General features: G+C 32.9%; 5 protein-coding genes and 2 long non-coding RNA genes across 11 annotated transcripts in view; 4 read left to right on the forward strand and 3 right to left on the reverse strand.

The window, feature by feature from the left end:
* LOC143238048 (ganglioside GM2 activator-like) overlaps positions 1 to 8,370 on the forward strand; it is a 17,959-nt gene extending 9,589 nt beyond the window's left edge. The window contains exons 4-5 of the mRNA XM_076477950.1: positions 2,696 to 2,864; positions 8,115 to 8,370. Of these exons, the coding sequence (XP_076334065.1) occupies positions 2,696 to 2,864; positions 8,115 to 8,213 (268 nt within the window). The 3' untranslated portion in view covers positions 8,214 to 8,370. The remainder of the gene's footprint in view (positions 1 to 2,695; positions 2,865 to 8,114) is intronic.
* Positions 8,371 to 14,920: 6,550 nt separating this feature from the next.
* On the forward strand, positions 14,921 to 149,943 carry LOC143241046 (acetyl-CoA carboxylase-like). 2 transcript variants are annotated; one of them, XM_076484510.1, is made up of 50 exons: positions 14,921 to 15,316; positions 15,990 to 16,197; positions 20,467 to 20,595; positions 24,545 to 24,674; positions 36,216 to 36,354; positions 43,344 to 43,453; positions 43,654 to 43,735; positions 47,455 to 47,553; positions 53,311 to 53,420; positions 54,130 to 54,240; positions 55,246 to 55,455; positions 56,683 to 56,793; positions 57,136 to 57,195; positions 59,963 to 60,288; positions 62,954 to 63,104; positions 64,271 to 64,374; positions 70,263 to 70,344; positions 78,032 to 78,243; positions 79,346 to 79,474; positions 80,675 to 80,765; positions 82,477 to 82,692; positions 83,072 to 83,191; positions 87,457 to 87,646; positions 93,981 to 94,105; positions 96,868 to 96,981; positions 106,053 to 106,256; positions 107,491 to 107,609; positions 108,440 to 108,574; positions 109,708 to 109,927; positions 110,709 to 110,765; positions 111,252 to 111,293; positions 113,950 to 114,087; positions 114,637 to 114,714; positions 114,948 to 115,040; positions 116,068 to 116,136; positions 116,579 to 116,670; positions 117,987 to 118,254; positions 125,453 to 125,593; positions 129,377 to 129,508; positions 130,625 to 130,762; positions 131,200 to 131,320; positions 132,213 to 132,310; positions 137,382 to 137,492; positions 137,864 to 138,007; positions 139,548 to 139,668; positions 143,858 to 144,051; positions 145,048 to 145,183; positions 146,096 to 146,273; positions 147,527 to 147,794; positions 149,746 to 149,943. In XM_076484510.1, the coding sequence occupies exons 1-50, from the start codon at positions 15,280 to 15,282 to the stop codon at positions 149,923 to 149,925; spliced, it is 6,873 nt and encodes a 2,290-aa protein (XP_076340625.1). In that variant the 5' UTR covers positions 14,921 to 15,279; the 3' UTR covers positions 149,926 to 149,943. The 2 variants fall into 2 exon arrangements, with proteins under 2 accessions (XP_076340625.1, XP_076340626.1); XM_076484511.1 differs by lacking the exon at positions 20,467 to 20,595 and having other exon boundaries at positions 15,132 to 15,316.
* On the reverse strand, positions 107,479 to 125,861 carry LOC143241051 (uncharacterized). 2 transcript variants are annotated; one of them, XR_013022166.1, is made up of 3 exons: positions 125,794 to 125,861; positions 123,641 to 123,748; positions 107,479 to 107,612 (listed from the first exon to the last, which is right to left on the reverse strand). It is a non-coding gene; the product is annotated as an uncharacterized LOC143241051 (long non-coding RNA). The 2 variants fall into 2 exon arrangements; XR_013022165.1 differs by lacking the exon at positions 107,479 to 107,612 and adding an exon at positions 114,942 to 115,074.
* Positions 149,944 to 153,568: 3,625 nt separating the features above from the next.
* On the forward strand, positions 153,569 to 158,614 carry LOC143241048 (acetyl-CoA carboxylase-like). The gene is made up of 3 exons (XM_076484516.1): positions 153,569 to 153,688; positions 155,111 to 155,244; positions 158,010 to 158,614. Exons 1-3 carry the CDS (start codon positions 153,647 to 153,649, stop codon positions 158,326 to 158,328), a joined length of 495 nt encoding a protein of 164 aa, XP_076340631.1. The 5' UTR covers positions 153,569 to 153,646; the 3' UTR covers positions 158,329 to 158,614.
* On the reverse strand, positions 156,449 to 160,894 carry LOC143241050 (uncharacterized). The gene is made up of 2 exons (XR_013022164.1): positions 159,210 to 160,894; positions 156,449 to 158,311 (listed from the first exon to the last, which is right to left on the reverse strand). It is a non-coding gene; the product is annotated as an uncharacterized LOC143241050 (long non-coding RNA).
* Positions 160,895 to 166,545: 5,651 nt separating this feature from the next.
* LOC143236196 (uncharacterized) lies at positions 166,546 to 242,472 on the forward strand. Its single transcript, XM_076474488.1, has 21 exons — positions 166,546 to 166,815; positions 166,932 to 167,025; positions 174,078 to 174,175; positions 202,200 to 202,345; positions 205,514 to 205,729; positions 207,834 to 207,962; positions 208,494 to 208,582; positions 210,116 to 210,192; positions 211,314 to 211,395; positions 211,847 to 212,017; positions 214,043 to 214,178; positions 215,160 to 215,318; positions 222,267 to 222,348; positions 225,715 to 225,849; positions 226,624 to 226,760; positions 228,634 to 229,664; positions 231,036 to 232,585; positions 238,112 to 238,250; positions 239,105 to 239,290; positions 240,138 to 240,229; positions 240,835 to 242,472. The coding sequence occupies exons 1-21, from the start codon at positions 166,727 to 166,729 to the stop codon at positions 240,941 to 240,943; spliced, it is 4,947 nt and encodes a 1,648-aa protein (XP_076330603.1). The 5' UTR covers positions 166,546 to 166,726; the 3' UTR covers positions 240,944 to 242,472.
* A 10,230-nt stretch (positions 242,473 to 252,702) lies between these two features.
* LOC143241047 (uncharacterized) lies at positions 252,703 to 278,374 on the reverse strand. Of its 3 annotated transcripts, XM_076484513.1 has the most exons (6): positions 278,234 to 278,374; positions 273,770 to 273,835; positions 271,572 to 271,616; positions 270,198 to 270,393; positions 258,700 to 258,807; positions 252,703 to 253,294 (listed from the first exon to the last, which is right to left on the reverse strand). In XM_076484513.1, exons 4-6 carry the CDS (start codon positions 270,367 to 270,369, stop codon positions 252,852 to 252,854), a joined length of 723 nt encoding a protein of 240 aa, XP_076340628.1. In that variant the 5' UTR covers positions 270,370 to 270,393; positions 271,572 to 271,616; positions 273,770 to 273,835; positions 278,234 to 278,374; the 3' UTR covers positions 252,703 to 252,851. The 3 variants fall into 3 exon arrangements, with proteins under 3 accessions (XP_076340628.1, XP_076340629.1, XP_076340630.1); XM_076484514.1 differs by lacking the exon at positions 273,770 to 273,835 and having other exon boundaries at positions 278,234 to 278,372; XM_076484515.1 differs by lacking the exons at positions 271,572 to 271,616; positions 273,770 to 273,835 and having other exon boundaries at positions 278,234 to 278,355.
* Between the last annotated feature and the right edge of the window lie 9,984 nt (positions 278,375 to 288,358).

Consider the following 288,358-nt stretch of genomic DNA (forward strand, 5'->3'; position numbering starts at 1 on the left):
CTACAACGCAAATAAAGGTGCTGGACTGGCCTGGAAACTCTCCGGACTTAAATCCTATTGAAAATCTTTGAGCGATTTGTAAAAAAAGACTTCGAGGAAAAGACTATACTATGAAAGATAAGCTACTTGAGGCTATAATTGAGGTGTGGTTCCGCGATCCAAAAATTAGTAAAGATTGCAGTCAAGTCGTGGACTCGATGCCAAAGTGGATTAATGATCTTTTGAAAAGTAAAGGCGGTCACATCATGTATTAATTTTTGAGTAATTTTTAAATTCTCAGAAATAAAACGCAAAAAATTGAAAAAATCGTAATTTTCCGTCTTGTTTCAATTAACTTGCATGAAGGTGTACATCATCAGTAATGTTGAAGAGCCTCAATACGTTGACAGTTTTAATAACCCCGGCAGACGATAAGCCTAAAGCGAAAGTAACAAACTGGTAGCATTGCAAAGCGACCTAATAATGCAATAGGATCGATGAACTAAAATTAATCTTTCGTCCCTTAAAAAATAAAAAAACTGGTAGCGCACATCCGCACATGGTAATGATACACACAGAAAAATTCATTCCGTTAACTGATTGAAAAAATTAGAGTGAACGTTGTTGTGCACTGTACTTAAGTAGGAAATCGTTCAATATACTTCAACATAATTGTCTTACTGTCCGACCTATTTAGTATACATAAATTTAAAACTTAATTTCTTAAATTTAGAATTTATAAATGTATAATAAAATGGTTGCTAGTTCGTTACAAATCAGGTACTACACAATAAAGTTGTAAGTGCACCCTTTCCCTCATACTTGCAAATGTTTTCTTGAACTTTCCTTCTAAGAGCAAAAACGATAAATATCGATTATGTTAAGTTTGAGAATTTATGAAATTAAGTTACTTAATTTTAATTATTTTAATATTGACACCCGCTAGTACAGCGGTATGTCTCCGGATTTACAACGCTAAAATCAGGGGTTCGATTCTTCTCGGTGGGCTGAGCAGATAGCCCGATGTGGCTTTGCTATAAGAAAAACACACACACACACAAACACACATTTTAATATTTCATCAGTCATAAACCGTTTCTGTCCTTATTCCCCTCAAGATGGCTCACCGATAAATCTACAGGCTTAATGTTCTTAAATTGGATTTCTACAGAGGCTGTGAGCACAGCACAGATACCCCATTTTGTAGTTTCGTGCTTAATAAGAAATAAATATAATCACAGTCTTTGTTAGTTTGTGTAAACATCAACTATGGTTGCTACTATTTTTGTTAGGTGCATATCCTGAAGTTATTATTAAGACAGCGTTTTCAACTTTGTGTTAATTATTAGGAAAATATGTGGCTTTAGGCTTTTAAATTGTAAGCACTTTTTTGCAATATAGTAATTACTATATTCTGCTTTTCGTCTGTATTGTTGGCATTAGACTTAATCTATAGTTTTTCGTACTTTTAAGTACCTAAAATAGAAAAGCGTAAAATATATTTTCGCCTAATATATTTCATGAAGCATCACGTTAGACTGTAAACCTTTTTCTCACTGAGCTCGAGGTGTTTAAGAATATAATTTCAAGATGATCTTAACAGTCCAAAAGAAACACACTTTCTACTATTTTTAATTAGTGTACGCCTACAAAGATAAACGAGGTGTATTTTAAAACCTATTTTAGAATACTATTTCTTGGTATTAAAAGAGATAGAGTTTCTGAAGATAACCGTTCATTTTTGTGTATAATTTTACATATCGCTGACATGCAAAATGAGTATATGAGATCCGTTACTAGGTGGCTACCACTACAATGATTGAATTAGATGACAGCGAAATGATCTAATATCAATGTCATATTGATAATCTGTGAACAAAAATATGTCAAATGAGGCTAATATTGTAATATGTATTAAATAAGACTAAATACTTCGCAACAGAAGTTGTTACAAAAGAGATGACGTGTTACGTATCAAAATTCGATTAAACCAAAAATAGACTTAAGTTTAGTTAAAAACTTAAATCAAACTCATATTCATAATTTCGTACAAAAATTATGTGCTTTGAAGGAAAAGGAGGCAAACTCCGATTTTTTCATTTTTTGAACTTAGTGACTTTTACATGATATTTATTTTCTAACCTTTCGCACTTGCAGAGAAACTCTTTTGGGCAACAACTAACGTTACTTAACACGATGTGAAACGTCATATTTGTGTAGGCAAAAAGCCTAAACTAACCCGATCTTTATTACGTGTTGTTAATCAATTTAAACGTAAATAAGGCCGTATTCGAAAAGCTTTATTGGTTGTAACATTTCATTCTACCATTTCGTGCAATCTTATCGAATAAAGTTTTCTGTTCGAGTCTCCGTTTTGGCTTTAATGAGTATCACAAACACACATACTGTCTTGTTTGTTTTTTTATAGAAAGAGATAAATTAACATACTCAGTTATTACTATAAATCTTACGTAGAGATTCATGGAAAAGTATATCTAATGACGCCATAATCGAGACACGTAAGTTTGGTGAAGTATCGAAATCGAGGACAAGAAATGTTTGCTGGCACTTCGGTGGTACTCGATCCACATTCTTTTATTTTATAGTATTCTCCCTTTGGTTCATATTTATGTTTCCAAGTCCATTACATTAATTGTGAGTTTATACTTGACTAGAAATTTATTTATTTAAATACAAATTGTCCTTTTTATTTTAGTGAGTACGACGTTTGTGAAATGATTACTAATAACCAGGATATCTTCTGTCCACTTTTTCCACGCGGCCAACAGTGTGGATGTCCCATGCAGAAGGGGACTTATATTGGTCAGAATCTTCCTGTAACACTCCCTACACTGGGGGGCTCTGTAGTTGCAAAAATTATGGAGGTAAGTATGCCTCAAATATCAGAAGAGGAAGTACACGATGTATCATTAAAATGTTTTCTTAAATGTAAAAATCTACGTTTTATAAACAATGCTTTATTGTCCCATGAAAGTTTCTAGCTTCTTCTGTTTATTTGTTTTCCAAGTTATGTTCTTATTTTTTACAATGATGTATAAACACAATACTTTTGTATAAGACATGCCGTAACTCAACGTTTCACATTTTTCCAATATATTACAGTAAAAGTAACGTATTTGACTTTGAATTTATTATTTTTAAAGCTACAACTTCTGTTTTTGAGGATGAAAATAACAGGTCTTTTATGTGAAAAAGCATAATAATAATTTGTTGTTAAGCTTAAAGCTACGATGGGTTCAAAAACTCAGTTTTTAGTTATTAGCCAACAAACATAAAAATTACAATTGTAGTAAAATACACACTCGTCCAGCAAGTCTTTTTTTTTCTCAACTTATAAAATAACTCTAATTTCTTCAGAAGTTGCAAATTTTAAATATTTGTAACTCAGCTTCAAGTAGCTTAATGATAAGTCTGCGAATTTAAACTGCTAAAATCTGAGTTTCGATACTTGTGGTAGGTATAGCATAGATATTGTTGTTCTGTCCCCACCCTCTCACATCAAGTTCACAATATAAATGAAAGGGGTTATTTCTGTTTTATTATTTTAATATTAGGAACTCGACATTACAGCAACTGTGTACATAGTCATAACCTGATATGTGGAATCAGTGCACATAGTCATAACCTGATATGTGGAATCAGTGCACATAGTCATAACCTGATATGTAGAATCAGTGCACATAGTCATAACCTGATATGTGGAATCAGTGTATACAGTCATAACCTGATATGTGGAATGTTTAATGACGGAAAACGACTAGTATCTAGTGATAATTAATTATTTCCTTGACGTTTCACCCAGGTTTGCCAAAAGAGGGTGAAGAGGCAAAGGTACGGACGAATGAAACCTGATTATGTCTTGAAAAACATTTAAAAATTTGTAATTCATAATTTGACATCAACTAGAAGTGTTGTTGATAACTTAAAGCTGCCAACGTGTTTCTGAACAGTTTTAATTTTACCCCTAAAGGTTTGTTTGTTTTTTTTAATTTTATGCAAAGCTACACGAAGGCTATCAGCGCTAACCGTCCCTAATTTATGACGGATTTTATCTTGTATGACTAAGGGGAAAGCAGCTAGTCATCACCACCCACCACCAACTCTTGGTTTTTTTTTCTAACGAACAGTGGGATCGGCTGTCATATTATAACGCCCCCACGGGTGAAAGGGGGAGTATGTTGGGTGCGATGGGGATTCGAACCCGCAACCCTTAGATTACGAGTCGAACGCCTTGACCCACCTGGCCATGCCGGGCCATCTCTTAATGGTTGGTGACAGATTATGAATATTTATTTTTGTTGCATTCAGTAAATAAAAACAGTTTAGAAATCAGAAGCAGGTGCATTTTGGAAAAAGTTTTATTGTTACCTTCTGAAGCATAGCGACAACAGTAAAGTTGAGAAGACCTGTCAGTAAATTTAAGCGTCCCCTATGAGGCATTCCAGTAACTATGTCAAAAATTACACCTAAAAATGTTTACATCGTGAAATATGTTATGTTTAACCCTGTCCACTAAGAAACATTGCTGCTGTGATTTTGCTTTGTTTATGAAATCGTTGCGAATTTAGGATCTTTTTGTTAATACGATCTTTAAAATGTTAAAAAGAGAAAGAGAAAAGGGGCCCACTCCTGGTTTCAGCTGACGGCTTATGACAAAATATGATATTTTCTCTTGATACTGTCTGTTTCTCTTCATCGAATATTATTCAAGCTTCAATGTGACCTACGCTACTTGTTCCCAATCTATGATTGCACAAACTTAACTCTATTTTTGTTTCGTTAACTGGTTCCACATGAACTTTTTACTCTGTTGTTAAAATCATTAATGGCTAAAAATATAATAGATTAAGGAGCTCAGTTATTTCCATTTTACTTGGATCAAAAATCCAATGGGAAGGAGAAGTGGAATTATAAATGATGGAAAATTGGTGAAAATTTTGTTTTAGTTACTGTGAGCTTAAAAACCTTCATCAACATTACTATAGTGAAATAAATACATGTCAGTTGAAATGATTTTGTTGGTATCAGGAAAACATCTCTAGGAATATAATTCATACCAAATGAAAGCATTGTTTATACTGTACAAAAAAGATAGAACCATTCTTTTTCATAACTGCTTTGTTCATGTTAATTACGATAAACATGATTTTCCCAGACTTTTAATTTTCAAGAACAAATAAACAGCTTAAGGAAGTTCAAAAACAAATACTGGTACTTTTAAATATTCTGTAGCTGTACAGCTCCCAATGGATAATGGTAAATTAATGGATTTGCAATGCCAAAAAGTCTGTTGTTTAGCTTTGTGCTAAAACAACAATTATCCCTATATTCCAAAATACGATTCTAAGATCCCTTTCTATAAAAAACAAACTGCTGTTTCTTCCAGATGTTATTGTCTTAACAGTTAAGGAATAAGCTTACTAATTTATTACCTAACGTGCTTGGTATATATTACCTACCAAGTAATATACAGTTCTCGACACTATAGAAACACAGATAAAAAAAGTAAGCCTACTTTGTATAAACCTGCACAATCGAAGTTAGTTGACCAAGTCGACTGTTTATCTATCTATAAAATTTCTCTTTTTTAAAGTTTACATAGAATACACAGCAGTAAATTTTATATTTTAAGATAAAACTGAGTGAAATACATCATCAACTGCCTGTATTCAATTATTCTTTTAAACAATACTATACGTAATTAAATTTTCAGGGAAACAGGCTTTGTGAGGTAACTCTTGACGTAGCCCAGCATGACCGGGTGGTTAGGGCGTTCGACTCACAATCCGAGGGTCGCGAGTTCGAATCCCCATCACACCAAACATGCTCGCCCTTTCAGCCGTATGGGCGTTATAATGTGATGGTCAATCCCACTATTCGTTGGTAAAAGAGTTGGCGGTGGGTGGTGATGACTAGCTGTCTTTCCTCTAGTCTTACATTGCTAAATTAGTGACGGCTACTGCAGATAGCCCTCGTGTAGCTTTGCGCGAAATTCAAAACAAACCAAACTAAAATTCCCGTCACACTAAACATGCTCATTCTCCCGGTCGTGGGGGTGTTATAATGCTACAGTCAATCCCACTATACGTAGGTAAAAAGAGTAAAAACTGCACATTGCTTCACTGATTTCTGCTAGTTGATAACTTGTGCTTGTATCTAATATAACTATTTTGATCTTGGTAGAATTTGCTGTATCTTAAGTTCAAGCTTCTTCTAGTTAATATCTAAATTGAAACATTTAATACACAGCTTACAAAAGTATGTCACCACGAAAACTACGTCCAGAACAGTATTCTTATGATTTTAAGTAAATTCTATTTAAAAAGTTTGCAGATAATACCTTTGTATCATTCAAACACAAATGTTATGTTAGCAAGTTTTTGTTAGGTTCAGATTAGGGACATCTAATTATGAATGTTACAGCTGAAGAAAAATGACTCTGTTTTAGATGTTATTTTTTAAATAAAAGAAAATGCTATCGGTGAAGTATTATCACAAATCAATTTTTTTAGGTTTATATTTTAATGATAAAAGTTTCACACCTTCCGCTTTCAGAAGGATTTCATGTTTGTGTTAGGTCTAGAGCCTTTAATAGGTATAGAATTAGCGTTCAATCTAGTACCTCATAACATTAAGAATTATATCACGAAAAACTATATATATATTATAACCATACATTTTTAAGCCATAAACCCATAATACATACACACACATTAAACTGGCCTTAGATCTTTATGTTCTATCCTTAAGCGGGTACTTTTAAATAATTCGAAGTCCAATTAATTCCTCAAAATTTCGACAAGCTTGTTTTATGGTAAATTATAGGCTACGTTTACAAATGACGTTCAAACGGAAATACGTCACTAACAGTACTAGAACTAACGTGTAAATAAACTTGTACAATTTAACGGATAACCGATCGTATAACTGAATATATTCGATCATTACTACTTATCCAAATACTTCACTAAACACTGGCACTCTACCAACAGAAAACAAAATAAACTAATTCTCTGTTATCTGTACCAACTGAAAATAAAACGCTAACTCAATGCTTCACTGATTCTCTTATTTATAATATACTCTTATTCCTCAACACTACTCAAATTTACTAGATATTTTTGTGTAAAACATTCTGGGCTTAATACTCCAAACTTATTTGGTCTTAAAGTTACAACGGGATTAAAACATTGGAAATACAGCCCACAACAACATTATTAATAGGATGTTTTATCTCCTATTCACGTTTAAAACCTATATGTCCTTCTATATACAGATAACTATCGATAACATTTAATCAAACGTTTTGTAAAAGAGTAGGTTCTTCAGAATGTTTATCGTTCTTCTAACACTTTTACACTAATGTGCGTTAACTTTTAAGATATTGTCCAGCCATAGTAAATACATATTACTATTACAGTGTTTGTCACTGCTGGGTGACTTATTTATTTATATTTGTATATTTTTCACGCATAATTGTTTGTACTGACTAAGATAATGTTATATTATATTACTTATTTCTCGGATACAAGTTTACTTTAAAAGAACACCCAGTTTGCCCCTGAAAGAGAAAGGTCCACCTTTCGAAAGATCTCGTTTTATAGTGTTTTTATTTCATCTCTATCATTCTTGAACCAATGTGTTTTGTTGTTTTTTTGCATTAAAGTTTTACATTTTCTAGTAAGTTTCACAGATGTTCAGCAGTACGTTTAAAGTCTTATAACATTAAAAACCGGTTCCAATACCCGTGGGGGCACATCATACATAACCCATTGTATAGTTTTCTGCTTAACAACTAAACGAAAAAAAAATATTTATTTTTAAATTCATTAATTGTAGCATATCTTACCAAGATGCTTTTACAGAATATTCATACTAGATTTTTAAAAATTAATGTTTCTGATAAATTATTTAGTTTTCAGAGATGTTATGTATCTGTAGTATGCAATTTAATTGGCACTCTTTCCTTTAATCACAATTATACATGTGTAAAATGTCCTTTATTAAATAGACTCTTTCCATCGCGATTTCTCTTCACAAAAGAATGAATTGAGTATGAATATTTACGTTATGGTAAATATATTATCTCCTTTAATTTTATTTTTCAACCGTAGGGCAATTATAAAGGCAACATTACCTTTACTTCCAATCAACAACAACTGGGCTGTCTTGGAATGGAGTTTTCTATTAAAGCCAATGAGGAGAGTTCCTAAACTCTTACACAATTTGTCATTTTACTGAAACTGGTATTATTTTGTATTCGATTTGACTAACGCTTGTATTTTGTTTTCTGTTGATTGCATTGTAATTGTATCTTAAAAAACAAAATTGTAATTGAGTAAACCAATAAATCAAACTGTATCAATTGAAGTAGTTATTTTTATGTATACGAAAGTTCATATGATTGAAACCTCATAAATGGGAAAACTAAATGTGTATTTGAATATAGTGTTGTGGTACTCGAACACAACGTTTCTCCTATAATAACTTTTCATATTCATTTTTTTAAAGTTCTAATTCGAAACGTACTAATTCTGGTCGAGGTTATGTTCTAGTTCTGCCCAAGGCTTTTACGTTTTATAGCAGGTTTCAGTCAAAGAAGATATTTACTGTTTCATGGAATTGTTACCTTGTGTATACGAAACACCTATACATTTGTCACACGAAGTAGAGCTGACTTCGAAAACTTGTGATTCAGTTTAAAAATCGGTCAGCTACAGATAGAATGTGAGTCGTGAGAGAAGTTTGGATTTTTCCAACTAGATAATCATTTTATTTTTCAGCCTACTGATCTTGCGAATTGGTTTTTGGTTAATTATAATTAACCTTACAGTTTTCAGTTTATCTTCACGTGCACTTTATTCTAATATTATTTTATTAGCGGTTATTATTATTGAATTCTCACTTAAGTACAATTTATTCACTCAGTCTCTACCCATTGAAAAATCTATCGCTGTCTCGACCATCCTTCTGTTGTAAATAAAGTTTCTTTTTGTTTAATTTCAAACTGAGTATTTTTTGTTTCGTTTCACATGTAACAAGCCGCGTTACATCGAGACTAAAAATATCATAATGTCCATCACGATGTGTAAAGAGCTTTTTACAACAATTTTGAAATAATTGAGTCTGTGACTTTCAACAGTTGATTGTAAAAGAAAAGTTTATTTGCAAAACTACACCAAACTGCGTTATAAGTTAAGATCGTTTTGCTTATTATCGCTGAAGACGGTGCCCGGCAGGGTCACGTGAGTTAAGGAGTTCGACTCGTAAAAAACATGCTCGCCCTTTCAGTCGTGGGTCATTGTAATGTGACTGTCAGTCCCAAGAGTTTTACACAACTAAATTAGGGATGTCTAACGCAGATAGACAAAGACTAAAATCACTGGAGACCTCAACAATTTATTGAAATAGTAGGGTAGTATTGAAAATTCATTTCCTCAACAAGGTTTGGTTTGAATTTCGCGTAAAGCTACTTAACTCTTAGGCTACTCTTTTACTAGCGAATAGTGGGACTGACCGTTACACTATAACGCCCTCACAGCTGAAAGGGCTAGCATATTTGGTATGATGGAGATTCGAACCCACGAATTACGACACCAGTGCCTTAACCACCTGGCTATGCCGGGCCTCATCACCAATGAAAAAAACCGAAATGAAAGTGTTGTCATCTAATAGAACAATATATCATAACACGTTTTACAATTTTGAAACGTGTTACACTTGTTAGAAAGTAAAGTGTTGTAACCACTAACTTCTCAGCATATGCTTCAGACCCTAGCAAATTAAAAAAACGGATAACACATAATAAAAAAATAATGAAATTCAAATGAAACGTTGTAATTGAAAACTAAAAGAATAATTATAAAGTACTTACATGTTTACACGAGCTCTTTTCAAAAAAAAAGAAATAGTTTGAGAGATAAATTCTTATGCTTACAAAAAGTGTTAGTCCTTTCTCAAGACTGAAGTCGGGCAAGATATTTTAGCTAACTTTGATCTGTGGCAAGAAATATTAAAGCAAAACAATAAGTTACAATAATCAAAATTACACGTAAAAACAAACATGAACCGACAAAATAAATTAAATTCAGTTTGTGATAGTATCTAGTTTCGAACCTGTTGTTCAGGTTGACGACAACTTAGATTATTTTTGTTTTTCAACTGTAAACTTGATATTTTTTGTGTTTAAATAATCTTGTAATTTTTGATAAACCAACGTTTCCTGATTTATACTGTCATTTCATCTCCCTCATATCTTATTGTTACAATATTAATATAATAAGCATTCTAATTTATTGAAATATTCACGGTAGAGTAATCGATATAAACAAATACGTGTTTAAAAATGTCTTTCTTCTAGCATTCATCAATAAAAGTATTTTTAAATAAATTAGTAAAACTAACAACTTCAAACTTCTATATTTAAACATTCCTGAATGCCCTATCGCCTTGATATCACCCTTCGCTGGTTCTTTAGATAACGCCACAGATCAGTTAAGCTGTAGAATGCTGTATCTCTAGATAATGCCACAGACTAGTTAAGCTGTTAGTGATGCTGTCTGTAAACAATGGAACATACTGTAGCGGAATAGTTAAAGCGGAATTTTTTTTAAATAATTATCTCGTAACTATCAAGTTCTAATAAAGTAAAAGTCTCAAAGTTCAATATCTCTAAATACAACCTTAAACTAGACAACGGTCTATCGACATTGTACCTACTGCAAAGACTAAGTCTCAAGGTTTAACCTTATAAATACCCGGCATGGCCAGGTGGATTAAGGCGTTCGACTCGTAACCCGAGGGTCGCGGGTTCGGATCCCGGTCGCACCAAACATGCTCGCCCTTTCAGCCATGGGGGTGTTATAATGTGACGGTCAATCCCACTATTCGTTGGTAAAAGAGTAGCCCAAGAGTTGGCGGTGGGTGGTGATGACTAGCTGCCTTCCCTCTATTCTTACACTGCTAAATTAGAGTCGACTAGCGCAGATAGCTCTTGAGTAGCTTTGCGCGAAATTCAACAAACAAACAAACAAAAAATTAACCTTATAAGTCTTCAAGCTTACCACTGAACCATTAAGGGGCACCACAGTGAGGTAGAGCTAAAGTCTTATGTCAATAAATTTCTTGTAAAACTATCGTTGTAAGTAAAAGTTGTTTAAAACAATATCAGATCATTAATTTTACTTATTTTTTTACAGCAAACCTTTTGTATTTCGGGCATCGAACATGTTAACCCTTTTCAGTCAAGGGGAGGCATTATAATGTGATGGTCATTCTTACAATTCACTGGTATAGCATGCCTCAAGAATTCTCAGAAGATGGTGTTAATTAGCTGCCTCATCTCTACTTTATCACTGCAAAATTAGAGACTGCTAATGCAGAGTGCCATCGGGTAGTTTTGCATGAAATTTAACAGACAAATAATTCAAAAGATTTCACCAATATCGAATTACTTCTAAATAATAAATAAAGCCTATAATTTAACTTGAATCCTAGAGTTCGTTCTAGCTTATCACACTTTGGATATTTTGGAGTTGCTGACTAATTAAATTTTCTTTTTTATATTTCTCATTTATAATGTTAGTAGATAGATCAAATTTAAAGGATAAAAACAGGATATCTAAGTAAATGAGCTAGGAGTAGTTATTGAACCATAACTTTTAACGTTATAAACGCTCTGACTTACTCTTGAGCCACTGGGGAGCAAATACCGTAATGGCTTACAATATACATTGTAACAAAAGACACCCATTACCGTAATGGCTTACAATATGCATTGTAACAAAAGACACCCATTTATAATTATCGTTTTGTTCAATGTAAAACACAACTTATTTTCATTCAAACCTTCTGCAACGCTTAAATTAATTTTAAAGATTATTCTGAAGAAATGTGTAAAAACATGAAATGTAGTTAGAAAAAATGTCAGTATTAATATCTTTCACCATTTGTGATAATGGCTACTTGTGACAATCACACTTTTCTTAATTCAAAAGAAAATAAAAAACACTTCTTGGAAATTTCGTGATTAAACAAATAAACAGTCACCACCTTTAGAATTATATCAAACAGTTTTAACAATCAACAGACATAAAGAAAAAAAAGAGACCAGTAATACTGGCAATTGCAAGAGACATCAAAACAGAAAAATAGACCCGATTTTAAACTGGTTAGAATCAAAAAAATAATTTTTCAAAAAGTCAAGAAATAAAGGATGATAAATCAGCAAAACTTGAAAATAAACTCTCGTTGAAGCATAATTTCACAATCTGAAGCCATAACATGATTTGAAAGACTGTTCAGGTACAGGTTATTTTAACAGATGTAAAATGGGCTCTCTAACAAACAAAATTCACAAAATCTATTTATCCTGTCTTGGCAGTTTCGTGTTATAGAAAACTGACTGAACATTTTGGACTCAAAAAGTCCAAAATTTTTTAATTTCGCGCAAAGCTACACGAAAACTATCTGCGTTAGCCGTCTCTAATTTAGCAGTGTAAGGCTAGAGGGAAGGCAGCTAGTCATCACTACCCACCGCGAACTTTTGAGCTACTCTTTTACCAACGAATACTGCGATTGATCATCACATTATAACGCCCATCCGGCTGAAAGGGCGAGCATGTTTGGTGTGACAGGGATTCAAACTTGCGACCCTCGTATTGTGAGTCGATTGCCCTAATCACCTAGCCATGCCAGGCCGACAAAAAGGGGGATTCATCATCTCAACCAAAATGTTTTCTACGTTAAGAGTGTATCGATCTTGTTGGCAAATATCATAAGTTTGACACATATCGAAATTTAAATAACTGCTAAATTAAAATTAAAACTTCCGACTATTTGAAATCGTAATTCGTAACGTAAGTAATACAATAATTCAGAGACTCATTTGAGATAAATTATAATACGTAACACACTCTTGGAGAAAGCACTCTGAAAACATTGAAATATTCACAAAAATTTTATGGAATACAGGAGTTACACACTACAGAATGCAAATCAGTAGAATAAAAGTGAACTCTAACTATAATCAGGAAACTCAATAGTACAACTTATAAAAATTAAACTTCATTGTTTGGGAAGGGTGTCAAAAACATATGGTGCATCAGGATAAAGCATCAAACTACAAGTCTGGTCCTCGAGAATGAAAACTGCTGTTAATTTTATCACCTTCTCTGACATTTCTGTGAAATTATTTGACATATTTATTAAAATGTGTGGTGTAGTACAGGACGGTATTATCAACCTGGTACTCTTAAGATTTATATTTTTTAACTCTTGTGTTTTTCACTGTTTTCAATTTGGATGCAAAATTCGGCCAAGTAACACTTGGTGTTTAAGCAAAAAGCTAAACAATGGACTATCTGTGTTGTGCCCACCCCGTGTATTAACACCCGGTTTTTAGCATTATAATTCTAAAGACATACCACTGTGCCACTGGGGAGAAATATTTTTAACTTTCCTTGTTTTGAGAGCATACACTAATTGTCAATTAACCAATTATCTTGCAAAAAAGATAGTACTGAGGAACAAAAATAGAAAGCTGTCTTTCGTGTCAGTGAATCAGATAATATTCAGAAGCATTCATGTCCTAGGGTTCGACTCACAGTGAACACAGACCATGAGCGAGAGGTACATTTGATTTGCTTGTTTATAATTAAGTGCAAAGATACACAATGGGCTATCTGTGCTCTGCCCACAACGGGTATCAACACTCGATTTTCAGCTTTGTAAGTCCACATTTGGTGAGCAAGATTGATTTTGTTAATACTATTGCCTTTTATATAGGATCTGATTTGCCAATGAGAAAACAATGCTTTGTATTAATGTTTAAGTAACAATTGGCTTGGTAACAAGACCAAACTGACTGCTTTGTGGTAAAAATCGTTCCACAGGAAAAATTCCCAGTGATCTTATATTTCTTCGCTCTCTTTCACATAGCCCTGTTATAATGGTATTTGTACGTCGGGCAAGATGTACTAATGACAATCAAAACGAGGGTGATTGGTTGTATTAGGAATGTGATCTCAATTATAGGATGAGATATGGAATATGTTTGTTATAAAAAATAAATTAACCTTCCATAAAAATTATAATTATGATCTGGTTGATGTCAGAGTTAGCGAATTATTTAATTTTAAGACACTTTGTTTCGGTTGAGATATATATATTTCTACCATTTTGTAACGAAAATATGCTCGCTCGTGAGTCCACTGATAAATGGTAAACTGCTGGACTAATTGTCATCAAACTTTGTATATACCCTAAAGAAGTCTCAGAAAGTGATGCAGGAGAGTCTGCGTTGGGATGCAACCCTTCTGTGTCAGTCAGGGGGGAGCCTATACTGTTCTATTGAGCTCGACCAAACATGACATGCACTATTACTGTCCCTCGGAAATTAAATAGGGGGTCTTTGTTTGGATCTGACCTATACCATAACCCTCGAAACCACTGTGTCTTTTACTTACATTTAAATGGATACATCAGTTAACATATGTATGATTAAGGTTGAACTAATTAAATTCGATTTTGAGAATACACAGTAAGCGCAAATTCAGTGTTATAAACATATTTGTAAACATTAAAGTGTAGTAACATTTTACAGGCTGTGCAAGATGAAATCCAGCAATTTTTTTAGGTAAAGATAATTAACGTAGACACTTACATGCTACAGTGTATCACCTTCAGTAAACATTTAATGTCCTCAAATCCTACATATATTTAAACTGTAGTGTATTTTATGATGTTACAAGCTTATAGACACACTATACAGGTTTTGTTGGCCCTTTTCGAGTTCGACAGTTTTAGGTGAGATTTTCCTGCTTGGTTGGCCTTGAGTGATAGTTTTCTCAGCTCAGGGAACAAAAACAGCAAACGCGTGGTTGCATTTTAGTACGAGTGAGAGAGAAATTTTTCCGTGTTTGAGAGCACGATATAAGGTATCTACTCCACATCTCTAGTACACACTTTTGAAGTCAGTGAATATAATTAACTACTGAATGCGAATTTCTGCTGAATTACTGGTTACAAGTAGTTTAAAAAGAAGACCAGTGGATAGATCTAATAGCTGATTTGTCACTCCGTGTTTAACCTAAAGTACTTGTTTTCTACTAGCTTTATTGGTTTTGAAATAACTTAAATGTTCAGACTTTAAGATTTTCTGGGCTCTCGTATTCGAATAGTGTTTGATCTTCTCCGAACGTGATCCTGTGGTCGCCACGTTATTTGAGAAGAGCACTAAAGTGCTTGTATACCATTATACGTATTATCCTAATTGACTTAATGGGTCTTTTTAAAGGAGGTGGCGACACTCAACAAAGTAAGAATCCTTTCATTGTTTTCAGTAATATCTTAATAATTTCATTTAAGAAGTTTGAATACATTGTATTTGTCCATTATTCATTTTTTTTCTAAAAATTACCTTCCGTAAATATTTACATTAAAATAATTATTAGAATCTTAATATCTGCATAGTATTATGTTTTACAGATTCAAACATCTTTTGAACTTTTACAACGTGTTATTACAATCTTTCTTGAATTTAATTTTATACTTAGTTCAGTTTCAGACGCCAGTTTATATTTAAAGATTAACGATCGTAAGTTCTTAACCCTAATTTAACTTTACTTTTAAATGTTTGGCTTATCTCATGCCAAAACGATAGTTAACACCACATTGTGCTCAATACACCTTTACATTTAGTTATTTCTGTAATTGGGATGACGATATTAATTATAACTGTTTTCATATATTCATCCATTTTCTATTCACTTTGCTGGCCATTTAGTTGCTCTTTAATTAACAGAATTTTGTCCTTTTAACAAATACATATATATCTAAATATTTTATATAATTTCACTTTAAGTTATAGAAAATATATTATTTTCTGTTACGTTTAGAAGTTCAGAATATCTCTTTGTTTGTTTGTTTGTTTTACAATCACCACATGTTAAAACTAAGGTATTAAACATTCGAATTATTCTCTCGGTTAGTACCTGAACCACCAAACCCAGATTCTGAAGATTCCAATGGCAGCTTGAGTAACAATCCCAATACCAATTCGACTGGCGATACGGAACAAGACCAAAGTTCCTTTTCAATTTTAGGCAGCGAAACGGATAGCTGGGAAAGAAGCGACGACTTCGAGCATCTTAGAAAACCCACAGAAATTCCAGATTCTAGTTTTGATCGTGACGCTAGGTATAACTAAATTATCTATTTTTTTTCGTAACTATATAAAGGCTTTACTGGACTATTTTTACACTGGCGAAATAAAAGTGTTGTTCTTATTGTTTGGTGAAGCGCACCAGTAAATACTCAGGTCAACAACAAGCAGGTTATTGTTCAATGAATGACAACTTTTGGCGGTAATGGTTATGGTTTCTTTTCCAATACCCATTAGCGACGCATACTAAACTTTTACATTAAAATAATAATTTATTTTCATATGATTTGACGATATGATTTGTTTTCAAATAAAAACAAATAGAACTATATTTTAAACCGATTACTTCTAGTTCTTTCCAGTACTTATATTTAAACTAAAAAAAAAAAACCCTCTTAGGCCAAGTATGGCCTAATAATTAGTGTGCCATACTAATTAACGATTAGTAATTCTGGGCTCTCGTATTCGAATAGTGTTTGATCTTTAATTTTTAAATTAAAAGATTCATACTCTGTGAATGTTAATTTCTATATTTCTTTGCCGTGAGTTATAATAAACTCACTCTCCGCGCTTAATGGCCGTGAGTGTGTTATAAGAGTGACTGTTAAATCCCACTATTCGATTACGTTACCCAAAGAGTTGAAAGCTGGTGCTATTTACTAACTGCCATTCTCATTGTCTATCAATTCAAAATTAGATATGAGTTTGTATCTCCGTCGTTATCGAAGTCATAGACAATTTTTGGCAGATCAATGAGTAATAACATTCTACATATGTTCACCAAGTTTCATCAAATATTATCATTTTTGACTAAAATTTAGAGCAAAAAAGTATGAAAAATCGGTCCCCGTGTTAACAAATAGAGATTTTTAAAATTTTTCATAACGTTGTTGTAGCCTTGACCCTCCAAAAACTAATCATTTCTAAGTATATATGGTCATAGTCCAAGTATATTCATAGTCGAAGTATATTCCAACTTTTGTTAAAATCCTTTCTGCCATATCCGAGAAATCTTGTTGACAAACAAACACACACACAGAGAGGTCGACTTTCAATGGTGGAGGTAACAAACAGATAAGTTTAAAGAAACTCTTTAGCAAAAACAGCTATTCTACTTTTTCAAAAGCTAAGAGAAACTCCCCAACTGTATGTCTGCGGACTCATACTGATAAGAACCTGGTTTTGATACTCGTGGTGGGCAGAGCACAGATAGCCTATTTTGTAGCTTTGTGCTCAACTACAAATGATCAAACGAAAGCTAAGAGAAGTTATTTATTCTTTACTTCTTATTATCAGTTAACAAAACCTAAAGAAAATACTTCGGTGAGAAAATCTGGTTTGTCATAACTGGGGTTTACGAATGTAACGTGTAAATGGTATAATAAAAGTATTAAAAAAACGTTCTTATCCGAAGTAACATATGCAACGATTTTCCTCTTAGCTTAGCTGATGTTTCTGAAATGTCTTTTCACTAAGATCAGCGCATTTTACAGCAACTACGAATCTGCAAGTCCAGTGTTTGTAACCCCTACTTTTGGGTCTTTATTGAGTTATAAGGGTGACGATCAGCAAGAGAAGTCCATAAGTTAGTGGCGATAACTGGTCACTAGGTGGATTCCCTCTAACCTATTGCAGACGATCATAGCAGATAGAAAGTTAGCTTTCCGTGAATAGCCGAGAAAAAAAAAGTATTATTATTTTATCTCATAACCATTTGGTGCAATCTTATCATCTATCTCAGAACGACTGGTATGGGTATTGACACTCTTACTGATAAGGAAAGAACAACGTTTCGACCTTCCTAGGACATTTTTGGGTTTAAAACGTGGGTTTGTCGTCATTAAGAATCTAATCATCTCTTTTTATTAACACCCATGGATTATAGAACAACAATCAAAAAATCATTTTACTCAGTTTTCTTGGTCAGTCACTACTAAGTTATTTAGATGTGCTCATAACTTTTTAATGATTTTTTGTTGTTGTTGTTTTAATATTAGTAACGCTTATACTAATTTCTAACAACCTTAAAATTGTGTTTTAGCTTCATTGTAAGCCTATATAAATGTTTTTCAATCACTCTTAGCTCATAGCTCTATCTCTTGATTAATTTGAGATCTAACTACAGCCGTAACTATTGTGGATTCCTTATAGTTTTATTAATGAAGGTATTTCAAGCCTAACGCTACCAATGTGTAAACTTTACAATATTGTAAACTCCATAGCAAAATAATAAATCATTTCAAAAATATTTATATCTTAAAACTTCTCCCTTGCATGGCAGAATGAATGGTTTAGGGATGCATAAATTCGTTTAGTCAAGATTAACTAGATACGTTTAACATAACTATAGTATAAAACGAGTAGTCCAGATTAAGTAGATAAGTTTAATATAAAAAGAGTAGTCCAGATTAACTACATACGTTTAACATATCTGTAGTATAAAATGAGTAGTCCAGTTAATCTGAGACATTCAAATAAATTCGTTCATTTTTATTTACTTAGTATCTTACTTCAAATTGACTCATGTTACCTCAGATAACTAATATTTGACACCTTGTGAATTTTTCAGCTTACGCACAAAACATTAAATTATTAAAACGACGAATGACAACTTCTTGTAATGAAAATTATAACAAATAGACAAATTAAGAAAAGAGGTCTTGGCAAAACAGCTCTTCATTTTTTTAACTAAGAGAAGCTACATATTCTTTATTCCTTAATACTGATTAACTACAATTAAAGAAACCACTGTGGTGAGGAAATTTGGCATTTTATAAATGATGTTTACAAGCATAACGTGTAAACTGGATAAATAAAGGCCTAAAAAGTTCTTACAAAAGGTAACTAATAGGTATTTCTAGTTACTCCTCATTTCAGCGAAGTCGGCGCGTTGGTAGATTTTTTTTCCCCAACGACTTGTTCTTCCTGGATATTAATCTTTTAAAATATCGAGTAAATTATGTAAACATACTCGTCCGGTGGTTTATTTGGTTTTGATTCCTTCTTACGCCACCATATTTAACATATATATATATCATCATCAATTATTTATTTTCAAATGTAATTAGGCCCGGCATGCCCAGGTGATTAAGGTAATCTGAGTGTCGCGGGTTCGAATCCCCTTCATACCAAGCATGCTCATCCCTTTTAGCCATGGGAGCGTTATTATGTTACGGTCAATCCAACTATTCGTTGGTAAAAGAGGAGCCTACCGCCAACTCTAATTTAACAGTGTAAGAGTAGAGGGAAGGCAAGCGCAGATAGCCCTCATGTAGCTTTGCACGAAATTCTAAACAAATCAAATGTAATTGCTTTATAATTCGATAAGTATGCGATTACCCTGGGAAGGTTATATTTCCCCTGAATATTTTTGTTTTTTGAGAAAGCTAAACATTAGGCAAAAACGTCTATAAAAACCGCAAAACACAAAACGTAAAATAGAAAATTCGTGAATCTCTACACCAAATTTGGTGAAGATTCATCCTTAGGATGTGAGATAGTAGTAAAAAACGCAAAAAAGGCCATAAAAACCGCAAAACACAAAACGTAAAATAGAAAATTTGTATCGTCCCATCGACCAATGAATATCCATATCAAATAGGTTCCCCACTGGCACATCGGTACGTCTGCACGTTTACAACACTAGAAACAGGGTTTCGATACTTGTGATGGACAGAGAACACATAGCCCATTGTGTACCTTTGTACTTAACTACAAGTAATGTCCCCAGTGACTTAGCGGTATGTCTGCAGACTTACAACACTAAAAACCGGATTTCCGTTACCCGAAGTGGGCAGAGCACAGATAGTCCTTTGTGAAGCTTTGTGCTTAATTACAAACAACATCAACTGTAAATAAATAAAAAACCCGCTAGTACAGCGGTATGTCTCCGGATTTACAACGCTAAAATCAGGGGTTCGATTCCTCTCGGTGGGCTGAGCAGATAGCCCGATGTGGCTTTGCTATAAGAAAAACACAAACACATACTGTAAATAAATAAACAAAACATACCAAATTCAGTGAAGGTCCATTCACAGGGGTAGAGATAGTGGTAAAGAAAACCGCAAAATTCAAAATTTCTTCACATGAACTTAATGAGCCTCCATACCAGTTTTGGTCAAGACACATCAACACCCTGCGAAGCAGTTACATGGACATAGAACAGACGGTAATACTATATTTATATAACTTTTCTAATTTACTTGTCTACGCAATTTATTTATTATTATACGACAGTACTAATAATGTAATACACGCAATAATTCTGATATTTATTCAATATATTTACTTAATTGAATTCCTAGAGGAATACAACAAGTAAGGTTTCTACTGTCAGATGAAGAAGAAATTGAAACAAATAAGAAGAGAAATATTTCTCTTTCATCCGACTCCCATCAAGCCGCACACACCCAGAAACATAAAATGAAACTAAGGTGAGATTAACTAAAACGTTTATTTTCTAAGATTTGTAACCTACTTTTTAATTTTGAACAAAGGCTTAACATTGTAATTAAAATACTTTGTTTTTTATGTTTATTTTGATTAGTTCAGTGTAAAATTCCTTCGTCAGTATTTCATAGTTTAACTTCGAATTCACTTCTCATGATGATGTTAAACATGCTTTAATGACTAGTACTAACATTACTGCCTCCTGACCTATTTTTGCAACCCAGCATGACCAGCTGGTTAAGGCTCTCGACTCCCAATCCGAGGTTCGCGTGTTCGAATCCTCGTCACACCAAACATGCTCGCCCTTTCAGCCATGGGGGCGTTATAATGTGACGGTCAATCCCACTATTCGTTGATAAAAGAGTATCCCAAGAGTTAGCGGTGGGTGATGATGACTAGCTGCCTCCCCTCTATTCTTACACTGCTAAATTAGGGACGGCTAGCGCAGATAGCCCTTGAGTAGCTTTGCGCGAAGTTCAAAACAAAAAACCAAATTGATAAATTCGACTTCAAATGAATGATAACGAATTTTAAGTTTTAACTTTGTGATTTTTCTCCTTCCCATTCTTCTTCTTATTTACATGACTGAAATAACCATTTTTTATTAACATGTTAAAACAAGTGGGGTATTCAGTTTCTGTGTGGAAATCAGTTTCTTCTGAGCATTTGATTAATGTTCTTGACTTCTGCTCGAAAAATATTATGATTCCATGAGATCTTAAAGGATATGTAAATAAGGTTTTAACAGTATTTGTGTGAAAATTATCCGTCCCTCGCTGGTACAGCGGTATGTCTGTGAATTTGTAACGTTAAAATAAGGGATTCCATTCCCCCTCGGTACACAGTAGATAACCTCATGTGGCTGTATTAAAATAAACACACACCCACATGCATACTTCCAAATTAGCTGCCCAGTGGTATATTTACGGACTTACAAGGCTAGAAACCGGGTTTCGACACCCATGATGGGCAGAGCACAGATAGTCTTTTGTGTAGCTTTTTTTTAAAGCTACAAACAAACAAACTTTACAAGTTGAAAAACTGTAATTTTGAAAATTCGAATACTGTGCAATAAGAGTTGGTTTACGATACACTTTGGTGGTAAGTAGAGTCTGGTTATTTAAGACATAAACATCTAAAATCAAGTGTTTGTAATTCTGTTAATTTTTAACAGTAAAATCAATACTGAGTGACTTACCATTAAATACCGGATAAATTTGTTAACCGACTCAGTGTTGTTAAACATCACAACAAATGTCATATACATGTTATATGCAACATACAGGCTTAAATAGTTCAGACACAACTGTAACTAAACTTTTTCATGGAAGCACAGGAAAAAGCTATCAAGACCAGACAGAGCCCATCACGACTCTGTCATTCTGTTTGTATACATTACAGATAAACATGAAATTTGTTTCTTTGGTTGCAAAACATAAAAGTTTCTTTCTTAATCTTTTATCATATTATTTTCTTAATTTCGAAATAGTTATATGTCATGGTTGAATTTCCTTCTACTTTTACATTCATGCTATATATGACAAATTTCTATGGTTACAAGAAGCAAGAAATACTTTATTTTATAACATCACAGGTATTATTGCTTAAACTTGCACGTAACACTGTTGTTATAACGTAAGCACAACAACCATTCCGAGGTTAACCGGTTTATCTTTTCCTTGTTGTAACTGAGTTCTAACAAAATATGACAACAGTTTTCCTGTCTCTCAAGTACAAGACGTATGAAGGGTTTTTTATGTTGCTTTTCCTAGCTATTATAATTATATATTCCTGACTGTAGCCGGGTCACTTATGTCCACACAAAGAAAAGGAAATTGTTAACAAGTATAATATATTTATATTTCAGTTAACACACACACACACATTACATCTGTTTTTAAGAAGATTTTGAAAACTAAAACACTTGGAAATGACCCGATGTAAGCCTTTCTAAAACAAGTTTATGTCATAAATATGTCAATGATACAGGAGGCAAATTAAAATGAAAGACTTTAATGTTTATTTGATGGAGGAAAGCGATGGAATGTATGCTACATGTACATTCATTACGGCACAGATTCTACTGCTTTTCCTATGAGTAGTTTGCCTAATATTTTATGCATTTATACTAGAACATATTGAAAAGTGGGTTGTCGTCCCCACTTCTTGTGCCACTGTGTGTACAGGAAAAAGTGTGTATTAGCTCAGTCACAAAATCCTAATCTCAATACTCAAATGATGACTAAATGAAACCGAGTTCATTTGAAATTGAAGATTATTAATAACGTATTTTTGAGAAAGGTCTTGATGTTAAACTAGTTTTTTTAACGTTAGTTTTATCTTAAGACTTTGCATTTATAAACGTATATAAGCCAGTAAGGGCATTTTGGGAATAGGGAAAACATTGTGTTTCACTTCCGAAATCTCAGTATAATAAATATAATAATCTTCAAAATAATCACATCCTGGACTCTGTTACTAAAACTTGTTTACATCCGTTGGTGAGGCCCAGCATGTTCAGATGGATAGGGCGCTTGAATCGCAATCTGAGGGTGGCGATTTCGAATCCCCGTCCCACTAAACATGCTCGCACTTTCAGCTGTGGAGGCGTTATAACAATACGGTTAATCCCACTATTAGTTTGTAAAAGAGTAACCCAGAAGTTGAAGGTGAGTGGTGATGACTATTTCCTTCCATCTAGTCTTTCACTGTTAAATTCACTACTAAAGCCCTCATGTAGATTTGCGCGAAATTCAACAAACCAACCGTTGGTGTACATCTAATGAAACAAAACACCTATATTTTAAAATGCAAGTTTGGTACAAAGAGTTTTAGTAATAAGGAAAGCATCATCAGAAATGGTAGACCGATGTCAGCTTTAAGCCTAACTGGTTTGATTTGTTTTGAATTTCGCGCAAAGCTACACGAGGGTTATCTGCGCTAAGCGTCCTTAATTTTACAGTGTAAAACCAGAGGAAAGGCAGCTAGTCATCACCACCCACCGCCAACTCTTGGGCTACTCTTTTACCAACAAATAGTTGGATTGACTGTCACATTATAACGCCCTCACGGCTGAAAGGGCGAGCGCGTTTGGTATGACGGGGATTAGAACCAACGACCATCGGATTACAAGTGGAATGCCTTAACCATTTAGCCATGCTGGGTCAAGCCTGACTGGAAGAACAAAGCAGTGCGTCCGAAAATTCACTGTAAACCTATATGACAAGGCATCTTGTCCTAACTTGTAGAAATTTTCTCTGCTGGCCGTGTTTATTATTCAACAGTGAATTTGGGACAAGGAACTCAAACAGATTTGATTATTTAAATAATATGTACAAAGCAATTTAAAGATATGAAAATTCCTCCAGTCACATTCTATCAACTCTAGGCCTGGTTATATCTGGAAAATCACGGATTGAATTCCAACTGAATATCCAACATAAAATAAATATGCAAATGCACAAGGAAAACATTAATCGATGTCGTATGTTATTCGGGTGAACAACAATTATCATTTAGAGATCATGATGAATCACTGAGGTCTGTTAACCGAGACAATTATGTGGAATTGGGAAATTTGTGCAAGAAATATGATCCATTATTGAAATCCCATTTAAAGAAATCGAGTGTTTTTTCTAGCCTGTCAAATAGAATCCAGAATGACCTCATAAATTGTGTAATGGAAGTATCGTCGAATTAAAAGCTTTCTTTCTTAATAAGTATAACAGTTGTCTTACGTGAAAATGTCAAATATTTTGTCAGTACATTCACGAGGTTTACTTAGGTTTACAGAGTTCTGTGTTAACTCTCAGTCAAAGAGAACACAAGGGGTTAAGTAAACATAACTGAATTCTTTTATTATCCTGTTGATGAAAGTTGTCTTTTGATGAATTACCGAACAGCTATGTAAAATTATTTTCATTATTTTGACAGACAATCCATGTCTGGAATCCACCTATTTCAGAAGGAAAAAGACAACTTACGCCTAAACGGAAAGGACATCACGATTTCCACACCCGAAGAATTTGTTTTTAGCTTCGGGGGTAAAAATGTTATTAATAAGGTTCGTTCCACACAATGATTATTCATGGTCAGTGATTACATTTTTTTGTGTATTTTTATTATTTTTAAGGTTTATTTTCGTACTCAGAGGTATTTTTAACCCTCTGCTGTAGCTTCGTTCTATTTGTGTAAGAATATAAAAACACAGAACTGTTTTTGTTAAAGTTAAACTCTAATCCATTTCGTTTCTGCATTTATATTGGTTTTGTAATATTAATGATATTTACACAACTTTGTCCTCCTATGAATAACATTTTTAGGACATAGAAAGCTTATTCGTTCAAGTACTGTACAATCCGCAGTAATATCCTGCAATTGTTAAAAATAACACTGTAATGTTGCTGGAGTTATGAACTGTACGAATATTCGTCTACAAATAATTTTATTTGTCTATGTTTTTAGTTAACGCAAAGCAACTTAATGGACTATTTGCGATTTGTACACCATGGGAAATTGAATCCTAGATGTTAGCATTGTAAGTTCATAACTTTACCATTAACACACTGAAAAGACTCAGCTACACTTCTTATCCTTAACTATGACATTTTGATGCCCATATATTTATTAAACACGAATAGCAGTGTTTTGACTGTTGCTGAAAAAATGGTCGACAGCTGTGTGTGCTAAATTTTTGGCTTACCATTTACACTGAAGGGAACATAATACGTGCTATTTCCATAAAATTTAAAATCAATATATATTAATTTTTCCAGGGATTATAAAGTGACCGTCAATCCCACTATTCATTGATAAAGACCAGTTCAAGAGTTGGCGGTGGGTGGTGATGACTAGCTGCCTTCCCTCTAGTCTTACACTGCAAAATTAGGGATGCCTAGCGCAGATAGCTCCAGTGTTGCTTTGCATGGAATTCAAAAAACAAAAAAGCCAGCAAACATACTAACATCATATTAACTAAACTAAGGAACAAGTATTTGTTTATTCAAGAATTTATATCGTCTGTTATATAAAACAAAATGTGTGTTTGGGAAAAAAGTACATGGTCGTATGTATATCGTTTCATATCGAATAGATATGTTCCCCTCGGTGGGCTCAGCAGATAGCCCGATGCAACTTTGCTATAAGAAAACACACTCCTATAGATTTCCACATTTCTTGATCAATCAGCACCAAACTTGACATAGTAATACAGGATGACATTTAAAAAAGGTCATGAGGGGGGGTCATCTAATTTCATATTGACAGAAGTCTTGAGAAAAGTATGTTGAAATTCTCTCTTCCTTTTTCTTTTCACTATTGGTATCTTCATGTATTTTCATTACATCATTAATATTTATTATGTTTTATATAAAAAAAAAAGTAGAAGGAGAATTTCTTAGCTTTTGTTACAAACGTGTCTTTATTTCACCCGTCCAATGGACGGATACCCCACCTAATGGTTCGATATAAATAACACTATTTATCAATAAGAATATAAATTAACGTTAATATAACGAAAAAAAAAACAAATTAATTTAATTGTTGATCATTATCATTTTAATTGCTGTTTTAGATCGTTTTTGATATTTTTCCAAATAATTTGAATGCCTAAATTCACTTACTCAACAAGTTAATAAATATCCAGCTTTTATTCTTGTATCTAAAAATTATTTGAATTCACCGGTAGTACTTTGAGTATAATAAATTATTTTCATGTTCATGTTGAATGATTTAATAGTATTTCATCGAACTACAAACATTAAAATAAGTTTTCAACTTGAGATTAATAATGTTATCATAAATATAGAGACAGTGTTAGCAGGATAAAGTAACTCTTCCATGACTCTATATACAGGATCAAACATTTGGTCAAATCTGCGATATAGGCCACATCAAATCCAAATGCTGGAATGCTGCTATTAATGTACTTTTTAACAAATTTAAGCATCAAATTAGAAACAGCGCTTTTGTGTAATGTAAAGACACTTAATACATAGAGCAGAAGGAGCACGTGCCCCACATTTATTTCCAGTTATTATATTTACATTTGCTTCCTTCCATCACGCTTTCCGACAAAGTTAGGCAGCTATGTACTTCACATACATTTTGAAGGAAGCAAAATTTGCCGTAAAAATGGTAAATTAATGTTCTTTTTTCATTGTTGATGAGACCAAATACAAAACAATCACAAATAAAATTTCACTGGTATATATACCTGAAGGTGGTGGGGGGAGTATATTCACTGCTGGCCAAAATCTTAAGGCCAATGAACATAAAGCAAAATATGCAATTTGCGTTGTTAGACTCAACCACTTATTTGAGTAGAGCTTCAAAAGATGAAAATAAGAAAAGGGAAAATAAAAATAAAAACCTTTTAGCATTTAATAGGAAAAATGTGAACACTATGAAATTAGCCTAAATACCAGCTGGTCAAAAGTTTAAGACCATACTAAAACAAAGTGTTAATCGGTAAACACATAACGAAATTTAGTCATTTGTGTTCAAGAATTAGCGTTGTCAACATCTCCCACTGACATCTCCTGTATTACATTGGGTAAAACCATAACAAAGGCTAAAAAGTAGACAGAGTTTGAGAGTAAAAGAATTGTCGAGCTGCAAAACCAAGGTCTCTCTCAACGTGCCATCGCTGGTGAAATTGGGCGTAGTAAAGTTTCTTTTGCAAATTTCTTAAAAGACTCTGAGGGATACAGAACGAGAATTTAAAAAAAAAAATTCGCCGGCGTTGAGCAGGAAGATTCGACGGATTGTCCGGCAAGACACTAGCCGATCTTCGAACCAGATTAAGAGCCCTTACGGACGCAGAATGCAGCTCAAGAACAATAAGACGGCATCTACAAGAGAAAGGCTTTAAAAACCGTAAACATTTTCAAAGGCCACGACTCCTTTCACACCATAAAACAGCTCGGATAAACTTTGCTAAGAAGACCAAACATGGGATGTTGAAAAGTGGAAGAAGGTTTTGTTCTCTGATGAGAAAAAATTTAACCTGGATGGTCAGATGGCTTCCAACGTTACTGGCACGATAAGGATATCCCATCGGAAACACTGAATACGCGACAAAGTAGAGGAGGTTCCATCATGATCTACTGTGCTTTCTCCTTCCATGGAACAATGGAGCTTCAGGTTATACAGGGGCGTCAAACAGCAGCTGGCTACATTGACTGGAAAGAGCCTTTTTATTGACTGAAGGTCCTCACTTGTGTGAAAATGACTGGATCTTTCAGCGGGACAACGCTGCAATCCACAATACCCGCAGGACAAAGGATTTTTTTATGGCGAATAACGTGATTATTTTGGACCATCCAGCGTGTTCGCCCGAACTGAACCCCATTGAAAATGTTTTGCAAGGGAAGTCTATAGAAATGGACATCAATTCCAAACAGTGCATGATCTTCGTGAAGCCATCTTTACCACTTGGAATAACATTCCAGCCAACCTTCTGCAAACATTTATATCGGCCATGCCAAAGCAAATGTTTGCAGCTATTCGCAATGACGGCCGTGCAACTCACTACTGAGACCTCTTGTTGGGCATTTCCTACCCTGTTTAGGACTTATTTTTGGTATGATCGTAAACTTTTGACCAGCTAATTTCATAGTGTTAGCATTTTCCCTATTAAATGCTAAAAAGTTTTTTTTTTTATTTTCCCTTTTCTTATTTTCATCTTTCGAAACTCTACCCAAATAAGTGGTTGAGTCTAACATCGCAAATTGCATATTTTTCTTTATGTTCATTGGCCTTAAGATTTTGACCAGCAGTATATGTGTGTGTGTGAATCTTCACTAAGATTTGACAACTCTATCACATTTGTTAAATTTTTTTGTGAATAGTTCAATGATAATTTTCATGTAAATGGCTCTTCACATCCATTAGATTGAAACTAGTGAACTAAGAGCCTATGGCACGAGAAAATTGTGAAATGAGAAAATGGCGCAGAGTTTAAGATGTTAGATCTGTATTTTTATTTTCCTCTGAGAGAAGGTACTTTTAACTGGCTGGCTTCCCTCTAGTCCAGAAGTGGGCAACTCCATGGCCACTGATTACATGTGGCCAGTGGATAGCACAATTGTGGCCAGCTCGAGTTTAGGAATCAACTTTTTCCATCATTTATTTTTTATCGCAAATCTGGTAATCAGCAACTGCACTGCCTCATGCCATCGCTAATGTCGCGCGTTCCATGACTGACACAGACTCCGCCCATTTTGTAACGTTAGCCTGGTTAAGATGTTTGTTATCGAGTGTGCGTTGTTTTGTATACGCTTGCAAACATATCTTTATTGTGCAACTTTCAAGTGTTTAGATATATTTTGTTTTTAATCCCATAATATGGATATGTAGATGATTTGAAAACGAAAGAATCCAGATGATGGGAAGCACTTAAAAAATAGAAACGATATAACTGAATATGGCATTACTGTCGAAAAAAGAATGACGCGTGACTGGAAAAACGTGAAACAAGAATATAATGAAAGTTGGCAGTTGAAATTTACAGTGATTGAAGCAAATAATAAACCGGTGTGTCTTTTGTGTAACAAAGTTTTAGGAATAATAAAGTATACAACCTTAAGCAACACTTTAACAATTTTCACAACGAATCTGATGTAAAATTTCCAGTTGATAGCAAAAATCGTATGAATGAAATTAGCCGTCTGAAAGCACAACTTCATGAATAAAAGGGAGGCCTAAAAAGATTTTTATCATGGATAGAACTAATTACGTTAGCTAGCTATAAAATATCTTGGGTTATAGCTCAAAAAAGGAAATCATTTTCTGATGCTGAACTAGTAAAAGAAATATTGATTGTGGTCATTGAAACTCTGTTGGAGAATTATGATTCAAAGGTAAAAGAAATATTATTCAAAAGGAAAATAATTTGCAATTTAGTCGAAAAACAATTGTCCGCAGAATGTTAGAGTTAGCGAAAAACATAGAAAATCAGTTGCTTGAACAACTAAAAGACTGTATTTTTCTTTAGCACTAGATGAGTTAACAGATGTTAGTGACACTACACAGTTGATATTTTGGGTTCGATATGCAACTTCAGATCTTCAAGTGAGGGAAGAAATGCTTGGCCTTTGTGGATTACGAGATCGAACATGTGGGGGAAACATATTTAAAAAAATTCTTGAAATGTCAAAAAAATCTGGACTTCAAAAACTGTTTTATGTCACAACAGATGGTGCTCCCGCCAGGACTGGGGCGAAATTAGGATTTGTTTCTCTTTCGAAGCAGCATTTAATTGAAAATAATGTGAAGTCCACACTGCCATCTTTCCATTGCATTTTGCATCAGGAAAACTTAGATGTCTAAAACTGATGAATTGAAAAAAATTGATGGACATTGTTATAAAAATTGTAAATTATATTAGAAGTGGGAGCTTTCTCATCCATCGTCAGTTTGTTGAGTCTTTGAAGAAAAGCAATGACTTTTGATAATCTTATTGATTTTGCAAATGAAAGATGGTTAAGTAGAGGAAAAGTCTTAGAACGATTTACTTCCTTATTTTCTCAAATAAAAGAGCATCTTGCTGGAAAAGGTAAGATTGAAAATTTTCCTGAAATTGAAACTTTGTCATGGCAGTGTGATTTGCACTTTCTGTGCGACATGATGGCTCACTTGAATAACGAAATTTCAGAGAAGAGGTAAAATAATAAGCGAGCAATCACAGTCTATTCATGAATTTCAATTAAAGCTAAACTTCCTTGTGGAACAATTACAAAAGAATGATTTGACACATTTTGCAAAGTTAAATGGTTTACTAGAAAATAATAAGGACTATACTTTCTCTGATACTAAAGATGATCTCTATGTAAACTGGATCAAAAATCTATCTCAAAAATTTGAATCACGTTTCTCCGAGTTTAAAAATTTGAAATTGATATTTGAATTTTTGTTTGTTTGTTTTTTTGGAATTTCGCACAAAGCTACTCGAGGGCTATCTGTGCTCGCCGTCCCTAATTTAGCAGTGTAAGACTAGAGGGAAGACAGCTAGTCATCATCACCCACCTCTTGGACTACTCTTTTACCAACGAATAGTGGGATTGACTGTAACATTATAACGCCCCCACGGCTGGGAGGGCGAGCATGTTTGGCGCGACTCGGGCGTTAACCCGCGACCCTCAGATTATGAAGAGCACGCCTTAACGCGCTAGGCCATGCCAGGCCCAAAGTAAACGGTGCGACGGCCGGGAAATTGAATTTTTGCATGATCCATTTAAATTTGACTTGGGAAATTTCAGTAAGGAAATTATATCTTTTCTGTCTTTGGATAAGTGTGGATGTGAAGACGAGATGCTTACCCTGCAAAGTGTAGAACACCTAAAAGGTAAACAAAAATGTTCTGTCAGAAAGATGTAACTCATTATTCCGATAAATGAGAATCTTACAAATTTAAATAGCAATTTAAAATTTATTTTCCATGTTTGGATCCACGTTGGTGTGTAAGTCAAGATTTTCTACGCTAGATTTTCTCAAGTCTAGATACACATCTTGGCTTACTGACAGAAATTTAGAGGCAGAGCTAAGATGCTCATTAAGCATACATATTAAGCCAAATTTCACGAAACTTGTTAATGAAAATCCCCATCAATTTTCATATTCAAGGTTAGTTGAAATGCAATTATTTTGATTAAACTAACATCTTTCAATTTTTATTTTTGAATAGTGTGGCCAACGTTGTTTTCACTAGCCACAGTTGTGGCCACTATGAAAAATAAATTGGCCACCCCTGCTCTAGTCTATTAAAACAATATTAGGAAGGACCAGAACAAATAATATTCGCATAGGTTTGTGCGAATTCTACACGTTAGTAAACAGTTTTGTTTCCCAAAATTGCTTCTTTGTATATTTCTGGTAGTTCAAACATATGTTTAAGGATTATAAGAAATATTTAAAACGCGGTAATACGAAGAAACATCTTCAATATGAACGTTTCGAAATTTTCATTAATTCTATAATTAGTGTGTGTTTGTGTTTTTTTTTTCTTATACCAAAGCCACATCGGGCTATCTGCGCAGCCAACGAGGGGAATCGAACGCCTGAATTTAGCGTTGTAAATCCGGAGGCATACCGCTGTACTAGCAGGGGGATTCTATAATTCACCGAGATATCTTATAAAAGAAGTTAGTCCACAATATTCGTACTATAGAAAACAACATTAGCATTGAGCAAGTTTTCATATTCAATCAGAAGTTTAGAAAGAACAGATTTAAACCGTAAAATATAATGGAATGTACGACAAAACGTGCAGCATACACATCTAACCAATATAAAAACCGTGTGCATGTATATCATGACGGTTGGTGTGTGTATTAACACTTTTACTAATAAAGCAGAGAAGGCCAACACGTTGCGCTCTACTTTATTAGTAAAAAGTGTTAATACCTATACCAGCCATTTTGAGATACATTATTACTTCAAGTGGGTTTCTCGTCGTTACAAAAAGCCGTGTGCATTACATCACGTCATAATTGATTTCTCGAAATGGTAGGTTTATTTGTTTGTCTGTAATTAAGCAGAAAGCTACACAATGAGCTATCTGCCAATCACGATTTTAGTGATGGAGAAACAAGAGGCCATGAGGAGAGATTCCATGAAACCTTATAAATGTAGTGAGTACTGGTACAATAAACCTAAAGTAAAGACGTAATGTGGTATCCCATAACCTTGAGCCAAGTGCATAAAATTTATTATGAAGTTAAAAATATCGATTCACTTTTAAACTTTAATGTCCTCGTAGAAACACCAAGATCCAAAGTTAATTCATTGAAGTTTTTAGTGTTCGAAATCTATAAACATTCCTGGTCAAATATTTGTAGTTTTCCTATTAGTAAGCTTTTATCACAATCATAGCTTTCGAGGCTTATTGTATACTGATTGTAGCGACCAAAGAATATCCTATTCTATCTCTTGGCGCGTCGATATACTTTAAAGAGAGATTCTTGAATGTTTAACAATGTTCGAAAACACACAGGTGTTTTCAAAAACCATATATTGTTGATTCTTGCTATCGAGAATCTTCTATAAATTTAGAGAACAGGCATAACTTGGGTTTTGGTTTGTTTTGAATTTTGCTCAAAGCTGCACGAGAGCTGTCTGCGCTAGCCGTCCCTAATTTAGCAGTGTAAGACTAGAGGAAAGACAGCTAGTCATCACCATCCACCGCCAACTCTTGGGCTACTCTTTTACCAAAAAATAGTGGGATTCACTGTAACATTATAACGTCCCCACGGCTGAAAGGGCGAGCATATTTGGAGTTATGGGGATTCGAACTCGCTATCTCAGGTTACGAGTAGAGTGCCTTAACCATCTGGCCATGCCGGGCCCGGCAGGACTTGAGCAATGCACATTCAACAATATACGTCAATATTTCAAACTAAGACAGTTATAGATATTAAAATAAATGGCGGTGAATGGGTTTGTTTGTGTGTTTTTTAATTTTGCGCAAAGCTACGCAAGGGCTATCTGTGCCTTCCCTCTAGTTTTACAATGCTAAATTAGGGACGGGTAGTGCAGATAGCTCTTGTGTAGCTTTGCGCGAAATTCAAACCAAACCAAATCCACCTAATGAATCAGTTGTAAGCCTAAGAGTTTGTGATGGTAAAATGTTATGATTCGATACCCACGATAACCAGCTTTCTACGTAATAACAAACGAAAATCATTATCCATATAAATTTGCTATCATTGATATTATGTCTATCTTGCTTTATAAGTGTATGAAGCAAACTATTTTGTATCATTTATTACGCTCTTTATATAGGCGATAGTAATTGTAAATAAACGGGTGGAAATATTCGGTGAAAGTTTATTTGGGTTATTGGAGTGATGAAATGTTATTTTATTAAAACCAAAACAACGTGAGGTATATTAGTAGTTATTCAAAATTTACAAGATTTGTTGCGTTTTATAGTATAAATGAAAGTTGTCATAAAAGGTTTCACTTCATCGTTTTGGGTTGTTTAAATATTAACGACTTCCAAGTGATCACTGACTTCAATAATTCAAGTTAAATTGGAAAATCATAAACAACGCAGTCTAAGTAATATAGTTATACCTTAATTATTAGCTCTAGCAAAAAAATCGACTGCATTGCAACATTATATTCGGTTCGTTCAAAGCCATCGAGCTTTTAATTACCAATTTGTAATTTGTTAGTTTAATATATTCTAGTTTTATTAACTGTAATATCTATTAATATAGTTAATAAGAAAGTAATGACAAACATTCAACTTCATAGAAGTTTTTCTTTTAACGTTTTAATCATATAAAATTGTAAATTTAGCCTTTTAATTATTATACTAACTTTAAAGCGTAAAACGTCTTTCAAATGAATACAATGCGCTGACACTTAACAGTAAATATCAAATACTTGTATAAACTGGAATGTATATAAGCTTGTTTTTAAGTGTCTTGATTTAAATTATAACTTACAAGTTACAGAACAAGACAGTATATGATGCTAATAAATTAAAAAGAATCATGTTATTGCTCTACAAAGTTTTATGACTGAAATTTTAACTTGAGATTTTATTTAACTTCAATAAAATTTTGAAGGTAAATATTAACACAGTTTTGTTAAAAACACAATACAATTTAAGCACTGCTAGTACTATAAGTCATGAAAATTTCTCGTGCACGTATGGATATATTGAAAAATGAAATGATATTGAGCAAATTGTCATTATGAAAAAAAAAAGATGTGTCAGGATATATTTGATTGCAGCTGTTTTATCATGTCCTTCATGTTATACTTATAGGACTTGTGTTTGCAGTTTCAAGGTCAATATCATATCCTATGATGAATTTTTTTTTCACAAATAAAGTGGTCTGTGGACAAGCTCCCTAATTACAATTTTTTACTCAATGAAGCAAAATGGTTCATTACTTTTGTATTGTGATGCTGAACTCCATCCAGCCAGTCAAATAACCATGATATGATATAGAAAGCTGCTAATTTGACCAAAACAAGAATTTTTTAATACTAACACATAATCGTGATAATAGGCCTAGGTATGGGAGTCTCATGATTCATACATGATGAGTTCATAAAATTATCTTGTTGCTTTGATTATGTAGCTACATTTTTAGTGACCTATAAAGAATTAAAATATTACATCAGAAACCTAAATGCTCATAATAGCAAATATGCATTTAAAGTATAATTTCTATGGAGTACATTATTATAAAAATGTTACTTGTATTTGTTTTACTTTTCAGTTTAAAATGTTGAAAATTTATTTGAAAATGTTTAATACTGGAATATAGTGACAACAAAAAGTTGTATTTTAAACATTATTTCAGAATAGGATTACAGCTGTCTTACAAGATAAGAAATAACTTTTTAGGGCATCAGAACTAACAAATAATGTATATAAACTTATTTAGTTTTGTTAAATATGCTGTATTTATTTTAAAATATATCCTGATATACTGTTATAGATCTTACTACTACTTGTTAGTGCTAGTTAAGCATTATGAACACTGCAAATAATTAAAAGTAATGTCTAGTTTATTTGGTTTATTATTGAATATAAATTGAACTCTTAAGCTTAGTAGTCTTTCAAAAAATTGAAGTTTGTTTACTATCTGTGAAAATTACAATATATGTGAAAGTTCTGTAAATTTATGTAGAATTTTATTGATGTTTCTTTTGTTCCTAAAAACATTTTTTATTTGGAATTACAGCTAATTTTTTATTTTGGTGTCATTAAGTAGTGTCTATAGAATTTATACTAGTGTTTACTCTAGAGAGTTTTGCAGTATAAAACTATTGTCAAACATAACAGCTTCTTGCCTGTATCTCATAGAATTTAGAACATTGTAATACTTTAGCAAGCACCAACAAAAGTAAATGGTATACTATTAAAACAGAAGTCAGAGTTACAGAACAAGAAACTTTTAATAAAGTTGTTGGTTCATCCAAGCTCGATGCCTCTCGGGGTTGTTTTTTTATAATGAGATGTGTTTTTAATATATATCAGTAATGCAAGTAACCTTATACATAAATGTTGATTCAGTAGAGTACAATAAACATTTATATTATGATAGCCTGGAAGTTAATGTAAGTTTTGTGTAACTATTAAGATTTGTAGCTGTTAGAAAGCTGTTTATATTGTAAATTTTTCAGTTATCTATGTGTAGCTCTTTGTCACCATTTTATACTTTGAATTATTTTATTCAGCATATCTTTTTGAGTCAAAATGGGCTCTTCTTGTTACTCTATAAAATTATTTTACATTTTACCAAAATATATTTTATTTTAAGCATGTTTAAAACAGACCACTGCCTAAATTTACACAATATCTTGATCATATACACAAGAATACAGGAAGTCTAGTATTTTAGACATGGTTTGAAAGTCTGCTGATGTAACAGAAATTGTTTTTATGCCTAAACAATGAAATATACTGCTAATTCACCACAAGTACAATGCATTTTTTACCCATTTCATGTGAAAAACAGGTTTACCAATGTGTTTTTACTTTTTATGTAAGTTAGGTGTTACCTTGAGAGGTGAATAATTTGGACATTTTTGTTGATGGTGGATAGTTAAACCAAACTTTTCTTTTTTAACTTATTTTCAGGTTCTAATAGCCAATAATGGAATTGCAGCTGTCAAGTGCATGCGATCTATACGGCGTTGGGCATATGAAATGTTCAAAAATGAGCGTGCTATACGATTTGTTGCTATGGTCACTCCAGAAGATCTTAAGGCTAATGCTGGTAAGAAAAAGAATAAAATCAACAGATTGTAAACAGTGAAATGAAAAGCTTTTGATTAGGAGAGATTATGTTTTAAAATTGGTTATAGTACTATGTATTTTCATAATGAATTTCTTGGGAATAAAGCAACAGTACTGTTTTTATGACTAAGACAGTAGTCTTAATTAGCTTAAGTGATACCACTCATTTTGATCAGATGTTTATTCCACCTTATAGCAGCGATCAGGCCTGTAGATCTGTTATTTTATTGTGATCAAGTTACTGAAGAAAACTGTTATTGTTATGTTACTTGGTTCACTTAAGAAGTTTATGCAGTTTTTCTGATACCCTATCTCGTGTACGCTCACAAAATAGCTTTTCCCAACTTGTACTGCTCTCTGTGTGAGCAGATTGTTTGCTCAATACTAGCCTTGATACTTGATAGCTTTGAGGAGTGCAATGCAATTCCTAGCACAGCTATCTCTATGCAGCTTAGACAAATTTCACCTCTCAATTGTGGAGTTAGAACATTTTTTTCGTATTTTTTCCTTTATGGAATTTACAATCAGTTCGTTGTTGTAGTTATTGTCTCTGGGAACTTAGTTTTTCTTGAAGATTTCTGCCCTTGTTCTGAAACATTAGTTGTTACATGCTAGCATTATGTGTCCTTTCTTCAAATCAGTGATTATTTGGAGCTTCCTCCTTGGACTTTTCTACTTTCTCCATCTGTTACAATGAATTCTGAGCTTCACATTACATCTCCTGTCATTGTTTTTCCTACAACATTTAACTTTATTTGTACTGCAGTGGCTTTAGATCCACAGTTGTCTGTGAAAGATGTTATAGCCTAGGTTCTTGGGGAGGTGGCTACATTCATGTGGGTTTCTGATTCTCCTGAGAATCATCCTATCATGCCTTGTTCAGGAGTACCTGTTTCCTTCACCTTCATATGCCATACAGTCTTGTTTAGCTTTGTCATAAGTGCCAGGCCTCCTTTTTCTTTCCTAGAGCTAATAAACCAAGTATGTTACATTTTGGCTTTGTCCCCAGTTTTCTTTGATGCCTCCCTCTTCATTTTAAATGAGACACTTCCACCTATCTAGATCTCTGTCCCCTTTCTACAGAGTTCACAAGTTACTAATTTCTCAATTTGTGTTGTTTTTTTCACTGGGATTTTAGTTGTCCAACTTGTTTGTAATTGGATCATATCTGCTCTTTGCCTTAGTGGAAGAGTTCTGCCACTGTCAGCTTTTGTGGATGCACAAGGGTCAGGTGCTGCAGTTCTGGGTTTTTGCCCTTGAGCACACATAGACTTTGCATGGGTTATGCTTTATCCTACAAGTTGTTTTCTCATCCACTTGTTTCCTTTGCACTTTGCACATACCATTCCACAGATGACTGGTTACTGATGGCACCATTTTATGAATTTTTAGACCATCACATTCTGATTCCACTTTCAGATACAACTCTCAGGTGGGCTTATCTGTTTCCCATCCTGATCAACTCCATTTCTTGAAACTAGTCTTATCTTAGCACTTTCTAGTTTGCCATGTTCCATGAGTGTTGCCTGTGGCAGCATGTCAGTTATCTCAATCCAGACAACTTCTCCTGACAGAATACATGTTTTATCACAAAATTAAGTTGGATTACCTCTCATTTTGTGACTTTTAACTGGTGGGTTTGACCTCCCATTGGATCACCTAACAACTGGCAATTTGGTCTCCAGTACCTCATCTTTGGACTTTGGCAACAAGTGTTTTCCATCTGGATAATAGATATTAGCACATTTAACCTTTTTCTACTCCATATGTTAACCAGGATATTAAATATGATTTGTTCCAACCCTTTATAAGATCCTGTTGGTAACACCAGATTAGCTGCTACATCCAGGTTTCTGTGATTCCTTCCATCATTGTGTTCAACTCTTCCACTTCCTTTTAGCTTTTGCTGTGGAGGCAACCATGGTAACACCAGATTAGCTGCTACATCCAGGTTTTTGTGATTCCTTCCATTGTGTTCAACTCTTCCACTTCCTTTTAGCTCTTGCTGTGGAGGCAACCATGATCTGATATGGTGCACCTGGATGTTCAGAAACTCAAGCTCCTTGCAGAAAAAATATGCTGTCTTTCACACAGTATTAGGATTTAATTTTTGAGATTGACATGTATCTCTCAGTTTATGCTTAGTCCAAAATGCACTTTTATCAGCATCAATGACATGCGTCTTAGCAATGTGGTATGGAGAGGAAGTTAAACCCCTTTTCAGTCAGTGGTGTCAACCATAACTTATTTTTTGCAGAAGTTTTTTGCATCTCTACAATTGCCATTTTTTATGGTGGCCTCGTTGACTACTATTCAATTATTGTGACTACATAGTTTTGAGTACCCACTACTCTTCAGGTTTCTTGCATCGTTTTGGGTAATTGGTGTCAAATAACCATTCCAATTAGCTTTCAGCTTGACTGAGGTTGTGTGTTCTTTCTATACATGTGTTTGTGACCTGACTCTTATTTTCCATGTATTCCCTTTAACTGCAGGTTTGTTTTTTATGGCTGCTAATCTGTGGACATCATCATTTGGAATAATTTGCACTGTTTGTCCACAGGCCACTTCCTCATTTTCTCTACCAATTTTTCTTAAGCACTCTGTCAGACAGAAAAGGGATTCAGTCATTTCTCTGATTCATCTGCTCACTCCTCCTCTCTTTGTTCAATCAGGTTTTTTAGCTCAGTCATGTTCAGCGAGGGTTTTGAAGGTTTTTTAGAGATATTTGACAACACTTTTTATTCTGGGGTTCCTTTGAAGGTAAGATATCTTTTGTGAATCACGTGTAATTAGATATCTCTTTTTCTATGTCTTTAGCAGCTTGGTTGAATTGATTACTTGAAGTTCTTGTGCAGACTGGTAGATAGATCTACCCAAGTACCCTCATTTTACATTATTTGCTTGATCTGGCAGTCTGTACACTTGAAGGTTTTTGTCTACCATTATGGCTATCTTAATCATTTCTGCTAGATTATACAGAAGAGTGAGTGTTTTTTTATTTTTACCTTTTAGGCTTATTTTGTTTTCACAGAATCAAACTCTGTGATGAGTGTTGCTCAGACATGTGTGTTTTTATCAAACCAACTCTGCACTAGCAAACACTAATCCACTATAATTACTATTGACTGCACCAGGCTCAGTAGATGTGAGGTTTTCTTTAAGATCACCTGAGAGCTCACCAGGTGGTATTACGTTACTATGATGGACCACCACTTGTGGACTATCGCATGTAAGTCTGAATAGGATTTTGCCAGTCTTTATTGATCATTAGATTGAATGTCAGGGTTGATTTTGTTTTAAATATTTAGAAAATTTGGTTCACCTATTGCACTGTTTCTAGAGCACTATTCCTCATAGCTCCCCAACACACATTAACCCTCAGTTTCTACCAGTGGAGCTTGAGGAGTCCTTACCACACCTGGTTTCCAGCTACTGGGGTGGTAGACAGAGGCTTTTGCATCAAAGGTAAATATTTCTCCACTATTTAAAAGTGGCAAAGTTGGGGTCTTCCTACCTGGGTCCCTGGATGTAGGTAGGACCAGCACCAACCTACATGGAAGTCTATTCATAATATGATTTCAGATTTGATGCTCAGCTATCTGATTGAGGTGTGCAAGGCCCTTGTTTTTTTTTGTCTGTATTTGTTCAGCAAGTTATTCACATAAGAGGGTTGACTATCTCCTCATAATTCTGGGTCCTTGATTGAGCACAGTTGTTCCACATCCTCCCCATAACTTGGGAGCAAGTAGAATGTTCTTTGCCCACATGGTTAGGGAGTAAAGATAAATTTTCATAGTTCCAGACAAGATGAGTTCTGTTCTTTAGGTTGAGTATAGCACACACAATCTCTTCATTCCAAGCTTTGGGGGTTGCCTTTCTGGCTTCTCCACCCAATGAAACCAGAATGCATTGCTTTGTTGTTGCCTACTTTCTCGTCATGATTTTGGTGGTTCAGAATACATTGCTCTATGGCTACAGGTTGAGATTCAATCAATAGTATATATATATCTGTAATATTGCAGTCTAATTGCACCACCAATGTAAGATATAAGGACTAAGAGTCTTTAATTTTACCCTTGAGTTCTAGAACCGTGATTGGAGCTGGCCTATAATGATGATTACTCATCAGCAATTCCATTCTTGATACAGAAACTAAATTCAGGGTGAAGAGCATACCTGTTCTGGATCAAGTGCAGTTCCTATATACTGATACCACTCTCATGTTGGTACATCCATGATCTGTGCATAGGCTTTCTGTATGGATAATGCTCTCACCAGCCTCTCCACCCTCTCAGTGCAGGATTCTATCTGTAAGTGTTAGCAGAGGTATGTATGTTTTGGAAGTTAACATTTTTCTGAATTGAAAATGCATTTCCAATAATATTTATCGCTGCTGACACTCCTTCACTCTTCCTCCCCACAAAGATCTGCTGTCAGAGACTGGAATAGTGTCAGTCTCAAAAAAAAAAGTGATAAAATTATCTGAATGAGTTACTTGTATACAGTACCAGGATAAGGCACATTGACATTGGCCTGAAGCACCATGAGACAAATATTTCTGTGTTTGCAATTGAGTATGGTACGAAAGACTGGAGCAAGCAAAAATAAGTCAGACCATTAATTAGATGGGCAAAGATGAAATACAGGCAGTTGAATTATAGCAATAAGTGTTAGTAGAAGTAAGTATTTTTGTAAATACATTCTAAGTTTAGAAGAGTACTAAGTTCCAATGCCCTATGTCAGGATTAGGGGGAATTTTATCTCTCTGTATATTTCCCATCTATATTCTCCTTCATATCCTCTCCACCATACAAGCCACTTTTACAATGTGTCCTCGTGATGGCATTACTGTGACCAGTATGACTATGGTTTCCACATCTGTGCATTTCCTGATGACACCTCCTCTCACCCTCTCTCCTCAGATAACCTCAGTCACGTGCACTACATATGTCTGTTCCTGCACTGTCTTCATACATGGCTTTTAATCCAGATCTTATTGATGGCTGAACTTTCCTCGTGTTGATTCCCTGATTTTCCATTCAGTTTGGCCTTCCTCCATGTCATTCTACTGCCTTTGGTCTTGTCATTTTTTCCCATTCTGTCCTTCTCTCCTGCACCTCACTTTTGTACGTTGGTTCCCAGTGTGTACTGGTGTTGGTTGTGATAGATATGCACACATGATGATGCAGGTTTTTGGAACAGATTATCTTCTTCCTTTCCAGTTCCCAAGTCTGAGAAAAGCAGTAGAGGACCCTCTTCCAGTCATGGCTAGATATTCCTGTCATGGTTCTGTTGGTATTGGTTGAGGTTGAACTTCCCTTTACAGTCCACTACAAACTAGCCACTTTACACCTTGGGACCCTTCTTGGTTATGCTGTTATTACAACACATCATTTTCATAGGCAAAGAGTATGCCTGGCTCAGAAGTGGTGCAATCTCCCACAGATGTGTCTTACATACTCTTTATTCTCACAGTTCATGAGCTTTCCTTGGATTCTGTGTAAAGGAGGCTCATCTAAATACTATTAACCAGTCCCTCCACTGTATCAGTTTGAGATTTTAGGTGTTCTGTGAGAGGAGGTAAGAGATTGTATCTGAGATTAACACTTTTCCTACACTGAAAAGGTATTTCTGATTAGTTCTTACCTTCACTCTGACTTTCAACTTTTTCTTCCCACTTCCACTGTCTTTTCTTGTCAGTTGTTCAACCTAGAAGTGAAGTTGGACTAAGCTGCATAGAGGAAGGCAGATATGCTAGGAGTTAGATCATGCTAGTATTGGTGAAGAGTTGTCACATGATCATTTGCATGCTATTGTGCAGCTGCCTCACATGAAAACATAAGCGTATGTGGGGATGATATAATTTGTGATACTTAGGAGTGAAAATTTGTGCATATACAGGGCATTACAAGTCAGGAAAAGCTACTCTGTGAGAAGAGGTAAGAATCTATTAGAAATACATTTTCAGTGTAGGAAAATGCAAACTTAAATTGCATAATTGCTTTGTAGCATAATATCCAAAGAAAACATAGGGCCTGTTGGCCAATCTAAGTTATCCTATACACTAAAATAAAATATTAAGAAGCAAATGCAAAGCTAATCCTTATTCAAATATTTATCAACCCTTTCCTTTAACTCCCTTACATTTAATGCTTCCACCACATCTGAAGGAAACATTGTCAGTTCTGTTTACAATCCTAAATACATCATTCACATCCCTTCTAATTTTCCTTTTTTCTTTTATAGGAAAATAATTTCAGAGAGTGTAATCTGTCCTTATATGACAAGTTTTCTGCCCCAGCTAAAATCTTAGTAAGTTTCCTCTGAACCCTTTCCAACAATTTAATGTCCTTCTTAAGTTAGTAGCTGAAAACTAGCACAATACTTTAAATGTGGCTTAACAAGTGACCTATACAACGATATTATAAACTTTGAGACGTGTATTCAATAATTATATAGATATAATAATAAATGCTATTTGACCTACTACTATCAACAGAAACTGATTGACCACTCCACCAAGATCCTTTTTTTGCAGTAATATTGTTAATGTTATTCCCATCAAAATTATACTTGTAATTTAAATTATAATAGTCCACATGTATTACTTAACATTTGTTATAGTTAAAAGCCATATATCATTTACTTCCCCAACTTACCAACTGATCTAAATTATTTTGTGAAGTTACATTTTCTTATAAACTAGCAACATTAAAATGCTTATTATCATTAGCAAATGCATGTAAGTAATTTATTAACCATTTTTTCATCTATGTCATTGATGTGAATAATAAAAAAATTAATGTTATAATGCTAAGCCCTGTTGTACTCTACTGACATTTTTGTGTGCTACTTCAGTTTTAACTGCAGTTTTCTGTACAATACTTTATTGTTTCATATTTTTCTGTGAAAAAATAACTTTTTTTTCATAATTTTGGTTAAATGTGTGTTGTGTGTTTCCTACAGAATACATTAAGTTAGCTGATCACTATGTCCCAGTTCCAGGAGGAACAAACAACAATAATTATGCAAATGTGGAACTAATTCTTGACATAGCAAAGAGAACAAATGTCCAGGTAATATTTTTTTCATTCAACTACATTTATTAGTTTTATTCTAAAAGGTGAAAATGTATTCTTATTATTAGGAATTTTATAAAAGAAATATTTTTCGTTACATGTTTGTCAAAATTTTGTGCCTAATGTTTAACTAGAATAATGTTTTAAGGAGAGTGCTGTGACTGATGTTTTTATATGTGTTTTTATTCTCGTTTAAGGCTGTTTGGGCAGGATGGGGCCATGCATCAGAAAATTCTTTGTTACCAGAACTCTTAAGTCAGAATGGCATTGCTTTTATGGGTACGTTTATTCTTTACACATAAATTAGTTTAAAATAAACTCTGAGAAGTTTCAAATGCATTTTGTATACATTATTAATTGTTGTAATCTCTCACAAGTGTTAGAGTATTTTTCAGTTGCTACTCTTTTTTTTTATATATTTAAAATTTCATTTTTGTACTATTTTATGTAGACTGCTTAAACATCTTTGATCATACTGAGTAATTTCAGTTTTATGAAGATTATTTCTTGAATGATCAAATACAAGTTGTTACCCTGATTTATTTTTTGGTTTGAACTGCTTCAAACAAAATAAAACTTTAGCTTTATGTCATTTGTTAATATCATAAAAACTACCACATTGTGAAGTACAAGGTACATGATCTCTCATTTTTATTTATTTTCATTCTCTTTTGTAAATTTTTTTTTTTTCTGTAGGTTTAAGTTAATTGCTTGGGAGAACTAATATTAAAGAAGGAGGAACTGTTGGGAAAAATTCAGGATGCAAATCATAGATCATAACTGAATTCACAAAAGATATTAATAATCATAATGGGAATACCACTTTGCTAAATTAAAAAAATGTATTCTGCATGAAAATTTACTGGTGGAATTTTATTATCTGTAAGTCTCATTTAGCTGCTATATGTATCAAAAGTTGTGCACAAAATGTCAGATTTGTTGTTTTGTTTCTTTTCTGTTTTATACTGTAACAGTAACAAAGTTGATTGTAATTTATTGTAATGAAGTAATCTTACTAATGACCCAAAACTGAGTTGTCAAAAAGAATGAAAAGTCACAAACAAACTTTGAAAATAGATAATAGTTGATTTATTTATAGAGTTATGACTGGGCCGTCAATCATTTTTGTGCCAAACAGAGTTGAAAACTGTTGTTAGGTAATCTGAAAAATACATAGATTTTGTTGGTGTAAAGTGCATTCTCACATTTGATAGAGATATATGATAATATATAAATAGTTTTTCAAACTTTATTGTGACTACGTTTGACTTTTAATTATTGTTTGTGCAATGTTTACTGGATATTTGTAAATTGTAATAGAAATGAAATAGAAACCCTATAACCCGAGTGGTTTCGATAGGTGGACCTTTCTTCTTCAGGGGTGCTCGGATTATAGGGTTTCTGTTTCATTTCTATCAAGACTTCTTGAATATATATATTTTTCTGACATCATGAATGATATTCTTAGTAAGCAGATGAGAAATCTAAGGTTAATAATTTTGTCATAAATGTGCTTGGTACAAACTTTTAGAAAGATATTTTTGATTATTTAAGCCTTATAATTTATGTAGGCACTTTATTAAAGAAAATTTGTATCAAAACTGACACTTTCAAACCCAGATGAACACTCATAATCCAGTCATTTCTTATCTGAATCTGTTTTTTTAAGTTCAGGTCTTGAAGGTTCATAGCTATGAACAGTTAATTTCTGTAAAAGGTGAAATTTGTAAATAAAAAAAAAGGTTTTATTTTTTTAATTATCTGAATATTAGTGTCATGTAAACTCACTACTTTAACTGGAATATAATTTTTGCTTACTTTCCTTGTATGTTTGAGGTAAATGACCCAATCAAGGAAGCTTATGCTAAGGTGTCAAGGACATCAACTGTTTTTTTCACAATTGTTCTTGATGTAACAGCAGGAAAATTTCAAATTAAAGAAGTTAACATATATTCCCCCTCATCCTTCACTTTGCTGCTGTGTAAATTTAACTTTTTTGTTTTCTTTCATAAAAAAGCACCTTATTTTACTTGAAGTAAGCACCCTTAAGAGCACTTTAAAAGAATTAAAAAAACTTTCTATCCTGTATGAATAGGAAATAGGAAGAAGAGCCATTTTAGAATGTTTATATTAACGGCTATCAGACTGACAGCATGGATACTTTAGTTCTTTGGAGAAAAAAAGGAAGCTTTTACTTTAACAGCTTCTTTACATATGTATTGTATATTTTTGAACTTAATATAAGAAATAGCATGTACAATACAATATTTATCATATCTGTAAAAATTGTACTCTCTTATTCATTTCTTTTGTCATTAATTCATGTTTTTTCATACAATAGAGGTTATTTGTATTATACTTATTATATTATATAAAGGTTTAGTTTGTTATGTTGAAATGATTTTTGAAACTTTACCATGTCATTACAGTTCATGTTATCATGTCCATTCATGCATGGTCTTAACCCAAATAAATCTGTGATCAGAGTTTATGGATATTTTGGATTTTGAACATTCCATTCCACAGTGTTTTTATGTTTTGGCTGTGGTTGGTCACATGACTTGCTGTTATCAATAACAAAAATCATTTTAATATAGTACAATTTGGAATTTATAATATTGTTTTGTTTGTAGTTAAAGTATTCAAGTATCAAATATTATCAGTTACTGTGACAATGAGATGACTACATACTAAATATATGTACAGAGTATACTATATTAAAATGATTTTTGTTATTGATAACAGCAAGTCATATGACCAACCACAGCCAAAACATAAAAACACTGTGGAATGGAATGTTCAAAATCCAAAATATCCATAAACTCTGATCACAGATTTATTTGTGTTAAGACCATGTATATTAAGACTTATTAGTTGACAATGTTTTTATGTAACATTAATTCTGTGCAAGCATATGAATAGTATGTTATAGTAAATAAGGTGAGATTTGAAAAAAAAATTCTTGTATTAAGTATTTGTATTGTCTTACTTTCCAAAGCAGTTATAACTTGTTATTGTTAATTGTATTGTATATCTGTAATTGGCAGACTTTATTATGGTTGAATATATTAATTAACATTATGTATTTTTTGTGTCATAAATTTTCCTTGTGGTGTTTGTATACAATAAGGAAAGGTATAAAAATGTTTTCCAAACTAAAATATTGTATAGTTTGGAAGCCACATTCATGTCAAGTGAGATCTGAGGACCTAGTATATATGTTGCAGTAGTTTCAGTTTCTCTAGAATTTGGAGAATATGTATTGTGTAATAACATATCTTGAATATAATAGTAGATGTAATTTGTTCTGTATGGGTTTTTTAAAGTTTAAACTGTGTGGTTTGTTAGGTTTAGCAATACTATAACAATATTTAAACAACTTTGTTAACTTACTAACTTATGTATGACGATATCGAAGAGCATTGCTCATGTTTGGGTAGTGATCTATAGAGGCTAATCTGCTGGACATGGCCTAGCATGGTCAGGTGGTTAAGGCTTTCAACTTGCAAAGAACTTAAAAGTAAGAAATTAACCAAGGGTATTAAACTCTGTTCATCATATTGTAATTTGACTGATCAACTATATAGATGAGGAATGTCAAAAATATTCTCTGAGAGATTGTATTTGCAATTTAATAAGAGACAGGAGCATGCAATCTAAGTGCAAAGCAAAGTGGTATTTTATAAAACAGCATTTTATAGTTTCATAATATAGCTGCTTCTACTAGCTGGTCTTCTACAAAATAGTTGACTTGAGTGTAAATTCTGTCTGGGATACCACTTATTCATCAAAAATGGCTTATTTCTAGTATAATTTTTTTCTGTGTAAAGAATTATCCCATCTCTTTTTTGGGGTGCATGTACTTCTTGAAACATGTAAAAAACAAACCACAGATTAATTTTTAAGCTAGGAATTGAACAACTTCTTGAAACAAGGTATGATGAGAAAGCTATAATGAGAGATTAAAAAAATACAAACTTGTTATTTTGAAATTTTAGGACCACCATCCAAAGCTATGTGGTCCCTGGGTGATAAAATTGCTTCAACAATTGTTGCTCAAACGGCCAACATCCCCACTTTGCCCTGGAGTGGTTCAGGTAAATATTTTAGTCAATCCAGGTTCAATTAACTCTTAAATTGCAACTTCTTATTTAGGTGAGCAATGATAAATTATTTTCTATCCACTAGTTATATAGTATTAGTATATTCAAACTTCTGTTGATGGTGGTTGTAATAAAATATTAATTGGGGTGAGTCAAAAATAAGTTAATTGTTTCAACTTAGTCATTTCCAACCACTGTTTTTCTGAGGAAGAAAAACCATAAAGCAAAGATTTGTAGAATACGAAAATGTAAAATAAAAAGGAGTTATATTCCAAAGATCAAAACATTTTTGCATGCTTTTCAACCTTGTATTTTCCAAAAAAAAAAAAAAAAAGAAATATTTACATGAAATACTTTGAAATGTTATGAAGTTCTACCAGTTTTCCTTTTTTCTTCCATGGAATCTTGACATAATCATTGTAGTACTTCACATTACATATAACATTGTTTATGATACATAAATTTTTGTTAAAAGGGTTTAAATCATATAACATCCAATTAATAAATCCTAAATACACATTCTATTGTCGCTTGCTGAATTTTAAAAAAATTCAGATTCATGTATAAAATATAAACTTCTAGTACTGTGTTTAATGTGATTCAGAATATTAAATTCTGATTCCAATATAGTACATTAATCTTCCATTCATTTGAAATTGACTGATTCTAGTGTATCTTTGATGCAAATCATCATGCAACAATCCTCCTTCCACTGAACTATCACTTCATGCAACAATCCTCCTTCCACTGAACTATCACTTCATGCAACAATCCTCCTTCCACTGAACTATCACTTCATGCAACAATCCTCCTTCTACTGAACTATCACTTCATGCAACAATCCTCCTTCTACTGAACTATCACTTCATGCAACAATCCTCCTTCTACTGAACTATCACTTCATGCAACAATCCTCTTCTACTGAACTATCACTTTACTGAACTATGCAATCAATCCTCCTTCTACTGAACTATCACTTATGCAACAATCCTCCTTCTACTGAACTATCACTTCATGCAACAATCCTCCTTCTACTGAACTATCACTTCATGCAATAATCCTCCTTCCACTGAACTATCACTTCATGCAATAAAGAAATCACTTTATCCTTCCACTGAACTATCACTTCATGTAACAATCCTCCTTCACTGAACTATCACTTCATGCAACAATCCTCCTTCCACTGAACTATCACTTCATGCAACAATCCTCCTTCCACTGAACTATCACTTCATGCAACAATCCTCCTTCCACTGAACTATCACTTCATGCAACAATCCTCCTTCCACTGAACTATCACTTCATGCAACAATCCTCCTTCCACTGAACTATCACTTCTGAATGCAACAATCCTCCTTCCACTGAACTATCACTTCATGCAACAATCCTCCTTCCACTGAACTATCACTTCATGCAACAATCCTCCTTCCACTGAACTATCACTTCATGCAACAATCCTCCTTCCACTGAACTATCACTTCTCATTTGGCACTACTCATATTAAGGCTTTTTTTTCTTTTTTGGTGTCTTTGTGTCATTCAAATTCATGACTTGTAATACTTTGATTTCCAGAGTGGAATTTTTTCATTAATATTTGTTGTAATTGGAGTTGAGACAAGCTTCTATTTCTGTTTCCTGTCCTAGTCCTTCTCATCCTTTACTCTTCCTCCAACCAGGGGTTTCTCAGCTCCTTATTTTATTCAAAGCAGATGGGTATGTCAGCAACAATACCAGTTTCTACCTGTTGGATTCTGGTCCAATGGGAGCTCACTTGTATGGATTTGTTCTCCTTTGGTGATTTTTGCCATAGATCCATGGGTTGAGTTTTATCATAGGGAATTGTCCTACAACTTCTTTCTATCTTCCTTTGTCTCATTTTCCATTTCTTTTCCCATGCCTTTGGATCCTACTATCAGTAAGTGTCTGTCAGATGCAGTATCAGACCTTCTGTCTCAACAGATCATCAGAGAAACCCAGAGTGGCAGCTTGTAACATATTTGTTCTGCCTCAAGTCTTTTTTTTAATACTAACCTATTTTAGTATGGAGACATTCCTCACCTTTAGGTGGGAGTTTTTCTCCAGGCTGGTGGATGACCAAGCTGGATGTCCCAAATGCTTACTTACATATCCCAATATCTCAACAGTTGCGACCCTATTTGTGGCTTGTTCACAATAGGGTGGTTCATTAGTGTTGTGCACCACCCTTCAGGCTTGCTTTGGCCTCATGTCTTTTGTTGAAGTTTTTGCTCGTCAATTATGTGATCTTGGATTGTGCTTTCATCATTACCTGTATGACTGGCTACTGTTAGCTCATTCTGAACTGGAATGTGCATATCACACTCATTGGCTGCTCCTGGATTTGGCTCGGGTGGGCTGGTTAATCAAATTGGAGAAGACAGGACTTCAGCCTACCCAATATCTTGTCCAGTTGAGTGATTTTTTTTTTTTGCAGTACCCATCTCAGTAAAGCACAACCTTCTCTACACTCTTACTGCTTCCTCTATTACAGCTTGCAGTGTTCTGTTGCTTTTCAGAATGTGGTCCTTTATAGCAGCCCTTATTTTCTTATGTTGTACACATGTGTGAACTTTTCAGTGGGCTCTTCTTGACCAGTAGAATCTTGCACAGGGTCCTTTGACAGGTCTATTTTCCTTCAATTTCTTTTCCTCTTGCTTTGTCAGAAATCTGCATTGATGGTGAGACAAGATTCACACATTAGGAAGTGTCCCACTTCTTTCTCCTCATTCAGATTTACACATTTGCAAGGACATATCCCTTCAAGGCTGGAGATGTGTGAGTTAATTAACAGGTAGCTTTGAGACATTGGTCTATAACCAAGAGGTCTTCTCTTATCAACATCCTGTAGCTTGTTTCTGTACATCATGCTTTGATTCATTTTATCCATTTGACCAGAAATCATCTAGTAATGATCCATTATAACAGCTTTACAGTAATCACTTATCTCAGTAATTAGGGTGGCACCTATTCTTGATCCTTATATTTTCATACTTTAGATCTTTTTTTGAGCCTACATGCTAGTTATTCATATCATTGTGTATCATGTTACGGGAACTTTCACACTTGTTGAAAATCATCTTTTCCTTTCAGACAAACTACATTTGATGGCATGGTTTCTTGATTTTCTTGTTTTCCTTTGACTTTCACTTTAATGAGATACTGCTCACATTGATACATTTGCCATGTCCCTCAACAAGAAATTGTCTCTATTGGGATCTGTGGTCCCTCATCCTCTTTTTCAGGCTGTCATTGATTTCATTCAGGATTGGACCATCAAATACCTGTGTCTCTATCCTCTCATTCAACTACTTCACTGAGTGATCTCAATCATCTGTGACACTCATGTCAGTTCCTTCTGATTGCTTCCTTTCATGGTGCCCATGCCCACCACTATATTCCTTAGCAGACATCCTCTATTCATGATTATTCTCCTTCCATTCTTACCAACTGGGTTCAGCTTTTAATTCAGTTGGCTTATTTTTCTTTACTGTCTTCCTTCTGTACTTTATTCTGGATGTATTTTCATCAAATAGAACACCTTACTTTTTCATTGATATTTCATCTTCATTGTCCCTTGGAGGAAATTCTTCGAATAGGTATGTAGACTACCTCTCATTTACATAGGATCACATTATCTTCTTCTTCAGGTAATCATATTCCACCTGTAGTCACTCTTCATACTTCATTGAAACTTTGACTAGATAAATTATCTTTTGTTACTCTTTTCTTACTTTTCAGGGGCCTTGTTTATTTTCTGTTATAAATCTTTATCTGGACCCTGCTCTGTGACCAGTGGTACCTAATCAGATATTCTTTAACCATTTAAATCTGCACTGTAACACCATATCAACTTATTTATTGTAATTCTTTGGTCATACAACTTGGAAATGGGGTGTTCCACAAGACTTCTTATAGGTTTATTTTCATGATAGTTTTGATTTATAAATTTGCTCACCCTGAATTGTGCTCACCCATGGCTAAAGAAAAAGAAAATAGCTTCACATCCATGCTATGAATTGTATTGAATAAATTGGTATTATCTGCTTTTTAAAATAGGGTTTCTTGGTCACCCATTGTGCTGTCTCAGGTGTTGTCATCCCTCCAGACTCTCCATAGCACTTTCCCCCTCCCCTTCTTGTAGAGTTTGAAAGCCCTTACCACTTTCTAGTTTCAAGCTGCTGGGATGGTGGGCCATGGAGACATCCCCTGAATGTGTTTATGAAATGCAAACACTATACACAAATGATTATAAAACCATTCATTTGAGATTAGGATGGGTAGTTGTTCTGCTGGTGTAAATGACATGATATTCTTCACTATGTAAAATGGGAGTGAGATCTCAAAATTGCAATTCATCCCTTTGCTTTGGATCCCTCATCCTACCCTCACATAGATGTTGATTCCTAGTGGCTGGGTTTTAGATTTAGAACTGAGCCAATCAACATAAGGTCTCACACATGTATTACAAACCCAAATGACTTGGTTTTGGATTATAGTTGACTTACTGATGGCATGATCCACATCCTACCTTCATGTGGATTTTGGTTCCAAGCAGCATAGGTTTTGAATGTTGTTGACTCGCTATATAGAGTCCATCACACCCTATTCACTCTATGTCTAGGGACACATCCTTTTAATCTCACCCACTTTTATGTTTCTTGAATGGAGTTTCATAAATATTCTATGGTTTGGATCCACATCCTGCCATAGTTCTTTCCCATTTGGATGTGTTTCTCCATTTTTCTATCCATATTATGCAACATCTTTTCACGATAAACATAAAGTATACCTGATTCAAAAGTTGTGCAGTCTCCCACATCAGGTTCTTCGATTCTGAAGATCTCCTCTTGGGAAGTGTCCTACTTTTGAAGGGTGCTTTTTTCTCTCTTTCTCCTCTCATCAGTCCCTTCACCTATTCACTGTGGGATTCAAGCTATTTTTGTGAACAGTGGTAATGTACTGTATCAGAACTTATAATTTTTTTATACTGAAAATGTATTTCTAACAGGTACTTATCTCTGCTCATCCTTGATGACAAGAAACCCACTTGAAATAAAAATGTATCTTGGAACAGCTAGCATGGGTATTAGCACTTTTATTGATAAGCAGAGAACGTTTCAATCTTCCTATCAGAAATACGTTTTCAGTATGGGAAAATTATAACTTTGAGAACTTTAATGAGTTATATACTGAGGCCTTGATGACCTGATAAAGACCTCATTATAAAAGCTAAGATTTTCTTTTTCTTCTTTTTTCCCATCAGGCAATTGTAGTCTATTAAAGTCCTTCAAACCTACCATGCCTAAAGTTCTACAGAAAGAACAATGAGTTCTGATAGTTCTACAAAACAAACTAATTTCAAGGTATTACATGTGGATGTATAAACAAACACTAGAAATATAATTGTTTAGGTGTAAAATATTGTATACATAACTGTTGGAATCAGTTAGTCATGAAATATCAAACAAATTTGTTACAGGGTGTCTGAAAAGTCTGGAACCATATACGTTTCAACAAACTGAACAGAATGTATTCTACACACTGTCCTTGTAATTCAAAACAAGCTTGGATTAACAATAGGATTAACTCAATCTTCTTGTGTTTTGACAGCACCACAATCAGTCACATATTTGAAGTTAAAAAAGACTGCAAATAGCCCATGGTTCCAAACTTTACATACATCCTGCACATTTGCTACTGTAAGTATTGTATACGTTTTGGATCTTGTTATAGGAATAAAAGCTGACTGGAATGAATCACTAAGCAAGAAAAATAAAGTTATAAGCATCCGATCAGAGCTATACAAGAAAGGATGTGTGGAAGATGCTGAACAAGGATTAAAGGTTGGGCAAATATTAATCATAATTCTTAAGTTTCTGAAATATTTATGCAATTGCTGTATGTATATAATTTTTTAATAACAGTGAACTTTGTTTCCTAAATTCTGGGATTACTGTAATGGTTCATTATTTCTGGCCTGACTTGCAATTGAAACACTGGTGGTAATGTTTTATTTGGGAAATTTTCTTACTTTGTAATATTACAACTTTGCACTTCTGAATTTTCCTATCACTAGCAGTAGTTGTGCTTCACACATTATTGCTAGTTTATTATTAATGTGTTTGTCATGGGTTAATCAAAAACTATACTGTTTCTAGGTCAAAAATGATAGTAATAATAAATTATGCCTTATTTTACAGTAAATTTTGGTTCTTCTATACTTCAAAAATCCTTTTCCAAAAATCAGAATTCATCTTAAAGCGTATCTTTTGTGTACATATGTCTCTTTAAAGTTTATAGTTTCAAAAGATATTATGATTAATTTTTTTTTTACATTAATATAACTAGATATATTAGCATTTACATTCAGTTTTCACATCAAAATTAGGTTTGTACTGTAATAATCATTTCTTTTTCTCTCGTTATTGACATTGTTGGTATACTTATCCCTTATCAGTTTAATGTATTTATTTGCTTTCTTCTCATGTTGCTGTTTATAAGGTGATGCGTTAAAAATGAATTGTATTTTATATTTTACTTGTACTGATATAGGCAGCTGAGTCTATTGGGTTTCCAGTTATGATCAAAGCTTCAGAAGGTGGTGGTGGAAAAGGCATTCGTAAAGTTGATAATGCTGCTGAATTCCCAAACTTGTATCGACAGGTATTCTGTAGTCAGTGTTGTATATTGTTGTACTGTTATTGTTTTATTACATGGACATTTTTACCAACAATATAGAGAGGTAATTATGTTTTCAAACTGAGAGCCTGCACATAGATTTTCAAGTTACAGTTTCAATTTAGAAAAAAATAAATAAATTAATGCTTAAATAAAAAAAAAATTGTTTCAAGTTTTGAATTAACAACCACCTGATTGTTTGTGTATAAAGATACAGAAGAAGAGAATAAATAGCACATGCTATAAGTACCATAATCAAGGATAATTTTCCATCATTGTTTTTAAACTGTAGATTAAAGTTACTTATGGCTTTTCTCGTGTTTCCTGCTCTCCACCTTCACAGAAAGGATAACATATATTTATCTTATTGTAAGAAACGTTTTAAAGGCTCTCTGATTTATAGTTTCAAAATATAAGTCTGCAAGTATACTCTATCATTTTACTATCAGCTTTGCCTTCAATTTTATGGAAGTGTCCAAATGGTCCAAATTAAGGTCGTGACACTTTTCACAATCAGTCAGTCTCTCTCTACATCCTCTTCTGCTGTTGTTCAGACTGCTAACAGAGAGTATATTGTGTTGCTTTCTCTCTTTTATACAAATGAAATTTGCATTTTAAATTATGTGACCAGCCATCTGACACTTGTTTTCCATAAAAGTGACATAAAGAGATATTACCTGGTAATAGCATTTGTGCCTTATCATAACTAGAATATAGGAAGTACTTATTATTATCCTTTAAGCAATCTTATCACAGTTATTAATAAAATACCTTTTAAGTGTTGCTCATAATAGCCACACTAGGAACTATAGAAACAACAATTTGTAAATTGTGTAAACTGAAAATACAGGTGATTACACTGACTTTTTTTTTTGTTGATTTATTAAGGAAAGGAACTAGTATTTTGTGTTTATTACTAACATATTCAGTGAGCTAGTGTTGCTTCATACGTTGTGTTATAATAAGTAAAGTTGTTGTTTTTTTGGATAGGTTCAACTAGAAGTTCCAGGTTCTCCTATTTTTATCATGAAACTAGCAACTTGTTCTCGCCATTTGGAAGTCCAAGTTCTAGCTGATCAGTATGGAAATGCAATCTCTCTTTTTGGCCGAGACTGCTCCATCCAACGACGTCATCAGAAAATTATAGAAGAAGCTCCATGCGTGATAGCAAAGTTAGATGTTTTTGAAGAAATGGAAAAGGTACTTTAAACATAAACAGGAAACAAGATAACTAATCCCATTGTGGAAATTCTGAATTACAAAAATTTGGTTTAATACAGTGATTTAGGACTGACTTGAATGTCTTCAACAGTCACTCTAGATATTTTATGAATTGTGACAAAAACTTAAGTTAACTAAGAGGACATACAACTGATAATTCAGTACATTCTAATCATTATAGATTTTAGTTTTCAAGTGTGATTTATGACATTAATTATAATTCTGATCAGTCTGTTCTGTAGAGTTGCTTTCATTAATTTTGCAGGCCACTTTTTTCATCTTGGTTTAAGTACTTTACTCTGTATCAGAGGTTCTTATTAATGATCAAATATGTTAAATAAGAGTTTTGTATGTAATTACTGTTAAACCTAAACGTACCTACACTTCACGGTGCATACAACGTATCAAGTATGCTTTTATTTATTGTTAATCTATATATGTTTTCAGTCTTGTTACATACATGTTCATTCATATCACATTAGATCATATCTTAATATTTCACAAGTTTGCATTAACATTGTACCCTTATTGCAGAAGTTGCCATTTTTAGGTGAGAAAAATCAGTTGGTGATTTAAATAAATTGTTTATAGGAGATAGTCAATTAACAGAGGTTTAATATCAGTTTTTTTTAACGTATTTTAGACCCAGCATGGCCATATGGGTTAAGGCATTTGACTTTTAATCTGAGGGTCGTGGGTTTGAGTCCCCATCGCACCAAACATTCTTGCCCTTTCAGCTATGGGGGCGTTATATAGTAACAGTCAATCCCACTATTTGTTGGTAAAAGAGTAGCCTAAGAGTTGGCGGTGGGTGGTGATGACTAATTGCCTTCCCTCTAGTCTTACACTGGTAAATTAGGAATGGCTAGTGCAGATAGCCCTCGTGTAGCTTTGCACGAAATTCAAAAACAAAGAAACATGTTTTTCCATTAACTCATTCAAACTTTTTTTTGCATGTAAGATGCATGTTCTATTATGAATCTTACCAAATTAAGTGGTTAAAAAGTATTTTAAAATAACAAAGTTTTTAAATTTAAAAGTGAGTAAAATTCTTCTTTTCTATAAAACTTTCGTGAAATGAATGAATATTTTTATATTTATAAATCTTTTGTCTCTACTCTAAAAGAATTACAGTATACAAGACACAGATGATTTCTTTTCAAAATTCAAGCTTTAACCTAAATATTTAGCTGTTGTTTGTTTTAGGCTGCTGTTCGACTGGCTAAAATGGTAGGATATGTAAGTGCTGGGACAGTAGAGTACTTGTATGACGAAAGTGGAAATTTTTTTTTTTTGGAACTCAATCCTCGCCTTCAGGTAAGTACTGGCAAATATTGTACTATTCATTTAGGATAGGTAATTTTTCAACAGGTGTTAAAATTATGGTTTTGGGCCTAAATGGGACAGTTGTTTTTATGAATACAATTATAATAGCTGTGGTAAAATAGTATGTAATTTTAAGAAATATGTCTAAAACACTGTTCAGTGAAGACTACAAGATCACCTCTTCATATGTTGTATGCATTTAAATATCCATGTTTTTTATCAAAAGTATAATTTTACTAGCTTCAAAATATTCTGTATTATGCTAAGTATAACACTTCATTTTAAAGCACAAGTAATATTTCAACTAAATGTATTTGTTTATTGTTTGATTAGGTTGAACATCCATGTACTGAAATGGTTGCCAATGTGAACCTTCCTGCTGCCCAGCTTCAGGTGAGGCTTTGAGTGTTTGCTACTATCATTTCCCCTGTAGTGTATATATAAATAGCATAGACATTGAGGGGGGTGAAAGTTTGATAAATCAAATCTTTTTTTTTTTCCTATTATCTATTTATGCTACAAATATAAGAAATGTTTCATATAACCTTGACCTGTTCTTTATTAGAATTAGAGTAGATAGAGTGTGAATCACTCTTTAGAAGAGTGAGATTTATATGCTGTTAATTAAATACAGTGATGTGGTGTTGAATGTGTGAGCTGAGATGATACAACCGACATCTGAATAATTGGCTCATCATGAATTAATTCTAAACCAGTTGCCAGTGTAAAACTGTGATGGCAGATTTATGGTTGGTTAACTTTATATCAAGATTATTCAATGATGTATAGTCAAAAAACAACATTTCAAAGAATGGGACCTTTGGTATTCAGTTGATGTTCATATATAGTGGGCCTGGCATCGCCTAGTGTTAAGGCACTGGACATGCAATTTGAGGGTTGCCAGTTTGAATCTCTCCACTGAACATGCTCTTCCTTTCATCTGTGGAGACATTGTAATGTGATGGTCAATCCCACTATTTTCATTGGTAAAAGATTAACCCAAAAGGTGATGGTGGGTGCTGCCTTCCCTCTACTCCATCACTGCTAAATTAGGGGTGGCTGTGGCAGATAACTCTTGTGTAACTGTGTGAGAAATTTAAAGCAAGCCATATACAATGGACATCACTGCACTCCACAAATGCTTCACAATAGACATTGTGTTCTAGGACAATATTGTGTAATCATAGTTATCAGATTTATAACAATCAACAATGGAGGAAGTAACTCTTAGGAAAGCACAATATCTGGTGCTTAATTTAAGTGTTATTAATTTCCCATAAATATTTCCTAATTCTAATATTTTTAAATTTGTTATAATGTTTTTTTAAATTCTCATAAGTATGCACCTCATGAATAGTCACATTGCTATATTCTGTTTTTTGTAAATGTTTATTTTAGAATTGATTTGTATGATGTACCATTGATGTTTTTTAAAGTTTTAAAAGTATCATGTATGTTTTCACAATTGTTTTTCCTTCTTTTTTTTATTTGTTTGGAATATACTGTTTTCATATGTAAAGGTACAAACCTTTTGTGTGATTAATTGCTTGTTTGTTGTTTCTTATTCAGTTTAGTCAGATATTTTGTTTGCCTTCTTCTGAGTTCAAATTTGTTGCAGTTCTAATAGATTTGACATTTAAAGTTTGTAGTAAATATACTGGTTAATGTTGTTAACACAGATTACACCATTAGATAAAAGTGGTATCACATCATCGTGTTACTATTTTTTTACAAAATATATTGATTTTTGTTTCAGTAAACATTAGAATCATGCTTTAGTTCAGTTTTCTGTATAATAATATTCAGTGTCTGTCACGTAACTCCACCTAAACCATTGGTCACACAAACTTTTAAATAGTACCAAATGAATCATCTCAGTCCCTAGACTAGCACAAAGATAAAAATTTTCATCAAACTTCCTAAGGAATCTCAGTATTTTACAAAAATAATTTAACAGGGTTTCCCTAAAAGCAGACCCAGAATTTGACATTGATTTACATTACAACACATACATAAGTAGGTCTACTAATCACCATCCTTAACTTGGTTAACTGGTTAAAGAAATTAAATTTTTATTATAGTGGCAATGACCATTAAACTGAAAAAGTGCAAAATAGTGGTTGAAGCATTAAATATGTTTGGTAGTAGCCCTGTGGCCCACAGGCTTGCTAGTTGTTATGAGATTTCTTTTTTGTTCAGTTGTATTTCTTGGAGCCTGTTGAATGACTTCCAGATGTAAATAACCCAGTAATATTTAACTGCTGAAATTGAACTAATAGAAAGCAATATTTTTCTTTTAGGTAAAGAACTTTAGAAAAGATCAGATAATTCTTCTAAAATTGCAGTTAACTGAGAAATCTGGTTTACAGCCTTTCTTAACATTATTTCTGTTACAGAAATTGAAGAAAAAAAAGAGATATTAAATAGCTTTATGTTATTCATAAGTTTCAGAATTTCTAGGATTTCAATTTAATTTTATGAAACTTGATCTATCTTTTAAGAAAAATGAAACCAAATATTTTCAGATAAGTTTTCAGGCATATAAACATGAGATATCATGAAAAGAAAGACTCTTATTGGATACTTTTTAAATAATTATTCATCAGTTTCTGTTAATGCAAACATATTCAGTTTGTGGTGAAGTTTTTCTTACTTCTCAAACATTTTAACTGAATATTTTCTATAGAAGAAACAATATATTTGAGTTAAATAATTTTTTTTAAATGCTCCTGAAAAATTGTTTTGGCTGATCTTAAGAAACATAAAAACACTTTAGAATTCTGCTTGTGAAATAATCTATACAATGGTTAGTATATTCTGTAATTAATATTTTATTTTATATTTGTAAGAAAAAATTGTAATAATCTTTTTGTGGAAAAGAATTATTTAATTAAATGCGATTTTAAAAAGAATCAGAATACAGAATTCATGTTTACGTGACATGACTTTGATTAAGGGTCTTCATTGATGTCATATGTTTTACATTGATTAGATGAAAATTTAGAAATAGTTTGATGTTTTTATCATGCAATGAATGGTAAATAAACTTTATCAAGCTATGTAATAGAATTTACTAGTGTATATATAAATATATTATGTCATCTAATATTAAAAGCAGTCTACTTTTTATACAATTTGTTTGTATTGTGCTTATAAACAGATAGCTATGGGCATCCCTCTCCACAGAATAAAGGATATTCGAATGCTGTATGGTGAATCATTATGGGATAATAGTGAGATAAATTTTGATCAACCTAACCATAAACCTTATCCATGGGGTCACGTCATAGCTACTCGAATCATCAGTGAAAACCCAGATGAAGGATTTAAGCCAAGTGCAGGAACAGTGCAGGAATTGAACTTCAGAAGTAACAGGAATGTATGGGGTTATTTCAGTGTGGGAGTTTCTGGGGGGCTTCATGAGTATGCAGACTCTCAGTTTGGTCACTGTTTCTCGTGGGGTGAAGATCGGGAGGAAGCTAGGGAGTAAGTAATGTATAATAATCCTGACAATAGATTCTACAAGAAATACATATTTTATAACGTATAGCATTATGTCTTTGTTTACTCTCCTTTTTGAAATGTTTTGGTCTTTTGCAAAGAAAAATATCTGACAAAGAAATTTTGTGCAGCCAGTCAGAATTTTAATGTTTCATTTGGCACAGATGTGATGTAAACATTGGCTTGTATTTTTGCTATATTTGAATATAAAACTAAGTTTAAGGCAATAGAGCATCTTTGATACTATGATTAAATGATTTATTAGTAGGTGTTTGAAGGCCTGGTGATTAGAACACTTGACTTGAGACTCATGGGTCATGAGCATGCACATTCTTTCAGGTGTGGCAGTGTTATAAGTGAAGATTTATCCCACTATTCATTGTAGCCAAAGAGTTGGCAGTGGGTGGTGTTAGCTAGCCTCTTTTCCTCTAGTCCATTACTGCTAAGTTAGGGATGATTAACACAGATAGACCCCAACTACCTTTGCTCAAAATTTAAAAATAAACAATAGATGCTTGTTACCCAGATTTTAATGCCTAAATTTATATTGCTGTTCAAATAAGTAAATAAAACTTTTTTCTTCACTTTAATTTTTTATTTTATCCAATGAACATTTATTTTGATTCTTTATATATGAATAATTTTTATGTATTAGTGTAATAAGAATTCCATTACACTATTCATAAAGTTGGATTATTTACCTCAAAGTTGTTGAATGCAACACTTTTTAAAGAGTTTGTGTTTTAAAATGGTCTCATGTATATTTGTTAGAATACTAAAACTGACATAAGTCTCATTTACATTATCTAGTCATTACCTTTGGATGATATATTTATTGCAAGGCAATAGTCATACATATCAAGCCACTGACTGGTACACTTATCAAAATATACATATTTTTTGATGTATATTTTATTATGCTATTATTATGTTACATGATTAAATTATTTGGTATGAGCTCGGTCAGTTTGACTGACCACATGACCTCTTTGTACTCATTTAAAGTCTTTATTGATTTGACACTTCGAACTTTCAGTGTAGTATGTATATCTTCACAAAGTTTGTCAGTCTTTCACATACAAAAAAAAAAAACAGAATTTGTCCATTAATATATTCAGTATTTATATAGAATAGTTAACATCCAAAATAATTTTCATGTTAAGATTAAAAATACTTTTTCTTATTTAAAAATTTCCTTTCTGTAACCACTAAAACCTCCTAAATACATTTCAAACATTTTGTTTTTTTTTAAGAAAAACTTTATATTTTACCAGTAATTTTTTCTACGCTAACTGACACAGGATTGGTCAATTTGTAATCCCAAAAACAAATTGGAATAAATCAAAATCACCCTTTTTTATTTGCAGAACAAATTCAAATTGTACCCTGAAACTAGATTAATTTGTCCTAAGTAGCTTTAATCTCGTAACAATATATATCTATATATAATTACATTTAATTGCTTTATTGTGATTTTGATTTCCCTTTGAACCATGACTAACTACTATCCACACCTTTATAAGTTGTAAATCACACGGGGCATATACAGCTTACATTACACTGTTGAAAAATACATTATCCTGCTTCTTGCATGCTTGCCTCGTGCCTCATGAAACATTTTTATTATATTAACCAAACAATATTGAAGGCTACCAAAATTATGGTTTATCTGAGCAATAACGATTCTATAGTGAGTATTTTATGTTTAGTTTTTTACTCTTTCGAGGGGTAGCATAAAAATAGAGAAGGCAAGATGCCTAGAGAAATGTAACATGTATCATACTAGGGGAAATTCAAGATTTTTAAAAATATTTCCTTGCAGAATTAGGAACTTGAAATTTCTATACTATTAAAATATGGATTATTAGCTAAGGTTTTATGCTATACTAATTGGTATAACATAAACAAAGCATAGTTTAATAAAATTTTGATTGTAAGACACTAAAACTTGTAGTAAAGAATACCAAGTTGTAAGTTGTACTTCATTATTTTACTCCTTTGATTGCCATACCATGTATTATCTTTTTAGTAAATAACCTTGAAACCTGTATTATAATTTAACGTGGTTGATTACATATACTTGAGTTCTAGTCATTGGATATGGTGAATAAAGTACAACTGGAAGAGATTCTACACACAGATACTGTGGCGTGCAAATCTATTATGTGGCTAAGGTTTCTGACCTATGTAATGTTTAGTCATTGAGTCATGCAATTTTCATTTGAGCCCTTATACTAACATTCAGTGAACATTGTGAAGTCTTCTGTAATATGATAATTGTGGATTAGGAATATGCTAGTTTTATGTCTATTCATGTCTTGGAGTGAGCTAATTGTGAATGATGTTGACAAGTATCTTGTGTAACAATACTTATTTGTCACAACCTGTGTATTTCTGACATTTTCATAGACTGAAATGTGCATGTTTGATTAACATGCTAATGTTTTAGCATTCTAATTGTTGACCACACTCCTTAATCATTTTGTTTTTAACCAGTGTAATTATTGTTTTTACTTTTGACCTAAATTATATGAAATATAAGTCATTTATTGTAATGTTGCCCCATCCTTGTTTTTTTTTTTTTTAAGAACTGCATAAGAGCTTTAATTCATGCAGGAATTTATGGTTGTTTGTTACTTTTTAAATCCAGAAACATGGTGTTGGCATTGAAAGAGTTGTCAATCAGAGGAGATTTTCGGACAACAGTAGAGTATTTGGTTACACTGTTAGAAACAGAAGACTACCAGATTAACAAATTTGACACTGGTTGGCTAGACAGGCTTATTGCTAAAAAAGTTCAGGTAAGAATATTTTTACAAATTTTGATAGTAAAGTGTATAAAGGTGATTCTAAGTGCATAATTATTCAAAGTTAATTAGAATATGATACACCTAACTTTTAATAATGTTATATTAAATTAGTACAATAATAATTATTATTATTATTTACTTGAACAACATGGCAAGTAAAAATGAATTAGGTACATAAAAAACAGTATAGTTCTTGTACAACATTATGGAAGTATGCCAAAACATTACTCTAAGATCATTTATTCCTTGCTTTGGTAAAAACAAAATCTATTATTACATCTTTATAATTTGTTAGCCTAAGCATTGTAAAATGCTTTTTTTAGGAATGTAAGGTTAAATTAGGTAATATACATAAATATAATGATTATAGTAATAAAATATACAAGGTACACTTGCTAGAACTAGCAACTGATGTATAGCATAAGAATTAAGTAATTTCCTTAGCATAACCTTTGCTTCATGTTACTGCATACTTTGACACTTCTTTTGGTGGGAATTTATAAAAAATATGGTCCTAAAGGCAGCAAAATAATAAAATTTATTGATAAACAGTTGTATAAGATTAATAAGTTTTGAACTATTTAGTCTAAGGAAATGTTCTTTCCTGCTTTAGTATGAAGTAAAGAAAAAAAAAAAATGGTAATTTTGATTTATTTTGTATTTTATTGCGGTGGTTACAAGGTCTGTCAAATTGATCTAGTATTTTTTTTAATATGAATAGAACAAATAACAGGTAAAATATGAAAATTTATCAAAAAGAGAAAGTTAAACGGATGATCCAGATCATCAGTAGGGGCTCCTTACTGCTTAGGGCCCTGGCATAACTATGCCACTGTGCCACAGTTAATACAGCCCTGAAAATTGTTTAGTTTGAGCATTAAGTTAACTTACTTGTAACTTAGTAATTGGTCCTAAATATATTTAGTCTTGTATTAGTGAAAACTTGGATTGCAAAGCAATGGTAAGGCCAGATTTACTTACAAAAAACACTGGATGCTTAAAAGAAATCCTGTTGTTTTTCTTCCTTTGTAAAAAATCTGTCAAAGAGATGTGCATACAAAATCTGTAACTAAGCTAAATCCTGTAACTGAGCAAGACATGTTGTTTTTTTTAAGAGAGTAAGTAATATATCTTAACTCCAAACTGTAATTTTTAAGGCTGAAAAACCAGACACAATATTGTCACTGATTTGTGGATCTGTTCATGTTGCTGACCAAATAATTACTAGGAGCTTCCAGAACTTCTACAGCTGTTTGGAGAAGTAAGACTTTTCTACCCAAATTTTTATCTTTTATTGCTGAATTTAAACATTCCATATTAAGTTGGCTATAGTTTATTTCTTTAGTGTTTTTACTTCAGATTATTATATAGATGCTTTGATCAACAGAACTTCTTAAATTTAATGCAATACATTTTCTCCAAACTAATTTATAAAAATAGACTGAAAGAAAGATACATACATAATTTTCCTACTGGATTTGAAAAGGCAAAATCTGAATTATTTCATTAGTTAATATTGGAGACAGTTTTCAAAATTGTATTAAATAAGTTTTTGCTAATAGCTTAGTGTGAGATTATTACTTAAAGATGTTGTGTCAACAACTATGTTTTTTCTAACTTCCAGTTCTCATGTTAAGTCACAGTTTTGAATCCTTTTCAGCCTTGAGGGTGTTATAATGTGATGGTTATTCCCACTCCTTGTCAGTAAAAGAGTAGTCCAAGAGTTTAAAGTGGGTAGTGCTGACTATCTGCCTCCCTTCTAGTCCATTACTGCTACATTAGGGATAGCTAATACAGATAGCTCCCATGTAGCTTTGTGGGAAATCTAAAAACAAACATTACACTTTACCAACACGTCTCGCTATTTTTATACAGTTGTGATGATATTGAATAAATTTTGGAGAAAAAACTGTGTTTAAAACTGGAAATATTTTATGTTTATTGGTGATATCAAGATGTTGAATAAAATGTGTTTTAATTGCTTAAACTCTTCATAGTACATCATATGAACATAGAATTTACACAGACTTGGTGGCTTATATTAATTGCAATTAACTGATCACAAATGTAACTTGACATCTAGCTTTAGACTTTTTTATAATTACAGCTATACCACATTATTTATAACATTAAGTCATTATTTTGTGGTCACTGTTTTAGAATATACAGATTTTATCATTTGATATTGATCAAAAAGCCTTTCGGGAAGTGGATAGTTCAGATATAGTGTGTTTGATACACTAGAACATGCTTTTCTTAACTTTCACTCATAAGTACAAAGAATGACATATATGTGAGTAAAATAGTTTCTCATTATATTTCAAAAAGATATTGTAGCATAACATGGGCATTTAAGAAGATTTACAGATTCTTTATGTATGTAACCTCTTACTATACCTCCTTAACAGAGCTTACAACATTTGCTCTAGCTATTTCTCCATCCACTGTTATGTATTTACAAAATAATTTTCAGAAATGAGGTTAACCATATTTTGTTCTTTCCCAGTAGGTTGTGATATAAAACTTCCTAACAGACAGCTGTACCTGCAAAGAAATCCTGCACTATTTTAAGGCTTCCATTAATTCTTGTCTTTCATTGTTGTTGTTGTTCCTAGACAAACAGAAATCTCTTCATAGTTAAAATCTGAAAAATTATGCATTCAGAAATTCTATCTGCTTGTAAAATATCAACAGTTTTCAGATCATTTGTGGCTATAAAACTCAAAATAAGGATTACATAACTCTACAACTCAAAGTATAGAACATGTCTAATTATGTAGCTATACATCTTAAAATATAGAACATAAGCAAAATTAGCCATAATGGGCTTAAAAAATATTAATAGTGTCACACCCTTGGTTTCACTCAGAGCCAAAGCTATTAGCTACTTATACTGCTCAATGCAAGAAATAATTGTTAAGCATTTCAATTATGCTAAGAGCTGCTTAACAATAATGGTAAATCTACATTTTTATTCAAGTTATATCATATTTTGAAGTAATGAATGATAGTGTGTTTAATACAAACAGTTTAGTGCAGAATACCCTGCTTGTGAAATAAAATTTGGTATCAACATTATTCATACCTATTCTCCTATCACTTCAAAAATGAATGTTGGGCTTTGTCTGTGCATACAGTTTTTCAAATGCAGGCTGCTGTAAACAGGAAAACACATGGACAGACACCATGGCTTTCAATATAAATAACATGTTTCATATTGTCAAAACTCTAAAATCAGTTAAAAATTTGTAGCTATGAGCATGTAGATGTCTCATGCAAAATTGTTCAGAAACTTTCTGCTATTCAATTCATATGCATATTTACAATAGTCTCCACTGTATTTCCATTGATAATTTCAAAATTCTAACCATAAAATACTCAAAAAAGAAAGTTTACAGATACTGAATAAACTTTGAGACTTGTGCATTAACTTTAGTTTTTTCAACTGTCTTTATTTCAAAGAAATTACTTTTTATAGACATGTAACTTCCGACTTCTGTTTTTTTTTCAGTAAATCATTTTAAATTAGTTAATTTATTTAATTTATATTTTATACAGATATTTGCCTTTGATTTCATCCTGAAACCTTTTACCTTCTGAGCAAATGCCTTGCAAACTGAACTAAATGTTTTACTCGCTAGAAATTCTAGTAAGGCATTTTTTAACAACCTAAGTTATAATATTTTTCTCCTACATTAAATAATACCTATCCTCAGGGTCATAGAATAAACACTAGTTGGGTTCCAGTTTATCTTGTAGTAATTTAATTTTTTATTTCTTTGGCTTTGATTTGAACTTGAGTCCTATTCCATGTCAGATAAATGCTTTTCAAACTAAGCTGAAGGGCTAACCCACTAGCAGTTGCTAGTTAAGTAATTTTAACACCTAATTCTTCAAACTACCACTTTTTTTTAGTATCACAAACAAGTCCTACATTGGGTGTAAATGTAATTATTTGTTTTTTTACAATATATATGTATGTATTTGCTTCAAAGTTGAATTCAAGTCCTGTCCCACATCAGCTCAATGCTGTACCAACTAAGCTAGAGGGTCGACCCATTATCAGTTGCTAGTAAAGCATTTTTCACAATCAACTACCATATTAACCCTTTGTGCACAGGTATGGACCAAATTGCACATGTAATGGCCTCTTAAAGAGTTGTATTCAAAATTTAAACTATATTATGAATATATCGGTAAACTTGGCATCACAATGTAGTTAATAAATCTAATTTTAATCACTTCATTTCAAAAGAAAATATATAAATTCTCATTTTTCAAAAAATATTGATAATTCTCTCTTTCATTTGCTTTTGGATTATTTATAACCAATAACAGTTTACTGAGTTCCATATAAGACTAGCTCATTTTCATAATAGGTTTTGAATTATTTAGCCTACAAATGCATTGCATTGTTGTTATTGCTATAGTAACTTCAACAAAGTAAGTGGATCATTTTAATTCAATTATAAAACTAGTTAAATTAGAGTAATATTAGATCATTTTATTTTTTGTATGTTAAGATTTTGTATTCTTAATTGAATATTTGAAATAAATATTAAGTACTACTATGATTATTAAAAAAAGTACAATTAAGTGATATTAAAGGCCAAGAACAAAAAAAGGCTAGATGTAATTACCAAGTTTCTTATTTTTTTTATGAAAGTAACCAAGATGTAAAAGTGAAAAAGCTTAGTGTTATATCAACAAAAACAAAAAAAATTAAATAGAAAAGTTCTCACTGAGGTAAGTACCTGAACTCCTTGTGCATGACCTTGTTTGCCATAAACATGAGAGGTTATTTCTAGATCAGTTAAGCAGGTTTAGTGGTTACAAATTGTTCAAAGCTTAGAAAAGTTTTGGTGAAAACATTTTTAGTGTTCATTCTGTAGGTTCTAAAGACAGTGCAAATGAGATTTCTAACCTATTAGATGAAAAAATATTTTAATTTTTAACATTAGAATTGCCTTATAATTCAGAAATAAAACTTTATTGTAAATACAGGGTGTCCCAAAAAATGTATACACACTTTGAATGATTATAAATTTAATGTTTATTAAGATCTATGTAGGTTTTATAATCCAAGTGTAAGAAGACAAGTGTAGAATCTTTTGAGTTATCACAGGTGTTTGAACTGATATCTGTTATGATCCAGGCACTGCTGATAACAAGGACAAATGGAATTGCAAACTTCATGAATCATTTCATTTGGTATTTGGGTACATTCTCTTTCGATTGCTGCTCTCAGCTCATTGATTGTTGCAGGTTTTGTGCTATAAACCTAGTCTTTGACGTATCCCCATAAAAGAAAAGTCCAGAGATGTGAGGTCTGGTGAACATGGGGGAAATTCAGTGCTACCTCTTTGTCCAGTCTATCTGTTTGGCAAATTTTCATCAAGATAGGCCTTCACATTATGATGATAATGGGGAGGTGCTCCATCTTGTTGGAAATAAAATTCCTCATCTCCAAATTGCTCTCGAATGCGTGACACGACAGAATCATGCAACAAGTTCAGATAAACAAGACCAGTGGCTGTGTTTTTAAAAAAGAATAGTCCAATTACACCCAACACTGATAATCCACACCACACTGTAATCCCTAGTAAGTTTACGTGGTGTTCAACCATAACATGCGGGTTCTGAGGTGCCCAGTAGGTGCAATTGTGGTAATTAACTGAGCTATTTAACTTAAATGTGGCCTCATTGCTCCAGACAATCTTGTTTGGAAACTGTGCATCCTCTCCAGAGTTTGCTGGGTACCACTAAAAAAATTCAGCTCTCCGGTCAGGATTATCTTCATTGAGGGCATGGACTAATACTGGAATAAAACTTTTCTAATGAATGCATTTCAACATGTGATGGACTCTCGATTTTGGGATTCCTGTCTCACAGGATGTTTGCTGACCAGACTTTCTTGGAGATCAGTGGAGATTTTCCAACAGCTCTGCTTCTTGTGTGGGAATGGTAGACGACCATGGTCTTCATGAATGCCCTTTATGGACATCTTGAATAGTTCCATTTGTTTCAAACTTACCCCTGATGTGAATAATGGTGAGCCACTTTGGTGGATCTGTTTGAAACTCCATCTTAAACCATCTTTGCACTTCAGCTACTTTCTCACACTTTCAGTAGCACTTTAAGATAAATCTTCTTTCCTCAAAGCTTGCTCTTGCTTCTGCCATTTCTTCAATTCAGTTGCACGTGTAAAAAAAGAAAGTTTGAGTCAGATATAATCATTCAAAGTATGTATACATTTTTTGGGGCACCCTGTACTTATTAAAAATTCTGAACCTGTAATGTTCATTTAAAGTGTATCAAACTTTTTGATGATACACTAAGTAAATTTTCAGTTATAATAAGCATTTATTTTCTCATATGGGCTTGGTCCAGTAGAATAACCCATGATAGGGTTAATGTTCCTTTTATATGACACCTACCATTCAGATTTCAAGTATTCTAAATATGTTGTCATGAATCATCTGTTACTAATAAGGATAAATATTTTAGATTTGAAAACTAATACAAAATGTGTTTACAGCTGTAGCTATTGTGCTTCTGTAGTAATTCTATTATAGTACTTCTTTGTAATACAGGTACATTAGATATTGTAAGAATGCTCACTTCACTGTAACAGATTAACAAGCTAGTAAATAGGACATCTGGCATTACCTATGTTTATATTTGAAATCAAGTATGAATAACAGTGGTGAACAAATAAATGTGTAGTGGATAATATGACCATCTAGCATGTAAGTTTCATGTCTAATTTTTAAGGGTGTTAAAGAGAAAATAAGCATATATTTTATAAACTGTTTCAGATGCACTCCTGCATTCATTATGATTATGCATCATGGTTAACAACATTATATGGGCTTGGAAGACTTGATACCTCTTGTAAGAGTTGGTCTGTTTACCTTGTTTTACACAACAGTGTAAATGGACCTTAAAATGTTATGCATTATGTTGGCATAGAAAGAATGTACACCTCCTATAAAAGTTGATCAACTTCCTATATTTTTGCATTATTTTACATGATTGTTTTCATTAAATGATAAATTACTTTTTCTAACCATTTTGGTCTGCCTTATTCTTCTTAGTTAGTTTACTTTTGTAATTTTACATACAAGTTTCTATTCTGAATAATTTCAGAGGTCAGATATTACCTGCTACAACTTTAACCAGTACAGTAGATGTGGAACTTATACATGATGGTTTAAAATATAAGGTTAAGGTAAGTAAGCATTTGGTTGTTACCAACTTGTAAAATGACATTATTAGCTAATGGTGCCTTGATTTAAAGCATAGATAATGATGTTTTACCAACATGTGATTATGTACTTGTATGCAGTTATTAAATATAAGTACATTCCAGCTTCTAAACCAAGTGGAACCAGCAACCCTACATCATATCCAGTTAAAAACAGCAGTAACATTGGAATTTGGCTGCCTAACCCTATAAAGCTTCATCTAAAACAAGCAAAATCATCACAGTTAAGTTTTGACAACAGTAAGACTAGGAGAGACCAACATAATAGCTAATTAGGTCTGTGCTAGGTTTTTCACTATGGAGAAAGAAAGCCCTGTACTTGTTAGACACATTCATCAAGTTTGTTGTTTAAAATTTATTCTTAATGTTTTTTTAGTTGTATCATAATGTAATGAGACATGTCAATATGTACTTACTAAAAACATAAAATATCCATCTGATTGGCTTGCTTCTAAATAGTATGACTAGGTGTAGCCCTACACTGATCTAACACATTTGCATTGCAAATGTACTAGGTATAAGTGAAGCCAGACCTAGATATGCTAATCAAAAGATAGGCCTTAGTCAATCAAAATCTCTTCACTCCAAATTGTCATGATATTGTCAGCTAGGCTCTTCCCTTATGGCCTGTGCCTGATGCACCAATTCTTATTGTATGATCAAACAGTTGGCCTAGAATTTGACTACATGTAAGTTGCTAGGTTAGATTGAAGATTATATTTTTCAATTTTTCATTTTCAAAGGCTGCACATTTTTTATTCAAAAAAATAGTTCAATCATCCCTAACAAGGTAAGTAACAGCATTTTAAGCTTTTAAGATATATTGTATCAATTGTTTGTGTTTCTTGAAAAGAATTTACAAATTGTAATCTCTGAAAAAAATTCATAATTACTTGTAAGCCTACACTGGTCCACTTATCAGCTGTAAATAATTTGTTAGCAATTTGATAAATTGGGAAGTATAGAATACAAATCATGCACATATAAAATTTGAAATATTTGAGTTAAGTAGAGAAAATAATATGCAATCATTTGTTATGAAACTATTAGGAAGCTCATTTTGACATATCTTTCTTTCATACAGAAGTTCTCAAATGCACACACACACAAGTACACTTATTTGTGTGCACACATTATTCATCAAGTGTTTGTTTTAACTGTTATACAAATATACAAATATGAGTGCAGATGGGAAAAGTTACAGTCAGAAAAAAAGATTAAAGAAAGGAGTAGCTAAAACTTGAAAGCTAACAAACTTTTGGGTTTTGTTCTTCAGTACTGAAACCCTTGTCAGTTAAGACAGTGGGAATAACAATGTAGACACTAAAGTTCCGATACAATACTTCTCTCCTGTCACAAGATTAGCTAATCCCATTTGGTACTGCCCTCTATATGCAAACTTTATATTACACATGCCACAAGCCTTCTGCACCCACCCTGTATTGAATTGAAGGTTCTATTGTGTGCCTCTTACAGGAAAATGATCATGCATCACTGCTTCATAAATATGAATATAGTGCAATCATGTGATACATGTGACTCCCTCTATGCATCTCTATGTAACTATCACTTCTTGTACTCAGATGTCTTATTTCATTTAGTGTTTGAAATTGTAAATTTCACAAAGTGAGTTACATTCATTTCACATACTTGTTTTTCTTGTTTGACATTATTTCAATTTACTGAACCTTATTCTGGTTGCATTTTTTATTTGACACAATTTGTCAACCAATTTAACATGAACTCTAAAATCATCATTTCAGGTGTGTCACACCATCAACAGATACAAACCTCAGGCTTCAGGTGCTGGGGACCCAATGTGAGATTTGTCAGTGTTTATTCCCTGAGAGATTGAACATTATATGAATCAATCTTTCTCTTCTTACATTGTCACTCTTCTTCCTGTACCTGCTCAGGTTAATAAGGTCTATCACTGCCTGTTTCCTCCTCCTGCTTTTGACATGCCATCCCATAACCTCCCTGAAGACTCTGTTCCAGACTTTATTCTCAGGTCTGTGATGTTTTATCCTTTACCTCTATATTTTGACCCTCATCCTTGCATATTGCATGAAAATACTTCCAACCCTATTTGGCATTTCACCTGCCCCGTGACATTCAAGTTTCTGCTGACCATTTTGCCTCTCAGTTGGGCAATATGCCTCTTTTTCCCACAGGCTCTGGATCAGGCAGCCCTTGCCTTTTATAGTACTTGCTGTCCATATCTTGACCAACACTTATGGGGTTGGGTTTTGTCAGTTTCAGGGTGGGCCCCAAGTCTCCTGTTAATCTCATCCGTGTCCATATTTCCTGCCTCTGTCTTATCTTCACAACCCTATTGTGGTACCTTTCCATGATCCATCTCGTGTCTGAGGCTCTTGAAAGAAATCCTGAGGGGTTTTATGGGAACATTCTCTTCCTCCTTTCCTCCATTTTGGCTCATTTATAATCTTTGACTCTGGCTTTACAAATGTGGTTTATTTGTTGTTGGGACCTTTTCAGTTATAATGTTGTTTAACTCAAACCCATTTGCCTGTTCCTTATTTCTAAGATTTATGTATGGCTCAGTTCTTAAAACATTTAAATTTTGAGACAGTCTCAGAATCGTTGTAGTCTTGGATGGCATCTGCCTAGCAATAATGTGGTTGCCTGTTTATCTCAGTTGGAACCACATGTGGTGCCAATTCTGGTTTTCCATTTGTTACTTCTCCATCTTTCCTCCAGTGCCATGGCCCGTTATTTTTGTCAAAAACGCTTGATATGCCACCAAGAGTTCCAGTGGATGTATCTCAGAATGGCTGGTATGGGTATTAACACTTGTATTGATAAGGAGAGAGCAACATTTTGACCTTCCTAGGTTATATTCAAGTTAAGAAAGAGAAAGTTTGAATGTGACCGTTGACAGGCACGTGTCTTAGGGACGAGAGTGTGAACAGGTACCAGATTATAGGGGGCGTTGCAGATGGATGTTAGGTTATTAATTAGTATAGGTATAAAGGTGTTCCTTTATATTGGTTTAATTTTGGTTTTAGTTGCTGTATAAGTAGGGAAACAAATATTAACAAATGCAAAATCAAAGAAGCCCTACTTATACAGCAACTAAAACCAAAATTAAACCAACATAAAGGAACACCTTTATACCTATACTAATTAATAACCTAATATTCACCTGCAATGCCCCTACAATCTGGTACCCGTTTATACTCTCGTCCCTAAGACATGTCCATCAACGGTGACATTCAAACTCTTTCTCAACCTGAAGATGACCTAAGAAGGTTGAAACATTGTTCTCTTCTTATCAATACAAGTGTTAATGCCAATACCAGCCATTCTGAGATACATTTTTATTTCAAGAGGGTTTCTTGTCATCAAGAATTCTAGTGACTACATTGTGGGTTCAGGCCCAGTAGGAGCTCACCCTATGGCCATTGTTTATTGATAGCACCCTTCATCTCAGATTGTTGACCTCATTGGAAATCTTGCTTTCTAGATTTGGTCATTAATATGTTCCTCCTTTCTCTTACTTTACATCTATTTCAGCCTATATTTCCATGTTCTTTGTTTCACTGCTTTATTAAAGTGTATTTCCTTCTCCTTCTGGTCTGTGGCCAATGACAATCTGACTTGTTTGCCTTGTCTTCAAAGTTACACACACAATTTACCTCCCTACCTATCTTTTACTTTATCCAGATTGTTCCTTCCTCCCCAAAACCTCTGTGGCTCTTAATGGTGACTCTTTCTTTTTAGCAGATTTTCCTATCCTCTGTTTCTTATCTCTGCTCTGTCCTGATCTGGATAGACTTCTATATCCTGTGCATCCCCTACACTCATATAATGCTTGTACAGCTTCCTCCCACAACTCCTGTTCCCATCTCTCTAGTCCTTGACAATGCTTTTCATTCAGAGATATCTCCCCTTCTACCGTCACCAGTTGGGTTCATCACTTGATCCACATGGCTTTTTCCTCCTTGTTCCCTTCCCAATGTACTTTGTACTGCATTACCTCTCATCATATGGGACACCTTGTCTTTTCTCTTGCTTCTTGTCTTCATGGACATATGGAGGAAATCCTGCAATCAAGCATGAGGACCAATCCTAAAATGTTCCTTTCCCATTATCTATATCATATCATGGTTTCAGCTTTCTCAGGTTCTTGCCTTCCACTTGTAGCTATACTACAATCTCTGGTGCAGCTTTGACACTAGGTAAGTCTTTATGTATTAATTTTCTTTCAAGGCCCCAGTCTTCATTCCCTTATTATTTGGATCCTGCTCTTGTGATGAGTAGTGCCTGACCAGATATTATTTAACTCTTCCATAACATGTTTCTTTTCCATAGCTCCATAAACTCACCATTGATATTGGGTTGTTTCACAAGATCACAGGTAGGTGAATAACTTCATAAATATGCCCATTCCAGACTGTACCACTCATGGGCTTCATGTGGGTAAAGCAGAAGGGGATAGCTGTCCATATCTCTCATGCCTTGGTTGAACAACTTTGTACGGTCTGCTTTTCAAAATAGAGGCTGGTGATCATCCGTTGCACTGTCTCAGGTGTCAGTGTTTTTCTGGACTCTAACTTAGAGTATTCTCAGCTCCCTGTACTCCACTGGGAGAGCAACCATGGAAGCATCCTGCTGAATAGGTTCCACGTAGGTAGCTATAACAATTCAATTCAGAGTTGGGCAGTGGTGTTCTGTTGGTGTAGATGACATAATATCCTCCAGTCTGCAATTAACTGTACAATAGTGTAAGACATCAAAATGCAGTTCACCTCTTCAGTTGGGAACCCTCACCTACATGTGGATGTTGGTTTGAGATGAAGATGGCTTGATCATCATCACACCCTCACACAGTTGTTGGTTCCTAGCAAGGAGGTTTTGTATGTAATTGCATTACCAAGTATGGTCTGCTGCTCTCAAGCCACTCTACACTACCAGACACATTCTCATTGACCCACTTTTCTTATTGTGGGATTGATTTGTTATTTTTCTCTAAGGTTTGGATCTCTTTCCTACCACACTCTCTCCCACGCAGGTGTGCTCCTCTCATTTTCTACTCTAATTTTTTCCTCATTCCATACATGGACAAAGGGTATATCTGGTTAAAAGTGGTGTGGTTCCCATCCTCATATCTTCTGATCTGATTCTCTTATAAATGGAGGTATCCTTCAAATGCTTTTGAGGGGTAGTGTCTATTCTTCCCTCACACTAGTTCCTCCTCCAAATCAATGTGAGATTCTAGTTAATCTTGTGAGTGAAAGGAAGTACAGTATCAGAAGTTATAAGTTTCTTGTACTGAAAATATATTTCCATTATGTACTTCCCTTCTTTCACCCTTCCCTCCCTTCTTCCCCAATCAGTACCAGTGCTTCCATCATCTGCCAAACTTCAAAGTGATGGTTCACTGGAGTCTTACAGAGGGACTTGCATGTGTCAGTTTATTGTACTGTACTCTTATTTTTGGAGAAGTAATGCATAATGATTTACATGAGAAACATGTTGGAGTCTCTTTATTCCAGTAGGGGGGTGCAGAATATTTGTAGCATACGTGATAAAAAAGTCAAAGTATAAATGGCAACATGAAGTACTAATAACTGATATTTTGGAAAGAGAGAAATACCTTTTGGAAATACATTTTTAGTATAGGAAAGTTATAACTTCTGGATGGTGATAACCTTCAACCTAATCATATCAAATCAATCCCTTGCTCTTAATCAGAAAGTGACAAGAGGTAACCACCAACCAAGACTGTGAAAACAATTGTTTTGAGACTACAACTCTCAGCACCAATGACTGTCAACCTTATCAAGCCTATACCAATGGGAATAAATCAGTTATTTTCAAAGATGGTAAAGATACTAACCCATCTTATGCATTTAACAGTGGGAAAAGGATACAAGTTTCTGATGAAATGAGAGATTCTGTTTGTGCATTGAAAACTACCTCTTGGCAGCACATGGGTGCAAACTTAACTGCATTTACAAAATTACTTCCAGTTGGCAAATATATATACTCAACTATTCTTTTCCTCTTATTTCAAGCAACCAAATGGATGAAACATTGACAAGACTTTAACAGAGCATATAGAGTCAGAGAAAAAAACTTTGACACCAAGTTATAGAGCACATTCTCTCATTCAGAAAGTTTCCATCATTTAGAGGACTAGCAATCAGAAGAAACAATAAAGTAGTTTATTCAGTGCATACTGACATTTACTTAGGAATACTGGATCTATTGTGTATATATGATATATTTTTGGTGAACATGTAAAAAATGTGGAAATTAAGGAAAAGGTCAAGTTTCAAATTTGGTCTCAACTGTTTATAATGAACTCATACAAAGCCTACATAAAGAAGTTCTCACTACCATTATCCAAGAAATCAAAACATTCAAGTTTTACTCAGTGTCTGTTGATTCTTCTATTCCAAACATATTCTACATGAATCAACAGACAATAATGCAGTGTAAGTACATGTGTGGTTTCTGTGCATGTTTGTGCATGAGTATATGAGTTGTTGAGTTTACATGTATGCAGTTTCTTTCTGTTTATATACTTTGTTGTCCAAAACAAATTTTGATTAGGAAACATCTGGTATTTTTCATCACTTTTTAGTTGAGTTTTGGAAATCTGTGGTTATTATTTTTCCATTGTTTCCAAAAGTAAAACATATCTTAAAGTTTAGTTTTTTGTGGTGTTTTTTCTTACCTCATTCTTTACTTGGGATCATAATTGGCCCAGTAGAAAGAGTTAGCTTCAGGCCCATTCAACCCTGGGGATAATAGCTGTGTAAACGTATTATATTCATATTTGACAGCATTTCACTGGAAAAGGCCTTCTTTGATTATCACCAAGTGATAATCACATTCACTGGTTGATTGTCATTTATTTTTATAATATCAGGATTTAAAATAGTGGCTCTATTAATGGTCTTGAATAATTCTGTAACAGCTATTTTAAAAAGTATGTACATTTAAAATAATATTTATTTAAAGTTGTCTCCTTTAAACATAAATATACATCAAAAGTTAACATATTTACTTATGTTATTTCACAAGTTATCTGAATAATTGTGTAAAACTTACATTTCACGTGTGAAATTTTTTTTTGAGTTTTGTAATATTATTTGTAGTTGCAATAGATATTGCTTTTTGTTTTACCAAAGAATACAAAAATTAGACATTAAGTGTATATAGCTTGTTTCACAGTACATTATTGATAAAATATCAATGTTAATGAATAAAGAAACACTGTCCAGTGGCCCAGCAGTAAGTCCCGAGACTTACAATGCCAAAAATCAAGTTTTGATAACTGTGGTGGGAAGAGCACAGATAACCCATCATGTGACTTTGTGCTAAACAACAACCAAAACCAAACCAGTAAAAACATTATGTATCATCCAAACTTGGTTACACACCTATTTGTTAATGGGTAGCATAACATACTGTGTTTTGACCAACTGGTAAATCTCAGTAAATTGTCTGAAACAACATCTTTGGTTCCAGTGTTAATTTGTTTATAACTGAATGTGAACCAGTTGATAATTAGTGTAGTTTGCTGCACGTATTAGCTTAACTGTAAGTTAGTTTCAATTTAAAATATCATTTTTTTCTAGTTTAAAATAAATACCATTTGCACCTTACTTTTTTCTAGGCCTCTAGATATGGTCCTACATCATATTTTTTGTGTATGAACAACTCTGTCAAGGAAGTAGAAGTTCACCGATTAAATGATGGAGGGTTGCTAGTTTCAGTAGATGGTACAAGCTATGCCACTTACATGAAAGATGAGGTTGATCGTTATCGTGTAGTCATAGGAAACCAGACCTGTGTGTTTGAAAAAGAGAATGACCCCACAGTGCTGAGGTAGCTTCAACCAAAAGTTTTAGAGATGCACTAATATAACAAAAAAAAATATTTATCCTTCTTCTAATATTTCACAAAATCTTTTTTGTATGTTTTGTCATTACCTGTAAGTGCTCCTTGATAGATTTGGACTTAGTATGCTTTGACGTTATCTTCAAATCTGTATTTGGATGAAGCTGTATAACTGTCAATATAAAAAAAAACTGGTTCTTCAAGAAATATTCCTACATAATTGTCAACTGTGTAGTCCTGAGATTAAATAATTATTAAATGGCAAAGACAAAGAATTGGAGGGTAAATTGTAAGTCTGTAAAGGTATAACATTTCATAAAAAATGCTTCAGTTATTTTTACTAAATATGAAAAGAACTTAGAGAAGGTCAAAAACATCAAGAAAATATTATTGTGCCATCTACTGCATTATACAAAACATACAATGGTGTTTATATATATATATAATCGTTATTTTAAGAAGTTGAATCTGTTGTTAAAATATTTTAGAAGGAGTTTCTTTATTTAGTTGTAGAGTACTTCGGTAGTACAAAGTGAAATATCCTATACAGCTCTCATTATCTCTTGGAAGTGAAATCTGGATGGTATTTTCATAATAAAACCATGAAAGAACATTGTTAATAAACAGTTTTCTTGAAAATATTACCTGAACAATAGCATGTCCTTTTCTAAACTTTATCTGCTTTATTGAAATGTTCGTGAAATTTAGATGTTAAAATGTGCTCATTACATTTAGATTCTCAATTGATGACAGTTATGTTATTATTAATTGTCTAGTTGTTCTAAACTAATAATACACACACTTTTGTTTCACCATAAAGCTATGTTTTTTGTTACTGTTAGAGCACCTTTTGTTCATATTTTCATTATTTACTACATTTAAAGTAATGTCAGTAGTTCAAGCCTTTATCTCAATTAATACTTAATCAGTTATTCCTTTAACACACTGATGACCTTCAGAATGTAGAATAAAATCTTTGAACAGATAGTTAAAAATGTTTATACTTTTATTATATTAAAATGTAAAATTTAAGAAAGGAATTTAAATTTATGATAAAAAATGTTATGTTCTTTTTTATTTATTTATTTAGGTCGCCTTCTACTGGGAAGCTTCTCCACTTTTTGGTTGAAGATGGGGCTCACCTACTTGCTGGACAACCTTATGCAGAAATTGAAGTGATGAAAATGTTAATGACACTAACTGTAAATGATGCAGGCTGGTAAGTTAAGGTTTGTTAGAGTTGCTTCTCTATAATAACTGTTTACATTTCAGTGCATAGGAAGCATAGCACTGTTTGAAAATGTAAGATTTGCTTTGTTGAGTCATGCTTTAGAAATATGTTAATTATTAATGCATTAGGTATATTGGTATATAAATTTTGATATGTTTTATAATGTTATTGTAAAATATCTTTAGTAAATATTAGTTTTTTATTGGGTTTTTCTTAAGATCTTCCTGTAATATCTTTTTTCTAGATGTTGAAGTAACGTGAAATGCTTTGAGTTAATAATAAATATGGTAATTTAAAACCTTAGAAAATATAATATTTAACCAATTAAAAATAGATATCACTAAGGCTTTTTCTAATTTAAGAATTTTAATGTGTAACCTAAGTTTTTGTTACACCATCAAGTAATATATTAATAAACCTTAGATATATGTTTTAATTTTTTTATGTTTTATGTTTCAAAAATATTTAAGCAGGACGTAAATTCAGATGAAGTCAAATCAGCCTAATTCTCCAGAATTTTTTTACAATACTTGAAAATTTCATTCAGATAGTTGAAAGCATGTTAAGAATGTAGAGTGATTACAGTTCTCTGTACAGAATTAATCTCTACAGAATTCCAATTCTGAAGTATGTTTGTTTGTTATATTTCTTTAACAGGATATATTTTTTAAAATGTGCAATTGTTTTTGATTTCTGTTTTTAATTATTTGGCATGTACTAGTTTATTTTCTTTGTAGGCATGACCTTAACTAGTATATACTGTAGTTTTTTGTATTAATTTCATGAAACATATAAAGTCTGTATTATGTTGTCTTTATTTGATTATTAATTTTCTCTCTCACAAGAGCCTAGCATGGCCTACTGGTAAGGTACTAAACTTGCAATCTATGGATAATTGGATTCAGCCCTGTCACCAAATATGCTTGCCTTTTTAATCATGAAGGTGTTAAAATGTGATGGTCAGTCCAACTTTGTGTTGGTAAAGAGTTGGCAGTGGGGTTAGTGTTAACTAACTGCATTCCCTCTAGTTTATTATTTCAAAATTAGGGATGCCAAGCACATACATGCAGATAGTTCTCAAGTAATTTTATGCAAAGTTCAACAAACAAATTCACTCAAATGTATGTTTGTTTTGCTGGTTTTTTTCTTTTGTAGATTTAGTTTTAAATATGACATTCTTTTTTACAGTATTCATTTTGTGAAACGTCCAGGGGCTGTCCTGGGTTCTGGAAGTGTATTGGCAAAACTAGAACTGGATGATTTGAGTAGAGTTGTTAGAGTATGTATCAACTGATGGACTATACCAAGAAGTATATCCTAAGTAACACCAGTAAATGTTTAAACGTAAACGTAGTAACTAATTTATTTTATTTTTCTGAAACACATGACAGTATAAGGAAAAAAAAATATTCCTATAAGAATAATGTTAACTGGTGCATAATAAGTTTTTAATATTTTATTATATGTATATCTGTATGTGTGTGTGTGTCCTAAAAATTTGTATAAAATTTAAAAAAATTTGTGACACTTTCTTGATGTGATTGATTTGCATATATTTGCAGTACAGTAATTTCTTTATAAAAATGTAAGTTCACTATTCTATGCTTCCAAGTGAAACAGCAATAAATTTGCAAATGTATTACCATAGAAACTAGATTTTGATACTCACAGTGAGCACAGCACAGATAGCTCACTGTGTAGTTTTGTGTTTAACTACAAACAAATATGGTTCTAAATTTTTAAAACCAGGTTCTTTAATGTCTACTGGACCAATACTGACAGAACGTTTTTGTTACATGTAGAAAAATAAAAATAAATTATTTCTTATGTTTGTTTAAGAAAAAAGACAATTCATAAACTGAAAGTGTACTAAACATTTAAAACTTCCTATTTTGGTTAGATTAAAGTATTATCCAAACCAAATATCATATGGATTTAACACTGTGTATTAGGTTAAGGTATTGACAAAAAATAATAACAAAGAAACAATATAAGAGAAAATATGATGTTCATAATTAAAATTGGCTTTTTGTCATAATTTTTCTAAACTCTTTAAAACTGTGTGTATGAGTTAGCCAGCATTCCTATTATTTCTTGTTAAAAACAAAGATGATTTCTATGCTTAAGTTTAATTTTTTGTTTTTCTATACAGAACTATTTTTTTTTGTGTATCTGTGTCAAATGAGCTCTTTTAATTAGGTAATTGGGGATTAATCACTATAGTGAACTTGTATTAGCTGTCATCACCTAATTTTTTCCACCAGCTTGAAGTTTAGATTAATGTTTACTCCAAGTTTTTCTGTTCCTTTTGTCTTGTTTGTAACAAGTTTCTCTATGGCTGTATGATTTGAAATCAACCTGCAAAGCTGACAAAACAGGTGTTGAATCAAAGTACAGACTATAACATTGCTAATGATTTAAACATATGTAGTTACAAACAGGTTTTAAATATAAAGGTAATAGCTTTAGGATTAAAATTATTATCTTCTGTCTATATCTGAGCACATTAATTTATTTTAAGATAGTGTAAAACTGAAATTATAACCATTTTGTTTATTTGTGTGTGTGTCTGTTTTTCCATTCATTTTTTTGAAGCACTCATTCTTAATTTCAGTAAACATTTATGGCCTCATCTGCCAAAATTGCTTCAAATAGTATACTTTTGTCCATATTGTGGTTAAACCTTATCTAGCTTTTGTCAATGTAAGATCTAAGAAGAAGATTCATTGTTTCAGGCTAAGTTTCTTCTGTATATATTAATGTTTGTTGTTAGTCTGTGATTCGTTTCACAACACTTCAATCTTAATGTGCTATATCAACAAATAATAAAGAATGGCCACTATTATCACAAAACCACCAAAAATCATTTATTCACACATGCAAGTGAAACTAAGTCATAAAAATTTGATCTAATAATAAATAACTATTTAAAACTCAATCTTTCATAATAGATGAACTTATTTGTACAACTTTTTATTTCCTAAAAACAGGCTCAACTTTTTGATGGAACCTTTTCACCTTCTGAAAAGAGTGAACTTGAAGAACACAAATTAAGTCATGTTTACCAAATTTCAAAGCAATGCTTGGAAAATATTCTTGGAGGTTATGTCATTCCTGAGCCATTTTTTGGACTGAAAATGTCAGAAACTGTAAACACCTTTATGAAAACACTACATGACCCTACATTACCTCTTCTAGAACTACAAGTGTGTAATCTTTCATGTATCTGTTTTTGTTGTGTGTTTTTTTCAAATTAAGATGTGTGTTCAATTTTGAGATGTTGTATATTTAATATTCACTTAAAATATTTATATAGTACAAATAATTTATTTTTATATCATCAGATATCTTAAAATATATGGTATGATTTCATTTTATGAAAATGGATGGCACTATTTGCAATCCAAACTTAAAAAAAATGATATTTAAGAGATAGCATTGCCAGTGTAAGTCATATTAACAAAGTACATTTTCTTTTATAAACCAAAACTTGTTTGGGATGCAGAAGATGGTGAAGTATATCTTAAATCAATTTTGTTTTTTTAAAGCTATTTATAAATAATTTTTCTCATGTTTTATGAACAGGAAATAATATCATCTATTTCGGGCAGAATTCCTACAGATGTAGAGAAAATGATAAAAAAGCTGATGGGTGAATACGCAAATAACATCACTTCAGTTTTAACACAGTTTCCTAGTCAGCAGGTAAATGAATATTAGCTCTTAATTAGATGTTACTTTAATTTACTGAAATCATTTAAGAGACTTATTCATTGATCTTTTAGGTATGCAGCAATCTTCTCATAATTCCCCTGACAGAGTTGTGTAGTTTTCTCATACTCAGAGTGCCTCAATGTCAACTCAAATATATTTTCTACCAGTACTAAAACAATGATATTGTTATATACATATATTTCTCAACATACGTATGTTTCTCTGACATAGCACGTACCTCCTTTCACAAGTTATTTTCATTGAATGTTTCCTCTTTATATGCACACTTTTTCCTTAATCATACCACAAGGCTTCTGCTCTCCCCTATCCCAAACATCTCTTATGTAAATCATCACACCTCACCTCTTAACCAGTATGACCATGATATAGTAATGTAATGTAGGTAGCTCCCTCTACAATTCACTACAAAACCTTCAATTCTTGTTTGGCAATGTCCGAGTTTAGACAGGCTCTTTTGTGGTTTTGTTACTGATGTTTATCTTTTGTTATTTTTCCAAAGCAGTTAAATTTCAACTTAATTTGTTGAAATTAATTATTATATTCATTTTTATTTGTTCATTCAAGTCTCTTTTTTTTTTTTGCACTCATGTTTGGTGTAAACTTTCTATGCTATGAATTCCAAAGTTCATGTTACTACTTTGGGGACTACCCAATGACAGGTTTATTTGCTTTATGCACTGGGAGATTAAACCTTATATGGTCCATCTTTATCCCCAGCTTTCTCTATAGCTCCTTCTAATACTTCTGAGCCTTTACTGGTTAATGAGGAATTTGTCTATTGTCTTCTGTCTCTAGGTATTACTGATCTTTACTGTTCCAATCTCATGACATCTCAGAGGCTTATTTCAGTCTTCACAAATTTGTGTCTCAGTTTTGAGATGTTTTCTGCATTTCTCTTCATTATTATTCACCTAATTCTTACTTGTTACTTTCAGTTTTCCTCCCTTTACTAATATTTGGGTTCTTGCTGGTCATTTAGCCTTGCTGTTACATGGAGGGATTAACATGTTGTATCTCCTGAGGATACCTTTCATCATTTCCTCCCATTGGAATGTCTATCAATTTTACATCAGTTGTTTTTAGATTTCTTCTTACCCATTTGGTGTATGACTCATGATTTTATGTGCCTCTCTTTGTTTTCCATGCATGGTTTCTTTGGTGATGGGACATTAGAGGTCATGACACTCTATTAGCTTGAATCCATTTGCTTTTGATTTATTTTAGAGTTTTCTTTTGGGCCCCCTTTTAGTGTCTTTGTCTTTGATACAGTCCTAGCATTTATCAGGTCTTGGGTGACATCAGCCCACTGACATTCCACCTTTACAAATACTGTAGCTGTTTATCTCTTTTTAGAGCCTCATTTGCCTCCTACTCATCCCAAAAAGTCACCATCTCTGGCATCTTGGGTTTAGTAATTGCTATAGTTAGTTAGTTATCACCATTAGATTCCATCAAGGAACATGGCCGCAATCACTTGTGGATTCTTCAACAAGTATTTAAGTGATTAGGTTGTTAGCCCACTGCACAATAATTGCTGTAGTATCAAACAATCAAACTTGTTCCCCATTCTTCCTGGGGTTTTTGTTCCCAACTTTACATTGTCCTTAAAACAACTTGAGATTGGCAGTTGGTAATCAGTTATTCTCAGTTTAAATTCTTCACATCAATATCCAAGTTTATCTTGGAGTTCTTCTATCCCTGAGATACATATTTTCTCCTGGGTTTGAATATCTCCTACACCTACCTTATATGACAGTATCACCTTTTTCTTGTCCTTCTCAAATTGGTTAATCAATTTGAGGTCTTCCTTTCAAATTTTCTTTGACACCTTATGTGTTCGATCAAATTGTCCAGGCTTTTGCATTACATCTTGATATTCAGGGACTTCATTTTCATTATTACATGGCTAGCTATGGCTTCTTTTGGTTCCTTCTGAACTAGAATTGACCACTGTTACTTGGCAGCTCATGTGGGCTGGTTGGTTAACTTAAGAAGTCCTTTCTGTGATCCACTCACTGTTTTGTCTAATTAAGAGTTCTTTTTTGACTAAAATATCTGTTGAGCTCTGCCTTCTCCTTTACAACTTAGTTTAATTTAATTGTAATTCACCATGCTCTCTTGACTCAGTCACTTAATGTTCCCAAGTTTCTATTGCTTTGAGGAATTTGGTTTTCCATGACATTTGTAGATTGCCCTATAAATGGATCATAAATGAGCTTGACCAAAGGGAACCAGAGATGTTGTGACTAACCTATACTTCCCATGTCTGAAGGGAATTGTTTGTGAAAAGATGTAGATCCAGATGTGGGGAAAGAACTGGCTTACCCACCAGTACAGATATTCTTGTAGAGAAGGAGGAAGGGAAATAGAGGATGGACAGTGCTCATGTGTTGGTGGGTGAGCCAGTTCTTTCCCCATATATGGATCTACATCTTTTCATGAACAATTCCCTTCAGGCATGAGGGGTATAGGTCAGTCACAACAATGCTGCAGGCCATCAGTCGACAGACTTCAGTACTTTTGCAAATAACTCTTCCTGAACTTCTGTTTATGTCAGACATTACTTTGTTTTTTTCTCCTTGCCCAACATTGTCTGGAAATCATTCCTTCAGTCAGTTCTACAGTGGTGACACCTATCAACCAGCATGATCCAATGATATATGATTTGATCATTGGATCTCTTCTGCTGAGCCCAAACACATCACATTTATTACATCTTGTGTAGGGTGCTTTTCATCAAGTTGTAGATCATCTTTCATCCCCCAATCATATATATCCCACTTCAAAGTTAAGATTTGGTTGAGGAATGTAGAGAGAGCCACATGCATGTCATGCTCCTGTTGGTTAAGAGATGATGCATGGTGATTTCCATGAAAGACATGTTGTAATCTTCTAAGCCCAGTAGGGGGGACAATAGGCTTGTAGGATGTGTAAAGAAAACGTTTGCATATAGAGGGCAGTACTGAACAAGTCTTAGCTAACCTTGCGAGAGAAAGTAAGTGCCTATTGGAAATACATTTCCAGTACAGGAATATTGTGACTTTGGAAAATACTCATACCATGTAAAGGTATGATTTGAAATATCACATATTAATACTTATATCTGTTCTTGGATCAGAATTTTTTTCTTGTACATATAAATATATTTGTTTGTGTTAATGTTAATCTGTTGCAGTTTTACTTGAACTTTTACAGAATAATTTTACAAATATCCACCAGCTTTAAGATTTTTATATACCAAAGTAGCATGTACTGTAAAACTTGACTTAGTGGAAGACACTTTATAACATGTTCACATACTGGTTGATGTCAGTTTTAAGTTATCTTTGTTATATGTGCTCACTCACTGTTATCTAATCAGTGTAATTAATATTGTAAAAGAAATTTCTAAAACAAAAATTGGTATACATTATGAAAAATTACATATGGTCACTGTACTATTTATATGTGTGTGGAATATTGAAGAAGGAAATTAATATTGAATTAATAATGTAGTTTTAAAAAACTGATTTTCAAAACCTGAAATTTGTATGTCAGATTCACTCTTCAGAGTGAATTTTCATATATCATGGAATTAATAAAATATTCATCTTTGTTGTTCTCGTTACCTAAATGAGATGTATATGTTTCACTCCTTATACTGTTCCTCAGTTCACATTGTAAAGTTTTATGTTAAAAGTATGTTTTCTGAGCTTTGTAGAAATTAATTTAAATAACTAATTTTAGATATTTTAGTTGTAGAAAAATATATTTAAATGCTAATTAAACATTGTGAAGAAGTTAAAATACCAAAACTATAAGAAATAAAGTAGAACAAACATTAGTACAATGGCCATACTTTCCTTTCTTTTTCTTATAGCAAAGTCTCAATGGGCTATCTTCTGACTCCATCAAGGGGAATTGAACCCCTGATTTTAGTGTTGTAAGCCCAAAGACTTACCACTGTACTGGCAGGGAATCCTTTGTTTGTTATTAGTTGTTGATGTTGCTTTTAGTTTTTTACTTTACTACTGGATAGTAAAAATGTATGATAATTAACTTTCTCATACTTATGAATTTCTACAATATGGGTAAAATACATATTTTATGTAATTTGGTTTTAATTTATTTTGTCACAACTGGTTGATATAATTTAATAATGAAAATTTGAGAATAATAGGGTTTGCTAAATATATCAATGTTACATGTTTTCATAATGTTTTGATTAATTGATTTCAAGCATTTTGGGGATGTAGATAGCTAGTGTCATTGATGGATATGCAGCAACTCTAGAAAAGAGGTCAGATCGCGATGCTTTCTTCTTGACTACTCAAGGTATAGTCCAGCTTGTTCAGAGATACAGAAATGGCATTCGGGGACGGATGAAAACTGCTGTGCAGGATTTATTTAGACGGTATCTTATTGTAGAATCAGAGTTTCAGTTGGGTGAGTTAATTATATACAGCATCAGAACTTAATAGTTCATAATAAATTAATCATTTTTCTTTCACTTGGTGTAAAAGGACAGAACCCTTTGATATTTTGTTCAACTGAAAGTTTTATTTATCTCAATAAGAATACAAATTACAAAGATAAATTTTGCAACTTTTTATCTATAGTAATTAAACCTCTTCTAGCAAATTGCAAAAATCACATCCATTATTTCTGGTTTGAATTTTAGCCAAATTATATTTAATAAAAATATTTTATGAGTTTTTAGGTCTCAGTTTGAATTAAAAGTGACAACATCTGTGGGTTACGTTTGTGTTTAGGTCATTTGTAGTGCCTGTTTTACACAAAAATTAAACAACACCAAGATCAATGAATGTTAAGATACAGAAACAATGTTTTATTAAAATATATATAACTCTTTTGTGTGTGAGTTTAAGATTCTTGATTTGCTTTCTGAAAATTAAATACTGAAGTTGTAAGTTGAAGGTGTAATATGTCCATTTGTTTTAGTTTTTAGCTGTATGTGCTTATAACTTGGTCTTTAAGAACATATATTTATTCTTATTCTATTTAGAATTTTGCTTTAGGATAATGAAACTAGTTTTAAGCATTAACCATTCTTAAAAATACCTGGTTTTCAATTACTTAAACCTTGTAAACAACATACAAGGAACAAATCATAACATCTTTATATCACAGTTTGTGATTAGTTTTAGTATTAACTGTGAATGCTGGGCAGCTTATTATACAATCAGACATCAAACAAGCTAGTTGGCAGTCCTAATGTATCAGTGAATAAAATTAATTGTTTTTATAAATTATTTCATTGTGAGACAGAAGTATGATGGACAGGTATTTGTTGAATAATGTTTTTTGTAAACTCTTCTCTTGTTGCTTAATGAAGTTGCAGAAATTATTTTGTTTGGTTAAGAAATATTATCTTATTTGTTTATTTTAATTATGTTATTATGTTTCTGTTTTAAACTCAAAAGTGTTTTGAATGTATTTCTTGAGGTGAAATATAGTAACTTTTAAATGTTTTAAAATAAATTTTGAAAGTGTGTATGCATCTACTGTCAGAGAATAAAATAAAAAAACAATAAGTTCTAGATTTTTTTATTTTTATGTCTCATTTATAGAAGCATCAAACCATCAAAGCTCTTTTTACTTTTTTTTATGCAACCTAATTGGTGTATTAGTTTAGTAGATTAAATAGATAATCTTTAGTAAACACATATACATGATCATTAATAAAACATGTATTTGTGTTTTTGGTATAAAATTTGTAATATGCCTTTTAATAATGAATTAGTATTTATTACTTTCCAGATATTGATATGTAAGATATCTTGTAAGTAAGTAAAATAAATAATGGAAAACCTTTTTGTTTCTTATGTTGATTTTATTTAGTTTTATGATGGTAGTCACAAAAATGTCTGTGATATTTAAATATATGATAGCAAATTACATTTGTAAGATTGTATGCAATTTTTTAGTAGAAACTTGGTTGACTTGTTCACTTGTGCATTAATGTTTCTAATTTTATGCATTTGCAGAGTCACTTGAAATACATATTATTTGATAACTATATCAGTGCAAATAATATATAGTAAAGAAAAATTAAACAAGTTTTTTATCTTTCTATTGAACTTTATAGAAGAAATGGTCAGTTTGTTAAAGTATGTAAAATGTTTAAAATTATTTAAATACTTTTTCCAAAATGGTCTTACTTCCTCTCACTCAAAACTATCTTGATCCTTGACTGCCCTCTAAATATTACTAAAATTTTTCACTAAAAGCACCAATCTTTTGTCAATTTCTCACCAGAACACATGTTAATCATGTTACTACCCTCCACCAACCATACTGCACCATCTTTTCAAATGCACCTATTTCCCTGTACTACTCTAGAATAATCCTCAGTTGGCCTTGTAATGTGTAGACATGCATTTTAACTTGTTCTCCATGTGACTACAAAATTTTTATTGTGTTTTATCACAAATTTATATCACTTTCAACTTCTAGTTTTGACTTCTTGTGTTTGATTTCCATTGTTCTTTCTTGTTTTAGAAACATTTCTGTTTTCCATATTCTAATTTGTTTATACAAGTTCAAGATTTAATATGCTAGATGAAGATCAACAATAGTCTTCATAAGTCTATAGATCTCAGGGTTTATGATGTTTACTGAGAAAGTACATGCCTTAGTTCATGTCTTAGATTTGGATGACAATTTTATGTGAGGAAGTGTATCATTGCTGAGTGAATGTTTCCTTCCACCTGTTACCATACCTCCATGTAATCTCCTTTGTTAGGTATTCTTCTTCCCAAGAGGTCTATAATAGGTTTTTCAGCATGTATTTCTCATTCCCTGTAGGTACATCCATGTGTAGATAATTTATGAAAGCTTGTGGGGTTAATTTAATTTCTTCATGTCATAATTTAGGTCTTTTGTGTCTTTTCTGCTCAATATTTGATAAGCTAAATTTTTATAGTTCTTTTAACATCTAAATTACTTTGGCTTAATTTTGCATTTAGAGTTCAATTATTACTTTGTTTTTGTTTAATTTTCAGTCTATGTACGCGTCGTGATTAAGTAATTCTAATGTCAGCAATTTTTGTGAGTTGATTCATTATTTGTACTTCCTTTTACTGTTTATGTTAGTTAGATTGTAAGTTCTTTTTTCTTACTACTAATTAAAGCTAACTGGGTGCCTTTTAATTCTCATGTTTTTTAGGGTATGATTTACTTTTGTGTCCTTCATCTTATTAGTTCTTTGAGTGGGTTTACAAGTTTGTTATTTTTCTTTTATCTTCTATGTTCCTGTAGTGATTTTCTACTTTTGGTGTTGCTTATTGTTTTATATTCTATGTCGAATTTCATAGTTTTGCAAATTTATTATTTTTATGTAATTTGTAGACTACTAATTTTTAACTAGGTTTTGCTCATTCATTAGTAATGAGTACTTTATCTATGTATGTTCAGTTTATTTGTTTTTTTTATTCTTTTCATGACAGTTCTTTTGGTTCTATAGCTTCTGTCTGAATATTTCTGTCTTCAGTTCCTCCTCCCACCTGCTTCCTAGATCTCCTTCTCAAGATCATTATGTATTCCAGTTTCTTGCTAAGTTCGTTTAAGATCTACTGGACAAATACGCTGTCAAATGGGTGACACCCATTCAACCATGGTTTAACTTCCATCTAATTGTTTTCCCCAAAACACTTGTCATAGACCTATTCAAGTTGAATTCATATGTGGAGCCATCTCACTTCTCTGCTGAATCCTTCTTTTCACCTGGTTGACTCATGGTGGATGCTTATTTTCATATCCCAACTGCAACAGTGTTACATTGTTTTCTTTGGTTTATCCACAAGGGTCATTTCTTCAGTTGGAGGCATAGTCGTTCATTCCTGTTTTGGCTCTGTGTGTTTTGTGAAGTAGTATGCTCCTTTTTTTCCCATCATTTTCCGTCATTGGGTCTTTGGACTCCTTTAATGGCCAATTGGCTGTTAATCACCTCTTCCTGTGTCCCTTTGATCAACCATGCCATCTTACTTATTTGGGAAGCTAATTGAGTTTTGGTAAGTGTGTTCTCAACTGAAACACAGCATATAAATATATTTGCCACATACTGGATTGCTAAACTTCTTCCTTTTGGTCTCCAGTTCCACACCCCTCAACTCTGGGCATGGATGCATTAAGTCAAGATTTGAGGGGGTCTTCATCATTTATGTGCCTATCTTCCAGTGAGACTCTTTCAAGAATCATCTCCCTTAAACATTCCACTCTTTGTTATGTTCTGCAAATTGTTCTGTATTGACCAAGGCAGATGTAGTTCACTCTGTTCTGGCCCTTACTGAAGCAACATCCCCTACCCTTACCTCTGTCCCAGTTACTCTTCCAACAAGCGTGATTGAATGTATTCATCCCAGCATCACCAAACTTCACTTTCAAACATGGCTTTTATCCTGTCCCTTGCTTCATTCTGCTCAGGGACTTGCTCCTCATGTAACATCTTTTTTTACCCATATCATTCAACCTTCCTCCTTGTATAGGTACCAGAGGCATTTTTCTTCCTTCAGACTTTGTTCCATTTACCATGGCTTTTATCCATCCCATTATTTTGTTCCACATTGTCAGACTTCTTTGTCTGTTGTTTTTTTTGTCAGGGTTTGTCTGTATAAGCTGTTGCTAGTTATAAGGCTTTCTCTGTCAAACACCTTTTCTTTTTCCCATTTCTGTATAACCATCTCTCCTATTATTTCTCTCATTTTCCATTCATTCACCTGGTCCATCCACCACATCCCTTTGTTCTGCTGGATTGGGATCTAAGTATAGTCCTTCATGCCCTGTCCAGTTCTACTTTTAAACCCATTGGAATTTGTTCCTTTTATCATCTTTCCTTTCAGACCTACTTCCCCTCCTTCTTTGTATGATGTTATCATTATTTCAGTATTTACACCATTAATGCTTCCCATATCCTTTACCATTTCTTGTATGTTATTCTCTATCCAGATTTGGCCTTCCTCCCCAAGACACTGGCTGTCCAGGAAGGTTGTTTAGCATTTCTCTAATTTCTTTACCTTCTATTTCTCAGTTTGTTCCTTTTGTTGTGACTTGTACTGCCTTCTTTCATGGTTCTCATTCCTGTCTATTTCTGCCATGGAATTTCTCTGTTTCCCATGACCTACTATCTGTTATGTTCACTGGTTGTGATTTTTAATTCGTTCTGACTTGTGTGTGGAAGGTTGTAGTCTATATAATATTTTTTCCCATCAAATTCATCATTTAACTACATCTTTCACTGCTTGAATCCACCATCCTTTGGAAGAGATCATTCAAACTTATATGTGGACAACTCCCAATACATTTGTAGCACATTATCTTCATGATGTAGCTGTGCCTTCCTTGGGTTGATAGCATCTTTCTCCTGTGATGATTCTACATATATCTTCATCTTTGACTGGGGTAAGTCAACTTTTGTTTTTGGTGCTTTATACTTGGATTGCACTTGGTGATTTCAGTATCTTATAAAAGGCATTTCCACTGGATGTTTTGCCTGGATGGACTACACATGCTATACTCTGATGTAGCCCAAGGCACTACTCTTGGCTTATGCTGATATGGGCTCATTGTTGCTTCCACACTAGTCTTTCTGTATTTGTCAATGAAATGAGTTGCTTTATGTCTCTCTTCTTTTTCTTTCTTTCTTTCTCTCTCTCTTTTTTTTTATGCACTAGTGCCTGCTGATTTAGCTCTGCTTTTTTGTTCCTGGGCAAAGAGAGTATGTATTCCTAAAACAGTGCTATACCCCACAGATGGGCTTTCTTTTGTATTCTTGCACACTTGTTCTTTCAGTGCAGTCACATTTCTCTTGAATAGATACTGATGCATTTTCACCAGCCCTCGCACCTTTGCAATTTGAGATTCTGGCTTTGGATGAGAAAGAAAAACAATTTTGGAAGTTAATGTTTTCTTACACAAAAAATTATTTTTCCAATAGGTACTTACCTCTCTCACCCACTTCTCCACTAACATGCTGGTTTATTCTGGTTTCTTAGGGTGAGAAAGAAAAACAATTTTGGAAGTTAATGTTTTCTTACACAAAAAATTATTTTTCCAATAGGTACTTACCTCTCTCACCCACTTCTCCACTAACATGCTGGTTTATTCTGGTTTCTGCCAATTCTCAAAAGTAGGATTATTCTATAATAGTTGAGGGAGCTAGTTGCACTAGTATAAATGACACAGTATGATTGGTGAAGAATAATCACATGATTAGAACGTTCTGATATTATGAAAAACTAATTGGGACAGCAAAATAATTTAGTCATGCTTACAGAGCAGTCCAGGATTGAGATGGTTTTGGGTAAGTGGAGGTAAGTATCTATCAGAAACACATTTTCAGTGAAAGGAAATGTTAACTTTTATCCCCTCACTGATTATTTTGAGGGGATGTGATGATAACATTTTTTATTTGTCTGTAAACATCAACATCTTGTAAAATAATGTAAAAGATCTAAATGTCAGATATTGTCTTATTTTACTGATTACTTGCTTTGAGGTTGGAGAAGATCACTATTAATTTTAAAGTTAAAGGTCAAAGGTCAAGATCAGCATTTCGAAAATTATTGAAATTTGGTTTATGTATAAAAGAAAACATAACCACAAAATACACAAACTCCATATAAAGTAACTCATCAAATCCAAAACAAACAAAAGGCTAACATTGAAGGTGGTCAGCATTTGTAATTATATCTGTTTTTAACTTTTGTCTTTAATAAAGTTGTAACTATAGCATTATTTTCTCAACTTTTGTTTTCATTAGGTCATTATGACAAGTGCGTGTCTGTATTACGAGACAAACACAAGGACAATATGGAAACTGCTGTTAATAAAATTTTCTCCCACTTACATGTTGATAAGAAAAATGCACTAATTATTAAGCTCATTGTAAGTTTCATCTTTACTTTTCTTAAATTTCAACTTCTGTAGTATATAGTAGTGATATATATAATACAACATTTTCATTACAAATGTACACAACAGCAAATACATGAGCAACCAACAAAATTGTAACAAACCAATGTAAAATTATACTATTTATACAGGAGTATGAACGGTATCATTTTAATAAAAATGTGTGCTATCATACCACTCCAAAGTATTAGAAAGATTCTATATATATATCATAAATAAACAAAACAAATTGCAAAACTACAAAACAAGCTACACATTTGATAATAAGTTAGGATCTGGGTGATAGAACCCACTTTGTGATAGCTACCCCAAAATAACTCTTTCTCCTTAAATAAACCTCTGGTGTAGATGAAGAGAGATCTCAATCCATGAACACTCTTGGGGAAAATCTTTACTCCAAAACAATTCCTGATCATGATATCATATCCACAAAGAGCTATAAACAATGAATGGCAGTGTAATCTGAGTTGTTGTGGGTTCTAGCACCCAGATCCTAACCCCTTATTGAATATGTAGCTTGCTTTCTAGCTTTTGCATCTATTGTTTTGACTGTGACTGTAAACATTATCACTTTAAAATGATTCCATTTATACAAAAGTTTGTTTTGTTACAGTTTTGCTGGCATGTTTATATATTTGTTAAAGCATATGGCTGTAATATAAATGTTGTAGTTTTTACATAATTATCCCATCCGAGCTATTCAGTGCTGATTAATCAGCATCTAACTGTAATATAAATGTTGTTGTTTTTATATAATTATCTCATCTGAACTATTCAGTGCTGATTAATCAGCAGGTAACTGTAATATAAATGTTGTTTTTATATAATTATCCCATCTGAGCTATTCAGTGCTGATTAATCAGCAGGTAACTGTAATATAAATGTTGTAGTTTTTACATAATTATCCCATCCAAGCTATTCAGTGCTGATTAATCAGCAAGTAACTGAAATATAAATGTTGTTGTTTTTATATAATTATCTCATCAGAGCTATTCAATGCTGATTAATCACCTGTATGCCTTTTATCTAATATAGATAACTGTGATATATAATTATATATATATATACCTTTTGTTTTTCTTTTGCAAATTGTTTTTCACTGTGTTGTGTCTTTGCTGGTGACACAGATATTTTTCCATTTAAATTTAGTTTTGCTTCTTATATTCATTCTTTATAGTTATATAGTGCTGAAATATTTGTCTATAGTCTTTTAATGGAGATATATAATAAACTTGTTACCTTTGTGTATGTATTTCTTTATCTATATATATATATACAAAATTGAGTACATTATGTTAAATTGAACTTGAATAAACAAATTAGCATGTTATGTGGAAAACTACAGTAAATGCAAAGTTTTGTTGAATATCAAGTATCAAAGTTTCATTTGACATTACTTGGCATTTTGTAGCCAGTGTGATAGAAAGGGTATGCAACAGCCCTTTCTGACACAAAGTATTAATAGATTCAGATCATAAGGATGTTTTCAGATCAGAAATTTAAAATTTCTAAGAATGAATATCTCTTGTACTTGAGTGCCATTGGAAAACAAAAAGTTACAAATTAACTTTGGGTACCAAGACCATCCATAAAGAGACCTGTAAAAAGCCATACCCCAGCCATAGTAAGCAAGCTGAGACATTTTGTAACAGGCAAGAATCATAAATGTAAAAGTCAGTGTCAAAAGCTCTCTATGTGACTTGGGCAATTACATGCAATATAGTAGAAAAGTAATGAGGAGTATTATTCTTTGGACATGAAACTGTACAACTGAGCCATTTGCAGTGAATACAACACTGTTGAGTTATTGTTAAGATGAACAGTCATATAATAGGGCTTATCCAAGTGAGTTGGACATGAAACTGTACAACTGAGCCATTTGCAGTGAATACAACACTGTTGAGTTATTGTTAGGATGAACAGTCATATAATAGGGCTTATCCAAGTGTGATGATGCTTCAAAATTGTTTTAATATAAGGTACTCAAGGTATTATATATTTTGTGTATATGATATATACATATATGCACACACTTAACATTATATTTTCTTCTTATATTGACATATTGTCTCTTATCATGCTTTTATTTTGGTTTTTAGGTTTCATACACTAATTTTTATAATTTTGTAATATACTCGCTATATGATTGCTTATTATACTTTATACTTACATGCCATGTAAAGTAAATGGATTATGAATTTTGTTTCAGAGAATATCATATTCTGTATACCATATAATTAACTGTTATATGTAACATGTCAAGTGAGTCTTGTCATCAGTGAATCATATGAATTTAAATTTGCATTTTATGTGATTGGATGTCATGCCTTACATGAATTGCACTTGAATATCATATTTTACAAGCTGTGTGGTTCAACTTCAATATCATGCTTTAAATGCCATGAAAGAATCTGTAATTATCTCACATATTTGATGAAAGCTAGTTTTGTTTGGTTTTTAATAAACATATTTAGAAAAGATCATTTAATTTTAAAGTTACATAATCATACTCTAATCATTATGAATAAAGTTTGTGCCACAAGTCATACCCAAACTCTATCATGACACAGGCATCACAGTTGAAGAATCTGAAACTAGGTTTTTTATACGATAGACTACCATATCTTGTTTGGTAATCAGAAATGCATTGTTCTCAAAATAAACTTAAAATCTAAGTAAGTATACATGTTGTATTAATATTTCCTGGGATAGTAATATTGTTTTTTCAACTACAGGATCACCTTTGTACTCATGAACCTGGTATAACAGATGAGCTGTCTCACATATTACAAGAACTCACTCACTTAAACAAGGATGAAAATGTTCGGGTTGCCTTGCGAGCCAGACAGGTAAAACAAACTGTTCTATTATGATACATCATAAGTAGATATTTAGTCCAAACATTTGCATTTATTATTACAAATATTTTAACACAGTCTTAAAAAATGTTTTTGATACAGTACTTGCCCTCTTTCACAGAATTAGCTATTCTTGTTTATTGCTACCCTCTAGATGCAAATGTTTTTATATGCATGTCACAAGCCTTCTGCTCCCCTTATTGGAATTGAAAGATATCAAGATGTCTCTCATGCATTACTTTTCCTGAATAGGAGCATGACATATGTGATGCATGTGATCCTCTCTATACTCCTCTACTGAACCATCATTTCTTGTTTGGCAGCTCTTATATACAAGCATGCTTGTTATTAGTTTAGCTTAAATTTCCTCATGAAGTGGCTTTCTGCATTTTATTTAGTTTTGATTTAGACAGTTTCTTCACTTTAATATTTTATCAGTTATTTCCAGATACATTATTATTTTATCCTGTTCAAATTTGATGGACTTTTATTCACTGTGAATTCTGAAGATCATGTTACTGTTTGGAGCTCATACCAGCAACTAATGTTCTTTTTCAGGCTTCAGGTGTGGATAACCCAACAGTGGATTTATCAGTTTATCTACCAGGAGATTGAATTTTACATGAACCAGTCTTTGTTCCTAGACCTTTCTAAGTTCCTCTCAAATAGGCAGAGCCTGTTGAGACTGATGACAACTTTGTCTATTTCATCCTCCTGATTTTGCTATCTTTTTCATCCCCCACCTGAGAAATCAGTTAGACCTAACGAAGTTGTATTTTATTTTATTTCTAATTATGGGCCCTTTTTCCCTTTCTCCAATTTCATATGAGCCAAGTCCCTTCTTAATCCATGATTAATTTTCTCATCCCCTTTATAGTTTTTCCTCCCACCCTGGTATTCGAACTCGTGCTGATCACTTTTCCTTATAATTAAGTGATAGGATTAGCATGCCTCCTCCCAGTAAACTTAAGGTCAGTTTGCACTATCATACCATTGTACTGACTGTATCTTTTCAGACCAACAGTTGTTAGGTTCTCTATTGCCTGTTTGGGGGAGAGTTCTCAAATCTCTTGTCAGTCTAACACATGACCAGTAATCTTGCCTGTATTTTACTCTTGTGACACTTAGAAGGTGCAGAGGCTCTCCTTTTCCTTAGCATTAGCTTGTTTTTTGTCATTAGCTCTGACTCTGTATATGTGGTTTTTCTGTTGTTGGGACCTTCTGGATCGTGATGTGATTTTGGCTGAAGCTGTTTTCTTATCAACTTGTCTTAAGGATTTGCCTATGACCCATTTCCACAACAGAATATTTCTGACACAATCCTGGAAATGCTAGAAACATGGGTGATGTTGGTCCAACAACAATCTACCCTTACCAATATTATTATATATAAGTCTCTGTCAGAGCCCCATATGACACCTGTTACCATTTCCTGTCCTTCTCCATCCCAACCATTACCTCTCCTTTTTTCACAGGATGCCTCTTCTCATCATTTTTTTTTCCAATGGCACTCCTCACCTTTCTAACAGTACTGGTGACTACCCAGTGGGTTCTGATCTGGTAGGAACTTGATTGACCAATTTTCTTCATTCCATCAGGGATCAATAGGCACTTCAGGCTTTATCAGAAGGATTTGTTATCCCCTTTCTTCATCTCCTTTCCCCATTTCCTTACTTTCTCCTCAGGATTACATGACCAGTCAGCATCTGTTCTCCATCCTTCAGTGGGTTTTATTCCCAACTTTTTATCATTCCCAAGAAAACCAAAAACTTGAAACCAATCATAGATTTGCCTTGCAATATCCATTTTAATCATCCATAAAACCTGGAGAAAAGACTCACCATAGGGTAGGAAAAGATTCCATAATAAATCAGAGCAGGTAAATGCCTCCATATACCTATATCAACTCGGTCTCATCCTTAGCAATGGTTTGTCCTTCTCAGGGTGATTTATCAATTTCAAGTCGTACCATTTGGGCTTGCTTCTGGTCTTTTTATGTTCTGTCACATAGTCCTGCTTGACATCTTCATGTTCTTGGATTGAGTTTTCACTATTACATGTACATCTGGTTTATTCTAACTCCTTCCAATTCAGAATTGGTTAACCATATTCAGCTGCTTTTTTCAGTGGTTGTTTGAGTAGGCTGGTTAATCAGGAATTCTTCCTCAGACCCACTCAATAGCTCATCCATTTGATGGTCCTTTTTGAAACTCGTATCTGTCAGCCCCAGCCTTCTCCTCTAAACTTCATTCTGTGGAATTGTTAGTTCAACACACCCTATCAGTTCCATCACTTACTGCTCATGAGGCTATATTGTTTTGGTAGATGTGGTCTTCAATGGCATCACTGATCCCCCCTCAGTCATACCTATATGAGATTTCTTTGGTGAGCTCTTCACAATCAGTGGAACCTAGCACAAGATCCTCCTTCTACACCTATTACTCTTCCTCTTACCCTGCAAGACAGTCTGCTTTGTCGGTTGAACAAGGCACAAAATCAGTAGTTTTGGCACTTCCTCCAGTGTCCAAATCTACATTTTTTTACATATGTGTCCCTGCAAAGCTGGAATGCATGGGTCAAATACTAGGAAGCATTGAGTCATTAGTCTGTGGATGAAAGCACTTTGCATATCAATGTTCTCAAACTTCTTTATATCTGTACATCTGGCATTGCATCACTTCATTCTTCTTGCCCAACATTATATGGTGATGGTTCATACCAATAATTCTACAGTAATGGCACATATCAATCCCAAAGAGGGCATCTCTTTGCACATCAAATGCCAGCTGCTTTCAGTCTTGTTCCAGATTGTCTTTCCTGCCCCAACCAGATATATCCAACAAAGTGGTTCTTAGACCCCTTTGCTTCACAGATATTTGCAGCTGTTAGGGTTCTCCCCATGTGGCTACATTTTCTACGACCTCAATGACAACTTACTTCTTTTTTGGTTGCTGTACCCTCATCCTCCAGCTCTGGCAGTCAATACCTTCAGCAGAAATTGCTCTCACAAATATCTTAATGTTTATTCTCCTGTCAAACTACTTCATTATATTATCTCTGTCATCCTTTTGATTGCTCCTTATTGGCCAGCTTAGCTGTGGTTTCTGTGGTTATAGCACGTGCTTATCTTTTCTCTCAATCACAGGTCATTGAGTGACTTTATTCTGTACCTTTTGTTTTTCCTGATACTGTAAAATTTGTATTTCACTTGTCCTTATCATGCTCACATGTTCTTTTCAGGTGTGTTGCCCTCCCAGGCAACCAAACCTTCCAGATTGGTATGTTATTGTGGTACTCCATTCCCTTACTTTACCTCCATTAGAACCAGTTTTTTGTGTTCCATGTTTCATATTTCTCTTAAATTTTATTTTCTTCTCTTTTTAGCCTATGGACATTGAAAGTCAAATGTTTTTGTTATTAACACTCACCCTAGCTACCTTTTCCTTTATCCATATCATTCCTTTCTCCCAAAAACCTTGGCAGCTTAGGAGAGTTGCTCCATCTTTTCACCTATTTCCCTTTCTCCCATTTCTCATCTTTACCCTTGATCAGATCTTGGTAGGCTTCTGTGTCCAGTCAAAGTTCTTTTTTACTATATTACCTGTACAGCTTTTTTTCCTAGTACTGGTTCTTGATTCTTTATCCACTGACAGTTTTCCTCACTTCATTATCTTTCATCTTCATCCATTAATAATTTCATCTGAGTTTGATCTTATTGACTTATTCTTATTTACCTTCTTCCTCCTAGAAATTGTTCCTGATGTCTTCTCATCAGATTAGATACTCCATATTTTCTGTTGCTTTTCATCTTCTTCATCTATTAGAAGAAATTCTATAATCAGCCATGTGAACCACACCCACTACCTTCATCTCCCATTATCTACATCATATCATGGTTTTTTCTTCATTGGGTTTTTATTTTTCACTTGTATCCATTCTTCAAACTTTGGTGTATCTCTGATTGGTAAATTTTAGTTCATTTAGTCCTTATCACTTTCCACTTCCAAGCTACTGAGATGGTCGACTATGGAGGCATCCTCCTAAATGATTTCTATGGAAAGATGTCTATGACCATTCATTGCAGAGTAAGACAGTGGTGTTCTGTGGGTGTAAATGATGGTATGTCCTTCTCTTTGTGATATACAGTTGCAAATGAGTAAAACTTCAAAAAGTACAGTTCACCCCTCTAAGTGGGATCCCTCATCCTACCCCTGCACAGATGTTGGTACCCAAATTACTAGGATGGTCAACCATAGAAGCACCCTCCTGAGTGAGTTCCACACCAAATGGCTATAACCAATCAGTGTAAAATAAGACAGTGGTGTTTCATGGGTGTGGACAACATTACATCTTCCTCTTTACAATATGCAATTACAAAGGAGTGATACATCAAAAAATGCAGTTTACCTCTTTGATTTGGATCCTTCATCCTACCCCTCTGCAGATGTTGGTACCCTTCAGCTGTGTTTTGGATTTGGAGTAAAACTAATCAACATGTGTCCTCACATGTGTTTCAAGCTGTCTGTCTTGCTCCTTCAATTTCCCTCATCTGTGTTGTGGGTCACAGAAGTTGTACATGGGATTGTTATGGTTTTATCTCCCTAGTTCTATTTTAATTCAGAGATGTTATTGCCTGTTGTATGGTTCTGTTCAGTTCCCACTTGAAAGGGAGTTGTTTGCATGTGGTAGACATTTTTTGGTACCAGATATCGGTTTACCGAATCGATAGCTCAGTGCTAATACTTGTGACATACCTGAGAGATGGAATTATTTTCAATGATCCCTCAGTCTCTTGGGTTTGAGGTGAAGATGGTATAAACCTCATTCTTACCTCACATGGATATGGGTTTCAAGCAAGCATGATTTGGGTGTAGTTGGCTTACCTGGTACGATCCACCATGCTCTAGCCACTTTACACCTGAAGGCATATCCAATGTTTTACCCACTTTTTTATTTGTGGGATTTATTTATATCATTCAGAACACAATTCATACATTGTTCTCTATAATTTAAATGTGCTCTTCTTCTTTACTGCCCTTTTTTCTTCACATTTTACAGTGGGGATAAAGAGTATACCTGTTTCTGAAGTGGTTCTCCTTATCTGATCTTCAGATCTGACTTTCTTATTCTTAGGGGTATCCTTCAGATGCTTTTGGGGTTTTTCTATCATTTTCTCACACCAGTCCCTCCTTCTGTTCAGTGTAGGATTGTAGATAACTTTCAAGTATAATGGTAGCATCTTTTTTCTTTCTAAAGAAACCTTTGTGCTGTTGAGTTGAGTGTTTATCTTGTTTAAATATTTTTAAGATCCAAATACAGCTTAGTTACTAAACTTGATAAATTATAATGGAATTCTATGGTATTTATACAGTAATTTATTAGTTTTTGTTATTCAAATACACATACAAAACCTTAAAAAATTGCTTAATATTTACCTTGTAACCAGAAGAGATAATTGTTTGATTTACTTCTTTATTTACTGTTCTACGTTTTAAGATGAATAAGTTTAAAAACTCATCTGTAAATAGCAATAATGTGTTACAAATGAAATATGACACTATTTTACAAAATACTAATCCTTTAAAACACAGCCAAAAAGATTACTTTGTATAGGTTAGTTTTATATTCTTGGATACAGTAATATGAGTGCACATGTGCCATATCATTGTAACTTCTGTGATGTTATCCATTAATGGTGCTGAAAGGTAAATATAATAAATTTATATAAATGTATATTGTTAATGTATTTAAGCTATTTAGACTAAATATTTGTGTTGTTGAGTTATAATTTGTAATCATTCTAAAACAGAAAAAAGCATAATTTATTTTTATTTCTTAATTTTAAAAGTGGTTGCAAGAGCAGTCAGATCTACCAAAGAAGTACAGAGATTCTGATTCAATAGTGAAAATAACAAATAAAATATAAAGTTTTTCTTAAAAATATTTGATAATTATCTGATATTATAAAGATTTCACATGTGAAATTTGAAATTTTTCTGATGTTTAAAAGTATCTTTAATCTTAAAATGAAAACTACTCTGCATATTGGACAGTCAACATTCTGAAAGAAAAAATTACAAGAAAATCTTTAATTAAAAATATCTTAATACTTAATTTAAAAACCTGTAAAATTATATAAACATGTGCTTATATTATTATCAAAATTCATAATATAATTATTTTCATGGATACATTCATGATTACGAGCTGGGTGGATTCCACCCAACCAATAAAGAAAGGGTTAAAGTAGGTAATCAGTAATAAGCTTGTATATTACACTGGATTCATTATAAACAATTCATACTGAGTTTGTTTATAGTGTATATTTTAAAGTGTGAGTTGTTGCAGTGCTATAAGTAAAATACTTGTAACATATACACTGCTGGCCAAACTCTTAAGGCCAATGAACATAAAGAAAAAATATGCATTTGCATTGTTAAACTCAACCACTTATTTGAGTAGAGCTTCAAAAGATGAAAATAGGGAAAGGGAAAATAAAAATAAACTTTTTTTAGCATTTAATAGGGAAACTGTGAATATTATGAAATTAGTCTAAATACTAGCTGGTCAAAAGTTTAAGATCATACCAAAAATAAGTCCTAAACAGGGTAGGAAATGCCCAACAAATGGTCTCAATAGTGAGTTGCACAGCTATTATTGTGAATAACTACAAACATTCGCTTTGGCGTGGTCGATATAAGCATTTGCAGGAGGCTGGCTGGAATGTTATTCCAAGTGGTTAAGATGGCTTCACAAAGATCGTGCACTGTTTGGAATTGACGTCCATTTCTATAGACCTTCCTTGCCATCCACCCCCAGATATTTCCAGTGGGGCTCAGTTCAGACAAACATGCTGAATGGTCCAAAAGAATCACGTTATTTGCCATCAAAAAGTCCTTTGTCCTGCAGGCATTGTGGATTGCAGCATTGTTCTGCTGAAAGATCCAGTCATTTCCACACAAGCAAGGGTCTTAAGTCAATAAGGATGCTCTCACCAACATGCCAATGTAGCCAGCTGCTGTTTGACACCCCTGTATAATCTGAAGCTCCATTGTTCCATGGAAGGAGAAAGCACCCCAGATCATGATGGAACCTCCTCCACTGTGTCGTGTAGTCAATGTCTCCAATGGGATATCCGTATCATGCCAGTAACATTGGAAGCCATCTGGACTATGCAGATTAAATTTTTTCTCACCAGAGAACAAAACCTTCATCTACTTTTCTACGTTCCATGTTTGGTTTGGTGCTTCTCAGCAAAGTTTAATGATCTGTGGTTCGTGGTGTGGAAGGAGGGGTGGCATTTGAAGATGTTTACAGTTTTTAAAGCCCTTCTCATAGATACTGTCTTATTGTTTTTGAGCTGCATTCTGTCTCCATAAAGATCTTAGTCTGGTTCAACGATCAGCTGATGTCTTTTTGCTGAACAAATCGAATTTTCTGCTCAACGCTGGCAACATTTTCTTGGGCTGACCACTTGAAATTCTCATTCTGTATCCCTCAGGGTTCTTTTAAAAATTTGCAACAGCAGTTTTACTACACCCAATCTCACCAGCGATAGCATGTTGAGAGAGTCCTTGCTTTTGCAGCTCGATAATTCTGCCACGTTCAAACTCTGTCCACTTTTCAGCCTTTGCCGTGTTTTTACCCAATGTAACACAGATGTCAGTGGGAGATGTTGACAATGCTAATTTTTGAACACAAATGATTAAATTTCATTACGTGTTTACCGATTAATGCTTCATTTCAGTATGGTCTTACACTTTTGACCAGCTAGTATTTCAGTTAATTTCATAGTGTTCACATTTTCCCTATTAAATGTTAAAAAGGTTTTTTATTTTTATTTTCCCTTTTGTTATTTTCATCTTTCGAAGCTCTACTCAAATAAGTGGTTGAGTCTAACAATGCAAATTGCATATTTTCTCTTTATGTTCATTGGCCTTAAGATTTTGGCCAGCAGTGTTTATATTACTTCTTTACATAACTAATTAATGTAAGTGTTATATAACAGGCTCCTTTTCATTTTGCAGATCATTTGTTTATTTCTATGAAACTAAAGATCCATATTTTCAACAAAGTTTCTTTTTATAATGAAGACTAAACACATGCTATGTAGTGGTTGGTGTTTTATTTAATTATTTTGTGTGTGTGTGTGTGCACATATAAACAGTCATATTAAAACTTGGTGGATTTATCTGAGTAGAAACATTAAGCTAAAGGTACTTATAACTTATTTTACAGTAGTCTGCTTTATTCTCCTTATTGGATAGTTTTATGTATTATGTGAATAACCAATTGAAAGCTCAGAATATTAATTTAATGTGGATTTTTATTTATTAGATTATATAGGATATATTTTGATAGTTACTTTATAATTCAACAACTGTTTAGCCAAAGGGTATTTAAAGTACCTGTATCATTTCCTAATTACAAAACAAGGAGAACACTTGTTTAAAGGAGCAAAACAGTTCATTCTGTAATGTGGATTTTTATTTATAAGATTGTGTAGGATATATTTTGACAATTACCTTTTTATGTAGATTTTAAGAAGTGTGTGTGTATATATATATATGTCATTAAAACAATTATTTTAAAATCATAAGCAGGTTTACAGATGAATTAATTCATTTGCTAAAGATTTAAATTAGAACTTGAGCCCTGTACATTATAATGCGTACATAATGTGCAGTTACACTTTTGAAAGAGATTAATGATAAATTGTAACCTCAGGTGTCACAGATATATTTCAACTTTATAGATGTGAGTTTGAAAAATTACTTCCTTAGTAGTAAAAATTATACAAACATTAGTAATATAAAGTCTTATCTGTATATTTTCTAATATCTCACTTAAGATGTACATTTATGAATTCTTCCGTGACATTCTCTACAAATATTTAGCATGCATTTATTTGAATAAAATGTACAGACTGAATTGTATTACTGTATGTATTTTTGATATCAACCTAGGTATTTCAGAAAGGATCATAGATCAATTAATTAAATATTATTTGATATTTGTACACATTTACACACACTCTTTAAGTGGTTCTACTTTTAAATCAGGTTCTTATAGCAGCTCATAATCCAGCTTACGAACTTCGTCATAACCAAATGGAATCAATTTTCCTTTCGGCAGTCAACACCTATGGTCATGATTCACATCCTGAAAACCTACAGAAGCTTATAATGTCAGAAACTTCAATTCTTGATGTTCTTCAAGACTTCTTCTTTCATAGCTATATTGTTGTTCGCAGAGCAGCTTTAGAGGTAGGCAGAATCTCTAAAGTCTAGATTAAACTCAGTATGATAGTTCATATAAAAAGTAAAATGAAAATACCCACATCGTTCAATCAGCCATCCAAATGTTATAACTTACTTCTAAGAACTTGTACAATGTAAGTGTCAGAAAACAATTACATAATCCACCTTACAAAAAGTTTTATTTTCTAAGGATAAATAGTTCCAGTGAACAGATTCATGTAAACCAGAAAAATGAATGTAAAATAAGAAGAGCTAATTGTTTAGTTTCATAAAGTTTGCAGTAGAAAAAGTAATTAAAATAAATATTGAATTACATTTGTAAATATGATATGATTATTGATAAATTGACAATCGCTAATCTCTGCAGTGTGATTCAGTTGAAGAATTTTTAAGTCAACTTTTTCAAGAGCAACCTCAAATTTGATTGATTAATTTGTGGCCAATAGTTATTTGATGAAATCAGTTATGCCCAAAATAGTTCATTCTATGCTTCAACAAATGAAAAATAGAAGTTATCTGAGTTTAAGAGAACTTTAATAGACTTTAAAATAATTATATTTGCAAAATAATTGGAGAAAATCTTTCTACCATAACAAGAAACAGAATAAAAAACAATTCTAAATTGAAATTTGAATTGTTAGATTTTGTCACTGGTTGTAAGAGAAGCATGGTATTTGTAAAGCTAAATTAGCTGTGAGTTTTTAAATTAGAATTGTATATAGAACATGAAATATTGATAATATTACAAAAGCTTTGTACTATTTAAGATTAGAAAGGCAACTGTGAATAAAATGCATACTTACCAACTTTATTGCAATAGTTGGTAAACTGCTGATTTTAAAACTGTCTTCTACCACATACCACTTTTTATCATTGAAAATGTTTAAATCTTACAAATAAGTTGAAGACTTTTTTAAACTCTTTCACAAATTATTTATTAGTGTTTCGGATGCTCCTTACATCACTGTATCATGCTTTGAAAGTGTCACCAGGTGTATATATTTGTCCCATATGTTTTTATTTAGATATTTTTCAAAAACAAGTGCATAACTTCCTCTTTTTTTTCAGTTTTAAATGTTGGCAAGTATGGATATGAACAGGTCAATAAAATGCTGTATGAGTATTTTGTTATTAGTTACATCTTGATATATATATATATATAGCTTTTAATTTGAGTGATATCCAAATGTTATCTGTCAAATGATATCAATCTCACGAGTAAGTTATGTGTTAATCTTAGGTCTATGTGAGGCGAAGTTATGCTGCTTATGAACTTTCATCCATCCAGCATCTTCAACTACCATCAGGACTTTGTGCAGCTCAATTCCAGTATCTTCTTCCTTCATCTCATCCAAACAGGTGCTGATAAAAATGAGTAGCAAACAACTACTATGGTTATGTTCTGGATTATAAGTATTGTTAGGGTTACTGTAACAATATTATTAGCATTCTTATGATCCCATGGTTACTATTTTTATTATTTTGGCTGTTAAGAACTAAACAATTGTTACTATGATAATTTTACCATGTGTTATTAATATCTTAAGAACTGTAGTATTAATATATTTTGACTACTGCAAGACAAATTTTCAACAATTTTCATTCAAAATTAAGAATGTTTTGAATTCAAATTAATTCAAAATACTTTAGATGTAAATAATTTTCCTAAATGTTTTAAATGGCCAGGAAAACAATCAAATATCTATGAAACCAAGAGCAGCCTTTGCCCAGTTGTAATATAAAACTAATAACCAAGAATAGTTTCTGCACAGTCCATTCATTGGTTCATGTTTCAAGGGTTTTGGTTTAGCTATGTCAAGTCTACACAAATAAGAATAAGTTGTTAAGTGGGCATAAAAAAAAAACTACTTAACTAGATGGAAATGAAAGGATAAAATATTTACTCTTTAATGTATGAAAAGGTATTGCAGAGGTAGTACAAATAGTATTTTGAAAAAATTGTATTTATGTGCAATTACTGAATAATATAATGTGCAATATAAGTTTATAATTTGTATATTTTATTTTGAATCCTAAATTATTAACAAATACTATGTGAAATAATTGAAAACTAGCTGTTGTTTTTTCAGTCTTATTGTACTGTAAGGCAGAAGATTTGACCAATGGATTAATAGTATTTATTATAATTAAACAAAATTACAGACATCAACTTTTGTTTGTTTTTTCAGAATGGCTCATTCTAAATCTTTGGTATCATGTCCAGATAGCGGTAGTGTAGTAGAAGTTGATTCATTCTTTGGGTTGGAAACATGTCAGAGAATGGGTGTTATCTCAGCCTTCACTTCATTTGAACATTTTACAAGGTGTGTATATCATATAATTAAAATCTTAAAGTTTTTATGTTGTTTGTAATTGAATATAATTTTTTCATTATTTTAGTTGTTGTTAAAATCACATTTATCATGAATAAAAGTTTCAGACTTTCTATTGATGAAACTTAATATTCCAGTGTAACTAATTTCCCCTCACAAAGAAGCTTTTCTCAGTTTGTGCTGTCCTGTATTTGCACAAGTTTCATTCACCACTAAACTTCATGTTCAAACCTACCCTCATGATTAATGTGGTATAATTGCACTGTAGCATGCAACAACCCTCACCAAATTGCATCTATAGAAATAACTGTTATTGTGAGAAAATGTCAAAGCCAATAAATAGCTAAAACATTAGTTCTAAATCAAATCATTGAAAATCTATTTACAATAGATATTTCCTCTGCTTCCACTACTTATCTATCCCACTTCTGTTGCATCTTTTGTGCCTAGTGTCAAACTGATGTTAGTGCTCTACAGTATATATGGAGTTAGCTACATTAGGATGGTGTGTTGCGCTTTTATTGGTGGAGGGTTGATGTTTGCTTATTTGCATACTACAGTACAACAATAGCATGGAAGATTATGTAAGGGTAGGTGGGAGCATCAAGGCTAGTGAAGAGTGAATATTGTACATATAGAGGGCAGCATAAATGAAGAAAAGCTGTTACGTTAGTAAAGTTAAGTATCTATTGGAACTGCATTTTTAGTGTAGGAAAACGTTAATTTTGAGATAATTATAGTTGCTATGTATCATTATTATTATTATTATGATTTAGTATATTTTAGGAGAGGTAATGATACAAGCTACATGAAAAGTAAAGGTCCTTAAGAACCTTGATTGACTGAAATAATTATATTAAAGCTGTTTTTATGAGAAAAATTATTCCTTATCTTGATAATTTTGAGCATCAAAAATAAAAAAATCTTTGGTAAAGAACATTTCTAAATATAGATTTATCACTAAAACATGGATTTTAAATTGTAAAAAGATATTAATCTCAATAAAGTAAGAAAACTTGAAACAACACTTATGTTCTTTTATTTACCAACCATATAAAAGAAACTTGTAGTTAGACTTTAGTATAACTGACTTGCGTTGATTTACTGTGTACATTACATTTTAGCAATTTTGAAGAGTTAATGGAGCTTTTCTATGAATCCCCACCACCAAGTCCAAATCTGTGGGAAGTTGATTATACCAGAAGACAATCCTCTACATCATTTTGTGACATTCAGCTTCCATTGGTTCAGCCTAAACATGTACTAACTATTGCTGTTAAAATGCCTCTTGAAGAGGATGATGAAGATCTTAGTGAGAGATTTCAGAACTTTTGTGGAGAAAAGGTAAATTTTAACATTAGCTTTACTTGCACAAAAATTTAATGCTAAACCAGCAAACAAAATTAATTTCTTTTTTAATCAAGAAACTTTTTTAACTTGCAATATCAATATAAAAAGACTTAATAATTTTTTAATGACTGCTTTGTATATTTTTTAAGAATTATCTCATTATACATACTTAGTTTTGTTTAATAAATTTAAAAGAACAGCATGATCAGTATATTACAAAAGAAATCAGACTTTTTAATACAATTTCTGCATTCTATTCCTATTTTTGAGAACTTACGTCACCATAACATGTTTTTCTTCTGCGTCAAATTTTTGTTTACTGTAAATTTCAACTAACCAAAATGAGCACATAAAATAATAATAACAACAGTGCTAGTACAGTTTTCCTGTGCTTACTGAATCATTATTATACACTTTTCTTGTATCTCTAGAAATAACTGATACTATGAGAAAACTGTCAAAATCAATTGAAGAAATCAGTAAAAAATGTATTTCCTTTTAATTTACTGCCAGAAACATCTATATATACAAACAGGATAAACTTGATATGGCTGAGTTTGTGTTTTACTTTAATAAAGTAAAGGAAAAAATGTTTTTTTTTCATATTTTGTATTTAATGTAATTTGGTAAATGCAATATTAAATATTATTTTACTACAAAAATAACTGGTACGTTTATAGGATATGTTGCAGTTTTTGATAGCACATTAAATTTTTTGTATTTTTTGCAAATGTTTTTGTAATATATACAACTTTTATTTACCTATTTTTGTAAGAGGGAGAATTTAAAGGAAAACTTCATACGCAGAGTGACTTTCATGGTTATTCAAAAGGTAATGAAATAGAAACCCCATTTATATCTTTATATTTTCTGTAATCAATTTATTTTTTGAGAATCATACATATTATATGACAATTCTAAAAACTTTCTTACAATTTGAAAGAAACGTGGAGAATGTTAAAATTGTATATTTTGAGTAAGACACCCTGCTTTAAATTATTTTAGAAAAATAATATAATTTTCCTGATTTTCATTTATCTTTAAATCTTGTTATATTTTCAGTTTTTTCAGAGAATACTTTGTTTTCACAAAAGCATACTTTACTTACAAGTTTATTTTTTAAATACCAAAGAGAAAATGAAATATTTTGAGTATATTTATAAAAAACTGATCAAAAAATATTATAGACAAATTTGTAAGTGAAACATAACAGCTAATTTGTTATTACTACTAATAAACTATTTGAAGATAAACTATACCTGTTTTTATTTGGTTTTCTTTTTCTTTAGTTTACATTTAATATTCATTTATTTTTCAGCACAACTTTCCTAAGTATTTTACTTATCGTGACAGGGATATGGTAAGAATTTTTTTATTCCTTTTTGTTTTAAAGGTTTTAAATAAATGTATTTTATTTTCTAAAATTTCTTGTCAGGAAACATTGTAACAACTTATACTTAAATTCAATCAATTTATATTTAAAAATCACTGAGCCTGAATATTTGAATTGTTTCTTTAGGCCTGCAGTACTTGCTTTCCTCTGAACATTTGTATCACATAGATAAAAATAAATTTGAAATAGTGTTTGAGTTTTTGGTTATTGGTTTACAATTAATTAATAGTGCTTAGTCAAAATTACTGTAATTTAAAGATATTAAATGTCTGATAAGAAGTCCAGGAATATAAACACATTTTTTAAAAGAACAATTAGAAAAGATCAAAACAAAATCATTTTTTTAAATATGTTAACTTAAAGATAAGAATCATGGAATTCTAAAATTATTTGGTCTTTAGAAGAATTACATTTTTCTTATTATTTTTTACATTTAGATATTTAACTAAGAATTAAAGCAGTTGAGCAACTTTGTACAAAGTTTAAATCTCTTTTGTTTGTTTTTTCACATTACATTAGGGTTTTTGTGCTCTTATATTTAATTACTTCTTCAACTTTCAGTTGGTTAAGACTGTATATTTAGATTTACTTTTATTATGTTTCTTCTGCATAAATATTTTAAAATAAATATGTTTTAGGACTACTCCTCAAATTATCTAAAACTCGTATATTTGAATTCCAGTTAGCTCTTTGTATAATATGAACTTGTGTTAATATTCTTTGGTAATATAACATAACATTTTGAAACAACATGGGACCTATTGGTCCATCATGGCTGTTTCATCCTCTAAACTAAGTTAAAATACTTTAAAATATTAATGCAAAGTTTTAAAACTAGCCCTTATTATTCATATACTTATCAAGTTTGTACTTTTCTAATTCACTTAAATTTACTGCCTCTACAACATCTGAAAACAAACCATACCAAAGGCTAACCATCCTGTCAGAAAAATGAAACTGAAGATGCCAAAATTTATATTTGTGTTCCCTAATCCTACTGGTCTCACTGTTAAATATGAAAAATGAAAATGCATCAACACTGTCAATTCCCTTTACAATCTTAAACACCTGAAACAGATCCTTTCTTACTTTTCTTTTTTGAAGAGAAAACAATTTGAGAGATTTCAACTTCGTAGTATGAAAACCCAGTCATTTCAGATACCATTCTAGTTGCTCTTCTCTGCACTATTACAACAATTCAGTGTCTTTCCTAAGGTAAAGAGCACAAGACTGAACACAATATTCCAAATATGGCTTAACCAGCGACCTGTACAATAAAATTATAACCTCTTTAGACCTGTATTCAATATTTCTGGAGATACAAACTAAAATCCTATCTGCCCTACCACAAGCAACAGCACACTGCTTGGATGGCTTTAGAGCCTGATCTACTATTATGCCAAGATCACTTTCCTTCATAACAATGCTAATTTTATTCCTTTCCAAATTATAATAACCCACATGCATTATCTTGTATTAATTATAATTAAAACTTATCTGTCGTTTATTTGCCCAACTCAATAAATGATCTAAATTCTTTTGTAAAGCAGTACCATTCTCTTCATAGCCAGCAATACTCAAGACCTTAATATCATCTGTAAATTTAAGTAATTTATTGACCATTTCTTCCTATATGTCATTAATGTAAATCAAAAAGAGAAAATATCCTGTCTGATCATTGAGAGGTGACAACTTGTGGCATCAATCTAGTTTGATTGAACTCCATTTGTAACAACTCTTTGCTTTCTTCCATCCAGCCACTCTTCTATCTAATTTGCAAACATATCCCTCACACCTATAGAGATACATTTTTTTACAAGCCTTTTATGTGGCACCTTGTCAAATGCTTTTTTTGAAAATCCATATACATATCAAATCTGCACCCTTACCCCTCATCTACATAAACAGTAACCCTTTCAAAGAAAGTCAAAAGATTTGTAAGACAAGATTTTATCTTGGTGAAACTATGTTAACTATCCAATAAATTCTAACCTTTGTTAAATGACTTTGCAGAGCACCTTTTAACAGACTTTCCAAAACATTTCCTACAATGGTCTTATAATTACTGGGACAATGTTTATCATCTCCTTTGAAAAGAGTTACATTAGCTAACTTCCAATCTTCTGACACCCACCCACTATTTAAGGACTGATAAAACATAGCAGAAAGTGACACACCTATCCAATCGTTAACCTCCTTCTAAACCCTTGGGGAAATACTCTTTAGCTCAGGAGACTTATCAATTTTTGAACTTCCCAATTTTTTCTTAACCATTTCAGAATTAATGGCATCATCTTGTTTGGTAACATTTCAGTTTATCAAACTGTTCAGCATGTGGAATATTGCTTAAATCTTCCTGGTTTAAAAACCAAAGAAAAATAAATAAAATTTTATAACCCAACCATCTCATAACCATCAGATACCAGCTTTCTTTTTATCGTTCCTTAAGGGTCCTACCCCCATTTTAACATTTTGTTTACCTCTAATTTATTTAAAGAAACCCTTATTGGCAATTTTTACATCTTCAGTCAATCATTTCTCGTATGTCTTTCTTGATGTTCTAATTTCCTGTTTCACCAACTTACCTGATCTTCTATGTTAATATACTTTTATTTTTTTTTAGTTTGGAGAAGATCAAATTTACAGGCATCTTGAGCCAGCTTTGGCTTTTCAGTTAGAAATCAATCGTCTTCGTAACTATGAACTTGAAGTTATCCCTACAACCAACCAAAAGATGCATTTATATCTTGGAAAAGCAAAGGTAGAGAGGCAATATCGCTAGATACTGGAACAGAAATTAACTGTATATTGTGTAAAATCTTGAAAAGGATAAAACATAACTTAAATACCCATGTTTTTGAAATTGGTATCTGTATTAAAGAACCACATTTCATTATCATTTAGTTTCATGAAGCTACATGTTTTAGTTTAAGAAAAATTTTGTGAAGTAATACACTTTTAATTTTAAAAAAGAGAAATTCACAATGCTATCATTTTAGCTGTAAAAGTATGGTAAAATGTTTGAATACTTCATTATGCTTATGTAGTATAAATTCTTTGTTAGTTATCAGTTATACTCTAAAACTTGATTCTACATGTTTTGGTAATTTGCTTTATAAATGTGTCAAATAACAGTACTCACATACACTTTGGGATATGGATTTATCCAAAATAGTTCTTATTAGTGCTACAAATTATTAAAGCATGTATGAAATTTTGAAATAAAAACTATAGGAACTAGATAATAACAATTTTATGTTTTTGTATAGTTTGCTGTGGTGCATCATTTTATATACTTATATATTTGTAGGTATTAAAAGAACATGAGGTAACTGACTACCGATTTTTTGTTCGCTCCATTATACGTCATTCAGATTTAGTTACAAAGGTAACTGTCTTTAACTTTTGCTAAACAATTCCTGTCTAAGTGACTTTGCAATATTATGGTTGAAGTTTAAATAAGTTGTATGAATTGTATGAACTTAATATAAAAGCTGTTTATACTTTACAATTTTTGTTCCAAATATGTGTTTGAATAACAAATGTATTTAAAAAATTTAAATTGTAAAACAATGAAAAAATGAGACACTACATGGAGTTTATGTATTTATTGGTATTTAGGAAGCATCATATGAGTACCTACGAAATGAAGGGGAAAGATTACTCCTGGAGGCGTTAGATCAGTTGGAAGTTGCTGTAATCAGCCATCCTTATGTAAGAATATGTTAAATAACAAAATCTGATGAATCTGTAAAAATATTGAAATTAATATACTGATTGTTCAAAATTAATTCAAGATGTTTGTGCATGTACTTTGAAATAAAAATAACTGATTTGTGAATAAAGCAGAACTCTTTAGTGATGTTCAAAATATATATCAAAGCCTATATTAGATCCATCTTAATTCAAGGTATGAATGATATACTTGGTGAACTAAATTCTGATTCAGTAAACTAAGTTATAACTGTTTGTTAGTTTAGTATGACTGAAATCTTATAGTTTTGAGCATTGTAATAATAATGAAAAAAATGATATGTTTTCATGTAATATTAACTTGAATGTAATGGTTATTAGTATTTATTTTTAGAACTATATTTCAAATCTGCCTGTTTCTACATCATTTGAATAAATTGAGAAGCAATCAGTTTCTAAGTTGTTATTAACAATACAGAATTTATAAGTTTAAATACTATTGGCTTTTGCAGTTAAATTGTTTTTATCTGTTTGAATGGTATTGGCTTCGCATTATTTCTTTATATTTCATTATTGTCTATTTTTAGATTATTTTTATCATTTTAAATGTCATGTATTATTTGTATCACCTTTCACAGTATTTTATTGTTTTAAGTAATATATCAGTATCTTTGTTATTTGTATCACTTTCTAAATTATTTCTATCATTTTACATGACATCAGTTTATGTATTATTTCTGTCATTTTACATGACATATCAGTTTCTGTATTATTTTTGTTGCTCTCTTCATTATTTTTATCATTTAAATAACATATCACTTTCTGTTTTATTTGTATCAGTTTAGAAAGCAGTTCAAGACCAATATCTCTTACTGTCAACACACACCTATTTACATTCAATACTGCTATAACATTGTTGTCAAGAATTATAAAAAGTATAACACATTTTCATTGCTAGAATTTACTTGCATTTAATTTGTACTTATTTTTAGTTTTAAACCAGTTATCCCTTCTACCAATAACTTTAAGATCTGTGTATGTTTTTCAGGCTAAAGCAACAGACTGTAACCACATTTTTCTCAATTTTATTCCAAAAGTCACAATGAATCCACTAAAAGTAAGTTCCTTTGTAAAGTCTAACAATTAGAATAATTTAAACTATGACAAATATCATATAGATCAATATCTCTTTAACATACAATAAGTTATAGAGTGATTAGTTAATGACTTTTAATTGTAATAATTCATAAAAATACAGAATTATTTGATAAGCCAAGTAACTTCAAATTTAGATTAAGCAACAACATAAGATATATTTTAAATTTGTATTTCAAGAGCACTCTGAATCTAATAACTTTGAAATACAATATATATTTATATCCATGAGATAATTGCTCTTACAAACACACATGTCTTAAAATGTTGTATACTTAAAGAATTGAATAATTTGCACAGATAGTAAGTTTCTAATGTGATTAAAAACTGAACATTTAAAATTAAAAATACATCTTGGTAAAATTACTCCTAAAGATGTGTAATAATAAATGATAAACTTACAGATTGTTGAAAATGTGACGGATATAGTGATGAGATATGGACCTAGATTATTGAAACTTCGGGTATTGCAAGCTGAACTGAAAATGACTATAAGGTAAGTCAGGTAGCTATCACTTTTTATCATGTTAATAACCTGTTCTGTCAGATGTTTTCTCAGAAGCACAACTTAAGATTCAGCAACCATTCATGTATAGTATAATTCTCCAAAAGTTTATAAAATGTACTTATTTTCTGAGATGATTTTTGTTAGTGTTTAGTTCAGAGTTATACTGTAGACTATCTGCACTCCATCCATCTTGGAGTATTGAACCCCATCTCAATATTTTAGTGTTGAAAATCTGTAAACTTACTTTCTACCCATGAAGGGTACCTTTGAGATGAACTTTTTCTACTTTTTATAAGAAAAAATAATCTATTTAATAATTTCTGTGTTATAAAGTGTCCATAACGTAAGTCACTTCTGTGAAGGTATTATATATTGGTGTTGTTTTATAGCCACTGGATATTATGTGGGGTGTAGATGCATGTCAATAGTAATCAAAATAGTTAAAATTTATGGGCCAATAAATGTTATTTATAACAAATAGTCTGAATTAATAACTGAGTAAGGAGCTTTTGTCAAAGAGATTATATCAATTTACTTTTAAAAACAATTTTAGTTTAAAAGTTAATTTTATTTATAAAGCTAAAACTAAGGTGGGCATGACTGACATTTTAAATGTGAACTATCATATATGATGGTTCTAGTATTAACTAAACAGCTTAAAAATTGCATGGATTTTTGTAAGGTAAATTATACATGCATATATAGAAAAGAATTAATTGTTGTACTGAAGAAATATACTTTCCATGGTTATATTTAAGTATGACTTTTATCATTTTCTTTTTATTCCTGTAATATATTGATGAAGTTAGAACATGATAAGTTTTTATGTTGATTTGGTACAATGTGAGTAATTGTAAGGGAAACTGATTAATTGTTTAAAAATATTCTGATTCCTGTATACAATTAAATGTAATAAATAATTTCTTGTATATAATTGAATAATAAGGCTGTGTCTCAGAAATGTAATATCAATTTATACCACCTTTATAAGCTTCCTTTAGACTTACAGTTGAAGATACAAATAATTTTGTTACACTGTTAAGAGTATTTGAGAAAAGCTAGAGAGAGAAAAAAGAATTATGCAAAAACGTTAGTATTTGTAATGAGAAAATAATCTTGGATATTTCCACTTTTCACAAATGTGCTGAATAGTATAGAAGTTGAAGTTTGTTTATTGGTGCATTAACCTAAGAAACTCATAATCTTCTTTATTACAAAAGTTTATTTCTGGAAGGTTAAAAGAAATTTTATTCAAATCTTGAAGTACTATTTCAATTTCCTGCTAGCCTTGTTTCTTTCTCTAGGGAATCTCACAATGAAAAGTGCATCCCAGTCCGTTTGTTTGTGGCCAATGAAAATGGCTATTATCTAGATATTAATTTGTATAAAGAAGTAACAGATGCTGAAACTGGCCAACTTAAGTTTGAGGCTTTGGGACCCAAACATGGTCGTCTGCATGACCAGCCCATTTCCACACCATATCTTACTAAAGATTACCTCCAACTGAAAAGATTTCAAGCACAGTCAAATGGAACAACATATGTTTATGATGTTCCTGACATGTTTAAACAAGTAAGCATAATTTAGAGTGAATATATATGAAGTATGTTTTACATACTTCACAGATATTATGTTGCTTCAGACATGTCTAAGCAAGTAAACATAATTTGAAGTTAATGTCTGTGTAGAACTTTATATATTTATGATGTTTCTGATATGGTTAAACAAGTCAGCATAATTTAGAGTTAATATTTATGAAGTATATAGAACAACATATGTTTATTATGTTCCTAATATACTTAAACAAGTAAGTATTATTTAAAGTTAATATCTATGAATTATGTGCAATAACATATGTTTATGATGTTCCTGATGTGTTTAAACAAGTAAGCATAATTTAGTGTTAATACTCACAAAACATGCTAGTATTTAGCTGAGTTATCTCGAGTATTTTTAATAAAAAAATATATTCAAGACCTTGAATTCCTGTTGACAGGGGGCCTTGAGGTGGACTCAGGGTCACTCAACTGAGTGCCACTGTTGGGAATTTGCAACAAGTGTTTTGGACATTGTGTCTAATGCTGGTATTTAGGTATAGTACTCACAAAACTCTGGCATTGCTGCAGTGTTCTTGTTTGGTATTGTAGTGTTTCCTCTAATAGAACTCCATTGTGGATGGGGTCAGTGGGCACTGAATCTCTCATTACATTATGGATTCACTAAATCCACATAAAAGTAAAATAATAAAAAAACAGCTTATAGTTGGACAACTTCACTTTGATTGCTGTTACACAGTCGCTACCATCATCAAATCCTGCACATGATTTTTAATCCTTTTATCTTTATCTGAGAAATCCTTAGGGTAAATGTCTCTATTTTTATTAAGAAGGGATTAGAGGGGCTTGCTGGCTCTCCCAAGTCAGTCAAGAAGCTATATTCTAGGGATATCTTGATGGAAACATCTACCTCAAAAAAAATCAAAAAACAGTGAACTCCTCTTGAATTCAAAGGCCATTGGGATGAACCCATTGAAGTTACTTCCAATGCTACTTTGAATTACTCATGGAGAGTTATTGTTGAAAGGAATTTGAAAAATACCTCAGAGTTGGAGATCCTTGCTGTTATTTTATTTTTTTAACCAAAGATTTTCTGCAATGAGACATATCTCCACTCATAAAGATGGAATTATACTGCTTTCTAGTGTTCTAATTTTGACATTTACATCACTACATCGACCCCAACTCTCAAGACAAATTATCTGAACTGTAAGGAATGAAATGGCCATATTTTCTCAGCTTTTTCAGATGTTTCCAATGTCAGTTGTTTGGTAACTCAAAGGCATCTTGTGGTTCTGTGATGTGTGCTCTTTGCAGTGGCAAAGACCATGATACCTATGAGTAGGAACTATACCCTTGTTGTTTCATTTGTAGTGGTTCACACCACTCTTACATGCTTGCCCTATGAGAGTGTAGTAGAAAGAAGTACAGCATTTGAAAATTGTTGACAATTTTTCTTACCCTTAGGCTTGGAAGTTATTGTTCCCAACTCCATCTTGGGCGTATGCTGCTACACTTCATTCCACTGGTACAGTGGGAGTGCAAACAGATCTTTTCATACTTCCAACAGAGTCACTCACAAACCATGTTAAGAGGCTTTTTCTCTCTTTGGATCAGAAAGTTGAAAAGTCATCATCTACTTCTATCTCTGTCCCCATCATTCCTTCCATTGACTGCCCACATCCACTTCCTTCAGCCCTAGCTTCTGGTGTCTGCTTAGGTCCATCTTCTTCAGACCCAAGATGGAGAACAATCATTCATTTACTCCTTTAGTGACTGGAATCTGCATCTACTGACAGAGACATGCCTACTGAACTTAGGACAGGTTCCATAGAAAGGTTGAAAGACTTCCTTTAATAAAGAATAACAGGGGTTGTAAAGAGGAGGGTTCTCTGCCCAGGTCTTCTCCACCTAAGTAAAAATGTACACTTTGATACAGTGGAAGGTTTCTATTTTAATCTGTATGGCATTAAGGCCTTGATTGATTCCTGTTATCCCATGTGTCTTTTTTTACAAGAAACATCCCTGAAGCCTACCAAGACAGTCACCTCTCAGCAGTTTTATAACACCAGAATGACAAGTTGTGTGATTAAACAAGTGCTTGGAGGGATGACACTGCTGGTCAACCACCACATGCTTACCCTGTCTTTGTAGCTCCATACACCCTTGGAGGCCATAGCTGCCCATGTTTCCTTCAGTCATACCATTACTGTTTGTTTTTTCTGCCATTCTCCTTGAGAGACTTATGATCACATCAATCAGACCTAGATGCTCTTGGTGAACAGTTGTCATCTCCCTTTTAAATCCTAAGGGACTCTAAAGAATACAATCTCTTCTGGGACAGTGCTGATATTGATGACAAGGATCTGTCCATTTTGCCTATGCTCTTGGATCACAAAGTTTATCTCTTTGGTACTGGATCTTATACTTATTTTTATGGTCCTGGTTAGTCTTTTATTGCTATTGATCTCTCTCTCTGCTCCCTTCACTTTTCTCTTACTTTTCTTGCAGGGTTTACAGTGACCCATAGGACAATGATCATTTTCCTATTGTTTTTTGGGAAATTGGCTGTGGTCAATACCAATCAAACCATGTGCCTTGGTGCAATTTGGACCAGGCCAACTGGCCTCATTTCTCCACCCTCTCAGAACTTGATCCTGCTTTTTTCAGCCTATCATCAATAGATGACTGAATGTATCATACAGGCAACTGCTCAAACAATTTCTAAGACCTCAACATGTTTTTCATGATATCCTTGTCTATGGTAGAGTCCTGCCTGCTATGAGGCATGGAAGACTTAGAAACAGGCCTTGGATGACTTTTGCAGGTATCCCAATCTTTCAAACTGCATTGTTTTCCAGTGAAACATCTTGTGTCCATATTATTTAACCTTCAGAAGGCTCACAGCACTACCTGGTGGTACGGAATTTTGCAGAACCTGCACTTGTATTGGTTTCATGACTATTTACTCATTTTTGTTTGGAACTTATTACTGAATAGGTGTTCCATGTTCATGTGAGCTCAACACTTTTCTGTTCTTTTCCACAGGAACTTGTGTTTTCTCAGGGCTATGTTTTGAGTATCACACTTTTTAGTGTCAAGATTAAAGCTGTAACTACACTGCTTCCTCCTGTTGCAAGTAGGCTCTGTGTCAACAACTCCCACTTCTTGTGTCAGTCATTGAGCTTCAGACTGCCTTTAGTTCCTTGTTGAAGTGAACCTCATCCAACAGTTTTACCATTTCTTTCTCCAAGACTATTTACACGCACTTTTGCTGCCAACGGAATATACACCCTGATCCCAAGTTCTATCTTGATGATGTTGTTCTTCATATGGTCTCTGAGGTAAAATTCTTGGGGTTTATCTTTGACTGTAAACTGAACTTTATCCCATACATCAAGCAGTTATTTGTCAAGTGTACTATGGCACTGAACTTCCTCTGTGTCCTTTCTTCCACCTGTTGGGGAGCAGATCAATAATTTGTACTCAAGATGTATTGTGCCCTCATTCAATCCAAACTGGACCACAAATCTCTTGTTTATGGTTCTGCTAGGACCTCAGCTTTGAAAAGATGCTGGATCCTATTCACCATCTGGGACTTCATTTCTACATGGGAGCTTTATGCACTTCTCCAGTACAGAGTTTGGACACTGAGTCCCACGAACCTCCTCTTAACCCTCATCTCGTGCAACTTTGCAGTATGCTTCTTAATTTCTGTGCTTTCCATAGCATCCCATCTGTGGTTGTATCTTCCTTTCTCAATGGGCCATACTCTTTCAGAATAGACAGTCTGCCATTCTTATTTGTGGCCTTCATATACAAGTGCAGCTGGCTGAATTGAGTCTCTCCTTGGATGACATTGCTGTTTCCACTCATTAATCTTTCCCACCATGGCTTATTACCATCCCCACCTGTGATCTTTCCTTGAGTCATCTGAAGAAGACAGATACTCCCATTTGCAAGTACCATTTTCTTCTCTTTGCTGAATATCTTATAAACCATTCTTCTATTCCTGTTTATATGGATGGTTTGAAATCAGGTGACTGTAGGCTATGCCATGGTTTGTTGTGGCTTAAATGGTTACTCACAGGATCTCATCTACAGTTTCTGTGTTCACTGCCAAGTTATATGCCATTTCTCATGCCCTGGATCATGTAGAAGCTGTGCAGTACACCAATTGCACTATTTACACTGACTCTCTTAGCTCTCTACTGGCCCTTGAATAGCTTCATGTTAGTTCTCACCCTGTTATTGTCAATATTCAACAATGGTTGGTCCATTATTCTCTATCTTTTATTTATATCCAGATAGCCTAGTAGCTTTATACCAATAAATGTCAAACACTCAACAGAAAACAGTATCATACAAAATGTGGTTCGACAGAACACATTAGTTCTAGTTTTAAATAACATTTTGATTAAAGCAAACATTTTATTAATTAAACTCTGACTTTGAACAACTTCTACTTGCATGTGAATTTGATATGATAATCCATTAAATGTATTTATAATTCGCATCTCAAATTCAGCAGGTTGAGGTGATTCTGTCATTAAATATTCTACCAATTTATTAGCAGTTTCACTTCTGTATAAAATCTTAATCTTTTACATTACTCACAGAAAGTTAATAAATTAAAGGAAAAAAAATTATTTTTTTGTTTGTTGTTTTTTTTATAAATGCAACATCTTTGTTGCTGTTTTACATGGTTTTTCAGGTGGTTTTGCCATATATTGTTGTTAATTTAAATTGCATTAATCTTTTAATGTTTATATTTGTTTGCATTAACTCATGATGTAACTGTGATAAAGGTAAAAACATAAAAAATACTCTCCCGTAGATCACTTAATCTCTGAACTGTCTAATTACTGCCAATTTCTTTTAAAAGCCAGTCTTTGTTTTAAAAATGTCATTTTTTAACAATTATATGTAACAATCCTCTCGTAGTTGGTAATGGAACACAATGAAACTTTCTATTAAACACTTTCAACAAAGAAGGTCAAATCTGGCATAGATGTATCAAAGATATTTTCTATATCAACCATACAATATATTTATTACCACTACACCCACCTGATGTTTAAAACCCCTTCTTTACATTTACCTCTGAACAAGAAAATAATGGCTCTTTGCTATTTTTAAACATCTTGATTACATATTATCAAAAACACTTACTTCAAGTGTTTACTGTATCCTACCCATACAGATAATCTTTGCTATTTTTAAACTTCTTCATTACATATTATCAAAAACACTTACTTCAAGTGTTTACTGTATCCTACCCATACAGATAAATATTTAAGCACAAGTTTACTGTTGCAAGTAAACAGGGCTAGTAATTGATGCATTGTCCCTGATAAAAATAAATAAATATTTAAATTAATGTTATACACATATAACCTTACCTTATATTTATGGAATTAGTAGTAGGAAACTGACTACAATTTGTAATTCAACTGTGATCCAAGTTGTTTGTAAACCTTGCTCTTCATTTGCAAACACTCTGTCTCATCCTAAAAACAGAAGGATACCTTTGGAAATATATGATATATACTGTGTTAATTGTAGCTTACCCTGCACCAAGAAATCATGCATTCATTAAAACTGCTTACTTTTTCTTCTAACAGCTTTTGTTCAATAATAACATATTAGATTCCACAATTTCCAACCATATCCCTTTGACTGATTCATAGCATTAATAGAAGCAAGATAAAACCTTATGATACCACTTTCAACTTTTCCATACAAGAATTTCTAAATGATTGGCATAGTGCTCAAAATAATTAAACATTTCATGAAATATGGTGCAGGCTGGTATCCTCTTCCACATACTTACAAGTGTTTATTTTATTACCTTCATAAAACATTTTCAGTGCAACACCTGTTAGCTCATTTTTCGTTATGTATATAATTATAATTTCCTGAATATCTTTTACATACCCTTGAAATAATGACTGGTGATCTTTCAAACATTGCTGAGTTGTGTAATTAACATTTAACATTCTTACTAAGCTTAAATGATTTAGCAAAATAGCAAGTAGATATAAGTAGTACTTTTTTAAAATTTCAAATTTAAAAATGTTTAAAAAACTGTTTTGTTATAAATATATGTTTTTAAAGTTATTTGTTGTGTAGCAGATTTAAATTGTAAAATATGTTGGTCTTTCTTCCTATTTTAATGCAACAAATTACAGTTTTAGTATGAAAAAAGTTTTATTATAAGAGAATGAATAATACAAGCTGTGAGAAATATTTGTTTTTATCTTCATTTTTACTTTAACAGATTTATGAACTGTAATAAATAATAAAGATGATTCTAATCAGAGTAAAAGTGCCTACTGGTTTTAAAATAAGAACAGTTGTATCTTTGTATTTGAATCAGTTTAAAATAACTTTTGTAAGTGGATCTGATTTAAATCTGAAAATCATTAGTGTGGATGAATCATACAAACACAAGTGTATATTGGTAATTATGAGTAGGTTTAAGCTTAGTCATTACTGTGCACTGATCAAAGACCCTTTAACTAAATGTTAGTAAGTGTTTCATTCTCTCTTTTTACTATGTATGTGATTTTGTTTAGACGCATGCACACAAAGACATCTTGTTTCTGTAGACATACAATAGTGTATGTTTTTTTTCAAAATCAGTATCCTATGATCCAAAGTTTGATAACCACATCTTACTGCTTCTTGATTTTTTACTCCAAAACTATTAATGCCTCTGCAGTTCAAAAAACAACAAATTGAAATATTAATAGTCTTTTAACCAGCAGTTCTGTTAGGAGTGTTTGTAGTGATTAGACCAAATGATTTGAGGAACTGGCATATAGAAAAAAAAACATTTTTCTACATTCAAGAATTTCTTATAACTTCTTTTTTTCATTTTGATGATTTTTAAATCCCTCACCTTAATACAGTTTAGCCCTTTGTGCTTTGTTAAAAGTAGCTTTAATTTTCTTCATCTTATTCATACAAATGTAATTGTTTCTTGTACTTTTCAAACTACCTGACATACATTCTCTAGAATAAATATTTTTTTGTGTTTTAAAACCATAGCCTAGATATGAATAAATTTTTGTTGAATTGGTCTGTTGATTTTTTTTCTGGAAACAGCTGTGTTTTTACAATACTTAACTACTTTTTATATTTTACTACATTGTAAGCAGTATTATTTAATCCCTTTTTTTAACCCAAATTAAGATTGTTATTGTTTTTAGGCCTTACTTCAACACTGGCAAGAGTTTGTAGAGAAGAGACCAGAGGTGGAAATACCCAGTCAACTTATCAGCTGTATGGAGTTGGTACTGAATGAAATGGGGCATCTGACTGAACAGAAGAGGATCCCTGGAGCAAATGATGTATAATGAAAACGTTTCTTTATTATTTGCTGGTTTAATTATCTATTAGTCAAAAGGATGCTGAGTTGTTTTATTCTTATTTGATTTTACTCTCTAAACATTTTCAGTGAATCTGGGTGTTTGTATCCAGTTGCCACAAAATTGCACTCCAAAACTTAAACAGCTGTAAAAATGTTATGAAAGTAATAACAAAATCCTACCGTTTTATTAGAGTAGGCCTAGAGTTGGCAGTGAGTGCTGTTGACCAGCTCCCTTCTTTCTTGTCTCTCAGTTCAAAATATGGACAATTACAGCAGTTAGCATTTGCATAGCTTTGCATGAACACCCAAAACAAGCAATATATTTTATTTTTATCTTTCATAGATCTGTTTAGGTTTTAGTTACTGTAAGTGAAATACTTAGGATTTTGTAATTGTATTTTTGACCTCTGAATGATTATCACTTTTTTACCAGAAAAATAAATAAAAAAGTTGTTTTGTTAGACTAAATGTCTGGGTTGTAGTTCTTAGTAGATAGAATTAGTTGCACAAATCATGACTAAGAATTCAATTTGTTAAAAGAAATATGCTTTTTACTTCCAAAGAAAGACCATACTTAATTCTCCATGATCAAAGAGTAAAATAGATGGTAGTTACACACACTGAAATCGAGACTAACAGTTTTAACTTTCTTCAATAAGTTTGCTTGTATGGACAGTAAAATTGTATCACAGTTTTAGTTTCTGAAAATAGCTATAACTAATATACGTTTGCTAACAATTTTTTTATGTAAATGACTGTAGTAAATGATAATCATGAGGACTTCAATTATTAATGCAAATTAATATATCAGTGAAGTTGTGCACCTCAGAAAAACTACAAATTCTACATGTGTTAATTCAGTCTTGTGATATCTGTAAAAGGTACATTGACTGCAGGAAGTGTTATGAAAATGACATGACTGTTGGGAAAACAGACTGAACTATTGATTTTTTTAAAGTACTGTAATAAGAATCAAATAAAATTTTGATATTCTAGTAGTAAAAAGTGACAAAAGTTAAACTGATACTCATTTAATAACAAAAGTAAAACAGTTTTGGAGACTTGCAAAGTTGTCGCATGTACAGTCATGCTCAAAATGATGTCTAGGTATCTTCACAATAGCCCTTTAATATAATTTCCATTACTAAACATTGTCATATCTTAAGCACACCACTGCACTTTGCATAATTTCTGTAATCCATCTAGTGCATGAAAATAAGTTTCCTGACATCTGATTCAACAGCCTGACCACACAGAAATCCATAGATCATACATCTAGTATTTGACTGATTTGGAATATCATGAATACCCATTTTATTCTCCAACTGTATGAGTCACACAATGATTGAATGGTTGATATGACTGAAACCCATTGCCTCATTTCTATACAAAATGGCATTTTTTGTTTGGCACAAAGGACACAGAACATTGGTCTGATGCTAAGTAGTCTACCTTGACTTTTTTGTATTCACTTTCATGAACCATAAATTGCCTCTGGCACAGTATTCAGCAGTGATAATAAATTCTTTTGAAAAAGTTTTATGACATCCATATACTATCCTTATAAATTTTTTCAATAATTATCCACTAGATAATGGCACAAGACTTGTTACAGTTATTAAAGGACACATAAGTTTTTTCCGGTTACACCATGTACTTCCATTTTTTATTTGTTAGAGACAGTTTTCTAGAGTTGGCTTCCCTCCTTTCAAATGGCTAGGTGGTTAAGGCGCTCGACTCGTAATCCGAGGGTCACGAGTTCGAATCCCTGTCACACCAAACATGCATATCTTTTCAGCTGTGGGGGCATTATAATGTGACAGTAAATCCCAATATTTATTGGTAAAAGAGTAGTCCAAGAGTTGGCAGTAGGTGGTGATGACTAGCTGCCTTCCCTCTAGTCTTACACTGCAAAATTAGAGACGGCTAGTGCAGATAACCCTCGTGTAGCTTTGCGCGAAATTCAAAGCCAAACCAATCTTATATCTATCTATATCTGTCCATCACATTATATACCTAAGGACATTTATGAAAATATTTGAAATGTTAGAGACGTCAATCTAATTTGTAGTATTCAAACTACATGAAAAATATAACGAAGTGAAACACTGATTTTTACTTTCCTTCAAGTTAAAGTGCTCTGTTCCCTCTTAGATTTTTTAGGGCACACTTTTATACTCTCAATAATAACTGTCAACACTGAACACTCTGTGTGTGTTATGTTATTTGGTTACCAGATTTGTTTCATGTACCCTATGCGGTTTTACACAACTGCAACATCAGATGGCGTATCTATGACCTGCTGACCCTCGCAAAGCCTTCATACTTTTATTCCTTTTGTTTGGTGATTCAACATGCCGTCTGGAGTTGTGCCACATGCATACACTAATCATACTATAAACAAGTCATTTCATGTCACTCAGACATATGTTTTTTTTGTTTTTTTTAATCACAAAATACGTGTTCAAACGTTATATCAATAAATTCAAGAATCAGTAAACGCCATACAGACAGACATCAGTTAAATTACAGGCATTAACGCTAAGCAGCATGTGTCCCTAACAGTCGTGTAGAAAAGGCTTCCAAGCATATATACGTATGCACATAATGTAACTTAACACGAACAATAACTGTAAGTGTTCCAAATAGGTTTGCTATATACTGGAGCAACATATCAGCTTTCTTATACATAAGTAGGAAAAAACCTATATGGAAAGACCAAAGTACATCATTACAACGGAAAAGAGCGCAGGTTGGACAGGAGGGGATTACATTGAAGAGACTTTGAATTTGTATACTGTTCTTTGGACTATCTAAAATATCTCAAACAAACACTTCCCTGAGAAACTGTACACAACACATTTCATGTTTACCAATCACAGATGTTATTCCCTCTATTCTTACACTGCTAAATTAGGGACGGCTAGTGCAGTTCACCCTCGTGTGGCTTTATGTGAAATTTAAAAGAACCCAAACCTTTCTTTCACAGATATCTTGTGAAAATAACGTGTGTGCATGAAATTCTTGTCACTTTTTCAAATGGATGTTTTTGTTATTTTCAATACTGTTGCCTGGGATGTATGAACTACTTTTGCTAATAGCCTTTATGTTCCTGGATTCTCATCTGTTACAATAACCCACACTGTGCTTACCATGTCTGAGGTATGATTTATTCCAGATCTTTTTCTAGATGGCTCAGATATCCCTAATTGACCCATATTCCTATCTTTTCCAGTGCCTTTTATGTACAAGAGATATCCCAGTCTTGTAAATTATAAATTCCCAATCTGAAAACACCTTTACGATCAAAGTGTACGAATATTTTTAATTAGAAAGTACTATTATGTATCCTTCCAAAAAAGTGATTTTTGCATTACCTACAAAGTGCCAAACAATGTCAAATATTGTTCTGATATATATTTCATTCCACTGTGACTACATCTGCTGTAGATGTCACACTACTTGTTGACTTAGATATTCAAAATAATTTTAACATAACTTACTTAATCCCTGTAATTTTATAATCATGAAAGAAGTAAACTGAAATGGTAAGCTGCAGTGAGAAAATATTTTCAGTTGTGATAGTTAAGTTCTTTTGTTTCAGTGAGAATGTGTAGAATTTAAGTTCTAAATATGTGTAGTAGAAGTTCAGTATTATATGCTTTTTGTGAAGTCTAAAAATATAAGCATGTAATGTTTCCTCAAGTATTGAATTTCATAACCATTTTTCTTCAATTCATGTAGAAAAGGTGTTTATTTTTAGATTGGAATGGTTGCATGGCACATGACTTTTTACACTCCTGAATATCGTACAGGTCGTCAAGTCATTTTGATCTGTAATGACATAACCCATGTTATTGGAAGCTTTGGGCCAAAAGAAGATGTTCTCTTTTTGGTATGCTCTTTATAATTATTCAATGCATAATTATTTGTTTTTTCTGACTATTTTATTGTACTTAATATTTTAAATTTTCTAAAAACTGGTTATTTCTTACTTATAAAACATTTTTTTTATTCTTTGATAGATTGTTTAGGCAGAGTATTCTTGATGAAACTTTGTAGAATGGATGGCAACTGCCTGTTGTGGGGACACAAGTGTAGAGGAAAACATTTTGAAAGTCTTCTGCCTTTCATCTTCTGGTCAATGTGTGTGTAGGTGTTGTCAGTCTTTCATAGTGTCCTGGTGGATTATGGAGAGCATGTTATGATTGGTTGGATTATCACTGTTTTTTATTGCAGGAGAGATTTCTTGTAGATTCATCCAAAATGGTAGCCACGGGCTACTCACTTCTAATCTGTTATCTCTGTTTAGGGAAGGTTTAATAGTGTTAATATAAAATTATTCTTTGATTTGTCCTGTTTTCCAGAATTTGTCTGTTTCGATGATTCTAGTTTTCTCCCAGTTTATTCTGTGTCCAGTTGATGTGGTGTGCTCTGCAATGGCAGAATAAACTGGGAGAAAACTAAAACAATTGACACAGGCAAATTCTAAAAGACTTTCAAAACACTGTCCTGTACACTTGTGTCTTCACGACAGACAGTTGTCGTTCATTCTACAAAGTTTCATAATTTTTTATTTGTGTAATTAAATGACTATAACATGTTTCAGTTGGTGATTTAATTATATAAAATAATTATAATTTCATACAGATGAAACACTGGGAGTACCAATATTATTTCATATCATGCTTTCTGAGTTTCATATTAATTTTGGAAAATGAATCTATATTTAACAAAACACAAATTATCAAAGTGTTGATGCATAACTCCTTTTTTACTTCCTGAAATTAGTTTGATATCTGTTTTTTTCCATTGTAAAAACAGTAGACTAAAATTGCAACTAATATAAAAAGTTAGTAAAATTATGCCAAATTAATATTTGTAATTTGTTCCAAAATTTGTTTGAATATTAGATAGTACACAGTTTAGTATTTTTTTCATCTTAATTGTATCACTAAGAGTTACTTAATAAGAAATACAAGTAACATACTGTTTTCACTATCATTCACAGAGAGCATCTGAAAAAGCACGAGCACTTGGAATTCCTCGTTTGTACATATCAGCCAATAGTGGTGCTCGTATTGGTTTGGCTGATGAGGTGAAACAACTTTTTCGTGTTGCATGGATAGATCCTTCAGTGCCGGATAAGGTATGTTTCTTTTAATCTTCAACTCTTTGGTGGGCAAAGGTTTACCATGCATGGGATTTATAGTTCTGATACAAGGATATACCTCAAAATTATACATATATTTAATTTTTAATTCATAATCATTATATATTTGACATTTAGTTTGACTTATTCAATTGCTTGTATATTTTTGATATTCCAAAATGTGGAATAATGTTTTCTTTGTGAATTTTACATCTCAAATTTCTTATTATTAAACAGTGATGGTTTTTTTCATGTGTATTCCAAGAATATTTTCTTTTTGGAAAAGAAAAGTTTTTAATGAGATTTTTAATTTATAACATTTAGTATTAGACACATTACAGCCATAAAAAACACTGTAAAAACTGATTTATTTCCTTTTAAATTTCCTTATTGGAAGACAAATCTCAACCCTTATTAACTTATTTTTGTCATAGGGTTTTAGATATATTTACCTCACCCCTGATGACTACAAGAAAGTTAGTTCTCAGAACTCTGTTGTTGCAGAGATGATCGAAGACGAAAATGAATCTCGTTACATGGTTACAGCTGTCATTGGTCAGTCTTTAATAATTTAATGGAAACTCAAAAGTCAAATGATATTTGCATTTAGAAGAAATTCTGTGTTTATACACATGTCTAATATTTGACTTGTGTAATATTTTTGAATATACTAAATTATTTTGAGTGTTTTTGTCTGATAATTGAATAAATATATATGAAAATAGGCATATATACAATTAAGTGTGGATGTGAAACATTTTTCCCACTTTCTGATATTTTACATCTTATAATGCTCTTCACTATTGTTATATTTATATTAACTGAATAGAATAATATTGGACCTGCTAAAATACACCACTAGAATATGTATGTGTCTTATTATTTCCCTCTTACATCAGTATTAAGAACCAAAATTATAGTATTTATGATTCAAAGTTCAGATTGGAAAATGTTCACGCTGATTAAACAAATAAGTACTTATAAGTTGACTTGTTGTCAGTTTAATATTGGTTACCATTACTTGAACACTCACTTGTATTGTTTGTTTTGTTTTTTTAATTTTGTGTGTCTCAAAGATGTAATTGTATGATAAAATTAATACAAATGTTTTTTTTATTATGAGCTAATTGTAATTATTCAGTTTGTGAGACATATTTAAAAAGCAGTCAATTATCCTTATGAATTTACATGTCTATGTAAATGGTCTATGGTCTATGGGTTTGAGGTTGGATGATATTTTGCTTTTGATAACTTCATTATCCTTTTGACTACTTGAAAGCTAATACATTTTAATGCTTCAGTTTAATTTTCATCAGGTGCATCTCTTCTTGAACATAAACTTGTAGTTTAAAATCGTTTAAAGTAGGCAATCTTTCTTTAAATGTATATGTTTTATATTGAATTAGTTTATATTGTTTAAAACTTGCATCTTTTCTCGACCATCAAGGTAAGGAAGATGGTCTGGGAGTAGAAAATCTCAAGTTTGCTGGTGCTATAGCTGGAGAGTCATCCCAAGCATACAACGAGATTGTTACTATAAGTATGGTAAGATTTTTTTTATTTGTTGTATGTTGAAACATATTTTAATCATTACTTCATATAAAATATTTGTTTATTTAATACACTTTTAGTCATCATGATAAGTTTGATTCCCTTGTCACTACTTCATTGAATTATTATCTGAGCTTGTAGAATAAGTTATGAGTTTTTTCCTAGAAAATATTTTAAAGTATATTTTGAGATATTACAAACACTAAACTTATCTTTTAACACATCCAAGTAGTTAGTTTTTTGCTATCAGTGTAATTACACAACTACAAACATGTTGATAAGTGTTTTAAATTTGTATGGCTAACTATAAATTGATCCTTTTTATAATTTTGTTCAGTTTACTGAAAGTTTCATTTGATTTGTATTTTGTATTAGAATTATTGAAATTCAAGTGTTATAATTTATTTTTGACTTGGTACTATTTTACTCTCCACCTAACCTCCACCAATCATATTGCGTCTTTTGTGCTAGTCCCTCTACCATTGTGGCACAGTCCTCTCTTTTTTTTTTTTAATTGGCACTACAGTATTTAGACACATGTTACTTTGTTCTACGTATGAAACCTATTCATTCATGTGTAAATCCTTGCCAATTTCAGCTTAAAGTTTTGAGTTAATATTTAATATCAAGGTTTTGTGTACATTTGTTTTCAATCATTTCTTACATTTTTTTTTATTGAAAGTCAAAGTTGATGCCAATGTGGACAATGGTAACGTCACTAGTTCACAACGAGGCAGATTGACATTGTTTGCTAAGGAGGTCCAAGCTTTAATCCTCAAAGAGTTGAACACTTTGACTTGTTCTGTGGTTTTTTTTCCCCCATTAACATACTTTTGAGGAATTTGTTCATCAGGTTGAGCACAGTTTAGACTGTTTTTTCAGCTGTTTACATAATTTTGACAGTCAATGGAGTTTATCAACCACATCTTTCCTGCAGTTTATTGTTTAGGTATGTCAAAATTTATGTTTTATCTTTAGACCTTGATCTCCTTTCTCTTCTTTGTTAAGTAACAGTCCTTGTCCTGATTGTTATTTTGTTCCTCCCTCACCCACCATTCTTATTCGTGGTCAACGTTTTGCTGATCAGTTGTCGTTAGGTGTGGGTATGCTCCGTCCTCCCTGGCTGTTGGATCAGTGTTCTTTTGCTTATCCACATGCCTCAAATCCCTTTTTGGATTCACAGTGTTTAAATTTTCTCCTTCCCTTGTAGGGTTAGAATCCTAGTGCTTTAATTCATTTTAATAGGATTTGCTTTACTTTGAACATCCTTTTACATGTTATTTCCTTTTCACATATTTTATCTTAAGTCTTCTCTCAGTCTACTGATCAATTCCATACAGAATTAAGTAGTTTCATTTAGTTTTGCATTAGCTTCCTCTGTGTTCTGTTGTGTTGGTCATTCTTTTGTATGTCATCTTCATGTGTTGGGTCTTCAGACTCATCATTACATGAAAGACTGACTACTGCTTGCCTCTTCCCAGGCCCAGTCTTTCATTCATGCCTGTTTCCATCTCTAAGAATCTGCTCAGATGATGTTTCTCATCAAGACAGAAAAGTATTTTCTAACCCTAACACAATACCTTATTCATTAGGGGTTCTCTTAAATTCCCATCTCAGTTTGGCCCAGCCTTCTTCACTTAGGCTCTGAGATATGGAGTGGACAATTGCTCAAGCACTGTATTCTCCTCCTCTTACTGTTCAAACAGCTCTGTCTCTTTTGGAAATGTGAGTCTCCCTGGAGGATCTCATTCCCTTCAGTTGAACATACATGAATTCCCTTCAATGGACACATTTCAACTAGGGAAACTTCTCCCACAATCCCATAAGCCATACTATTACCTTTCCTCCAGGAAACAGGACTTGCCTTGTTTAGTGGTTTGACAGGGCACTTGTCACAATGGGGATTCCACTTCCACCATCTCATCTGTTCACCAATGCTTCATTGATGGGTTGGTGGGAGCTTCTTTCAACTCTCAGGTGACTTTGGGTCTATGATTAATCAAATAAACTACTTTCCATATAAACATCCTGAAACATTTGGTGATTCAGTGGGATCTCAATCATTACCTCCCATTTTTGCTGGGACAAGTGGTTACAATTCATTTAAACAATTCCACTGTCATCAACTATATCACCAAACAAGGGGGAACCAAGACCAGGTCTCTGTATTCAAACATTCAACTTCCTGTACTGGGTCCACGACTATAACATAACAATCTTAATGTGTCAGGTTCCTGGGATTATGAATCTGGCTGCAGACTTCCTGTTCTGTCCCAACAAAGTCTTTTCTATGGAGGGGTCCCTTCATCTTCTGGTTTTTTAGTGGGTGTGTTCTCATCTAGGAACACTAAATGTAGATGCATTTGCCATTCCCTGGAATGCCAGACTTCCTTCTTTTTGGCCTCCTGTATCATACCCCTTAGCTTTTTGTGGTGGGTGCATTCAATCTGGATTAGGGAGCTCTTCATCTGTATGCTTGCCCTTCAGTAAGACTCATCTCCAGAGTGATTTCCCTCATTCAGACCACTCCTTGTTGTGTGTTGCTCGTTAGTCCACATTGGCCTGCTCAGTCACTGTTTCCTCTGCCCTGATCCTTACTGGAGTAACAACTTCTTGACCCTACCTCAGTTCAAGTCATTCATCCAACAATCAAGATCAGACATGTTTTATCCTGACATCATCAAAATTCATATTCACACATGGCTTTTGTCTGGCCCATAACCTCTATTGAGGGATTAATTCCTCTTGTAGTTTCTTTGCTTACACATACCATTCAATCTTCCTCTTTGCCTGTATATCAAAGACATTACTGAACCTTCAGACAGTGGTCCATTCTCTATGGCTTCTCTTCTTCAACTGTCCAAATTCTTCACCTGGTCATTTGATTAGGATTTGTCCGTGTCTACTGTTACCAGTTATTGGGCTACCTTGTCTAACTCCTTCCTTTTTCCTTTTTTGTAAATCCTTCTCCTCCACTATTATTTATTTTATTTTCCTTTCCTTTTGTATTGTCTGTCCACCCTGTTTCTTTGTGTTTCCAGGTTAGGAACTAGATATGGTTTTCTTTATCTCCTGGCTCATTCTCCATTTGAACCCATTGTTACATATTATTTATACCATCTTTCTCTTAAGACCTATTTCCTTCTCCTCCAAGCTTATGATCATTCTTGTTCTGATACTTATACTATTAATGCTTCCTGCACCTGCTACCACTCTTCTTATGTTCTCCTTTATTCTGATTGTTCCTTCCTAAAACATCCACTGCTCCTGCCAATTGCACACTCTCCATTGTGTTGTTTCTCCAAGCCCTCCAGCACGTATTTACCCCTCATTTCTTCTAGTGGACTTCTGGTTCCTAGTCGCGGGAATTATGGACCATGGAGGTTTCCTCAAGAGTGAAATTTGTATGGTAATTAAAATTTCCTAGTGTGTTGGTTAATTACTCCCATCCTATTGAGCCAGTCTCAAACAATCTTGACAAGTTGACACTTTAGACAGTATTGAATATTCTAGAGAGACTTGTATTGTTTTAATTAAGTTTAAACATTCCTGTCAGTTGACGTGTATTTGAGCTTGTCTAAAATAAAACACTTTTCTGGAATGATGGATAACTTTTGTCAGTTACTTTATTTGTTAACTATCTTACACCTTAATCAGTGTCTTTGATTTTAAATATTAATTATTATATGATAAAGTGTGAAACTATGTAGAAGACCAGTAACTGATTATGTAAAAAGATATTCAGAAACCTCATAAAGTGAACTAAAACTAATTTTCTGAATTATAGATACATTTCTCTTTTTATTCATTAATTGTAATTTATGAAAGATACATCTTTGTAATTAAAACTAATTTGATGCATAGTAGCTCATTTTCTTTTCGTTTGTGTGGATAGTGTAAATTATTTTTAAGTGTTGAAATTGGGATAACACAGTAAAAATATTTATAAATCTCATTTTAATTTCAAAAAATAAAACTTTCCTAGAACTGTTACCCAGTACTTGAGATTTTTTTTTTCTAAATAACTTGACAAATTTCTTTGAAGTGGGTTATTTATCAAGATCTTGTTAATTTATTTTGAGGTTATAATAATTTGTATTCATTGTCATCAGGCATTTTGTTATTGGAGTACAAGCATAGCCCAACAACTATTAAAAATTCAACACTTCTATATATATGTGATTTTATTTTCAAATTATTCAGCTACAGTTTTCTTTTTTCATGGTTTCTAGCAACCTTTCTTATGCATTTCTTCTGTTTATAACATCTCTTTGACTATTTTTTGGTTTCCTCTATCATCCTAAATGTTGATCCGTATAATATTGTGCAGTTTTTTATTGCCTACACTTACTTCATCTACATAAATCTATGAGTGTCCATAAGTTTTGACTGTGAATTTCTTCCTCTGATTTTTCTTTTCTTTATAATTCCTAATATCATTTTAAACAAGTTTGCCATTGGACCTGGTTTTCTTATAAGATTAATTTTTATTCAGTGCATATTCACTCTCATAAAAAAATATTGCACAACTTCAAAGAAAACAATGAACACATGAACTTATAACAAAAGATAAACAAGATTAGACAATTTTTATATGTAATTCAGGGTTGTCAATCTGTTATTAACAGTCATAACATTTCTTTTGATTCCTTTAAAATTGCATAACAATACAACACTGTTTTTCACACTGTGTTGTTTTAACATCAATAGAGATGCCGTAAAATAGGATTTTTTTTCAGGATAATATGTGAAATCATCTATTAAAACCACTTTAAAGTGATTATTATCATGAGAAGTTACCTATTAAATATTCTTTGCATTTGTATTGATTACACTGATTTCGTGGGTTAACGGTTTTTATATAGGTTACATATTGTATCTGGATTATCCTGACTTAATGGGTTAATGCTCTTTATATAAATTATATGTCATATATTAATTACCTTTATTTGATAGGTTAATGTTGTATATTGGTTACACTTATTTGATAGGTTAATGTTCTTTATATAAGTTATATGCAACATATTGATTACCCTGATTTGATGGGTTAATGTTCTCTATGTAGGTTACATGTCGAACTATTGGTATTGGGTCTTACTTGGTTCGACTTGGCAGCAGAGTGATTCAAGTTGAAAATTCCCACATAATTTTGACAGGAGCTGGAGCCCTTAACAAGGTATTCCTCCTCTATACAAATGTTCACTTACTTTTCAGATAAGGTAAATAGGAACCCAAAAGTAATGGTGCTGTTAAACCCATTTAAAATATTTTTGTCTGTATTTTAAACATATATTTTCAATAATATTTTAAAGAGTAGAAAACTCAGATTGGGATGTATTCAATGTTATTAATTTAATCAGAATTTTTTTTCACTCCTATATGTCATATATATTCTGTTTAAAGACAGGTTTTACATAAAAACTTCCTGGTTGCAAGAGTGGCTAACTTTCAGAAAGTAAATTTTGTATGTCTAGCTGTGTAGTGGAGTTAACGAAAATATAATGTATTAAGTAGTAATAAATTAATTTTGAATTAAATGTGATATAGCTACTGGGGAGGGAAGTATATTCATCCAATAACCAGCTAGGTGGCATCCAGATCATGCACAACAACGGAGTAGCACATACCACATCACCTGATGACATTCATGGTGTTTACATCATGCTGAAATGGCTTTCATACATTCCAAAGGTAAGAGATTTTTTAATTAAACTTGTAAAAAAGCATTATTAGGTGGTTGTTAAACAAATTGCTTATAAAATAAATTGTTTGAAATACTTACAATATATTCCTAACCTGGAATCATGTTTTCATGTTACGAACATAGTCTGTACTTCAAATGTAACGTGATATAAAGATTGTTATATAAAAGTAGTTTTTGTAAAAACATTTAAAATGTGATTCAGAATATAATTTAAACTTGTATAAATAAATCAGTATGTAGTGTAGAGTACAAAAAATACATGTTCCATAATGTCAGTTAAATGTGAACTATCATTTGTGAGGTCTTTTAGATAGATTTTGACATAAGATATTGAAATATATATGATTATAAAATTCTATGGAGAACTTATCTGCACAAATTGGATTGAAAGATTATTATAATAATGGAAAATAGGCTTCTTGAATAGGAATGTATTTAGGCTAGCAGTCAGTATAAGTGTAATGTTCCATGATAGCTTTATATTTAAATACATACATTATCAGTAAAATATCTGAAATTATGATTTTCTATAAGTTTAAATATTTTTTCATTATTAAATTTGAAATTTAGCAGAGAAATTTTCAAAGGTGTGAAAGTTGTTGAATTGTGTTATTGTATTGTATACAAACAAGACAAAATATTATTACATATATAAATGTAACTTTGGCAGGTTTTTTGCATTTTGAGAAGTTTCTTGAATGTTTAAAATAGTTTTCCCATTTTTGTCAAATTTTTTTTGTTAATTTTTCTTGCAAAAATTCCTGTTGACTTAAACTTTTACACTTAGTTTTATAAAACTGTGTAAAGTAATATTTAACAACTTTAGCTTTATATTTAAATGTTCACAGGGACCCATAAAGATATTTAAAATTATTCTTCCAAAACAATGGGCTATGTCTCTCTGTGTTTATTCTATGAACCTTCCAATTACAAGTAGCTCATACCTTTGTTAAAATGGTTTGTTTATGAAATTGAGTTTTATTAGATTTAGGCACGTTTATTGACCAGTAACATTTGTGTAGGAATTAATTTCTAAAATGTTCATGGTTCTTATAACAGATGTAAAAACTTAATTTTTCAGTTTGTTTATAACAAATGATTTACACTGAAACTGAAAGTTTAGTTTCTTAACATTTCAGTTTTTCTCTTTGCATAATATACTTAGCATTTTGTAATATTTCTTCTGATTTGAAAATTACTTTTCTGCTTGAAAATCAGTTAAGTCTTAACAGTATAATTATGTGTAAAAATAATTTTCAAATCATAAGGCATATTCATGAATGCTAAGTATGTTATGTGAAAACAAAACAGATATACTGAACGTATTTTTCAGGGTTTTAAGAAACTAAAACATCCAGTGTATACTTTGATTTACTATCATATTTTTATTATACTATTTATATAATTTCAATAAACCGTGAAATTAATTTAAACACATAGGTTGCAAAGGAAACATTGTGCCATAATTACCATATTTTACTTTTCTGAAACTTAGTTTAATATACATATATTATTTTTACCATTTAGTGTCATGGTGGAGAACTGCCTGAAATTGATCCTGTGGATCCAGTTGAAAGAGAAATTCCATACTACCCACCTAAAGTCTCTTATGACCCTCGCTATCTCCTTGCTGGCCGAGAAAGCTCTTGTATGTTTCAGCAGTCATTTAGTTTTAAGTTTTTACATCCTGTTAGTTTTATCACTTTGTAGTTGGTACTATAAGCTGTATAAAAGTTCCTTCTATAGAATAGCATTATGTCATTGGGTTAGTTTCTGTTAATTACTTTAATCATTGTGTCTACTATAGTCATTTCATTGTTTAAGTCTCACTATTCTTCTGATCTTGCTTTAACAGTATGTTTCACCTGGCTCCTAAGGTTTAACTTCATTTTTTTACTTCTGGCTTGCCATACGGTAAATTGAACTATGTGTATAAATGATAATTGTGGCTTTAAAATTGGATTAATTGTGTACATTCATACCTTTTTTAATATGTTTAGTAAATTTGTTTTGTTTCATTTGTCATGGTTAATTTAATTATAGTATTAATATTATTACAATTTTTGCTTTTATGTTTTTAATGTACACAAAGCTTAGATTTTTGCTGTACTATTCAGTTACTTGATTCTCATTGAACTGTAACATTTTATGACTGTCTTTTTTAGGTATGAAACTATTCTAAAATCATACTGTCAGAACCATTTAATAGTATTTTATTGGTTCGAGAGTATTGTGTAAAGTGTTTCATATGTTCATATCACTTTTTCAACAGATAAGAAATCAGTAACAATGCATGAAGCAACCTAGTTTTCATGTGTCTTGTAAATAAATTATTTTTTTTACTGGTAGTTTCATTAACAATACTTCCTAAAATGTTTAATATATATTGTTTTTTAGTTATTTACTGTTAATTGTTCTTACTGTGAGTATTGTTTTGTGTTGTTACCTTAGTATATGAACCCAAGTTTCCTAAGTTGACCAATCCTTGTGAGACGTTACTAATACTGTTGTCCAATATATCAGTAACAGTGAGGCCATTCATTTTAATCTTATATAACTTTTGGTTTTATGACACTGTATACACCTGGTTCTGATATATGCATGTAAGTTTTTTGTTAGAGCTTGTGTTATGTTCCACTTACATCTAACTATATTTAAAAGTTAAAATACTCCAAAATAAAATACTTTTATCCACAGAATATTGCAAACACTGATACAAATTTTGTTACATGTTGTAACAAATAGCCACTATTGCTTCTTAACTTACAAGTTGTTATTGAGTTAAGGGTGCTGTAGCATGTGTCAGTGATTGATTGCAGATCATGGTTGTTGTTTTCAATAATTTATATCCCTGCTGTTTTAATTATTATTTAGTTATATAATCTGGTGATATGTGTCATACTTTAGCTTAAAGAAAACAAATACGACAGTTACGGAAGAACTTATTCGGAGTTTAAACATCATATAACTTGTTTTGGTGTAAAGAAAAGTTTGGTAAAGATCTTGCTTTTGAAGTGTGATTTGATGCTAAAATAATCAAAATCCAAAAATTACAATTTCACTGTCAGGAGAAGCAAAACATTGTCAGTTAGTCTTTTAACTAATCAATACGAGGATGATGTTATTTTGAAATTGCACAGATAAGGAAGTAATCACTAGTTGGTATCATAGTGTTAGAGCATAATATTGCATTGATTGGAATACATTTTTTATATAAAAAAACAATGTCACATCAAATATGATGGCACGTTTAATTTTGTCAGAAAAAATAATTATATCAAGATAAGCTGGGTTGTTTATATAAAAGTTGTTTATATAAAAAAACAACGTCACATCAAATATGATGGCACGTTTAATTTTGTCAGAAAAAATAATTATATCAAGATAAGCTGGGTTTTTAATCTTTTAATTGGGTTATTTTGTTAGTCATAAATATCGATTTTTTTTACGTTTCTGAATATGTGTTGATTAATGTTTTAGTGGTGAAAGCAGTGTTATGTATTCTTTTACATTTTGTTTGACCGATCTGGGCATGGTCTGGTAGTAAAAACCTGCATGCCTGTACTGTAAATCAATGGGTTCATGGTTCAAGTCTTGTTACTGTTAAAGCATGCTCTGCATTTTGGGGCAGTGGGTGTGCCATAAGAGTAACAGTCAGATTGTACTATTCAGAAAAGTAGCTTACAAGCTGGTTATGGGTGCTGTTCACTTAGCTTTACTTTCCTTCTAGCATAGTGAATCTCAATAGTGTGTACATGATTTATCTGAATTTTCTTTTATTTCAACAGACTGTACAATGTGGTTGCTTTCTAAATTATTCAAATATTCCATGGATCACAGATTGGAAACCATTGATTTGTTTTATCTGTTCAAAATCGTGGATGAATTTAGACAGATAGCCATCACATAGCTCTATGTGTAGTCAGGAAACAAATAAAATCTGGCTTTATAATCCTATATGATTATAGACAGATAGCTCTTATGTAGCTTTACTTATAATTCTGAAATAAACAAAGAGGTTCTGATTTTATTTGATGTTTGAAAGTAAAGCAGTTAATACACAAGTAAACAATGGTGTGACAATTATTATGTGAAAAGTGCTTTTTATAAACATTAAATTTAATTTGGATAGCATTAGATTTCTAAGCAAGCACAAATTTTCTACCAGAAGATATTGATATATATGTTAAATTGATATTTATTAACAATAAAAATAAAATATAAAATCAAAAACAATTCTGCTTTATAACTATTGTTGAATAAGCTACATGTACTTAGAAAAGCAAATTTGGAAATTTTATGGTAATTTTAAATTTATTAAGTTGCAGTATATCTTATTCAAATTGAGGCTTTAGATTTCACACGAGTACTTAAAATCCCAGAAAGTCATAGAAAAATGCATCTAGGCCTAGACAATGTGTGACTTACATTCTTCAGTTTTGTAAAAGTCATGGAAAATAATTTTGAATACATTACTAATGAAATGCAACATAGTTGTGTTTTATTTTTTAGTGTATTTTTTCTTTATTTGCCTGTTTGAACTAGTTAACTGGTCAAAAATTGTTGATTGTTAAAATATTCACTGAAAGTATCATATTTAACTTGATGTTCCTGCAATTATAATTACATACAGGGTCACACTTGCAGATAAAATAAGGTACTAGGCAAGGCAGTTTAACATGACAAATGACGAAATTTGTATGAATACTATTTCTGAATATTTTTTATTCATTTAGATTTAACATAGCATGTTCTTTTCATTCCCTTTAGCATCATAAGTTTGTACTAATGGGCCTAAATATGTTACTTCACTAATGTTTTATTCTAAGTTAGTAATGTAAAAGCACACATTAGCCAAAACTTTCCTACATGAAACACAAAATTTATAAAAGAGGTGTAAACTAAGCGTTGCCATTACAAATATTCTGATTTTACCTTAAGTCAAACCAATCATAAAACTTAACATTTGAATAACTTGAAACTGAAGAAGTTGTGCCTTGATCAACACTAATGTGAATGTGTATCTAGATATTATTTTCACATGACACAGCACTCAAAAACATCATTCACGAGATACTTGTGGCAAGTAAAAACTAGGCTCAAGGATTTTTTTTATTCTTCTATTTACCTGACTTGACTTCTTTTTATGAATTTTACATTTTCATGTGTATAATAATAGTGAAAAGCTGAGCAGTCTTTGACTTAGCTGACTGTTTGACATAATTATAATTTTTGTAGTCACAAGTGATTGATTTAATGACCAATTTCCAAGTTTTTCAATGTATAAGATAATTGTTATGGAAAATACATTCTGAAATAGGTCACGTCTTAGTTGTTGCAAATGTATCCAGGTTGTGTGTTTTAGTTATTTATATTACTATACTCTTATTCTAATTTTAAACATATTCCAGGTAGGAGATAAAACTTGAGCTTCTGTGTTTATGCACAGTCTCTTGATTAATTATATTGTTGTTTTTTTTCTTTATTTGCCCTGTATCACCTCTGTAAATCCCAATTTTCTGGCTATAAACTTTTTTCAACCTCATGGAAAAGTTTTAGAAAATAATAATGTAATTAAGAGTTTACAAACCCCTATTTACTCTATTGTTTTTCACCTTATTATTAAAATGTAACTTTTAGAAATAAATTTTAATATTTGCAAATAACCAAAAGTAATGGATTATTTCTACTTTTAATTAGGGTTATAATGTTAAGAATTTTTAATAATAGTTGGTAAAAAACCTTTATTTACATAGGTTTATAACCAGCAGCTTGTCAAGATGTCAGTAGGATTTCCTGTTTTGTTTAGATTGTTTCTTACAATATTGTATTTACAGCTCTACCTGGAAGCTGGGAAGATGGATTTTTTGACCGAGATTCCTTTGATGAGATCATGCAACCATGGGCTCAGACCATTGTTTGTGGACGAGCAAGACTTGGTGGCATTCCCGTCAGTGTTATAGCTGTGGAAACTCGAACTGTAGACCTTGTCATTCCTGCTGATCCTGCCAATTTAGATTCTGAGACTAAGGTAGGTGCCACTTGATTTACATGTAATTCACAACTTAAATGATACAATTTTACCTGTGCAATAGTTCCAGTAAAACAATAGGCTGAAGTTATATTTCCTCCTGGGTACAAAGTACAGACATATTTTGCATAATAGTCATGATTGTAAACTATACTCATTTTAAGTATAGAGATGAACACATGCACACAAACAAAATTTATTGTATCTTGTCATGAAACTCTGGCTTCACTGATGAATTATATATTGATACTTTTTGCTATTAACTACATATTTGGGTTTAATACCTAATCAAAACAAAACATTTTACTCTCTAACACTTCAAAATTCACAGTAAAATAATTGAAAGATTATTAAAGAGATACTCATATAACCAAACATCTTATTATATTTGAACTTCTGTCCTTATCACAGAAATATATTTACACAATTTTATTTATATAATTCTACAACATAATAACATTTTTAAATCTTTATTTATGGCGTAAAATCATAAATAAATTTTATTACAAACCATTTTAAACATTTTCAGTATATTAATTAAAAACAACAACAGAAATCTAAATTCAGATGTTAAAATAGTGGTTACAAAAGAACTTTTGAAAATATCTTGTGCTTTAGCCTTTAACGTCATTTATAATTAATAATTTATCTATCGAACTGTAGTTACCTTTAGGATGTTTTTAGAGAAAAAACACAGAAATCTGAATTTAGATCTTTTTCAAAATATAAAATAAAAAACTACAAAGAATTTTACACAAGTAATGTAACTGTTTTTATTCTTAATCTCTCCTTGTGCTCCCTGTTCCTTCAAAAAAATAAGAGCAGGTTTCTTTTAATTTGTATTTGTTGTTCCTTTATTTTAATTTTTCTAAGTTTTTTTGTGATACATTGTGTGAATACTCCTTTTAATATCAGACCTTTACTTTTATCTTTTTTAATTTTCCAAAATAAACCATTATATCAGTGTTTATAAATCTTTCTGCCCCTATCTTGTAGTTGGTGTCTCAGGCAGGGCAGGTGTGGTTTCCAGACTCAGCCTACAAAACTGCTCAAGCAATTAAAGATTTCAATAGAGAAGAGCTACCTCTTTTTATTTTTGCCAACTGGCGAGGATTTTCTGGAGGGATGAAAGGTATATGTATTCATTAGATTGTATGATCTAAGTACTTTTATATGTAAATATTCCATTGCAAATAATTAAGTTAAAACCAAGGAAACTGTTTCTGTTAAAAAAGAAAGTGAGGTTTGGTTTTATGTTTATGAAGTGAAGTGACTGAAAATGGAAAACATCAGTAGTGACATTAATAGGTTTGTTTGTTTGTAAAATTCTATTTCAGAACTCAAACATCTTGAATAATTAGCTGTATCTTGACTATCGTATTTTTTTAGAATCCAAGATTTCTTTGAACTGTTAACTATAATGTATGGATGAGAAACTCTAAACTACATTGTTAGTAACAGTCAGGTCTTTCTATTTATATGTTTGTAACAAGGCATCTTACCATTACATGACAGATGCAAAACAGCTTTTCTTCTAAACTATTCATATTCACTTAACATTGTGTGTAATTACATTCAATTGTCTATTTTTAATATTTTTAACCAACCAAAACCTAACCTTTGAGGTAGGAATGATCCCAATTTGAAGAGATTTTAGTAAGAATTTTTAACAAGTATTTTCTTTTGTTTAGTTTTGATTATCACCAATAAACAAAAGTACTTAGTGTTTGGGCAACATGTGATATACCATCACAGATAATTTTCTGTTATTTCCATTTATCTGCCTTGAGCCATGAATTCAGTGAAACTGTCTTCTGATTCAGAAATAGTGAGTCAAAAAATAACTTGGTCTGTAAAGAATCTTTTTCTCCACTGAAATTTGCATTTTGGTGAGGAAAAGAAACATTAACTTGACTGTTTATTTTAAAATGTTTGTGGTGATAGTGAATTAGAAGAGGTTTTTGTTGTTACAGTTTGTGTGTATTTATTTTAAAGAATATTTTAGCTGTCTCATAAATAAATAAGTAATTTTTCTTATTTCTAGATATGTATGACCAGGTAGTGAAGTTTGGTGCATATATTGTGGATGCTTTGCGAGACTACAATCAGCCAATCTTTGTTTACCTCCCACCTCATGCAGAACTGCGAGGAGGTGCATGGGTGGTCTTGGATGCTATGATCAATGAAAAGCACATGGAGATGTTTGCTGACCCTGAGAGCAAGTAAGGTTTATTTTATTCTGTTAATGCTAAAAACTTGTGCTTCTAGTTTATGATTATGAAATATGAAACAGACATATTTAACCAAAAATATTTTATCTGAAAATTCAAATGGTATTTAAAATTTATATTTCCTAATTTTTTTTATATGATAGTTACGAGGTCAGTCAAATGGCAGACCTCACACAGTTAGGGTGTAGAAAATAACTAAACTGAAAACAAACATTTGAAATGTATTTAGGTTGGTTTTTTGAGATTATGAAAATAAAATCTGAGATTTGTGGGACGAAGAATAGTTTTTAATCATAACACAAAATTACTTTCCATTCAGACTAGTAATGAAATAGACTATTTTCACAAACAAATTTGTAGTGAAAATGGTTCGTTAAAAAATCTGTTTTTGTATACAAAATACTTGTAATCTTTACTTAAAGTTTACCAAATTATGGGAAGATACACATGCTGTATCAAAAGTTATAGTGCAAATACCTAACATGTGCAACTATGTACACAAACTTGTTTATATTATACTGAGCCCATTGTGAAAGAGTTAAATGAAAGTCATGAAATTCAAAGTTATCGCTGTTTTTTCTATCTTTCATAATTGTATAAATCAAGTGAATATTCTTATTGTGGTTGTTTAAGTTGGTAGATGTGCATTACTAGCAAGAACTAATGGTTAACGTTTGAGTTTGGCTGGTAGCTCTTTCACCTGGTATGAAAACGTTTATCAGTGGTAAACTTGTACTTTAAATATTTGCCCAGGTCAAAGTCAAACCCAGGTGAGTTCGTATTCAGCTGAGCAATAGGATTATCCTACTATTAAGGTACTTTTTAACAAATGAAACTACCATATTCTGTCTTTCTTATAAACAAATCTTGTTTTCATGCCTTATCTCAGTGTTTCGGGATGGCTATTAGTTGGGCACCAGTTTTTCTTGCAGTAATTGAACTTTTTTTTATTTGCATGGCTCACTTACAAATCTGAGACTTCTCACAACTCAAACCATCAAATTATTATAAATCTTAAAAGGTTGAATTTCTGTATTTTAAACTGTAGTTACAAATCAGGTTTGCAAAATACAAACTGATTATGTTTGTACAGTGTATAAAATATGTAAATTGTAAAATAAATTCACTTTATTTTAAACTTGAAAGCAATAGTATTGTTCGTACTTTCTCACAGGTCTAACTGATCTTGAGAACTGTGAACATACAAGTCTAAAGAAGTTTAAGTTTACATGGTACATTTTTAGAGGTGGTGTTTTAGAACCTGAAGGAACTGTAGAAATAAAGTACCGGAAGAAAGATTTACTGAAAACAATACATCGGATTGATGACGTCTCTAAAAACATAATAGCTTGCCTCACCTCACAAGAGTTTACAGAAGAAGAAAAGTCATCTTTAGAAAAACAGCTTCATCAAAGAGAACAACAGTTATTGCCAGTATACCACCAAGTAGCCCTGACATTTGCAGATCTGCATGACACTCCTGTACGAATGCGTGAAAAAGGGGTTATTAAGGTAAGTGTTTTGTTACTTTAGTTTACTAATCAACAGTTGTCATAATTAAGTATTGTTTTTAATCAGTATCCATCATGCACAAACCAATATAGTTAGGAGACTAAATGTTATCATGTTGTTTGTTAATATTTGTACACGAAAACTATACCATGAATAAAAATAGTTTCTAAATCAAATTACAGAACAATTATTGTGTAGTACATTTTGTCATATTCTGTCTGATGACCAGACATCTTGACAATAGCCCTACCATGTAGTATCAGTTTCAAAGTGCTCTAACATAATGTTGTCATGTCCAGATCACACTGCTCTCCCCTATATATTCTTTTCATAATCTGTCTGGTGTACATGGGTGACAGTTTTTCAGCATTCATTTCAATAATCTGATTGTACTGCATCCAGTTACTTTAATGGTATAATTTTGTATGAAATAGCATAGAAACCTGTTTTATTCTCCATCTGATTGAAGTATCCAGTGATTGAATGAATATGCCATAGATTTCTAGAATATGTCTTTCTTGTTTTCTCTGTAGATGGAGATACTTCTTGGTTGTTTTGTGTATACTTGCCTCTGGGATGTGAATGGCTTTTGCCACTGACTTGAGTGTTCTTGGATTCTCACCCATTACAATATGCCACAATATGCTTATCATAACTAGGGTAATTCTTGTTTCAGGTCTCTTCCTGTATAGCTCTGGCTCCACACTTAAATACATAATTATTTGTTTTACATTTTTGTTAAGCAGAGCAATATCCTTCTCATGGAAATTCTAAGCCCACAATCTGAATGCATCCTCCCTAAATACAGTCAGTTTTTAATGGCATCACACTACCTTCAAAATGCCAAATAATGTCAAAACATATTTCTGATACATACTACTTAACTTAGCTGTGCCTGGCAAGTGACTTGCTCATTTGTGTGTTCAAAATAATTTTAATATATATATATATATATATATATGCAGAATGGGAAAGATATTAATATACAGTTGATAGAATTGGTATTAAAGTGAATATTATGAGTACAGTATAAAAAAATTTAATTATTTTTTGTTTCACAGTAATAGTTATGAATTAAACTGTTATAAAGTAAACAATTCTGTAAGCACTTTTATGCCATGATGGCTTTGTATTAACAGATCGGTGTAAATGTAAATGTAAAAAAAAACTTTTATAGTACTGTTCTTATTGTACAGTATATCAATAATTAAACATTGTTTACTCCAATTTTTTGTGCTATATGTGTTACAACTTATGATTTGAAACAGCTGGAAGTTTGAATTTGAAGTTAGAAAGTTAATTAAGTATCAATATATATCAAATTTATGATATTTGCTAACAAAATTGATACATGCATTTTTCTTTCTTAACATAAATGTATTTTAATATAGAAACGTAATACAATTTACAATAATTGTTATTACAAATAATTATTTACATACAAAAATGGTACAAACTCACTAACTATACTCAATCTTCTATCTGGTCTGGAACTGAATATTTTGTCGACATCCAGGTCCTTAAGACGCAAAGTACTTTTATGTTGATACACTTCACTTGACAGGAATGCTAGCTAGCTCTGTTATTATCGTGTGAGTTTTTGCCACTGAAGTGATGTGATGGCTTCGTAGAAATACTAACGTTCAAAGTTAATTCATGAAAGTTGAGTGGTTTGTAATGTTTGAAATTTATAAACATTTCTGGTCAAATATCTACAGATTCCAGTTAATAAGCATTTGTCACAAATATAAGTAATTATATTCAGTTTAGTTATTTCCAGAATTTTCTTTAATTTTAATCACTTATCAAAGTTAATAGGAAACAGTGATGGTTTTAAACTTGTAATTGTATTTCTTGGATGTTTACTTCTATTAGACCATTAATTCCAAAAGTTAATATCATATTTTGTTGTTTGATTTAAGATAATCTGCAATGTTTTCATTTAATACAGGAAATTATTCCATGGGCTAAATCTCGCTCTTTCTTCTACTGGCGTCTCAGACGACTCCTGCTCCAAGATAAAATGAAGAATAAGCTTCTCGAAGTTAAACCTGATTTGTGTTCCAGAGAATTAGATTCCATGCTTAACAGATGGTTTATTGAAGACTCTGGTGTTGCTAGTGTAAGATGATGACTACTTTTTGTCCTTTCTAATTTATTTATTTCTGTGTTAACACTTTAAACTTAAGAATTGATTAGTTTATAAGCTTCTCGAAGTTAAACCTGATTTGTGTTCCAGAGAATTAGATTCCATGCTTAACAGATGGTTTATTGAAGACTCTGGTGTTGCTAGTGTAAGATGATGACTACTTTTTGTCCTTTCTAATTTATTTATTTCTGTGTTAGCACTTTAAACTTAAGAATTGATTAGTTTATAAGCTTCTCGAAGTTAAACCTGATTTGTGTTCCAGAGAATTAGATTCCATGCTTAACAGATGGTTTATTGAAGACTCTGGTGTTGCTAGTGTAAGATGATGACTACTTTTGTCCTTTCTAATTTATTTATTTCTGTGTTAGCACTTTAAACTTAAGAATTGATTAGTTTATAAGCTTCTCGAAGTTAAACCTGATTTGTGTTCCAGAGAATTAGATTCCATGCTTAACAGATGGTTTATTGAAGACTCTGGTGTTGCTAGTGTAAGATGATGACTACTTTTGTCCTTTCTAATTTATTTATTTCTGTGTTAACACTTTAAACTTAAGAATTGATTAGTTTATAAGCTTCTCGAAGTTAAACCTGATTTGTGTTCCAGAGAATTAGATTCCATGCTTAACAGATGGTTTATTGAAGACTCTGGTGTTGCTAGTGTAAGATGATGACTACTTTTTGTCCTTTCTAATTTATTTATTTCTGTGTTAACACTTTAAACTTAAGAATTGATTAGTTTATAAGCTTCTCGAAGTTAAACCTGATTTGTGTTCCAGAGAATTAGATTCCATGCTTAACAGATGGTTTATTGAAGACTCTGGTGTTGCTAGTGTAAGATGATGACTACTTTTTTGTCCTTTCTAATTTATTTATTTCTGTGTTAACACTTTAAACTTAAGAATTGATTAGTTTATAAGCTTCTCGAAGTTAAACCTGATTTGTGTTCCAGAGAATTAGATTCCATGCTTAACAGATGGTTTATTGAAGACTCTGGTGTTGCTAGTGTAAGATGATGACTACTTTTTGTCCTTTCTAATTTATTTATTTCTGTGTTAGCACTTTAAACTTAAGAATTGATTAGTTTATAAGCTTCTCGAAGTTAAACCTGATTTGTGTTCCAGAGAATTAGATTCCATGCTTAACAGATGGTTTATTGAAGACTCTGGTGTTGCTAGTGTAAGATGATGACTACTTTTGTCCTTTCTAATTTATTTATTTCTGTGTTAGCACTTTAAACTTAAGAATTGATTAGTTTATAAGCTTCTCGAAGTTAAACCTGATTTGTGTTCCAGAGAATTAGATTCCATGCTTAACAGATGGTTTATTGAAGACTCTGGTGTTGCTAGTGTAAGATGATGACTACTTTTGTCCTTTCTAATTTATTTATTTCTGTGTTAACACTTTAAACTTAAGAATTGATTAGTTTATAAGCTTCTCGAAGTTAAACCTGATTTGTGTTCCAGAGAATTAGATTCCATGCTTAACAGATGGTTTATTGAAGACTCTGGTGTTGCTAGTGTAAGATGATGACTACTTTTGTCCTTTCTAATTTATTTATTTCTGTGTTAACACTTTAAACTTAAGAATTGATTAGTTTATAAGCTTCTCGAAGTTAAACCTGATTTGTGTTCCAGAGAATTAGATTCCATGCTTAACAGATGGTTTATTGAAGACTCTGGTGTTGCTAGTGTAAGATGATGACTACTTTTTGTCCTTTCTAATTTATTTATTTCTGTGTTAACACTTTAAACTTAAGAATTGATTAGTTTATAAGCTTCTCGAAGTTAAACCTGATTTGTGTTCCAGAGAATTAGATTCCATGCTTAACAGATGGTTTATTGAAGACTCTGGTGTTGCTAGTGTAAGATGATGACTACTTTTGTCCTTTCTAATTTATTTATTTCTGTGTTAACACTTTAAACTTAAGAATTGATTAGTTTATAAGCTTCTCGAAGTTAAACCTGATTTGTGTTCCAGAGAATTAGATTCCATGCTTAACAGATGGTTTATTGAAGACTCTGGTGTTGCTAGTGTAAGATGATGACTACTTTTTGTCCTTTCTAATTTATTTATTTCTGTGTTAACACTTTAAACTTAAGAATTGATTAGTTTATAAGCTTCTCGAAGTTAAACCTGATTTGTGTTCCAGAGAATTAGATTCCATGCTTAACAGATGGTTTATTGAAGACTCTGGTGTTGCTAGTGTAAGATGATGACTACTTTTGTCCTTTCTAATTTATTTATTTCTGTGTTAACACTTTAAACTTAAGAATTGATTAGTTTATAAGCTTCTCGAAGTTAAACCTGATTTGTGTTCCAGAGAATTAGATTCCATGCTTAACAGATGGTTTATTGAAGACTCTGGTGTTGCTAGTGTAAGATGATGACTACTTTTGTCCTTTCTAATTTATTTATTTCTGTGTTAACACTTTAAACTTAAGAATTGATTAGTTTATAAGCTTCTCGAAGTTAAACCTGATTTGTGTTCCAGAGAATTAGATTCCATGCTTAACAGATGGTTTATTGAAGACTTTGGTGTTGCTAGTGTAAGATGATGACTACTTTTGTCCTTTCTAATTTATTTATTTCTGTGTTAACACTTTAAACTTAAGAATTGATTAGTTTATAAGCTTCTCGAAGTTAAACCTGATTTGTGTTCCAGAGAATTAGATTCCATGCTTAACAGATGGTTTATTGAAGACTCTGGTGTTGCTAGTGTAAGATGATGACTACTTTTGTCCTTTCTAATTTATTTATTTCTGTGTTAACACTTTAAACTTAAGAATTGATTAGTTTATAAGCTTCTCGAAGTTAAACCTGATTTGTGTTCCAGAGAATTAGATTCCATGCTTAACAGATGGTTTATTGAAGACTCTGGTGTTGCTAGTGTAAGATGATGACTACTTTTGTCCTTTCTAATTTATTTATTTCTGTGTTAACACTTTAAACTTAAGAATTGATTAGTTTATAAGCTTCTCGAAGTTAAACCTGATTTGTGTTCCAGAGAATTAGATTCCATGCTTAACAGATGGTTTATTGAAGACTCTGGTGTTGCTAGTGTAAGATGATGACTACTTTTTGTCCTTTCTAATTTATTTATTTCTGTGTTAGCACTTTAAACTTAAGAATTGATTAGTTTATAAGCTTCTCGAAGTTAAACCTGATTTGTGTTCCAGAGAATTAGATTCCATGCTTAACAGATGGTTTATTGAAGACTCTGGTGTTGCTAGTGTAAGATGATGACTACTTTTGTCCTTTCTAATTTATTTATTTCTGTGTTAACACTTTAAACTTAAGAATTGATTAGTTTATAAGCTTCTCGAAGTTAAACCTGATTTGTGTTCCAGAGAATTAGATTCCATGCTTAACAGATGGTTTATTGAAGACTCTGGTGTTGCTAGTGTAAGATGATGACTACTTTTGTCCTTTCTAATTTATTTATTTCTGTGTTAACACTTTAAACTTAAGAATTGATTAGTTTATAAGCTTCTCGAAGTTAAACCTGATTTGTGTTCCAGAGAATTAGATTCCATGCTTAACAGATGGTTTATTGAAGACTCTGGTGTTGCTAGTGTAAGATGATGACTACTTTTTGTCCTTTCTAATTTATTTATTTCTGTGTTAACACTTTAAACTTAAGAATTGATTAGTTTATAAGCTTCTCGAAGTTAAACCTGATTTGTGTTCCAGAGAATTAGATTCCATGCTTAACAGATGGTTTATTGAAGACTCTGGTGTTGCTAGTGTAAGATGATGACTACTTTTTGTCCTTTCTAATTTATTTATTTCTGTGTTAACACTTTAAACTTAAGAATTGATTAGTTTTAAAAGTACACTTTCTGGCAACCCTTGCACAGTCCCAACCTAATGTAAGATTGGACCACTTCTTCCCGAGATAATAGCCTTGATAAGGCATGACAGAGACTCCACAAGAGGTAGGTGTCATTCATGTTCATTTGCAAGTGTTCATTAAGATGTATAGTCTGCAGTTGATTTACATTTATCAACAGAGTATTATTTTAAGCAGTGTGTTGTTTCTGATTCTTAGACCTTTGACAGTCAGTATATGCACAATGGATTGCTACATTACTGTTTTGTAAAATTCCTTGTCCATAAAGTTGAAAATGTGTCATTGTGAGGTGAGCATATTGAACTGAAGTATTCAAGTATATTATAGTTATTCACACTTCTGAAAACCACAGAAACGTTTCCCTTATTATTATGTCTCCATCAACAGCTTACACTGTTTAAAACATGTAAGCAGGATGATGTGCTTCACCTGTTTTTGTTGTCATATTTTATTGTAATGTTGTTACAGAACAGTCTAGACAACAGTACCTCAGCTTCCAAACATTCATTGTCAATGGTTTTCACTGTAAAATACATTGAAGCTATACTCTCCTCTTTACATGTAAGATGTTCAGTTTTGGACCAGTTCTCTGTTGTTATTTGGCAGTCTTTATGATGCTCCTTCACAAGGCATAGTTAGAATTAAATAATTCCTTATCATTCTGAAAATCATCAGTGGAGACATAGTACAACATCTGGTACACTTTACAAATATACACAGTTGTATTTATCCCTTGATTGTGTTACTGTAGCAGCCACAGAACTATTGCTTACCCTCAAACGTCATATAGATACTTATTTTTACCCATTGTTTTATAGCTTAACTGTCTTATTACTAGAAGTATTTGTATGTGTGAGGTACAGTGATTTTAGTCACTGTACAAACTAACCTTTATATATATTTTTATCTTTTTGCATGAGTATTTAGCAGTTTAAAATAATTGTATGATGAATGGTTGATCTCTGAAAGAATTAGTCTCTTATTACTTATACACGTGAAAAATAGTGCTTAGTTTTCAGCAAATGTGCATAAAAAATAGGCCTGGAAGTTTTAACTTGTAACTGAGATAACTATACCAATTACAACTTTGTTTTGACATAAAAGAAAGCATTTAACCATGACTCTCAATGTATTGGTGTAATGTTTGCATTCTTGAACTATATTAAACCATTTATGTATAATAGAATGACTAAATGCTTTATGTTCATAAATGTCAGCTGCTGTGACAATTTTATATTTAGTGCAAGGAATATTTTATTATTTAAATTTGTAAGTATCAATGTTCTAAATTTGATATTTGTAATTTAACCAACATAGTCCAACCTGTGGGATGACAACCAAATTGTAATAAAGTGGCTCACCACTCAGCTGAAAGACTCAAATGATCAGACCCTCAAAACAAATAGCTTTTATTATTTGAAACAAGATCTGCTTGTATCTCAAATCAAGAGGTTAGTTTTGTTTCTTAACTAAAATATTTTTGACAGTGTAATTCTGTTTTATATCACTCAGTACATATGTTCAGCTGATTACCCTGAATGCATTTTTTAATTTGCTAACAAGAATTATTGAATAAGTTAACTTCTTGTATGAAGTGCGGTCTCTTTATGCAATTAAATGTGTTTGTAACAGCTACAATTGTTTTTTACTTGTTCAAATGAAAACTGCAAGCCTTATATGTTACATAAAATGGGTTTAAAGTTTGAATTTGTTGAGTGTTTTGTATAATATTTTAAATGTTTGGAAGTCAGTAATTAATAGCTAAAGTGATGGAACACGTTTGTCAAGTTTGTCATATTATATAAAAGTCTTAAATCTTGTAACTGAAACTTTTAGTGTAATTGTTTTGTTTTTCTCTTCTTCGTAAAACTGGTATCAAAACATTTACTAAATGTATTATCATCATTATCTGTGCTAACATTATATCCCATATATATAAGCTAAGAATAAAAGTAACCTTCCACCATGAAATGCACAAATATTTCTTGTATTACAACCTGTTAAGGTTATGTGTCAATCATCAACTGTATTTAGTTAGAGAATCATAGAGTCAATAGACTCTACACATAGGGACAACAGCCAAGGTTATGATAATAGGTATGATACAAATATGCACACTAAAAAAATTTAACACTGACAGAGAATTTTACTTTAAAAGATGATTGTCACTCAATTTCCTTTGTTCTCCTACTAACCAACAAACCCAAACACAAGGCCAAAAAACATCACTAAGATACCAAACCAGAAAGTGACCAACCCACCAAACTGTTCATCTGTTTTGTTGTTTTTATAGTTTTGTTTAAGATTACTACAAATAATTTATCACTAATGTAAGTTTAAACCCAAATCCAATCTATGTGTTCTTGGGCAGTGCATGATGTCATTTTTCAGTTTTAATAACTAGTAGTAATTCAAAAGAAAACTTTATTCTAGAATAGATGGTGCTACCTCATGAAGTTAGCTTTCCTAAAGAAATCTGGTATTCCTTTAAAAAGCTAAAGTATAGGATGAAACAGCCATTAGCAGCTAATAATAGATGGACAGTAGATGACAGCAACTTGAAGAATGCTTAATGCTTTGTACACTATACAATTGGTGGCTTTAAGGAGCCAACCCTGTATTATGTATGAAGTGAAAGAATGAAGAAATTCAATACACATAGTATTAAATTTTATTATACACATTCATACAATACACTAACTTTCAATCAGGGGAAACATTTTCACAAACCAAGTAATGAAAAACATTTTGTGAATTTAAAGTAATGTAGGGATGTCAGTGCAAAAATAATCCAAACAAGAATATAGAGATGACAAAGTTTTACATGGATCATCTTTACATGACTTTCATTATTAAAATTTAGTGTTACACTGGAAAATGTACAAGTATAAAATGGTTATGAGGCTAGTTCTATTGACCAACACTGTATTAAGAGTCTGTAATAAACTAAACATGTTTTGATTCAATTTGATATTCGTAATATGTAAGTGTTATTAGTATTGTGGATACACTACACTGATGTGATAAACAAACTGTATGCCAACAGATAAAAACACATAACTTCTAACTGTGGTAGTATTAAAGTAAAGTATATATTTCACAGTGTAACATTCAATTTTAATACTAAAATTCATGTAGGAATAATTTATTTATTACCCTATATTCTTGTTTCTATTGATTTTTGCTCTACCATCCATTTCATTTTACATTTATAAAGTGTTTTTTATTACTTGTTTAATTTATAAAATGTTTTTTATCACTCATTTGTTTTGATCAGATGTATTATACAATAATAATAATAATATATATTAAACTACTTCTGTGTTACGAAGGACCAGGCATTGTCTATTAGTCACTGTACTTAGACTATAAATCTTATAATTCAGCATTCATGTCTCATTGCCATGAAAAATGTGCTTCACACTGTAGGTTCATGGATGCGTTATAAGAGTGTTAGCCAAATTCCACTATTCAATCAGACAAAAGTAGCCCAGCAGTTGGTGGTGGGTGCTGCTCTCCCTTTATCATTTCTTAATTCAGAATGTCTAATATACATTTGCACAAAATTTCTAATAACAAAACTTGTTATAACTAAATATAAACATCACTTTTGGCTATTTCTACAGTATGTGTTGCTAATGGCTAAACAAAATCACAAAATGTGAAAGTTTTATGGCCAACTGTAAGTTTGAGGTTTCTGAGAAGAGCATTTCTGCAAAACTGAACTTCTACTGATACCCTCCCAAACTATTTTAAAATATTTTACTTTCATTTTAAATATCCAACTAGCTTTATAACTGTGAAAATACTATAAACATTAATTAATAAAAAATAATAATTTTGTTACTTTACATGTAATATTTGAGAACCATAAACATTTTGTTATATTTGTTTTTACACTTATACTAAATGTGAATAGATGGTTCCAAAGAAATTTCTTAGTCCTCTAAACGTTGTTGCTACAAGATTACGAGAGACTGGACATACAAGTTGACCATTTTAGTATTTGTTTCATATTTTTAAAAAATAATGTTATTTTTATGAGCATTTATAAAAGTTCAATAATGGTAAAATATCCTATTAAGATGAGAGTCTAAGGAACATTTTCAATCAGCATAAGATATTAAAACATTTGTTTTAGACTTAGTATCACTTTCTTTTCTAACTGTTATGATTAGGTTTCCTTTAACATTTTTGTTGATACTTTCACTTCCAGTGTTGTTCATGATCTGCCAGACATGGCTTCAGATCTTGCAAAAAGTCTTATCCATATGTTGAGCCCTCAGCAGCGAACAGAAATTCAGGAGATTATCAACTCCTTAGATTGTTCTGTCTCAGTTCCAAAATCAACCAAAAGGCTCTCAACTCGACGTAGCTCTATCCCTGTAGGGGTGCTGGAACTTCGAGAAACAGCACATGAGCAACATCACAATTCACACAGCAGATTGAATCAAAGACCCTCTGTTATAGAAGATTTAGAGTTTCAACCAAACATCAGTCGACGAGGGTCATGGATACCTGCTGACACATTTTAAATTGTTTGAATTAATCTGAATATTGTTTATTTTTCTTTCATACAAATGTAGAATAATTGAGTTTTTTTTAATTTAGTTTTTATTTTTGGGATATGGAGTTTTTGCTTTTTTCAGTTTTATTTTTACATACTTCTTGCTGTATACATTATTCACATGATTAATTAAAATTATTTTAAATTAAAATCAGTATTTAAATTAACATTTTGTTTAAAGTGAAGTCTCAAACAATTGCAAGAACATCTATCTTCTAATTCTTTTTTGCATTGAAAATAAAAGTATTTCAGAAGTCTTTTGTAAATATTGTCTTCACTCTATATTCTGACCTGCTCTAAAAGTGTGAAGGTATTTTCATGCACCTTGATCAAAAATAAACAAATATAAAGTGATAGAAAATGTTACTACAAAGTAACCATAGAGCTCTGCATGGACTGTGTTTTGATTTACTTAAATTAACTTTGACGTTTTAAATAATAAACTTGTAGTGTGACTATGACTAAAAAGTCAACTTGCTCTTGAATATCTCATGTAAGTGTCCAAAATGCATTGAAAGTGTTTTACACCAATCAAATTTTGAAGCATGATTTGGCACTTTTAAGTACCCAGTAGTAGGCCTAAGATAATTTACGTGTGGCAAGGTGTCAGTTTCATTTGATATTTTCTTTAAACTTGAAACCCTTTACAGGTTGAAGAGTTTGAGATAATCTGTCACTAGGAAAAACATGTTACTGAAAATAAAAATCCATGATAATCCTTCAACATGGTTATGTTATTACAAAAGAATGCTTAGGTTATATTGTTTGGCCATACATGACTTGGCAGTTAGTGCTTTGAACTACAGATTAAAAAGAATCAAATTCACACTTTAATGACACTGTACTTACACTTAAAACTGTAAGTGCATTTTAAGAATTCAAAGCTTATGGGGTTGTCAGTGTTGCTGGCTGGCTGCTTTCTCTCTCTGGTCAGTAGTTCAAGATTAGAAACAGGTATATGTGAACCATAGGGGTCTGATGCCTTGCCAGAAGTTTGGCTCAGGTTGTCCTGTTTGAAGATAACTATACCTACTATTGTTGTTATAAATCTTGCTGAAAGAAAGTATTCCTATGGCATTGTAAACCTTTCCTATAAAGTAGTATCATAAGTTTGTCTGATCTGTATACTTTTTTATTTACATTCCCAGTGACATGGCAGTATGTCTGTGAACTTGCAATGCATGATACCCATGATGGGCACAGCACAGATAGCCTATTGTGTAGATTTGTGGTTAACTATTAGACAGAAACTTAATGAATGGTTATTAAAAAATGTATGTATATATATTAACCTGACTTCATCACTGAATTAACAGAACTTTTTCAATACCTTGTCTTCACTAACCCATGAAACTTGTACCTATTTAATTGTTAGTAACCTCATAAACATGGAAAAAAACAAGGATTTTCTATTATATTAAATTGGACTGTTTATTCCAGTCCATCCCTTTATGATTTCTTATTTGAGGATTTCTATACACATTTTCAATATGAATATATTACTGTATTAGGTATGGCCTAATACACAGTGTGTTTGGGTGCAGATTACTAGATCTAAGGTTGGAGATACTATAGGCCACTGAACACACTCAGAACTTTCAGCAGAGAGGACGTAATAGTTGGAGCATTTTTGTTGTTGTTTGTAAAGCTCAAAGCCAAATAATGGGGCTACTTGTACTATGCTTGCCACAAGTATCGAAACCTAGTTTTAATGTTATAATTCATCGTACTTACTGCTGTGGTACGTGAAGATACAGAGCAGTTAATCTCACAAATTGATTAAGAATAACCCAAGCCTTATTATTAACATTTAAACAGACTGTGTTTATAGGAAAGTATTAATATTAATGTTGTAGTATACAAAGTCAAAATTTCCCTTTCTGTTGTTTCTGCCCCTCATAATCTTCGGACTCTTACACAGTTATCACAGTTAATGTATGAACTCCTAAACTTGCTACATCATCAACAGTTCACGTGTTTTGTAGAAATAAATATTCAACGTATTAGGGGTAATACGTACTAGGATTTCTAGTAGCCTGAAATTTAAATTTAAAAATCAATTGAATTTTGATATATATCAAATATATGATATTTGCCAACAAGATTGATACACATAATTTTCTTTCTTAACAGAAATTATTTTAACGGTTATTACAAAAATTGGTTTATGTACAAGAGTTTTACAAACTATATTGAGCTCTGGTCAAGAGCTGAATATTTTATCGACGGTCCAGGTCCACGCCGAGCAAATTAATTCTGAGTTACAACTTGCTTACACTTCTATTTAGCTATCTTTTCTTGGCTGGCCTCACACCGCTTACAAACAGACTTTTCTTCGATGAAGATATTTAATACCCTCGTAGAAATACTAAAGTCCGAAGTTAATTCACAGATGTTTGTAATGTTCGAAATCTATAAACGTTTCTGGTCAGATATCTATAGTTTTCCGATTAATAAGCGTTTATCACAATTATAACTTCTGAGGCTTATAGTTCACTGACTGTAGCAGGGAAGTCAGAGGCAGGTCGAACCCCGGGGACAGTTATGTCACCGGGTCCCATTTTGAAGTCTTCATAAATTCGTGGGCGTATGAAGAATTTTTCTGGTAGGCGGAAGCCAGATGTGTTGAGAATTTACATTTTTAGAGGCAAAGTGATTTCCCGCAGTGCTGCGATTTTTCTTTAAGTATATTATTAAAATGAGAATGCGTTATTCTTCATCCCATAATTTCCCGAAAGTGTAGCCTCCCTGACCCTCCCTCTCGTTAAGGCTGGACTGTAGCGACCAAAAAGTATTTGTTCTGTCTCTCTGCGCGTCGGTTTGTATACTTTAAGGCAAGATTCTCTAGTGTTCGAACCGAGAAGGTCGAAACGTTGTTCGCTGGTTTTTCGTAAGCTATACATTGACATCACTGAAGATTCTCTAGTGTTCGAAGATAAGCTCTCGAGAAAATCTACAAATTTAGATAACAGGTAGGACTTGCGCAATGCACATCCAACAATATTCGTCAAATGCATCAAACTAAAACAAACGTAGGTATTAAGTGAATGTATAAATATGTTACACCCACTCCAAGATTTTGCTGAAATAGTGACATTAAGTGTAAATTGAATTATTACAGTCTTTTTGAATTTGTTTCTAATTGTTTTCCCGCCAAAAAAAAATAGTTTTAAGTTTTGTGATTATTTTAGCAACCTAATATGTGCTATAAATACAGCTGTACTACTTTTTTGTGGTGTTTTATATCTAAGCCATCGGGAAAAAACGCTGATAAACGCACAGTTTTGGTTCGGTTGTTGCTCAGCACAAAACTACGTTATGGGTTATCTATTCTCTGCTAACCACGGGTATCAAAATCAGAAATTTAGGATCATAAGTCTGAAGGCTTACTGCTGAACTGCTAAGGGCGATGAAGACAAAAACGATTAATTCGTGAAGACGAGAAACACGCTTGAAGTAAAAATGTATTTCAAGACGGCTGGTATCGGTACTAAAGCTTTTATTAAAATAGAGAACAATGTTTCGACTTTCTTAGGTCATCTTCAGGCTAACGAAAGTTTTAATACCTATACCAGCCGTCTTGAGATTCATAAACGATTACTTTTTAAGAAAAGACGATAGAAGCCTTTTGCTGCGTATGTTCTAACACTGTTAAAGTTTATTGGCTGAACATTAATTGATTGCCGCTTCTGATAAAACTGATTTATACTTTTGTCTTTATGTTTCTGTCATGACATCTGAAACTGTAGTGTCTCATAATCTAACATGCATAAAGGTTGTAACAAAATTAACAAAAGAGCACCGCATGTAATCGCTATTGTTTCTAAACGTCTCGTACGAAGGTAGTCAGACATCGGTATATCTTTGTAGATAAAATGGGCTGTAATGCCTCGTCTCTTTACAACTTGATTCTGTTTGTTGCGTGTCTACTTCTGTTATTTAGGCCAGCTCGAAAGCAGCGCACCCTAAAATTAACAATAAATAAAACTTGTAGCAACAAGAAAACGTTTGAACTCGTGATGAATCACCCCATGTATTTGACTTTGGGGAGAAAAATTAAACATTTTCATATCCACATTACAGCTAATTCTGTTACCTGTGTTTTTTCCTTTGTGTCTTTTCACAGTGGGATATAAACAAAATCAAGTTAACATATTTGCTTTTGTTGTTGTTGTTGTTGTTACATGAGTAAATGAATAAATAGGCCAACGTTTGTTAAGCTGGCGCCCGCGAGTCGTGTTCGAAATAAAAACATTTTAAAAAAATTCCGTTTTACAGAATTATTTTTTTTATGAAACTAAGTTTATATGAATTAAGCTTTTAATTTCGGAATTAACATTGAAAAAAAGCTCGATAGATTTGGAGGTTCTAGGGTTATCAAAATTTGATAACCGTTGGCCCAGAAAACCTAAGTTATTGTTCTGACATGATGCCACTTACAATTTATTTATTGTTCAGCTAGAAGGCTTTTTGTATTTATTTACAAGCAAAGTTTTCAGAAATCTGCATGCTTTTTGCGTTTTTAATAATTCAACTAAAGGCAATATCAGAATGTTTGTGATAAGGCGGAGACTGTTGTTGTTAAGCTTATGTTTCTTGATTAAATAAATATATAAAAACTTAGCGTTTCCTTTCTTTTGATTCATGAAAACGTCAATTTAATTAAGATATAATATGAAACGAAACGAAAGTTGTAATATGTAAAACTCACTTCATATAACGTATAAGTCAATTTTAGGAATCGTCCCTGCCGACGAACTATATTGCGTAGGCACACATATACAGAGCGAAGTATTTACTATGACAGCAAACCATTAAATAAAATTCCCTATTATTGATGGATATGCAGATTATAATCATTACGGTTACAACGTTTCACTAGATAAACCTGTTTCGACCTTCTTAATTTTATTAAAAGTGTTAATACCCATACTAGCTGTCCTGAGATACATTTTTACTTCAAGCGGGTTTCTCGTCATCACGATTTTTTTGGTTACAATTATACTTGTCATAAAACATTAGATTGAGCCTAATGCATTTTGAAACCATACTTTTTTTTACCTAGTCCTTTAGGGAATTTAAATAATTAAAAAAGTGTTTATAATAATAGTATTCCAACCACATTATATTTGTCTTATCTGCTACCGACGACATGTTTCGATCACTCCAGAGCTGTTCCTGCCGGCTGAGGTGCAACAAACACAATAATGGTTGCAACAATAACATTCCTAGAAACTATTTGACACAACAACAGTTTTTAGTGAGTGTAAACCTTTTGAAAGTCGGCGAATTATGAATACAGTTATATTTATTTTGTTTGTTGTTAAGCGCAAAGTTACACGAAGGGTTATCTGTGGTATGCCCCCCCCCCATATAAGTCGAAATATATTTTTTTTATTAGTTTTTAGGTCTCGTTTTAACCTGGGAAGATCATGTTCCATTCTTTCTTACTTCTTCTACCTTTTATTACAAAGCTATATCTTATACACGTTCGGACCATTCGGGTAATCATGTTTATGGATAAATCCATGTATTTATACAATATTAATTTACTTAGTTTGGTTGTGCATAGAGTCCTACACTTATAAACAGTTAATTCACACGTCCACGTTGGTATATATGTTCTTCCAACAACGTATTTACACAAAAAATGTCCTTTTTCGAAATATAAAGTTAGGTGATGATCTATATATAAGTTGCCTATCACAGATTTAAAATATCTATACGTCTTATTGCTAAGTATTCTATCGCACATAATGTTAAATACGGAATGATGGCGGTGATGTGTTTCTTGAGTTTTTGAGAAATATAATAATGCAATCTTATTTTTAGCTAGGCTTAGAAAATTCGGTAACAAAAATTCATGATCCTATTCTTAATGTCTTGATTAGTGGATTTTGAGTGTTTACTTTGTCACTAGTTTTCTTCATGGTTATTAGTGTTATACTTTCTTGTGGTAGTGTAAAATTGATAACTGAAACATACCTTCTCGTAATCATTTTCTGGTGTTGGATTCTTTTTTTTAATCTGTAGAAATTAATTTTGTAGGTCCTGTATGTTTTTGTACAGAAAACTAGTTTCAGACCTGCCGCTGAGGACTGACTATATAAAACGAGATTTGAATAAAGATATATAGTGTTACATACTAGTAATAGATGACGCTAAAGTGTAACAGAAATAAACGAGATATAACGTAATTTTAAACACATCTATATAAATTATATGATGACGAATGGGACAACATGAATACCATTCTGCTAATATTTTTACGTCAAAAATGAAGAACTTACTATAACAATTGAAAAGTGCTCTAAATGAAATAGTTTTTCGCAACAAAATATTTCAATGATTTTAAATTATTAGTCTATATTAATGGAAATAGATCATCTCTTTCTTTTAAATAAACAATTTAATTACTTTAAAATGCTTCGTACTCTAAATAAAAACTACCATAAAAATCACGTATTTATTCACGATAATAAATGAAAACAATGTGCATGCAAAATGCGAATACACTATGTAAAAAATTTCTGAAATGGTTGGAATATCGTCACAATTTAAAATTAGTATTTGAACATATTGTGAAACAAAAATTCTAAATATTTTAAAATTATGTTGATTGTTATAATAACAACACTATCCAAATAATAAAAATAAAATAAATGTATCAATCTTCAATCATCTTTTAATAAGTTAAAATTGCTGAGTGGTTAAGGCATTTGACTCACAATCTGAGGAATGCGGTTTCGTATCCCCGTCGCACCAAACATGCTCGCCCTTTGAGCCATGGGTGCGTTATAATGTGACGGTCAATCCCACTATTCGTTGGTAATATCGTCACAATTTAAAATTAGTTGGTTAAAAAGAGTTGGCGGTGGGTAGTGATGACTAGCTGCCTTCCCTCTAGTCTTACACTGCTAAATTAGGGACAACTACTGCATATAGACCTCATGTAGCTTTGCGCGAAATTCAAAGCAAACAAATTAAAATTTTGACTCATCAAATTTTTTTAATTAACATTGTTGTTTGAGTTCTTCAGCCCATATTTACCATGTTAACTAAAATTTAAGAACCACTTAAAATATCGAAAATTCAAAAAGTATTCGATCTTTATTAATAATAATTTTATCATCATTTGTTTGCCTACGCAGTTTTTTATAAGGGTTTTAAAAGTATGATTCTTTCTACCACATATTTCGGTTACGTACAAAAACTACAAAATGTTACAACTACAAGAAACACAAATAAGTTGTTCCGTATAGAAAACATATTTTGGTGAGGTGCGCATGATCACACTAATTGAACAATACAGATAAAAAGGTCAACGAACTTTTGTTAATAAAAGAAATATAAATTAAATTGTGGGAAAATATATGTGAAAATCATAAAGCAATTAAAAAAAAGATGCAGGTATCAATTGCCAAAACTTGAATTAAGATTATTCGTATTAATTATTCTAAACTTCCAATTTCAAACATTATTTCATTTTAACTGAACCAGTTCTCGTTTATGATTGTCTTTACATTATATAATACAATGACGCGGAAGTCATCAGGCGGATAGCCTGTGTTTTCTTTGTCTTGCGTACTCCTACGTATTAATACACGCGTATTACTATACCTTGTTTGGCTGCTTTAGGTTGTGTTTTTAATCATCGCTCTGTGACGATTGTATTTCAGGGTCGAACTGGGATAAATAAAAAATAAATATCACAGTTTGTACGCTTCTGTGGTGTCATAAAAACCTTATTTTATTCAAACATAGGCGATGCGTTAGTACAATTGATTAACCAAACAAAATCTTATAGTAGGCTTATAAAAATTAATAATTATCTTTGCTATAATAAATAATAAACCCACAGCGCCACTTTCTACAAGTTATAATGCCGCCATCTTGAAATTCTATTGTTACAGAAAATCGATAAATGAAAAAGTAATACAACTTTCTTCCGTCGTAACCTATAGTTAGATTTCTCATATAAAATGATCATAGCGTTAAAAGAAGAGAGCTGATTGCATCTAAAGTATAAAGCACAAACCAAGGGAACGCGTCTAGTCAGCTTACGGTAAGCCTTACCACTGAAAGGCAAGATACTGCTAACATTCTCGTCGTTAGCCACCATTCTTGGCTTGTAACAACTACAAGCTACGCCGCAGCAACCTTCCTTGTAGTGGATGAATCGCGCGCCTGCGTGTATATGAGAGGTGTTGGTGTGGCACAGCGTCTGATATTCCCTCCGAATACTTTATTTTTGGTGCGCCGCGTACGGGACCCGATGACGGCGTGCACACCGATGGTTAGGTGAACTTAATCACGGAAAGTTTGAAATACTTACTAAGCTCCTCCACTTTTCAAATAGTTTGATTATGGAGAAGTTGCATAAACAACCAGATGCTTATACGAGGGATTACAATGCCTTCATGAACGAGCTCAGACAGTTCCATCAGAATCGAGGGTATGTTCATTATGTTCCAGTGTATCATTGTTTACTTCTAATTGTCGGTAATAGTTGTTGTACGATGTTTCATATATATATATTGGTGATTGATTAAACTCATTTTATTTGTTTAGGACCTATTTTCGTCATATGCCACGTATAAATGGAAAAGATGTGGATCTGTATTCACTATACAATCAAGTGACCGCCCTAGGCGGATGGGAAAAGGTTGGTTTATTTAAGTATTTATTTCGCCTATCATGTACTATTTATATTTAAATAGGTTGAATATTTATTGTCATGTGCCGTATATCAATAGCCAAAAAATATATTCAGACAATTATGAAATATAATTCAGTTTGTAACCTGATATTTAAGCCTAGAAGAGTCTTGTACTGTGTACGACCGTGTCGTTTCACTAGTCTCACTGAAATTGAAAAGAGTGAGTAAAGGTAATGACTTCTCGTGTTTGGTCCAGCGGATACATCCTCCGTTCACCTGTGTCACCCAGGTAACGGCAGGACGCTAAACTTTTCTTTGTCCTGCGTCGGTGCTGGAGTAATGATGGTTTTTATCAATTATTTGATTATATTTTACCGCCTGGTTACTTGACTTGTCTGTAGCCTGTTTGTGCTTTCTTTCGTGAACAAAGAAACACAGGCTACTAAGCCTAACATGGCTTTCCATAAAGGTTTTAAGCATAGCAACTTTTAATCATTATAAATAGCAGTTTAAAACCATTTAGGATTTTCTTTTCATACTTTCCAAACATAAAATAGTATTGTATATAAATTAGTAATCAACATACCATGATTTAACTTTAAAATTTTGTAAATAACAAAAATAATGTTATTGATACAGTGACATTAGATGTACCGGTGTTTCAATACACAAATAGTGCAGTGTCACGAACTTGTTTTTTTATATAGTCGTTATAAAACTTCGAAATAGTTGTAGGGTAATTTTTAAGCGTCAAACTGTATTTCATACAAACAAAATAAATAGAAATAGTTTTATTGTTAATGACTTTTATATGGTTATTGGTAAAGCAACTACATTTCTAGCAGCTATCTTACAAAGTTTCTTTGTTTAGTGTTTCACACATGTTGTTTACACCAAAAAAAATGTTTTTTTATATTTTTAGAAAAATTAAGCCAGATGTTTGTGAATCCAATCATTGCTACTTTTAATGTATTATATAGATAGGTTTATAATATTACTGTTCATGCTTTCTTTATAATCATAATTAAGTGAAAATATTGTTACATGAAAGTTATATGAATAAAATCAACAATATATTGTTTGAATGGTTGAAATGAACACTTTGAAAAGATAATGTTTTAAAAAAATGTTTCTAGTCAACCTTAATATTGTTAAAAGTACAAGTTTAGCTATAACATTAAACAAAATTATTTTTCATCTTTAAGTTCTCTAACACTCTGACTTAGCATTGAACAATGCAAACAATATATCCCTAGCAAACTTGTTATATATATATGCTCACAGTTGTAATCAGTGTAATAAAATCTTCAACAGTGCATACAATTCTATATGTATTCTATAGTTTTAGAAAGGTTTTAGGTATTTTTCTATAAGATGGTAGATGTTTGGTTTATTTTAAGAGTTTTATCTGGTGACATGGGAAGAATGTCATTTTATGGTTTGGAGTTGATTATCTTATTTTAAAGGTTCTGTACATTTGAAAAAAAATTAATATAATGCTGCATTGTTATGACTGTAGGAATTTATTAATTTAGGCCTTTTTATTTTGATGCAAGTAATTCTAGCTATAAGTATGAAAAGCTAAAAGTATGCATTTGCCCTTCTGTTATACCTAAATTGTTCATTATTGAAAGTTACACTTGAAGCCTTACATTATTTTTTGCTGTATTTTTAACTTACATGTGGAAATGACTAGATCATAATTCTTATAAAATTTAGTTTACTATACTCTCTTGAAAAATATTTGATGACTTAAAGTAGAGTTTAATATCTGGTACCAATGAAATGCAAATGTGCTTATACTAGTCCATTTAGCTTTAAAATCGTTTTGTATGACTTACGTGTAAGCCTTAATAGTTCTTACAACTAGATATCACAATTGTCTCCTTCTTTCAATTAAACTTTGTAGGAATAATTCTGTATGACACTTTGAATAGATTACCTGACTGGAATAGTTGGAAATTGACTAATTATTAGTATATTGTTAATACTTCCTGTTGTTTTTTTAAACTTTCAAAATAAACTTTGGTTTATTTTCCACAATGTTGAAAAAGGTAACAACATAACTTAAATATGGCAGTTTGTAGAAACACAATTTGGTAACTAGTTGTTAGGATATCTTGCTGTTGAGTTTAGAATTTATATAAGTGAATTTTTCTTTGTATTGTATAAAACTCATGCTAATTTCTATTTTGAGCTCTGTAATCAGTTTTGTTCTCTTGTAAGAGATGTTTACTTGCTGAAGAACGTAAGAGAGAGCTTGTTAAGTGATTGTTACTTCAAGTAATGCTTGAGTTTGAGCTGAATAAGAGTTGATCATAAAAACTTAAAAATTGTAATACGCTTTACGTACATTTTTGTTACATTGGTAAATTGGTTAATTAGTGAAAAAATATTAAATTATTATAGGAATATAATTGTCTAAAAACTCAAAGATTTGGGAAGCTCAACGTATGTAAATGGCATTTACAAACACTGTTTATGTGAAGACTTGAATCACAGTAACTGATATAGTCATATTACTATATTATCTTTTAATTTAGTATAGTGTAATAAATACAGCATAATTTTCTCTGCATTGTTAAGTGTACGTATATTATACTTACCACATTAAATATATCTATAATATTTTTGTTCAAGTCATTATTTGGAGGTGGATATTTTTACGATGAAAGAAGTTGATAATTAAAAGGTTTTTTATTGAAGCAGAATGTAGTGAATTGAAAATATCTATTTCTTTTCTTCAGCTCTTGTTTAATTTTGTTTTTACTGTAAAGGTGAACTAATTGAAATTTGTAGTGAAAACTTTGTTATCAAGGGGGATACTGTTACTGTTTCAAATTGGAATTTGAGGGAGATGTTGAGTTTTTTGTTTGTTGTATTAAGCTAACCGATTATCGTAACATTTTATATCCCATTATTTGTAAGAACATAGAAAAAAAAGTGATAGATGCCAATTTAATCCACTTAGGTCAATTTTTCACTCACACAAAAAAAAAGGCCTTGGCATGGCCAAGTGATTAAGGCACTCAATTCTTAATCTGAGAGTCGCAGGTTTGAATCTCTGTCGCACTAAACATGCTCGCCCTTTCAGCCGTGGGGGCATTATAATGTTACAGTCAATCTCACTATTCATTGGTAAAAAGAGTAGCCCAAGAGTTGGCAGTGGGTGGTGATGATGGCTGCCTTCCCTCTAGCCTTACACTGCTAAATTAGGGACAGCTAGTACATAAAGCCTTCATGTAGCTTTGTGCAAAATTCACAACAAACCAAACCACTGAAAAAAATTAAATGAAACCATAAAAAATGTAGCTTTTCATATCCATATAATTTCTTTTTCAAACAAATATATTCACTACATTACACATGAAACTAATTAGCAAGTTTGTAACTCCAACTGGATATTTATATTTTTAAGTCTACATTAAATATTGCCATGAATAATCAAGGTAATGTCTAATCTTCTGAATTTGCAACTTAAACAGAACAGTCATAGGTGGAATATCCAAATTTGTAACAGATGAAACTTCACCTAGTTCTTCTGTACTCTAGAAGAAACATTTTGATTCTGTAGCAGTAGTTCACATTTTACAAATATGTGTTCTGTATCTGCTCTTTTTCCAACAGATCGAAAACTGCTAGAAAGCCTTCAGAGGCCTTATTAGACACTTAAACAAAGTTACAATTACATTTTTACTTTTATTTAAAATTTAGATTAATTATGATCAAACATGATTTGTTCTTTTCACTGCAGTTAAACACTATATGGTGTTTTCTGTTATTTCAAATTTTTAAACCTTTTCATTATCTTGAAAAAAAGTATATTAAATCAGAGTGATATTGGTAGTTACTTAGTTTTTGAAGATTATAACAAATTCAGGTCTATTAGCATATTTTTTATGTATAAGAGAAGGTTTAAGTGGCTACCTAATACATGCATTAGGAGAATCAGTGATGAATATTATTCATTGGAACACATATTATAGTAATTATTTGATAATATGTTGAGTTTTAGTTATTTCAATACAAGTATATGATGTATTATTTTCTCTTCAAAGTTCCATACGTATTTGTTAAATGTAAGTGCATCTCATCACACTTGGTACATTGTAACCACTACAGGATTAAGACACTGAAATTCAGATAATTTTATCAGTTTGGTCATCATTTTTCTAAACCAACACAAAATGTACAATTAATGCAAAAAATTACTTTTGTACTTCATGAAATGTAATTTTAGTGTTAAATAAAGGTATATCTTGAAATTAACAATCATGTTTTTGTCACTATATATATATATATATATATTGGGTGCACTTTAAAATCTCACATTGTAGCTTATACCCTGGGATCTTTTTAGTTGATGCAGCATTTTTGGTTTATTTTGTTTTGGATTGTTTTTGAGTTAAAGTAACAGATTATATATATATATATTTAGGACTATGGCAACATGTTTATATTTTCAGATCTTTGAATCAGATTTTGATCGTAAGATTGTTGTACTTTCTTCGATTCACCTTTACTACTTGTGCCATCATACTCAAAATAACTAGTCGTGATTTAGACTTGTCAGATCTCGTAATGTGGATTGAATCTTTTGAGCTAGGTGGAGTTTTCAAACACAGAGTAGCTAGCAGTGTTCATGTTTACTGGAAGAAAATAAAAACATATTGGTTACTTTATGTATTATATTGCTGCACAAACAAGAGTTCTCAACTTGGTAGATGCCCATGCAGTGTTATGGAAATTTTTTTATAGCTAGAAGTGGCATATTTTATTATAAACTGGATAACTGTACTGATAAATAGAACTTGCGATCATTGCAGTATGTATTTTTAATCATTTATACAGACAGTCCGTATGTGTTCATAGTTCATGTATATGTACAATCAGTACATGTAATAATTTAATTTAATTAAATGAACTTGATTTCATTTATATGTACAATCAATGCATGTAATAATTTAATTGTACAGTAAATACGTTTTTCATTATTTTTCAATACAGTCAATAATTATTTGTAATTATTTATACATGTAGTTTATAGTATCTGCATGTATATTTAGATAATTCCATCTGATCACAGGTTTTGCTAAAATGTTATTTGTACCCAGAAAAACTAGGTTTCTTGCACCTTTATGCTATAAGAATATTTTGACTGGAAATTAGAAGTTCATTGTTTTTACATTAATGTTATGTAACCTTACACCTAAAGACATAGCTGTAGATATCTATATAAAAAATCTTTATTTACTTCAAGATTTTAAGTTTAAAATACAAGCTAGCTTCCAAAATTATGTAATAAAAATGGGTCGATTATGAACAAAATATACTACACCCAACTTCACTATTAATTTTGAATGCTCTATTGGTTGAGTTATCTCAGTGTTTTTGTGATGCTAACTTTAGTGTCCAATTTTTCAGTGAAGAAAAACATAACTTTTATAGATGAAACAGTTTGTTATTATATTATACCTGATGTCTATATAATAAGTTTATATGTTTACCTCATTTTCAAAACCTTTAGTGTCTTAAGAATATTTTCCATTCGTTACTGTTAAGTATGTGAGATGAGAGATACTCATTTTCTAAACTTTTATGGCTTTTTGAAGATATTGTGGTTGTCCATATATAGCCCATTGCTAGAGAAAAGAAAACTACAGGTGTTTCTTAATGTATGTCCATAATTACTCCTTGATAGGGTGATCAGGAACACACTAAATTAAACTTAATTACAGGACTTTGTAATGTCACCATGAGATCAAGTTGTGCCCACTAACCATCAGTTGTATTTGTCTTCAAGCCATACTTGAAAATTGAGAAGTGTGGATGTTCCACTACTAAAAAAAAAACTGTTCATGATCATTCCATCTCGTGATAGTTCTGTAGCTCAATTTTACAGTAGTTTTGTTGTAATGTATCTGTATTTTGGTTTGAGGGAAAAATTTGTGTTAATAAATATTTTTCCCACAAGCATATGCCACTGAATATTACAATACATACAAAATACTGTAAATACATTATTATATTTGAGATCATACCTACCCAAGTCTAATGTCTTACCCAAAGTCTACCTACCTAATGCCTTAGAAAGTTATGCTGTTTTTGATTGTGAATATCTGTATATCACATTTGAAACTAAAATTTTTGGTAAATTACCTTATTAACCTACATTCGTGTTAAATGTTCTAAAAGTTCAGAGATATGTACAGTAAGTAGCAAATGAGTATATACCATTAAAAAATAACTAAAATGTTGTTCATAATTTTCTCAGGTATACTAATTGTTTTAAAATGTGGTATTTATGTACCCTTAAAAACTCAACCACAAAGAGCATGTGTCTACAATAAACATCAAAAAATTTCATACACAGAATAACATTTGAGAATAATATAGGAATTTGAAAAACAGAAGCCCTAATTAACTGTACACGTGAGATGAAAAGTTACCCTAATTAACTGTACACGTGAGATGAAAAGTTACCCTAATTAACTGTACACGTGAGATGAAAAGTTACCCTAATTAACTGTACACGTGAGATGAAAAGTTACCCTAACTAACTGTACACGTGAGATGAAAAGTTACCCTAACTAACTGTACACGTGAGATGAAAAGTTACCCTAACTAACTGTACACGTGAGATGAAAAGTTACCCATATTTGACAAAGTTAAATTTAGTGTTTAACTTTTTAGAAATCTGACTATGAAAAACAGAAGCCCTAATTAACTGTACACGTGAGATGAAAAGTTACCCTAACTAACTGTACACGTGAGATGAAAAGTTACCCATATTTGACAAAGTTAAATTTAGTGTTTAACTCTTTAGAAATCTGACTATGTCACTGAGTTTAAGTTTTTTCTGAGACAAAGCTACAAGGTGAAGTAAAACCCACAAGTAATGCAATAAAGTATGTGACAGAAGTAGTACAGGACTGGTTTGTAAGTGAGTTATAATTTATATATATATATATATATTTAATGTTTGGATAAGAAATCATTATTTTGAAAATATGTTTATAATCTTACATGATTTACTTGTGATTTTGGTGTTTTTCCAGGTCAACGACAACCAAAAATGGGAAGCAATACTTGAGACACTTAATATCATTAAAGGATGTGTCAATGCTTCACTGGCTCTTCGCCAGATTTACATAAGGTGAGAAGGGGTTAGGAATATACAAATATTTCTCTTATTTGGTTGTGTATAAAGAATGATATATTTGCCATTGTGATTTACCTTTGTGTCTATATCAGGATGTTGAGAAATTGAATAATGTTTATCACTTTGCACATTTACTGCTAATTACTACTTGTAATGGCAGTTTGTACTAAAGCAGTACTGGGTATATTACTGTAATAAGAACTGGCTTTTGTATACATAAACAGTAGAGTAAAGAATGAAGTATATTATTTATATCATACTGTATAACTCTAAAAATAGTTAGAGAGGAACAGAAATGTAATAAATAAAAAAATACATTCTTACTTAGGTTTGATACTTTTATGCTAAAAATAACATCTGGTATGTATATCTTTTGCATATTTGTTACTAGAGATGACAGGCTTTCTTCACAAGTATTTTTACATATGTAATTGCTGAAATAAGGATGTTTTTATTTTTACTTTTTTATGAATCAAAGTTGAGTTTTAAATTAACTCTGGTTTAATTCTGCATCTGATTAGTAATTTCTAAAACTTGAGGTTGATAGTGTTATTTTTGCACGTTTAAATGGGTATGAATGATTTTTTGGTATGAAAATATTGAATGGGAAAATGACTTGTGAACAGATTCTCTCGACATGAAAGAATTATTGGTTCTGTGTATAGTTGAAGTTATACATGTTGCACCTTGACATAATAACCCTTGTAGTTCAGTTCATTTTGGTGTAAATTAACATTTAGTGGTCAAAACATGGTTAGTCTTTTGTTAATGAAAACGTCATAGGAGAAACTGTTTAGAGTCGATTAGAAAAAAAAAAATGACATTATTAATTATTCATTGACGGTGTTTGAGAGAGGAAGGACTTTAAAATAAAAGTTGGGAATACATTTTGTGTCTCCAAACTAACTGAAGTTTTCATCGGTATGCTTAAAGAATCCTCTGGCAACGTCGTGTTTACGTTTACGTCTAGTACACATGGAGATGAGCCGGTAACAGCGTGTGAGCTGTGTCATCATGTGGCTATTGAAATTGTTAGTTTCTAGACAGTCCACTAGGGCTAACCCATTTTTCCATAAAAGAACCTCACGATACGGACCGAGGTACACCGCGTGTAAGCGAATAGTGGCTGGGAAATATGGTGTTTGTCTGGTGTAAAAGCACAGTGAGTGTGGTTCCTGTGTTAAAAGCACAAACTAAGGCATTCCACGATCAATGTAAACACGTGTTTCGAAAATAAAAAATAAAAAGGTGGAGAAATCGTAGTTCCTTAACTATTTTTAAACAATTAACTTACATATAAATCACTATTGTTTATCATATGATATATGTTTATATATTTGGTTATGTCTCAAAAGGTGGAGAAATCGTAGTTCCTTAACTATTTTTAAACAATTAACTTACATATAAATCACTATTGTTTATCATATGATATATGTTTATTTATTTGGTTATGTCTCAACAATAGTAAAACTCTACCTTATTGCTAATTACATGTCATTGTGTCGGATGCGCATGTCTTAATACTTTTATAATTTGAATTTATTGGGCTTTAATTCTTTTTGTCAATGAAAGCCACCATTTTAAAGTTTGTTTTTTTCAGCTGTGTTTATAGAATTGTTCTCAAGTGTTTTTGAAGTACAGACACTTCTAGCTTGTAGCTTCATCATATCTTGACCGATTTGAGATATAACTAAAGTTTTGTACTCGGAAGGTCAAACCCTTTCGATTGATATATTTATCTACGTCCAAAACCTCATATATTAATTTACCCAAAAACAAAATATTTCAATTTGAGGGTAGGCTGGTAGAGCTCTTGATGAGTAATCAAATCATGTATACGCCCGCCCCACGCTGGGTGTTACTGTCACACAAAAATATAGCTAGTAAAAGGGAAAACAAAAGGTCTCGCAGATTAATTTACTCTAATCCTGCCTTAAATAATTTCATGTACCGTGGCGGTTATTGAGGATTCCCTCTTGTTTCTGTGTAGAATTGTTCACTTTGAGCCCGGATAAACTCGTGGTTGTGTTTTGTAAAATTCATACCTGCCTTATATTGTTGATTAAACCGTAAGTAACTTTTGATAAAGCGAAACATTCGTTGTGAGGGTTACTAACCTATATGATCACCCAAGTCTGCCAACTAATAAGTTAATAATTTAGTATTAATTATTAAATAGATTTTTATCATACGTTTCCGACAATAGTTTGTTGCTGTTTTCTGGAAAGTCCTGAGATGTGGTATTTCTGTTATGGTAGTAACCGCAATTTGAGTTGATCTCCACACAGAGGCTGGTGTACTATCCATTTGTCTGGGGTCTGTGACGATAAACTTCTCAGTTTCGATACCCACGGCGGGCAGGGCACAGATTTGTACTTACCTACCTACAAACAAACTGTCACGATGACCTAGGTTCGAATATTGACCACTAGTATTACTATAAAAACACACTGAAGGCTGCAGAAAATTAGCAACAGTAGCTTCAGATGAAAAAAGCCCCTGCATGGCGCTTGACTCGTAATCTGAGGGTCACGGGTTCGAATCCCCGTCACACCAAACGTGCTCGCCCTCTCAGCCGTGAGGGTGTTATAATGTTACGGTCAATCCCACTATTCGTTGATAAAAGAGTAGCCCAAGAATTGGCGATGGGTGGTGATGACTATTTGTCTTCCCTCTAGTCTTACACTGCTAAATTAGGGGCAGCTAGCGCAGATAGTCCTCGTGTAGTTTTGCACAAAATTAAAAAAACAAACAGATTTAAAGAAAAGTAGTTAGTAATTATTAATAGTAATAGTTATTGATAATTAAAATTAGTCAATCATATAAACTGTTGACTCTCACGATGGCTGATATTCGATCACCACAAATTTACCGTGTGTGCTTAACCTAGACGTTGTGTAAATAAAATTTTGCATAAGCTTACTTGTTAATTTTCTGTACAAAACCGTTAAACAAATAATGCAATATTTATCAATGGAGACTACATAATATCTTACTTTTCACAGTTCAGTAAGCTGAGAAACAGTTTGCAGTTTATCGATTTGTTTATTTTAAATGAAACTGGGAAAAAATGTCTGGATAACTACATTAAAAAACGTTAAAAAAAACAAGATACATTCTTGTTTACATTAGTTTTGAAGGATCAATGTTATCCATCCTTTTTTTGAAAAAAATATTTCTTTACTTGTTTCATAATGCAGACATAAGAAGGTTGTATTTACACCTACAATGAGGTTTCAACTGTAATATTTATTGTTTTTCTATTGTTGGCTGGTAATTCCTGTTCCACCCTGTAATTGAGCTTTTCAAAGGAACATCAAATTTCTGTGAGAAAGCTAACATTAAGGGGTATTGAGATTATAAAAGAAGCAACAGAAAGAAGAACAAGAAATGATATTGACAAACATTTACAATATATTGTTATAAGTGGAAACACTGTATAGTATTGTAAAGTTCTTATGACCTGTTGAGGAGGTGTTTAAAATACCATTTCGATTAACAATCTGAGCCATCCCTACATAGGCAGTGCTACCACCCGCCTGATAAGGCTGAGATTATATAGTTTAAGTCTCTTACACAATGATTACAGGGCACTCGGTAGTTTTATCTACTGCTAAAAAAGGTTCCCTGTAATAATACAGGATTTAATATTTTTATTGTAAATTAACCGGGTCAGACCACTTCTACTATTTTGAATCATACGAAAAAAAATGAAGATACTCGTGCTACGCGTGGCATTAAACGTCACTTTAGTCTGATGTCAGTTTCACGCATCTAGCTGTCAATCTCTTCGCTCAGTTTAGCACTTATCACACAGTGGCTCAGAGGTTTATCGTGGGGCTTATAACACTAAATATCGGGTTACGATACTTGTGGTAGGAACAGCACAAATAGCCCATTGTGTAGCTTTGTGTTTAACAACTGACTGTTTGGCTCTCATTTGCAAAAATAAGGCGGTAAAATTGAAATTGATGCCAAACTCAACCCGTTCATCCGAAGAGCAAATTATGCAAAAAGCCTATCGGGTAGAAATCAAGGCACTTCTCCTGATAACATAATACGAATCTACAAAACATACATTAGACCCATTATAGAATACGCTTGTCCAGCCTGGTTAAACATATCACAAAAACAACTACACAAACTGCAAAAAGTACAAAATTTAATCAACACCACAGCTTATAAAGTACCAACAGCACTTCAACAACATTCATACGCAAACTTAGAAACAGTATCCGATAGACTCTTGCATAATGCACTAAATTATTTTACTAAAACTTGGTGTAAAAATGATTTATTGTGTGACCTCGACAGATACGACGTACATGATGAACGGTAGTCCAAAGTACCTCTTTCCTATGAATATATATTAGCAGGCCACCAAACACTATACTTTTAGATAGTTTATAAATATTTTTTATAAATAGATAAAAAAGGATTGTAGACACTATATGGACATTGCCCTGAACTGGGCTGGAGTAAGCGTGGGTTACTCTAGCCTTCAAGCACTACAACTTCAACATAGTAGTAGCTGAGAATTAAAGTTAGAGATGGAAGAAGATGTCTTTTTGCACCTGACCCTCCTGGGTATAAAATTGTCAACACACTCAAATAGCCATGAAGAAGAAGCGAACCGTTCATCCGATTGCTTATCAATGAGTACTGTAGTAATTAACAGTAAGGATCGTGAAGAAACAAAATGGCGACAACAAAATCTCAGATTGGACCAGACAAACGTAATTACAGTGGTTGGTAAAATTGTGGGTAATTTTTTATGTTTTGAGTAACTCTGTAGTTTTGACACATTTTGTAGCATTAAAACTTTATACTATTATAGCTAGCTAGGTTATGCATCGGTTTCTACATGTTTTTGTAATATTTAAATCCTATTAATCATACTTGTTAATTTTCATTTGATCTTTGGAGCCCCTCTAATAAATTTCAAAATTAATTCAGACAGTTCTACACAACACTTTTTCACCAAACAGACAGATGAACAACTATATACTCCTCAGATAGGTATATGTGACTGGATACATGTAAAAACTTAAAGATACTAGAATCTGCGTTCATATCTGAAGCATTTAGCAAAATTCAAGGGTTGGGTGATCAAATTAAACAATATATAGAATAACGGAACACTTGAGGGTATAATCGAGTTAAGTGTTATAATTAATTTCCCTGAAAGGGGACCAAAGGTCACTTATTTTAACCATTCGCACTACCATACATTAGTGTGTTGTCTGTCAGCCAGTAAATACTAAAATGACGCCATATAAGTGATGCTTGTGAATCTTGCAATTTGTACTGTCGTGACATGGGTAAAGCATGCGCATGTTATGAATCGCAAGAAGAATTGTGTTCTCTGTTGGCTTCAATACGGTATCACATATGATCATCAATAGCAAGAAATAAAAATATTTGTTACTCTTTATTCATTTTTTTTATTTACTCTTGAAAGGAAACACTTTCAGGAACTCTGTGGAAATACATCTAGTTTATTAGTTTAACAAAGCAATATTTTATTCTCAGCTAACTTAGTGGTAAGTTTGGCTGCTTGCGATACTCAAATTCGAGGTTTGATCCTCACGACGGACACACCACAGCCAGTCTATTGTGTAGTTTTAGCTAAAAAGTTCTGTTATTTCTTCTTATGTGTAATAATTAATATTTTGTATATCTGAAACCTTTTGTTCTGTACTTTATTCAAAGAGCTCCAGAATACGAATGTATTTGTACTTCAATACACGCTAAGATAATGCCCTAACTAGGAATAACGTGCTGTCTTATTTTAGTGAGTTCTTACCCTGACTTAAACGTTGAAACTTAATTATCAATTTATAAAGTCTTGTGTTTGTGCTTTCATATTTTTAAAAAGATGTAAAAAAACTGTGCTATTCGAATTTTTGTTCGTTAAAGATAAGATATTGTGGGACTCTAGTGTAATAATATAAATAAAAATATGTCTCTTCGCCAAGTAATTTCTTGTCTGTGTAGCTGCAAAAATTACGCTGTGGAATTTAAAAATAGACCTATGTGTACGGTACTGTAAATGATATAAGTTACGGTTTTCTCCAAAGAGTGCGTTTTACTACAGTTCGATTAAAGCTGTTTTGTAAAATAACAGTCTGATTATTGAAACTTGGAAAGTTTACCAGATGAGCATCTAATGCGTCTAGCACAAAACAGTTAATACCATCAGAAACGATTGGATAATCTTCGCACGCTTTTGACCTGTCACGTGTTTACCTGAATTTCCGCACACGACAGCTTATTGTTGGAAATATTCTTCTTTATTCAAATTATTCCCTGATGGGACAGCGGTAAGTCTACGTACTTACAACGCTGAAATCAGGGATTCAATTCCTCTCGGTGGACACAGCAGATAGCCCGATGTGGCTTTGCTATAAGAAAAACATATTCTATTCAAAGCGACCCAGCATGGCCAGCTGGTTAGGGTACTCGATTCGCAATATGAGGGTCGCAAGTTAAAAACCACTCCCCACCAAACATGTTCGCCATTTCAGCCATGGGGGCGTTATAACGTTAAGGTCAATCTCACTATTCGTTGGTAAAAGAGTAGCCCTACAGTTGGCGATTGGTGGTGATGACTAACTGCCTTCCCTCTAGTCTTCCACTGCATAATTAGGGACGGCTAGTCTAGACAGATCTCATGTAGTTTTGCATAAAATTCAAACCAAACCAAACTTTTAACACTTTTAATGTATCGAAAAACACAAGGAGCTCAGTCAATATGGGTTATGAATTGAAATGGGTTCTCTTTACTTACAGGCATTTCTCAAGGGTGGCAGTAAGGGCGAGGCGCACTCTTAATTTTGGCCTATGATGCATGTTATGCTATTGCCAGCCCTATTTGCTTGTGAGGATAGTAATTCAGGACTGAACAACAGAATAATATATTCAATAATAATCCGCTTTACTTGATATTTACGTAAGTGTGTATACAGGGTGTTCGGAAAGTCACTGTGCAGTTTGTATCGAGATCGTCCGCGCATGCTGGATGACTTGAAAGCAGCGATAACAGCATTCATTCAGTCTATTTCAAGCTAGCAACTGATAGCGGTGTTTAGAAACAAAATAAGAAGGATCCAAGCCTGTATTGATGCCAGCAGGGGTCACTTTCAACATTGTTTATAATTATCATTCATATTTACCTCCTGTATTCTATATTGAAACGTGTCTGTTAATAAATATATAAGTGCACAGTGACTTTCCGAACACCCTGTATTATTGGAATATTCGATCCTTTGTATGCAGCTGTAATGTTGTTCTGTACGTTTCAAGTTGTTTTCATCGTATTGAAGGGAGGTGTCTTGTGGTATACAGTCCTTTTATGCAATTAATATATCTACGTCATTAAATATATACAGTTTTTAAAAAGTCACTGAACTTGTTTACGGTAATGGGTAGGGACTCGAGATGTGCAACAGAACTTTCGAGACCCAACTTACGAAATGCACGTTATATAAACACGTTTACCGCGTGCATGTTCTGCATTCTGTTGCAATAGTAGATTCTGATCGTGCATAGCATGGGAGCGTTATAACATTAAGAACAATCTCATTATTCGTTGTTAAAGAGTAGTTCTGGAGTTGGCGGTGTGTGGTGATGACTACCTGCCTTCCCTCTAGTCTTCCTATACAAAAGTAGAGACGACTAAACTGTTACGTCAGAAATTAATGTCTCAAATAACAATATTATATTCATTACCGAATTAATTTCAAAAGTTGTGATAATTAAAGTGTAGAAAACTTTAGTTAAACGAATCAAAATGTAACAAACTTTGGTTCAGACACTGTTTTTATTTATATTACATCGTGGGATGCGGGTGTAAATATTACAGTTAAGTGGTAATTTTGCTAAAAAGGTATCCAAGTATTTTGTTAAGTGTTCCGTATTAAAAAAACTGCTTCCCACAAATACAAGCGTGTATACACTCTTCAACACTTTCTCATCTTCAGAAGTACAGTTGAAAATAATGATATTCAAGTGTACGTACGGGCGAATTCGTTCAAGGACAACTCTGGCTGACCCTCCAGCTCAACGTGAGAAATGTCGAATGCTACTTGACTGTAGTTAGTAGCTCCTCTACCCGCCGTCGCTTGTTGTTGAATTGAATTAGATGCACATTTTTGTGCAGAAATCAATAATTCTCCGGACTTACACAGTATGGAACAAACTTCATATCAACTCACTAGTGGGTGGGTCTAGCTGTAATCTAGGGTTTTCGTATTTTTCAAACCCTGGAGTATCTACTTTGCTCTGCCTGCATATATTTAAAATAGATATGCAAAAAAAAAAAGAAATAGAAAGAAAAAACATCACATAGCGCTCAAACCAGTTTGAGGAATGCAGTGAAATCTGTATTAGATTTAGCCTTCAGCCTTAAAGCAGGTAGCCATTGACGTAATATATATAATAAATGTTACTTGATCCTTCATATACCATAGTGTGATGCGTATGGCTGTGTATTCTGTGCGAGATACAGAGGAATTTGTATTACTGGTGCTGCAAGTTTTTGTTGTTGTTGTTTTTTTTAGCGCGAAATCCAGTGATGGTATAAAGTGGTACCCGTGATTGTTACACACTTTGTATCACTTTTTTCTATCCTTGAAATATCAAATAAAACATATCCCTGTTTTTTGCAAAAAAAACAAAACAACTCAGGTTTTAATTCAGGAAAAACTACCCCTTTTTGAGTTAATTTCAACTATTTTATACATACATACATATATATATATACTGGTACGCTATTGATAAATTTCCAGTTTCACTAAGAAGAGGCCCAGCATGGCCGGGTGTTTAAAGCACTGGACTCGTAAGGGCTTCGGGTTCGAATCCCCGTCACACCAAACATGCTCGCCCTTTCAGCTGTGGGGGCATTATAATGTGACGGTCAATCTCACTATTCGTTGGTAAAAAAGTAGCCCAAGAGTCGGCGTTGGGTGGTGATGACTAGCTGCCTTTCCACTAGTCTTACACTGCTAAATTAGGGACGGCTAGCGCAGATAGCCTTCGTGTAGCTTTGCGCGAAATTCAAAACAAAGCAAACCACTAAGATGAAAAACAAAGGTCCACCTTTCAAAAGCGCTTTAGTTATAAGTTTTTTATCATTCTGTATCAAGACTTCTTGACCTACCTGTTTTTCTGGCATGATGAATTGACAGGTGTTTATGTTTCACTGAGATTATTTGTATGTGCTGTAGTTAATATAAATGTGAATGCATCGGGTTCGCGAATTCTAATGGAGAAACTCCCTTAAAATTAAAATTAAACTTTTCTTTAGTTTCCATAGTAATTTCGGGTGTAATTATTTACAGTTCATCAGTGCACCTTTTTATTTTGTGTTAATTTTGTACAGCGTACATCTTTTCTACCTTTCAGTGTATAAGACATTACGTTATAATTTGTCGTAGAATAAAAGAATAAACATGTTTTCTCCGTTGACTTAAGAATATGGTTTCTAACCAAATCTGAGTATAGTCAACCCGCAGTCCGCAATAGTGGGTTCGAATCCCCGTCCCACCAAACATGCTCGCTCTTTCAGCCGTGGGGGCTAATAATGTGATAGTCAATCCCATTATTCGTTGGCGGTGAATGATAATGACTAGCTATCTTCTCTCTTGTCTTTTACTGTATAATTAAGGACGGCTAGTGCAAATAGCACTCGTGTAGCTATGCGCGAAGTTCAAAACAAAATCATATTTTTCTCGAGTGACCTTGGTAAATAATCACCTAGCAACCTGGTTTGTACACACAAAAATAATAAAAGAAATTGTTTTGGAAAAATTTCTCCTTTACAGTTTTTAATACTTAGAAACTTTTACCTGTTTTCGTAACGAATCAGTAAGTGTGTGTTTGTGACGTTTATTGTCTAGGCTGTTGAGACAAAACTGTAGCTTGTATTCATCGCCTCTTATCGAATGTTACGTCAGCTAGTCTGTTCAATGAATCCCAGAATTGTGATAACCATAATGTTAAATGATCTGTAACACCGTTCGGAAAGGGGGTGTTAACTGGACTTTTCGTTGAGTTCAAAAACGTTTCACTACGTATTGTAACGATGAATTATAACTACGTAATTTTCTAAGGTGGCAAAGCACGCGTTAGTCATACCGCTGGAGACTGTGATAAAAGTTCGTTATTCACGTGCTCAACCCCTCTGTATGTTCGAGGTAATAAATGATTGAAACGTTAAGTCTTATTAACCAGATTAAAATTGTCACTGTTGCTGCACGCAGTACTGTCTCGTGAGGTTAGTGTTAACTGAAAGGTAGAAAACTGATGTTCACACCAGGAACATCATTTAGTTTCGTGTACTCTTTCAATCTCGAAGATTTGTCGAAATCACCAGAATTTTTTTGAAAATATCGTACATTTTATATTAAAATTATGTTGATGTTAAGGTAGCAAGTGAAAATGACTAACTAGTGCCGGTTCAACAATGGGGCATGTGCCTCTGGGGGGGGGTGTTAAACGTACCTCTCTTCATAGCATTAACACTGTCATACAAATTATTAAGTAGTAATACGTTGATCAGCCTTCATGATTCTATACAACTACAAAAACTAAGTGAATGGCCTTTGAAGTTTTAAAAGCTTTATGTACTAAATTACTGATCAAATTATCTTAGGATATCAGAGGGATAAAATTGTCAAAATCGACATATGTGAAACATATGCTGGTTTCTAATAGAAAATAAAGATGTGTCCGCGTTTTGTGCGTTTTTGTTGTTTGTTTTTTTAATTTCGGTATCATAAACTCAGATTGTACTCTGTTTTTGTACTCAATAGAAAAATATTTTATTCGGTGATATTTTTCATAGTGTATTGAGATGAAAATCGTTTATAATGGCTTAACAGATTTTGTTCTCACTTCACGAAAAGACCAAAATAGAATAATGAACTTACAAATTGGTAGTTGGTTATTAATTGTATTATGTCTGAAAAAAATGTTGTTAGTTGACTCATCGTTGAGTCTGAGAGCTCGTAGCGCTAAGAAAAAAATTCAGATTTCAATATCCGCCTTGCACAGAGTACAAAATAATCCATTCTATAGCTTTGTGTTTAACAACGAACAAATACGTTTGTATATAGGGACAGTAATCTTCTCTGATTTCTAAAATTTCGATCAGTTAACACACATGGACACTTTGTAACCTTTCAGTTGTTGTACCATTTCTTCTGGCCTGGAGAGCTCCAACACGAATTAAAAAAAAAAAATTCTCCCACAGGTTACTCATGATAGAAGAGTAACCATGTACCGTTGGGATACTTTTAACTCATACACCGAGTATTAGGTTTAACTCAGAAAAGTTTCCATCCCTTTTTAGCCAGTACCACTTTTGTCATTTCAGAAAAACATAATGTTTGCAGTGGTGAATAAAAATGTTAAACTCGTATATTTTATTATAAATATTTTCGTGGAAATTATCGTGAGTTTTTTCTTTGTTTCAAACCAGTGGAGTTCTAATAGCTTGTATAACTACCCTTTTTTTTTAACTACGGAATGAAACATTACCGCGTGTTTTGAAACTTTCGGTGTAAATCTTTTGATTTCTAAAGGTATTTCTGTTGTTAAACCTACATGGTCGCATATAAAGAATGTCTTCAGCGTAATCTTTCAGTATTAATTATGAGGAAAAGAACGGATAACGTCTGTAGTTGTAAGATTAATAGGAACTAATTTAAAATAACAATATAAAAGTATTAGTTTTAGATAAAAATTAATTGAACAATTAAGCTTTTCAAATTGTTATCCGTAGTAACATAAATATGCTAAATTTGAGGAAGTAAATACAAGTACGAAACGTTCCACGTTCACAATGTTTTCTTTATGAACTCATAACGTGTGGGGCCCAGCATGGTTAGGTGGTTAGGGCGCCTGATTGCCAATCTGAGGGTTTGAATCCCCATCCAATCCAAGATTCTCGCTCCTTCAACCATGGGGCCTCTAAATGTGACGGTTAGTCCCAAGAATAGACGCGATGGGTGATGACGACTAGTTGCTTTCGCTGTTAAATTAGGGAAGGCTAGCGGGTAACTTTGCGCTAAATTAAAAACAAACCGACTATAACATCTGTGATTGGTAAACATGAAATGTGTTGTGTACAGTTTCTCAGGGAAGTGTTTGTTTGAGATATTTTAGATAGTCCAAAGAACAGTATACAAATTCAAAGTCTCTTCAATGTAATCCCCTCCTGTCCAACCTGCGCTCTTTTCCGTTGTAATGATGTACTTTGGTCTTTCCATATAGGTTTTTTCCTACTTATGTATAAGAAAGCTGATATGTTGCTCCAGTATATAGCAAACCTATTTGGAACACTTACAGTTATTGTTCGTGTTAAGTTACATTATGTGCATACGTATATATGCTTGGAAGCCTTTTCTACACGACTTTTAGGGACACATGCTGCTTAGCGTTAATGCCTGTAATTTAACTGATGTCTGTCTGTATGGCGTTTACTGATTCTTGAATTTATTGATATAACGTTTGAACACGTATTTTGTGATTAAAAAAACAAAAAAAAACATATGTCTGAGTGACATGAAATGACTTGTTTATAGTATGATTAGTGTATGCATGTGGCACAACTCCAGACGGCATGTTGAATCACCAAACAAAAGGAATAAACGTATGAAGGCTTTGCGAGGGTCAGCAGGTCATAGATACGCCATCTGATGTTGCAGTTGTGTAAAACCGCATCGGGTACATGAAACAAATCTGGTAACCAAATAACATAACACACACAGAGTGTTCAGTGTTGACAGTTATTATTGAGAGTATAAAAGTGTGCCCTAAAAATCTAAGAGGGAACAGAGCACTTTAACTTGAAGGAAAGTAAAAATCAGTGTTTCACTTCGTTATATTTTTCATGTAGTTTGAATACTACAAATTAGATGGACGTCTCTAACATTTCAAATATTTTCATAAATGTCCTTAGGTATATGATGTGATGGACAGATATAGATAGATATAAGATTGGTTTGGCTTTGAATTTCGCGCAAAGCTACACGAGGGTTATCTGCACTAGCCGTCTCTAATTTTGCAGTGTAAGACTAGAGGGAAGGCAGCTAGTCATCACCACTCACCGCCAACTCTTGGGCTACTCTTTTACCAACGAATAGTGTGATTGACCGTTACATTATAATACTCCCACGGCTGAAAGGGCGATCATGTTTGTTGTGACAGGGATTCGAACCCGTGACTCTTGGATTACGAGTCGAGTGCCTTAACCACCTGGCGATGCTGGGCCGATATAAGAAGAGAAAAGCAAAGAATAATATATGTATATTATCGTTTTCATTGATAATATGAAATACTTTTCATTCTCATATGGACCTCGACGTTTTTTTAAATCTAAATAATTGTGTATTTACCTGCTAATTTATTACGACACACAAATATATAAAGTTCCCTTTAGTTGCATACACGAAATAAAATTATACGATTGTTTGAACCATATACATGTAACGGTACGATTATAGCGTTACTAATCTGCAAGGGATACTAAAAACAAGCTTCTGCCGGACTTTCAAAGGGGTATGATAAAAGTTAACCGTCTAGCATGAGCGTCGTTATTAAATGTGATTTATTAGCCTGTGTTCCAGTACTCTGTAGCTGGCAGGATCAGGTGGTTAGGGTGCTGACTCGCAATCTGCGATAGCGGGTTCAAATCCATATTCCACCAAACATATTCGACTTTTAAGCCGTGTGAATGTTATAATATCACGATCAAACCCACTGTTCGTTATTAAAAGAGCAGCCCAGGAGTTGGTAGTGATTGGTGATGGATAACTAGCTGCCTTCCCTTTAGTCTTTCAGCGCAGAACTAAGGACAGCTAACGCAGATACCCCTCGTGCAGCTTTGCGCAAATCTCATAACAAACCAATTTTTTTCACCTTTTACCAACGTCTATCAACAGCAATAACTGTGGCTGTTAACAGCTGTTTATAGGCTAAGAAAAAAGGTGATTAATTAGGCTTGTAAAATGTAAAATAAGTTAGGTTGTGTCAACTGACAGATTCCTTCAACTAAGATTTGATTATCTCCGCCCACAGTGATACAACAGTATGTCTGTTAACTTATACTATTAGGAATCGGGTTTCGATACCCATGGTGGGCAACGGACAGATAGCCCTTTGTGTAGCTTTGCGCTTAACAACAAACAACGACAACAAAGATTATCTCCAGTTGTACCATACAAAGGACCAAACCTTCATATGACAAATAATAACTGGTTCCAAAACCGTTTATCTCAACATAGCCAGATTACAGATTGGACCCAGGGGGAACATGTTCTAAGGGAACCCAGAAAAAATTGAATTCTGTTCTTTGTTCACATTCTTACACGAATTTCTTCAATTTACGCCTTTTTATGTTTTGACTGAGTTTGACAACAATGAATATGTAGACATTAAAAATATTTCATTTTTATGGTTTTACATGTTCATATCGTGGTTAACTTGCCTCATGTTGATTAAATTTATCTTTTTATATAAATTGTATATCCTGTTTTTTCGTAATTATTGTTATTTAAACTGTTCGAGAATACGAAGGTTCAGTGTAATGTGTTTTTAAGTTTTTCTTTTCACGCTGCTTAATAGTTATTTCACTGTTTTTAACACAGGTGAGTGTAGTTATGAATTTGATCTTTAATAAAACAGTAGTTTAAAGAGTAAATGATGAGGTTGGTATCTCCGAACTGTATATCAGCTGTGAACAGGAAAGCACATTCTCGGTGGTTCTCACAGCGCAAACTGTAGACAGTGAGTGGCGGGAAATGTTGATGTGGCTTGATGAGTCGCGTTTCACGTTGTTCGGTACTGACGTTGAAAGAGCAAATACGTGCAGAAAATCACACGAGGCATTTCACTCTTGTTCCGTCAGCGTGCGCTAATAGGTGCATTGCATTTGTACGAGGAACATGTGCGTACGTATATGTTTGTGGATTATTAGTTTATAAAGTGGATAAAATCCAGGATGTAATTGAACATTGTTGCCGTACATGCCCGCCTCATATACGAGGATTTTTCCAAGACTCTGTAGTGACAATCTTTCTTGCATATATTGCCCGTTGACGGTTCAAAGGCTATGTCAGCGACATCAAAATTTTCCTCCTCTGATATTACCATAGTATATCAGTATGATTAAAGATTTGGAGAATGTACTTGAAAACCGCATTCGCAACAATATTATGCACAGTTGTACCGTATATCGTTTTTAAAGTTCCATAACCCTAAACGTTTTAATGTCTCATACGTAAAAATTGCTGATGTAGAAAAATATTCGCCCCATGCCATTGGACTTTTTATTTGATCAATCTTGTTATATTGCACATAAAGTGAACCATTAATGAGGCGAAACGTACTCGTGACGACAACTTATAGTGTACCTCTGTACTTCAGATAAGCGACATACGTTTACACAAGACAAGTAAATATACCGCAGTATTTTTATCAAGCCATTTCTGTCTCATCATGATTTCACATCGACGCACGTATGCAGATAGCTTGCAGGTTCGTGCGTGTATTTACTTGCATATAATAACTAATAAGTGAAGGTTGCTGCTATGAAGTCGTTGCCATAGTAACGCAGAAATTACTGCACCAGTCAGCCCAGGATTGGGAAAGTTGATCGAATGATAATTTCTTTTAGTGTTTTATTTTTTTTTTATCCGGTGTTGTATCTCGGACTTATGAGTTGTATTTTAAACGACCATTTCACCACTTTTGGGTAATACCCGATATTCGTATGGAAAATGGTGCGTTTATAATATTATAATACGTATGTGTTTATGGCAGCAACTAAATAAGTAGAAATATTTAAACGTTTTTACTTAATAATCTGATGAACGAGATATTCAGGGCAAAAGTTAATTTTTTTTAATATTTCGATCATAGTTGGGGTTTGTAGGGGACAATTAGGAGCAGTTACTTCTCCACTTTGTTTTCTGTAGGATATAGCCCACACACAACATTCATAATAATTGTACCTTTTAACCTCCTCCCTCAATATTATAATCCCAAATCGCGCCCGTGATTTTGAGTGTAGGAGCCCAAAATTCATTTCATGAAATCGTTTTGTGGCCAAAATAAACCATTGGAAGGTAATAACATCATTGAGCATATAATGTAATTTTGTTCTCTTATGGAAATCTTAACCTAACTATACCAAGATGTTTTTAACTTGGAAAATGTACTGTTAACAGTATGAGGACCCATGCTGTATGATCCAAAACCAAACATACTCGCCATTTCAGCCGTGGGGGCGATATAATGTCACGGTCAATGCCACTATTCGCTGGTAAAAGAGTAACCCAAGAGTTGGCGGTTGGTGGTGGTGTCTAGTCGCCTTCCCGCTAGTCTTATACTGATAAATTAGGAACTGCTAGCTCAAATAGCCCTCGTGTAGCTTTGCGCGAAATTAAAAAAAAGCAAACCAGAATCAAATGGTGCTTACGTCAGCAGTGATTCATAGCTGTGGAACAACAGTAGTTTTTTTTCGCCGAGAAGAGTGTAAAAACTTATATTCATCTAAAAGGCAAGACGAAGTTCATGTGCAAATGTGGATAAACGTTATTTTATTAAAAAAACCTTTGAAGGTCATAATCATCGAGTAAAAACCAAGTGAATCTATAAAGTGTGTTTGGCGTCATATTGTTATGATGACGTATATGAGTGTGTGGGTCGCTTTATTAATTTCAACTTACAAAGCTGTTATTATTATTCTAGTTTGACGTGAGTTCTCGCATTTTTTGTCAGTTTTTTCCCCTAAATCTCCATGTTTAGACAACCTTTAAATATATGTATAGAGAGACATAATTTAATCTTTGTTATGACTTTCGCCCATTCAGGATCTTCTCAGTTTAACTTCTAAGACAAGCGTTTTTCAAACAGGAATGCTCAAGTCATTGTTCGAAGTTTCATAAAAATATTTAGAAAAATACGATTTATTGAATACAAAAAAATGTAAAATTAATTTTAAGATAATTTAAGCATTTAATTTTGAAATACAACTTTTCATATACACGGGATCTTTTGTTTTCTGTTTTTGTCAAAACGAAAAACATCGAGATATTTGAGGGTCCGTGGAAACAAAATAAAAAGAAAAGGGATCCTTGAATTAAAGTTTGAGAACCAGAGTAAACTAAACAGTGCTCATTTTTTATACCTTGGTCTGTAAAGCAGACCCCGGAGCTTAATAATATACAAGATGGCCCGTAAGTCCCTACCCATCCATATGTTATTATGTTATATTCAATTACGCATGTATTATAAATTTGTTTCTTTTTTTCTCAGATAAATATGGCCGATCTAAACCCATTTACACTTTAAGAGCACATTATGACAAGTACGTGGGTACATGAGCGCAAGAATACTGGTGACACCGCACAGATACACTGGATACATAAGATATATGTATGGGTAGGGACTTACGGGCTACCCTGTTTATTACGAATTTGTTTTCAAGCTTGTGCTAGCTTAAAAGTTCGATTTTCATGTTTGTCTTTCAGTTAAAGCAGATAATATATGACAAAGTACACGTATGAATATATTAGCACTGAAGTTTCTTTGCTGACAAACAGTAGGCAACAAGCAGCTTCTGGCCAACATGGGTAAACTGTTCATCTCTGATTCTAGAAATAATTTACAAGAAACTCAAAACTTTTGGCGTTAGCTGGGGATGTACCTTTTTTCTTCAGGGGTGTCTCAGGTTATCAAATTTCCTTTTACTGTGTTTATTAAGAACAGCTTACTTGTTAATGTGTATTGAAGTCATGCTTAAAACAGGTGAATTATTTATTAATCAATAAACGTGACGGACAGTTGTTTAGTAGGTGTGCCATTTTCCTGAACTTATAGCTGGTTGGTGTGTATGTGCTAACTCATTTTGGGGATGACATATTAAACGAAGACATTTTAATATAAAAGTCTGAATTAGAAACAAACTTCCATTTCTATTTGGGGGGGGGGGTAATGGTGTGTTTATTTTAAGTATGTAATTAAAATAGAAACTCACAATAAATGACTAGATTCTGTCACTGTTTGAAAATTTGAAACAGTTTTACCCCTAAAGTTTGTTGATTGTTGTGGAAACATAGCATTTGGTTGTAAAAGAACGTCGATCTACATTGTTGAAACGGGTAAATAAAGGCAACCTCCGTGAAAAGCAAGCGAAAATTTTGTACTAAAAAAGAACAAGTAGTTTCGTCCATAATTCACGAGTATAATACTTCGTTTTAACTAGTTTTTCATTTTGGATTATTATAAGATAACCTTCTTAAGCTTGGTTGAGCGTGGCTAAATAGTTATCGTGCCGCGTGATAGCTTCTGATGTCATCTGTTCTCGTCCAGTTACCGTATACACACACACACACAATTTTCTGCGACTGTGGGTGCGTTATAAGAGTAATAATAAATTCCTGCTATTCGATTAGAGTAGTGCAAGAATTGGCGGTGATTGTTGTTGACTCCTGCCTTGTCAATAGTCTATCAAAATTAGGGACGGCTGACACAGATAGCCTACGTGTAGCTTGCCGCGAATGTCTGTGACAAACAATCAGTCACGCCTATTTAAGCTAGTTTGTGTGTATGAAAAACAAGATAAGGCAGTTTTAGTGTAGTGATCGATCGATACAAACACTGACCTCTTCCGCAGTTTCTCTTATAGTCACTGTAAACCAAGCTGTTGGAACTGATAATATAAACTTTAAATATCGGCAAGTATATTGAACAATATATATATATATATATATATATATATATATAGCTACGAAAATGAAGCTGTTACTGGTAATTGATATTATGCTGATTAATAAAGAATCAGAACGGGGCCCTTTTGTATTCCAATTTTCGTTCAGAGATTTACCTTTCAAAGCGATAAGAATGGAATTGAGTGGTTCCGATTGAATCGTGTTATGTAGTAATATAATATAAACAAGTTTGTGTGGATTATGTGAGATGCTGTACAATCCTCCAATGTCGCCTCCAGGGTCGTTATGAGCCCCTGACCAATTTTATCATCTCCTTACCGGCATGTCATCAAATATGCCGTTCAGACTGTGGAAATATGAAGATAACCACAGCCTTCTGGTAATAGTTTGTCATTGATTCATCATCAAGTGAATGCTTTCCACTTTCAAATTGATGTCATGATAATAAAATAAAAAGTAGAAGTAGATAAATGAATAGGTCGATATATAAATGATCGTAAAATGTGTTATTAAACATACGCTCTAGTAAATAGTTCCACGGCATAGAAAGGAAAATTATTAGTAGAATAGCAGAAGTCCTGACAGAAAATTCACCGTAACAGAAAGAAGAAACACGTAAATAGAAATATGCGATGACAGATAGGTGGGAGGTTAGCTGATGGGCGGAAAAAAAAAGAGAACTCTGTAATGGGAACACTCTCACACACCCCCCAGCGGAGTAAAATGGATGAGCTCGTCATTGATCTTTATTTCACTAATGCCTGGTGAACCGTCGGTAAGAAGTAAAGCATTTAACAACTGAGGCAACTAGAAACAGTTATAAGTAATGCTTGTCTTTTATATATATATAACTGTGTGTGTGTGTGTGTATCACAACTTTCGCGATAGGGCATTATTCACATCAAATTTGATGTTATTTTCGAGCCTGAAAGGTGCGAAACTTACTGTTTGTTTTGTTTTACTTTTTTCTGTATGTACATGTAATACAGTATGATGGATATTTCGAAGAAATACTCAAAGAATGTGAATATACAGCGCATTTTTATAACCATTAATAAGATAATGCACATTTATTACTTTGTATTTTTTTGTCCTGTATTTATACTCGTCTATATGTTTGTTTGTTATAGAAAAAGCAAAGTTTAGTTTGTTCAGTCATTATTCTCTCAACATAATTGTTATCGACGGTGTGTTTAATATAGGAATCTGTGTTGCTATTTATTTATGTCTATCAAGTCTATATAATATGCCAAACGAAAGTAACGTCTTAACGTTTTAAATAATGTGTGTCTCTATATACATACAAGCGGAAGCTGGTGTTAGGTTGCTTGGTAACGTCGTCAGTGTATGTCTTGAGTTTGTAACGACTCGTAAATCAATCGTTTTCCGTTAATTTGTTTTAAGTGTCAGCAGTTTAATATTTGTTAATGGAGTGTGTGCTGTTTGGTCACTGATTTCCATTTGTTGAATGACACTAGAGAGTGTTGCTGTTTCAAACTAATATGGGGGGGGGAGTGATAATTAAAAAAATTATCTTTTAATTACTACTTAAAGGTTTGTGTCTGAACAACGTTCAGCTTTTCGATTGTAAGAACCAATGATTGAGAATTAGTTATAATATGTCAATAACTGCTCTTGTCATATCTTGTACCGACGAGGTCTTTTGCCTAATACTTAAACTCATCAGGCCGGGTGAGGTATACAGAGAGTAGTGGTTTGTGTGTGTATATATATATACCCCGAAGGTGTTCTGTTTTGAGAGTAACAAAATACTTTTATTTCGTAATTTTAAAGTTCATTTCATGCATAATTCCTCTCGTGATGCATGGGATATGCACGTGTTACTGACATCACGACATTACAAACTGCAACTTTAAGTGACCTTTATGTGATGTCATTTCAATGTTTATTGACTGACTGGTAGACAACATACTACTATATAATGATGTGATTAGTTAAAATAGGTGATCCTTCCAGACAACCTTCAGTCGCCTGTCGAGGAAATTAGATTAATGGGTGGCATTAAGTTGATGTTATCGACGTTTAAGGTGGCCAGACCCCTAGACCTGTTAACGCTGGCCCTGTCACAAATTTTACACTGTGTGGATATTAATTTGAAATAGACAAATATATGTGTATATTAATATAACTTTCTAGTGAAGTTGTGGCATGCCATCCAGTTTAACTTTCTCACGATTTTTTTTTTTATTGTTCATGAAAATTAATGATTTATATAGTATAGTGCCTGGACCAACCGGCCTGATAACCCTGTTACTTGACAAAAGACTACTTTGGGACTGGATACGACAGATGAATCATGTTTGACCTATTATAACATGATTTTCTCTACCTTCACTCGAGTTCGTGGAATTGCTGACGTAGTTTTCCTCCATTGTCCCTGTGATTGTTTACCCGACCCGTGAACCAGAAGATCGGTTTACTACAATAGCTCTTATGAAATAATGTAGCTCATTTAGATAAAATGATATAATAAAAGTAGTAAGTAATCAGTTTTAAAAATAAACTAATACGTTTGTGTTTTATAATTCTTACCCCACAAATCTAATTTGCAAATGACTTAAGTAATAATTACAATATACTTAATCTGGTTTACATTGTATTGTCCTTCGCTGGTAGAACGGTAATAAGTCTACGAATTCGAACCTGCGACCCTCAGATTACGAGTCGAACGCTTTAACCTACCTGGCCATGTCGGGCCGATTTGTATGTTTTTTAATCCAACGTGGGTAATTCACGTTGTTAGAAAAGTTTATAAATTGCACGAAAAACAAAAAAAAGGCCCATTTCTACACGGATTTGGCCTGGCATGGCCAGGTGGTTAAGGCACTCGACTCGTAATCCGAGGATCACGGGTTCGGATTCCCGTCACACCAAACATGCTCGCCCTTTCAGCCGTAGGGGCGTTATAATGTTACGATCAATCCCACTATTTTTTGGTAATAGAGTAACCCAAGAGTTGGCGGTTGGTGGTGGTGACTAGCTGCCTTCCCTCTTGTCTTACACTTCTAAATTATGGACGGCTAGTGCAGATAGCCCTCGTGTAGCTTTACGCGAAATTCAAAACAAACAAAACAATCTATATGGATTTAATACAACAGAGTTAGGATGGACGTCTCCAAGTAGTTAGCAAGCAAAACTATAAACGTATTGGACTAGACCATGGCTCACATGCAAACGATGCAAAAAAAGATACACTCAGAACATTGGGGCCGTACGTATGTTATAAGAGTGACAGTCACATTTCACTATTCGATTAGCGTAGCTCATGATTTGGTGATGAGTGCATAGTGTTGCATTCACTATTGCCTAACAGTAAAATAAGTAACAATTATGGATAGCTAACACAATCCTTGTATACTCTTCATGAATTTCTAATTTCACGTATTTTTAATACGTATGAGTATCAAAGTTCCCTGAAAATTTCCTTCACCTCTCTCCTTTTCTCCGTCAGTGTTCATGTTCCCCCCAACCCCATCTGTACCTATCTGGTTATAAAACACCAAGTATTAAAATGTAAATATATATGGAAAATGATTAGATGTTTACATCACCATGATTACTCTTGACACCCAACAGGACTCATAATTTGGAAAATGATAGTTCAGAGCCAATTTTTGAAGTGTACATTAATGTAAACCAGTGGTTCCCAACCAGAAGTGCGAGATAACATTTCAGTTGTTTTTGGTTGTTTTTTTTTGTTGTTGTTTATATTAAGGTTACTGCATTATATATATTTTCAAAAATTACGTTCGAATTTTATTTCTTATTTTTCTTGTTACAGATGTAGCTTTTTACCTTCTGACGATAAACTATCGTTTCTACCATCACCAGCGCAGACCGAAATCTTGTTTTGGCTATTTTCATCTTTATTCTTAAATAAATAATTACTGTGAGGGGTGCGAGAACATATTAAATTTTTTTAGGGGTGTGGGGTATAAAAAAGTTTGGGAACCACTGATTTAAACAGTATTATTGTGAGTAAATGCATTTATCAGTCTAAGCAATGCCCATTGAGGTATTAAAAACACGACGCAAGGAATATTGGGGAATCTTCTATTGTTACATAAGCAGTTTAAAAAAAGAAAACTTTTCCAAAGTCTCATAAACCATCTATTTAACACAGTTCTTCCGAATTTGTTGCTTATTATTTCCACCTAAATGGTGATGAAAACTATTTAAACTTGTGTCAAATGTTTCAAAGTCTACTCTTAATGCGTGCAGGAAAATTGACCACTGGCAGTTGTCGAAATTCAAAAATCTGAAAGCATTCTGGGTTGCCAGAATATATGGTTTCCATTTAAAACGGTTCTAAAATAAATTCGTGTTCCGTCTATTTAGAAATATAACACCTCCGACAGTCTTACTTACAATGAGGTTTGGTTTGGTTTTTCGCACAAAGCTACTCGAGGGCTATCTGTGCTAGCCGTCCCTAATTTTGCAGTGTAAGACTAGAGGGAAGGCAGCTAGTCATCACCACCCACCGCCAACTCTTGGGCTACTCTTTTACCAACGAATAGTGGGATTGACTGTCACATAATAACGCCCCCACGGCTGGGAGGGCGAGCATGTTTGGCGCGACGCGGGCGCGAACCCACGACCCTCGGATTACGAGTCGCACGCCTTACGCGCTTGGCCATGCCAGGCCTACTTGCAATAAGAAACTTCATTTAATAAATGAACATGAATAATATGTTGGCATGTCCACAACCCGCGAGACGCACTTGGAAGTGGGGAATAACTTTACTTCTCTAATCCAGCAAGAATGATGTGCTTTTTACAATAACAAGTATATTAGCTTGTCAATTTCACGTGCGGTTAGGTAAAGCTCTCGCGTAAGAGTACGGTTGCAGTTGCAGTTTTTCTCACTGGTATTATCCCCCATTAATGAGGGGTAAAAGAAAGTACGTAACTTTTGTGCACGTCTTTGTTGATTTTTTTTTTAATATTTTGCTTGTGCTTTGCAAATGATTAAAACTGGTAATCAATTTATTTTTATCTACAAACCAATAAAGTTATATAATGATAAATTAACAACCATTTCATGCCCTTCTTAGTGAGAAAAAAAATAGGGTTTATTTGAAATTATATTTATTTTCATATTTTACTTAAAGTAGAGGAAGTTATTATCTCCACTGAATTTATAAGGACTGCTGGACAGAAGGATTAAGTGAAGTACTTTAGAAAGTGTATTTAAGTTCGACGTTTAGGAAGTTATATTCTTTTCCAAAAATAAATAAGACATTTTTGTAAGTTCGTGTTTTGGGGTTGTATAGTTAACAGCTTTAATATTAAGTTTTCCAATGTCACGAATAATTTCTGAATTTTTAAACTTCGTAAAAATGCATGCGTTTTTTTTCTTAAATCACCAACTTACTTTTTTTTTTTTTTTTTTTTTGCTGACCCGATCAATCTGTGGTTATAAGGCTTCTACTTCACAGTTTATTTCAGGTCATCCCTTAAGTAATGTCCAAATTTAGGTTCAGAAAAAGAGAAAGGATTTCAAATGCTTTTAATGTTATTTAATTAATAATGTGTGTTTCATTATTATTAATTACTTCCTGCCAACGATTCACAAGCTTCCGAATGTTACTTCTATAAAATTCTTGGAGCTTGGAGGAAAAGAATGCAGAGAGGGTAGTTTTGGCATCTTCTTATGTTCCAAGCTCTTATCCATCAAGACAGTTCTGCAAAAGTAGGGATAGATATCAATCAGATGGGGCAAGGTCTGGAGAACAAGGAGGATGTGGAAGTTCTCCCAGTCTGTCTTTTCAATCTTTGCATATGTGATCCTTGCTGCATGGGGCAGTGTATTATTCAGGTATAACACAACACATTTACGATTGATCAAAGTAGGCCTCTTTTCTTTCAGTGCAATATTCGAGCGCTCTAACTGTTGACTGTAGAAGTTTGATGTAATCGTTACATTGAGTGACAGCAACTAAAAGTGAATCACACCAACAATATCCCACCAAACGCTTAACAAGACTTTCCTTGGGTGGAGGTCCATTTTGGGCTGTGCTTTAGCCAGTTCACCTGCACTGGGCCATTGTCTGCAGCGCTTAACATTTTTATAAAATATCCATTTTTCCTATCCAGTCATTAACCTGTCCAGAAAGGTGAGTTACGTTCACGAGAGTGCAGAGAAGTGCAAATGTCCACTCTTGCTCTAAGATTGGCTTCTGTCAGATCACGAGGGACCCATTTTCCAAGTTTTGACGCCTTTACAAGCTGTTGCAGATTACGGTGAACTGTTAAATGGGTTGAATTAAGCTTCTGTACTAATTCTTCAACTGTTACAGCACAATCTTCATCAAGTGCAGCCAGCACCAAGTCATCATTATATTTAACAGGACGACCTGAACATGATACATCACTTAAGCTGTAGTCACCTCATCTGAACTTCTGAAACCACCTTCAACATTTTCTTTCATTGAGAGACTCCACACCATAAACACCTTGAATGTTTCGTGTAGTTTCTACTGCACTATTACCTTTTTTAAATTCATAAAGCATTATATGCCTGATGTGCTTCTCAGACACATCCATCTACATAGGGGTTTATTTGATTAATGATCTGAAAAGTGGAGTTGATTTTCTTTTATTTTTCTAAACATTTTATTTTTGTACACGTCTTAATGATTTTAGTCATTAAAGCCTTCTACAAAGACAGAAATGGTGATGCACTCTTTGTATTAAATTTTCGAACATTACTTATGAGGTGACCTAATATTTTCAATTTTACCTTTAGTGAAAACGGAAATATGTAATACGTTCAGTTTAATTTACTTCGTGTGCATTTCATACAATAGTGTTAATAATATTACACAGCCAGACAACTCAGTGAGGTGATTAACTTCCATGTTTAATGTCAGATTTTCAGTGTGAAAGAAAATACCCCACGTTGCGGGTGAATTATTTGCACAGTGTACATCCTACACAAAGCCCATTCTCGTGCTGAGTCACGTGCGTGTAGTAGTTTTATCGTTTACATCTGCCAGGCGTGTATGGCTTTCTCTCCGCTTGTCGAGTGTTTGTTTCCGTATGGTATTTTCTGTATTTAAAAAATTAAAAAAAACTTGTGTCATGTTGTAAGGTAGAATTACTATTATGTCCAAATCGATGGCTGTTTAATACTTCCCTACCGTGTGTTAAATTGAAATGTTTTTAAAACAAATACAGTTGTAGCGTAAATGAAGTTAATAATATATATAAATAAAGTTATTGTATAAGAAATTAACAACAATAGTGGGCATGTGTGTATTTTAGTGAAATTAAATTAATTACATCCAAATGAAGCCAGATAAGTAAACACAAAATCATGTGGAAGGACTGCATTAAAAACACCAAACACCAACCTCTTATTAATTATAACCACAAATTTTAAGCCGTAAAAACACATTAAGATTAAACAAAATATGCTGCATATTTTAAAAAGGATACGAGGGTACAAGCTACAACGTGGATTATAAAATGTATCCTAAGTTTTGAAGGTGACTGCGGAAGTAGGACCCACAATGCGGTGGGGATACACCATCTATCAGTCTTAACCTCCAGTTTGCTAGTCTCAATAAGAAAATTAGAAATTAGGAGAGCGAGATGTTAGTTCTCAAGCTTACAACGTCCCACATTTATATCACCATTCACTGCCTGGAGACAGTTGTGGGAAGGTGACTGCTCTCCCAAGTTAAAATAAGAATAAGAAAAAGGTAAACATTAAAAAGATGAAAAATGAAAATAAAATTAAAATAGGGAACTACCATTTAGGGGTAAGTAAGATAAAATGTACCTCCTGAAGTTAGCATTCTTCTCCCAAATATGGTATAGGCATTAATTAACATGACATCAGTAAACTAACAGTGTAAATGGTTAAATCTGCATCACTGTCATAGGTCCATACAAGTACTTAAATTAAGGTTCTCATTAACTTGTTGCTGTTTTCTCATCATAAAAACTGGGCGTGTTCAAATAGTTAATGTGATTGAAACGTGAATCCGCGAATTCACTGTTCTAATGTCTTTGCCGCAAATAAGTTTTTCGCGCTTTGGAGCATTGAGTGCGCTGTAAAAGTGACAGTCTAATCTCACTAGTTGGTCAGATACGAGTAACCAAGTGCTGGACACAAATGTTTTCCCTGTAGTTTGTTGGCTTAAAATTAGGAAAGGCAATGCATGGATAGTCCTTTTTGTTGCTTTGCGTTTAGATGAATTCTAGAGTAAAACAACGCTTACCATTGCGGTGACAGAAGTTCGATTAACTTAATAAGTGAGTTATTGCACCTAATTGTTCGGTTTCTCCACTATCATTACTAATATTAAAAACCGTCATTTGATATAAAAAAATGCGTGTATGGGAGGTAGCTAAAGATTTACTGTCGCTATCCATCGGGGAACGGAAGTGGGTTACAACTGTTTGGTCCTGGTTCCTGGAATTAACCATTTTGCTATATTCTGAATAACTAAACGAAGAAATGTAACACATTCAATTGATAACAATACTGTTAGAGAGTGCACATGTGTAACTTTTGATTTAATTAAACTTATGGCTTTGTGTATCAAACATTTACCTTTAGGAGGAGGAAATGTTCTATGTAATAAATTAAGTAAAATGTTTTGACATCTCTGAAATCAAGTGTTGGTAAAGGTTATTTAAAAACAGTTACCTTCGAATCCCTCCCTCCATCCCTTCTAAATAGCACTATTGAAAAGGCTGATTTTATGTTTGAAATAAAGTAAATACAGAAATATTATCTGCTTTTTTAGAGAGAGCTAACAGTGATCGAAGTCAAACGTTATATGCAAAGTTCCTCTGTATGTTACAAAACAACCCACTTTAAATCCGTTATAACTATTGTGCTCTAGTTGTCATGAGATTTTGCCAGCAAGGCTAATGTCATTTGACGACACTTCGTAGACGTGTTAGCAAAGAGAGAACACAGAACTAACTAGCGACCGACGTTGGCGTTGTTTCTTGTGAATGAAACGACCGGAGTTTGTGCATGTGTACCGAATATAAGTCCACGTGCAGTCCAGATTTGGATGATTGCCAGGTCACTACAATATGACGTAATCGCGTCAGCTGATTTCGTACTGGGATCACCCCTCAGCCTATGACGGCACCGCCTTTACCTTTCTCGCGGTGTATTAAGAGACTGTGAAGATGACGTCTTTGTACCACAGCGACTGTGTAATGGCAATTGCTTCTCTAAATAATTGGGTTTAGGGGGAAAATAAATTGATACATTTAACTTTTTTTTTTAATAGATACCTAGGTGCGTATGAGAAGATTCATTTTCTTGGGGAAATACCAGACAATGTCCAATCCTCAGACAGTCGGGCTCGCAAGTCTTACACCTCTATGCTCCATCTTGTGCCCATGACTTATAATTATGCACAGCATGAAATCTCAGGTAGGTTTGTTTAGTACCCATTATTTAAAAGTCTCAGGATTTAAGTATCTTAACTCATGTGTAGATACATTGTTACAACATATACCCTTGAAGTCAGAATAATATCACTTGAGGAGTTTCAAACATGTAATACGTTACACAACAGTAAATAAATATCTACCACATAAGTGGCAGGTTTGCTTTATAGCGGTTCACCATAGCAGAATAATTTTGTTTTTAGAATAGAAACACAAAGTAGTTTGTTAATGTAGTTTTACAGTTGCAACCTATCTGTACTGTTTGATTTTTATTTTCTAGAATGCATTAAAAGTGTTAAGCAGTATTTAAACTACACAGCATTAATAAACATTTATCAAAATGTGGTTGCACTCAAAGAAATGTTTTTACTGTACAACAGATATAACTTACATTGCTAAGTCTTGTGAGTTTGTTTGGTAGGTTTTCTGAAAAGTGTAATGTATTAGGTCTCTTTAATAAAGACGTATAAAGATTATATAGAATATTTCAGGTTTTAATAGTGGTCTTTTTTTGTTATAAAGTTTAAAAAAGAAAAAACTTGAAAAACCTGTTGTAATAGACTAGTATCTGTTTTCATGGTAAGCACTAAGCAAAAGTGTTTGTTTTGTTTTTTTCATGAGCTTCAAAGTAAAATGTAACTACTAAATACTTGAAAGAAATACGTGGCCCAAGAGCTTCAATGAAATTGCATTTTGCCAATTATAATAAAATTGAAATAAAACTTTTTTTTCTATTCATCTGACAATATGATCTGTTCTTAAATTGTATTACAGAACTTATTTTGGTTTGCTCTTGAGATGTTTGTTTTTAGTCTTCAGTAAGTTATGGAGACAATACATCATTCACTCTATCCTTTCCAGGGTTATAAATATCTTTAGGTTAAAGACAACCTTCTGGACTTTTTTTTACTTAATGCTCGTTACTAGGGGTAGAAGGCATACACCCTACCTCAGATAACACAAACAAGCATTATTTCATATACTACACTTTCCACAGTACTGTGCAAAAGTGTTAGGACAAGTGTTATTTTGTCATTCTTTCCATTTTATGGGGCTGATTCTTCCATGGCATTACTGAATGTAAATTTCAACACTATGGTAATGCTTCACTGATTACTGATGACAGCTGAATGAGCCAGGGTGAAAATACATTCTTCAAAATTCCCACATATTTGTACCAATGGCATGTCATAAGGGTTTTGCTTGAATGAACATATTGATCAAATTTAGGATATGAAATCACTGTCATGGTACTGCATATAGTGTTTTAGCTGTATAGAAAGAAGCTAACAAGGAGCATCCATGATATTGATAGAAGAAATCAGTTTAATAGCAATCCACAAATAAAACTGATAAAAATTGTATTTGTCACTATATATTTAGTTTTACTGTCATGCCACAATCCAAAAATCATAGAGAATTGTCAGTACAGCAGAGATTTTTATAAAAGACCATAGATGACGATAGTTGGACTATCCAACAAATTGCTGCAGGTTTGAAATGCTCCCCAAACACATTTGGATACATCCTATATTATGAGATTGAGACAGGTAAATTTGAAAATTGTAGAAGGCAGAACACCTAAACTCAATGATACTGATGTTAAGTATCATTGTTTATGCAGCCTTTAGAACAAAGGGAAGACTGTCACTGATATCAAGCATGAGATAAACAACCATGTACCAAATAACAGAAAAATAATCAAGAAGACTCGATGAGAAATAAATATTTGTTCATTTAGTATTTTAAAAACATTTACTTTGATCTTTAAATATTGTTAAGAGACTGAAATTTGCTAAAATATATTAAAACTGGACTGTTGATGATCGGAAAAGGGTGTTATGGACAGATGAGTCCAAGTTTGAAATATTTTGTTCAAAGCATAGGTTGTATGACTGGTGGAAAAAAGGTGAAAGATATTTACCTCAATGCATAGCACCTACCATTAAGCAGGAGGGAGACAGTGTGATGGTTTGGTTGAGGGGGGTTGCTGAGGTGACAGAAGATAATTGCAAAATAGATGGAATAATAGATCAGCATATTATTGGTAAAGGATTCTACTACTACTAAAATAATGGCCCTAAACACTCATCCAACTTGTGCAGAAGTTATTTAGCTAAAAAAGAAGCTGCTAGAGTCATTCATATTATACAATGGACCCCACAGAGGCCTGATATCAACCCAGTTGAGTAGATCTGGGATTTGATAGATCAAAAATTTGACAAATCAAAGGTTACTTCCAAAGAAACTTTATGGAAGTGTACTTGAGACAACTGAAGTAGAATCCCAAAGGACACTTTGATTAAATATGTTTCAACAATGCCTGAAAGAGTGTCTGCAGTTATTAAATATTAATTGGTTACTGAACTCAAACACTTTCACTGAGTTCCTGTTGTATTAAATATGAATGCTAATATAGTTTTGATGTTTCACCTGTGATTTTTATTTCACTGTTCTTTGAAAGTAGCCTGAAATTAATATTTGACTTTGTCCTAATAGTTTTGCACAGTACTGTATATGTATACATATATGTATGTGTAAATGAAACTACTTTATAAAAATCTATGGTTTACTACACCTTGCAGGAGTTCTGAAAATTGTGCCCCTGGTGTTTAAAACTGTTATTTTTTTATAGAACAGTAAAAGTAACATCAAAGAAGATGTCACTATACAACAAAAATGTTTATGATTTTATGCTTTAGTCAATTTAATTTTTTTTATAGAAACTGATATAAAACAAACCTTCTCACTCGGTTTGTATGGATTATATAATAAGTTGTAAATGTTTTTCTTTTTCAGGTATTAAATAGTTATTTTTATTATATAAACTAAGCAATATTCATTTTAATTTTCATTAGATAATGTTACTTAACTTCACTTTGGAAGTTGTTTTCACAAACTTAACTCTTCATTTTGAGGAATATCTTTCTTTTGGGGAAAATCTTAGGTGCACATTGTACATGTGCATAAGTTTTAGCAACCTTGATCTACACCAGTTTAATTTTTTTAAGTTTATTATACATATTTTATGAGATCAAGATAAAGTTTGTGTGCCATAGGGTTGTAAATAATCTTTTGTGATTTCATGTTCATAAATTTTACCTGTAAACTCTTATCTCTTGATCTGTGTATTTCTTAACAAAATCACTAGAATCTCTTCGAAACTCTGCTGGTCTCTCTAAAGAACTACCCAAGAACGAGTACAAGAAGTTGTGTCTGAGTCTTCTCAGTGGCTTACCAAATGAAGAGGATTTTGCATTGAATGTTTGTAGTATTCTTGCAAATGAAGGACAACACATTCTCCATTTGGAGCAGACTCCACAATTACTGACATTATTACTGGCACAAGCAGGCATTTGGCCGACTGGTTGGTATCTTTCAAAAATATTATCATCAGATATATTCAGGACTCTAAGTAATTAAATATTGGATGACTTGGTGTTTTACAGTCACAGTCAATAAAGTAATTTTGATATGTCAACAATAGATTTATTTCAAAGTTTTACTGATTGGATGCTGTGTATCTCTTTAACTCTTTTTAGTGCAACATGAAACATATTTTTATTTTGTTTTTATTTAATGTCTTACATCTAAAGTAAACAATTTGTGGAAAGGGATTATATTATAGAAACATTGTAGGAAAATAGAGTAATTTCCTATGTTTTTACTGTCTTCATATTTAATGTCTACTGTCAAAAGTGTGACAGGGATATTGTTTTACAGATTAAATTATGTCCCATTTCAGACTTCACAATCGAGTTTAGTTATAAGGTGTAGAAGGTCATATCCAGACTTTTCAGTCAGATTAGATTAGTCCTAAGACTTAGTAGATGAACATGGCATTTTTCATACTTGACAGGTTTATTTTTATAGTGTTCATACCTGACTGGATAGTGTCCAAATTGCAATAAGCATATTGTACATTGCTTAGGCTTAACTACAATATTTTGTAGTGCCCAGAATTAATAAGTTGAAGTTATTTTCACTTTATAATACCCAAACTAGACAGTGCTTGTTTTGGGTAAGTACATTAAAAAAGCACCAGTACGTGACAGTTAGATTGGATAGTGTTTAAACTAGGTTAGTTGAGTGTTTTTAAGTTTATTATACATATTTTATGAGATCAAGATATATAACAATATATATATATTGTTATATATCAAATAAAATAGTAATAATCTTATACACTTGACAAGATTTGTTGTCAGATGTTTTGGGTCAGAGGGTTCTCTTTCATAACTTTAGCTTTCACTTTGCTATGGATTGGCTTGAAGTGTGATTTTTAAAATTCACTGCCATTTCCTTTAATAAACTCTTTTTCATTCTCTTGAAAGATATTGCAGATTTCCTACTTTGACATCTTGAATCTTTTACTACATTATTTAGTAATTTTGCTATATGATTACACTTCTTAAGAATTGGCTGTGTCATATCCTTCTAGTCATAACAGTGTTTTGCTGACATTGTCACATGGTTGAAAACACTTTGTGTACCAAATATGTAGGTGCTAAACATGTTTATTACAACACCATGGCTCACATGTATGGCATTGTGCATGCTACTGCAATATCATATCCAATAATTCTTATGAAGTGTGAATAACACTTTATGTTAAAGAATAGCATTTACTTGTTCATGGTTTCAGAGATACAGCCAACAGTCCCTTCTTGTTTAACATCTTTAAAGAGTATGATTTGTATGATGTACATTCCGAATGTTAAAGAACATTTGTTATTGAAATTTAATTATGCAAATGATCTTGAAAGAGCTTAGTCATCTAGGTTAAGATAAAGATATATATCAAATATAGCCACCATCATCCTTTTACTGAATCCTGTAATGTTACTTAAACAATATGCTTTATATCAAATAAAATAGTAATAATCTTATATACTTGACAAGATTTGTTGTCAGATGTTTTATTGGCTGTGTGAGCTTTCACTTTATTTTCTACCAGCATATTACAGTAAAACTGAAGTATCAGGTTCTCTAGTTTTTTCTTTATTTTATTTATTCATATGATAAACTAATGCTGTAAATAATCATTACTGGTAGGTTTAGGGCCTGGCATGGCCTAGCGGGTTAAGGCGTGCGCTTAGTAATCTGAGGGTCGCGCGAAGTTGCTTAAACATGCTCGCCTTTCAGCCGTGGGGCGTTATAATGTTACGGTCAATCCCACTATTCGTTGGTAAAAGAGTAGCCCAAGAGTTGGCGGTGGGTGGTGATGACTAGCTGCCTTCCCTCTAGTCTTACACTGCTAAATTAGGGACGGCTAGCACAGATAGCCCTCGAGTAGCTTTGTGCGAAATTCCAAAACAAACAAACAAACTGGTAGGTTTTATATGAAATATTTCATTTTGATTGATGTATTCCTTATGTATGTGTAAAGCATGTATGCAACTATAATTTTAATTTCTCCATTTTATTAGTTATAGTTTTACTTCACACATTACTATGTGCTAACTTTACAGATTATCATCTCCGTACTTTGTATCTTGACCATTGGAAGGACTTGGAAGGAAGACAATTTGAAAGGTTTTGGGAAAACATTCTTAGCAATAGTGATACTGATGTACATGATTTATGGAGACAGAATAGCAGTAAGTATAGTGTACAAGAATAAAATGTAATAATTAACATGTAGTGATGATTATTCAAGAGCTATAATGAAATGAAGTGTGGTCTTGCAGCTATGTGTGAAGTATTTTTCCCCTCATGAATAAAATACTTGCAGTAACTTTGCTTAAAGCAAATATTAATAAAAAACTGAAGAACATTTTTAGTACACCATTTATGCATCTATGCCAAATTGAACAATTAGTAATTTTACACTTACAGAGGGGAAATTTTTGTTTCAGATCATACAACCTCATAATTATTTTTCCAATTAAATTAAGACTTTTTAATACATCCAGTTCTTGCTGCATTTTTCAAGTTTTCACAATTGAATTGTTATATCTATAGAACAATGAAGCCAGTTAAAAAGTAAGAAACCATTTAAACCTTGATAATTCTTGTAAATTAAAAATATTCCTGTTATTAGTTAAAGGTTTAATGCATGAATATTGACTAAATTTTAAAATAAAACCCCTCATTCATCAGTAAGTGATTAGTAGTACCTTTGGTTATAGGGAAGGATTTAGTCCTTGATGAATCTTGTTCTTTGAATCTTGGAGAAGATTTGGGAGCTTACAACCTAGAAGGACAGCGAGTGTTGAGGGTAAGAAGTTAACAAAGAAAGTAGAGTATTTGACATAATACAGTTTAAGTAAGTGCTTTAGAATGAGAATCTGAATAAACATCTACTTTGATGGTTGAAAAGTAAACTTAATTTTATATCTCCAAGCTATGGCTAATTTAAATCATTGAAAAACAAAATAACCCTGAATTAATCTGTTATAGTACAGGCAATGTCAGTGAAGTAATAATTTGTTTTTACTGAGTACTGTATACTCTGTATCAGAAATTTTGTTTATTCAAAGGCTGAAATATTCATTCATTATTCAGATACTCTTTCTCAGATGTCCTGAAATGATATGTGATATAAATCTTGTGAATTGAAAGTATTTAACTTAACATTATGGCTAGAAAGTGAATGAACTTTGTATTACAGAGGTTGAGTAGATTATATTGAAATGATTTTGGAGCCTTGCCATGTCTTTATGGTTCATGTTGCTATATGCAATCATGCCATATATAATGGCCATGCATCTTAGCAATAGCCCTACAGCACATTTTCCATTGCAGATGGTTCCATTACAAGTTTTCCAAAGTATACTACTCTTTTCTGATGACTTTCCATAATCCATCTCGTGTATACAGTGTTTTTTTTTTCAATCAATATTAAAATATAATTCAATGCAAGTTTACATTGACTGTTGTTATCACATCTAGCTGATTTCAATATTCAAAATTGTTCTAGTATAACTTACTCAACCCCAATATTACTGCTAATAATTTTTATCAAACTTATTTAACATTTTCGGTCTTTAAGCACAACCATCATAATGAATTCTCGTATTAAAGCTTCATTAGCAGAATTATGCAATAAAAGCCCAACATAGCCAGGTGGTTTAAACATTCGACTTGTAATCTGAAGGTCATGGGTTTGAATCTCTTTGTATCCCTTTCTTCTATCCTTGAAATATCAAATAAAAAACACCCCTGTTTTTTGCAAAAAAAAATCTCAGGTTTTAATTCAGGAAAAACTACCCCTTTTTGCATTAATTTCAACTATTTTATACATACATACATACATACATACATATATATATATATATACTGGTACGCTATTGATAAATTTCCAGTTTCACTAAGAAGAGGCCCAGCATGGTGGGGTGTTTAACGCACTCGACTCATAACCTTAGGGTCGCATCACCTTCACACCAAACGTGCTTGCCTTTCGGTCATGGGGACATTATAATGTGAAGGACAATCCCACTATTCATTGGTAAAAGAGTAGCCCAAGAGTTGGCAGTGGGTGGTGATGACTAGCTGCTTTCCCTCTAGTTTTACACTACTAAATTAGAAACAGCTAGCACAGATAGCCCTCATGTAGCTTTGTGCAAAATTCAAAATAAATTATACAGTAAAATATTGGAAAAATACTTCTAAAACATACCTTTTTTTCTGAAAACTTTTAATGGGCTTTGGTTAGTTGTTTTTTTTTAATACAGTTTTATAAGAGTAATGTTTAAAAATTCATACTAAAAATACAAAAAGTGTATTTATGTTTTTATCATTATTTTATTAGATTCTCTTGATACTGCACAACTTATCCTTTGAAGAACACAACATCTCTGTCTTAGCAGCTAATTCAGATTGCATCAGGTAGTGTATTGTGTTTCTGTAGGTTAGGAATTCATGGAAAGTTCTTTCATTCTGTAAGTGAATCTACCAGTGATACTACTGATTTAATAAATGTTTGTTCATTTATTGATGAGGAAGAATATTAATTTTATTGAAAGGTTGTGTATGATGATACATAAAAGTGGTGGATATTTAAGCTGTGTCTTAGTGTTTCTTGTTATTAGGTCTAATATAAAACAGTACCACTGTGACTGATGGCATTATCTCGCCAAAGATTCAGTCATAAAGTACAACATTTTTAGCTTTGTTTGTCTTTACATCTTAATATTTTAAAAAATATAGCTTTAAACCAAAGTGTTTTACATGTAATATAAGACCAATTAGTTGTTTCAAGTGTGTTTTATTCACCAGTACTATGTGGAATATAATTTGTGGTGGTTTCTGAGTTTAAAACACTCAAAAGTATCAAAGTTGAAAACTTTCATCTAATGTGCAAATAATTTATCCAGTTGTATAGATCAATGGCTCTAAATATGTATAATAGCTCCAAATGTTTTATATTCTTCAGTACAAAGCAAAATATAACTTAAATGTAGTGTATAAAATGTAAGCAGCTATTGCTGTAATGAGTTCCTTTTCTTCTTAATTTGGCTAAATGATTGAACATTTCCTCCTGATTAAATATCTTGTATAACTTTGTTGGATAACAAACTTTAATACCTTAATTTATATCAATAATTTAATTTTTGTTATCTTATTAAAATGCTTATTTTAACATTACTTTTATTTACTTCAGTCTTTATATTCTGTAATTTTGTGTTTAGATTTAACACATTAGCAAAACTGTAGTTGTACAATTGACATGTATAGATACTATTATTTATTACAAATTCATAATACACATAGTAATAAATAATAGTACCTGTCTCAGGGGATTGCTGTGTTAGTTTAACAAAACAAATTTGAATAGTATCCAGTTAAGTTCCCATAAAAAAATAGTAATAAAATTAAAGAAATAGCCTATTTGATGTGGTTCATTCAAAAAGATTAAACTCTGGTAACTTCTGTGTGATTGTTTGCTGTAATTTACTAGGCCTTATTTTCTAATTGTGTTTTCTGTTGTTTTTTTTAATTAATTTCAGGATGCTTCTCTTGTGTGCACATAGCAAATGGTCCAGCTTGAGACAGATTGCCTTAGATACTCTGGGAAATATTGCTTCACAGGTAATTTTAGTGATATAACTTGAGGATTCATTTCAGTAGAATGTTAAACACAGAGTTTGCTGATGTAATACTACAAGTATAAAGCACATTGCTGGAAAGACTGAAGTGTTCTTGAATAATTGTCAGTAACAAACACAAGACTGAAATCAAATAAAGTCAGAGATTTTGGAGAATATGTAATAATATAGTTATAGAAAGGTAAATGCAAAAAGAAATGTTAGTTATGTCTTTAGTGATGTCATTTGTTGTTGTTTTTTTTTTTAATTTTGCATAAATTTGGTCAAAAGGAAAGAACCGATTGCATCCTCACGGAAACATTTAAGAAAAATATTCAGAAACTATTGTGTTTAAGTAACCCGTAGAAACAGATAGGTGTGGTAAAATTTATAACTATTGTATTTAAGTAACCTGTAGAAACAGATAGGTGTTGTTAACATTTTTTTTTTTCCAGGTTTCTCTAGATGTAGAAAAGGATCTGGTTTCAAGGATAATATGGCGAACAGTGACACAGGGTATTCTGTCACAAGATCGACACTTGACCATCGTATCTCTGGAAATATTAGGAAAACTGTGTCAGTCTGAAAGCAGTGAGGAAGTAATTGCATCAAACCTTCAGTTTGAAGTGAGTTGGTGCTGAGAATAGAAGTTTCTGATTGTTTTTTATTCTCAATTTTTTTAATTATGTAATTTCAAATATTTCTGTAAGATTGAAGTATTTAGAAGATTTTATAATTTTATATCATTTGTAGGAATCAATGTGTGTGCTTAGAAACTTTTTAAGGATTATGTATTAGTATTATGGCATGTAATACAATTATAGCTGCATTTTTGTGAGGTTTGAAGGCTAGAGTAATTCCACATTTTAAGCTACTTGTTGTATATCATTCATGTAGGTTGTACATGGCTGAACCCTAATTATTAATACCTATGCTGTCAGGGAAAAGTTTGCTTATCAAGAAATTTCCTGGTGGCTCTACAATACATTTTGATGGCTTATAAGGTTAAAAATTGATACTTGATATCACATGCAACTTGGAGCCTAAAAAATATATACAGTCTACAAAAAACTTAGTTTCAGGACATGTACAAAGGAAAAACAAAAAAAATTATTGGTATATTTTTTTCCACCAATCTTTTTTAAAATATTTGTCAGTAATATTGCATGTAGTCTGTAAATTTGGCATGTAACAGAAAACCTAGTGTTTAAAAAATGTGTACACAGTATTAGAAGCAATTATGAAAATGATGAGCAAAAATGGTATATAATGTAAATACTATTGGAACACTAATGCTTTACAATGAACTTCACTGGGATATATAGACACATTTTGGTAGTTTTCAAGAAGTATTTTTCACAGCAGTATAAAAGTTTACCTTGAAGTTATGTTTCCCAGGATTGAAATACCACTTGACAGTTGCATAGAAATCAAAGCTTTTAATGCTGGAGGATAACCTTGCAAAAAATTGTTATGACTATCTTTCAGTAGAATCTGTATGCAAGATTCTAAAAAGATTTTGATTATGATAAAAGTGTTTGAGATAGAAAACTGAAATTCTCCAAATATGTCATTAAATATTGTGGGGTATATTCTTTATGATGTAAAAGTGGATAATACAGAACCTGATAATGAGCTTGCTTTAAATTCAGGTGTGAATGTTAACATGAGAACAGTAAGATGCACATTAGCAGTGGACTTCTAACTGCTCGAAAAGAAACTAAAAGGTTGAATTGAGAATCAGAACACAAACTGAAATATGAGTAAAGCTGGAAGCCTATGCTCTGTATGGATGATTCAGGTTTGAATTTTTTGGTAACAATTAATGATATTTTGTTTGATGGCAGAAAGAACAGTATGACAGTCAATGTATGTCATCAACAAAAAAACAAACATAGTGGGTGATCAGCATAATTTGGAGGATGCATCTTGGCAAATATTGCCAGTGACCTACCTAAAATTAATGATAACTTGACAGGTGACACAGAGACAGATTTTGATTCATCATTTTCTCAGCAATATTACTCATCATGGAGTGATTCACCTTGTTGCAAGACAATTACTGTGAGCAACACATCAGATGAGGTGAAATAGTATCTTGAAGGTAAAGAGGCCAGTCGAATATTAAATGTCATAAGTTCAAAAATGAACATCACTGAGGCTGTATTGGCCTATATAAAAAGTACAAAGGTCAAAAAGTGACTGCATGATGTGGCCAAATTGTGAGAGTAATACAGGACATTCAAAACAGTATTTTATAATCCGTAAGGCAGCATGAAAGCAAAATATAAAACAAGATACTTGTATACTCTTGTATTTTCTGTTAATAAAACATTGCCGTTTGGCTGCTGTTACTCAGTGTTTTTGATTTCTGTATATGTATCACTTGTATGTTTCCATAATTACATCTATAACTGTACTTTAGTACCACTTACATTGTTTTTGTTTTCTACTTTTTTTGTTTTTTTTAACATTTTTTAGTGTTATTTTTCTGTTAGTTTATGTAGTAAGGTCACTAATGACATTTTATTTAAAACTCTGTAGACATATACTTGAAGAAAGTATAGATTCATGATACGTGTTTATATAAATTTTTGAGAAGATCTCGTTCCAGTATTGAAGTGTAAATTTTGCTTATCTCTTGACCATAGATTTGCGAAAGAATGTTCATGTTACTGACCGTCCAAGACATCATGTTGCTTATTCACACCCTCGAAGCATTGTATGCAATCTCTGGCCTAGGCAAAAGGACTTGTGAAAAAATCATCAGAGTCCACAAGTGCATTGGTACATTCAGTTTTGAACACTTTTTCATTAATGTATTGCTTATTTTTTGCTATTATCAGAAACCATAATAGTGACTGGTATGGTTATTTTGATATTAGTCATTCTTTAGTAATTTATATTGTTAGAACGTTTTTGAAGAATATAAATTGAGGCCATTTGAGTTTGTTTCCAAAGTTCCTTATATCCATGAAATTACTTTAACCAACAGTGTAACTTGATTTTCAGCTTTTGAGAAAATTTGTCAATTATATAGAACAGTTTGCCACATTTCATATAAGTCACTAACTCTACTTAACACTCAATCACTTATAGAACTTGCTGCTGCATGAACTAATATGGTTCTCTAAAGGCTTCTTGTAAGTGTTTGGGGAAGTAACATAGAAACACAGTAGATTCTGTAGTAATCTCATTCAGTAGTGTTGAGACATACTTCCTTTATTAGTTGCAAACTTGAATCATGGAAGAAATTCTCTAAACAAAACCTACTTGTAATTTGTAGATAGATTGAAGTTATTCATTATTTTGAAGTAGCTGTACAAATACAAAGGTGGTGTGTAAATTAATGTTTTCTAAGCATTGTTATATCAGTAGAATTGTCAGATACTTCCAAAATGTAAAAATGAGTCTGCATATATGAAGAATCTGGGATATTAGTTAAAGGTAAAATGTATATACAACTTGTGTTTTATAATAGCTTAGGCCAAAAGAAAACATCAAACGTGCTTTGATGAATAAAACTGAAAGATCCATTTTTGCAAGATTTACTGATGATGGTAGGTTTTAAAGCTTGTATCACCAGTAATATAATGTATGTAAGGTGCAAGTGTTATAACATTATAACTTCTCAGTGTAACACCCAATTTCATTGTGAAGTCAAAACAGTAAAAAATGGAAAGGTTAAGGCTCTTCAAAAGCTTTTTTTCTTGTAATCTTGATTATGTTAAAATGTAACAATAATAGCATATGTTATTTCTTTAAAAGCAATTCTAGTAAACATGCTGACATTAGACTCAGAAAGCTGTGGAGATAAAACACACAAAAATTACAAGCTGGTTAAAACGTTTGAAACAGGAGATGTACCAGTTTCTCAGTCATCTCAGCAAAACGTATCTCGTCCTAATACTCCCTCACACGCAACAGGTAGTGAATACATTACTTAATATGTACTAATAATTTGTATTTGTTTCTTAGCATTCAATATAGTAGTATTTTTCTGTATATTTATGCAAATATTAATTCAGGTAACCTCTAGAACTTTCTCAGTGGATTTTCTGATGTTAATACTTTTAAGGGCCATTGTTTGGAGACAGTTCTTTATATCTACTGACATAACGTGTTAAGTCTCAAGTTGTATGTGAGAAATACATTAAAAAATATATATTTATAACTTTTATATAATTTGCTACATTTTAACATGGTATTTGTAAGAAAATTTACTCTGTTACATGTACGTGTGTGTGTTTGTATTTTTAAAAATACAGATGCATGGTATTTTTTGTTATGATTATTAGTTTCATAATATTGTAATTATTAATTGATTAATAGTTAGCTTATATCCTACATATCCGCTGTTAACCACTGTTCTCTTTGGGGAAGTCCTGAGTAGGTCTCTGCATTGGTATTATTGGGGTTAAGTCTTTCTTCTCCTTGTTAGAAAGTTGGTGAGCCATCTTTTCATCTAATATCTTACCATTACGACTTGAATTATTTAACTGTTTAGTTATGTTTAAGAGGAATATCTCAAAATATTACAGATTGTTTCCTAATAGCTTGAAAATGATAAAATTGTCACAGAAGACACCGTTCTGACTATTTCTTGACACTCAAACTCTCGTCTCTATCAGTAAAACGTGCTTCTAGTATGAATATAAAAAATTACCAACAGTATGAAGACCTAGACTTGAGCTCATCCCTCCCTATCACCAAAATTTAGTAATCTCTACATGGAACATTTTAAAAACAGCTACTTTAAAACTCTCTCAAGCAGATAAAATCTTGAAATACAACATATAATGGAAACAGAACATGGCAAGCTTCCATTCTGGGTGTGATTGTTCCCAATTAAACTCCTATGCTATAGGAGATTACAGGAAATCTTCTGATAGTGAAATACCTCAGTTATTAACCATCCTACCTAGTGTCAAGATGTGTAACAGATGACCTAGTCTCTAGATGAATAAGATTGGTAATAGAAAATGATAACAAAGTAAAAGAAACATCACTACAACCTTCCTTAATACCCTGAGCATACTTTTTGTGAATTTTGGTACAACTTCAAGGTGCTTGGCAACTTGCCAGTTACCGTACAACACATTAAAATTGTATCTCGGAGGATTGTGAGTATATATGATCAGAGTGAGACTTTTAAACCACAACAGTGATTTGCAATACAAGTTAAAGCAATTTTGGACAAAAGAAAGAAGCAATGTATGAAAATAATCATCAGTTTACCCGTAAAAAAGTGAAACTTCTGCACCAAGTCAAAGGCCATAACTCTAAAAACATATTTGTTTAATTATGCACATCTAAATCTCAGCATAACTGTTAGTATGACTGCCTTATACTACTAACTTTTCTTGGTAACAAAGTAACCGTTCTTTTCTTCTTTCCCAGACAGTCTGAAACATTTACAGAAATTTTGGATAATGCAAGGTAATAAGGTTTTTAGTGAAATAATCAGACTTGTCTTCCAGACTCTTTATTTTTACCTTATACCATTTCCATCATTAGCAATATTAACTTGGTACATGTATGGTGCTCATTTCTGACACCATTTTTCCTCTCCCTAAGCCATGTTCATATGCATTGTAAGAAATAAAAAATGCATAATAGCAGTGTGCTATAAGGCCAAAGTAATTGCAGTGCATTGAGTTCCAGTAAAGAGTCATCTGTGAGAATAATTTAAGGACCATTACTCACAGTACCTCCAAAAATGCACTTTCTGGAAAAACTTGCTCAATGCACTGTAATGCTTTTGTTAGTTTGTCCTGAGTTTTATTAGATATACTCACTATTTATAATGAAATTCCACCACCACAGTGACTTGTTGAAAACACAAATGCAGCCAAGTTATGCCAGTCAAGATTAGTATTAACAGCACTAAAGATATAATCACCAGCTTGCTTCAACAGGTTTGTATGCTTGTAAACCCTTCTTGTATCTTTAAACTATAGCTTTTCCATCCTTTTCTGAATATCTTTCATTGTACTTGACTGCCTCAAGTTCTAGCCTTTCAAACAATCCCTCACCATCAGATGGACCCATTTTCATCTCGCACCATTTTTGGAATAGGTGATTGACATCTGACAAACTAGAATTGCATGCACTGGAAGCAAGTTCAAGTCAAAAACAACATCTTCTAAAAACATCATTTCATGTATTCTTCATGTACTTGTAGCACTGTGATCACAGATGAATTGCTCAGAAACATTCTGCTCAGTTTTTGTAGTAATTGACTTAAAAGATAGTGTGAACTAACTAATGAGGACGGTTATGGCAGTGTTGCATGTAAATATGGCATAGATGAGTAAATGATTGGTGTTCATTCTTTCTGGCATAAGATGATTGGTTTGATATTACAAGCACAGTTATCCCATAAAGTAAACTTGTCAAGATCTTTTTACCCTTTTGGTTAATTTTACTGTCATTTTTAGTGGCTTGCTAAAAGCCAGGTTGACAGTGAAAATCTTCTCTGAAAACAAACGTAGATCCTGTTGGTTGTTTCCAACAACTGGTTCTATATGTTTCCTTTGAGTAGTCAGTTAAATTATGCAGCCATTTTTCCTTCTTTTACTCTACCCACGTCAACCTTAAATTTAGTTTCAAAATTACTATCTTCAAAGGGTGTTTATTTGTCTACAATGTAAGAATAATCAGCTTATAAAACTGATTTAAAGAGTCTGCTTTCATTCAGTGACAGTACTCTCATGGCTACATGTACTTTGATCAGCTATCCATTATTTACACTTATTTACAGAAGATTGATTGCCTAATACTGCTACCACTTCATCAGATAACATAGTCAGCTTGTCACTTAAAGCTTTGGTAGGCTCATGTTTCAACTTGTCAGAAGTAACAACAGTGGTTCACTTAATCAACACAGATGTTTTATTAATTTCAGAGAACATTTTCTTTTGTAATGGGAAGTGGTGAAACTGTGATAACAGTAATTAACAACAGTAAACACAAAATGTGTTATAATAAATGCATGTAATGTGTGCAAAAGTGCACATGGCTGTTTACTTAACTACGAGCAAAATGTGCAAATTACCACTACTGAAGGATTTCTGTTTTATTCTTGTATACCTACTACAGTGGTTGAAAAATACACAATAAATGCTTTGTGTTGAAATAGATATAAACGCCATAGTCAGTTCCATTATCTTGTAAAAGTAATTCTTTGAACTACACATAATTACATGAAACACAACATTTTGCTACATTATGAACTTCATCAGTCAAAATTTCTTCTCTCATGCTCAGAAGATATCAACTCCTTACATACACAAATGAACTGTACACATTACTGTGCAAATGTGTATAATACTATTAACACAAATGCATCAATGTTAACTAATTAACATGCTTAAGTTGAGCTATAGCACGTGTGTTTGAATTTCCAGTTAATTATCAAGAGGAATAAAAGCATTGTATTTCAGAAGAAAGACCTGAAGATGACCTAGGAAGGTTGAAACGTTGTTCTCTTCTTATTGATAAAAGTCTTAATACCCATTCTAACCATTTGAGATACATTTTTATTTTAAGTGGGTTTCTCATCATCAAGAATAAAAACATTGTCTCTCCAATCCTTGTACTAAATACATATTTAGTGATTAATAGCTAATTGTAACTTTTTTCATACTATATATGTCCAGTGCTGCTGAGAGAGATTGATAATTCCCAATATTACATCATATGGTAAAATGTTATCCTATATAACTTCATGACAAATGGGAAGTACATTCTCACACACACACACTGCTGCCTTTTCTTTCCAGTACTAAATGTGATCATAACCTGTGGCAAAATATGGTTGAAAAAAAAACAACAGCTTAATATCTTTACTTCCACTCCAATCTGAATTTTTTTTAAAAAGTGTCATTAGAGGCTAGTGACCATGCTCTACTTGTATATTATTTTACACTTAGATGTCTCTAAAATGAACTGTGCCTCTACCATTTATGACATCATGCATGTATTTTACTACATGATACATGCATGAATTTACACCTTCTAGCATAGAAATTTACTCTGCAAGCTAAACAGCTGTTACCAGCTAAACATTTCAAATTAGCATAAGTTAAACCCTTCAGTTGTCACAACTTCTGCCCCTTAAATGCAAAAACATGCTGTTGCCTGCAATATATATATATATATCAGTTTACAAAAAGCAGTATTTTCTCTCCTGTTTGCTTATCATGACCATGAGTTTCCTTGTGAGATCAGTAATTGAGCATGTGTAGTGATAGTAGTATTGTTTAGAATAATATGGCTCTTTTATTCTGGATCACATGATCAGCTGTTACCACATCTGTAATGTCAGATTGCATTCACTGTGATTGTATATACTCACAATCCCCAAAGAGACAACTTTAATGTACTGTACAGTAGTCAACAAGTTGCCGAAAGTTTTCCTGCTCTGTGAAGATGTTAGTTTCCAAGCAGCTTCAAGCTGTCACAAAATGCAAATAAGTCCTAAATACTTCATAAAGTGTAAAGTGGAGATAAACGCAAATAAAAAGCAGGAAGAAAGTTGTATACATACCCACATTCCTGTTTATCATAGACTCTCTGAAGACATGTGGAGAATATACAGCCAAAAGTATGTGGATACCCCTTCTAATTAGTGAGTTTGGCTGTTTCAGCCACACTCATTGCTAACAGGTGCATAAAATCAAGCATACAGCCATGCAATCTCCACAGACAAACATTGGCAGTAAAATGGATCATAATGAAGAGCTCAGTGACTTTCAATGTGTCACTGTCAGAGGATGCCACCTTTCCAACAAGTCAGTTTATCAAATTTCTGCCCTGCTAGAGCTGCCCCGGGCAACTGTAAGTGCTGTTATTGTGAATTAGAAATGTCTAAGGGGAACAACAGCTCATCCATGAAGCAGTAAGCCACACAAGCTCGCAGAATGGGACTGTCAACTGCTGAAGCGCATAGTTCATAAAAATCATCTGTTCACAGTTACAACACACTCACTACCGAGTTCCAAACTGCCTTTTGAAGCAAGGACAGCACAAAAACTGTTTATTTGGAGCTTTATGAAATGGGTTTCCATGGTCAAGCAGCCACACACAAACCTAAGATCGCCTTGCATAATGCCAATTGTTAGCTGGAGTGGAGTAAAGCATGCTGCCATTGGACTCTGAAGCAGCAGAAATGCATTCTCTGGAGTGATGAATCACACTTCACTATCTGGCAGTGTGATGGACAAATCTGGGTTTGGTGAATGCCAGGAGAATGCTACCTGCCTGAATGTGTAGTGCCAACTGTAAAGTTTTGTGGAGGAAGAATAATGGTCTGGGTCTGTTTTTCATGGTTAGGGATAGGCTCGTTAGTTTCAGTGAAGGGAAATCTTAATGCTACAGCATGCAATGATATTCTAGAGAATTGTGTGCTTCCAATGTTGTGGCAACAGTTTGGGGAAGGCCTTTTTTGTTTTAGCATGACAATGCCCCATGTACAAAGTGAGGTCAATAAAGGCTTGGTTTGCCAGTGTTGGTGTGGAATAACTTGACTGGCCTACACAGAGCCCTGACCTCAACCCCATCAAACACCTTTGGGATGAATTGGAACACCGATTGCAAGCCAGGCCTTCTTGTGTGACATCAGTGCCCCGATCTAATTAATGCTCTTGCAGCTGAATAAGAATGAATCCCTGCAGCTATGTTCTTAAATCTAGTGAAAAGCCTTCCCAGAAGAGTGGAGGCTGTTATAGCAGCAAAGGGGGAACCAGCTCCTTATTAATACCCATGGTTTTGGAATGAGATGCTCAACAAGCACATATGGGTGTGATGGTCAGGTGTCCATGTAGTGTGTGTGTGTGTGTGTGTGTGTGTATATTAGTTTGTTATAACTTAAAAAAAACAAGCCAAAAGAAAAATAAATTAAACAAAAAATTCTGCACTAATTGAAAAGACCCCAGGGTACAAACTATAATGTGGAATTATAAAATATTTATCTGCAAAACCCTAGGGTATATTTTATGATCTCACGTTATAGTTTGTACCCTGGGATCTTTTCAATTAGTGCAGCATTTTTTGTTTATTGATTTATTTTATTTTAATTTATTTTTGTTTTGGCTTATTTTTTAAGTTATAACAAACTAATATAATTAGTTAGAAGTTTCAATTTGCTGTTTTTAATGCAGTCCTTCCTTGTGATTTTGTTTACTTAACTTTATCAAAATGTGTTAATTTTCACTACATATATATATATATGTATGTAGACAGTTTAAAGTTGAAAATATTCTGAAGCTGCAACACAATACATTCACAATTCTTACACAACAAATCTAGACCCAACAGAGAGAGAAAAAAAAACAGTGAGTGAACAGAAAGGAACCAAAGTTAGAATTCAGTGACATTAATAGATTCGTAAAATTATAATACCAATCTGTCTACAATAACTAAACATACAGTACAAGAAGACCAAACCTACATCCATCTAAGACAATGAATCTAGAACAGATGCAAGAAAAACCTAAATAACCCTCTTGAAATATTCAGGGAGACCTCTGATAAATGGATTATATGCCCTAACTTTCTAACAAGAAGACTCTGGTATGGATCTTGAGGATATCACAGTCATTTTTATTGTTTTCTATCATTGATTTGTTTGATTGATAAGTTTTTTTTAATCTTAAGAAAAATAAATGTTCTTTATTCCTTTTCTGTTTCTTTTTCTGCAATTATATGAGGATATTTTGAAAATGTTTACGTATCTTCTTTTTTACAAGTTAAAGATTGTTTTGTATCATTTCTGTATATTCTTTTGTACTTTTATAATATTTTTGTGAGTGCAGTGTATCATATCATGTGTTTCATAAACACTGTAATTTTTTTTTCTCTCATATTGTACAGCTTCATCTGCAACATCAACTCAAGCAAAGAGTACTCCACATCCTTTATCAGAAGTAGATTCTGAATCATTTGCATGTAACTGGTGAGTATTATCACATGCTTAAGTAGACTTAGAGCTACTAGTTTGGATTGAAGTGAGTGTTTGATTATTTGTGATGATTACTCTGAAAACTGTGTAATTACTGATGTGTTCTTATTTCAATCTTGTACTATGTTTTTGGTTTTATCAGACATAATTACTTTATGTGCTTGTAGTGTCTCTGAACTACTTCATTAACTTTGTTCTAATGTTTTGGTAAAAGTGTAGGAGATTCATAATGCTTTGTACTTGTAACAACAAATAGTGCTAGAGAAACCTTTCATATATGGTTACTAATATAATCTTAATATAGTTCATTTTAAGTTGGCTTTGAAAAATTAGTAATGCAATCTTATCACCCTTATAAATACCAGGACATATTGATCATGAGCCTCAAAATATTTATTCCATAATCATGCTTTAGTGACCCACAGTGCAAATCTTACTCACTTTATGTTCAGTCAACCTAAACTTTCATTGTTTCAAACATTATGTAGAGTATTGGGATAAAGGAAAAAGTTATTCACAGGGTAACCTCTCTCATCACAGTTTAATTATTTTTAATCAATTCTTTCAGACTGAAAATGCAAGCATTTCTAAACAATTCACCTTCATCATTTGTTTTATATTTGTGTGTGTGTGTTTGATATTTCTGTATGTGTACTAATGACACTTTGTATCACAATGTTTGTTTATCTTTCTTCATCTTTATTCAAGGATATTAAACTTTCTAGTCTTTGTACTGTGTCACCTTATTCTTTCAGAATGCACCATTTAGCTACAACAGCAAAAAATCGTGGGATGTATGTACTCCACAGAGAAGAATGGCTATGCTGAATACATATACTTGCACATCTCTCTCTTGTTAACTAACCAACCTTAGACTGTAGTGTTACCATATGTTGTTAGTTTTCATAAGCATCATACACATGTGGTAGAGAAGAAAGTTTGCATTGTTATAATGTTTTTATAGTTATGGTTATTACTTTTAATTCACAGTAATTTCTGACTCACTAGCCAAAAAATACAACTATTGTGGTTGGTCGTGGGCTACTCTTTAGATCCCAGAAATCCAGAAGTATAAAATTGATACGTCTGTGAAGTGCGTGATCAAGGGATAACGTGTCTCTACTATTTATTAGATCCAAGCAATTATTAAGGTATTTCTGTCCTACCAAAGTGAACCACCCAGTTGCTCTGGTGATGCTGGTTCACCATTATTTAAGTACTTTTTAGCCCTCTTATCTTTGTGATATTTTTGCTGTTCACTCAGAAAAGGTCTTTGTATTCTCTGTTCCCTAATTAATTTAGAATCATTCTTTCCATTGTCAAGATTTGCATCATGCCAAATAGCTTTCACTCTTTTCTCTGTTTGGAGGCAAGTCATTGGATACATCTGTAAGTTTACCCCATTCCTATACAGTTGTACTTTTCTTTGGGAACTTGACAACATCTCTGCCTAAACTTCTCTGACCTTTCCAGAAGCTAGATTTTGAACAACTGATGTGTCTTTGTGATCACATCCACACCTGCTACACGTATAGCACGTCAGATATTTTGCTACTTTACATTTGCAAGTTAGCTTTGAATCCAACCTCATTTTCATCTCAACAAAAACAAACATTCAGAGATTCTGGCTCGTACCTTTAGTGATAACATTGTCCATCTGCCTATTTGAATACATTTAGTGATGACATTGTCCATCTGCCTATTTGTATACAGTTAGTGGTGATATCATCAATCTGCATTTATTGATGATATTGTCCATCTGCCTATTTGTATACATTTGGTTCCCACACTAGTATTGGGGTTTTAAACAGCAGATTTTAATCAAACTTCATAAGTCACTTCCATTTCAGTTAAAAAAAAATCCAGTTTATTTTTGGGATAAAAGGTCAAGGTTACCATTTTAAAAACTAAAGATATGGTTAATGCGTAATAACCAGAGTTCTAAACAGCAGATTTTAATCAAACTTTGTAAGTCACTTCTCTTTGAAATGGAGTAAAACCTGTTTTTTCATGCATTGAATCTTGTCATCATATGTATAATATGTAATCACTTACTAATTTTTTCTGACACTGGATTATTGTAATGACAGTCACTATGAAATGGCAACACATCAAAAATGATATCTAAACCTAACATCCAAAATGTGAAAAATGTATGTAGAAATAAACACGGTGTCTTTTGAATCAGAATATTTTGATTGGCAGTCTATTATTGGATGTAAATAGTAACAGGTTTGTGAGACATCATAACAAACACTGTTATTGGTAAACAGTGCATGTATTGTTGATTATCACATTCTTATAGAAATCAGAATATGGTGCTCATAAACGTATTACTTGTAACTTGTATAGTCCTTTGAATATCCCAACAGGGCTAGACACCTAGGCTACCATGGAACAACAGAGTATTGCATTTAAGTTTTCTTGCAATAATCTAGTTGTCTTGGACAACTGGAAATCATTAATATTGAACAGTACCATTTCAAAGAAAAGGAGAAATTTTGGTTCTGTTAAAAAAAGAAAACAATGTATGCACATGAAAAGGATTACACAAATAAAACCATATTTATGAACACATCAAAAACCAAAATGAAACCTAATAGTTAGAGGATTGACTAATTAACTTATGGTTAAAAAAACTCAAGTAATTTTCTTTCTTGAACTTAGACTTGCTGTTCACTAGTCACTCTTACAAGAACTTTAAATTGTTATTTATGTGTCATTACATTTGTTTTATGTATTGTTCTTAATACTGAAATGCATCCTTACTGAATGAGTGATATAGTGTGTCATTTATTGTTAGCTTTGGAAGTAACCTTGTAACTTTGCTGTGTAAATTTAGTTTTCTAATATAAATCATCAAATATATTTTCATAAAAACAAAAATTCATGCAAATATCAAATGAAAAGCAACTTTATCATAGCACCAGTGTATTTCAATAGCCATTAGTTGCTTTAAAATGTTTATATTTCTAATAATATTTATATCATACCAAACTATTCTGGTACTTGAACAAATATACCATAACATAAAGATGTTGAATGAATTTGCCAACAAACTTTTAAATTTTCATGCTCACCAGATCACTTTTAACATCTATATCTAGATAAGTCTATTTTAAAATGTATTGAGAAACATGTAATTTAATCTCAGTTATACTTTTTATTGGTGTCTAATTTGTGGGTTAACCAACAAGGTCTTGTGTATTATATTGTAATGATTTCATAAAAATCTTGTTATCAGTAGAACTTAGTATGCCCTAAACCAGTAGAGCTTCATATATGTTATTCTATCAATAATCACTGTTAATTCAGTGTTTGAAGAGTTACATGTCATTTAATTATTTTCCATCATTGTAGGTTAGTGAGTACTTATGAAGTTGCTTTGGGCCATTCAGTAGCAAGGAATGATCTTTATGCTGAATATGTTACAACATGCAACAAGGCTGGTAGAAAAGGGGTTGTCAATGCTAGTATCTTTGCTAACTGTGTGAGGTAAGTAAATTTGACAATACATCTTGTCTGTGAGACTGGAAAAGGTTATTAGTTAAGTGTAAGAAAAACAAATGTATACTTACAAATTTTGACTATTTGATTATATGGAATGTTACAAATAGCATTAAACTATTGCTACTATTATTTTTGGTATGTAAAATATTGAAGAATGATTAGAAAAATATGGCTTAAACTGAACAGTGAAAGACTGTAAACAGCAGTTACCACTGTTAGTCATATCTTATTTTAACCAGTAGTACGTGAGATGAAAACAAACTTGATAAAAGATCAACTTACTTTAAAATCAGTGTTCAACTTCAGCAGATGCTCTGAGGAAATTATTGTTGTAGCAAAATTTATAACATACATAACAATGAAGTGTTAATATTAGACTCACAAATTAGGTTTTAAGCAATAAGGGTTTTTATATCAAATTTGTAAATAAATAAGTAGAAGACATTATTTCTTTGATGAATAATGTGAAAATTATGGTGGAAAAGTTTTAAGAAAAGGATTAAAACCTAGAAAGTAAGATGTAAAGTACTTGGATAATATCTGTATCTGGAGTAGTCAGTGCCCCACCAGTTTTATATTCAACGTGAATAAATTCAGTACCTTGCAACTGTGTATAACAGATTCTTAGATAACAAACCTTAGTATAATTTTACAAAAAAAAAAAAAAAAAAAACATTTTGCTATTTATGTTCAGATAGTAATTGCAAATTATATGTAAATTTTTCTTCATTTTTTTGTGTGTGTGTTTATTCCTTCAAGAAACACATTCCCACATTCAGGCTTACGGAAAGTTGACTCTAAGAATGGAATCATCACTTTCCACCATGATGGATTAAGAAGAAAACCGAATGCTGGATTTTCAATTCCTTTAGCAATTAACTTAGGAACACATCAAGGTATATTACTTATAATCAAACATATTTAAAAATTGGCATATTGTAGTTTGTTTAAAAACTTGTGTTTCAAAACTTTTTCGCTTGTGCATTAAAAATAATGATAGATGTTTTTCTGAATACTGATGGTAATAAAAAAAAAGTGTTAATGTAGGAATGTAACTTTTGTGTGTTTAAAATAGTGTTTACTTTTCCTGTCATTGTTGAACCATTATGTTGTGATACCATATGTTTTTAAAAGATCAGGTACTTATTGTTTTAACTTTTGTGTGTTTAAAATAGTGTTTAATTTTTCTGTCATTGTTGAACCATTATGTTGTGATACCATATGTTTTTAAAACATCAAGTATTCATTATTTTAACTTTTCTCTTTTGCACTAGCATTCATACCATTTATATATAACAAAATACATTTTCCAAATGTTAAAAAAAAATTATCTGTATTAAATAATGTTGTAGTTCATGTCACTGTGTTGTTCAACTGGTTGGGTAAATTGTGAATAATACTAAAGAGGTTCACAACTATATTTGAAAATAGTTATTGTACTAAAATTTACTAGAATTTGAATGTGTATATATTATATATATAGAGAGAGGGGGCACACACACACACACACACACACATACCTATTCAGAATTATGAACATTTTCCATTAGCTCTTGTATTGTGTCTGAAGATTTAGAGTAGAGAGGGCTAATTTAATCACACTTTATATAAACATTGGTATATTACTGCAGTTGTGAAATGTGGCATTACAAATAACATTGTTAGCACCTATATATTTTGTTCATGATAAACTCTCAACCCTTTGATAGTGTATTGTTAACACTGATAGATGAGAATGACACAGTATTTTTGAGTATGGATATTTGTATAGTGATATAGTTAAATAATAAAAAGCCAGATAATTCTTAATTTCAAAAAGAAAGCTCTCACTCTTCAGTATGGAAGCAGAGAAACTTGTTCAACAAATCACATGATTTCTGAAATTATAATTCAAACCAATCTGGAATAATGCCTTCATCTGCAAAGTGAAGGCTGTGGTTACAGAACAAAACCTTGCAGCCCAGAAAGCTATGACAGTAAATCTAAGTGTGCATATCTTCTGGTACTAATAACAAGATAATAAACAAGGATTACAGGTTGGTAAAGAATCATCACAAGCTAAAAAATCAGAAGTTTGAAGTCACACTTAAAATTCCATGGCTGTTTTCATAGGAATATGACCCAAGAAACTAAAATTGTATCAATCCCTTTTGACCATATAATATTCATGTCTTTCCAGTGCATCTTTTACACAGTTGATCTGCCTAAACATGGTGCTGGAAACAAACTTTCATCCTGTGTTTGATAGTTTGTTAAGATGTGTCATCTAAGTTGACCTTACCAGTTATTGCAGAATTTTGTTACAGTATAACTTAGTGTTTGTGGAATCATGATCATCATGATGAGTGTAATTTATGCTAGGTGAAAAGGTCCAAGGTGAACTTGAGACCTGAAATATCCTTCCTATAAAGTACAGTTAACATTGGTACATATATGTCATGGGTTAAAAAAGAAATCCAAAAAGTTTGTTTTTCAATATTTTTTTATTCTAATCATTTGTGAAAACTTCTATATATATAATATAAAAGTACAGTCAAGAATGGAATTAAATAGCACATGATAAAGGGTTTTGCTATAGTTAACATGACATAATCTAATAGCAAGAACCTTCGTACTTTTTCCTGTTAACATTGTTAAAATATGCATGTTTTTCAAGTATAATACAATGTTAATTCTATAAAATTATTTGACAAAAGATTAATTTATATATATGTAATGTAATAGGTAACAATTAAGACCACTTTCCAATGTTTTTTTTATTTTTGTCAGGGACAGCAGCTACTAGTGGCTTAGGACCACCTTTGTCTCGAACACCATCTCCTTGTCCTTCACCAGTTACTAGTTCCAGTAGTAGTCCAATCTTGAAGGGCAAGCTTACCTCTACTAGTTCATCACCCTCCTCTAACCAGTCCCGTCAACAACCCACCCAGACTGTATGTGGTTCAACCCTCTCCTCAGGTTCAAGTTCTCTCATCAAAACTTTACTAGCCAGTAAGGTTAGCAGAAACCTTCAGAGAAACCAACTACTTACCCAGAATCAGACATCTGCACAAGGAAACTTGCCAGAATCTGTCAGTCCAGTTTCCCAGGTCACTTTATCTGATTCGCTTTCTTCAGCTACACACATGACATTATCAGAAGAAATCACTTCTACTAGTCCAAATTCACACGTCAATCTATATCGTTCAGTTTCCCCAGCAGTTACAGTCACACATGCAAGTTTGTCAACGATGGTTACATCAGTTAAGTCAGCTACACAGGTTACATCATGTCAGTCACCTTCTCCAGTTACTCCTGTAAGTGTTTCAGAAATGACTCTTACTACTAATGTAACATCACAGTTCACACAATCTCGGTCAGTTACTTCACCTAATACAGTTACCAATGTAACATTAACAGAAATGGTCAATTCAACCTCTATTACATCTCCACTGGCAATGTCAGCTGCCCCAGTTACTCCTGTTACTTCATTTAAACATGCAAGTGTATCAAAACTGGTTGCTTCAGCTGAACCTTTTACACGAGTGATATTCCCTGAAGTAGTTACGATGGCTTCTTCGAAACCACATATAACTTTGTCAGAATCAGTCATTTCATCCAATACAGCTTCACCAAAATCACTCTTAAATTCTAATGCATCTTTGATTTATGTTAATAACACCAACAGTACAAGTCATTCCAGTGACACACAACTGGGTATGGAAGAAAAAGTAGCTGCCAGTAATCAACTAAAACCACAATCAAATTTTCAGGTATCTAGTCAGGTCTCCAGTGGTTCCTCTACTAATCCCCCTGGTTATTAAAACAGAATCATCTGTTACTTCTTCACATGTGAATGGTGTTCAGCGAGATATCCTGTCAGAGGTAAGCATGATAGTATTATGAATAATTGGAACTTTATAAGTAAATGATTGGTTTTTCATGTGTTGTTTTTTGATATTTAATCAACATCTATACAACAAGATGCTAGCTTTAGATAGAAAGAAACAATTTGTTTTTTTATATGGTTCTAATGTTTTTTGAAATCAGAATAAATATCCAATTTTAAGAATGCTAAAAAGGTTTTGTGATTTTATGACATATCTTGCTTATTCTTGTGTGTAGAGCATTTATAGAAAGTTCAAGTGCTAAGCATGTACTGTAAAAAATATATTTATATTGTATAATTAGTACTTGAAACCATCGGAAATCAGTGAAACTTCATAACTGAGAAAAACAGTGACAGTTGAGTTTTTACAAATATTTCATTTATTACATGAAAATATCTTTACTAGTGAAACCATGGTGGTAATAAATGTAGTAATATTGGTGAAATGTACAAGTGTCTTTGTTTTTCTCAATCATTTAATATGTGTACATATACGTCGTGTGTGTGTATCTATGGATTTTTAAGACTCCATTACATAGATAAATTAATATATAGAATTGTACAGCCTTTTTTTTCTAAGTTTAAATACTTTTATTTGTGAGTTTTTGACCCTCTTATCAGAGTCTTCTTTGGAAATATTGTAAAATAGTTAAGAAATCATCTAGTAATAAAGAAAAGAAATTTTCTTCTAATTTGTTTCAGCAGAAAAAAAAAAACGTTTTGCATAAAATATTTTTCTGGGTATTATGTTGTATTTTATATTGATTTAAGTGTTTTTAAATCGAGGAGAAAATCTTAAAAATGTTTATTAATCACTTACTGAAAAGAGCAAATTTGATAATTGTAATTATGAACATATTTAGGGTTTTACCAGCTCACCAATTAAACGTTAATTATATTTTCCAGAATTACATGTTGGTTAAAGTTTGTTATGCTAGGTAGAGGTGACATTTGTGCAGAAAATTCAGTCAATTATGTGTTTTTTAAGACAACACATTTTTACCTGAAGAAATCATCAGGGACATAAACTGGTTTCTTTTTTAGCTGCATTTCACATGAACTATTTTTCTCATTACCAAATCAATATTTGTAAAATGTTTTGGCAGTTTTTAATTTATTTCTTTTTTTATATCTCATATAGTTCCAAATATTTGATTAAATATAAAAAGTTTTCTGATAATTAGATTTCATTCCTTCATTATTTTTCTGTTTTGTTTTTGAAAATCTCAGTTTTCTTTTTCTAAATTGACTGTTATCTTACAGTAATGATGAACTTAAAAGTTTTTTATTTTGTTTTTTACAGATTTGTTCAAAAGTATTTGCTGATGACTCATTAGAAGAATTCTCTAATTTAGAAAACTCTATAGAAAACAATCATAGTGAAGTGATGGTGGTTGACGAGCCAGGAACAGTTACCCAAGAAACAGGTTTTAACCACTTAAACAATTGTGTTGGGAATAGTGGAGATGAAAATAATGGCTCCTCACAGTTTTATAGTTTGCCATTTAACGTGCAAATCACCAAACCTTTTGACTGTTCGTCTACAGTAACCAACTCCTTAGCCAAATCCACAATTGTTGTTCCAAATGGAAATGATCAGTATGCTGTCACAAAATTTGTTCTTTCTTCACCAGGAACTTCAGTAGCCTCCAGTTCTATTTATGCTGTGAGTACCAGTAAAGCAGTAGTCTCATCACCTCAACTTTCTGAAACTGTTTTAAGTGGCACGAAGGAGACGGATGATGTTCGTAGGAGGCAGCTGGTTAAAGACAAAATTTTCAAGAACTCCCCTCTTCTCAATGGGCTGTTAGATAAAGGCAAGTTATCTTTATCTGGAGAACAGATAACTAATATTAATTTAGAAAGTCACAATGGAAATGGAGAAGGTAGTTGTACAAGTTCATCAAAGATTGGCAGTAATAGTGGTGTTGTATTAGGAAGAATTGTTCTAGATTCAAAAGACATTATTAGTGGGACACCTAGTATAGTGAACATATCAAACACAGCAACTGGTACTGTTATAGCCAATAACCGAATGATGAGTTCAGAAGACAGGCTACCAATAGGAGAATCCACAAGTACAAATGGTTTATTCAAAGACTCTGAAACTCCAATTTCAGGCACAGACCTGTCCTCACTTTCAGACATAGCTAGAACTGTGGAATGTGCATCCAAAGTCATTTCGAGGACTAACATAGAAAATCAGTGTAATCAACAGCCTGTACCCAACACAGCTGTGCTTCAGCCAGCCAATTTAACCATGTCTCAGGTGGTTCCATCATCTGGTTGCCAGACTGCTACATTTATTGTCAGTATTCTCAATCCGAGCCAGGCACTGCCAACACAACACCTCTTGCTACGTGCCACAGGAAACTCGGTAGTTCGACTGGAAGATTCTGTGGAACTAGTAGGGTTCCCACCTGTTGCCAAGACACAAATATGCCACCAGAATGTTCTTAGCAGTCAGACTCCTGTTAAACGACCGTCCACTGACAATACTGCATCTACAGTGTATCCAGCAGACTCTAAGCGACCTCGACATGATAGTAAAGTTTCATCCAAATCAGTTTTAACGCACAGTACAGAACTTCAGCCAAACAAGGAAGTGGGATCCTCTTCTTGTAAAACTCCTCAAGCTACAAAGCAAAATAGTCACTCCTCCAAGACAGCAACTTCAGGAAGTAAGCAACGAAGCTCTTCTCACCATGGCCGAACTACCAAGGAGTTGGGATCAGGAGCACGAGAGAAGAAAGGACAAGAAAAGCAGTCTTTTAGCCAAGCAAGCAAATCAACAATGAATAAAGTTACCAACAAAAAACTAGAATATATGTGTGAATGGAAGGGTTGTGGAAGGTAAGATAAATTATATTATGTCTCATGTAAAATAATATATTTAATGATTTTTTGTTTACACATAAAAGCTCCATTGAATGTTTCATATATATAATAGTGGTGTTGTTTTAGGAAGAATAGTTCTAGATTTCAAAGACATTATTAGTGGGACACCAAATATAATGAATATATCAAATATCATCTGGTACTGTTATAGCCAATAACTAAATGATAAGTTCAGAAAACAGGCTACTAATAGGGGAAGCCACAAGCACAAATGGTTTATTTATTCAAATATTCTGAACTTCTAATTTCAGGCACAGGCCTTTCCTCACTCCAAGACACAGCTAGAACTGTGCAGTGTTCATCCAAAGTAAGAGTGAGAATTGAAACATTCTAGGTATAAGCACTCAACTCTGCACACATAATTAATCTTCCATGACTTAACTGGTTTCTACTTTGTTGTTGTTATTGTTGTTTTGGATTTTGTTTAATAGATGAAATATCTCCAATGCTTTTGGATGCTGTTACCACAGGCAAACTTTGTCATGACCTTTGGATTACAAATTGAAAGTGAAATGAATTTTTATAAAATATTTTGATTTTTTTTTTTTTTCATACACACAAATAGCCAAATATATTTTGTTCAGGGAACTTCCCATACTCTGTGTCATGAGGATCAGTTGGTTTGTTTCTACCACTCTTTTCTTCCAAAGAATTGGACTGCTGATAGGGTGATTGGTTGTTTTTCTCCCCACTGTTTCCTCATTATATGATTGCTCCATGTTCATTTTTTATATATAGTTAGAGTTGTCTTTGCTGTACTCTCAGACTGCACTCTTTCAAGTACACTGCCATTGTCTGTTTTACCCATGCTTACCTCTTCCTCTAAAGACTTATTCCTTATCATTTCACAGATTTGGTTTGTCATGTTGTCTGTCTGCATATTTTTTTTTAACAAGTCAGAATGAATAGTTTTCAATATCACATCCATCATATTTGGCATATCCCTACCTCATCTTGACACTGACCATTGGACGTCTTGCAGGTTAATATGTGAACTACACCTAACACATTCATGTCACTATTCCCCAGTTTACTCAGAGGCTTTAGTGTGGTATGTTTTACTTTTTGATTTCAATTTGTATCTTCTGTTGGTGATCTTTAATGTTCTTTGTGTCCCTGGTATATTTCATGATCCTACCATGAAGTGCATTCTTATGGAAATCCAAAAGAGTGAAGAAGAAAAAAAAAGTGAGTGAAATAAAGAAATAATGCCTACATCTGGAACTAAACACTTCATTAATTATATTTGATGTCATCTGGTCCTGCTGAGTGGTTGGTGTTGCCTCACAGGGAATGCTTACTTGAAATCTAGGGAGTGCAGAAAGTGTTAAACCCATCCACTCCTCTATTCTTCTGGTGTAGCACAGGTGAACTTTTACTTTCCCTAGTCTCAATCCACTGGAGAAAGGTTCCTCTGTGCATGGTAAGTGTTGTACAGGACACTTTATAATATCTGTCACACACTTTTTTTATGGATATTTCCAGCCAGATTGGACTTGAATTTTCATCAGAAAACAAATGAGAGTTTTTCTTAAGACTTCCACCTATCATTATAGTATTTGTCATGTAAGTATTTGATTGAGATAGAATAGCTATCAGCCCTAACCTTATTACACATTCTACACTCCTCCAATCATGGTGACACATAATCACCAGAACTAGATTTTTCTAACATCTTTTGCTCTCCCCTCTCAGTAAAAAAGATATATTAGGTGAAAGGTATGTCCTGAATGAGAATGTTGCAGACTTCCACTTGGCAACCACAATTTTACAGGCTTTTTCTTTTTGTTGCCATTTCAGAAAAGAGCCTATCTTTGTATTTAATCACCACCATCTTCATTGTGTAATTCTAGTTCTTAGTGGTACAGAAAGGTAATGAACATTGTGTATCAGATAAGCACATACCTCTACACCACCTTCCACTCTTCCTCTAGTTCATTGTCAAGAATGAGCCTGCAATCATGTGCTAATGCTTGCTACAGTTACTGATTATGAAGGTTATCAGCATCCTATTTATGGAGGGCTACAGCATTGATGGTGATTTTTGTTATCAGCTGGTATAATACACATAGATGTGAATAGTAGTGGGAATTCATTGAAGGCTCGTGGCATATGCAAGGTATTCCACGGAAGTTACATGCAGGGTAATAAGTTTTAGTGTTGCATAGATATAAATATTTACCTGAACTATGTAACTACATATTCCGGTATTAAAAAAATGTTAACTTTTATCATTGTGTTGTTCTTACATGTGAGTGGTGTATTATTATGTGAATTCAACACATTTTGAAGAATTTTTGGAATACCCTAAGAACAAAATTTAAAGTACAGCTGTGGCATCAGGTAGTGTATATTGTCAAAAATATGTTATTTTGGTATTAGTTGTTTAGTTATTTTCATTCATAGTAAAATCTTGAGTAACAAAGGTATTTGTGATCCATTATGAAGTGTTTTTATTTTTATTTTACATGTTTGAAATTGTTTCATAATTTTATGAACTTGTTGAAAAATTTTAAGAAAATTATTAAATCAATTCATAATATTTAGCTCAGAAAAGCAAGATATAAATAAGTAAAGTATGAAATGCAAGAGAAGTGGTAAAGTTTATATTTAAAAACTATATAAAATTATGACCAAGAAAAATTATGTGCAAGAAAAAAAATGTATGATGTTCAAAATAATTATTTTAAAGTTATAATTGGATTTCTTGGTACCAGGTGTCATTTTGGAAACTTAATATTTAAATGTTTTTAATCTTCTGATGTGATATAACTATTCTGTAATTTCTTTTTGTTATTAAATTTAACTGGAAAAGAACACCAAATATTACACATTTGTCATGGTGATAGTACATTAGTAAAAATTGTAAAAAATACAACAAATACCACAAAATGAATAAAATAACTATTTACTTTTTCTTTTTCCCCAAACAAACAACAGATTGATTAGATATTTACTAAATTATCAAATAATGTGAGATCTCTGCATACAGCCATAGGAAATATATCAGTTATATTTGTTTGTAAACAAGTAAAATCTTTACAAATATCTGTATATATATCCGTATTTGGACTTATGTAAATTTAAAATAAATATCCATTGTGCTAGTAAGAGTTTAAAAATTCTGTAAAAAAATCTTTATATACATAAAGTTATTATTCATTGTGCTAAGGCCCAGCATGGCCAGGTGGGTTATTGTGTGCGACTCGTAATCTGAGGGTCGCGGGTTTGCATCCCCATCACACCAAACATGCTCCTTTCAGCCGTGGGGGCATTATAATGTGATGGTCAATCCTACTATTCATTAGTAAAAGAGTTGGCAGTGGATGGTGATGACTAGCTGCCTTCCCTCTAGTTTTACACTCCAAAATTAGGGACAGCTAGCGCAGATAGCCCTCGAGTAGCTTTGCACAAAATTCAAAAACAAACAATCATTGTGCTAACAGCAGATACTTTTAGAATTCCATTTTTATAATGTACTGAAAAGTTGCTACTTACTATAACTTGTTCTAACAGAAAGCATAACTTATATATAACAGCAGATGTAGAAGCTCTCAGTTCTCATCGATTGTGCTTACAGAAAACCAAATACCATTCATGTGGTATTTGCAGATTATTGGTAAATCTTGTGAGACTTTTACACACAAAATATCAGATTTTTGAAATAAGAATTAAGATTTTTCAGTTAAAATTTTTTGTAACTTTTTTTTCTTTCAGAATGCTGACTATACAGCATGCAAAGTAATTTTGAATTTAAGATTGAAAATACTTTTATACATCAGAAAAAATTTAAATTCCACGTGTGAAATCTTTATAACCTTCAGATAATTATCACATTTTAAAGAAAAACTTTCTACTTTATCTGTTATCTTCAGTATTGAATCAGAATTTGTATATGTTTGGTAGATTTGACTGATTTTACAACCATTATAAAAAATTAGGAATATAAATTTTTTTTTTTTCTTTTAAGAGTGACTACAAATTATGAATCAAACATAAATGATTAGTTTAACCATCTTAAATATCATAACATTATACATTTATATATATTTATTTTTGTTATACTGATTTTTCAGCCATTGCTAGCTAACATCACAGAAGTTACAATGGCATGTTGCACATGCACTAATGTGTATCCATGAATGTGAAACTGACCCTTATAAACTGACCTTTCTTAGGTGTATTTTAATGAACTAGTATTTTGTAAAATACAGTCACATTTCAGTTATAATACATTATATATGTATATACATTATTATTTACAAGTATGTTTTTACTCTTATTTTTTATAAGGCATAGAATAGTAAATAAAGTAGTAAAGCAAAAAATGATCTCTTCTAATTATGACCTTTTTATTTGGTTGCTTCCTGTTGTAGGTTGCTAAGCCTTAAAAATTTTACTTGTGGAGTATATGAAACAAAATAATTTTTTTAGGTTTTATATATAATTTTGAATAACCAAAAAAATTGTAAATTACTATATTGGCATATCACCTATTTTAACTTATCAAGTTTAATAACTAAGCTGTATTTGAGTCTAAAATAATATAAAGTTTTGAACAGGCTAAAGGCTTGACTTACCAGCACAAAAGTTTGTCTTAAAAGAAAGAGATGATGCTTTTATATGTGAAAATGGCTGAGTAAACCACTTGGGGACATTCTTAGCTTTTGATTAGTTATTGATATGTCATATACAAAAATTAAGTTTATATAAAAGATCATTTCCAAAAGTGGAAAGAGGCATGCAGGGCTGCTGTTTAATTCAGTACATGAGTGATATCTCAGTAAATAGAAAAATAGGATGTTCTTATTTTATATTCTTGCTTGTCAATACTGGTAATTTGTGTTCCTAATTTATACAAAACTGCATACATTGTATTTTGACATCACAAAAATCTAATCTGAATCAGTTCTGCATTCAACATACCACGTGACACACAAAAATTCATATTTAGTTGGTGGTGTTTTTTAACATTTACTTTTAAATTGAGAAATTAATTTATGAGTAATCTACAGTTTGATACCAAAATTAATGATATAAACTTTCATAAAATAGTTCAATAAAATGGAGTGCAAGTCAATAAATGCAATGACATGGCCTTTGACCCATGACCTGTATGGAAGGGGTTAATAATATGCCATTCTTACAGTTTTTCATTATTGTTCATCAGACTAACAGAATTTTTTTTCTGTGACATTAGAATGTACATACCTTCATTGTACTCTGTTTTTGCATCTGCAAGATCATTTTCCTTCCTTTTTGAAAAATGTTGAAGTGACTTTCAGTGATAGTTAATTCAAGTCGAAGTGACATGCTAGACTTCTTCAGTTATTGTGAGTTTGTATAAAATGATAGAGAAATAAAACTACGAAAAGAATATTTTCTTTGGTGGATGGTACTCTGATTATTCATACACTTTTGTTTTATTTGTTCAGTGTGCTAAAATAAGTGTAAACATAACGATGTATTTTCTTTCTTAAGGATATTTCCCACGCCTTCTGCTGTGTTGTTCCACAATGCTAAGTGTCATGTTCCAATTGTGAATGGGAACTTCTTGTGTCACTGGGAAAACTGTGACTCCATGAAAAGGAAACAGTTTTCTTTACTCACCCACATTCAGGTGAGTTTTGTCTTGTGTTTTCTGATTTTGTTCAGACAAAAGTAACAGTGTGGTTTAAATTTTTTTATTTATAAACTTATTTCTCAACTTTGTAACTTAATTTTTAAGTTCTAAGTTCTATGTCCTGGTGTAAGAACCTCAGAATTCTATTCAGGTTGTCAGCTCTTAAAGGTTAATAATTACTTTTTAGCTGGTATATATTCAGTGTTTGTTAGTTTAGTTTGTAAGATCTTGATTTTCTATATTTTGTGTGAATTATCCCTTTAGTGCATAAACTGTGACTTTAGTTGTAGTTTAAGCTTTTTTATTATGAATTGCAAGTCCCTATATGTATTGATCTGTGTGAAAATCCCTAATGAAATTCTGTAAGCTTAAAATTACAAGTAGAAACAGAGCTTCTTTTTGTTGTTGTTGTTGTTGTTCCTAATTTGAAATTTAATTGTTACCAGAAAAATAATTTATAACTTGATGGTATACTGAAAAATAAGAAATAAAAAATTTAAAGTTTCTTGAATATTCACTTCAGCTGACTAGGATTATTAAGAGTGCACAACTCATGGAACATTTGTTTGACTTTTTCATTTTCTTATTATAAGTGGTTAATAAAGCTAATTTCAAGTCCTGTTACTGGTACTCATTCAGGAATAAACATGTAGAAAAAAGAACTTTATGTGTTTGTTTCAAGTATAGAATCAGCTTTTGTTAAACTGTACATTGTGGGCTTGTATACACACTTGATTTTATTTATCATGTGCCATAATACATGGCAGGTAGATAAAGTTGTACACAGTCTTTGTTGTTTTTGTTTGTATGTGTTTTTCCTTTAATTTTTTGTTTTTTTTCTCTCTCTCTAGGATCGTCATTGTACAGACCAATATCTCCAAACACAAGCTTTAAGGCGTGAGGAAATTTCTCAGCGAGGAAAAACAACCATCCCACCACCCCCACTTCCTCCAAGACATCCTGGCTATGCACCTGATGCAGCCTTTTTAGCAATACGTAGACATGCTCTTCAATTTGTCCAGCAAAAGGACATAAGGGTAAGAATAATTATACTATAAAACTAGACTCAAAAGAATTTAGTTGAAGTAATTTGGTTTATAAGATGCTAAGGATTTTGTAAAGAGTTGAAGGAATGGAGCACCATAAAGCTTTATCTGTTTAAGCTACTTAATTATCAATATGTGTAAAAGAAAACTTGTAAGTACCCCATTAAACCAAATTATTTAATTTAATAAAATTTTAAACTTAGAAAAAATGATATGCTCATTAGTATTCTGAAGGTAGCATTGAATGTTAGACAAATGGCCAGAAATTAAAATAAAAAAACCAGATGATTAAGTGTTTGAAAAATGTGATTGCAAGAGAAAAGATGTAAGCATTTTTATTTAAAAATACAAACCATTTATTCATCAATAAGCAGGAGTTTATTTATTTTGTAAAAAGATTGACAGTGTGGTAACTGGAATGTACTATGATATCAGTGTGTAATTATTCAAATGTTGATGTTTAATTGGTGATCCTTTAGTAAACCATTAAGCTATTGTGTATTTAAGTTTTGTTTGTATTTTCTTAGTCATTTAATAAAATGTATTTTTGTCTAATTTGTTTTAATGTTATCAGAAAGACTTATCTGGCTGAGTTACAATAAATGAGTGGAATTGGAACTAGCATGATTTAAGCTTCATGTATGCTTTTTATGAATTATTACATATCACATATCTTGAAGCTGTTGTGATTTAAAGTAATCATAATTTTAGTAACTGATAAGGTTACTAAATCCATGATTTGGATTTTTTTATGATTATTATTTAGCATGTTAATATTAAATCTAATATTAAGGGATTAATTACTATGTTTGTAATACACTAATATTTTATTGCATAGGAGGAAAAAGAATGCCCATTAACAAAGAGCATCCGACTCACAGCAGCCCTCGTATTAAGAAACTTGATAATCTATTCGGAGCTAGCTCGCAGGTAGATAGAATGTTTTTCTTTTGTATATATTTTCTTGCTATCATATATTATTATCTTTATTTGAAATTCCTTAAGAGTGGTCTCTAGTAGTCTACTCACGTTATAAATTTCTAAGATGTATCATTTTAAACAAATAAAATTTTTTAAAATATTTTAACAAAAACACATATTTAGTTTTTAGAAACTTAAGGTTCAGCCAAAGTAGTTTGAAATCATTTTTAGCACATTTTTGAAATTTTATTATGTTTTAAAGTTTGTTCTTATGTTAAACAATGTTATGTTTTAAATATTATTCCTGCATTGATTATCTCATACTTATAAAAAATACTGTTATGTTGTTTATAGAAGTTTTAATAAATTAGTTGTTTTTTTTGGCAAATGGTTATAGTTCCCACTTTAACAATTGTGGCTTTTATTCATTTTGTACATCAGCTTTGTGCAACTATTTTCATCCAATTATGTACAGAAAATGAATCAATTTTACAAAGGTGTTACATGTTGGTGGTAATAAATAAAAAAAATTAATTGTTAATATGATTATTTTTTTTTACTCATTTAAATGAGAAAACATTGGTATGAAAAATTTGTTTTATTTAATTTTTCAGTTATTTAAAATACTATGAGCCAGAACTAACTCTACTAGCTATGTCATCTAAAGAAGGGGCTCAGACAATAGCTCATTGTCTAGCAGAGCTGTGTAAGAATCAAGACTGAAAGATTAGTGAAGATAGTGGAATAAAACTTCTGCAATCTTTTTCAAACCTTCATGTGGTCCACAGCTGGAGCTTTTTTGAGCCATGAATACAAAAGTGTCTTCAGCAGAGAGGACTTAATATATGTAAATTATTTCCATTGACAATTTCTGTATAAGATCATTTGTTGTCTGGATGAACAAAAGTAAAGATGCTGATTTCTGGGCCTATTGTTTCAAGAGGGAATAATACTCCAAGGTTTGTTTGTACTAAAGGATTTTCAGTGCTTCTTCATTAACTGACAAAATCATTCAAGAATGATGTTTCGGTTGATGTCATCCATCATGAATTAAAGTTTTTTGTAGATGTATCTCGGCTAGCAACTCTATTTTTTTGCTGAGCTGTTGAAGAGAGTGTGTCATTGTTAGACAGTGTAAACCAACATTGTTAGCTGTGATTTCAGTAGCTAATCTCAGTCAAAGGCTCGCTGTGAGACAAGTTATTCTGGAGAATAAGTGTGCAGTTGAAGTTTTTAACAGAGTATTAATGATTGTGTAAAGTGACACTGCAACATATAGCTTGTTAAGAATAAAAGACCACAATAATATCTGCCCAAGAAGAGATACCATTGATTTTATTGTTTTTAGTACTTGTCAGATGGAAACTTCTCAATAAAACAAATCATGAAAAAACAGTCCTCATAGTGAAGAGTTTAAACATTTATTGTATGATAATTCAGAGACTCAGATTATCAAAATAATGAGGAAAGGTTTTGTGGAAAACAAATATTTATATTATATGCATGTATTGTTTAATTATTTAACTTTTTGTTTGTAATTAGATGCTGTAAATGAAAAGAGAAATTGGTTTCTTTTATGAATGTCCCGTAAAGTGATGTTAGAGGAGTTTTTTATACAAAATTTTCCCAGTCTTTACCATTGGATGGTGTTGACATTGTGTACTTTTTTATGGACCAAAAAAATAGCATCATTTTGCTTTGTTTGTGAGATGTGATGTTAAACTAGTTGCATATGAATTTGCTTGCATTTCTTGTACAGTACTAATCAGAGGGTGGAATCCCTTAAAAATCACTTTTTTTTAGAGCTTTTATTCTAATGTGACTACAAATTACATATTATGATGTAAAATGTACATTGTCTTTAGTCATCATTCTTATCATCAAGCAGCCATTTTCATTTTATGATCAACCTCCATTTTCTCTCATTCAATGTGCAGACCTACACTAATTTCAATGAGTAAAATATGTTTTGTAAATTTTATTGGAATGCACATTCCAATACATTTCCCATTTTCTTGTCCATAATGAAATAAATTTTTGGCAATTCTACAGCACATAATGTTATAACTTAACACTGTTTATCAGTTTTGTCTGTAATTGTACATTTCAAACATTTGTACTGTTGGTCAATATGAAAATTCTTTTGTGTCTAAAAGAGTATTTTATGTGATTTTATTGTTGGTAGCTTTTACTAAACAGGCTAGAATTCTGCTTGGAGTTTGTTTGCAGAGTGTAAATAATAAATAATGATGGAAGAATGTGTTAAGTAGCCTTAGTTCATTGTGTACTCATGACACACTGTGCTTACATCTGAAATCAAATCATATCTTCATTGTTGTGTACAATTCATAAAATTTTAAAGGGATGGAAAAGGAACTTATTAGCTCATCAATGATGTTTTTTCCCTCTAACAAATGTAACCATCTCTAACTACTCATCCAATTGTTTTCTTGAACATAAATATTTTACCCCCACCACACTTGAAGGCAACTCATTCCAAAAGCCAACCACTCTGCTTGAAAAGTAGTGCTGTGTAAATTGCAAACGACTTCTATCCTACCAAAAATTGAACTTATAATCCCTTGTCTTATTATTTTCACCTGTTAAAGACGAAAATGTTTGAAACTATATTATCAATACCGTGATAACATGATAATGAACTGTTCTTGTATTAATAGATCTGCTAGTCATTCAAAACTATTTTCACAATTAGCCCATGTTACTTCATCTGGTGTAGTATTGCTGCAGACATACCACAGACTGAAATACAGTTTCTCCAGTGTCAGGTTTGACTTCTATGAACTTCCAACAAAAACTATCTTTAGTAAATTCATATCATTTCAGCAAAGGCACTTTTAACCTGTTGTAGTCCATGGCATCTTCTGACATCATATCTGCTTATACTTTTCTGTAAGAAATGGATTGAGACAAACTGCTCAGTTACCTTTGTCACAGTTCTGATTTTGGCCAAATCTTTCACATATCTCCAGGAAAGCATCCATTTCATCTTTATGTTCATCAAATTTTTACAGCATGGGTCAGCTGGCCCTGTATCCATTGTTCATTCTTGGGTTTTTCTTCTTTAGGTTTGGTAAATTTTGCAGTCTACGTTTGTGTTCTTATTCTCTCTATTTCTTGTCTCTCCTCTGTTTTTTTCTTTCTAAGTTTGTGTTCTTATTCTCTCTATTTCTAGTCTCTCCTCTGTGTTTTTCTTTCTAAGTTTGTGTTCTTATTCTCTCTATTTCTAGTCTCTCCTCTGTGTTTTTCTTTCTAAGTTTGTGTTCTTATTCTCTCTATTTCTAGTCTCTCCTCTGTGTTTTTCTTTCTAAGTTTGTGTTCTTATTCTCTCTATTTCTAGTCTCTCCTCTGTATTTTTTTTTTTAAGTTTCTGTTCTTATTGTTTCTATCTGTATTTCTAGTCTTTTCTTCTTGTCTTTTTTCCCCTATTCTCTTCTTATACTCTTCTCTAATTCTTGTTCTTGTTGAAAAAACTCTTGTAGTTCACTGTCTTCACTCAAAATGCTCTACTCTTTATACCCATTTATCAGAATCACCTGACATGGGTATATAGTGTAACTGTAATCTCTACACTATTTGCACTACTACTACCGTTGTGCGTCTGTAGGCCTACTTATTTTCACTGTCATCCATGTTTTATTCTACTGCCATATTTACCACTGTATAATCCTAACTGTGGCTCATCAAATGTCAGAAAAATTTGCTCTTCAGTAGTATATGTGTGTGTGTATATATAAATTATTCACTGCATTATAAGCCTTTATAAATTCTCTATTATATGAGCTGTTTTAAATTTTTTTTTGGCAATTAATAACACATCTCAAGAAATTTTTGTTTTAATTCAGTAAACTACCACAGTTCAGTCAATAATTTGGTAAACTTCCACCTAGTTGTTCTGCATGCTACCAATGGAGCTTTTGTGGAAATTTACTGAATTCTGGTTTATTTTATTGAATGAATTGTGGTAGTTTACATAATTAAAACAAAATTTCTTGACTTATTAATTGCCACAAACTATTTTAAGATAGCTCATATAATAGATAATTTATAAAGGCTTATAATGGGGTGAATAATTTATGGAGACCCAGTATATTAAAATAAGCTAAATACAGATGTGTTAGACTATGGATTGTTTTACAGTAGGTATTTGTGAATTGTTGAGTATAAATTTCATAATAAACGAACAACAAAATATATATTTAAAACAAGTGAAATGTATTTACAAAAATTCTTTACATTATGGAGATTGTATTTGTATCTTAAATGTTATTTGGTTCTTTTCCTCTTATCAAAAATCCACTTAGTTCAGTTCCTTTAGAATTCAGTCAATAAGCCAAATTATTTTGCTGTATTTCTCATTATAGTGTTTGTATATTGTTCATTTATGTTGTTGTTGAGTTACTACAGTTCTGTCCTGCCCTTCAAAAATATTTTCTCTTTTGTACTCCCAGTAATAGTCTGCCTTGTGTCAAAATCCACTTAGGTGGGTTCAATTATTTTATAATACCTTTTGACAAGACAACTTATTCTTTTGATCTCTTTCAAAATTGTTAATCTTGCTCTAATGCACCAATCATTAGGCCTCTCACTTTCACAACCATTAACTTTACTTTTAACTTTGCTCTGACTGATCTTGTCTTTCATGCGAGTCTATTTTTTCTCTGTTTTCTCTTGTCTTGTCAATGTTATTAATATGTTTAACACTTATGCCTTTTAGAAATCTCTATAGCCTCAATATATATGAATTACAAACACTAACTTACTTATAATAAATAGTCTTTTTATATCTGACACAGTGTGAGGCAAGCATTGAGTGAGAATTCTTTTATCTATGTAGTGATGACAATCAATGTTGTGAAGATACAAGAGTGCTGAAGTCAAACCAAAAAGAGAAGGCTGTAAATTCACTTCATCATGTGAAAAATAAAGACGAGTGAACTAAAACATGTAAATAACCATCTTGAAAATTCTCATTCATTATTTAAACTTTGACTCCATAAGGAACTTTCAAAGGTTCCATCTGGAAAGGAGGAATATTTAGTTAAGAGAAAGATTTTAAAAACCAATCTTTAGTCTACTGGCACCACGAAGTGGTAAGGGTAAAATCACCTGAGGAAACTTAATGTATAATATCAGTATCTCATTATTATGTAAAAGATTTAAAACTGCCAAATCTGAAATCAAGCAGAAACAGGAAAGATTAATAGAAAATTAAAGTGAAAAATCTAATTAACCCAAGGAAGATGAACTGAAAGTGTCATACTTGAAAAAAAAAACTGAGATGATCCCTAAAAGTAGAGGCAGAGGAGACATCCAAAACAGAGTCAATAAGTGAGTCATAAAAACCCACACTAAAAATGAGTGGATGTAACGAGCATTGAAAAACATTATATATGGGACTCTTGAATGGAATTATAACCAGAAGCAAAATGAGATGTTAAAACCCATATCAATTTCTGCTCCTAGCTTCCCCTATACTATAGTATAGTGTGTTACTACAGTATTTATTCTTTGATCTGTATTCGTGCTGCTTTCACATAACACATAGTCTAGAAACCCGTTGATTTCATTTTTAGTACCTTTGTTCTCTAGTAGATAATACCTCTTTTGCTTGGGGTGAAATATTGCTGCAATACTGTCGGCATTATCTTTCAGTAGTTGTTCAAGCATTATCTAGAGGTTATAATCTCACCCACCTTAGAATGAGAACGAACATCATGCGGGTATTAGTCGCTTTGGGTAAATATTGTATTCATTACGAAGTAAGTAACGTTGGATTTAGACAGTCTTAAACAGAAGCTAAAGGATAAATAGGTGAAAGAATGCAATAAAAAAGCAAGTACATACACTGGGTATATGTTGATTGTTATAATAAATGTTGGTTAATTTTACACTTCCTACACGTGCAGTCTCATTATTCAGTTTGACATCATAATTCGGTTAGTAAGAGACTGATTTAGCATTACTTCATGATCAGTATATTTACCAAGCCTCTAGTTAGTAAGTAATTTATCTGAGAACTCGAAGATTAACACAGTTTACATGAATGTACAATCGAAAACAAAAGAAACAATAAAAAAATTACAACAGAAATAATGAAAAAATAACACATTTAAGGACAAAGTTTATAACAAAATTAAACTTAATTGCTAATTCACAAAATGGTGATAACAAACATTTTGTATACATCACTTTTTTGTTTTAGATATGCACAAGGATGGATCCAGCAAGAATATATCCACAGTATGGTATGGTATGGGAGAAGCAGTAGGTCAAATTAAAGAGCTTTGCACTCTTGGCGACAACAAAACTAAGATATCAGTATTCAGTTTTTAAGCTTTTAAAGGTCTCCCTGTACTGTTAATCCCACTGACATTGAAAAGTTGTGTTTTGTTCTGTGTTTTTTGGGTCAAGTGGGATAGTCATCCTATGTAAGAAAAGAAAAAAACTACATACAATTAGAGGAAACTTAGAGATGTGTTTACTGGTAGTTTCAAACAGCATTAGACCACTGTGATGTTAGGAAAAGAGAGACTGAGATGATTTCAGGTTTTTTTTGTTTGTTTTTTTGTAATTAAAATAATAGATAAACCCTTTTTAAATTCACTAAAAATCATGTTTCTTTTGTATTCAATAACAGTTGAAACTCCTGTCCTTTTACAAACTAACACTGTCTATTTTTTGCTCTCATAAATAATAAATGCTAGAGACGACATTCGACACAGCAGTTTAATTAGGTGTTTAATCTTCTGAGTGTACAACACTGATTTAATATGACGCTGAAAATTGAAGCACGCATGGATTAAAGTCCTATCCTTTCGTCAAGTCCCTTTGAGTTGCATTCTCAATAACCCTGAGAATCAAAATTTTAAAAATGAAATTTCCATTAAATCCAGGCTCTTAGTGGAAAGTCCAATCATTAGTTAATGCCCATCCATGAAGAAAACATACAGTATTTGATTTTAGTAGTTATCATAAAGGCTATTGTTATTGAAACGTCCGCAGTGGCTCAGTAGCAAAGCTTATATCGGTGACTATAGCACAAACAGTCTATTGTATGACTTTGCGCTTAAAAACAAAGTAACTGAAACATAAATATAAAGTTGAATAGATCTAACTACAACACAGGAATGTCATTAAGTATTATATTACGGTGTAAGATATAATCAAGTATTTTATTTATTTGTAATTTGTAACGGTCTGAAAGTGACGCCTATCAGCGGTATGTCTGCGGACTTGCAACGCTAAAAACCGGGTTTCGATACCCGTAGTGAGCAGAGCACAGATAGCCCATTGTGTAGCTTTGCGCTTATTTCAAAACAACAAACAACAACAATTGAAAGTGACAGCAAAAACACATGGATAGGCTTAAGACTAAATTGTTGTTTTTTAAGTTAAGCACAAAGCTGCACAATGGGCTATCTGTGCTCTGCTCACCACGGATGTCGAAACCCCTATGTGAGCGTTGGAAGTCCGCAGACATATCGCTGAGCCACTGGGGCAATACGAAATAAAATTCAGCGTTAAATACAATCAACATGTACCATGCCATTGGTACTAAAGGTAATTCGAATAATTCACTTTCCTCTACCCACTACAATTCATGTAGAAATCGGATATAACCGGAATATAACGATTAACAACAGAGTTATTCGTAAGTATTTTCTCTGTATTCTTTAAAAACTAACTATACGTTTTTAAATGCTTTGAACTTGACCTGAATAGTTCAATCGCAACAACTCTGTCTAGCTACCATAACCTATCTCCCCTAGTGGACCAGCTGTAAATTTAAAGGCACACAACGCTAAAATCCGGAGTTCGGTTCCTGCGGTGGACATTGTAAATAGCCAAATGTGACTTTGGTTTAAAACAAATAAAACAACGAGAAAAATCATTGATACTTTAAAACCTCGACACATTCATGGTGAAACTGAGTCAACCCTAAACCATTAGTTTCAATCTGCCGATAGCAGCTCAAGATTAAAGATTTGTAAAACAACATTTCATATTTTCCTTGCTTCCCACACCACTTCTCTAGAATATTTTCGTTGAATACCAGAACTCTCTAGCTGAGCTGAAACATGATAGAGAAAATACTACATGAAACACGAGCAGCGACTCGTGGAAGACAAACAAGAAAATTTGAAATTTTATGCTTTCATATATTTTTATTTTGATACGCACTGAACAATTTAAAAGAAATGTCGAAAGCGAAAACTCCTGGCCCAGCATGTTTTTGTTACGTGCATGTATACTGACATAAATGCTATTTTCATTATAGTAGGCCCGGCATGGCCAGGTGGTTAAGGCACTCAACGCGTAATCTGAGGGACGCGTGTTCGAATCCCCGTTACACCAAACATGCTCGCCCTTTCAGCTGTGCGAGCGTTATTATGTGACGGTCAATCCCACTATTCGTTGGCAAGAGAGTAGCCCAAGAGTTAGCGGTGGGTGGGAATGACTAGCTGCCTTCCCTCTTGTCTTACACTGCAAAGTTAGGGACGGCTAGCGCAGGTAGCTCTCCTGTAACTTTGCGCGAAATTCAAAACAAAAGATAGCTCTCACAGTAATCTTTATTCTTATGAAAGTTTTTAGTTTTCAATAATTCGTCATCTTTCGGCGTTCAACCAATAACTGTTATATATAAGTAACGTTTCATAGAAGCTTTTTACGTCTCGTATCTAATAGATTCTGGAGTTGACAAAAACTTCCTCGGTAACGAGTTTTGGAAGAAAAAATCATAGATCTGAAATATTATTTTCACACAGCTCTCACTATAATTCGCATTTACAAATTAAGAGAAATGTGGAAAAAACAACATCTGCAGTTAGCATGATTTTAATAACAAGTTTGAAACCTGGTTTTAACGTTTAAACGGTGAATAGCCTCAATGCATTGTGGGAAAACTACTGGAAAGCGAACGCGAGTTTACATCACCCCGTATCCTTTTGAAACTAAACCCGTGTTTTCTTTCTGTAAACTAAATGGATTCGCTAACATTCTCTTTGTAAACAATGACACCGAAACAGACATTAAATATTATGACTGCTGAAACTTTGCAGTTCTCATTGACCACCTGTTGCGCTGTGCCGCGGCTGAAACAAAAAAGAAGCAATCGTTTCTCTATAACATATCCTCCCTTGATGACAGAAACTGAGATTTCAGCAAGGTGATTTTATATACATCGCTTCTCACTTGATATTGCATTAAGAAAATGGTGATCCGAATATACAGTTGCATGTTAGTCGCAGTCGACTTAAGAACTGTTGAATATAACTTAAAAGAAATAGGTGTTTTCGAATAGTTAAAGTACTAATCTGAGAAATTACCAACCCTGTCGAATGAGAATTAATGCACAACTGGTTTTGTATATAGATCGTGTATAAATGTGAATGTTACCTATATCTGAAACCTTTTTATTCTTAGGTGAAACGATTTCTGCTTTAAAGGTGAATTATAATGAAATCAAAATAAGATTTGGACCCTTACCCCACAATCTAAAAATATTTAATTCAAGCATTGATGGAAAGTATTTGATACAGTTGGAATGCTATAACAGTATTATAAGAGTCTATTAACTCTTTCTTGTATACAAAGAGTGACGAAGCACAAGCTAGGGTATAATGTCTTTGAATAAAACTAATATATAACGATATTTACATATATTTGTGTATGAATTAAATACATTTGTTATTAAGAGTGAAGGAATTGATCTGAAAAACAGGATATTAAAAATGTTTGTTTTAGTTTTACACAATACACACTTTACTTAAATTAGGGTTAACATACAACAGGTTAGATTTATGGATCAAAGTAAATCAAAATACAGTTATGTGTAGCTACTGTGAACTATTTTCATATTCATCTAGTCCGACATGGCCATGTGGGTTAAGGCGTTCGACTCGTAATCTGAGGGTCGCGGGTTCGCATCCCCGTCGCGCCAAATATGCTCGCCCTTTCAGCCGTTGGGGCGTTATAATGTGACGGTCAATCCCACTGTTCGTTTGTAAAAGAGTTGGTGATTGGTGGTGATGACTTGTTGCCTTCCCTCTAGTCTTACACTGCTAAATTACGGACGGCTAGCGCAGATAACCCTCGTGTAGCTTTGCACGAAATTCCAAAACAAACAAACATATTCATCTGTCCACTGCTGGTGCAGCAGTAAGTCTACGGATTTACAACGCTAAAATCAGGCGCTCGATTCCCTTAGTAGACTCGGCAGATAGCCCGATGTGGCTTTGCTATAAAAACACACACAGATATTCACCTGATGTTTTAATTATTCACGAAGATTTTAAGAAAACAGCATTTTGCACATTGGTTCTTATTTGTTCCCCCGTGTGTCAGCAGAAGTACACGCTAGGCCCGGCATGGCCAAGCATGTTAAGGCGTGCGACTCGTAATCTGAGGGTCGCGGGTTCGCATCCCCGTCGCGCCAAACATGCTCGCCCTTTCAGCCATGGGGGCGTTATAATTTGACGGTCAATCCCACTGTTCGTTGGTAAAAGAGTATCCCAACAGTTGGCGGTGGGTGGTGACGACTAGCTGCCTTCCCTGTAGTCTTACACTAATAAATTAGGGACGGCTAGCACAGATAGCCCTCGAGTAGCTTTGTGCGAATTTCAAAACAAACAAACAAACAAAGTACATGCTAAAATTCTAGGCTCAATCCCCCGTGATCTACACAGCAGAAAGCTCAATGCAACTTTGCCATTTATAAAATAATAATAATAATAACAAATAAACAAACTCTTCACTCTTGCAGAATATAAACAAAGATAGATACTCGAAAGAATTTTGGGACAACTCCAAGTCTGGGGGATTAAGAATTTTGATATTAACAATAGACGTAAATAGACGTTCCGAACTATAATCTAAATTCAGATTTCATACTTTTACGACTTTGATATCTCATACAAGGGAGTGGAGTTAAAGGTATTTAAGAAATTCCATAGATTAAACAAAAACAGTTATGGACATATAAAGGATAACTGAAAATATATATGAACTCTCACATATTCAAAATTTCACATGATGGGCTTTAAATAAGGAACTGTAATTGTCTGCAGTTATTTACAGAAAATTGGAGCCGTTTAAAATAAATATCTATCTTTAAATTTTTTATAAGGATCCCAATAAGAATCAACGGATTTTGATATCCTTTCAAGATTGATTGCAGGATTCATTTCAAAATTGGCCAAAATAAGACTTTTCTTTATTCTGTGTGATTAACTAATATGTAAATTATTCTTTTTAGGATCATTGTAGTTTCAACAACCATATTTGACGACGTATTTTTACGTATTTTAGCAGTGTAAGTTCCTAGACTTGCCACTTTTTCATTAGGGAACGATTCCTACACACGAGTTACTTAAGCAGACAAGAACCGAAAACGGATCGCAAAGACGAACCTCAAAAATATGAAGTAGTGTTATCAATCTCGAGAGAAATATAAATGACACTGCCTTTCAAACTTCCTCTTTTATTGCTTCTCAAAATGGCGATATGCACGTCTTGATTGGAATATCAGGTATATCAAGTAGAAGGATCAGAAAGTGCACGATTGTAGGTGTGTTTTTAAGTCGAACAGGGGTGTTGATAGGGTGATTTTAAAACTGTAATGATTTGTAGGCTATTCATTCAAGGAAATCACTTCTACAAACATTTTACTGGGTGTTGAAATCAGCTATTACAAAAAGTTCCAAATAAGTGACTTCCTAATAAAACAAATTCGAAAAACCGCGACTCTCAAAAATTTAAAGCTGAAGTGCTTGAAAAATAACCCATAAAAATAAGACCAATTCCTCTTTTTATAAGCGTACTTGGCAACTCCGGAATGAAATATATTTTAATAACGTGTTAATTTTACTAACAGTATTCGCACATAGATAGTGAAATTAAGAAATAGTCTTATTGCTTGGTTTTACTTTGTTTCTACATCATATAGATGAATAATGTTGTCATTTTCATTTATTCTTTTTCTCATTTATCTGCATTATCTAAGCTTTAACCACATTTTCTTACCAATGTATTAGTTTTAAATTATATCCATTCTGAGTTAAACACATACATAAACACCTTAACATAATACTTATCTTAATCAGTTACTGAAATGACTAAAAATGAAAATAGTAAGTTGATGAAATCCCAAAAGCAAAAGTTTCAGACTACAAATGCAAGGAAAATCTTTTCATTCGTTTCGACTTTACACCCCAGGTTAATCGCTCCTCTCAGAAGCTTTTTTCATTTGTATAGGTTGAAAACTGTGTAACTTCACATTTCGTAGCAATTAGGTGTAGAATAACTCATTGGAATCAGTGTAATCCTTTTAACAGCTTGGATTCTGTATATGATTACATTTTAAGATTCTTGCTATATCATATAACTTATCTGCAAAATTAGTCCTTCGCGGACTTTTAACATAGGAGATTCTTTTGTTAACGGATCTACCGTCTTCAGCATAATTTTGTTCTTCTGAATCAAGGTCCTGTCTTTGGTCGTTGGACTTTTTCTCTCCACAACTTTCGTCAGTTGAAAATGATTCTTTTTTATTATTAGACACTTCGCGGTTATTTCTCACTTTGATGGCCAACGACATAATTTGCTGTATTTGTCAAATGTTTACATTTTCTTCAACAACGTCGCCGTCAGACAAAATACCGTTAACAACAGCAGAAGTAGAGAAACTGTCCTCTTGTCGGTACACTGACAGGTAACCAAACATTCTTTCCATACGAAACCTCTGCACGAAGTCTAATAACAATAACTGGTTACGTCGAGTCACAGGCGAGCATTCCACCCACAAAACGTAAGAGAACAGGTTCAAGTTTTGCGGTTCAACTCTTCTGTAAAAGGATAAACGTGAAAGTCTGAATACCTGAGCAAGACTTCTATGGATGACTCGAGCTCCTGTCCAATCCTTCCAAGTTGCCTCCAATGCACCACCTAGTGTGCTGTCTAGACTGCGGAACCCAAGAATAATAACAGCCTTCTGGTTAGAATCCTCCCCTGATTCTTCATCGTTGAGTGTAACTCTCTTCACTTCCAAATAAATTCCTAAAATAGTTTTTTTTAAAGAGATAAACGCATACAGAAATGTCGTTTAATTTAATAAAATGTTTGAAACTGAGCTAGAATGTTCCTATCTCAACAATTTCATACTATTAGCAAAGAATTTTTTTTCACACATAGCAATCCGTCATTAAGAACCAAAATCTCTGGGACTAAAATATCGTAATTAATTCTTATTTTTGCTGAAGGAATATATCTCAATTAAACTAATATCTTTTTCTTTTTTTTAATTGTAACGTGGACCGGGATGGCTAGCTGGTTAAGGCACTCGACTCGTAATCCGAGGTTTGCGGATTCAAAGCCCCTTCACATCAAACAGGCTTGCTCTTTCAGCCGTGGAGGTGTTATAATGTGACGGTAACTCCTATTATTCGTTGGTAAAAGTGTAGCCCAAGAGTTGGAAGTGGGTGGTGATGACTAGCTGCCTTCCCTCTAGTCTTACACTGCTAAACTAGGGATGGCTAGCGCAGACAGCCCTCGTGTAGCTTTGCTTGAAATTCAGAAACAAACACACTTAATTGTAACGTAACATTCATTTTTCGTATTCTACGCTCTATGACAAAATACAATAAAAGTATAAAATACTACATTTGTTGCCTCCACTTCAGAATCGAACACGGGACCTGCGCACTGTAAGCAAATTCCCTACTAATCGATTTGAAAGGCGATCACGAAAACAAAAAAATATATTCGTAAGGCAATTTTTAACAGCTTAAACTACCACACATTCGACAATATAGAAATAATAGGCAAGCAAAGCTGTTACGATCAACGCCATACCAAGGGAATATAGGAACAACTTGAATTCTATTTCCACACAAATCCAAGGTTACCGAGTCTTGAACACAGTTATTTTTTTTATTAGCATCATCAACGGCCGGCGTTGTTAAATCCTTTCCCTTTATCATGTTCATATAACCTTGTTTTATACACAAGTCAAATTGAATAGCTTAGCTATTGGTTAGAATGGAGTGATTCAAATTTGGGATGGCTAATATAGTTCAATGGGCAATCTCACGTTGGTGATCAATATATTTTATTAATGAACACTCGGAACCTGATCGCTAATTTGGTCTTAGTCATTTATTAACTAAAAAGGAAAATCTTTTAAAAATAATATATACATTGGAATTTGATTTTTAAAAGTACATTATTTAGGTATCGTATTGTAGATATGTACATATGGGTTAATTGATAATAACAAAAAGTAAGTATCTTTAAAGCGATTGTACATTTTATGCAATGTTTATACTTGAGAAAAATGATGCTTCATGATTTCAGCTTTAAAATCATGCGATAGATGTTGTAGTACTTAAGAATAGTATTCTGTTTCCTTTTATTTCCTGTACCCTGCTGGTACAACGGTAAGTCTACGGATTTAAAAGGTAAAAGTCAGGCGTTCGTTTCTCGCTTAGTAGATACAGTAACTTTACTATTTAAAAAAACAACAACACACCAACCTATTCTTTAAATATGCAAACGTTTTGTGTTCGGTGAGTATTGTTTTTTCACATCTACGTGATTTTGAAGTCTACATTATTTAGAGTTTAGACGTTAGACAATTTATTCTGATACTTTCCTAAACTGCTTTACTCTAACTATCTGTTTGTTGTTCGTGGTCATTCCTTTTTAGGATGTCGCGTGTGCTTTTTCGTGAGAAGGTTTCTCTGTGAACGCGTAGTTAAGTGTTATATTTGAAAAATGATGTTCAACATTGACGAGTTATATGATGGGGCAAAGACATACTCTCCATACCATCTTATTTCCGAACAACAAAGCAAAGAAACCTGCTAAGTGTATTGCCCTTGTGAAAAACCAAACTGTTGTATTTGTGAGAAATCTTACATTAAATACAATAAATATATTAGAGGTCATACTGAGGAGAAATTTTTTAAAGTGTATATTCAACTGTAATTCATATAATGTTGTTTAAGTTTTATCTTATATTTGGCCCGGCATGGCCAGGCGGTTAAGGCACACGACTCGAATCCCCATCACACCAAACATGATCGCCCTTTCAGCCGTTGGAGCGTTATAACGTAACGGTCAATCCCACTATTTGTTGGTAAAAGAGTAGCCCAACAGTTGGTAGTGAATGGTGATGACTATCTGCTGCCTTCCCTTTAGTCTTACGTTGCTAAATTAGGGACGGCTAATGCAGATAGCCCTCGTGTAGTTTTGCGCGAAATTCAAAGACAAACCAAACAAACAAATCTGATATTTGTTGTAAACAACTTTATGTAAATTTCCTGCCGAAAATGCAAACAAGTGCTCATTCAATTAATAGATGTATTACTTTAAAATATCACACTTAATAAAAAAAAACGTTTTTTTGCGAGATTTTAGCAATTTTTGTGAAAAAAGAGAGATTATTTTATTAATATATATATATATATAAGCACGAACACAGCTTCAGACGTCTTAGAAGTGAGGATGTGTTATTTAGACTGTGTATAAATATACTGTAGTTATTTAAGTTATATAAGGATAAGTTAGAACCGCTATTTAGGCTGGCTGTATAGGAGTAGGAATTGTGATATTTGGGTGCAGAATTAATAATAAGAAAGGCGTTGTGGGCTAATTAGGTTGTATAGGAATAAGAATTAAACCACTCAGTGTGTATGAGTAAGAACTGAGCTGGCTAGACGCTCCAGCAGAAGGGATTGAGATGCGTAGACTGTGTAGGAGTGAAAATCGGTGTATGTAGGTTGTACGGGTGAAAAGATTAAACTATGTAGACTGTGTGAAATTAAGAATCGATCTATGTAGACTGTACAGGAGAAAGGATTGAGCTATTTAGGCTTCTGTCATTAATATAAAATGATATTTAAAACTATCTAGTTTAGATATTAATAATTTTGTTTATTTTTTGAATGAATATTTTATGATTGTTTAGTTCTATTTCTTATTACAAGAGTTAAAAGCAGACGAGTGTTTGCTACTCATTGATGTCGAGAATATAGTTTGAGAAGAGCAGAAAAGGACAGAGGGTTTGGAGCAGATGAGAAGGAATTAATTCGAAAGTAAAGGGAAAGGCTTAAATATTAATCTAGGCCTAACGATCAATATATTAGATTAAAAGTAACTGTAGAACAAAAATATATAAGAAAAATAGTTTATTTCGTCAAAGAGAGTTCTAAAGTAATTGAAGTAGCCTTAGTGGACTTTGACAAATAGACAGACGATTCTCGGAAAAGAATAAAAGTGGTCAGACAAATTTAAAAGAATGGGATACACTTGTGGTAGCTACGACAACGTAAGTTCCCTATATTTAGATAATTTGGCTTGTCAGATTGAATTTTAAAGTAATTGAATAGGCCTAAGTAGACTTTTGACAAGTGTTTATGAGATTATGGAATCCCTAAAGTGTGAAGAATTTGTTGTGCATATATTTAACTTGTTCCGAGTATATATATTATTTTGAAAGTAAAAGAAATACGTGCTCTTCATTTATCGTTGAATTCATTGTTAACAAGTCACAGAAACATACTGTAGAAGAATTCTAAGACCAACAACAACATTGTATGTATTTATACTTTTGAAAAGCATCAGTAAAAGCCTTTTTATTCTGACAATTGGAGAAAAGAAATTTAATTTTAACTTTCGACAGCTTCTACGAGTAAGAATTGGTCTGTTTTTGTTGTATATATATAAATACAGTATATTACTTTCAGTATTTAGCAGTAAAATTTAAACGAACGTTTGTGTGAAATTAAAAAATGATTATTTAGTGTGCAGTAGTAAAAAAATTGAAGATTTAGGTTTTGTAGGAATAACAGCTGAACTGAGTAACTTGTAGAGCATAAGATCCTGTATGAGAACAAAAACTACTATCTGGATTTTATTTAACTTATGCCAGAATAAGTTTCTTCTTAATAATTGTCCAGCATTTTACATTTATAGTATGATTAAATCTGGTATCCTGGTTTTGATAGTCAACTTAATTTTGAAGTCGATTTTGATTTTGTGTTTAGGTTTATTTTCTGTCAGTGTTACAATTTTATCAAACTCTCAAATTTTATCTCATTGCATAATTAGTTTAGCTTTAGATCGTTCAGTTCAATTCCAGTTTATTTCATTTAATCTGGTTCTGTAATTTTTATTTATTTTTTGATGTTTTAATTGGCTTTGTTTCGTGTTGGAGCATGCTTACGTTGAATAGTCTTCCTTTCTTTTTTTAGCCACAGTATGGCAGCTCTTAATGATTTGTTTGTTTTTATTTCGCGCAAAGCTACTCAAGGGCTATCTGCACTAGCTGTCCCTAATTCAGCAGTGTAAGACTAGAAGGAAGGCAGCTAGTCATCACCACCCACCGCCAACTTTTGGGCCACTCTTTTACCAACGAATAGTGGGATTGACCGTAACATTGTAACGCCTTCACGGTAAGCATGTTTGGTACGACGGGGATTCGAACCCGCGACCCTCAGCTTACGAGTCGAACGCCTTAACCCACTTGGCCATGCCGGGCCAGCTCTTAATGACTACGAGATTTTCAAGTACAAACTTTTAACTCATAGCTTCATCATCTCTTGACCGATTTGAGACCTAATTATAGTTTCGAACTTAAGAGATCAAACCCGCTCAAGGTCTCGGAGATTAATTTACTGTAATCCTGCCTAAAATAATTTCAGTTTGAGGGTAGGTTGGTAAAACTCCTGATGAGTAATAACATCGAATCGAATTTATTCGCTTCCCACGCTTGGTATTTCTGACGCATAAAAGATAATAGCTAATAAAAAGAGGAAGAAATGTATCATACAGTAATTTACTGTAATTTTGCCTAAAATAATTCTAAGTAAAGGGGCTATTGAGAATTCTCTGTTGTTTTGTCTTTAAATAAGTGTCATGCAGTGGCGGATTTCAGATTGTGTGGGCCTATGGGCTAATACTTTTTTGGGACCCTACATCCCATGTAATTTTACACAGAACAAAATTATCAATTGGCCCTGAGGTTGAATCCCCTCTAGCCACTACTACCTAAATACACCACTTATGTCAGAGTGTCATGCATGCAGTCGAAGGAAGTGATTCCAGAACTTGTTACGACTTTGTAGATAATTCCGCCTGTAATTTTTCATTTAAGGCTTGGGTCTAGAATGTCCCTAAAATGAAGAAGGGGAAAGGCTATCTGCACTAATATAGAATTAACAAATTAGAAGGTAATCAAAATCACCAACTTTAATCAAATAGTGGGGTTGACCGTCATATTATAACAACCTCACGGTTGAGTATGCTAAGTGTTGGGATTCGAACCTGCGACTTGCAGATTGTGGGTTTAGTGTCCTAATCACCAGGAGATACCAAGCCCTACAGTAGGTTTAACTATTGGAATAATTTATCTTCTTCTGCGCATAATAATTTGCAAAAGAATGAACATTTTCTAATCTTACCCTGGTCAAGCATAAAGTCGTCTCCCAAGACCAATGACTTCAACAGTACGTGCTGGGGTTTCCGAAATTCTGTATAATGTATTAGTGGAAAGTAAACCGCAGGGTTGACTGTCAATGGAGAAAAAAAAAAATTGCTTAAATTTAAAATTCAGAAATATTCACTTATTCCAACTACCAGCATTCTTACACTTATCCCTTCATGTATTGTTATCCATAAGTTATGTATAGAGTATTAAGCTTTACAAGATATACAGGCATGATCTCCAGGTACATACTGAAAGTAATCAACAGATCAAACCTTTTAATATATGTCATAATTATTAAGTATAATAAAAACGTTAGAGCTAAAATTGTCAACCTATATTACTAGACAGATTTTTCAATACTGTTTGAAAGTCATAATGATTTTGATTACATGTTACAGCTTTTTCTGTAACAGGTGTAACTTGTAAATAAAAAATACTTCTTACTGTGAAAACTGTAACTTTTAATAAAAAAAATGCTTATAATCAGTAAGTAAACTCAAAATGAACTATTGATGAAGTATAATATATAGTTATTTTATTTTACCACTGTATTGGTTTAATATTTAAAAATTTAGAGTTTATACTTACAATTTAAAACAGTCCACAAATTTATCACAGTAAACACTACCGAACAGACAGTATTTAATTTTACAACTCGTTACAATTTTAAAATTTATGTATCACTTAATTACACATAACACATCGAAACCATTGATCAATAGTATACTTTCTGTTGAGTAGATTTTTTAATTAAAATACTTCAGATTTAGGCCTGGCCTACCTAGTTTGCCGAAAGCCTAAGGTATGCTACTGAGCATGTTTAGTACTTTTGTCTAATGGCTAATTGTAATAGTAATAGATAATCCTACTTTATTAGTTAAGATTAACTGAGTAGGCAACGGATGCAACTCACTGGTTGCCTTCCCTCTGGTCAAGAGCTGTATAATAGGAATGGCTAGACTTTTAACCTTGGGTCTCTGACCTGATTGTAATTATGTATCGAATAACTTGTCACTTCCAAAACTTAAATTATTGCTTTGTGATTCGTGTTATTGGTTTTATAATTACCGCAACTATAGTACAAATTATCCAAATTTGAGCCTTTCTTTACTTTTAATAATCACCCTTCATGATATATCTGGTTTAAAGAGTTTATTATACAGAGCTTTCAACCAGCCAATGAGGGCGTTGAGATTAAATTTTTCATAGCTAAGCAGGTGATGTTCTGGCCTAAATTAGTGTATTTTCAATGTCTTTAGAACAGGGGGTGTGCAACATTTTTCGTCGGTGGGCCATATAACCAACTTCATCAATCAAGCGGGGCCACTTAAAAAGCAAGCAATAATATTTTATATTTTTGCATGAGTGATCATTTTAGTGCGACACTTGAAATTTAGAGTCCTTGCAGAGCTTGTCAATATCAGCTTTGACAGAAGTGGTTGCCACTCTTAACTGACTGGTCAAATGTTCATCAGTCAGCTGACTTCTACATTTGGTTTTGATGAGCTTCATTTTGGAGAAAAAATTGCTCACAGCAGTAGGTGCTACCAAAAAGGGAGGCAATTCTTTGTGCATGACGGGACAAATTGGGAAACTTTTCACGTACACAGAGTTTGTAAAAGTCTAGCAAACTGTTTTCAGAGAATTTCCTTTTAGTGTCCATGTCAGCCTGCAGTTCAATGAGTTCCATTTGGCAATCATCAGGACTGTCTTCCACTGCCAAATCAAAAGGTTGAGCGAACAATTTCAATCTAATTTCAGTTTGTCTGAAATCTGGAAATCTGTTTGCAAACTCATCACGCAGCTTTTGTACACTGGTTCCATATTTGGTGCAATCCAGATTAGGAAATTCCAGTTTCCTGGTTGCAAGACATGTAAAATGGGTCAATATGGCTCTTCTCAACTGAACCTGAAAAGTTCCAATTTCTTCTCAAAAGCACAAATATGCTCAAACAACTTATTCACAAGTTGACTTTTCCCTTGTAGTTTTAAGTTTAAATCAGACAGATGCTGTGTAATGTCTGTGAGGAATGCTAAGTCATTCAGCCAGTTCTCATTGCTCAAGAAGTCCACATTCTGACGTTTGCTCTCCATGAAGAACTTAATCTCCTCTCGCAGATTCCAGAATCTCTTCAAAGTAGCAGCTCTACTAAGCCAACGTACAGCAGAGAAGTACAAAACATCTGAATACTCACTGTCCAGCTCATCTAAAAAAGTTTTAAATTGTCGATGATTTAATCCTCGTGTTCGAATATAATTTACGCATTGGACGACATTTTTCATGACTTCTGCAAAATCCAGAACTTTGGTGCACAAGCTCTCTTGGTGAATAATGCAATGGCTTACAACTACGTCTTGTGCTCCAATTGCAGTTAGAAATTTCTTGGTGAATCCATTTGTCCTACCTGTCATGGAAGGAGCACCATCTGTTGTAACACCACATAATTTATAAGGATTCAGTTCAAACTTTTCTACAACCTTAAGCACTTGTTCACAAATATCCTGTCCTGTGGTTGTGGAGGAAAGGCTTGCCATATCTAAAACTCTTCGAAAACATCAAAGCCTGCAGTAACAGGTCTGATGAAAATGACAAGTTGGGATGTGTCATTGATATCAGTGCTTTCATCCAAAACCAGACTGAAAGCTTCACACGAATTCAATCTCTCTTTCAAAGTTTCTTTGATGTCCTCTGAAAGATCTTTTGTCCTGCGTGAGACAGTAAAGCGGGAAAGGCTAGTTTGCTCCACCAAATATTTTTTCTCTGGACATGCATATTCTGTGAATATTGTTAAACAATTTTAATAAATTCTCCATCACTGAAAGGCTTTCCCTTTTCTGCCATACATTCACAAAGCTTAAAACTCAGTTTTGTCACCAGTTCTGAATTTTTCTTGAAAGTGGTAAAACACCTTGTTGCTTTTCAATGGATGTTTTAAATGTTCAATTTTGTCCTTTCGTGCCTGACCAACAATTTCATCAAACTGGGAGGAGTGCTTAGTTGCGTAATGTCGCTTAATATTGTACTCTTTCATGACTGCAATTGTAGTTTGACAGACGAGGCAGACAACACCTTGATTATGTGGGACAACAAGATATTTTGTGCACCATTCACTGTTGAATAACCTTCCCTCATCATCAATTTTTCGTTTCTTAACTGCTGACATTTTACTAGCCCTGAAATCAAAACAAAAATTATCCTCACGAAAATAGCAAAGTAGAAAAAAACATAGAATTTATTTACACATGGAACCTCTTATGGACAGAAACACATGTTTCTAAATTGGCATCCCGATCATAGCCTTCCGGTACTTAAATTAATTGAGAATAGCAAAATACAGTGTGACCTCGCCTATTCGCGGTTCGCCATTCGCGGCCCCGCATATTCGCGGGTTATGCGCGAACTGCGTTTTGTAGGTCACAGAGACTGAAAGGGCTTTTCGAGGAGATTTCTGTTGTATTTACTCAATCAAGCCGTTTTATCAATTGTCGTCTTCACCAAACAAGATTGACTGCTATTGGCTGACTGCCTCAGCTTGCCCAACAACGCAAACGGCAAAGCACAGCCCGGTAACGCACGGTACAATTTAGTGAAATACATAACAGTATGCAATATTGCTACATTATTACTGCATCAATGAGTATAAGTATCATTAGTGTTTGGGAAGCATTTCATATAGTATATAATCGCATACATATACGTTTTAAAACTGCGTCCAATATTCGCGGTTTTTCGCTATTCGCGGGAGGGTAAAGAACGTAACCCCCGCGAATAACGAGGTCACACTGTACATAGAATCAGATGCATCTGAAAGCAAAAATTTTAATAAATTCAGTAAAGTCACAACAATATGCTAAATAATAATCAATTTACCTTCAATCTCTTGTAGTAACTGTAAAAGGTAATAAAATTTTCACCAATAATGAATGACGGACAGCAGAGGTTAGGGAAAATTGTCGCCAGTGGGCGAAGGCGAGGTTCATGACGTTGAGTCGTAGACAATAGTGCTAGTGCACGTCACCTATTCATGCCCTAAGGAGGCCGACCAATCGAATTCGGCCTGCTCCTCTCTAGCAAAGATAATTTTAGAAGTTTGTCGAGTCGAAGCCTGGGAATCCCGTAGGATCGATGCTTTTAAAAATATTCCATTTGCGTTGGATTACAGATCAGGCCACATGGTTAGATTACAACAACTAGGGCCACACTAAATGGCTTGGCGGGCCGGGTTGTGGCCCGCGGGCCGCCTGTTGCACACCCCTGCTTTAGAACATCATGTAATTGATTATGCACTTTTGTAAAAGTAGTCGTCAAAAAAAAATCTCAACTTGTGACAAACCTAAAATAGTCTCTTAAATGTTCTGTGTTGTCTTCTCTTATTTTGTGGAATTTCACAAAGCTATTCGAGAGCTGTCTGCACAAGCTGTCCCTGAGTTTAAGGCTACTAGTGAACGTCACCCACCGCCTACTCTTAGGCTACTAATTTAGTAATAATCTAAATTACAAGAGAAAATACTTGGTGGTTAAGGCAATCGATTCACAACCTGCGGGTTCGAGTTCCGTCACCGAACATGTTCGCCCTTTCATCCCGCGGGTAACATTTTCTCTTATAATTTCTAAGATTTATTATAATAATTAATAGTTTCATTACTTTCTATGTTGTGTATAATCTATGTAAACAATTGTGTATAGATTTGTATGAACGTTCTCTGTGACGAGAACACAAACATTTATCTTTCTGATACTTAAGCACTGATATGCGGGAAAAAACATTAAATAATAATAATGGGAATAAATTGTATTACAAACATGTTTTTTGGAATCAAGTGTTAGTAAGAATGAGGTAGAATAAGCAACTGGTTTTTGTCGATTTGCATAAAATATTACAGGAAACTTGATGTTGGTAATAAGTAACGTTATTTAATAGTTAGTATTAGGTAGAGCATATAACTTTTTTTTTAACATTTTGGAGTATTTAGGACCCCCACCTAGATAGACAAACTTTACATCAAATATTTGGGCGTCGTAAAGTTATATACACGTGTATACAATTTCGACTTTGCTTATTTAAAAGTAGCTTTTCCCATACAGGTAACTTACGAACAGTAATCTGTAGAAGCAACTAAAACATAAAGCAGAACTTTTGAGATCGTCGTGGAATTGATATGAGTAGTAACATACGAAGATAAACAGCGTTGTATTATAGTGTTGACTTGTAGTAACGGATGAAGGTTGTGTTGGAACTTTCATGGTGTTGATTGATGTGGGAATAGAGATATCGAATGTTAGATCTAATACGATGATTACTTGATGTGAAAATAGAAGGTAAACAATGTTGGATCTATTATGATTTTGATTTGAAAGGGAATAAATTACAGTAAATAGTGTTAGAATTATTATGGTGTTGACATGATACAGGAAAAGGTGATGGTTAATAATGTTTGAAATTCCATGATAGTGATCTGATACAGTAATAAGTGAAATTAAAGAGCTTAGGCCTGTTATGGTGATGACTTTATATTGAAACAAATGATGGGAAACAGTATTAGAACTAATATAGTGTTTACTTAATGGGTAACAGACGAGGGTAAATGGTGTTAAAACTATTGCAGCGTGGGCTAGATGTGTTACAGATGAAGGTAGCTGTAGTATTGAGGCTGTTATGTTACCGACTTGAGGTTGGGGTAGATGAAGGTAAAGTGTCGAAACTATTATGACATTTGCTTGATATGAAAGTAGATAAGGGTAAATAGTGTTTGGGTTGTTATATTGTCGATGGACATTGATAAAAGAAAGGGATGTGAGAACTAGAATAGTTTTTATTTCGTGTTGAGAGAGGTAAAGTTGTGTTGGAACGTAGGAATAGTTAAGGCGAATATTGTTGGAACTATGATAGAAATTAATAAAAACCTTATAACCAGAGCGCTTTCCAAAGGTGAACCTTTCTTTTTCAGGGGCAAATTGGAAATGGTGGTATAATGGGATGAGTGATATACGTATATAAAGGGGGTTTAGTGACATCATGAAGGTTTTCCAGTTTCCAGGAGATGTCTATTTCTCTATGTACTGTGGTAATCGTCTCATTTCCAGTAATAATGTAGCCGACTGCGAGAGTGTTATGTGAAAAGGTGTTAGGGATATTTTACTTTAGAAATAACTACGTATATGTATATTTAAAACTGTATTTAAGAATTTAAAGTAAAATAAAGGTGAGACCTGAAGACTGATTGAAAAAGGTATGTTATAAAAAGAAATATAAAAAATTGTCCTAAAACAAATAGTAAGTTTTAGGAAATTCAGCTTTCTTATTTCATAAGCAAATAATAAAAGTTATTTTTCTGAAAGAGATGAAACCGATGAACGTGGATCACTGATTCCAGGATCTAGATTAATTCCGGGAGGTTTAACAGTGTTTAGTAATCCAATAAACTTTTTTTATTTCCCTATCTGCTTTAGTTTTGAATCCTGTTTCAGTGCGGATGAGGGTAACATCGTTAATTGAACGACTGTGCTAGTTAAAGTGTTGAGCAACAGGGTGATATTTTTCTGTGTTAATAAAATATTTGTGGTTGTTGAAACGTTCTTTAGGAACTGTTTGTGTGTGTACTACATACTGGTGATTGCATTTTTTGCACTCTTTTAAGGTAAATAGTGTTTTTTGCTTCATGAGTGATTTCTTTGGGAATTTTGAAATTCCTTTGGTTGTTTCTGTCAAAAATGAGTCTGGCTTTTATGAACTTGCAAGTGTGACAGTGGACTTTATTGCATGGACGACAACTGTTTTTGGGTGGGATGTAATTCATTTTTGTATGAACAAGGATATTTTTTAGAGTTCTGTTTTTTGGTTTTTTTTCGGAAGAAGATAACAGGAACTTCAGTAAATATTTGTTTAAGACGATCGTTGAGCTGTAGGAGATGAATTTTTTTTTCAGAATTTGTGAAACATTTCTGAGTTTAAATTGATAGATATTATCACCAGTTACTACCTATCAGTTTAAACTCAGAAACGTTTCATGAATTCTGAAAAAATCATTTTCATCTGCTATAACTCAACGATACTTCCCGAAGTTCCTGTTATCTCCTCGCTGTTTTTCAATGAACGTTGGTACTAAAGATGTAGCTCTCCCATCGTGAAATTCGTATTTTCAAATAAGTGCAGCCTTCTTGCAAAGGAACCAAATACTATATCAGTGAAAAAAAAAAAGATTAAATGTTAAATTAAGCAACTTACTGATACTTTTAAGCTATGCTTATTGAACGACGAAGGCGAATGAAGTAGTTGTGATTAGCATTTGTTTCGTTAAAAGGTTGCGTTCCTGCTACACAATATAGAACAGATATATCCAGCACAATTTCAAAATTCATGACATGTTTCTTTTCCTTGTTATCTTGTTTTCGTAACTTTCTACTATAAAGTTACATCAAGGAAAATATCATTTTTTACAACATATTTTTGTACTCTCTTTAATTACGTCATAAAATTCGTTTTCATATATGAAGTTGTCCACCCTGTGTATAAATAGCACACTTATGAGATACTTTTAAAATGGTGAACTCTGGTCCCGAAGTTATAAAACAAAGGGTTATATATTACTTTTATTGCTAGTACTATAAAACATTACTATCAATTTAGCCTTGCATGTTTAAGGAGAAAACTTCTCCCTAACATAGCAACGATGAAGTTAATAACAACATCGATACAATTTATGAATGCAAAGTGTCACTCACATTTCAGTTACCTGTTTCAGAAACATGCATATATTTAAAGCTATAAAAATATTTAAAATTGTTAATTTTTTGTGTTTGAAGATGCGTCTAAGAACATCCAAATTTCAAAATACTTCAAAAGGAGAACCATTAGATCCTTCCCCACCCTTTCTGCTTAGAGGGTGCTGCAAAGCAGGAAGCTTATCTTTACAAGATACATTAAACTTTGCTCTTGCACTATACCATTTAAAGTGGTATTTCAATGATTAATTAACTGTAAACTACGGTACCGTAATTATGTATACAAAAACTCCTTTTAGTACCCAGAATGCAAGTATAATGGCAATCTTACGTACTAAGGGTAAGAAACGTAATCTAGTTTTGAGGATTTTTTTACGTGAAATCCTTACACAATTATAAGTAGAAGTTTATTTCTTACTGAAAATGTATTTAATACCTGAACTGCTCTCAAACAGTGATAGTAGTTTTGAGACTTGAAGCATACAGTAGAAGGTTGTTTCAGTACAAAGCTACATAATGGGTTATTTACGTTCTGTTCACCATGGAGAATCGGGCCCCGAATGGTAGCGTCGTAAATTGTTTGTTTGTTTGTTTTGGAATTTCGCACAAAGCTACACGAGGGATATCTGTGCTAGCCGTCCCTAATTTAGCAGTGTAAGACTAGAGGGAAGGCGGCTAGTCATCACCACCCACCGCCAACTCTTGGGCTACTCTTTTACCAACGAATAGTGGGATTGACCGTCACATTATACACCCCCACGGCTGGGAGGGCGAGCATGTTTAGCGCGACGCGGGCGCGAACCCGCGACCCTCCGATTACGAGTCGCACGCCTTACGCGCTTGGCCATGCCAGGCCTAGCGTCGTAAAACCGTAAATTTATTGCTTACCCAACTGTGGATCAAAAAAGATAAACTTAAAAGTATTATATGATGATTATATTACAGGCTGTACCGCAGTGATCGTTTTCAACTCTAGGTTTCTAACAACCACGAAATGTGTTGCCCTCTCGCTTTGAGGATGAAAATAATCAAATAAACATGAAAGTTTCGACAAAAACGAAACACAAAACTGATAATAATAATAAAATTGTAACACATTATCAAAGTTCTAGGTTCGTACCCAAAATGAGATAGGAAGTATTGTAAATAGAACAGGATAGAGCTATGTGTATGAAGTGTCAATTGTTTCATGACAAAGTACTGTTTGCGTGTTAGTAAGTAATTCTGTTGAAATTTCTCAGTTTCGTAAGTGTAACATAGAAGCATTATAACCACAATGGAAATTATTGGTTTTCCATTGGCTCAGTGATAATTATGAGAGCTTATAACACTAAAAATTAGTTTTCGATACTCCCGGTGGGTACGACACAGTTTTCCCATTGTATAGCTTTGTCCTCAACAAGAAAGAAAGGAAAAGAAAATAAAACGAATAAATTTATTTAATTATTATTATTTCTATGTAAGTTTCACATTCATAGCTACATTTACATAACACATATTACTGGACGATTGAAAGAACCCTTACCATTCCAAAAATTAAACATTTCCAACCTAATATTAACTTTTAGTGCCAGAAATCAAAGTATATACTATCTATGTTTTTTTTATACATATAATTGCGGTATAATTCCTTCTGTAGTGTTTTGTACCTAAATATAATGTAAGTTTTCGTGGTCTTTATATCAGTTTTGTTTCCCTCGGGAGATTGGACCCACCTCGAATGTATTGTGATGCGAAACAGGAACTATGATAAGGAGTAGTCGTTACGAAACCAAACTTCCAAAATATCAAAATATATCAGTTACATTATTAGTGAGGACGAAATTTTCTTGTGGTTTTCATGTATAGGATATACAATGTATGAATGCAAAGTGTCACTCACATCTCAGTTACCTGTTTCAGAAAAATGCGTATATTTAAAGCTATAAAAATATTTAAAATTGTTAATTTTTCGTGTTACACAAAGCTACATAATGGACTATCTATCCCAAGCCCATCGCGAGTATGGAAACAGTTTTTAGCGGTTTAAGCCTTCAGAGTTTCTGTAAGCCATTAGGAGGCACTAAATGTCTTGCGCAGTAATGATAGTGAGCGAAGCAGTACACCCTCCACGTTGATTAAACTTAATGTACATTTTAGTAAGGTATTACATGTATTTCACCACATTTCACGGTGTTGTTCGTTTTCTATTTCCAAATACAAAAATTGAAACAAAATATACTTTTACAGTTACAAACCTCCTAAAGGTGGTTTTCTGTTATCGCTACAGAGAGACATGTGGGAGCAAAGGTCAAACAGCTGAAGCTCTTTTCATTTGATCGCCATTCCTTTCTTTCACAAACGATTGACTTGAAATGTTTTTTTTTTTTAATTTAGATCTCTTTAATGATTTTATGAGAAAAAGATCAAACAACCTAAAAATGTGTTTTGAACTTCCGTCCGGTCATATTTACAGCTTTCAAGGTGAAAATTAGCATAAATATAAATTTTCTTGCCCCCAACATATTGACATGCAAAAAAGTTGGAGATGCTCATTTTGAGATTTTCAGTGGGATCGGAGCTAAAAAAACAACACAATTTTGAGGTTTTTGGGTCAATCACTTGGCCGTAATTTGATCAGTTTATATGAGATTTGGTACAAAGATGCTTTTTTAAAAACAACACATTGACAAACAGAAATCTTGAACTTGCCCATTTTTAATAATTAAATGATGTCAAGATGCTACCGACAACATATTTTCTAGGTTTTTATGACAATTATCCCGCCGTATTTTGGCTAATTTATACGGAATTTGGTATAAAGGTACTTTTTCACAAATCTCATACATATACGTACAAAAATGTGGGATGTGCTCATAATTTTAGGAATTTTAGTCCATTTCTTGGTCATATTTCATTCAATTTACGTGGGATTTAGTAAAGAGATAATATTTGCAGGATCCAAACAGAGGTATGGGCAATTTTAGAATTTTTGTCTTTTGCTCAATTTTCCAGCGACGAAAATCATAATTTGTGGCTGTCGTGAACTACTTGTTTTCATAACAACCAACTTACATATACAAATAAACCTTACACGTTTCCAATCATTTATGTAAACTGTTTTGTTTTTTTTTTATGTAAAGATTGGACATGTTGGATTTATGTGGCAAAGACATGTTGCGAATGTTAGCCTCTTTAGCCAGATTTGTATTAATGTAACGTTGGTTAATCCAAAATGATGAAATACTGTTTTTCTTGTATTTCAAACAGTCCAATCCTCAATTGTAATGTTTTCCTGAAGAACTGAACTCTGCCCAATATGATCGTTCCTTGAGTGCTTTAACCAAATAAGCTGCTAGAAGCTTCTCAAGATTCGCAACTTTAATTTTCATCAAATGCCTTTTATTATAATGAAAATTGGCATTTAGACATTTATTTCGAATACCACTCTTGGCATACTTAATTATTACAACCTGCAGTTGTAAAATAACAAATACTGAGGTACAGGAATTTCTATGTACTTTCTGATCAGTCAATTTTCATATAAAAAGTAAAATATCATTCAACTTATTACTATATTAAGAGTTAAAAAGTAGACTAAGCTGGCATTGTAATCTTAAGCCCTGAAGATGGTTACTACGTTACCAAAACTAGTTGGCTGAAACAACTAGTAGTGTTTATTTTTCATTGTAACAATAAACGTCGTGTTTGTTTCTTGCTCTTAATATACAGTAGCACAATATGCATAACAATAAATTAGAAATTATTACCTTCAGCTTCCATTGTGACCAACAGGCGACCCTCTTCGAACCAGGATTGCTTCTGGAGTTCTTTAGACAACCTAGACTTCTGAGCAGCAATTGGCTTACGGTCGGACTTAACCTGAGAGCTGATGAAGGTAAAAATTGCCCTTTCTCCCTTGTTAGAAACTTCTTGTGACATGATATCTCGTAACTACTATTCTTTCTGTAAGACATTTGATATAGTTACATTAGCTTGTCGATCAAACGGGAGGGGGAACGCGGGAAAATTCTCCTCCACCCATCTCAACAGAGAGGAACAATAGATGCAGTCTCCCTCTACACTCACATGATGTTCCTTAATGTGAATGTATGCTATAGAAGAAATTTCAGTGTCTGGCATTTTAACAGTCTATTTTATTAATGAAAACCACAACGAGATTGTTTGTTGAATCTCATACAAAGCCACTCGAGGGCTATCTACACTAGCCATTCCTGAGTTAGCATTTATAGACCAGAAGGAACACAATTTACCAACACTGCCAACCGCCAACACTTGGACTACTCTAATCGAGTAGTGAGATTGACCGATGAATTATAACGCACCAAATATGAAATAACGAAATATTTAGATGGTGGGATTCGAGCCCGCGACCCACAGATTGCGAGTCAAGCATATTATAAACATCAGGCCATTGCAAGCCACATCAACAATGGCGTATCACTGTTTTCCTCTTAATTCAGATAATGGACTCGTCTGAAAGCGTAAACGTAACACGCGTATTGAATCATTGTTAGCTGTAGAAAATAAGAGTGTGACCGTAAAATTAACCTAACTAATAAATATTCGGATTTTATTTGAGAGAGGGTATATTTCAAACACGTATAATTATAATTTGTGTAATCGGAAAACAACATGTAAGATAGTAATTAATAGTCTCTTTAATTTAAACGAAGATGCAGTTTGTCCTCCATTATAATACATATCGCCACCATTGAGTATGGCTACATATATAATAAATGTTATGGGAATATATTATTCTTTTCTATGACTGTGTAATGTTGCAACACAATAAATAAAGCTATGTATAGGTAAGTGATATTATAAAAATTAATGTTTTCTAAATAAGATATGAAATGTACGTTACACATTTACAGTAGAGAGAGATTTAATAGTAGCTGTGAAACGTGCGTCAGGTATATAAGAAGCTGTAAAACAATATTTAAAAAAGACATAATTTTGACGGAGCGTAGATTCCAGACTATAAATATGTCCTGAACAACTAATAAATCGTGGAACACGTGTTGAAAATTATTTTGTGCACTCAAAAGAATTCAGTGCAAAAAAATACCATGCTGCGGATAAAAGTAATATACGACAAACAAATAAGTAAACTGTCTTACATTTTGAAGGTAAATTGCCTCTTTTCCCTCCTTACGCTTGTGTACCTTAAAAAATAAACAGAAAACTATAATTTACAAATTTGTACTCATGTTTTTAAAATATTCTTTCATTTGTAGCACTTTATTATGGTTTTGTTTTTCTTTCATTGGAACAGTTTCGTCATATATAAGACTAGCCGATCAGAAACATTTGTGTTGTACTTCAATTACTGAGAATGTTTTTGTTATATCTTTATAACTATACTTACTATTTCTTAACAACGTAGAACAACAAAGGTGCGATTTAATGGCCAGAACCTCGCTTGTATAGCAACAAGATCGCATTAACAACAGAACTAGGCCAAGCGTATGTTAAGGTGCGTCACAGCTTGATTGAACCGGATCACGGCGCTCTTTTCCAGGGAAAAGTTAATTCGTTCCACAACTGCACGCAGAACATTTGAATGGTGTGTGAATTGTAAAGACGAAAGTCGATATTTGTTGCTAGTTCCTTTAAAGTTTGACGCTTGTAATATCCGTTTCAACGTATTGATAATTTTACCCATAAGTGAGCATACCAAAACTTGATTTAGCTATGGGGCTGAAAACTAACATTATGGAACGAAAGAAGTCTGTTAAATTTTTAAAAATGTTTCTGACATTCCTGTTAACATATTTATTTAGGTGCCCTCATACGTTAATGTTATTTCAGTTAGAACGCAGTGATATCATATCACAGAATTTCTCGCATTTCTTAGGAATTCCGATTGATTTATGTTTGAAAACAGAAACTCCAATGATTCAACACGCTGTTTGTAGAAACGTTCAGAATTTGATGTTTAAAAGAAACCATTTCCTTTATAAAATACAACTCTCGATACTAAATTCAGCGTGAAATATCTTGTTGTTTTTTGTTTACAGCTATTTATATGTTTTTAGTCCTCCGGTGGGAGAACGATAGGCTTACAAAGATAAGCGCTAAAATTCGGAGTTCGATTCCTCGGATTACACAGCAGATAGTCCAATTGTGACTTTGCTCTTAAAATAATCAGCCAAAGCTGTAGCTCTGTAATTATTGTCTTCTATACGTTATCACAAGTTAGAACTTTGAATTGAGTATATTAATATTTTGAACAAGTTTTATTAGTTATCGTTCCGTTTGATTTAGGGATGTTTTTATTTTTTGTCGAAAATAGAAATTCTGAACAGATTTAGTGGAAATTTCTTCTATGAGAAAGTGGCAACCTCATAGAAACTAATGTATCAATTTTACTTGTCAAGACACAGTATTGTGTCTGTTTAACAAACGTTTTTAGTATGTACGAGTCGACTAGTAATGACTGTAAATGAGTGTTATTATGTACAACATCACTTGACTAGTATTTATAGATTGAAACAACTTGATTGTCAATATATGACAAACACGATATACGTTAAAACGTTTACAGTCCGATATTTCGTTACGGATACAGACTTACAATGCTAGAAACCGGATTTCGAAACCCATGGCGAGTAGAGAACTGACAACCGATTATGTAACTTTGTGCTTAATTACAAACAAAGAGGCAGTCCGATATTCCGAAGCGCTATAGTTTCTTAGGGCCAGTGGTCCGAATATTGAACATAAAAAACATTTCTTTATGTCGGACTAGTATTCGTTAAGGCTATTATATTATATAAAGAGTAACATATATATAATGGTATATTATAGATATAAGCCGATAAAATTTTGAGGTATATTTGTAATCATTCCAGAGACCTATATTATTGCTACCCGTAAGTATAGCTTTCTACTCTTTTCAAAAATTATGTCAAAATTCTTATGTTGTTATTATTATTATAGAAACAGGCTGAAACATCTGAATAACAATAGGAAGAATGAAGTAAACTGTAGTATTAGTGGCGGGAAATTTCCGGAATATTTAGTGGAAATCTTTATCTACAAAACATTTTTCAGAATATCGGTCTATCCTTCTGTTGTACTATTGTTAAATCTAAAGTGATTTGTATAATTTTGCAAAAACGAATGATTTTATACAAACTACGTTTTTCACGATGTAATGCGCTAGGGGGTCCATATTCTCAGGATACGAGATGTGACTTGTTATGGGATCTGTGAGAAGTAATTCTGTGTTCACAACTTTGTGTGTTGTGGACTTGCCTTAAAAATACAGCTAATTTCACTTACATTAATAATTTGCGAGTTTGAATTTACTTACTTGGAAAATATACGTTAAATATTCGTCCTTGAGTTTTTTAAGCTTCATTTCTGGCTCGATCCGGGTCTAAGAAAAGAAAGCTTCCATAGCTCAAATTACGAACACAAGTTTTAATACGAGTAGTTATGTTTGTACAAAAATTAGAAAAAATCAGGCCTGTTGCTGCCATTTCTAACATGTTCGTGCAAATCGAGATCAGATCGAATTCAAACCTCTGGAACTTATCTCTAATGTCAATAATTTTAACTCCATTTTATATCGACCTGTTATTATATCTGACAACCGTTATTGGAAATTTTCTGTTTCTACAAATCTTAATGTTGATCTTCCACGGTACTTGGTATAATATATTAAAAACATTTAAAAAAGACGTAACCTACTTTTGTTGTTTTGATTTGGTTACTATTAGCACATGCATGTCCTTCAAAACGTCAACGGAATTAGTAGTGATATCTTTTTAATTATTAATATACAGATGGTCATGAAGGCCTAAAGCTCTATCTATCTATCGGTATAGATATTTAAAATATACTTTTTCATGTACTATTCTCAAACCAAGTACGAAGGAAGCATTTTTGTATTGGTTAGGCAATCCAGAATAATGTGTGAAGCACAGGTTGGCATGTGAAACTGAAAGTGTTGGGCGTGAGGGGGAGGGCATGGTAAAAGTATATAAAATAGGTGTTCTGAGATTGAATTTTGTTCTAAATTTACTATAATTTATTGAGAGTATTAATCATTTGCAAGCATTTTTTTATGATTTACAGAAATAGGTGTTCACTGACACTTATACTCACCATAGTAATAAGTAAGCACAAGCATATGCGCATCGTTATATTGACTCATACATACTAGCTTTAGTTTATCTGTTTACGTTTTCGCGAATAATTTAGGCTTATTCAACAACTTAAGTTCGAATATTCTGTGTTAAAAAGCTTGGGGAACAACCGTTATTTTGTTGTATACAGGCGTTTATAACAACGCACCAAAATGATTAAAAAAAACTGTTGAGTTTCCATGGAAGTCTCGGGCCATGTATCTGGGTTTAACTAGTTGGACCACAGCATACATACTGAAATCAAATATCTTGTTGCTGTATTTATTGGTAAGAGACAAGAAGCAACGTAAAACATTTCAAGGGTTTGATTTTTTGTTTAACTTTCGCCCTACAGGAATTTGACCAACGGTAAACACATCATTGGAATACGCTAGGAATCCGAGTGTCTCGTCTCCAGTCACTACAAACCACTGGACCATTATACCATGGTAAATTAATATTTAGTCCGATAGTTCCGAAGTATTAATTCAGTAAATATAACTAATCAACAGCTGTAACTTAATATCAAAAGAATGTACTCACACTTAGTTATTTTCAAAATAATCAAAACAATACTTCTTTCATACCAGGTAACTGTTGTCGAAATCAGTAATTGTTTAAAATATTTTCAGTTGTAAGTTAATATATTTGTTTGAACAATACTGTTAGCAATTGTTTGTGTAAGACATTTCTTTCGTATTTGTAAGTTATTTAATAATATCTATAATAATTACAAAATAACATTATATGTACCATGAGTCTGAACATATTTAATTGGAATAATCCATTACAGGTTTATAGTGCGAAGAATGCATAAATAGCACTTAAAGTTTTCTATTGTTGTACTAAGTTTTTACTACCGAAGCATTTCTTTCAATAATCAGGTAATCAAATTGGTTGACGGCTTGAGGTATCTGGTTAAGTGTTTAAAGATGTCTTCTGTGCTTTTCAAATTAACTTATGAAAGAGGAATGCTTCACCAGGTTTTGAATGTTAAATGAATATTCAAGTATCGTAGGCTATACCCGGTTAAGTACTATACACTAAACAAATGAATATTATAGTATTGTAAGATTCACCCAGTTAAGTAATTAACTTAAATTTCAAGATCGCTACAACACGTTCATTAAAACAGTTAAGGCGCATTAAGCAAGGAATATAATTTGTAATGTTACATCATAAAGCAATTACAGGAGTTATGTCATTAACATTTGTTACTAAGTTATTTAATTAAGAATTTCCTTTTTTTTTTTTTTTTTTACAGCCTCTGATAAAGTTAACAATATTTTATTGTTTGCTGCTTTAATTTACCGTTTCATAACCCGGGGTTCTCTTTTCATGACCAATATGTAAAATACAATTACGAATCCTGGAATGTATTTATCGATAATTTTCTGTTTTAATCTCTAGCAAACGTGTTGAACATTAAAAAGTAAGAATACCACTATCCAACACAGTAACAAACAGTAATTAAATTTCAGTGAAGTCGAAAGTAGGTTTTCACGACCTATACCTCGTATACTAGTGTATAGAAACCAGAAATTGGTTTTTTCTTAGCCACAATCTTATTAATTTTACGCCTGAGCTATCTATCAAAGTACATCACCGTTCTCACTTATGCTGATTTATAAATGTTTATAGGTAGCCCGTGGAAACATAAACGGTCCCGTAGCAACTAACCAACCAATCAAACAGAACAACACTAAAATACATTTAGAAAGTTGTCGTTTCCTAATGGTCTAAGGCTCTAGGCCATTCGTGTGTGTTTTACCTTTCCGTCACGTGTACTGTACTCTGGTTTTATTTCTCTCTTCTTTTTAACCCCTGAGGTCTGAAAATATTACAAAGATATATAGTCTAACAAAGCCAAATGGTTAACGTGCTGGAATGCGGATCTGAGATTCAATGGTTTTTGCACAGTTGCTAAAAAAATAATTGCGCTCCGCATGTTTTTCTGATAGCAAGGCCATATCTGGCTATCTGCTGTGTCCATCGAGAGAAATTGAACCCGTGATTTTAACTTTGTAATTCTGTTTACTTACCGCTATCCCAGTGGGGACATTTCTCTCCGAACTCTGAGGCTATGGGTTCATTATTATCAGTCAAAACTTATAATGGAGCGATTTTTATAATGAGGATACTAAAAGCAATACCCTTCTTCTGTCACCACCAGTAGTTGCATAGCTCTCATATTATTCAAGTCAGATGAGTGATACTGCACCCCAGTTCCCACACCCTTGGTTAAGCTCCACTTTACGTCTGACAAGAGCAGTCCAAGAATTAGCGGTGGTTGAACTGTCTTCCCTCTAGTTTATCACTTTAAAATTAGGGAGGGGTAGTGTAAGTAACCTTCTGTAACTTTGCGCGAAGTCCAACAAAATAAGAAACATAGATAAATTTGCATTTATTAACATAACATAATATTTAGGGATAACACTAGACCTATTGATCCATCTTGGCTGTTCCATCCTCTAAACTAAACTAAAGTTATTAAATAACGAAATAAAAAGACCTTTAACACCAGCTCTTTTCATTCATGTAGTTACCAAGCTTTATCTTAAACATATTCTAAATTTAGTATCTTCACAACATCCGAAAAGGCCAAACCACTATGTTAACTGAAGATGATTCCTACCTTGCCAAAATTGTACTTGTTTCTACTAGTCTTACCATTCTTGCCGTTAAGTATGAAAAAAAATATGAATTATCAACACAACAGTATCAATTCCCTTTACAATCTTAAACACCTCGATCAGGTCCATTCTTAACTGATTAACACTAAACGTTAGCTCTATTTGCCACTTTTTAATTTTACAGTCCTTGGATATATACTTGACATTTTTGTGACCATGAATTGACATTGTTCAGAAAACAAACTACAGAACAACATTGGTAAAATATTGGAAAGAACATTAGACAATATTATAAATCAAAATTTCAAAAATACCTTAAAAACTTCGAAAATATGAGAAACCTCAGAGTATAATAGAGCTTTACATGTGTTATGTTTCATTCTCAATCAACAAATTCTCGAGTTCGGTTGAAATTTTGTGGATCAACAAGAACTAAATTAAAAACCAATGAATAACTTTTACAGAAACTTTTGTATAAATATATATAATAGATAAACTAACATTGATTTATAATTTAGTTCTTGTTGATCCACAAAATTTCAACAGAACTCGAGAATTTGTTGATTGAGTAGCAGTGTTTTCCCAGTAAGATCATAGTTCCATGGTAACAAATACAAAATACACGTAGTAATAGGAATAAATATATATATATGTGTGTGTGAGTGTATATTTCTACCCGTGTCAATAATGGAAACATAAAATTTAAAGTTAATCGCGAATATAAATTTTATGTGTATACTTTCGAACGTTGTTTACGAATCTGCCGTGTTTGATATGGATAAGAGAAATATAGATATATGTCTTTGTCACTATTCCTAGAAGTAGTGTGTATTTGTTAACACTGATGTATTATTAATTTTGTTATAATGCTATTTATTAGCAGGAAAAGCACACACATTACATACAATTTAAACATCGTAATGTAATTTAGCATATAACGTCAAGTTAATTATTTTTCACAATTAACCTATTGAAATATATATTACAAAATTTTAAATGCTTTTAAATACTCACGATAGCTAAAACTTTCCTTATGGCATTTCTTGACCAACAAGGCTGTACAGCCTAAAGTAGATTTAGGTTTTACTTAATAACTTATAATGTGTTTTATAATCAGTTGTCGCTATCAGTATGTGTGCAACTAACGAAATGCATACAAACTTCAAATATAAATATGTAGTTGATGTTGAAAATGAAGAACAAACACCTTTAGTCATTCGTGGTTTCTCCTCGTTTGTTAGATTGTCATGGTAACGCCAGCTACCTGTTTGCAGCAAGTATATGGATTATTTTCGTATATTCGTTCTGGTGTAGTCTTCCCGAATAGATTAAAATATTGCAAGGCGTGGCCATACGAGTCGTGCTTGTAACATTTTCACAAATAATTGCACATATATTTACTTATAATATCTCTCGCTTGATTATACAAAAGTCAAATTTACTCGAGTCGTAAAAATACAATGTAAACATCTTTATGTAGTATTTGACTCTAAAAAGGCTAAATAATTATTTGAAATGAATATACATTTCATAACCTTACGTTAAGTGAAGATTTTTATTTTGAAATTCATTCTTCTTGGAAAATGGTATTTATGTAACGCTGGTGAACAAAGATGTTTCCGTAATGTGGTCTTTGTAAATTTCGGTTTGCTAATGATGAAAATATCATTAATATTTTTTTTTTCTATCACGTCAGGTTTCTGAGAAAAATGCATATTTACTAAAAAGTTATTTTTCAAGAGTGGAAATTTAAAGAATTTCGAGGTTCTAAGATAAATTAAATTATATTACTCCCTTAGTTTATTACCAATTCTACAAAGAGTATAATGTATATCGGCGCAGTCTTGAGAAAGATAATTGAACCAACGCGGTTTTTCAAAGTGATAACAGGACCTACTTACAAAGTACATGGCAGTATTGTAATTATTTTTACCTTTGTATCATTTCTAGTATTTCAGTATATCATTTGTAGTTTATTTTTACCTTTTTACGCTAAATGTTTGAATCTAGTAAATTACATTCTTTAAAATTTTTCTTTTTAGATTTAAAAAGGCCCAATCTCTCGTAGATGTGTCCATGCACCTAATTCTTTTGTTTCGTGTGAAACTCTCAGAAAAAACACCAAAAAACTACGTTTTCTAACAAAAACAACAAACATATGAACTGTATTTCTCTTGTAAAGTTGGAGATTAACATAAAATCTGAGCTCCACATATTTATTGTATAACTTGAACAGTTAACCTTAGGAACTATTTGTTAAATAGTACTCGCAACTCAATGTCCTTTGCAATTCATGTGGTTAAGATGGAATAAAAATCTACTAAACTGCTAATTTTGCCTGACAAATCTACTTGGATTTTCTAAAAACAACAAAAGTACTGAATACCTAAATATTCCATCTACAATGAGGTCAGTAGCTAAAAATGAGGTTCTTTCCATGCCTAAACCCCTGGGAGGTTGGACTTCGGAAGAAATAGCTTGTGTAAGTGAGACCACAGATGTGTTAATAGGTTCAGACGAAGAATTAAGGCCAGCTGTATCCAGTGAACCACATATAATAAAACAAGGCGAACTGAAGGATCTCTGGTCAGAGATTTAAATCTTTCTAAAATCAGGCAAATCTTTTGGGGTCTAGACTGTAGGAAAGGAATTTACTTGCCAAAGACACTCAGATTAATGTACTCACAATTCGCCTTATAAGTGAAAGATTATGTGAAAGCAATGATGAATGATTTTGTAACGGCTCTGGAACTGGAACATAACGCTCAACTTTATCACAATTGTCTTTCCCCGTTGTTATTATTGATGAAGGTTTTCGTCTTAATTGGATAGAGTATCTTACCCATTGGTATTCTTAACTTTCTGTTCTGTACGTTTCTTTATTTTCATTGAGAACTTTGAGGGCTTCATCCTTTAAAAGTCTTTATCCTTTGGTTATACGTTGGTTAATTAATAGTCTCACTGTTTGTTGAATATTTCTATCAGGAAAAAAACCAAAAAAAAAAAAACGAGTATTGCATCACTGAGGGATGGGGAATTTCCGTAAACTAAGTATATAAATGATAGCCACTTTACCTTTTGCATCATTATTGGAATTGATGGTAACACGTCATTATATTAAGGTTTACAAATCATTCACGTTAAGTGCAGTTACAGCTCTCTACCCATACTATGGTTATCGCTAGTGATACGTAAGGTGAAAATGTACAAGCTTTAGGGACATGAGATGAAAATCTTGATCATCAACTAAACTCTTGGTAAATTGTTTGTATTAGTAATTAAGCAGATTGTTTTGTATCAAAGGTGAATCTCTGGTAGGAAAAAAATGTTATTGTATAAATTCAGGTTTAGAAGCTGTAAATTAGTTTGATTCCATAATTTAAGAACTTTGAAAAATAAAATGCTTTGGTACTCCTCCTTTTTTATCATAGAAGGAAGTATGCAATGTAATATACAAGTGTAATATGTGTGTTTTTCTTATGGCAAAACCATATCGGGCTATTTGCTTAGCCCACCGCAGGGAATCGAACCCCTGATTTTATACTAGCGGGGGGGGGGCAAATACTATACAATTAATCACGAACCACAGTTTTCTTTAAAATGACATCACATGATGACTCTGTCAAGAATTTGAAAATGCCCACAAATGTATTAAAGAAATAGTTTATTCACAGTAAGTGTAATTGATCATAAAAAAATTATTTTCATAATTCATTTATTTCTATAGAAAATGATCAACCACTTAATAAAATACAAGTATAACAGTAATCGTTCATTGTTGTTGTTTTTTGTTTTTTTATTATTCATACAGTTCATATTATTCTACTGTATCCCGCTGAGATAGCGGCAAGTCTAAGATTTTACCACGCTAAAATAAAGGGCTAAATTCTCCTCGGTGGACACAGCAGATGGCCCGCTGTGGCTTTGCATTAAGGAAAATATACACATACATAGTTTTCTTCTAATTTGTGACTTGCAGTTTTCTACTATCTTTTGAAGCTTTTGAGGAATGATTAATATTTGGAATTTTAACTACTAAAAGTTAAAAAGCTAAAATATCTGAGGTCCTAACTGTCGTTGTGGAATTTTAGTTTGGTTTAGTTTGTTTTGAATTTCGCGCAAAGCTACTCGAGTGCAATCGGCACTATCCCTCCCAAACTTAGCAGTGTAAGACGAGATGGAAGGCAGCTAGTCATCATCACTAATCGCCAACTCTTGGGCTACTCTTTTGCCAACGAATAGTGGGATTGACCGTCACATTATAGCACCCCCACGGCTGAAAAGGCGAGCATGTTTGGTGCGACAGGGATTCAAACCCGCGACTCTCAGATTACGAGTCGAGTGCCTTAACCACCTGGCCATGCCGGGCCATGTAATTTTAAATTTTCTGTTCAACAATCAACGCCAGTTGAAAAAGCAAAAAGCAAAAATAAATATTTTAAAGGAATACAAAGCAGTTTATTTGGACAGAATGTGTAGTTAAGACACAAAACTGCACAATGGGACATCTGTGATCTTTCTACCATAGGTATTGAAACCCGGTTTCTAGCATTGTAAACCCGCAAACATATCACCATGCCACTGGGGAATCAGTTTTTTTATCATCCTAAAAAGTATAAGCATGTACAGTCATGTGAAAAAGTTAGGACACCCTACGAAAGCCTGTGTATTTTTGTAACATTTTTGGATATATAGATATTTAATCTCAATTTCAACAATACTGAGAGATTATAGGAATATGACTAAACAATTAAAACTGAAGAAAAGACTTTTCAAGATCTTCTGTAAATGTAATTCTACAAAAATGCATATTATAACTGAGGAAAAGTTAGGACACCCTACCCCCTAGTAGCTAGTGTTACCCCCTTTGTCTGAAATAACTGCAGTGAGACGCTTTTTGTAGCCATCTACTAGTCTCTGACATCGGTCTGAAGAACGTTTGCCCCACTCCTCAGTGCAGAATTCTGTTAGCTGTGAGATGTTTGGGGGGTTTCTTGCATGTACAACCCGTTTCAAGTCACCCCACAGCATCTCAATGGGATTAAGATCTGGGCTTTGACTTGGTCATTCCAGGACTCTCCATTTCTTAGTTTTCAGCCAGTCCTTGGTGGATTTACTGGTATGTTTTGGGTCATTGCCGTGTTGCAGGGTCCAGTTCCGCTTCAGCTTTAATTTTCGTACAGATGGTCTCACATGATCCTCAAGCACCCTCTGATACACAGTAGAATTCATGGTGGATTCTATGATTGTGAGCTGTCCTGGTCCTGCTGCAGCAAATCAGTCCCATACCATGACACTTCCATCTCCATGCTTCACAGTTGGTATGAAGTTCTTTTCCTGGAATGCTGTATTTGGTTTACGCCAAACATATCCCTATTCTGGTGTCCAAATAATTCAATTTTGGACTCATCTATTCAAAGAACATTATTCCAGAAGTCCTGGTCTTTGTCTACATTCTCTCTGGCAAACTTCAGTATGGCCTTAATTTTTCTCTTAGAGAGCAAAGGTTTCCTTCTTGCACACCTCCCATCCAAGTTAAACTTGTGCAGTCTCTTTCTGATTGTAGAGGCATGCACGTTCACATCAACAGTAGCCAGAGAGGGTGTTTGGAGACCTCTTTTAGCATCTTGCTGTCTGCTCTCGGGGTGAACTTGCTTGGACGACCGGACTTGGGGATGTTGGCAGTTGTTTTGAAAGCCCTCCACTTGTTGACTGTTTTCCGGACAGTGGTATGGCTGATTTCAAAATCTTTTGGGATCTTTTTAAATCCCTTATCAGACTCATAAGCTGTTACAATTTTCTTTCTGAAGGTCTCAGACAGCTCTTTTGCTCTCACCATGTTGTTCACTCTCGCTTCAAGAGTCAGGAGCACACCAAACTAAATGTCTGAGGTTTAAATAGGGCAAGCCTCATTCTAAATGCTTAGTAACGATCTTCTAATTATGTGCACCTGGTGTGATACACCTGTGTGAGAGTTGAGCCATTTTAAGTGGCAATATATGTGGGGGTGTCCTAACTTTTTCCTCAGTTAGAATATGCATTTTTGTAGAATTACATTTACAGAAGATCTTGAAAAGTCTTTTCTTCAGTTTTAATTGTTTAGTTATATTCCTGTAATCTCTCAGTATTGTTAAAATTGAGATTAAATATCTATATATCAAAAAATTTTACAAAAATACACAGGCTTTCATAGGGTGTCCTAACTTTTTCACATGACTGTAGTTATAAGCATAAATTTACAAGTGATATTTATATTATGAGTATGAAGCTGACAATTTTCAAGAGCGGTTTTCATATGAGCACTATTAATCAATATATATATATATATATAGGGTCTAATCCCAGCTGCAAGTCATGGCATGCATTGTGTATGACATGTTTAGCACTTCTGTTTGATTCATTGCAAAGCTCAGAGCATTTGACAGCACAGCCATGAATAGCTTATGACTTATGTGGTTTTGCATAGGCTTACCTAGGAATCCCTGAAAAGTTTTGCCTATGAGGACCTCTTCACCACTTGCTAAAGCCATAGAAGGCACCACAGATCATCTGCATTAACGACCAAGTTCTCGTAGAATCCAAGTTCTCAAAATCTGAACTTGACCCTATGGAGATCTCAATTATTCTCGTTTAAATACTTGACAGTATCGAGACTGGGCCATCCAAACTTAATATGAAGCATTGCATCATCAATCATTTGATCCAGCCACATAAGGGGATTACTCTTTTGAAGTTGTTCCAGAAATGGCCCAATTATTCATTAATACATGTTTTACGTCTGTTTTTATATGTTACTGTCATTTGGATTGTGATAGAAAATAGACATACCCAAATTCTCAGTTTTCAAGCAACTGAGATTCCATTTGCACCAGAGACACTGCTTTCTCTTGGAAACTTAGATCTCCAGCTTGCCACTTCATCTAGTGAACTTCATCATCCAAAAAAATCTCATAGTATTTTATGATCATTTTGGCTCTGATGAGTAATTTTGTTCGACGTTTATGGTTGGTGACCACCATAACGTTCTATAGTGGTCACCCAATTAGTTTCATCACAGTTGAAGGAACTATTGTAAGCTGATCAAATTCATCTGCCTGGAAAGGCCCTGGTTGCTACTCTTCCATCTGGTCGCATGGCCGAATCGAGATCTTTAACATGGTTCTTTGCAGCTGTGGTGAAAGCCATCGTTCAGGAAAGGTATTTTTCTAGACCATACCAATTAATAGATCTCAGTTTTATCTCAATAACTGTTTCTTCCTGTCTACTGTAAGTTCTTTTCACAAATGGAAAACAATGAAGAACATTTAACTTAAAACAACTTAGCACTTGTTTGTTTATTGTTTTTTATAGTTTATTTGTTACACAGAAACGTTTTATTTATATGAAAAACGTATTTTTGTGAAAGTTCAGAGTTGATTAGGAATAAACAACATATCAGAGAAAAATATTTACGACAACGTGTTACATTTCGAAAATGCTCAGAATACAAGTGAAGTTGGTGTCAAATGTACTTCATCTCATTTTTGATAAAACCACAAACCTGTGTTATCCCTCAAATTTAATTAAGTTAACTGACTAAGTAATTACAAATTTCGTTTATGGCTTAAATTTCATATTTTCTCAAGGTAGGCACCATTACAGTCAATGCATTTCTGCCATCTTTTGCGCCACGTCGTAAATACATGCTGTAAACCATTCTTAGAAACCCACTTTAGAACTCTTTGGACAGCACTGGTAAGATGGTCATCAGCTTCAAACTTACTGCCACGCAAGTTACTTCTCATGAGAGGAAACAGCCAAAAATCCACAGGGGCTAAATCTGGAGAATACAGAGGGTGGGGCATGAGCTCCACACCCATACCATCTAGGGTTTTAGCCAATTTGCCAATGACTTGAGAAGATGCATTATCGTGGTGTAAAATCCATCCGTCGTGGTGAAGTTTTGGCCTTTTTTGCTGAATGTATCGTATCAGTTGTTTCACAACAACGTCAGAAAAGTACGCGTTATTGACTGTAGTATCGCGTGGGACTACGTGTTGATACACAATCCCTGACGAATCAAAAAATACCAAATGCATTATTCGTTCTAATCCTTTATTCTTTATATGTGGAAGGTTCGAGCCCTTAACGACGTTGTTGGGAAGTGTCTGCCTTTCTGGTACGTAGTGGTAAATCCATGTCTCATCACAAGTAATGACTCGGCTCAAGAAATCATCTCCTTCTTTCTGGTAGCGCTGTATCCATTGGCGGCACACTGCTGCCCTATGCTGTCTCTGTTCCTGAGTTAACATTCGTGGCACCCACAACGAACATACGGTCGTCATCTGAATTTTTTCATTTACAATATCTTCTGTGCACTTGAGCGTTATTCCTAACGCTTCAGCGATCTCATGTTTGGATATTCGTTTATCTTCCTTGATCATTTCCTCCACGAGCGTTTCTTTTTCTAGGCTTGCTGTTAATCCTGTGGTTTTTTGTGTTGTGTTGATTGTTTCTGACAATCGTTTATGCCAGTCGATAACAGTACGACGGGGTAATGTATCCTTTCCATAGGCTTCCGAAAGCAATGTGAAGGTTTCGGTTGCTGTTTTCCCCAGACGGGCACAAAATTTTATGGCACTTCTTTGTTCTGCGTTCAAATCGGACATGATTCTCAAACACTCAGCGATAACTCTGTCAGAAATAAAATAAAACACTTCACTTTAAGCAGCATACAGCAGCGCATATAAATATATGTGTGTGTTAAAACCTGGTGATTTATTTTTATGCAGAAAAGAAATATTATGTGCGAGACGCTTATTAATTATTTTATTACTTACATTCAAAACTACTGCTGTTAGATATTTATGAAACGTTTGTGTTTGTTTTTTGAATTTCGTGCAAAGCTACTCGAGGGCTATCTGCGCTAGCCGTCCCTAATTTAGCAGTGTAAGACTACAGGGAAGGCAACTAATCATCACCACCCACCGCCAACTCTTGGGCTACTCTTTTACCAACGAATAATGGGATTGACCGTCACATTATAACGCCCCCACGGCTGGGAGGGCGAGCATGTTTGGTGCGATCGGGATCTATGAAAAGTATCCGCCCTTCGGACAAATGTAACTGCTAGTCCCATAGGAATGATATTGGGCCTTTTCTGGAATTGTCTGATAGTTCTACAACTATGTACTCGTACTTCAAATTCAGTAATGTTCACCATCCATGAGAAAGAAGCTTTGATTCAAATTTTAGTTTAAAAATGAGCTGTAATTACAGAATAGACTTTATTGAAGTATTTCTTTGTAGATGCAGTTATTAATGAAAGTGCCTTGCTTTTCTGTTACAACACTCATGAGATTTTCACTGAAGAAAAACAAATAATTTTTAGGTTGTTTATTGTTTTACTCGTATATTTGAAACTTACCCCTTTTTGTTTGTAATTTTTATTTTTAAAATCTGAAACATATCGTTTATATGGAAGGTTTAATCGTTATATTAACTGCTTAGCTATAAAGATAGCGTCTAGTTATAAAAATATTACCCACTTATCATTATTGGTGATGATCGGTGCAGTGGTTTCCGAGATACGAATTAGGATGTATACGCGTACATCGCAAGCTCCATTATAATAATATATTTCCCTCTGGTGTTAGTTATTGTAAACTGAGAAGTGAAGTGGACTTTAAAATTTATATCGACTAGCAGAAACGCTACCGTATGAGAGGCTGTTTGTGCCAGTATTTACTAATCGTAGTATTCATAGCTTATTGAAAACAATTTAGAAAAAAAAAAAAAAAGAATCTTTTTGGCGAATGTAATGCATGGGAAGGTGCTTGGATTATGTTCTTTAGACATACGCAATTCATTGCACCAAAAAGACTTAATCTACAGAGCTCAAAATTTTCATACATTTTACTGACATAAACTGTGATGTTTTATGTATTAAAAATGGTACCGTTTATTGAAAAAAAGCATTATTTTTTAAGAACTGTAGTTTCCCAGTACTACATTTGAAAATTACATCAATAAAGATGTAATCAAACTTTCATGTACAGTCCTGGTGAAAGTCATGTTTTGGGTTGTGAGGAGAATACCTTTATTTAAAATGATGTTCTGTTATAAAGAATGGTTGTTTCACATGCAACAATTATTATTCTAAGTATCTGAATCTCCAATATCCAAAGTGAAAGTTTTTATATTTTTTGTTTGTTTCTTGTTGTGTCATTCAACAGATGGTGCAGGAGTTTTTGTTACATGCATGTATACTGACATAAATGCTACTTTCATTATAGTAGGCCCGGCATGGCCAGGTGGTTAAGGCACTCGACTCGTAATCCGAGGGTCGCGGGTTCGAATCCCCGTCCCACCAAACATGCTCCCCCTTTCAGGTGTGGAAGCGTTATAAAGTTACGATGAATGCCACTATTCGTTGGAAAAAGAGCAGCCCAGAGTTGGCGGTGGGTGGTGATGACTAGCTGACTTCCCTCTAGTCTTATACTGCTAAGTTAGGGATGGCTAGCGCAGATAGCCCTCGTGTAGCTTTGCGCGAAATTAAAAAAAACAAAAAACAGACAAAACATTGACTTTGCCCCGTCACTTACTGGGTCAGTGGTACGTTTATGGAGTTACAACGCTAAAGTTCTGGGTTCGATTCACAATGGTGAACACAACAGATGGCCAAATACGAATTTGCTCCAAAACAAACAAGCCTTCACTCTCTGGCAGTACAACAATAAGTCTGCAGACTTATAATACTGGAAAACGGGTATCGATTCTCGTGGTGAGAATAGCACAGATAGCCCACTAACGTATTTTACATTTTTTTTATCACCAAAGAGGCTGATTTTAAATAATTCCCCAAAGTAGTAATATAATTGGATGCTTTTAGATTTGTCTCAGATATCTACCATTTTTCACGTTAACTAGTATGCAATAACTGGTTTGAGGTAAATTTTTCATACAATAGTTGTGATTTTAGGAGATTATATATTCCACGAAAGACTAGCGAATTAGGTAAGAAGAAAATTTGAAATCAAATACGTTATATTCATAGTTGTGTTTGATTTTGCGTTTCACAGCACAAAATCAAAAATTCTATTAAGTATTCTATTAAATGCAAAAAGCATTTGAATTTCAAAATATTAAACAAAATATTGT

Source organism: Tachypleus tridentatus, chromosome 13 (assembly GCF_004210375.1).
Source record: "Tachypleus tridentatus isolate NWPU-2018 chromosome 13, ASM421037v1, whole genome shotgun sequence".
Lineage (NCBI taxonomy): Eukaryota > Metazoa > Arthropoda > Merostomata > Xiphosura > Limulidae > Tachypleus > Tachypleus tridentatus.

Bases quoted from the DNA above. Each gene is read 5' to 3' on its own strand.
- LOC143241046 (XM_076484510.1), top strand. From the start codon at position 15,280: ATGGGTCTTTTTAAAGGAGGTGGCGACACTCAACAAA. The intron at 60,289-62,953 runs GTAAGTAATGTA...TTTTAAATCCAG, and splicing joins GATCGGGAGGAAGCTAGGGA to AAACATGGTGTTGGCATTGA. The intron at 70,345-78,031 runs GTAAGTAAGCAT...ACTTTTTTCTAG, and splicing joins GTTTAAAATATAAGGTTAAG to GCCTCTAGATATGGTCCTAC.
- LOC143241048 (XM_076484516.1), top strand. From the start codon at position 153,647: ATGCTTAACAGATGGTTTATTGAAGACTCTGGTGTTGCTAGT. The intron at 153,689-155,110 runs GTAAGATGATGA...TAACCAACATAG, and splicing joins AAGACTCTGGTGTTGCTAGT to TCCAACCTGTGGGATGACAA. The intron at 155,245-158,009 runs GTTAGTTTTGTT...TTTCACTTCCAG, and splicing joins CTTGTATCTCAAATCAAGAG to TGTTGTTCATGATCTGCCAG.
- LOC143236196 (XM_076474488.1), top strand. From the start codon at position 166,727: ATGGAGAAGTTGCATAAACAACCAGATGCTTATACGAGGGATTACAAT. The intron at 167,026-174,077 runs GTTGGTTTATTT...GTGTTTTTCCAG, and splicing joins CCCTAGGCGGATGGGAAAAG to GTCAACGACAACCAAAAATG. The intron at 214,179-215,159 runs GTACATTCAGTT...TTTCTTTAAAAG, and splicing joins CAGAGTCCACAAGTGCATTG to CAATTCTAGTAAACATGCTG.
- LOC143241047 (XM_076484513.1), bottom strand. From the start codon at position 270,369: ATGTCACAAGAAGTTTCTAACAAGGGAGAAAGGGCAATTTTTACCTTC. The intron at 258,808-270,197 runs GTAATAATTTCT...CTCCATTGACAG, and splicing joins GGTCACAATGGAAGCTGAAG to TCAACCCTGCGGTTTACTTT. The intron at 253,295-258,699 runs GTAAGATTAGAA...AAACTATTTTAG, and splicing joins CGACTTTATGCTTGACCAGG to GAATTTATTTGGAAGTGAAG.